A 288,358-nucleotide genomic window follows, 5' to 3' on the forward strand; every position below is an offset into this window, starting at 1 on the left:
AACATCGGTCCTAATTCTCCTGAACTCAAACTGATGCTCAAGGAGTGGAAGCGCCTTGAGATGAGAGACGGTCTCCTGTACAGGAAGCGGAAATGTGAAGAGGAAACGATCTATCAACTCATTCTTCCAGAGTCCCTCAGAGTCACTGTACTCAAGTGTCTCCATGACGACATGGGACACATGGGCATAGACCGTACCATTGACTTAGTAGGGTCAAGATTCTACTGGCCACGAATGGCTGCGGATGTTGAGCACAAGGTCAAAACCTGTGGCCGGTGTGTTAGGAGGAAGACTCCGCCTGAGAAAGCAGCACCGCTGGTCAGTATCCAGACAAATAGGCCAATGCAATTAGTTTGCATGGACTACCTATCACTGGAGCCTGATTCCCACAATACCAAGGACATTCTGGTCATCACAGACCACTTTACAAAATACGCGGTAGCCATACCCACAAAAGACCAAAAAGCTACTACTGTTGCGAAGTGTCTGTGGGAGCAGTTCCTGGTTCACTACGGCTTTCCTGAACGCCTGCGCAGTGATCAGGGAAGAGATTTTGAATCCCACACTATTAAAGAGCTGTGTGCTATAGCCGGTATCAAGAAAGTGAGAACCAGTCCTTATCACCCGAGGGGAAACCCGGTTGAGCGGTTCAACCGCACCCTTCTTGGTATGTTGGGTACTCTGAAAGAAAAAGAGAAGAGTCACTGGCGTGATTTCGTTAAACCACTCACACATGCCTACAACTGTACCAGAAGTGAGGTCACCGGGTTCAGTCCCTATGAGTTAATGTTTGGGAGACAACCCAGGCTTCCAGTTGATATTGCATTCAACCTACCCGTCAGGGAAGGATCACCAGTATTTCACTCCCAATATGTGCGAAATCTCAAGTCTCGACTCGAGGAGAGTTATCAAACAGCCATTGAAAACTCCCAGAAAGTTGCTGAGAGGAATAAGCAGCAGTGGAATAAACGAGTCAGAGAGTCCACACTTGAAGTGGGAGATAGAGTACTGGTGAGAAATGTCCGTCTGAGGAACAAACACAAACTCGCTGACAAGTGAAAGTCCGCTGTGTACAGTGTCTTACAACAGATGGGAGACTTACCTGTTTACAAGGTCCAGCCAGTGGATGAAGATGGTCCAGTTCGCACTTTACACAAGGATCTTCTGCTGCCGTGCGGGCAATTGGTTGAAGTCGAGGATGAGGAATCCAATCAGCCAAGAACCTAGCAATCTATCTATCTATCAAGAGGGACAGAGACAGCGCACAGTGCATGTGGATCACATGTTACCATGGCGAGAAAACATGGAGAGACTGCCAGTTATCTAGTCTCCACCAGTTGCAGAAAATGTGCCATCAGTACAACTGGACAGTGCTGTTTCAGTTCCATCATCAGGACCATCAGTGAGTCAGACACAAACTAGTCTCATCATTGAACCAGATTCAAGGGCTGCTGAGTTGCCATCATCAGAACCCAGATCACCCACAACAAAAACCCCATCAGTGATCCGCAGGTACCCAGAAAGGTTTCGAGTACCACCAAAAAAACTGAATTTCTGAAGACAGTATAAAAATCTGTGTTAAAGATGTACAAATACTGTTTGTATAATAAGCATGTTATTGTTTACAAATGAGGGTTAAGAGTTCAGTACTAAAAAAAAAAAAGAATGTGGCTTAAGTACAGTTTTTTAATTGAGCTGCTGCATTTTTTGGTTGGGTTGTTTATTTCTTTTGAGTAACTTCTACAATTCTAAAAGGGGAGGAATGTAATGGAGTGATCTATGTTTGTCTGTTGCCATCTCCTGGTGAATGTTGGCTATAGCGTACTGGGGTTACTTTTTGGTTGGCCAACGATTTACGTGGTGTTGCGCACCTGACGTCAAGTGTGTGAGTCTGTTCTGAAGTCTACAGTAAAGAGACGTACTTCATCCCCTCGCCTGGTTATTGCCTCCAACTCAATATATTACAACAACATTGCTCCATGCAGACCCTCCAGGTCCGCATGGAGCTGGAGGGGGCGTGGCCTCCAGGTCCGCCTGATTTTTGGGAGAAAATTTGTCCCGGGAGGTTTTCGGGAGAGGCGCTGAATTTCGGGAGTCTCCCGGAAAATCCAGGAGGGTTGGCAAGTATGCTCTTACGTGAATGAGCTAAATAATATTATTTGATATTTTACGGTAATGTGTTAATAATTTCACACATAAGTCGCTCCTGAGTATAAGCCGCACCCCCGGCCAAACTATGAAAAAAACTGCGACGTCTTGTTGATGGGTGGGACAAATTGGTGGGGGTTAGTTATGAAGGACATCCAATCAGATGCCTTCCCTTGCAAAACGAGGAAGTCACCGCCAAAAACAAAAACAAAATGTGTGGATTAACATGTTTCACGTCGTAATATGTGTACAGCTGGGAGAAAATGAAGACAACACATTTCATTTTACTGTTATGATGCTATTTGCAGGCGAGTCATCGATCGTGACATCTGCTGTCAGTTAAATATACTATTTGCTGCTTCCGGTGTTGTGCCAATAACTGATTCCCTGCCAAAAATGTATTCCCTCTGCCACGCCATGGGAGCATGTATACTGCTTTCGGGCTTCGTCTATCCACAACTGATTACTACATGTAAGACAAACACTATTATAGGTGAGTATTGTAATGACATGTGTTTGAAATTATTTAAGCCTTTATCGTGTCCGAAAAATGAAAGAGTTGGACATGTTTATGGTATCAATGAGATTGTAAAGGACTGTTGTTGATCCAATGTTGATGTGCTAACACCTCTTTCTTGTTTAAAAGCTACATACAATATTAACCTTTCTTTGTTCATGCACATAATACATATTAATAAAGTGTTTGGATGTATTCATTAAATGTATGTATTCTAAGTTGCCAAAAAGTGATTTTGATATTGACAAATCTCATTCCTTTACCCTTGTCCTAAACTTAATCAACTCCTCACTTGTAGCTTACCCCCACCGATGTGAATGTGGAGTGAATGAATGATGGGTTCTCACTTCTCTGTGAGCACTTTGAGTATCTAGTTGATAGAAAAGCGCTATATAAGTCATTATTATTACTATTATTATTATTTGACTTATGTTCTTTATATGGCTTTTTTCAGTTAGTTTCTACGTTAGTTCTGAGCACTCTGTACACACTGAAGATCTTATTTTGAAACTCTGGGATGAGGTTAAGAAGCAGATGTTCCAGTGTGCGAAAACGGGAACCTTCCCAGCCCGAGAACACCCATGTGTGGCTGCAGTTGACTTTCTTTGTCAGCTTTCACTTTATGTCTGCTGTGTGGGTCACAGAGGCTGTGCCAGCACTATGCATGTGCAATGGGCATGTATAGTTAGATGCTGCCATCTACCATTGCTTTCTTCCGTTGACTCCAGCCAAACAAATAGGTACATTCATGTTCAAGAGCCAGTGGACAGCTGCTCTGCATCAATTTACCACAAAATGAAATACTGCAGACTAAATCGTCTAAGTTGGGACCAAGATCAATCAACAATAATACTTTATGTCCACATACAGCAGAAGTCAACAGGAACAAGTTCCCTGGGGCCTAAGTTACACTTAAATTAAGTATGTTTTTCCTTGAAAACAAAATTTTATACAATGTTGGCCCTGCGATGAAGTGGCGATTTATCCAGGGTGCACCCTGCCTACCGCCCGAATGCACCTGAGGTACGCTCCAGCACCCCCGCCACCCCAATAAGGAGAAGCGGTAGGAAATGGATGGATGAATGGAAAAATTCCATGTATACGTCTTCTTTCTGTAGAAATTGCAGTATGTTTTTTGCTGAATAGTTAACCATCATCCTATGTTGTAAATTTAACACAAAATCTTAAATTTAAAAATAATAATACCATTCATTTTAGAGTGTTTGCATGCTTGTGACATTACAGTATTTACAAATGCATTTTACATTTGTTCATTATTTTCACAGTTAAGTAATGTGTTTTCTCCATATTATACCATAGTAATTTAGGTTATTTACAGTTCGTTGGTTTGTAGGAATCCACTGCATTTACTACTGTGATAAACTATTTTTGATTTATTTCCAGATGCACTTTAGATACAATACAGCTCTTTGAGCTGCATGTTTACTGCAACCGGGGAAAAAGTGTCTGAGCATTCCGTTGTTATAGAATGCACAAATATTTAAACAAGAATGCCTACTCGCCAAGTAGGGATGTTTATTTATTTTACCATTAACAGGCTTCCACAGTGCTCAAGTACCGTATTTTTCGGACTATAAGTCACAGTTTTTTTCATAGTTTGGCCGGGGGTGCGACTTATACTCAGGAGCGACTTATGTGTGAAATTATTAACACATTACCGTAAAATATCAAATATTATTATTTAGCTCATTTACGTAAGAGACTAGACGTAAAAAATTTCATCGGATTTAGCGATTAGGAGTGACAGATGGTTTGATAAACGTATAGCATGTTCTATATGTTATAGTTATTTGAATGACTCTTACCATAATATGTTACGTTAACATACCAGACACGTTCTCAGTTGGTTATTTATGCCTCATATAACGTACACTTATTCAGCCTGTTGTTCACTATTCTTTATTTATTTTAAATTGCCTTTCAAATGTCTATTCTTGGTGTTGGGTTTTATCAAATAAATTTCCCCAAACAATGCGACTTATACTCCAGTGCAACTTATATATGTTTTTTTTCTTCTTTATTATGCATTTCCGGCCGGTGCGACTTATACTCCGGAAAATACGGTATCTAATATTATATCTAATATTCTATCTAGTATTCTATATTCCATACAGTATGTATGCTACAGTACAGTAGGTCAGAAAAGCAGTCAGTATCTGGTGTGACCACCATTTGCCTCACACAGTGCAACACATCTCCTTTGCATAGAGTTGATCAGGTTGTTGATTGTGGCCTATGGAATGTTGGTCCACTCCTCTTCAATGGCTGTGCAAAGTTGCTGGATATTGGCAGCAACTGGAACACATTGTCGTATACGCAGATCCACAGCATTCCAAACATGCTCAATGGGAGACATGTCCGGTGAGTATACTTGCCATGCAAGAACTGGGATGTTTTCAGCTTCCAGGAATCGTGTTCAGACCTTTGCAACATGGGGCCATGCATTGTCGTGCTGCAACATGAGGTGATGTTCTCGGGTGAATGGCACAACAAAGGGCCTCAGGATCTCGTCAGGGTATCTCTGTGCATTCAAAATGCCATCAATAAAATGCACTTGCGGTCGTTGTCCATAACCCCACCCCCACCATGGGCCACTCCATTCACAACGTTGACATCAGCATATAGTAAAACTTTTAGATCTTTGAGTTCAACTCATGAAAAATGGGAGCAAAAACAAAAGTGTTGCATTTATATTTTTGTTCAGAATAGAACATGCACACAGCAGAAGGATAAAGTTACAAAAGCACGTTTGGAAAGTTTGTGATTTCACTCACCAGTTCAACAGCAACAAAGCAACCAGTTTATAAATAATTTATTTTACAAATCTCTCTCCTGATGGCGCACAACAGCTCTGACTGTAACAGTAATGACGTTTCAAACCTTTCAAATAGTAATGAATTAGATTATATTAACATTTGCTGGAAAACAACTAACCAATACTGTTCTTAACTGTAATACAAGTATAAAGAGAAATTAAAGACATTAAAATCCTTCCATTTTCTATACTGCTTGTCCTCATTAACACCTCACATACTGTACATACACAGAGTCACAGTATTATTGTCAAAGTCACTTAGGAACAAATAAAACATGAAACTATGAAGGTCAGCCTTGATTGTGCGTGACCTTTCTTCTTCACCAACTCAGGTTAACAATGCGTACTTACATTTTTAGCACATATGTTCCTTTTGTACTGCTTAGCCTCTTCAGAGTCAAGGGTAAGGTGCGGTCTGTGCGTGAGCAAGAAAGGTCGACACACTTACTTTTCTTTTATGCCGCTGCGTACGCATCACTTTGATTTATTTTGTCTGAGAGAGACTTATATACATATAATGTCCGGCTGGGCAGCAACTCAAAAAACGATTTTTTCTGGAACGAATGTCTGCGTTTGCCGAATAGAAACAAAGCACTGGCAGCCAGGCGGGCACAGAAGAAACTCGTTTCTCTGTTTGTATCAAGTCCAGTCGATGTACCGCCCCAGACAGCCATGTACCCCACGGTGATTGGTAGGTTAGTTCACAACACTGTAAAGTGGCATTCATATAAAACTTGCGGGCCGCACAAACATCAGACTTTCATAACAAAGTGGGGGCCACAAAATGTTGTCTCGCGGGCCGCAATTGGCCAGCAGGCCGCAAGTATGAATGGGTTTTAAGGGACACAATCTTCTGTGCAAGAGCTTAGTACATCAGCTTTGGGTGCGCTATTAAGTTTGCACGTTTTAATAAACACAAACTTTGAGTAGTTCAAGAGTGTTTTTCCCTTCAGAGCCTCACTAAGCCGACATCTCTCGATTTATTTAGGTACTACTTTTGGTGTGCCTCCAGGCTAGTCCTATTCATTCCATCCATTTGTCTCATCAATAGAGTTGAGATTAAAAGCTTTCAGGTTAGAAATGTAGCTCACATTTCTGAGAAATCTAAACAATGTATCTTTTAAAACTGACATAATACTGAGAACCATTATTGGAAATTTCCTGGATTTCAAGAACACTCAGCCTTTATTTCCGCCATTAAGGGTCGTCTATAAAGTGTCCACAAATTACAGTTGAGTTTTGCAGAGTAGGTGCAGCAGCTTATGAACACAAACATGGAAGGGGATCAGGATCATCATCAGCATGTGTGATGAGCTCCCACAGATAACGTCTCCACAACACTACCATGACATTGTAGCTGTGTTACCTCATTACCGCAATGTCACAGCAGCAGCGTGGGGATGTTGTGTTTGGGGGGGCGGGGGGGGGTACCGCAAAGGTGGTACGTGGGGGGGGCTTCCGCTGCAGGTACCATGCCTCTGCAGATGAGCTGATTAATTAAAAGGAGCTCAATTAAGGTTACTGAGATGATCCCCTACCCACCTCTTGCTTTGCTCGTTGGATAAAGGTGGATGGAGCAGAGGGGGGTTCAAGGGAGGGGAAGCATCCTTGCTTCTATTGACATTAACCCGGCTGCACTCACCACACACACACACACACACACACACACACACACACACACACACACACACACACACACACAGTGATTATTGCCACATATGCTCCCCACCTTGCAAAGAGTGACAGTCTTTAGGGTCTAAAATGGGGACAACAGTGTTTTAATCCCTGAAGCCCATCAACCCACCCACACTTCCATCTGTCAGGGTGGCGGTATGGGATGGGGGAGGGGCACTCCCTAAGGGTGCATCTCTTGTTCCGTCCCGACGGATTTTGTAATTTCCTTTGCCTCATCGCTTAAGACTCAATTCCCACCCCTAAACTATCCAGCGTAGCATCAGTTGTTGTGCTAGTCTACCATAACCTTCTTCTTCACCTCCCAAAATCAGTCACTCCCTGGACAGAGTTTGCATTATAGTGCACTTGTATTTGTTGAAAGTTTTTCTTTAAGAAAATCAATTGAGCTGTCTTCATTTTGAAAGGAATTAATATTTTCCATTAAATAAGTTTGATACCTTTTTTTCGCCCCGCCATACTTGCCAACCTTGAGACCTCCGATTTCGGGAGGTGGGGGGGTCGGGGGCAGGGGCGTGGTTAAGAGGGGAGGAGTATAATTACAGCTAGAATTCACCAAGTCAAGTATTTCATATATATATGAAGTACTTGACTTTCAGTGAATTCTAGCTATATATATATATATATATATATATATATGTATGTGTGGGAAAAAAAATCACAAGACTATTTCATCTCTACAGGCCTGTTTCATGAGGGGGGGTTCCCTCAATCATCAGGAGATTATATATATATATATATATATAAATAAATATAAATAAATAAATATATAAATATAAATAAAATAAATACTTGAATTTCAGTGTTCATTTATTTACACATATACACACACATAACTCATCAACTAATTGTTGAGTTAAGGGTTGAATTGTCCATCCTTGTTCTATTCTCTGTCACTATTTTTCTAACCATGCTGAACACCCTCTCTGATGATGCATTGCTGTATGGCACGCTCAAAAGTGCTTTCATCAAATGCACTAGAGTCTGGAATCTTCCATCTCTCCCTAGCATGGCCCAAAACCGGTCAATGTTTGCTTCCTGAAGAAGATCTTCACTGCCAAGCACTTGGTAGTCCACTACTTCTTCCCGGAGGCTATCCAGGTCCAATCGCAGCTGCGGTTTGGAACTTACAAGCGTATTTCTTCATCTTACTCGTCGTCGGCGTCACCATGGCTGTATCTTCCTCGTTCTTCTGCTTCGTCTCCTAGTTGTGTGCGCAGTTGTGTGCAGTTGTGCACTGCACTCTCTAAAAGCCGTAGATGTTATTGTCACTTATGCACATGTACAGTAGATGGCAGTATTGTCCTGTTTAAGAGTGTCACAACATTGCTGTTTACGGGAGACAAACTGCTTTACGGTAGACGAAAACGTGACTGCTGTTGTTGTGTGTTGTTACCGCGCTGGGAGGACGTTAATGAAACTGCCTAACAATAAACCCACATAAGAAACCAAGAACTCGCCCTCGATCATTCTACAGTTATAACGTGATTGGGCATGCACGCTGTTTATATTGTGGGAAAGCGGACGTGAAAACAGGCTGTCAACACGTCACTCGGGTCTGCATGGAGCTGGAGGGGGCGTGGCCTCCAGCTACGCCTGAATTTCGGGAGATTTTCGGGAGAATATTTGTCCCGGGAGGTTTTCGGGAGAGACGCTGAATTTCCGGAGTCTCCCGGAAAATTCGGGAGGGTTGGCAAGTATGCCCCCCGCCTGTCAAAAAGCTACCACAGGATGTTTATACAAACTCGAACCTCCCACTGTGGCTGGATATTATAAAGGAAATATGGAAACTGAAAAAAACCTCATATATATATATATATATATACAAAACCCAAAACCAGTGAAGTTGGCACATTGTGTAAATGGTAAATAAAAACAGAATACAATGATTTGTAAATCCTTTTCAACCTAAATTCAATTGAATAGACTGCAAAGACAAGATACTTAACGTTTGAACTGGAAAACGTTGTTGTTTTTTTTGCAAATATTAGCTCATTTGGAATTTGATGCCTGCAACATGTTTCAAAAAAGCTGGCACAAGTGGCAAAAAAGACTGAGAAAGTTGAGGAATGCTCATCAAACACTTATTTGGAACATCCCACAGGCGAACAGGCTTATTAGAAACAGGTGGGAACCATGATTGGGTATAAAAGCAGCTTCCATGAAATGCTGAGTCATTCACCAACAAGAATGGGTCACCACTTTGTGAACAAATGTGTGAGCAAATTGTTTAAGAACAACATTTCTCAACGAGCTCTTGCAAGGAATTTAGGGATTTCACCATCTACGGTCCGTAATATCATCAAAATGTTCAGAGAATCTGGAGAAATCACTGCACGTGAGCAGTGTTGCCACAGTTACCTTGAAAAACTAATCTGATTAATGACTACTGATTACTCCTTTAGAAAGTAACTTAGTTACTTTACTGATTAGTTGATTTTAAAAGTAACTAAGTTAGATTCCAAGTTACTTTATTAGTTACAATCAGCAATGCAGCTACCGACATTACCCCCGCCGCCTCAACATAAAAATTACAATAATCACTTTATTTAACATCAACAACTGCACTTAACATAAATACTTGTTTTACATATTAAAAAAATAAATAATGACAGTCTTTCTTTACTGGACATAAATACCTGTTTTATCTATATATATATAAAAATAAAAAATAAATGTTTTCTTTACAGCAGTTGACATAAATTATTTGTTTTTTATAAAATAAAAGAAATACTTGGCACAGGGATTAGTGCGTGTGCCTCACAATACGAAGGTCCTGAGTAGTACGGAGTTCAATCCCGGGCTCGGGATCTTTCTGTATGGAGTTTGCATGTTCTCCCCGTGACTGCGTGGGTTCCCTCCGGGTACTCCGGCTTCCTCCCACCTCCAAAGACATGCACCTGGGGATAGGTTGATTGGCAACACTAAATGGTCCCTAGTGTGTGAATGTGAGTGTGAATGTTGTCTGTCTATCTGTGTTGGCCCTGTGATGAGGTGGCGACTTGTCCAGGGTGTACCCCGCCTTCCGCCCGAATGCAGCTGATTTAGGCTCCAGCACCCCCCGTGACCCCAAAAGGGACAAGCGGTAGAAAATGGATGGATGGGATAAATACTAAAAATGGATGGGATAAATACTAAAAAAAAAAATATTTTTTACCTGACTGTTAATACTGCAATGGCCAAAACTACAAATATAAATTATGTTGAACTTTTCTTATGAACACTGAACCTGTTGTTCACAAGATCAGAGCAGGTAGGCGTGGTTTTACAAAAGAGTGTATAACACCACATGTTAGCTCTAATTGTTCTATTGTTATAATGAGTCAAACAGTGGCATGGGGCGAGTAAACCAGTGGTTGTACCTCAATTTGAACAATTTCTCTTGTGGATCATTAAAGTTTGTCTAATGTCTAAGTCTAAGTCTAATTAACAAAAGCCTCTCAAACCTCTTGTCAGAAAGTCTATTCCATACTTGCCAACCTTGAGACCTCCAATTTCGGGAGGTGGGGGGTGGGGGCTGGGGGGCGTGGTCGGGGTGGGGCGGGGGCGTGGTTGGGGGCGTGGCTAAGAGGGGAGGAGTATATTTACAGCTAGAATTCACCAAGTCAAGTATTTCATATATATATACAGTGTATATATATATATATATATATATATATACAGGCACGTGCACACATAGGGCCCTATGGGTGCTTGAGCCCCTGCCCTTTTTTGCCTCTTCTTAAAAAGTGCCCTCTGCCTGTGTGTGTGTTTTTTTTCTTGTTTTTTTTCTTTAAACTGTCACAATTTACTTAGATGTGGAACAGAGGAACCCAAGGATGCAGATGGATTTGTGAGTAAATAGTTCTTTACTTAAACAAAGAAGCGATCACAACAATGATCCAAAAATATAATATAACAAAAAGCGACGGTGCGAAAAAAGAGAACACAAAAAGAGCACCGTGACAAAAAGAACAAAAGCTAATATACAAACTAACTAAGCTTTGGGTCGAAGTTGCAAGACGTGCAAACTATCAACGAACATACCAAGCTGGATGGCACTGGAAATAGCCAAGATGGAATGTAGCAAAAAATACAAGGAGCATAGGCGTCTTCATACGAACAGAGTCAAGAAGTGGAATAGCCGAGTGCCATCCAGCTGGCCAGGTGCTGCTTAAGTAGTGCTGGTGAGATTAGACACAGCTGTGCACGTCTTGCAGCTCCGCCCACAGGAAGACACAGGAACTCTGAGGAAGACAAAAAGTAAGAGCCAGGTCTGCTGCACCAAGGGAAAACTGAGCATACAAACCACCAGGTGGCAGCAGGCGGTGACAGTATCCCCCCCCTAATCAACGGACGCCACCTGGCGGGCCTCCTGGTTTACCGGGAAATCTATGATAAAAATCAGAAATAAGGGATTTATCAATTATAAGGGAACGTGAAATCCAGGAGCGATCCTCTGGGGGGTAACCCTCCCAGTCGATCAGAAACTGCACACCCCTGCCTCGTCTCCTAGCGTCCAGAATGGTGTTGACAGTGAAGGCTGGATGACCCTCCACCTGCTGAGGAGCAGGGGGAGACACGGATGGAGGACAAAGGTCGCTCGACTCGACGGGCTTTAGGCGGGAAACATGGTAAACAGGATATGATTTGAAGGACTTGGGTACCTTGAGTCGAGCTGTGACGGGAGTTATCATCCGCTCCACCTCATATGGTCCGATGAATTTAGGTGCCAGTTTCTTCGACTCTCCTGGTAATGTAATGTCTTTTGATGATAGCCAAACCCTCTGGCCAGGTTTGTAGTCGGGAGATGGTCTGCGATGGCGATTAGCCATGGTCTGGTTCCGTTTGGCTGTCCGCGACAAGGCAGCGCGTGTATCACGCCACACATGGTGCACACGGCGCAGGAAGGCAGTCACGGAGGGAACAGTGGACTCGATCTCTTGAGAGGAGAAGATAGGAGGTTGGAAGCCATGCACCACATGGAAAGGGGACAAGCCGGTAGATGAACAGATTAGGGTGTTACGGGCATACTCCACCCATGGGAGATAGGTAGACCACAATGATGGATGCTGGTGACACACGCATCTCAGGGCCGCCCCTAGGTCCTGATTGGCTCTTTCCGATTGTCCATTCGATTGTGGGTGGTACCCTGATGACAAACTGACAGTGGCTCCTAACAAGTTGCAGAAAGCTTTCCATGAAAATCTGTCAACTATGGTGAGGATGACAGAAAACCCCCTGGAAATGGGTAGACCTGTGACAAAGTCCAGAGCAATGTGCGACCATGGGCGAGAGGGGATGGGAAGGGGCTGCAGCAACCCCGCAGGAGCTTGCTGGGAAGCTTTGCTTCTGGCGCAGACGGGGCATGCAGCCACAAACTTCTTAGTATCAGTGTGAACGGTAGGCCACCAGAACCGCTGAGTAAGCAGGAACTCAGTGCGTCTGGCACCTGGGTGGCAAGCAATCTTGGAAGTGTGAGCCCACGACAAGACCTCTGGACGGAGGGTTCTCGGTACAAAAAGGTGACCAGGAGGACATCCAGCAGGGGATGGGGAGTCCTTGATAGCCTCCGACACCCGTCTCTCCACCTCCCACTGTACTGCGCCCAGAATCCGGGACTGAGGAAGGATAGTCTCTGGGGGAGTGTCTTCTGTAGGAGGAGAGAACATCCTCGACAAGGCATCAGGTTTACCATTGAGTGAGCCCGGGCGAAAAGTCATACAAAAGTCAAACCTTGTAAGGAACAGGGACCACCGAGCCTGGCGGGGATTGAGGCGTTGGGCAGAGCGGAGGTAGGCTAGGTTACGATGATCGGTATAAATGATAAAGGGGTGTTTGGCACCCTCAAGCCAGTGCCTCCATTCTTGAAGGGCGAGGACCACTGCAAGAAGCTCTCGGTTCCCGATGTCATAGTTCTTCTCTGCAGGCGAAAGGCGTTTGGAGAAGAAGGCGCAGGGGTGCAGCTTCTGATCAGAACTGGAGTGCTGGGACAAAACAGCCCCTACCCCAGTGTCAGATGCGTCCACCTCAACAAAAAATGGGAGATCATGATTAGCGTGAACTAGCACAGGAGCTGAGGTAAAGAGGCATTTAAGGCGTCGAAAAGCCTGGTCAGCCTCCGAAGACCACACGAAAAGAACCTTGGAGGACGTTAATTTATTTAAAGGTTGGGCTACTTTGCTGAAATCTCTAATAAAACGTCGGTAAAAATTAGCAAACCCCAGAAACCTTTGCAGCAGCTTCCTGGAGGACGGCGTAGGCCAGTCTACAACCGCTTGGATCTTAGCTGGGTCTGGCTTAACCTGCCCCCTCTCCACAATCAACCCCAAAAACGACACTGTGGGAGAATGAAAGGTGCACTTTTGGGGTTTGACAAATAATCGGTTCTCCAAAAGTCTCTGCAAAACCAAACGGACATGCTGATGATATAAATCAATGGAGCGTGAAAAAATAAGTATATCATCCAAGTAGACTACCACGAAACGGCCTATCATATCACGGAGCACATCATTAATTAAACACTGGAACACCCCGGGAGCATTAGTGAGGCCGAACGGCATGACGCAATACTCAAAGTGGCCAAGAGGGGTGTTAAAAGCAGTCTTCCATTCATCACCTTCACGAATTCGCACGAGGTGATACGCATTGCGTAGATCCAATTTAGTAAATACTACTGCCCCATGCAAAGGAGCAAACGAAGAATCCAGTAGTGGAAGAGGGTATTTATTTTTAATTGTAATTTTGTTCAGAGCTCGGTAGTCAATACAGGGTCGTAACCCACCATCCTTCTTTTTGACAAAGAAAAACCCCGCCGCCACAGGAGCGGAAGAGGGACGAATGTGTCCGGCGGTGAGAGAAGAGGAAATGTATTCCTCCATAGCCTGCTGTTCGGGACGCAAAATATTATACAGCCGCGAAGAAGGTAGTGGCGACCCTGGAAGAAGGTCAATGGCACAGTCATACGGGCGGTGGGGGGGTAGCGTCGTAGCCCGATCTTTAAAAAAACCTCACTAAAAGAATGATATTCCTCAGGAATCAGCGCGAGATCAGGGGGCTGAAGAGTAGGAAGAGTGACAAGGTTAGCCGGAGACGAAGCGGAGCGCAAACAGTGGCTATGACAAAAAATACTCCAATTGGTAATTTTACAAGTGGTCCAATCAATGCTTGGACTGTGACGTCGCAACCATGGAAGTCCAAGAACTAAGGGCGCCGAACGAGAAGGCATTATAAACAATTTAACCTCCTCACGGTGATTACCAGAAATAAGGAGGGATGTGGCATGTGTCTGATGAGTAATATTAGCCAGGTGACGCCCGTCAAGTGAGCTAACATTCTTAATACGATCAATCCCCACAGTAGTAATCTTTAGAGATTCCACAAGACCACTGTCAATAATGTTTTCATCAGCCCCTGAGTCAATAAGTGCCTTAATAGGACAAGAACCCCCCGCCCATGACAGAGTACCTTCGACTTGAAGTCTTCCCACGAGTGAGGAAGCAGACGTCACCACAGGAGCAGGCAGCGAAGTTGGTAATCTTCCCTGCGGAAGGTCTCGGGTGGACGCGGAACGGCCCCCAGTAGGCCGCGCAGGACAGCGAACAACGACATGGTCCGCAGCTCCGCAGTACAGGCACAGCCCCAATCTCAGCCGACGACTCCTCTCTGCAGACGACAGGCGACTGCCACCCAGCTGCATAGGTATGGCCCCCTCTAGCCCCTCCTCCGGAGCACTGCAGTCAGAAGGCGGAAGTGACGAAACCTGAGGCTTGGATGTTGATCGTGTAGACCAGGTAGATGACTGCCATCTGGTGGACGGAGGATCCACACCCTTCTGGGCGTGTCGCTCTCGTAGGCGGTTGTCCAATCGGATGGCGAGTGAGATGAGCTCCTCGAGGGTCTGGGTCTCGTCGTGGGCAGCCAGCTCGTCTTGGATCTGGGAGCTAAGGCTAGCCAGGAATATTCCCCGCAAAGCTCTCTCCCCCCAGCCACTCTCCGCCCCCAGGATTCGGAAGGAGATTGAGTGGTCCGCGACAGAGGAGGACCCCTGGCGTGTAGCGAGGAGGCGGCTGCCTGCCTCCCGTTCCCTCACGGGGTGATCAAAGACGCTGCGCAATTCAGCGGAAAATAGGGGTAAGCTGGAACGAAGTCCGGGTTTACTCTCACACACCTCCATAGCCCAGCTAGCTGCTCTTCCAGCCAGTAAACTTAGTACATATGCCACACGGGCGGAGTCTGTTGTGTATGTGTGAGGCTGCTGTGCAAAAACTAAAGAGCATTGATATAAAAAAAAATCTGCATTGTCCAAAGTCCCCCTCATACCTGGGCGGATGTGGTATGCTGGGCTCCCGGATAGGAAAACCCGATGTTGAGGGCATGGGGTAAAAAGAAGCTGCAGGTTGAGCAGCCTCAGAGTCTGGGAGCGGGTGAGGGAAAAACAGGCGTGTATGCATCTCCTGCACAAGTGTGGTCAGGTTTAACAAAGCTTGTTCGTGATCACTTATTCGCTGGCCATGAGCCCTGAGGGCCAGCTGAATCTGATTCTCATCTGCGGGTTCCATAATTGACTCGGCTATTCTGTCACAATTTACTTAGATGTGGAACAGAGGAACCCAAGGATGCAGATGGATTTGTGAGTAAATAGTTCTTTACTTAAACAAAGAAGCGATCACAACAATGATCCAAAAATATAATATAACAAAAAGCGACGGTGCGAAAAAAGAGAACACAAAAAGAGCACCGTGACAAAAAGAACAAAAGCTAATATACAAACTAACTAAGCTTTGGGTCGAAGTTGCAAGACGTGCAAACTATCAACGAACATACCAAGCTGGATGGCACTGGAAATAGCCAAGATGGAATGTAGCAAAAAATACAAGGAGCATAGGCGTCTTCATACGAACAGAGTCAAGAAGTGGAATAGCCGAGTGCCATCCAGCTGGCCAGGTGCTGCTTAAGTAGTGCTGGTGAGATTAGACACAGCTGTGCACGTCTTGCAGCTCCGCCCACAGGAAGACACAGGAACTCTGAGGAAGACAAAAAGTAAGAGCCAGGTCTGCTGCACCAAGGGAAAACTGAGCATACAAACCACCAGGTGGCAGCAGGCGGTGACATAAACAACAGTAATAAATTCCTGTCAGGGATGTAAAAAATACAAACAAAAAAAACAGCGGTACAAAAACTCCACATTTTCTTGTAATACCGGGTTGTTTAAGCCTGCCGCTTCCGCCAGAAAGAGAGAGAGAGGGCGAGTGAGTGAGTAAGTAAGAGGAGAGAGAGCCAACTGCGCCCCTGAGGAGACGTGACAGTGGAGCAACTTGAACCTGTGAGTTATGGTCTAGTCGCCGTCCACTAATTCAGCATCTAATATGGGTAATATTTCAGAAAAAAACGCTGTATTATTCTATTATTCAGTGTGTCAGCTTCTGTTTTTGCCGGACGTCGGAGCACGGCGCATCAATTGAGCACGGCACATCACTTCCGCACAGAGCAGAGCGGATCGTGCGGGACAGGAAGTAGTGTACAAAATACAAAATAAAACACCGGGTTAATTTTCAAAATAAAATGCACTGTGTCTAATAATAAACCAGTGTTTTGTTGCTTTTCATGTCTTCCAAGACTATGATAATGTGAATTAACTCATGACAATAATTTGTTGACACAAAAGAAATGGCAATCACTTTTACCTACAAAGGACACACAGCTAAGTAGTTAGCTTCCTATTAGCAAATTTAATTTTACATTAATTTCCATATAGTGTAAAGGACCAAAAAAAAATGTTCTGCCCTTTTCTGACTTTGAGCCCCTGCCCCTCTATAATCATGTGCACGTCCCTGTATATATATATATATATATATATATATATATATATATATATATATATATATATATACTGTATATATATATATATAATAAGATAAATATACATATATATATATATATATATATATAGCTAGAATTCACTGAAAGTGAAGTATTTTATATATATATATATATATATATATATATATATATATATATATATATATATATATATATCAAGAGGGACAGAGACAGCGCACAGTGCATGTTACCATGGCGAGAAAACATGGAGAGACTGCCAGTTATCTAGTCTCCACCAGTTGCAGAAAATGTGCCATCAGTACAACTGGACAGTGCTGTTTCAGTTCCATCATCAGGACCATCAGTGAGTCAGACACAAACTAGTCTCATCATTGAACCAGATTCAAGGGCTGCTGAGTTGCCATCATCAGAACCCAGATCACCCACAACAAAAACCCCACCAGTGATCCGCAGTTACCCAGAAAGGTTTCGAGTACCACCAAAAAAACTGAATCTCTGAAGACAGTATAAAAATCTGTGTTAAAGGTGTACAAATACTGTTTGTATAATAAGCATGTTATTGTTTACAAATGAGGGTTAAGAGTTCAGTACTAAAAAAAAAAAAAAAAGAATGTGGCTTAAGTACAGTTTTTTAATTGAGCTTCTGCATTTTTTGGTTTGGTTGTTTGGGTGATCTATGTTTGTCTGTTGCCATCTCCTGGTGAATGTTGGCTATAGCATACTGGGGTTACTTTTTGGTTGGCCAACGATTTACGTGGTGTTGCGCACCTGACGTCAAGTGTGTGAGTCTGTTCTGAAGTCTACAGTAAAGAGACGTACTTCATCACCTAGCCTGTTTATTGCCTCCAACTCAATATATTACAACAACATTGCTCCATGCAGACCCTCCAGGTCCGCATGGAGCTGGAGGGGGCGCGGCCTCCAGGTCCGCCTGAATTTTGGGAGATTTTCGGGAGAAAATTTGTCCCAGGAGGTTTTCGGGAGAGGAGCTGAATTTCGGGAGTCTCCCGGAAAATCCGGGAGGGTTGGCAAGTATGGTCTATTCCTCATTCAGTGCGGCTTTCAGGTTGCTCTTCATCTGTGCATACTCCATCTCCAGGTAAGACGAAAAGGATGTTCTGTGAGGCAAGTTCGCCTCAATCGTAGCGAGGATCTTGTTTATTATGGCACGAAACGAGGGCGAGTCAACTGTGCTTAAAGGGCAGATTTTCCTCGACAACATACTGCCCGACCAACTTCTTTAACTCCAAATAATGACTGTATTTCCAACTTGAAAACGCGCTTCTCTCTCCGCCCTCCATTGTTGTTTACTTCAATGTCGCACACGTGTCATCCTCATGCTAAAAACGTGACTTGTCGCTTACGTGACGTCACTTTCTAAGACGGCAAGAAGAAATAAAATGTATTTTTACGAGGGAAAATTAAAAAAATACAAATAGTAACGCACAGTGACTTGGATTAAATAAACGTTAATCTGACTACTGGTTTGGAAATAGTAACGCGTTAGATTTGTCGTTAATGAAAAAAAGACTAAGACTAAGTAACGCGCTACCGGCATCAGTGCACGTGAGTGATGATATTACGGACCTTCGATCCCTCAGGCGGTACTGCATCAAAAAGCAACATCAGTGTGTAAATGATATCACCACATGGGCTCAGGAACATTTCAGAAAACCACTGTCAGTAACTACAGTAGGTCGCTCCATCTGTAAGTGCAAGTTAAAACTCTCCTATGCAAGGCGAAAACCGTTTATCAACAACACCCAGAAACGCCGCCGGCTTCGCTTGGCTCGAGCTCATCTAAGACGGACTGATGCAAAGTGGAAAAGTGTTCTGTGGTCTGACATTTAAAATTGTTTTTGGAAACTGTGGACGTCGTGTCCTCCGGAACAAAGAGGAAAAGAACCATCCGGAATGTTATAGGCGCAAAGTTGAAAAGCCAGCATCTGTGATGGTATGGGGGTGTATTAGTGCCCAAGACATGGGTAACTTACATTCTGTGAAAGCACCATTAATGCTGAAAGGTACAAACAGGTTTTGGAGCAACATATGTTGCCATCCAAGCAACGTTATCATGGACGCCCCTGCTTATTTCAGCAAGACAATGCCAAGCCACGTGTTACAACAGCGTGGCTTCATAGTAAAAGAGTGCGGGTACTAGACTGGCCTGCCTGTAGTCCAGACCTGTCTCCCATTGAAAATGTGTGGCGCATTATGAAGCCTAAAATACCACAACGGAGACTCTGGACTGTTGAACAACTTAAGCTGTACATCAAGTAAGAATGGGAAAGAATTCCACCTGAAAAGCTTCAAAAATTGGTCTCCTCAGTTCCCAAACGTTTACTAAGTGTTGTTAAAAGGAAAGGCCATGTAACACAGTGGTAAAAATGCCCCTGTGCAAACTTTTTTGCAACGTGTTGCTGCCATTAAATTCTAAGTTAATGATTATTTGCAAAACAAAATTAAGTTTCTCAGTTCGAACATGAAATATCTTATCTTTGAAGTCTATTCAATTGAATATAAGTTGAAAAGAATTTACAAATCATTGTATTCTGTTTTTATTTACGATTTACACAACGTGTCAACTTCACTGGTTTTGGGTTTTGTACATAAAAGGGAAGACGTGTTAAAAAACAAAATGCTGCATGATTATGGCCAAAATAATAATCACAATTATTTTTATCAATATTGAAATCGCGATTATTTAAAGTTATGTAGAACATATTTTTTTATTGCACTTTCTATTTTAAACAAACAGTATGTGAACATTCATTTCAAAATGAAACTAAAACAAATGACTCAGTTATAAAATAAATTTTACAAAAGACAAAGGGCTAACTAAAAATAAATATGCCATTGCAGAGTGCAATCATAAATGGTAAATGGGTTATACTTGTATAGCACTTTTCTACTTTTTTTTTTTTTTTAAGGAACTCAAAGCGCTTTGACAGTATTTCCACATTCACCCATTCACACACACATTCACACACTGATGGCAGGAGCTGCCATGGACCCATCAGGAGCAAGGGTGAAGTGTCTTGCTCAAGGACACAACGGACGTGACTAGGATGGTGGGGATTGAACCAGGAACCCTCAGATTGCTGGCACGGCCACTCTCCCAACTTCGCCACGCCGTCCCCAAAAGTGCAAACATTAGTGAAAAACTAAAATGATAGATAAAAGGCAGATACTACAAGGAACACACTGTATTGCTCCCAGTATATGTAGGACATGTGTTTGCCCAATAAAGGTTATTACATTCATTATTTATGCGTGTCTTTGAGAGGTGGATGGATATGGGGTCCCTCGGTGCACGGTTGTTGTTACAGTAGTCTGTACTTTGGGCACCCTCGCTTTTGTAGATGTTCAACGCCGGTGACGGGTGGCCCGCTTTATGAGCAACCCTAACTCTATTTGGATTATTAGCTTTACGTCACGGACAAACGATGGAGGTTGAGGAAAGAAGGGATGTGTTTTTAACGTGTTACCTGTCTCTGCAACTCGCTACTTTGTTTAAATGTGCACACCAACACAACTTTGTCGTGAAACTCGTTGTGGCGTTTGTTGCGGGAGCATTTTTGGGTGTGAGGGAACGAGCGGGAGGGTGCCTCAAGAAGGCGTTGGGCGTTTTCCAGGTTTAAAATGCATACCTGTTGGTAGGGCTGGGCGATACATCGAATATATTCCATGTATGGCGGGTTTGACTCTGTGCGATGTAGAAAATGAGTATTTGAGTATATGTTCTCACGCAGTTGCTTTTAGCTGCGGGCATTACACTACAGGCTCTTCTTACTCTTTCTTGTCTCACTTTCTCACAGAGACATAAAACAAGCGCACCTTCTTACATACAGTGCCACTGACTGTTTACAGTACAGTTGTCATTCACTTCAATTTCACTGAATATCACTCAAAAATGAATAAATATTTTCACGGGAAAATATATGGAGATATATATCGAATATCGAGTTCAAGTAATATATCGAGATATACTTTTTCGTCCATGTCGCCCAGCCCTACCAGTTGGCACCCTGCGGGTCACTCTTCGGGAGAGAAGGGCACCGATGTAATAATGTATTTATTTATCCTAATTATTTTCATGACCTACAGGCGACCTGATGATCAACTGTGACTGTCAATCATCCTCCGTTCTGATTCACTCTTACTCACTCTCACATTGAGTTCACCATCTTTGTGTCGCCCCCTGGTGGTTGGCTGACGTTGGTTGTGAAAGTGATTGAATTGATCAGCAGCGAAGCCTGCTTTTTGAATGTTAATGAATCGTGATCACAATTAAAATTAGATTAATTGTGCAGCCCTTCATTGACATAGCCCACTGGCCAACTGTAATTTGGGAGATTTCTACCTGAATAACTGCTTCTGATATTTTGTACATTACATGTTGTACAAGTTAATGGTCTTTATATTGCTGCATGACAATGTTTTAACCTTCTCTTATTAATTATTAAAATGTAATATTGAGCCTGCTCATCATTCTGTAATTGAGGACTCGACCAGAACATGTTATAAAATTTACACAATATTTCAGCCAGCCAGTCCTTTCTTGTCGGGAGAACAACTTGCCATGGCTTTGAACCTGATAATTACAAACCCCGTTTCCATATGAGTTGGGAAATTATGTTAGATGTAAATATAAACGGAATACAATGATTTGCAAATCATTTTCAACCCATATTCTATTGAATATGCTACAAAGACAACATTTTTGATGTTCAAACTGATCAACATTTTTTTTTTTGCAAATAATCATTAACTTAAGAATTTGATGCCAGCAACACGTGACAAAGAAGTTGGGAAAGGTGGCAATAAATACTGATAAAGTTGAGGAATGCTCATCAAACACTTATTTGGAACATCCCACAAGTGAACAGGCAAATTGGGAACAGGTGGGTGCCATGATTGGGTATAAAAGTAGATTCCATGAAATGCTCAGTCATTCACAAACAAGGATGGGGCAAGGGTCCACTTTGTCAACAAATGCGTGAGCAAATTGTTGAACAGTTTAAGTGTGTGTATATGTGTAAATAAATGAACACTGAAATTCAAGTATTTATTTTATATATATATATATGTATATATATATATATATATATAATAATAAAATAAATATATATTTATAGCTAGAATTCACTGAAAGCCAAGTATTTCTTGTATATATATATATATATATATATATATATATATGTATGTGTATATATATATATATATATATTAGAGATGCGCGGATAGGCAATAATTTCATCCGCAACCGCATCAGAAAGTCGTCAACCATCCGCCATCCACCCTTATGTAACATTTGATCAGAACCGCACCCGCCCGCCATCCGCCCGCACCCACCCGTTGTTATATAGCTCCGTCCTATCTTGTCGATTGCATTGTACCATATGTCCCGGCAAGAAATCTGCGTTCAAAGAACTCCGGCTTATTAGTGATTCCCAGAGCCCAAAAAAAGTCTGCGGGCTATAGAGCGTTTTCTATTCGGGCTCCAGTACTATGGAATGCCCTCCCGGTAACAATTAGAGATGCTACCTCAGTAGAAGCATTTAAGTCCCATCTTAAAACTCATTTGTATACTCTAGCCTTTAAATAGCCCCCCTGTTGGACCAGTTGATCTGCCGTTTCTTTTCTTTTCTCCTCTGCTCCCCTTTTCCTTGAGGGGGGGGGGGGCACAGGTCCGGTGGCCATGGATGAAGTGCTGGCTGTCCAGAGTCGGGACCCGGGGTGGACCGCTCGCCTGTGCATCGGCTGGGAACATCTCTGCGCTGCTGACCCGTCTCCGCTCGGGATGGTGTCCTGCTGGCCCCACTATGGACTGGACTCTTACTATTATGTTGGATCCACTATGGACTGGACTCTCACAATATTATGTCAGACCCACTCGACATCCATTGCTTTCGGTCTCCCCTAGAGGGGGGGGGTTACCCACATATGCGGTCCTCTCCAAGGTTTCTCATAGTCATTCACATCGACGTCCCACTGGGGTGAGTTTTTCCTTGCCCGTATGTGGGCTTTGTACCGAGGATGTCGTTGTGGCTTGTGCAGCCCTTTGAGACACTTGTGATTTAGGGCTATATAAATAAAGATTGATTGATTGATTGATTGATCTAATATAGACGATGCAAGGCATTAGTGAGGTTATAAAGCTTTTGCCTGTTAAAGAAAGGAGACTGATCCAATGCAGCACAGACATTCGCGTGCCACGCTGTCACGACCCAGACGCACACCAGTGCACAATCATATGGGAGCCGCGCTGAGCGCACCTCCAAGCGCGTCTCGCTGCCGGCGACGGCCGGGTATGGGCCCAACGCTCCAGCGCCATCCATTTTCAGGGCTAGTTGATTCGGCAGGTGGGTTGTTACACACTCCTTAGCGGGTTCCGACGTCCATGGCCACCGTCCTGCTGTCTATGTCAACCAGGGTGAGCCCCACCCCTTTCGTGAGCGCACTGCGCGCGGAGTGACCCCTGTTACGCGCCCCCGGCAACAGGGGTGGCGGGCAGGTAAGCTGCGCGGGCGGAGCGCGCGGAGTGGCCCCTGTTACGAGCCCCCGGCCACGGGGGTGGCGGGCAGGTAAGCTGCTTACCTGCTGCGCGTGACGCCGGCCGCGGCGAAGGCGGACGAGGCGGGGTGTCGGTGAGGTGGGCGCGGTGGTGACCCTGGACGTGCATCGGGCCCTTCTCGCGGATCGCCTCAGCTACGGCTCCCGGTGGGGCCCTCTCGGGGGAAGGGGCCTCGGTCCCGGAACCCGGCGAGGCGTCGGGGGCCTTCTCCGCTCCGTAAAAGTGTCCATCTCTTTTTCTTTTTTTTCTTCTGTTGTGGCATATGCAGTAGGTGCCTGCTCGTTTTTCGTATGTGGGTAACAACATTTAACTATGTATATATATTTCCGAATTGGTTTAACTGCCACCCGCCTGAATCTATTTAAAATCTAATTTTTTTTTATTTCAACCGCCCGACCCGACCCGACCCGATCGGCGGATAAAATCTAATTTTTTTTAAATTTCATCCGCCCGATCCGCGGATAATCCGCGGACTCCGCGGTTGTGCCCGCAAACCGCGCATCTCTAATATATATATATGTATATATATATATATATATATATATATATAATATGAAATACTTGACTTAGTGAATTCTAGCTGTAAATATACTCCTCCCCTTTTAACCACGCCCCCCCACGCCCCGCCCCCCACAACGCCCCTCCCCCACCAAGGTGTGTGCACGCAGCAGCATTCGTGAGGGATGGGCAGAGACAGAGAGAGCGAGGGATTGATTGATTGAAACTTTTTTTAGTAGATTGCACAGTACAGTACATATTCCGTACAATTGACCACTAAATGGTAACACCCGAATAAGTTTTTCAACTTGTTTAAGTCGGGGTCCACATTAATCAATTCATGGTAAAGGGAGTGGAGAGACAGACAAGACATCCGGTTTGCTTGTTTTTTTTATTGTATCGATTATCGCTTTCCGCCAGTGTTTTGTTTTGTTTATATGTGTTTATATTTCCGTCCCCGTTTATTGCGTTTTTATTTTGATTCGCCGAAAGTTTTATCAATGACAAATACTGCCTCAGTTTGCACTCGGACAAGTTTACCGCGAGGGGCTGTCAAAATAAAGACTTCATGGTAAACACTAAGGTGAGTGTAAAGTCAACATTTTTAACTCCAGTAAATGAGTTATTTTAGTCTTTGTGAGTCCATGGAAACTTCACTTTTATCTCCCGCTGGATCCACATTGTTCGAGAATGGAGACAGGTTAGCTGTTGGCTTCAAACTAACCAGCACCCGAGCAGACTCCTCCACTCCAAAAACATACTTTGCAGGTCAAAAAACGGGGCAATTGTTTGCCTTTTGAAGTGTTAATGTGCGAGGAGTGTTCAAAAGGAGTCTCTTGAAGAAGTGGCTGACAAGTTAGCATCGCTGACAGTGACATCATCACCGTCATTGTTTACTGAAGCAGAGATGCTGACTGTGCGTTATGATAAACGCGCATGCGTCGCCAGGCTCTGCTTTTTATTGATAGATTTATCAGATTTAATTTTTTATTATCTATAGCAGGGGTGTCACAAGTGTGCCCCGGAGGCCATTTGCGGCCTACAGCTAATGTTTTAAAGGTCCACATTCTAAAAATACTATTAAAATAAACAAAAACATAACAAAAGTGAAATAAAAAAGCTTAAAGGTTAAATGTAATTTAGAAAAAGTTGCAATGTTGACTAATAAAACAAAGCTGTCTTTTTTTCTTTCAAACTGTCATTGCTCAAAACATAATATTGAATCAAAATCAATGTTATTATGAATTATTGACCTATTTAAGGTTCCGATTACGTCACATCAAATATTCCACTTTGAAAAATATTTTTGGTGGAAGATTTTGTGTATTTTGTGTGTTTGCCATTAAAAACATAGTTTTGTTTGACAAAAAGGGCGGAAAACAAACAAACAGAAAAACAACATAAAAAAAACGAAAACATTTTGAAATGAGGGATAGATCTGAAGTCGATGTAGACTCCAGGGATTTAAACATTAAATATAAAATGTATGTATGCCCTGGCACACCATTATCATCATTTCATGACCGAAGCAAAACACTTTTTACACTTTTATACTGAAATAAATACACCTACAACTTATTAAATAAAAACATAGAAAAAATTACCAGCAGCGGTAAAGTTTAGATCCATGAAGGAAAGAAGAAAGTGAATGAATGTTTATAACTGAATACATTTACATATGTATACACATTTGTTTTCTTTTTTTATAATTTTTTTTAATGAATTATGTAACGTTTATGTCAACCTTTTTCCAAAACACAATATAGAATGTGAGATATAACAGGATAATGCATACGTTTATAATTTTTTTTCAAAACGCTTACAAAAAAGTGAGACCCCAAACATTTACTGTGGGACTCCATTTTTATGACTTGATGGGGTCCCTGGGACCCCATTTTGAAAATTCCTAGTGCCAAAACTGCTGTCAACAGAGGAGAATAAATGCTTTATTTAAATAAATATATTATTTATAAAGCAAGTTTGAGTATCACTGGCAAATTTTCACCTAGTCCCGGCCTTGGCGTGCTGCCCGCCTTGGCACGCATATACAGGACTGTCTCAGAAAATTAGAATATTGTGATAAAGTTCTTTATTTTCTGTAATGCAATTAAAAAAACAAAAATGTCATACATTCTGGATTCATTACACATCAACTGAAATATTGCAAGCCTTTTATTATTTTAATATTGTTGATTATGGCATAAAGTTTAAGAAAACTCAAAAATCATATCTCAAAAAATTTGAATATTTCCTCAGACCAAGTAAAAAAAAAATCTCTAGAAGCGTCTGACTTGGGCTATGGAAAAGAAGTACTGGACAGTTGCAGAGTGGTCCAGAGTCCTGTTTTCAGACGAAAGCAAGTTTTGTATTTCATTTGGAAGTCAAGGCGCTAGAGTCTGGAGGAAGGCTGGAGAGGAGCAAAATCCAAGTTGCTTGAAATCCAGTGTGAAGTTCCCACAGTCAGCAATGGTTTGGGGAGCCATGTCAGCTTCTGGTGTTGGTCCACTGTGTTTCATCAAGTCCAGAGTCAATGCAGCTGTGTACCAAGAGATTTTAGAACACTACATGCTTCCATCTGTTGAAAAGCTCTATGGAGATGATGATTTCATTTTCCAGCATGATCTGGTACCTGCCCACAGTGCCAAAACCACCAGTAACTGGTGTACTGACCATGGCATTACTGTCCTCCATTGGCCTGTCAACTCCCCTGACCTGAACCCCATAGAGAATTTGTGGGGCATTGTGAAGAAGAAACTGAAAGACACCAGACCCAATAATGCAAATGAGCTAAAGGCCGCTATTGAAGCATCCTGGGCATCCATAACACCTCAGCAATGCCACAGGCTGATTGCCTCCATGCCACGCCGCATTGATGCAGTAATCCGTGCAAAAGGATTCCCAACCAAGTACTGAGTGCATTAATTGACATTTTCAAATGTTTGATTTTGTTTTGCTGTTATAAATCTTTTTTTTTTACTTGGTCTGAGGAAATATTCAAATTTTCTGAGACAGTTCTGTATATGTCCTCTTTTTGGGATTTCAGAATATGGTCAGACTAAGCAAGGTACACGGCAAAAGTAGCTTGCTACATCAAAGCTACATTTAACAGCATTTCTATCTATGGGCCCAAATGTATAATATCAATGTTAATGTAACTGAGAGTGTACAAATGGACCCAATAAGGGTCCTTTAATGTTAACTACCTGTCATTTAGCTGGGGAGAACCTACAACTACCTCTAGGGGTCCCCACACCCCACTGTATGTATTTATTTTACCTTGTCTTTTCTTTGGCCCACCCCTATGTTATTCATTTTCTCTAACTACAGTAAAAAATTCATCTAATCATTGTTTCTTTTTTGTTTTTGAATCATTAGCTTAAAGCGCCCCTCTTTCTCTGAGTACGTCTGTTATGACTTTGCTTTCTAGTTTCGATGACCCGCCTTATGTTGCCTCTGATTGGTCAATCCGTAATGTTTAGCCCTAACCTCAGCCAATTGTGACTCATCATACAAACACCAACCAATCATCATGAATTTTCTCTGTATGTATGGATGTTCTCATTTATCCAGGTCATTGTATTTTCTCCATATTTGTCTGGCTTGGATTCGCGGTTCACTTTATCACTTTGGAGCTTGTAGCTTTGATGTAAGCTATTTAATAGCTTGTACGGTCAAAATAATTTGCATGATTAATCTAAGTGTGTTCATGATTAATGCAATATTTTTTGTGCTTAATCACATGTGTTATCTCATTACTTTTGGCTGCCATAGTTTAAACATAACTGCAGTTAGTTTAGGTTTTTAAAAATGTGTGATTTATTTTTCTCTTGCTGCTTCATCTTTCGAGAAATCTTCTGGTGCCGGCCAGGGATTAGAAAAGAATCAAAATGACCAAATATTGGCATATTGACATGTACTCAAGCCAGAAAAAGGGCACCCATTGCGATAATTATTCATAAAATTATCATGATAAACATCACCGCAGGATATTTTTTAACACATGTTGTAAGAAACTCAAATTATCAAATTGAATAAAAAAGATAAGTGTTTACAGTTCACACATGATTTTTTTTTTTTTTTTTTTTTTTACTGTTTTCTGCAGTGTTCATTTTGTTTGTTTTAATTTAGTTTTAGGCTTTTGACAAACATGTAGTTTAGTTTTAGTCAAACTTTAGTCATTTAAATTGATTTCGTTTTAGTCAGCTAAAATTACATCACATTTTAGTCAGCTAAAATTACAGTCAATTTCGTCAACTAAGATATAAAGTGGTAAAAGGCCTCTTTGAAGTTTATTTGAAAGCATCTTTATACAGACTACCTGCAAAGCATTTGTTTAACACAAAAGTAGCATGATCTTATGGTCAGGAATGATGTAATCAGCCATTTTATATATGACATAATAGATATCTTTCAGACACTAGTTCTATTTTTCATGCTACTTCTATCCCAAAGAGTTATGATGCATGCTGCCAGACTTTCATCATAATTTGTTTATGAACGTGGGCGTTAGGTTCAGTCATTCTTGAACCTCAAAATGCAGAGACAGCAAGCATAGCGCAGGTAAACATGACTTTAATGTCAAAAACAAAGAAGGAATATTGAATCTGGGAAGTGCACAAGAAGCACAAGAAGTTACAATGATGGAGCCCTGTGTGCAGGGCAGGCTGGAATATAAGGAGCCCTGACTGTCAATCTGGAACATGTGAGCCCAGGTTGCCAATCAGGGACAGGTGAGCGAGACAGCGCTCAGGCCAGAAAAGTGGTGAAGGCAAACAGGAAGTAAAACCACAATAAACGCTCAGGAAAGGAACTCAATACAGAAATAAGGAAAAATACAAAATAAAGTCAGGCCTGCCTTAACATGTCCTGACAGCGGGAGAACCAGAAGCAGCAAATACACATATGGGGCGGGGCTGGAACCTTTCACTTGTTAATAAACGTTTGCCTCAAATAAATAAATAAATGGGAAATGGTGCATTAACTTCCTCTCTTTGTTGTGCGTGTGATCTAAATGCATTTCACCACATTTAAAGTTGTCATGCCTTTAGATTTACATTTGAATAAACCGTTACAAAATTACTTGATTATTTTTTGTAAATAAGTAAAACAGTAGAATTAGCTTTAACTCTTAAACTTACATTTGTGTCTATGTCATGATCAATGACCCGCCTGCTGATGGCATCCTAGCATTAAAAATGAGATGTGACCTATTCACTTTCTCCCAGGTGTACACATGCATATTAAATGATAAATGGGTTGTATTTTTCTACCTTCAAGGTACTCAAAGCGCTTTGACACTACTTCCACATTTACCCATTCACACACACATTCACACACTGATGGGGGGAGCTGCCATGCAAGGCGCTAACCAGCAGCCATCAGGAGCAAGGGTGAAGTGTCTTGCTCAGGACACAACGGACATGACGAGGTTGGTACTAGGTGGGGATTGAACCAGGGACCCTCGGGTCGCGCACGGCCATTCTTCCACTGCGCCACGCCGCCCCATATTAAGATGTGGGACATGTGAAATCCATACATTTTGGTTTTAGCGGTGAGAAATCCAACCTTCTCAGCTCACAAGGAAAAGTGTCTAATTGGCTCTGGCTCTTCTTCGTAACTAACTTCCCCTTTCATATGTGCGCTGTTAAAGAGCAGTGATTGGATATGTTCCAGACTTGTTCCAATTGTCCCATAAGACAAAATTAAATATGATTGGATTTCATTTCTGTCAACATTTACGTCTCATTTTTTATTCGTTAAGCATAAAGTCGGTATTTTGGTAACGCCTTAGTCAACGTGCATTGTTTTGATTCGTTATTGCCTTATTTTTGTCAGGAGAAAATAAGTTGTTGACGATAACTAAGGTGAAAATTATTACCAACGAAATTAACACTGTCTGACAGACTTGAAGCATAAACAGCATCACACAATAATATACTACAATATACTTCACCACCATACTGCTGTAACTCAACTTAAGACCCACCTTTTATCGCAATAATTAAGATTTTAAATTAAACTAATGTAGTGAACTTTTCTAATTTGTAGAATGGTAAAACTATTCTTAAATATTTGCCTGCCAATCTATCTCCCTTTCAGAATGGACAGCTCGGTTGTTATAGGGCTTACCAGTCACATACAGTATGGCAGTGGTCCCTAACCACCGGTCCGAGGACCGGTACCGGTCCGTGACGCATTCGCTGCAGGGCCGCACAGAAACATTAAATAATTTATAAACTACCGCATTTTCTCCAACTTAACTTTCGCCTGTCCCACTAAACACACCAATGTGTTGTTTATAGATGTATATTACAACTCCTGATAGGAAGTCACCATATGTTAAAATACATGGCGCCAGACTTCTTCTGTTTGGTTGATATTGTCATTACTGTCACAAGTGGTGAAAAAGTGTATTACAACTGCTGCGGCCTATACAGACCACAGCTGAAAAACAGATATATTACATTATAAAGGACACGGCCCAGGCTCTATGGTTAAAAAAACACTGGTATACAGTATATGCCATCAACGTGCCGGGGACTATCTCTTCGCAAAGAAAGGGGCGCGGCTGAGCAGTTTGGGGAATAATTTTCACAAGACCTCAAATATTTAACTCAAAACCTATTCAGGGGAATTGATTAGAGAAAATATATTTTTATCTTAAATGATGTAAGAAAGGGCACTTTTCTTATGAGAGCAGAAGAGCAGGTGCTTGAGCACTCTATTTGTGCACGTGCCTGGCTAGCAATTTTTTGCGAGGATCTCAGTTTTAATGAGCGTTTCTAACGATTCGGTATGTTTACGAACAAAACCGGTTGATACGGTGCAATTACAGTAATCCTGTAAAAACATCCCCAGTTAATGAATTCTGCAGCAACTTGTTTATATATCAGTGTGAGGAAACCATACTGTAGCGTTTCAATAAATACACTATGTAAGCTGCATTATTTTAGTTGAATATTGAAAATGTTTCCTGAAATAATGCTCATAAAACTTTCTGAAGTGTTTTATTGCATTACAAAAAAAGTAAAAATGTGTATGTGAAAGAAATCATACGGTCTGCAGTGAAACAACAAGCTTCTGTGTGCACAGGCAGGCCTCCATTGTTGGCACTCATTCACTCCCAAGATGCAAATGTGTGGATTTGAAATCCAGCCTCTGTGTGTTATGCTTGGCTACTTTAATGTTGTATCTATGCAAGGGATTATTCTCTCTACAGCGGAAAAAAACCTGTGCTTGAATGGAAGCACCCTCAAAGTAGCTCCGGCTGCATTCAATGGCCTCCAAACAAGATTAGAGCTGTGGTGCCCTCAGTCCCAATCCCCTGCATTCACACAGAGCGGAACCAGGCTGCGTGACACTTTTTTTCTGTTTTGACACTGAGTGGAAGCCGTCGCTGCTTTGTAGGGCATTTGGAATTGAGAGGTCACATCAAAACAGAAACCCCCCATTGCTCACTGCAGTGTTTGGGAAATCATCCTCATTGAGCATGTGGAAAGGAATTACTGATAAAACAAAACTATTTTGTGCTTTTATTCAATCCAAAATGTGATCATTTATGGTTTTGCCACACGCAAGTCCATAGTTTTCACAGCGCTTCACTTTTTCCATATTTTGTTTTGTTACAGCCTTATTCCAAAATTGATTTAATTAATTTTTGGACTCAAAATTGTCCAGCCAATACCCTATAATGACAATGTGAAAGGTTAGTTTTATTTATTTTTGTGCAAATTTACTAAAACTAAAAACCCACATATACATACAGTCTTTTGTCAATACTTTGTTGATGTTGAAATAACCTTTTCCCATTGTTATGGGGTATTGTCAGTAGAATTTTGAGGGCAAAAAATTATTTATTTCATTTTGGAATAAAGCATATCAAAATGTGGAATAAGTGAAGTGAATACCTTCCAGGTGCACTGTATGTACAACAAGTTGTCTGCTGTACAAAATGTAATCAGATTCAACAGGTTGCTGTAAAGTTTAAAGATAAGTAGAGGTAGAGATTTACACCTTAGACCTTGGCTACCTTGGACATCATAGGATATTATTATAAGACATTATTACCAGTATTGATAGTAAATTATTGCAAAGCATAATAAATGTATACTTTAAATTTTACACATTAATTCATGTGATTAATCACAAAAAATATTGCATTAATCATGTATAATCACAGATCGATCACACAATTTATTTTGACTATACATGCTTCTTTACCTTAACCACAGATGGTTACCTGAAAGGCAGAGAAGGTTGTTATACAGTCAGTAATCAGCTTGAGGTGGGGGGTGGAGGGGTAGCGGGGGGTGTATATTGTAGCTTCCCGGAAGAGTTAGTGCTGCAAGGGGTTCTGGGTATTTGTTCTGTTGTGTTTATTTTGTGTTACGGTGCGGATGTTCTCCCGGAATGTGTTTGTCATTCTTGTTTGGTGTGGGTTCACAGTGTGGCGCATATTTGTAACAGTGTTAAAGTTGTTTATACGGCCACCCTCAGTGTGACCTGTATGGCTGTTGACCAAGTATGCCTTACATTCACTTGTGTGTGTGATAAGTCGTAGATATTATGTGATTGGGCCGGCAAGCAAAGGCAGTGCCTTTAAGGTTTATTGGCGCTCTGTAATTCTCCCTACGTCCGTGTACACAGCGGCGTTTTAAAAAGTCATGAATTTTACTTTTTTAAACCAATACCGATAATTTTGAAACCGATACCGATAATTTCCGATAGTACATTTTAAAACATTTATCAGCCGATAATATCAGCAGTCCGATATTATCGGACATCTCTATCCGTGACCTTATATTTTTGAGCCCAAACACAAAAAGGATGAGCAGTAAGTTTTAGAAACTGAGTGATGGATGCAGATTAATTGTGACACTAGCGTCAGTCTACCCCAGGGCAGCTGTGGCTATGAAAGTAGCTTACCACCACCAGGTGTGAATGAATGATGGGTTCTACATGTAAAGCGACTTTGGGTACTTAGAAAAGCGCTATATAAATCCCAGTTATTATTATTATTAGCATCTGCAGCATTGCTAGGTGCTAAACATACAAACTAACAATAACAAAGCAGAATAAAACAAAATAAAACAGACACTTACTGTAATATTTCAATTCACTGGGACGCCGACCGATGAGGCGTTCACATAATCACGTTTAGATAAAGATTCAATCGCAATACTCACAAAGTGTCAAAAAAAGTTCCTGCAGGATGTCTTGTGGGGTTTATTTCGCCATCTCGGGGGATGTCAAAGTCGACCTGACTGTCAAACCATGGCCACATTTGTCTACTACCACGTGACAGCAGCAAGAACTATAATACATAATTTACTTTTAGCAAGTTTGAGACGAACTAGAAGCAGCCGTTCGCTCAGTGTGTCAACAGTAGCAGCGTAAGCTAGCATTAGCTCACTGCTATCAATGCGCCGCTAAAATAGTCAGTCTGCATTGGCATTTATAATAACAGTATCACTCATGTTTGGATAATTTTCAGGTCAGGACATGTAAATGGAATATTGTTGGCAGTTTCTGGATGTTTTTAAAGAGAGTAAAATGAGCACAACAGAGGACCCTCGATCTGTTGAATCAATTGTTGACTATTTATTTACGATTTCAAATGCATCAAAAAAGCCAAGAATATATGTTCTTGTCTTACATAAGGATTGTGAATGATAAACATCAAATCTATTTCCAATGTTTGCGTATTTCCAGTATGACTGATCTGATAACATTGTCAGAGTGCAGAAGCGTCACTACTGTTATGTCAATCTCCAAAAATAGTTGAAGGTATTTCGAGCGCAATATTCAAAATGGCTGACTGAATTTGTGGCATTTTGTGATGTTAAAACGGTGTTTTTAAATGCTTTGCGGATTATTAATACATTTAGATATGGTTTAATAGAAACAATAAAACACAAATAAGCATTAAAAGTCAACTTGTTTTTCAACTCTACTGGTACTTTAAATTAGAACTGCACTTTTTTTTATTTTATTTTGCCTATCGTTCACAATCTTTATGAGGGACAAGAAGACAAAAGGGTTTGGGTTTTTTTTGCATTCTATACGTGTAAAAATCGTCTCCTCTAGGCGGCTAGCAATGCGGCTAATGGGAGCAATCATTTCTCTAAATCACTTTAAAAATGCATTCAAAAACCGTCAACAATACTTAATTTACATTCTGTAAGCTGTATAATAACCAAGCTGTAGCGACATTGTTATTATAAGAGCGAACACTGAGGAACTCTACTCTAGCGTAGTAACATATCCACGAACTACATTATTAGCCGTAACTTCTTACTACGGCTGTTTAAATAATAATGAGCTGTCTGTTCCTATCTCTGACAAAGTGTGTGGCTCAAATAAGCACTTAAGACTTTTTACATACACACTGTAACTGCACTTGTCCAACGTAATAGATGTCGTGAGTGGTATCACTCCAGTTGAGTAGGATTTTATGCACAATCAAAATGACTCACAGATTTAGTTACCCCGACGGTAAAAGGAGCAACAACGTAACATTAAGAATTGGAAAAGGAGTACAGAAACGTTAGCAACACTAGCATAGCTATGTGAGCCACAATGGTAACATTTCAGCATTTCAAAAACTAAATGATCAAACTTACAGTTCACACATCTGTAGCAGATCGATGCACAGTTGGCAGTGCATAAGGCTTTATTTTACAATGTGTAGCGAAGCCGGTTTTACAGCAAGCTGTCCTCCATCAAGTTGTGGGCGTATAAACACAAAGCAGGTTTATCTCGCTCGGGGCAAGTCAGATGAAGAATCATGTCCATGAGGCAGGTTTTTCCTTCGCGACCTCATAAAACTGACTTTTAAAAGTGAAGTCACAAAATAAAGCAGCTACACAAATTACTGTCAGAATGTTTTCAAAATACATTTTCCATAATAGGAGACCTTTAATATGTATAATTAAAAGTTGTACCTTGTACTGATTTGAATTTTATTTTCTGCTACATAAGCCATCTTTTGTCATACCATCATTCATTTAATATTTTTTCTCGATTTGAAGGACAATACCTCAGTGCCAGCAGTTCAATTCCGAATTGCCATTCACACTTTAATATCAATGATTAAGGACAGACCTTTGATGTGTGGCTTTTCTGACTCCAATTTGCTGCTTAAAAACTAAAAACAGATATTTCACCATTGTTGTTTTTTCTGCCTTTTTGTTTACGTTAAAGAGTGCTCCACAAACGCATGTATTGTTTGGGCAGCCTGGTAACAGCTATTGGTATAGAAGTAAACATTTGTGCAGTAGAGCTCAGTCCAACAGACCAAGTCCCTTTGACACAAACAGGACAGTACAGGCAGGAGATTATAGATTTTTGAACTGCTTTCCTACAGTAAATATATTGTATACTGGCCATATTATTAGGTACACCTCAACATTTTGGTTGTGGTTTCGAGTTGTGTATATGGGGCATAATTTGCCACAGCTTCCAATAAGAGCTAATGACCTAAGACAACAGCTCTGAGTAGAATGCTGTACACCATGTACAAAGTTCCAAAATGGAACCGCAATAATAAACATTATTAAATGAATAGCTCTGACAATGCAGATTCAAATGAGTGCTATCTTCATAAAGATGCAGCTCTTGTATTGAATGTGGAGAGATGTACAGTGGCTGCTGAGAGTACCGTATAACAATCTTATTTGGCACTGCCATCACCGGTGTATCTACTCGTGACCAAGATTGCACTATACATTCACTTCCATATCATTCAATGTGCAAAACACATCACCAAATACTAATAATAAAACAAAACGCTAAATCTACTTTCTTCCCTGTCATGTGAGGCATCTCTTGTCTTTGTTAGTCATACTTTTACAGTGGGTGGTGGTGATCTGTGGCTATTTTGATGGGAGGCTGCTTTCTGCACCGTGCTGACGTCCTTCTTACGCTGAGACTTGCGTGACTTTACACTCGACTGTTTGCAGGGTTTCCCACCAGTCTGCAGGAATCACATTTATATGACATACAATTGTCAATAAACCCAGCAACATGGCCTTTTCTTTGTTGCTTCTTCTGTGTAGGGTGAATTTGGTACCATCTAGTGGTCTAAAAACAGAATACAGTATGCGCCTCTGAACAAGACGAGCAACATACCTGTGGTGTGGTGGGATGATTTAGGGCTGAAGATGAGCTTTTACATTTGTCCTGTAGATGATGACTACTGCACACTTTTTTTGTCTATACAGAAGCATAGGACAGAAAAGCCATGAATTAAACATTCATAGACACAAAAATTTAGCATTTCTAAAGAGAACAGTAAAGTAAAGTGTTAAAAAATGAAAAATAAATATGCACTTCAATCCTGTATGCAAACAAATCCTATCTAGTTGTTAGGGCATTTAATTATTTTGATTTATAGCATTGCTGCATTGCATCTGATATCACTAATGTCGAGAATTTATGTTTGGACTTTGAAGCACATTAGTAGACGTATTAGAATGTATCTTAATCCCCACTAATAAACGCACACATGAGTGCTAGAAACATTGTGAATATAAAAATGCATGTCTGGCTTCAATGACTAATATACTAAATAAGTTATACTGTACCAGCTTAGTGGATGTCGAAGGTGTGCAGGAAGTGTCACTTAGATCCGAGTGACTCATGCTGTTGCTTTCAGTCTGTGACGAAGCCGGTGAAGAGGTCCTGGCAACAGAATCGCAGTTCTGGCTTTCTTCAGGCTCTTGTGTACCTATTGTTAACAGTGTTAGTACAGTACATGACTTTAAACCTCCATGCTTTGTTCACATGTATGTGTTCACAAATTGCATTGTGATTATTTACTGACAATAAACTGTAAGAGAAATATATTTGAAAGAATAAAAGATCATGATAGAATTTTGAGAATAAAGTCAATATTTTACAAAATATCAAGTTATAATAATGACAGGTAATTTACTGTACTAAATAGGAAAAAATATATATATACACAAATGTATATATATATATATATATATACATATGTATATATGTATGTATATATATATATATATATATATATACACACATATATGTAGATGTGTATACATATACATTTATATGTATACATATATACACTTACTTAGTATATATATATATATATATATATATATATATATATAAATACATGTATATATTTATATATACATGTGTATATATACAAATATATAGCTACTTAGTATATATATAAATATATATATATGTATATATAAGTGTGTGAATGTGAGTGTGAATGTTGTCCGTCTATCTGTGTTGGCCTTGCGATGAGGTTGCGACTTGTCCAGGGTGTACCCCGCCTCCCGCCCGATTGTAGCTGAGATAGGCTCCAGCGCCCCCCGCAACCCCGAAGGGAATAAGCGGTAGGAAATGGATGGATGGATACATATACACACACACACACACACACACACACGCACACAAACTATACTTGTAAAATCAAATCAAATCAACTTTATTTATAATATCGACTTGATTCTCAAAATGTTATGTCCTTTCCTAAAACCACAACTAGAACAATAAAAATTGTTAAAAAACCTCCATGGCAGTTTTAAAACATTAATATTTTTGATGCAGCTCAATTATTGGATTGGGTTATATTGTAAAGGTGTACTTAATGTTATAATGTCTACAGTTGACATCATAAAAATGAGAAAAGTGGCATTATTTGGCAAGTTCTACATATTTGTTAAATATACAGATCAAGATGATCACATCACGTTGAACCAATCATGAGGAGTATCAAGACAAAAGCGGTCATTAATCTTATTCCGTGCTGATCATTATGATCATTTCAATAAGGAAATTAAATGGTCTTACTCTTCTCCTGCTCGTGGAAGTTGTGCATCATCTCGAGTGCATTGAGGGGCATTGCGGGCGTGTTAGTGTCCCCCTGTTGAACAAAACACCTTGTGAGTACCATTCACATAAGCACATTTATGAATGTAGGAGAAAAGTCGGGTGTCTTACTGTAATCCACGAGTTGTCTCGCAGCTGATTAGCTGACATGCGGTATGCAGGGTTTGCCTTCAGGAGGCACGTCACTACTGTTTTTGCTGTTGACACACTCAGTCAGGTCATGCGGGGCGTTGGGAAAGTGTGTACATTTCCACATCACCACATTTCCCTTATTTAATCACAATATATATTGTTTGAAGTTCCATACAAATGAAATAAGAAATAAAGTGCACCTGCATCACTGATTGTGTCCCAGATAGGTGAGGAAAATCTGACTCCTATTGTTTTAATCTCCTTAAGGCGGGTTTCTTTTGTTTTGGACACAAATGGAGGCTCCCCACAAAGCCTGAAAGAGGATATGGGTCGAACTAATGTATTAATACTTTATGTGTGCATGAAGTATGTGTCTACTCACAAAATATACGTAATGACTCCAACGCTCCACATATCAATCCAGTGTGTGTATCCACGTTGGCTCATCATTTCAGGTGCTGAAATATGGTGCATAAAATCATATTACATGGTATTTCAATCTATCAAAATCATCACCTCAAAATGGTTCAGTTCTCATACCCATATAGATTGGAGTCCCGCAAACTTCAAAAAGAATGTTTTCACTTCCAACACCCAAGGTCTTCACTGATAATCCAAAGTCTGCCACCTGGTCAGAGAAAACCAAATAACATAATTTTCGTGTAAATTGTGTTTATTGTATTCACCGGAGTCTGTTAGTTAGTTAGTTAGTTAGTTAGTTAGTAACATAACTCAAAAGGTATGGGTAAATATTGATGTAACTTTCAAAAAATTTCAAAACTTTGGGGATGATTTGTAAAATGTTACCTAACGTTTGCGTTACGAGACTGAACTTCTGTGTGTGTATACTAGCAGCCCCACTTCCACCCACAGGGACAAAAAGAGTGGATGCCTGAGAAGCGGGTATACTCCTTTTATTTCATTCCACTATAGAACAGCAATATATCCCAAAAAGTTATGGACAGATTTTGATGAAATGTCAGAAGTGGACTAAGGAACAAGTGATTAGACTTTGCGGGTAAATCCGAATCACCATCTGGATTACTTTTTTTCAAAGGATTTTTAACTATTGAGGCCTTGCGGAGGTTTGCGCTTTTGGAGTGCTTTTATTGTCTGTGTTTAATGTGCGGCAAAGCTTGAACAATTTTTGTGAAAATTTGTTGTTCAAACTTGAACACACAACTGTCGAACAGTAACATTGGCAGTGATAATGCTAAACCAATATCATCGACATACTTAAGTAGGCGATCCATAGATGCTTTCCTCCACATTTCAAGCCACCGCAATATTAAGGATTACAAGTCCATGTGTATTAGTGCTTAAACAGACAAGCTGCTGTTAGGGCCACCTTTTTCCACAATGGAACATACAGTTTATGTTAGGGGTGTAACGGTACACAAAAATTTCGGTTCGGTATGTACCTCGGTTTAGAGGTCACGGTTCGGTTCATTTTCGGTACAGTAAGAAAACAACAAAATATTAATTTTTGGGTTATTTATTTACCAAATTTGTAAACAATGGCTTTATCATTTTAACATTGGGAACACTATAATAATTCTGCCTACGTTAATCAACATTAAATTGCCTCAAGTTGTTGCTCAGATTAAATAAAATGACAACATTTTTCTTCTACATATACAAAGTGCAACATTTAACAGTGTCAAGTCAACTCATCATGCTTAATTTATTACAGCATTTGGCAAGCCTGTAGTTGATTTTTATTATGTAAATGTTATATTTTTATCAACATGTGATAGCAGGGACCCTGCTATTCAAAACTAGGCTGCTCCATTACTAATGATTAATGTAACTATAGCTGAAAAAATAGTACAATAGCAATAGGAGAGACTATTCATCCCTAAACACCATGGAGTTCATGTAGGCTTTCTGATGCAGTTACATTATTATATCAACTGATGCAGTTACATTATTATATCAACTATCAGAGACAGAAACTTTTCATTTAACATAATGTCCTTTTTAGCTGCTTCAACACAGAAAAAGGTAAAGTGAAATAACAGACAGACAGGGCTTTACTGTCCGTAACACACACACACACACACACACCGCAAAATGAGCTAACGTTACACTAAAAGCGAATTAGCCTTCACCTCAAGCCAGGACTGCGAGCGAGCTGAGCTGCAGTTTATATTTCTAGAACGTCAACGGGCTCATAGTGATGTTACTAGTAGTTGACTGGGAGGTGTTTATTATAGTTTGGGGAGAGTCCGCTGCCTGATGCTTACCTGCTAAACGCTAAGCACTGACTACATGCGCTCTGAATACGCACTGCTGATTGGCTGTTACCGCTCTGAATGTAACCAATCAGATGGTTGTGTGGGTTGGACAATGCTGGGTGCTGTGACAGAGACAGGCAGAAGGAAGCGGAGCAGCATGTTAAGACTTTCGCTTAGCTTAATATGTTCGTGTGGAAACTGGTTCAGTACACCCCCGTACCGAAACGGTTCAATACAAATACACGTACCGTTACACCCCTAGTTTGTGTTGGCACCTCCGTTTTCGTAGGGCAATTTTTTTAGAATTGTATTTTCAACAAAAACAGGCTTTCTGCAGGTATCAGCAAATTCAAATTGATGCATTTTAATGCCACTTTAAAAAAATGTAATGCCCTTGTCCGACCTCATATTGGTTATTATATATAGTCAAAAGCTTACAATTGCCTGTTTACACTCATAATTGTAAACATTTGACAATAATAAAGTTGAATAGTTGAAACATTTACATTAACTGTTATTATTTAGTAAATTAGAATTGGCTCGCAAGACTGAATCATCTGAGAATTTATTTGTATTTATTTATTTTTCTGTAGTAGCATCCGGTGTTCTGACTAAGTGCACCGGCCATAGGCAATAACCAATTAAATGGTTTTGTCTGTCACTGTACCTTCATTCAAAATTATTAAAGGGAAACTGCACTTAAGCCCTCTAAATTATCATCCAATTCTGAATTAGTTGATCAAAAAAATATACCCAGAAGTAGGGCCGGGCGATATATCGATATACTCGATATATCGATATACTCGATATATCGATATACTTGATATATCGATATACTCGATATATCGCGTGCGATATAGAAAATGACTATATCGTGATATCGAGTATACGTTCTCACGCAGTTGCTTTTAGCTGCTGGGCATTAAACTGCATGCGTTTCTCACTCTTTCCTGTCTCTCCTTCTCACAGAGACTTAAAACAAGCGCACCATCTTACATACGTCACATAGTGTCACGTGAGCAACGTCACACGCTCCCGTGGAGCAGACAAATATCGACATGGTAACGTTAGCTGTGATGCTAACAGCTAACAGTGTGTTTTGAGATGTAATACGAGAGAGAGAAGGTGCGAATCTGGTACCAAATGGAGGAATAATTGATTCCCAAGAAAAACAGTACGGGGTCCATTGTCTGGCGGTGGTTTGGCTTCACGTGGAAATATGTCAACATCTACGTTCGGTGCCACACCAACTAAATGCCGAAGCTATTATTTCCACATCAACACCGTAGGACATATACTATTTGATATGCAGCTCATTTTTATGTGACACTTATTGAAATATTTTGTGTGTCATCATGCACAAAAGTGCACTTATAGCTTGTTTTAAAAAGTCTCTGACAATCTTGCACTTTCTGTTTTGAAATGACATGAATGTTTGTGCCACTGCTTAATAACTGTTTAATAAATACAGTTTTGCTAAATTGACTTAGTTGTGATTTCCCTCTCTGCATGAAAGTTTAAAATGAGCATATATTAATGCAGTATGAAGAAGAATATCTCAATGTAGACACATAGAATCATCATACTGCTGTGATTATATGCATCAAGTGTTCATTCAAAGCTAAGGCAAAATATCGAGATATATATCGTGTATCGCGATATGGCCTAAAAATATTGAGATATTAAAAAAAGGCCATATCGCCCAGCCCTACCCAGAAGTATGTTTTTAAATGTTACCTCTTTGAAACATGCTGTAAGAATGCATATCCTCTGAAAATATGCCTTATAACAGCCACAAACTAGAGGATACAGGGATTTTTGGTTTTTTTTATCAAAATACAATTTTTTTTTTAAATAGTTGAAAAGGTTTTATGGAATAATAAATAAACATCACACTAGGAATGTAAATTATGCATGTGCTTGGAAATTGATGATTGATTTAAACCCATCCATCCATGAATAGATTGTATTTTACACATTTACAACAGTTTAAAATGGGTACATTAGATAGCAAGTTAAGTATAAAGTGTCAGGCAGATGAAGGAACTATTAATTCATTTACTTTGGGAATGTCAGAGAATACGATTTGTGGTCTGTTCTGAGCATTGCCTTGTTTGTCCATCCTAGGCCACTGTAGGTCACGTGAGGTGCCTACGTCACGAGAGTTGCTAATGTTAGCTAAGTTAGCTTATGTGTGAAGTGGAGATTGAAATAAAGGATATGTATGAAACAAGCCGTGTGGTCGGGGTGGGGCGGGGCGTGGTTAAGAGGGGAGGAGTATATTTACAGCTAGAATTCACCAAGTCAAGTATTTCATATATATATATATATATATATATATATATATATATATATATATATATATACAGAGGTGGGTAGTAACGCGCTACATTTACTCCGTTACATCTACTTGAGTAACTTTTGGGATAAATTGTACTTCTAAGAGTAGTTTTAATGCAACATACTTTTACTTTTACTTGAGTATATTTATAGAGAAGAAACGCTACTTTTACTCCGCTACTTTTATCTACATTCAGCTCGCTACTCGCTACTAATTTTTATCGATCTGTTAATGCACGCTTTGTTTGTTTTGGTCTGTCATAGTGCCTGCGTTTCAACAAATACAGTCACTGGTGACGTTCACTCCGTTCCACCAATCAGATGCAGTCACTGGTGACGTTGGACCAATCAAACAGAGCCAGGCGGTCACATGACCTGACTTAAACAAGTTGAAAAACTTATTCGGGTGTTACCATTTAGTGGTCAATTGTACGGAATATATACTGTACTGTGCAATCTACTAATAAAAGTTTCAATCAATCAATCAAAAGTGTGAAGGAAAAAAGACCCTTTTTTATTTCAATCGTACATCCTGTCAAAAGCCTAAAGACTGACTGCACAGTTCCTGTCTTCACAATAAAAGTGCCGCTCCATCGCGCCTGCGCTTTCAAAACAAGAGTCTCCGAAAGCCAGCGCAAACAAGCTAGCAAGCTACGGAGTTTGCCGCCAATGTATTTCTTGTAAAGTGTATAAAAACGAATATGGAAGCTGGACAAATAAGGTGCCAAAAACCAACCACTTTCATGTGGTATTAGACAGAAAGGAGGAACTTTTTTTCTCCTCCATTTGAAAACGTGGACGCTATCAGCACTACGGTCTGATTACAATCAATGCAAGTCATCAGAATCAGGTAATACACCAACTTATATTCTTGTCTTCATGAAAGAAAGGAATCTATGTGTTAAACATGCATGTATATTCATTAAAACACCTTTAACATGTAAACAAAAACGGCAAAATAAATAAATATAAATTATATACTGTATATATATATATGTGTGTGTATATATATGTATATATATATATATATATATATATATATATATATATATATATATATGATATGTGTGTGTATGTTACTCATCAGTTACTCAGTACTTGAGTAGTTTTTTCACAACATACTTTTTACTTTTACTCAAGTAAATATTTGGGTGACTACTCCTTACTTTTACTTGAGTAATAAATCTCTAAAGTAACAGTACTCTTACTTGAGTACAATTTCTGGCTACTCTACCCACCTCTGTATATATATATATATATATATATATATATATATATACACAGTATATATAAGAAATACTTGACTTACTAGCTATATATATATATATATATATATATATATACTTATTTATTTTAGTATATATATATATATATATATATACATTTATATATATATATATAAATAAGAGAAATACTTGAATTTCAGTGTTCATTTATTTACACATATACCCACACACATAACACTCATCTACTCATTGTTGAGTTAAGGGTTGAATTGTCCATCCTTGTTCTATTCTCTCTCACTATTTTTCTAACCATGCTGAACACCCTCTCTGATGATGCATTCTGCTTCGTCTCCTTGTTGTATGCGCAGTTGTGCACTGCACTCTTTAAAAGCCGTAGATGTTATTGTCACATATGCATGTACAGTAGATGGCAGTATTGTCCTGTTAAAGAGTGTCACAACATTGCTGTTTACGGCAGACGAACTGCTTTACGGTAGACGAAAACGTGACTGCTGTTGTTGTGTGTTGTTTCCGCGCTGGGAGGACGTTAATGAAACTGCCTAACAATAAACCCACATAAGAAACCAAGAACTCGCCCTCGATCATTCTACAGTTATAACGTGATTGGGCAGGCACGCTGTTTATATTGTGGGAAAGCGGACGTGAAAACAGGCTGTCGACACGTCACTCAGGTCCGCATGGAGCTGGAGGGGGCGTGGTCTCCAGCTCCGCCTGAATTTCGGGAGGTTTTCGGGAGAAAATTTGTCCCGGGAGGTTTTCGGGAGAGGCGCTGAATTTCGGGAGTCTCCCGTAAAATCCGGGAGGGTTGGCAAGTATGCATTAAGTATGTAAGTAAGTAGGCAAATTGTATTCACCCATCTATAAACCTACAATTGAATCTTAGGTTCTGGTGTGTTTGTTCTCTGTCCCCGCACCTGTTTTTCCTAGCTTTGTCTAGCGCCCTTGTTTATGTTTTGTAGTTTGTTTTCTATTTTCATGGTGTGCTTGTTTTCGCAACCATCACCTTTTGTTGTCTTATTTTGAGTGCCCTTGCAAATCAAGAGGAAGAGTTATTTCTTGCAAAATCTCCGCCTCTGCTTTTTTTGGGATCAACAACACCCGCACGCAACAGTAAAGCTCCGGCCTAAACTATGAAACCCGCGGAGACCGAGCCAAAGATGCAAGCATTGCGCGGCCAGGCGCAAAGAATAAACCAGCAGGGGGACCAGCTAAACGTCCTGACCCGAGGTCTACAGGGCCTGTCGGGGCGTCAAGACACCATGCAGGAGCGCCTTAACACACTGCTGGCCACGGTCGTGCCCACCCCAAGAGCCGTGCCTGACATGGCATCTGCCCAGTCATTACAAGCCACTCCAGCCGGCAACCTGCAGCTATCACGGCCTGAATGGTTCACCAGTGAGAAAGACGATGTAAGACAGTTTTTGACACAATGTGAGCTTTAATTTGAGCTACACGCCCCCGCTTTCACCTCGGAGCAAGCTAAAGTGGCTTTTGTAATCTTCTACCTGTCTGGCCGCGCGGGTGCATGGGCCACGGCTGAATGGAACCATCAGACCGCCTCATGCGCCTCATATGCCGCCTTTTCCAAGGATCTGAGGCAGATCTTTCAGTGGCGGAGAGGCGGAAAGGTCCCTTTTTATGCTCCAACATGATACACGACTGACTACGCTATCAAGTTCCGCACCTTGGTCGCCGACTGTGACTGAGGCCCATCGGCGCTGTTGGACGCTTTTCTTCCTCGGGCTTGCTGACGAGATTCGCCACTTGATAATCCTGCTGACAGGACTCGCAGTGCAGATCGACTTCTGCCTTTTGGAGGAGAGGAGGGGTCGACGAGGGGGACAATCCACATCAAGCAACCCATCTGCACCAGTCAACATGGCGGGTCCACTCGTTCTCAGCGACATCTCTTCAACTTGGCAGACTGAGGAACCGATGCAGCTCGAAAGTAGTCATCTCACCACCGCCGATAGGGACCGCCGTCTTTGCCTCCGACTCTTGCTTGTACTGCGGCACTGCTGATCACCTGATCTCCCACTGCAAGTCGCGGCCACTTCCTGCCTCGCATGGGCCCTCGCTCTCCGGTTGGTTTGCCTACCAGAAGTCGCAGTTCTCCTTTTTCAGGCGCAAGTAGAATGCAGCTTCAAGGTACACTCTCCTGGCCTAACCATCACATAGATATTAGCACACTCATAGACTCCGGGGCAGATGATAATATTCCGGACTTTGCATTCATAAGACTCCACAATATTCCAGTTTTTGAGCTGTCTGTACACAAGAAAGTGTTTTCTCTAGACGGGCGCCTATTAGCCACTATACTCACCCGACCCACTCTCTCAACCCACGCTTGTCTGGGAGTCATTGTGAGACCCTAACCTTTTTCGTTATGCCCTCTCGTTAACCTGGCTGCACAAGCACAACCCGCACATCGATTGGCCACGTTCAGCTATTGTTAATTGGAGTGTTACCTGCCACACACATTGTCTCCGTTCAGCCGCTGGCCACATACATCGTCACATACGCCCCTTATTGAGGTCATATACACTACCAACGTGCCACCCTATCATGATCTCAAAGCGGTTTTTAGCAAGGACCATGCCCTATCTCCCCCCCGTTCAACACCCCCCTCGGGCAATTCGAGTACCTGGCTAGGCCCTTCGGTTTGACAAACTCACCTGCCGCTTTTCAGGGCCTCATTAATGACATTTTTCGGAACATGACAGGGCGTTTCCTTTTCGTTTACCTGGATTATATTTTGATTAATTCCTCGACTTTTGACGAACATGTCCAGCAAGTCAGATTAGTCCTCCAACGTTTACTTGAAAACAAGCTGTTTGTCAAGGCTGAGAAGGGTTTGTTTCAATCGGCTCCATTCCCTTTTTGGGATTTATTGTGGAGGATGGTAAACTTAGACCCGATCCCGCTAAGGTCAAAGCGGTGGTAGACTGGGTTACACCAGGTCTACACCTTCAGAGGTTCCTGGACTTCTCAAATTATTATCGTCAGTTTATTCAGAGATTTAGCCGCGTTGCTGAGCCGCTGACTAAGCTGACTTCCACTAAGGTCTCGTTTATTTGCACGCCTGAAGCAATGTCTTTTGAAGCTGAAAAAATTGTTTTTTGCTACCCTGACCGTCCAATTTTTCATTGAGGTGGACGCTTCTGACACAGGCATAGTTCTCTCCCACCAATCCTCCACCGACCAGAGGCAGCACCCCTGCGCTTTCTTCTCACGTCGCCTGTCTCATGCTGAGAAGAACTACAACATTGGCAACAGGGAGCTTCTGGCTGTCATCCTGGCCCTTCAGGAATGGAGGCATTGGCTGGAAGGGGCGGAGCTATTATTTGTCATATCCACAGACCATAAGGACTTGGCGTATCTACGAACCGCGCACTGAACTCTCGCCAGGCCAGGTGGGCATTGTTCCTGACACGGTTCAACTTTGTTATCACTTTCCGTCCTGGATCTCAAAATGTAAAGCCTGATGCCTTGTCCCGCCTCTACTCCCCTCCCTTGACTTCACCGGAACCAATTGTTCCCCGAACCCACATCATCAGGGGACTTCAGTGGTACATTAAGAGGCAAGTCTTGGAGGTTCCCAAATCTGACTCATCTCCTCGGGGCTGTCCACCAGGTCGGCTGTTCGTGGTTCCTCGGCTTCGTTCCAGCATTCTGGACTGGGCACATGGGTCCAAGATCGCCTGTAGCGTGCAGCAGGCTTGAGACAGCAGGGCACACCTGAATCTAATAAAGGGTCACACTACTTAACCGTGCTGGTGCACCATGTTTGCGCCGGAGCTTTGTGTTCTTCATGTCATTTCCATGCTCGCAGTTTTGTCTGTACTCCAGCTACTCTACGGTAATCCAGGTCTGTCCAGTTTTTTTCTTAGCTTTGCCTAGCACCCTTGCTTACTTTTTTGTAGCGTATTTTTCGGACTATAAGTCACAGTTTTTTTCATAGTTTGGCCGGGGGTGCGACTTATACTAAGGAGCGACTTATGTGTGAAATTATTAACACATTACCATAAAATATCAAATAATATTATTTAGCTCATTCACGTAAGAGACTAGACCAGGGGTCGGCAACCCGCGGCTCTAGCGCCGCCCTAGTGGCTCTCTGGAGCTTTTTAAAAAATGTATGAAAAATGGAAAAAGATTAGGGGAAAAAAATATTTTTTTTTGTTTTAATATGGTTTCTGTAGGAGGACAAACATGACACAAGCCTCCCTAATTGTTACAAAGCACACTGTTTATATTAAACATGCTTCACTGATTCGAGTATTTGGCGAGCGCCGTTTTGTCCTACTAATTTTGGCGGTCCTTGAACTCACCGTAGTTTGTTTACATGTATAACTTTCTCCGACTTTCTAGGACGTGTTTTATGCCACTTCTTTTTCTGTCTCATTTTGTCCACCAAACTTTTAACGTTGTGCATGAAAGGTGAGTTTTGTTGATGTTATTGACTTGTGTGGAGTGCTAATCAGACATATTTGGTCACTGCATGACTGCAAGCTAATCGATGCTAACACACTATTTAGGCTAGCTATATGTACATATTGCATCATTATGCCTCATTTGTAGCTATTTTTGAGCTCATTTAGTTTCCTTTAAGTCCTCTTAATTCAATTTATATCTCATGACACACTATCTGTATGTAATATGGCTTTTAATTGTTTGCGGCTCCAGACAGATTTGTTTTTGTATTTTTGGTCCAATATGGCTCTTTCAACATTTTGGGTTGCCGACCCCTGGACTAGACGTATAAGATTTCATCGGATTTAGCGATTAGGAGTGACAGATTGTTTGGTAAACGTATAGCATGTTCTATATGTTATAGTTATTTGAATGACTCTTACCATAATATGTTACGTTAACATACCAGGCACGTTCTCAGTTGGTTATTTATGCGTCATATAACGTACATTTATTCAGCCTGTTGTTCACTATTCTTTACTTATTTTAAATTGCCTTTCAAATGTCTATTCTTGGTGTTGGGTTTTATCAAATAAATTTCCCCCAAAAATGCGACTTATACTCCAGTGCGACTTATATATGTTTTTTTCCTTCTTTATTATGCATTTTCGGCCGGTGCGACTTATACTCCGGAGCGATTTATACTCCGAAAAATACGGTAGTTTGTTTTCTGTTTTAATGGTGTGCTTGTTTTCGCCACCATCGCCTTGTGTGGTCTTATTTTGAGTGCCCTTGCAAATAAAGAGGAAGAGTCATTGCTTGCAAATTCTCCGCCCCTGCATATTTTGGGATCCACTACACCCGCACGCAACAAAAAATTAATTAACTAAAAGCTTTTTTGAAAAGTGCAGTCTTCAAATGTTTTTTTAAGAGTCGACACAGCCAAGCTCACGGAGGTACTGGTGCAAGTGATTCCACAGTTTGGGGGCTACAGCCTGAAATGCCAGGCCTCCCTGGGTTTTAAAGTGAGTTTTAGGGATCTTTAGGAGACCCTCGTCTGAAGACCAAAGTCTGTATCCTGAAACGTAGGGGCACAACAAATCAGCAATGTACTGAGAGGCCTTACCATGCAACGCACGGAAAGTCAGGACGAACATCTTAAAACTCAATGCCAAATTTGACTGGAAACCAGTCAAGACTTATTAGAATGGGGGTAATGTGCGCTGTTCTGGGTACACTAGTCAAATGTCTGGCAGCCACATTCTGTACAGACTGAAGTCTCTTTAGAATTGACTTAATGAAACAAGTGATAACAGAATTACAATAATTAATGTGAAAAGAGATGAACGTGTGAATGATAATTTTGAGATCCGATTTTGACAACACATTTCTCAGTTTAGAGATATTTCTCAGGTTATAAAAACAGTTTTTGGTCAATTGACAAAAGGGCCCCTTTAAAAACATTGAAAATGATAAGCAGCATTTTCGAAACCACGGATCAACCGACCAAGAGTCATCAGGTAGAACAAAAATAAAACAGGCCCCATAACAGAACCCTGGGCAACTCCACATGACAGGTTGACACATGACACATTGGACATATCATCATTAAAAGTAACATTTAAAAGTTATTCCATTTATATAAGAAGTAAACCACTGGACAACAGCACAAGAAAACCCCATTTCAGATTTGATTTGATTAATCAAAAAACTTTTATCCACAGCATCAAAGGCAGATTGTAAAATCGAGTAAAACCAAAACTATGTAACGACCACAATCAGCAGCCATCATCATGTCACTGGAAACTTAAAAGGCCAGTTTTGGTGGAGTGGATTGACCTGAAGCCAGATTGATATTTATCATACAAATCATGCTGTTCCAAAAATAGGGTTAGCTGCTTAGCTACTACTTTTCCCAAGATTTTTGACATGTAGGGAAGTTTTGGTATGGGCCGGTAATTTATAGGCTCCACCGGATCAAGATTAGACTTTTTAAGAATGGGACACACCACAGCATGTTTAAAGAAGCTGGGGACCGAGCCAGACTGAAGTGAAAAGTTTAACAATTTTACCACCAAAGCCATGAGCTCATAAGGGCTGATGTAGTGCACAAGCTACCCAAGTGAGGACTGATACTGGCCCTAATGTCTTGAACTTTGTTCACAAAGAAGTTCAAAAATCTATTACAGTCACCCTGTGTGTGCACAGGAACGGTGGTGCAACAAGATTTTCAATTGTGTCAAATAAAACTTTCGTGTTTTTCTCATACAAAACAAGATTTGAAAAGAAAGCTGAGCGAGAGCGTTTTATCATTTCATTTAGCTCCATTACCATTTCTTTAGGATGGAGTTTATGCACCTCTAATTTTGTGTCTTTCACAAAAGTTCCACTTTCCGACAGCTTTTCTTAAAGTTGAAAATAGCTATGTTCAACCAAGGACAAACCTTCTTATGAGAGCCTAGAGTGTTTTTAGCTGGTGCTACTGTGTTCAAAACAGTCAGACAATGGCGATCGATGTGTCATAAATGTGTCAACATCATCAAAACTAGCAAAGGTAGTTGGGTCAAAAGAAGCAGAAAACCTACTGACTGCAGATTTATTGGAAAATGCGTGTCTGTTTTTTTACATTGGAAGTAGTCCGTGTCAGTGTGAACGACAGGGTTAGTGCAATAGTGGTCGCTTATTTGAAGCTCTTCAATACTTACTGTAGTTAGTACATTTTTACTCCAAAAGAAAATACTACATCTAAAGCATGACTTTTTGTGTGAGTAGGACACGACACAAAAGTGAAAGGAGTCCATTAGAGATACCAGCTCGGCTACAAAGGCATAAGAGGAGTTATCAACATGGAGATTGAAATCACCAATAATTAATACACTCTCCAGCTTAACAATAGATGACATAAACTTGGTAAAATAAGTTAAAGTACCAATGATTGTCACACACACTAGGTGTGGTGAAATTTGTCCTCTGCATTTGACCCATCCCCTTGTTCACCCCCTGGGAGGTGAGGGGAGCAGTGGGCAGCAGCGGTGCCACGCCCGGGAATAATTTTTTGGGTGATTTAACCCCCATTTCCAATCCTTGATGCTGAGTGCCAAGCAGGGAGGCAATGGGTCCCATTTTTATAGTCTTAAATTAATGTAGAAATAAATGAGCAGGACCAGGTGGTCGGTAGATTAAAACACAGTAAAAAGAATGTTTGTTTCCAACCTGGTGTAAAAGAAAGGGCATCTCTATCCTCCTTCAAAACCACACTTAAAGAACACCTTCAGGCAACTTCAACCCTAAACTAACACCCTCCCTTCCACATCATAACTCTTCGGATTGTAAATAATCAAATGTAAACAATCAAATGTAGTCACTTTTTCTTATAATTTCTGATCGCTCTCTCTGTGTCCACTACTTGCTGTACATATGTACCAAGTCAGACCTACACTGTTCCAATGTCAATTTCTCTGATGATGCAATTGTTGATGACTGAAGTGTTGATACCAACCAAACTTACCCCCCCCCCATCCATATCCCACACCCCGGATTGTAAATAATGTAAATAATTCAATTTACTGTATATACTGTGATGATTATCTTGTGTGATGACTGTATTATGAAAATAGTATATATCTGTATCATGAATCAATTTAAGTGGACCCCGACTTAAAGAAGTTGAAAAACTTATTCGGGTGTTACATTTAGTGGTCAATTGTACGGAATATGTACTTCACTGTGCAATCTACTAATAAAATTTTCAATCAATCAATCAATCAATCAATCAATCAACCTTACACGACTGAAAATCAATGGAGTGGTACAGGTTTGTGTCCATTTGTCTGCAGCAAAAAGAGCCCCAGTACACGAGAGCCCCACCCCAGCTCGAGAGCCGAGGAATCCCATACAGGAAGGCACCATTAGTGCTGAAAAGTACATACAGGTTTTGGAGCAACATACAGTATGTTGCCATCCAAGCTTATTGCTTATTTCAGCAAGACAATGCCAAGCCACATTCTGCACGTGTTACATCAACGTGGCGCAAAGTTTAAAAGCCAGCATCTGTGATGGTATGGGGGTGTATTAGTGCCCAACACATGGGTAACTTACATTCTATGAAAGCACCATTAATGCTGAAAGGTACATACAGGTTTTGGAGCAACATATGTTGCCATCCAAGCAACGTTATCATGGACGCCCCTGCTTATTTCAGCAAGACAATGCCAAGCCACGTGTTACAACAGCGTGGCTTCATAGTAAAAGAGTGCGGGTACTAGACTGGCCTGCTTGTAGTCCAGACCTGTCTCCCATTGAAAATGTGTGGCGCATTATGAAGCCTAAAATACCACAACGGAGACCCCTGGACTGTTGAACAACTTAAGCTATACATCAAGCAAAAATGGGAAAGAATTCCACCTGAAAAGCTTCAAAAATTGGTCTCCTCATTTCCCAAACGTTTACTGAGTGTTGTTAAAAGGAAAGGCCATGTAACTCACTTTTTTTTTTTTTTTTTGTCCTGTCCAGCTTCTCAGGCAAATCCTATAGTTGATGTAGATGCCCTATCGGCTGTTCAGATTTACTTTACAAAAGAGAAGTGTAGGATACTTCTCTTGTTGCCGTATTTGTATTTGCCAACTTTATTGCAATGTGTTGCTGCCATTAAATTCCAAGTTAATGATTATTTGCAAAAAAAATGTGTTTCTCAGTTCCAACATTAAATATCTTGTCTTTCCAGTGTATTCAATTGAATATAAGTTGGAAAATATTTGCAAATCATTGTATTCTGTTTTTACGTGCCAACTTCTCTGGTTTTGGGTTTTGTAGCTCAATAAGTGCCTGACGGTCATACACTAGCAACTGTGCAGCATTCTCCTTGACTAAGTCTGTCACTACGTGCCTTCATCCAAGATGCACACTTTGGGTAAAGCAACCCTTAAATGTGAGCGTTCTCAAATCTGGTCTTTCCTGTTTTTTCTTATCGAGTTAAATACTTTTGTTCCTACGGACTTCTGAGGCTGAAATAAATCTAGCGTCCCTACGGTGAAATATTATATTACACTTGAAGTTTGGGTGCAGTGAACCCACAAACTTCCATAAAATTATCAAATCTATTCTAAGAACTTCAATTGAGACACCTGGAAACATCCATTGAGATGAGGATTAAAGGACCATAATGACACTCTGAATTAACTATCAAAAATCAAAATGCACATTGTTTTCTTGTGAGTACGACTACAGCATAAGGCGAGGGCTCGTATTTCTGCCGTGTATGAACATTCAATGCATACGACTTAATCTGGACCGTGGTTCATTGAACTATGTGACTTTAAGAAAATACATATAAAACGTAGCGTCCATCAACTGATTTTTGGACAGTTAGTATCAAACTGTCATGCTCTCCCGTACAAGCCCACACACAAAAACAACAGCTGCCTGTGCACTGTTACGCATCAAGGTTTCACAAATATTTGTACTAAACAAAACTCCTTATATCACAAATAACATCAGATTGGATGTGAGTGTGAATATTGTCTGTCTATCTGTGTTGGCCCTGCGATGAGGTGGCGACTTGTCCAGGGTGTACACCGCCTTCCGCGCGATTGTAGCTGAGATAGGCTCCAGCGCCCCCCGCGACCCCAAAGGGAATAAGCGGTAGAAAATGGATGAATCGATGGGTTATGAATGGGAGTGAGTGTGAATGATTGTCTGTCTATCTGTGTTGGGCCTGCAATGAAGTAGCGACTTGTCCGGGGTATACCCTGCCTTCCGTCCAAATGCAGCTGGGATAGGCTCCAGCCACCTCCGCAAGCGGTAAAAAATGGATGGATGGATGGTTATGATAAATTCAAGTTTAATCTATGGATTATTATTCACATCCAGCCAGGAAGAAGACACTCTGTTGGAGCATTCATACACACTCCATCAACATGGCGACAGACGTATGTTCACGTGACAAGTGGTGTCTTTTCAAATTTAAAGTGTTATCTTTTTCATGGATTTCAATGACATTCACAAGTGTTAGTAAAACTCATGTTTCATGATTTTCACGCAACCAAGGAAAAAAGGCATCATGGCAAAGTCGGCCTCGTTAGTAATGAGCTTGCCTTCATTCTAGACTTACGTACTTTTGCCTTACTTACGCAGTGTGGGCGTTTCCGCAGGCTGGATGAGAGAATATGAATAAGAGGAACACAACTTCAAACGCGTAAAAAAAACACTTAAGCGAAACGGGACAATAGGGCCCTCTATGAATAAAATTGACTTGACTTGATTTGACTCCCACCTTCACTATGTCCCCATCGGCTTATCGCTGTCTTCACCAACAGATGTTAAAAAATGGTGATGTTAAATGTTCATTTATCCATGTCACTCTTATTTTTTATTCTGCATTGTTTATAATTATTCTGTACAAAATGTGTTTTGTGTTAGTATTTTTGGGTGCCTTGAATGCATTAATTGGATTTAAAATATTTATTTCTCCAAAAATTGCTTTGGATTTTATACGATTTGGTCTTTATCAGACATTTTGGAACAGATTATTGATGAAAAGTGAGGTACTTACAAATGTGAAGTGAATTATATTTATATAGCGCTTTTCTCTAGTGACTCAAAGCGCTTTACATAGTGAAACCCAATATCTAAGTTACATTTAAACCAGTGTGGGTGGCACTCGGAGCAGGTGGGTAAAGTGTCTTGCCCAAGGACACAACGGCAGTGACTAGGATGGCGGAAGCGGGGATCGAACCTGCAACCCTCAAGTTGCCGGCACAGCCACTCTACCAACCGAGCTATACCGCCCCAAATCTATAGGGATACATATTATCTAAAAAAGTACTTTTTAATGATGGTACTACATGTTTAGAAATGTGACGTAGGCTAGCCCTGATTTAGCCTGCATACTGCACTGGTTGGCTTGTAATCAATTCACTGCATGCTGGGCTCAGCTGGTCATGTGTTTTAAAGGTACCGCTGCCTTACTTTGCACGAGTGGTCAAAATCAGAGGGAGGCTGTCGTAATGAGGTATAGTTAGAACTCTAACTATAGCAGAGCTGCTGGGTAAAACATTTCACAACCAAAGATTTGTAACAGTTAAAAGAAAGAAGCAGTTGGAAAAAATTCACTGACTTTACCTTGATATCAAGCTTGCCATTACATTCATCAAGAGAGTTTTTCACAAGAATGTTCTCAAGTTTCAAATCCCGATGCATTATGTCTGTAGTTAAAAGAAGCACATTAATACACAAAAAATCATTATGGAGTATCATATACAGTAGCGTAAAACTCATTAGTTTGCACAAGCCGGTTACAGGGTCTTTCTTCATAAACAATCACCAATGCCAGCGTCACAGCATACATAGTGCAATACAATACTTACTATATACTGCAATTTAAAAATAATTTTAACCATGATCTTGTTTTGTTAGCACAGTTATTAACATGTGAGGTACCAATATTATTGACCTCTGCGTAGTTGATCCAGGGATTCGCCTTGGAGATGAGAGATGCAATTCTCCGTATGATATACCAGTGTGCCGTTAAAATGATTTCTTATTGTTGCTAATCTGACCATGCGACCATTGCAATAATAATTAATGTTAATCAAAGGCTTAGAACAACTAATAACTATCAATAGCAGCTATCAAAGAACCCTGTGGGACTATACAAAACGGACTCCCTTGCTACATCATTAGTGCCCTTTGGGACTTTCTGTCCAAGAATAAAAACACACTTAGTAGTGTCTGACAATGTGAGGACCAATATTGTCAGACAAATGCAATTATTTTTTATTGAAATTATATATTAATAATACAGTTTTTAATATTAGGCAAAGATGCAACATTTCTCAAAAAGAAAAGATTTTAATAAAATGTTTGTTTTCTATTGCTATATACGAAAAAAAGGAGCTAAGTGACTAGATGAAGTGAACTCAGGAAATAGGTTATCAAAACAAATGCTTCCAGTACAAGGCACATTTGAAATGTTCCATGGGCTACTTTCACTTGTGTGTTTAGCACAACCTCTCTACAATTATTGTAAAATGATGCAAATAGTAACTTAACACCATAGTTACGGGCAGTGTTGGACTAAAAACGTATTCTTAAAAAAAAAAAAATTTCAATTTTATTTACAAAAATCACTGAATGTTAATCAATCTAATGAAAAAAATAGAGCAACTACAACTTTAGCCAATCACAGCTTTATATAATAGTTAGAATATACATTTACAGATCATTTGAGAAGACATACAAATACAATACCAAAACCAACAGTATCAATAATGATAACAAGTTGTTTAACGTTTTTCATACAAAAACTGATACTAAAAAATTATAAATTACAGTTTTGTTTTTTTTAATCAATTTCTGAAAATTATGAATCGATTTAGAATCTTACTAAATTAAAATTGCCATTTTAAAGTTAATACATTTTTTGAGTGTTCAATATTTACAACCAAAGCACTTGTGGAAACGCCAATGTCTCGCAAGCCATCACTCCACGAATTGTGATGTGGTAAAGAAAGTAGCCTATCAGAAAGCTAAAAAAAAATCATTACAGCTACAAAACCCAATACCAGTGAAGTTGGCACGTTGTGTAATTTGTAAATAAAAACAGATACACCCCCATACCATCACAGATGTTGGCTTTTCAACTTTGCGACGAGAACAGTCCTGATGGTTCTTTTCCTCTTTGGTCCGGAGGACACGACGTCCACAGTTTCCAAAAATAATTTGAAATGTGGACTCGTCAGACCACAGAACACTTTTCCACTTTGCATCAGTCCATCTTAGATGAGCTCGAGCCCGGCAAAGCCGGTGGCACTTATGGGTGTTGTTGATAAATGGCTTTTGCTTTGCATAGTAGAGTTTTAACTTGCACTTACAGATGTAGCGACAAACTGTAGTTACTGACAGTGGTTTTCTGAAGTGTTCCTGAGCCCATGTGGTGATATCCTTTTCACACTGATGTCGGTTTTTGATGCAGTTTACGTGCAGTGAATTCTCCAGATTCACTGAACCTCTTGATGATATTACAAACCGTAGATCGTGAAATCCCTAAATTCCTTGCAATAGCTCGTTGAGAAATGTTTTTCTTAAACTGTTCGACAATTTGCTCACGCATTTGTTCACAAAGTGGTGACCCTTGCCCCATCCTTGTTTGTCAATGACTGAGCATTTCATGGAAGCTGCTTTTATACCCAATCATGTTACCCACTTGTTCCCAATTAGCCTTTTCACCTGTGGGATGTTCCAAATAAGTGTTTGATGAGCATTCCTCAACTTTATCAGTCTTTTTTGCCAGCTTTGTCACAAGTGCCAGCTTATTTGAAACATGTTGCAAGCATCAAATTCCAAATGAGCTAATATTTGCAAAAAATAACGTTTTCCAGTTCAAACGTTAAGTATCTTGTCTTTGCAGTCTATTCAATTGAATATAGGTTGAAAAGGATTTGCAAATCATTCTATTCTGGTTTTATTTACTATTTACACAACGTGACAACTTCACTGGTTTTGGGTTTTGGGTTTTGTACTTAATTGAGACTGTAATCACTAGAGTTGTGAGAAATGGACCGATGCGACCAGATATATGGATTGACAAGCGATGCGGCTGAGTCAGCAGCAGCCACGACAATCGATAAAAACCCACTATGTATTTTTAGATTAATCTAGAGTAGAAACACGGACCAGGTATTGCACGAGTGTGACAGTTTGTCTTTCAAACAACGCAAGAACCAGTAATGTAATAATAAGCTGTTTATTACAGGTATCACTCAAAGACGAGAACAGATAAACATAGTATATTACACATCGTAAGAGGATACACACAGCCCTGCTAACCGGCGCAAATAACTAAAATAGAGCTAAGAGTGGTGGGCGGATACACACAAATGCCAGATAGTGTCAATGCCAAATATTATATACTGTATATGGACAATACTGCAGTTATTACATCAATATCGGGATCACAAAATATTTGTCGTATTTCTTTACAAACTGAGGAAATACGTTCCTGGACACGGGAGGACTTAGAGGGCAAACAACAAGATTTAAATCAGAGCCAACAGTAGAAAATAATTTCAATATTTACCTGATATTGTTACACTTCTATTCTGTGTTTTTGTCTGATTATAATAATGATCATTATAATTTAATGATCTTGAACATTTTAAGTATCAGTAATTGTATGACCAATACTGCCTGTTAGAGCCATTTACTCTTTCTGTCCGTCAAATTCATGACGTCACTAAGGGGGTTGGCTCAAGGCCAAGTGCCAGTCTACTTAGGGAGGGGCTGGGATCTTGCTCAGGTGTTGCTGAGTAGAGGTGCAACAGTTTTTGACTAAGTGTAGCGGTAAAGTCCTATACTATTACTGCTACTGGTTGCCGAATATAACTGAAGCTAGTTCAGACGTGTGCAGCTGGCTAATAATTGATGTCCAGAATTGTGTCCATGTTTAACACAAATATTTATTAACATACAGCCACGTAAATCAAACTCACTTTGTAACAAAACCAAAAAATAAACGGGAGCAAACAAATCATAGCCTGGCACAGTCAAAAACACAGTCTTTATACACACACCATAATAATACTCGTATGTTGAAGCACAGCACATATGACTACGATAGCAGTAATGCTCTGACAGTCCACCAAGCGGTGCGGCTTTGTCGCTTACCAAAGTCGTTCTAAGAAATTTTAACACATTTTTTAGCACCGTGCTCGTATGTAATGTTCTTTATTCTCATTAAAAAACAAAGTTTTGGGCTTGCCTGCTAGCGTCATCTTGCAGTATCTCCTATGTGTGACTACCATCTACTGGTCACACTTATCATTACGCCATGTGCCAAGTAAAATTGCTTCGAGGTCGGTAACCACAACCAGAATTAATCTGTACATTAGGCACACCAGGTTATAAAGCGCACTGTTGATTTTTGAGAAAATGCAAAGATTTTAAATGTGCCTAATAGTCCAAAGAATACGGTAACAAAAATACTAATTTTAAAATGTAAAGAAAACCACTAAAATAACTAACATGACACGCTGATATTTGTGAAAAATCACACTGTTTGCAATGACAGACTAGAAGAGACGCTGCAGTCGCATAAACTCTGAAGAAAACGGAGTAATTTACTGGACATATAAAAGAGAAACTACAGCAAGATGACCATCCCACCACGCTAGTGTCGATCCGATACCAATACCCACCTTGGGAATGATACTATCGCTATTTAGATGGATACGCCCACCCCTTTAGATCATGTTTGTTCACGCGAGACATCGGGCTTACATGACTAGAGTCTGGCTCCTTGGTGGAACAGAATCGTCACGTGTGTTCTGTGCTGTGTTGATAATTTTGTAGCACATCACACATAAAGATCAAGACTGAGCAATGTCTGAAATTTGTCTTTGTGTGGGGTCTGTAACAGATACACATTTAGAAAATATTTATGTGTGTACCAGCCTCTATCTAGTGTGCAAATTATCATAATTTAGGTGCACCACGTGAAAATAAATGACTTACTTTTTTTGTGAAGGTAAGTGATGGCGTCAGCTAAACAGCCGATGATGTGTTTTGCTTCCTCCTCTGGAAATAACTTTTTCTGTTGTAAAGCCTGCTTCAGTTCTCCTCCAACACACAGCTCAGTAACCAAATATGTCATCTTAAAAAAGTAGAGATGCATCTCACCACTTAATCTGTAAAAGTCTGTGATGATTAAGATGCTGGATGTAAATGACATCAAGGCTTATTTACCTGAGCAGTTTCATAGATTTCCTCCAAACGTAATATGTGAGGGTGGTAGACATGTTTGAGTATTTTGATTTCCTGCTCCAGCATTTTGATTTTTGTACTTCCTGGCTGAAAGGATACACAATCATATCAAAGTGGCTGTTTCTGTCCAAAAACTCCACTTTCTGATGGTATGCCAACAGAAAAACTCACCTCTGCCTTGCAAACAGTTTTGATGGCCCATCGGCTCTGTGTTTTAATGTGTGTGGCTGCATACACCACCCCATAACTACCGTGGCCCAACTTTTTCCCAAATATGTATATTTCCTATTGGGTGAGAAAACAATAATTCATAATTTCCATTTGCTAACATTCACATGTCAAAATCACCAGATGATTTTTACTGAGCTTATAACTGAGGCTCATTTTGGTTACTTAAACATACAAATGAACCAAACATTAAAAACATCTCTGGAATTACATAATCTAGTCATATCAATTCAAGTTACAAACAAGGAATTTGCTGCTGCAGTTGGTTTCTATCCCAGGTCTAATTAACTTACTCATTATCTGTGTGGGTGCAAGGCTAACTAATAGTGTGTTTTGTGTGAGTTGAATAAAGCATAAGTTACATTTACTAGTATAGTGCGCTATACAGCAAAACAATTAACTCAGATCATCTGTTAATACAATAAGTAGTGTGCTATACAGCAAAACAATTAACTCAGATCATCTGTTAATACAAATGGTGTGAAAATATAAATGCTTTTTGCATGTGACACATTTAGGTAAACAAGGTCTTTACCTCCACATCGGAATCACCAACCAGACGTATGTGAGGCACTTCCCTCTCTGCGATGCCTCTTGATGCTGTGTTTTTCCCTAACCCACTAAACGCTGCTTCGGCCATCTAGGGTGTAAGCAAACATACAGTATTTATTTCCTCTTACCCAAATCGACTGCAAAAGAAAAATAGTCCTATCCATTAAAAAGTTACTAAAAAATTTTAAATGGTAAAACTCTGAATTTTCTGTTTTTGTGTTATTGGTGCTGTCAGATACATTTGATATGGGTAGGAAATGCATGTTGTGATATTTTGCCAATGAACCTGTTAACTGGGTTATCATCTAAATATTGAAAACAAAACACATTGATAAATATGTTACTGATGACAAAACTTGCAGAATGCTAAGCATACACAAAACAAATCAGCGAATTAAAACAAAAAAATACAATTTCCTCTCATTATATTTCCTCCATAACACAAACAATATGATCAAGTGATGTTCTTTCAGGAGTGACAGAAAAAAAAGACTCAAAATGAATTCCAATTCAAATGTTATTAGATCAAATTAGTATCAGACAGAATGTTTTAGACATGTTGTGATGTGGAGCATAGTCAAAAAAAATTGAACACAGCAGCGAATAACAAAGCAGACAATCATTAAAAATATAACAAAGCAAAAGGCGGTTTTCATTGTTTGTTTCGATACACTTAACAGTAGAAGCGCACACTGATATTGATGAGGCTCACAAATATACAATCATCATTAACTGCAGACTCTTGGACAGCGACAGTATTGCAAAACCTATATTTCATCCAACTGCTAGTTGATAACAAGCTAATAGTTGGTTGAGTTGGGTGCGTTTAACATTTGACCCGATGCAGTACCAAATCCAGCAAATAAGAATCGATACCAGTACTATTTGGTATCATTTTTCAGTATGTTTGTGTGTGTTTGTGTGGTAATAAAAGTACATTTTTTCATAATAAAATACTTTTTTTTCTTTTATTTAACACTGAGCTGATCACATCTTTTCTTACACTCATATTTCTTGCCAGTATGCATTCATTTCACTTTTGTCTTAAGTGTGGTGCCATATTGAGGAAAGTAGTCTTTGCCTTTAAGTTGAATGTGGCAGTTTTGTTTTTTTGTTGAGCCCTAAAAAGTGTTCGTACTGTAAGTATTGTACCTATTATACACCAGCTGTTTGTTTGTAACGTGCATCTTAGTTGTAGTTCTCATTACCAAATATGGAGGTGTTGAAATCACCGCCAGTGCTGGGCGATATGGAACAAAAATGTATCACGATTAATTTTTTTCAAATCATCTGATCTCGATTAATATCACTATTTTTGTTGTTTTAACCTGCCAGTTAAAGCTAAATAAAATAAAGATTAGTTGAACATCTCATTAACATACTGAGTCTAAAAAACAAACTAAATGGGAACAACACAGTAACTTAATGTAATAATACAAGCTTAAATTGGCATGGCAAACCTATCATTAATTTAGCAATAAAGATGTATTTTACAAGAAAAGATTGCAATAACACGACTTGTAATAATCGCAAGGCTGCTATTTTATCACTCAGAGAACATACGAGCAATATGCTGAAACATTTGAACACGCAGCATGCAATAACTATAAATGAATGATACGTTTTTGAACCACTTTCATCTTATCCCAGCAGCAATAACGCGAGCACGTCATCTGAATACAACAGGTACTAACAAACACCGCCTATCATGTTAGCGCTATTACGTGGTGAATTCAAATGAATGCCTTCTTATTTAGATGAGATTGACGAGAGACAGATTCTGACTGGCTCCAAAGCAGGCAGTACTCGCTCCAGTTCCCGTCTGTTGCTAAACGAATCTCACCGAGCAGAGAATACGTTTGTGATCAAAGGCTTGCACCCATTTGCCACAGTACTCCTTTTTTTCGCTAGGGGAGTGTTCAATTGTAGTCAAAGAAAAAATTCATTTTTTTTCTTCCAACCACATTTTGACTAAGTCATTATGTTATAAAGAAGAAACTAAAACAAATAGAATTTGTGTAAAAGTCCATTAATGTCAGCAATTCAACTTCAAATGTGAAACTAGCACCTGTGATATTAACTCATTACATGTAAAGTGATACGTCAAACCATTATTTTTTATAAATTTGATGATCATGGCTTACAGTTTTTGAAACCCCACATTTTCTGAGATTTTAAATTCAATGTTTTCATAAGATATCAGCAATAACCATCAATTATAATGAATAAAGTCTTGACATATCTCACTTTGCACGTAATGAGTTCATATCACATGTTACTAAATGTTACATTCTTGTGTAATTTCCACTTGATTTATTTTGTATATTTTACAGAAGATTATTTATTTCTTATATATCATTTTAAAAATGTGCCTCTTAAGATCTCACTGCAGGCTTAAAAAAGTTTATGCTAATCCATCTGTGTGTTGTCTTTCTTTTTCAAAAAAAGAATCAATAAGAGAACTGATAAGAAACCAAATTGTTAAGAAGAATCAAAAGTGGAATCGGAACCGGAAGAATCTTATCAATTCCCATTCGTAGTTAGAGCTAACAATTATTTTGCTGCCTTCAGCTGCATGTTCTGTCATTTTGTTCAAATCTATGATTCTGTTTACTATAGAGGTGCAACGATACAGGTAACCCACGGTACAGTCTGTACATTGATTTTAGGGCCACGGTTTTGGTTGGTTTTCGGTACGTTTTATGGGGGTAAAGAAAACAACTTTTTTCCACCCAAAGTTGTTTCTTGTTTCTTGTTGCTTGTCATCAAAAACTGCATTCTCCAGTAAACAAAAACTCATTGGTGTACTGAATACTATAAGACATTTATTTTAAGTAACATTTACTTAACACTTTCAAATGTTAAATGATTTATATCAGGGGTGCTCACACTTTTTCTGCAGGCGAGCTACTTTTCAATTGATCAAGTCGTGGGGATCTACCTCATTCATATATATAATTTATATTTACTTATTTATGAAATATATGTTTTTGTTAACAAGTTAGAGGTGTTTAATGATAATGCAAGCATGTTTAACACATATAGTTAATATTGTTAATAAATTAAAGGTGTTTAATGATAATACAAGTATGTTTAATACATATAGTTAATATTGTTAACAAGTAAATGGTGTTTAAAGATAATGAAAGCATGTTTAACTCATATAGTTAATATTGTTAAAAAATTAAAGGTGTTTAATGATAATACAAGCATGTTAAATACATATAGTCAATATTGTTAACAAGTTAAAGGTGTTTAATGATAATACAAGCATGTTTAACACATAGTTAATATTGTTAAAAAATTAAAAGTGTTTAATGATAATACAAGAATGTTTAATACATATAGTTAATATTGTTAACAAGTTAAAGGTGTTTAAAGATAATACAAGCATGTTTAACACATATAGATTCCTTTCTTTCATGAAGACAAGAATATAAGTTGGTGTATTACCTGATTCTGATGACTTGCATTGATTGGAATCAGACAGTGGTGCTGATAAGGTCCGCATTTTCGAATGGGGGAGAAAAAAAGTCCTCCTTTCTGTCCAATACCACATGAAAGTGGTTGGTTTTTGGCATCTTATTTGTCCAGCTTCCGTACTCCTTTGTATACACTTTACAAGAAATACATTGTCGGCAAACTCCGTAGCTTGCTAGCTTGTGCACGCCAGCTTTCTGAGACTCCTATTTTGTTAGCGCAACTGTGCAAATGTGCAGTCGGTCTTTGGAGTTTTGACGACAGGTACGGCGCCAGAGTCTGTTGAAATAAAGTGTTTCTCGCCTTCCAGTCGGTAATTTTAATGAGCTGGCAGCAGCCAGCGTCATCTCAGAAGACCCTCGGGTGCCGTGAATGTCAATCAAGTGACGAAAGTGATGTCATAGTGAAGATTTATGATCGCTCATTTTTAGGACTATTTTTTTAATGCCTGGCTGGTGATCGACTGACACACCCTCCGAGATCGACCGGTAGCTCGCGATCGACGTAATGAGCACCCCTGCCCTAGGGTAAACTGGGTGTAACACACGGCACACTGACAAAGCTTAACCTATTCTGACTATAACAATCTACAAGGTTAATGTAGGTTGCTTCTCTTTCTCCCCCTCCATTTTTCTGCATTATTTCGTATCTCAAGTTATCATTACATATATGTATTGTTGCATTTAAACAACTGTATTGTTGATAATAAAGGTAAATTATTGGTATTGTTCATTATCAATAGCGCTATTTCTATTGGTATTTGTATTGATCCATTTGTAGTGTAATAATGCTCATTGTCATTTCTGTATTATTTTTAATTTTTTGCTAACTGCTTATTTGCTATTACTTTTACCATCATATTTGTACATGTCGTATTTGCTGATGTTGCTCTATTGTTGTTGTTGTTGTTATTTGCTGTTGTTGTTTTTGTCCCTCTGTCTAATCCCCCTCTTGTCCCCACAATTTCCCCCTCTGTCTTCTTTTTTTTCTATTTCTATCCCTTCCTGCTCCGGCCCGGGTGCACTAAATGATAATATAAATACATTTAATAAAGTGAAATACAAATAAGGCAACAAGAGAAGTATCCTACACTTCTCTTTTGTAAAGTAAATCTGAACAGCTGAAATGGGCATCTACATCAACTATATGATTTGCCTGAGAAGCTGGACAAGACACCAAAAAAAAAAAAAAATTTTTTTTTTTTTTTTTTTTTTTTTTTTTTTAATAATGTAATGCGATCTACCAATACTACCTTTGCGATCGACTGGTAGATCGCGATCGACGTATTGAGCACCCCTGATTTATATTATTTGATTACTTGTACAGTATACATCAGTGCTTTTCACCAGTGGTTTGGCAAACAGCAAGAGGTAACCAAGATGGTGGAGTTTTACTGTAGCTTATATCTAATGAAAATACATTAAAGTGCAGTTTGAATTTGACATACTGTAAAATAATGTGTACCAACACATAAAAAAGTTTAATAATTATTTCAGGGACAAAAGGTTTTTATCCACAAGCTAAAAAAATTCTTAACAAAAAGTGTCTGTATGAAGAGTTGATTTACAGCAAAAAATATAAACAGTAAGTGTGATTCAAAAATATTTAGATATAAAAATTACTAGTATATAAATTTGTTCTCCCAGTCAAAATCAATAGTTCAGTCACAAAGACATTCTGTGCCTGCCTGCAAGTCCGCATTTAGAGCAGAATTACCGCACACCCCACAATGTGCGCTTCAGCAGTCAGTGAGACAAAAGTCTGCCACTGAAGTCATTGGTCCTTCTTCTAAATGTTGTGTTTCAACTTCTACAGTAAATCCAGAAAGTATTCACAGCGCTTTATTTTTTCCACATTTTGTAATATTACAGCCTAATTCTAAAATGGAATAATTTCATTTTTGTACTCAAAATTCTACACACAATAAAAATACCAACAGTGAATCATGCTGTGGGGCTGAGTTTAGCATTAGGAACTGGGAGACTAGTCAGGATAAAAGGAAAGATGAATACAACAATGTACAGAGACATCCTGGATGAAAACCTCATCCAAGATGAAATCTCATCTTTCAGCAGGACAACAACCCTAAGCACACAGCCAATATCTCAAAGGTATGGCTTCAGGACAACTCAGTAAATGTCCTTCAATGGCACAGCAAGTGCCCAGACTTGAATCCGATTAAACATCTCTGGAGAGATCTGAAAATGGCTTCGCACAAATGCTTCCCATTCAACCTGAAGGAGCTTGAGAGGTGCTGCAAAGAGGAATGGGCGAAACTGCCCAAAGATCTAATCCAATCCAATCCACTCTATTTGTATAGCACATTTAAACAACAGAAATGTTTCCAAAGTGCTGCACAACAATATTAAAAACAATATTCAAATATTATCCTTAGCTCTACCAATGACTGAATAAAAACAAAAATAAATAATAAATAAATATAAAAACAATATAAAAATAAATATGATTAAAAACGATTTTAAAGGGTAAAACCAATTAAAACAATAAATAGAAATCAAAATTTTAAAAACACAGAGGACCACAGAGGACCACACAACTCACATAGTGTTAAAAGCCAAAGAATAAAAGTGGGTCTTAAGAAGAGACTTAAAACACTCACTGTGGGAGCAGTTAGAACATTGAGGGGCAGAGTGTTCCAGAGCTTAGGGCTGACCACAGAGAAGGCCCTGTCTCCCCTGGTTTTAAGTCTCGTCTTGGGCACCACGAGCTGGAGCTGGCTCTCGGACCTTAGAGCACGCGCAGGAGTGTACATTTGGATGAGATCCGGGATATAATGAGGTGCCAGTCCATGTAAAGCTTTAAAAGCAAACAGCAAGGTTTTAAAATCAATTCTAAAATGAAGAGGGAGCCAGTGCAAACTCTCAAGAATTGGTATTATATACTAGCGTTTCCTGGCCCCTGTTAAAAGTCGTGCTGCCGCGTTCTGGACTAACTGCAACCGGGAGAGAGCTTTTTGGCTAATGCCAGCATAAAGTGCATTGCAGTAGTCCAGGCTGACAAAGATGGATGTGCCTAGCTTACTTTCCGAATGCACTGTATGCTAGTGTTGGCCATATTTCTTTATTTTGTTCTTCTGCATGGGCTCCACTTCCAGCTATGTGAGGGGAAGGAGGCACAACGATGATTGGACATTAATTACATTGTGAAGAGCCTGACTTTCACACACACGTACACAAACACACACAGGACCACGGTCCGTAAAGGCAGATTGTCCGGTGCAGGTTTATACCGAGAACTGTTGCTTCCCTCCTGTTTATGACTGCGGTATCTTGTAACAGACATCTCCGCCACGTTTGATCGAGATAATGTATGCTAACAACTGATCACTGTGATCGACCTGAAAATAATCACAACCATTGATACCGATCATATAAGTGCCTAGCCCTAATCACCGTTGTAAAACTGCAAATGCTAACCATGTATATAGTATATACAATGTAAATTATTATTGGGACAGCGTATTTTGAAAGGTTGAGCCTTACTTTTGAGCGCTTTATATCCGGCATGCTTGCTTTATTGGCATGGAAAATTGTAAGTCCAAGTCATACCAAAGACTATAAAAATGGGACCCATTACCGCCCTGCTTGGCACTCAGCATCAAGGGTTGGAATTGGGGGTTAAATCACCAAAAATGATTCCCGGGCGCGGCCACCGCTGCTGCCCACTGCTCCCCTCACCTCCCAGGGGGTGATCAAGGGTGATGGGTCAAATGCAGAGAATAATTTCGCCACACCTAGTGTGTGTGACAATCATTGGTACTTTAACTTTAACTTTTAAGATTGCCTGAACACGGTTTGTGCCCAAACTTTTTGCTTCCAAGGGCCAAAGTGAAAATGGGCCAGTGAGCCGGCCACAAGTCGAACACAGCAATTTTAAGCGTGAGACAAAAATATATGGTTCTTTTCCCACCAAGTGCCAAATTCGGTACCCATCCATGGTCCTGTATAGTTTGAAGAGGCAGGGATCAGCGACTCGTGGTTCTTCAGCTTCTTTGTCGTGGCTCCCTTCAAAGAGCTCTGAGATTTTTTTGTAACACCGACAAGAAGAAATTAAAACATTTTTTTAAAGATTTGTATTGTTTCAAATGATCTGTAAGGACGTGAATGTGTACGGACTGAGTTCGGAGTGGTGATTGGATGAGCGAGAGAAATGCAAGGGAAAGTTAGGGAGAACCACTTTGTACCTGCGTGTATGTTGAAACACATGAGATGACTTCTTCTTGATGGTCCGAACCGCGTGACAAGCTTGCCATGAATACATCCCAAAAAAGAACATTGAAGTTGAAGAAGAAAATCGATAGCTTTCCCGCAGGCACAAGACATTAAAATAACGCTGAGAACTTGTTGAATTAGGTCCTGATGTTGAGAAACTCAAACCTAACGTTGGAACAACATGCTTTTAAACAACGTTTAATCAATGTTTGGTTCTGACGTTGATTTGATCATTGAATTTTGGTGAGCGGTAGAAAATGGATGGAAGGGTGGGCATTTTCCAAACAATATTTTACAACACAAATACAACGTTGAAACAACATGCTTTTTGACGACGTTTATTCAATGACAGGTTGTGATGTTGATTTGACCAATGTTGTCTCAATTCACAAATACAACTATTTTGCAACGTCAGTTGTAAAGGACATGTGTGTATAATCAACATTGTGTTAATGTCTTATGCTTGCTGGGTTACTTCTACATGAATAGATTGCTTTGATTTTACTGCCACTGACACTGGCTTACCCGCGTGCTTAATTAGCAAACAAAAAATGGATCATTGAAAAACATTTTCAAAAAGAGTGTGACACATGTGGAAGAGTGACATCTTGCGCAGTCCATCTATGTACACAACAGACTCGAACTGACAATCACATATCCCCACTGATTAAGAGTTAAGTTGAACAATGCTAACCAGCAAGCTAAAAGCCATAGACTGTCAACCCACGCAGCTCTTAATGTGGCGGGGAGTGAGTTTAACCAATTTACTGTCTCACTACCACACTAACTGACATTGGTTACACATGCACACTGCAATTCTGTCTGTTGTATTCTGTTGTTGTAACCAGGGCAGGATTTTCACGACGGCCATGACTCTCGTTGCCCCCGTTTGGCCGTGTGTCCCTTGCAAAATGATATGCGTCACGGCCAATATGCCCCGACAGTCGCATCTCTTTTCCTCAGAGCGATTTTCGTGTCATTGTGGCTTCTTTAACCAGTGGTGGGTTTAATTCTGCCTCGTATGAAACGCCTTGAGTCCCATATGCAGCACAGTCCTACACAACACAAAGCATCACCGGGCCAAACAGGAGTTAAATCCAACACACGCAGCAGCCTGTAACCCCGGATTTCCACTGAATGCGGAACGGATGCTAAACGCTGGCACAGCGCCGCTATTCACAGTGCAGTTATCCCCGCCGCCGTTCTGTTGCGGCTCCATCTTGCAGCGAAATAGCGTGTACGGTACAAGATCTCGTGAATACGTGCGTAATCACGTGATAAGGGACGTTGTAAAACAGCAAACGACCAAACAGTTTATTCTGTCCTTCCAGAGGAGCAGAAGCAAATATACTCGGTCCTGCCATTAATAACAGGTGCTGAGCGGCAACACTCACAACAGTTTTGCCTTGATAAACAACTTTACTTTTAGTAGCAAGCAATAATACAACAGTAACAGTAACAGTATCACCCTTTCGAGCTATCACAACAACCACGTCCCTGATTTCCTGGTCCCCTAGTGAGAAGCACTGCAAGGTAGTGAAGTGAAGTGAATTATATTTATATAGCGCTTTTCTCTAGAGACTCAAAGCACTTTAAATAATGAAACCCATTATCTACATCTTTAAGCAATGTTTAAACCAGTGTGGGTGGCACTGGGGAGCAGGAGGGTAAAGTGTCTGGCCCAAGGACACAACGGAAGTGACTAGGATGGCAGAACTTTCAAGATGCTGGCACAACCGCTCTACCAACCGAGCCCACCCGCGGGATGAAAAAATATGATCACAAAGCCAAATGTGCCTGTGTGGTAATATTAAAGTTAAAGTTAAAGTACCAATGATTGTCACACACACACACTAGGTGTGGCGAGATTATTCTCTGCATTTGACCCATCACCCTTGATCACCCCCTGGGAGGTGAGGGGAGCAGTGGGGAGCAGTGGGCAGCAGCGGTGGCCGCGCCCGGGAATCATTTTTGGTGATTTAACCCCCAATTCCAACCCTTGATGCTGAGTGCCAAGCAGGGAGGTAATGGGTCCCATTTTTATAGTCTTTGGTATGACTCGGCCGGGATTTGAACTCACAACCTACCGATCTCAGGGCGGACACTCTAACCACTAGGCCACTGAGCAGCAACATTAGCCCATCAACAGCACGCTGGCACAGGGGTTAGTGCATGTGCCTCACAATACGAAGGTCCTGAGTTCAATCCCGGGCTCGGGATCTTTCTGTGTGAAATTTGCATGTTCTCCCCGTGACTGTGTGGGTTCCCTCCGGGTACTCCGGCTTGCTCCCACCTCCAAAGACATGCACCTGGGGATAGGTTGATTGGCAACACTAAATTGGCCCTAGTGTGTGAATGTTGTCTGTCTATCTGTGTTGGCCCTGCGATGAGGTGGCGACTTGTCCAGGGTGTACCCCGCCTTTCGCCCGACTGCAGCTGAGATAGGCTCCAGCAACCCCCGCGACCCCGAAAGGGACAAGCGGTAGAAAATGGATGGATGGATGGATGAGCCCATCAACACAGACAAACAAGCCAGTATGCCAAATTGTTTGGAAAGTGATCCAAAAAAAAAAGACCCAGTTTTTTTCAACTGCGGAGAAAACAGCACTTAATGATGTTCAATATTAATTAAGTTACATTTTTGCTAACAAAGGTTTGCAAATCCTTTTTTTTATTGTTTGTTTACTTCCATCCATCCACTTTCTACCGCGAACAGGGGGCTGGACAAGTCACCACCGTGTCACAGGGCCAACACAGATAGACAACTTATTTAGAAAAAATACAACTCTGGACCTTATAATTACAATTTAAAAAATACTAATAAGTATCTAAAAGTGTATTGTGTTTGAAAGGGTTACTTGCATTTTTATTATTATGTAATATCATTACAATAGTGCTTCATTTGGTCTCAAAATAATAATATCGTTTATCGGCAGTTATTTGCGCGACAATATAAAGTTTATTGGCCCAAGCCTACTACCTTTAACAAATTACGGTGATCCAAATTTCACTTGTCACACAAATATCACAGCTTACTGTATAGAGCACAAAACAAAAAATGTGATAACATTTAACTATATGATTGTATCTAAAATACATTTAATAAATTATTGACAAGCGGTAGAAAATGGATGGATGGATTATTTAAATGTATCACTGTCACGCACGCAGCATCACGAAGGCAATATGATAACCAGAATATTGACTTATACTCCTATACATTTCTTTCTATCAGCATTGATGACATTTATACTGTAGGTTAGGTTAGCTGTGTGAATTACACGTGCAACTGTAACTCAATGACTGACTTATACCTTCAGTCTACCTTGTCATTTTTTTAATCACTGGTCTATGACCAAACTGCTGTCTCTGTCTGAGACCATATTAACTTGAAGCACAATTTAACCACCTTGAAAAACAGTCACTGCAGCCAAATTAAATGTAAAGCAATTATCAAGTGATGACTGGGAGCAATGAAGTGGATCCACCACACGCACAGCAATTAATTATTAACAAGGAAGCTGTGTCTTTAACCTCTTCACTTTGGTGCATCATTTTAGCCCTGACAGGGCTCTAATAACAGGCCTGTCTCTCCCATTATCTCCTGTCTATTTTCAAATCAAAATGATTGTGACAGCCTCTGGAAATTTCAATCACCACAATCATATCTCATTTGTGGAAGGTAGATGCATGTGATGAGTGTATCAGCAGGGAGCGTATCAGGAGGGATGGGCTTAGAGGAGACTATGTACTTCCCTTGTCGCTAAGGACGCAGTGATATGCTCTTTAAACCCTAAATCCTCCATGAAAAGAAAGTGGGTTCAATTCAGCCACAGTTTACATGTTACTCCAATTTCCCTTACTAATCAAAATGACAGTAAATATCTGTACATATTTAAATATACTTTACACCAACATGTTTGCAGTGTGAGCTAATAAAACAAGTGATGCTATAACCCCCTAACTTTAGCGCTCATTTTAACCATGAGAACCACAACATTAAATTGAGAAATCGGGGAATTACATGTTTTGAGTAATAGTAAAGTGGGGTCCTATTATCGCACTTGAATATAATTTGACATATTAATATATAATATTTAAGAAATAATATTGAATACATACAAAGGAAGAACATAAGCATTAAAAGGAGCTATGTAATGTGACCTAAATTAGCATTTGTGTGTGAACAGAAAGCCAAGTACTGTTTTCAAAAATGTTAAATTGTACTAAACTTGCAGCAATTTGCAATTAACCACCAAAATAAAAATTTATTCAGCTTTAATAATTTCGAGGGAAACTGATACAGTATTTCCAAAATCATATGACAATACATTTATTGTAATTTTTAGCCCTTTATAGGTCAAGGAATCGTACTTGGCAATGTAATGTGTGTGTATATATACGTCTATATATACATTATACATGTATATATATATATATAGATATATAGATATGGATGTGTGTGTATATATATATATATATATATATATATATATATATATATATATATATATATATATATATATATATATATATATATATATGTATACGTATATATATCCATTTATCCATTTTATACTGCTTGTCCCCCTTGGGGCCGCGGGATATATATATATATATATATATATATATATATATATATATATATGGCTCGAATTGAAACACGGCAACCGCAGCACTTGCCGCGACCGCCCTTGATTTGCTGTAATGCCCTAAAAATGTACCAACATTTACGGCAACAACATGCCGTGACCGCCCTTGACTTTCTCTTCTGTTTTCCATCAGTTTGAGCCGGTGTCCTTTTCTTTTTTAAGTGACACAGTTAGTCATATGAAGCCCTCTGGTTCTCCTGCAGATGCCCTCCCACCTCGCCTGTTTAAGGAGGTACTTGCTACTATTGGACCAAGTGTCCTTAACATTATCAATAGTAGCCTCTCTTCTGGAATAGTTCCAGTAGAGTTTAAACATGCAGTGGTACGACCTCTACTTAAAAAACCCAGCCTCGACCCCTCTCTCCTCTCTAACTTCAGACCTATCTCTAATCTTCCATACATTTCCAAAATATTAGAGAAGGTTGTCTACAGTCAGTTGTTGCCCTTCTTAGAGGATAATGGTATCACTGAGCTGTTCCAGTCCGGTTTTAAAGCCCTCCACAGCACAGAGTCAGCGCTTCTAAAAGTTTTTAACGATGTCCTCCTGTCCACTGATTCTGGTAAATATGTTGTCCTGGTGCTTTTAGATCTGTCTGCTGCGTTCGACACCGTCGACCACGCCACCTTAATCACTCGTCTTGAGAACTGTGTGGGCATTAAGGGCGCCGCCCTCAACTGGTTCCGGTCGTACCTAACCGACAGGAGTTTTTGTGTAAAAGTAGACAGTTTTATGTCGTCCACAGCTCCTTTACCACATGGGGTCCCCCAGGGCTCAATCCTTGCCCCAATTTTATTTGCACTTTACCTTCTCCCCCTTGGTTCTATTTTTAGGAAGTACAGTATTGCATTTCATTTTTATGCCGATGATTGCCAGATTTATTTTCCCATGGCACAAAATAACACGGTTCAACGTCTTATTGACTGCCTGCACGACATCAAAGTCTGGCTTTCAGCTAACTTCCTGAGCCTAAATGAAGATAAAACAGAAGTTATGTTGTTCGGTCCAAGTCGCTCTCCCTCCCCCAACGTTGACCTCGGCACTCTGACCCCGTATCTCAGCGACTCTGTCACAAACCTGGGGGTAAAGTTTGACTCAGATTTTAAATTCGAAAAACAAATCAGCAGCATCGTTCAAAAAAGCTTTTATCAATTACGCCAAATAGCGAAAGTGAAACCGCTTCTATCAAGACATGATCTTGAGAAATTAATCCACGCTTTTATCTCGACTCGTCTTGACTACTGCAATGCCCTGTATGTTGGCATTAGCCAGGCCTCCCTCGCCCGCCTGCAGCTCGTGCAGAACTCTGCTGCTCGTCTGCTAACACAGACCCGCAGACGTGAACACATCACCCCTATTTTAGCGTCCCTTCACTGGCTCCCTGTGCGTTACCGAATACATTTTAAACTCCTTTTATTTGTTTTTAAATGTCTAAACAACCTCGCGCCAACCTATCTCTCCGACCTCCTTCAGCCTTACTGCCCCACCCGATCCTTAAGATCAGCCGATCAGCTGCTGTTGACGGTCCCTGACACAAGGCTGAAGCTTAGAGGTGACAGAGCTTTTGCCGTTGCTGCTCCCAAGCTCTGGAACGACCTACCCCTGAGTGTTAGACAAGCCTCCTCTCTTCCTGTTTTTAAATCTCTCTTAAAAACATACTTTTATTCCATGGCTTTTAACACTGAGTGATATCCATCCTGCAATGGCGCCCCATAATACACCTGCTGTGATCCTGTTTTTATGTTTTTATGTTTTTATTAATTCTATTTTAATTATTTATTTTTTATCGTGTTCTGTTTGTATTGTGTTGTGTTTGCTCGGTACTCGTTTTATCTTTTAACCTGTTCATTGTACAGCACTTTGGCTACCCCTGTGGTAAATTTTAAATGTGCTCTATAAATAAAGTTGATTTGATTTGATTTGATTTTACTTGTTAATGGACTAGGGATGTAACGATAAACGGTATAATGATAGACAGCGGTAAAATTCCAGAGGGTTAGTAACACTGTTTAAATTTTTAATTACCAAAAAGCCGTCATTTATTAATGCATTTTAGGCAACTGCTTACTTCCTGAATACTGAAACGCTGCAGCGCCTGCGCATGCGCACTAGAACTATTCGGCTAGGGAAACATGGCGGCGACTCCATGGACTTTGTTTTGAAAATGTTCCCTCCGAGCTAACGGAGCTGATCACTCCGTTTCAATCGCTTCTACTTCCGTGGAGTCTCGGTGTGCGATTAAGAGCGCAAGGAGGAGAACAATATTTGATGTTGTAGTTTCATTCTAGTGTCCTTCCGTCAGCTGCTGGGACTGAGAGTTAAGCATGCATAAGGCGATGTGTCGGGAACGTTGTCACAACTTGTTTATAAAGTCTGTAGTTTGTTGACTGGGATGGTCACTCGTCCTTTAATTTAACTGCAAACTTTGTCAGTGTTCCAAAAACATCAATACTAGCTAAAATGTTTTGTCATTTCATCTAATTGATCGCTGGCTGTGTTGTCGGTCAGGCACAAAGATTGTGTGTTAGATGTGTGAGGTATCACTCCTCTTCAAACTGTTGCACTGAAATCCATCCATGGTTGTTGTTGAAGAACAAAGCTTGTTTATTTGACTTTATCTTCATTAGCCAAACTGCTTTGTGTTTTATATTGATATCAAAAAGTAAACACCATGTTTTTTTTTACATTACTTGTGTTTTTTTTCATTGCACAAAGTAATTACTTTAATCCATGTGACATAGGATTTTGTTAATGTTTTATGGTGTATAATTAATTCCTATACGACAGATTTCTGCTCAAACTCTCAATGAATCTGTCCCAATACAGCATGTACATGTACACACATGAGTACATGTATATATATGTACATAACTTAAAAAATACCTCTCTCTATGGAAATGTAAAAATAGAGATAAGGGCATCATGTAATGAAAAAGCTGACACGCTGATACTTTTAATGAACAAAAACACAAATACTTGTCTTTAAATATAAAAAAAAATCCAGAATCTAGAGCATTTTTATCAGATATTACAAATTACATGATGGCGTCGCGTTCACACACCAACACTGTTTTACCAAACATAGTGAATAGCCATGATTAATTTAATTAATTTCAATATTGACAAAAATAATCTTAATTATTATTTTGCCCATAACCGTGCAGTCCTATGTATAAGACTTGACCTCATATATTAACATTATTTTTATCTATATCAGGGGTCCCCAAACTACGGCCCGCGGGCCGGATCCGGCTCCCCAGCATCCAAAATCCGGCCCACGGGAAGTCCCAACTTTAAAAAAAAGGGTTTTTTTTGTTTTGTTTTTATCTTTCCTTTTTAATCCATTTTCTACCGCTTGTTACTCTCGGTGTCTCTTAGCTGCTCAGGCAAATCATATTGTCAAAAATGAATTTTCCCATCGATAACATGACAATGATAAATGTTGATGAACATCAATGTTAATTGATGTTAAATGACAAAACGGATTATAAAGACAATGTATACATCTATATATATATATATATATATATATATATATATATATATATATATATATATATATATATATATATATATATATACACAGCCTGGCCCCCGGCCAAATTTTTTTAACCCAATGCGGCCCCCAAGTCAAAAAGTTTGGGGACCCCTGATTTATATGGACAAAAAGTGCAGTTAGGTCTTATATCCATTAGGTGCTATCTTGCAAATTTTTCACATAGATTTTTATTTATTTATCGTATTATTTTGTTTCTGCCATATTACTTTGTTTATAATGCTTGTGTTGCTTTCATATGCACGTTCAACTTTCTACTTGAGGTACATATATACATTTTGAATGTGTTTGTGTTTTAAAAAAAAAAAAATTTGGTTAAAGGATTTCAGTATGAGTAGATTTAGAAAATTTTGAGCACATTTAAAACTGCCGCGATAATAATAACCGTGATAATTTTGGTCACAATAACCGTGATAAGAAATGTTCATACCGTGACATCCGTATAATGGACAATTGTAACGTAATTGATTCGTCAAATAAATTGATAAAAACACAGCGACATTACTTTTTTTCTTACATTTTCAACTGTTTAAGACATCACATAATTAACATTAATTGGTATAAACAACATGAGAGCAGCCATTTTGAAAGAGTGTGTCAAAGGTTAACCGACAACGAGAACAGTTGAGTTGTTTTAAGATTTTCCAAGAGATGTCAGGTGTTCGGTGAATTTAAAATCAGGCATATGCCCCGTAGACCGGCCAGGTAGGCCGGCTTAAGGGGACACTATGCTAATTGTTTTCAGATAATGTATGTATATATATATATATATATATAAATATATATATATATATATATATATATATATATATATATATATATATATATATATATATATATATATATATATATATATATATATATATATGCGCTTTGGAGCCCCTGCCTCAAAATCAAATAATGTTTGCCTTGGTGCCCTAAAACATGAGCCCTCCTCTAAGGCAGCACTTGCCTTGACCTTAAAAAGTTAAAATGTGCGGCCTGTATATCCATCCATCCATTTTCTACCGCTTATTCCCTTTGGGGTCGCGGGGGGCGCTGGAGCCTATCTCAGCTACAATCGGGCGGAAGGCGGGGTACACCCTGGACAAGTCGCCACCTCATCGCAGGGCCAACACAGATAGACAGACAACATTCACACTCACATCCACACACTAGGGCCAATTTAGTGTTGCCAATCAACTTATCCCCAGGTGCATGTCTTTGGAAGTGGGAGGAAGCCGGAGTACCCGGAGGGAACCCACGCATTCACGGGGAGAACATGCAAACTCCACACAGAAAGATCCCGAGCCCGGGATTGAACCCAAGACTACTCAGGACCTTCGTATTGTGAGGCAGATGCACTAACCCCTCTGCCACCGTGAAGCCCCCGGCCTGTATATATATATATATATATTTTTTTTTTTTTTTTTTTTTTTTTTTACATATATAAATACATACTGTATATACATACATGTTCTAGTCAGGTTAAATTGAAGTTAAGTATTGAAGTATGTTAAGTATTTTCGATGTGTGCCATATGTAATGCTACAATTTAGCTTACATGAAGTAAATAAAATGCGTGAAACAGAATGTTTATTATTATTTTAGTGTATATTGATATTACATGCATTTTCACAACATTAAAACACAGTAATGGTGTTGATCATATTACTGAATTGGGGGGCACATTACTATATAGGACCATTCATCATTATTACATTATTGCATTCTATATCCTATTGTGTTCCACATTCATTTAAAAAAAAAGAAAATACTATGTGAGCATGCCAACTTACCTCCGTAAATCTTCGCCTTGACGGCATATTTGAAGACCTATCAATTTAGGATTAGGGCCAGGAGTACCTTAAGTATTCACACATTACGTCATTTGAGTTATGTGATTGGCTAAAGGATTTGACAGACCGAAGCTTCGTCCAATGACCTGTCGTTTGTTTTTTTAACGGTGCCTTCTATTTTCTGTGGCTCTTTCCCAACTCAATGAAGACAAAAGAAACAAAACCATTTACAAAACACCAGACGTGTCAGGTTTTAGGTAACAGTGAGAAGCTGGTTTGTTTAAAGGAAGCATCAACCTACCGGTGTTGGTTTCGCCTGCTTTCCTCTAAAAATACACCCCCACTGTGAGAACGCCTAATGGACGGCATGTTTGAATGGTTATGTCAAAGATGAACACTGCAACTTGGACACAAGCACAAAGCCGGCAAAGCATGTGTTTGGTAGATAATGTCCCATAACAAAGAGGCTTAATGAAATTCTACCAAAATGAGGAGCGGCATGCATCGATCTGTTTGCTGTGACGAATGGACAGGCTGGGATCAAAAAGAAGAAACGAAAGAAAGTGGTGACGCGTCCTACACGTCACGTCAACAGAATATTGTTTATTTGCAGAGTAATATCCGCGTAAAAGAGCTCACAGGGAGCGATACAGTGAAGCAACGAAGATGATAACGTACCAACTTACAACTAATGCCATTAAAAAGGTAAGAAAGTATGATCTGACATTTCCCATTATTTATAACCCAATTCATCTTCCAAATAAGCTGACGGCTATTCAGGGCCTGGACTCTTTTAACATAGGTCTGAAAACGTTTTTATTCAGAAAGGCATTTGATTGATCAGTATCAATATGATTTTTAACCTTGTCTTTTTTTTATTAAGTACGTTTTGTCTCATCCACCCTGTTTTTTAACTTTTTAAATTTGTAGCACTCCAAGATCCTGTTTGATTAAAAGTGAATTAGAAACTACATTTATTATTATTAAAAATACTGCAATGCACTAAACAGGCCACAACATTAAGGAGCTCGCACGCATGATACAAGAGCAGTGGGGCGTGGTCACCACGACGTCATCGTATAATTAGTATAATTTGCTATAATTATATGATTTTTTTGAAAAGGCTACAAAATGTATACATATATACTGCGTTGTTATTAGTTAGTATTAGGATATATTTTATAGTATATCAGTTTGCTATATTTTCAATAGTTGCTGCTTATAGTACAATGTACTTTGTTGAGAATGTTCCAAGTGTCTAGAAACTTTTTGTGATTTTTTCTTTACTAAAAACAACTAGTTACAAATGTAGCATATTTTTCTGGTGTTACTATAAAATGTATTTGTGTTTAGAGACTACTTCTGTTCCTCGATGTCCCCGGCGAAAAAGCAAGCTGCAGCGAGCATAACGTCACACATTGGACTTCTCTCCATAAAAGCTACCACTGTCCTCTTAGTATTTGCACATTTTGTATATCTCTGTCCGCAGGTATAACTGGGATGTAATAAAGTTATGTTGCCATACAGACATGCTCCAAACAATTGCGTGCTTCCTGTTTACGTCATTACAACATCCGGTTTCGGCAGCGCTGTTTTCAATGCATCACTAGTTAATAGTGCGCAAATAATAGGTTATATATATCCATTCATATTGTAATGACCTGCTACTGGTAATGGTTTATGTTCATGTGGTCTTGATTAGATGTTAATTTTTCCCATGATCGTACCTGAAAGCGGAATTGTAACGTGATCAAAAATGACTGATGCAAAGCATATTAAGTATGAATTTAGCTAATTTATCGAAACGTCAACGAAATATGGTTAATAAATAGCTTATAGTTATTATTTTTTCAGTTGTTGAATGTATTGCTTTTTCTGCTTTTTATATGTAACTCTAACCCTAACTTATTTTCAGCAGTATTTTTTTCCATGTATTTCTGATATCCGTATTACATATTGTTTTTCCAGCTTCACCTGTTTAAGACACTCTTCACTTTTGTTGTCGTCACCCTTGTGGGAGCGTCTTTATGGGACATGGCTTAGAGTGGGTGCGACTTAGACTTAAAGTGGGCGCGACTTAGTGTCTGTGGTCTGTGACTTACGGTAAGTCTCTGCAGTCTTCAGCTGGATGTACTAGAACAGGGGTCGGCAACCCGCGGCTCCGGAGCCGCATGCGGCTCTTTGATCACTCTGATGCGGCTCAGCAGCTTACTTGCTGAACCCCCCAATTTTCCCGTGAAACTTCCGGATTTCAGTGCCTCTCGCAGAAAACTCCCGGGATTAATAATCACCTTTTTCACACTTATGCTTTAATAAGGGCGTGCCATGATGGTACAACATTTGGCGCACTCTACAATCTGTATTAACAGCGTGCCAGCCCAACACTTGTTATACGATATACATCTTCTGCTTGCACATGTACGTGACAGCAAGGCATACTTAGTCAACAGCCACACAGGTTACACTGACGGTGGTCATATAAAACAACTTTAACACTCTTACTAATAATGTGCCACACTTTGAATTAAAACCAAACACGAATGACAAACACATTTCGGGAGAACATCTGCACCTTAACACAACATAAACACAACAGAACAAACACCCAGAATCCCATGCAGCCCTGACTCTTCCGGGCTACATTATACACCCCTGCTACCACCAAACCCCGCCCCAACCCTGCTCCCTCACACATCAACCCCCCCCCCCCCCTCTCCCTGTGCGTCGGTTGAGGTGGGCGGGGTTTGGTAGGTGGGGGGGGTGTATAATGTATCCCGGAAGAGTTAGGGCTGCATGGGATTCTGGGTATTTGTCCTGTTGTGTTTATGTTGTGTTACGGTGCAGATGTTCTCTTGAAATGTGTTTGTCATTCTTGTTTGGTGTGGGTTCACAGTGTGGCGCATTATTAGTAAGAGTGTTAAAGTTTTTTTTTTTTTTATACCGCCACCGTCAGTGTGACCTGTGTGATTGTTGACCAAGTATGCCTTGCTGTCACCTACTGAGCAAGCGGAAGCCACATACAACGTGTGGCTAATCAGGCACGCTGGCTGTAGTGGGTGCTATATGCTGTATCATCACGGCACGCATGACGCTGACAAGCGCCATTCATCTAAAACCCGTGTGCCGCATCAGCTTTCAAATTCCACATAAGGGTGTGGGCAGCGTGTCTGAGACCCATGGTTCATACATAGCACAAAGCAAAAAAAAAAAATTGTATGCAGTGTTATTTCATTTAAAATTTCAAAAAAATTTTGCGGCTCCCATTGTTTTCTATAATTTGTGAAACTGGTCAAAATGGCTCTTTGACTGGTAAAGGTTGCCGACCCCTGTACTAGAAGAAGCGCAGAGACAAAAGCATACCTGCCAACTTTTGAAATCAGAAAAACCTAGTAGCCAGGGTCCAGGGGCCGCAGGCCCCGCCCGGTAGGTCCAGGACAGGTGGCGACGCAAAATGATTGATTGCATTCAGACAGGTTAAAATGTGCATCACTTTTCTATCAGTCACAGTGACTTTTCAAAACAAAAATATTACAGCAAAAATCATATGGGTTGATTGACATGTTTATTCTGTAAGCTAACTTCAATAGTTTGAAATTATTTTGACAGTTAATGCCAGTTATCCTGTCAACCTTTCACAAGACTTCAATTTGTTAATTGAAAGTATAAACAGTATAAACACTTTTTACAGTAAACGAATGGTAAAACAGTACTAAACAATTCCATTAAAAAAAAAATTGGTGTCATTATTAACTTTCTGTCCAAGCTTGTATAATCTACTGCCTTGTTCAATTGTATAAAATATTCTGTGCCTAAAATTCACATTTCTATCACAATTATCATACTGTAAACATGGTAAGCTAACTTCATTAAAATTAATAGTCCTGTCAATAGCATGGAATTACAATTCAAATGTAGTTTTTTTGTAAGCCTTTCAAAAGAATTCAAAATATGAAAAATTAATGAAAATTAATTTAAGCCATCAGACACTTGAAAAGTGGCACATCACATCTCTAATGTAATCATTTTAACTTTTCAACAGAAATAGCACTGCAAAAATATTAAGGACATACTTCTGTATTTTGGTAGTTATGCTGTCAACATTTAACAAGATTTCTTCAACTTGGACTTGAAAGCATAAATAGTATAAACACTTTTAACAGTATAACAGTACTAAACAATTCCAATAGATAACATTGGTGTCATTACCTTTTTGTGGCTAAAATCCAAATTTAGCAACGGCATTAGACTTGTGTTTTTTTGTCCCAACGTGGTCTTTTACATCGCTAATTCCTCCGTGTCCGATCAAAAAATCTTGTCTGCACAAGGTGCAATTCGCGTAGTTTTCACCCTTTTTGGAACGGATAATTATTCCCGGATAGGCTTTTGAATATTCTTCACGGAATGACTGCAGTTTTCTTTTCGGTTTAAGACTCGTTTGCGATTTTTCTCCGGCTGATTCCATGATCATTCGCTCGTTTGGAAACAATGGGCAACAGGTGCCTAGTGCTTGGCAGCGGTGTTATAAATAGCCTCCCGCATGGCATTCGGAATGGCTCGATAGGAAGTTACGGGAAGCAGTGTCGATTGTGATTGTTGTTACGCGATTTCGTGAATAAAACTTAAAAAAAAAAAAAAAAAAATGTAATTAATGAAAAACCGTATTTTTTATCACTGCAACCGTAACCCGGAATAGGTTGATGAAAACTGTACTAATTACGGGAAAACCGGAGTAGTTGGCAGGTATGCAAAAGTGTTTGCACGAGGGAAAACCTGTTAATATTGGGCCGGTTGTTAGCATAAGATTGGCAATAAAAGTTAAAAAAGCCGTCAGACATTTTAATTCCTCTGGAGCAGGGGTCGGCAACCTTTACCAGTCAAAGAGCCATTTTGACCAGTTTCACAAATTAAAGAAAACAATGGGAGCCACAAAAATCTTTTGAAATTTAAAATGAATTAACACTGCATACAAAGTTTTTTTTTTTGCTTTGTGCTATGTACAAACCAAGGTTCTCAGACATGCGGCCCACACCTTAATATGAAAACTGAATGTTAGTGCGGCCCGCGGGAACGTGCCGTGATGGAACAGCATTTAACGCCCAGTACAACCAGCGTGCCGGCTCAGCAACACGTTGTATGGGGCTTCTGCTTGTTCACGCAAGTGACAGCAAGGCATACTTGGTCAACAACCACACAGGTTACACTGAAGGTGGCGGTATAAAAAACTTTAACACTCTTACTAATAATGCGTCACACTGTGAACCCACACCAAACAAGAATGACAAACATATTTCGGGAGAACATCTGCACCGTAACACTACATAAACACAACAGAATAAATACCCAGAATCCCATGCAGCCCTAACTCTTCCGGGCTATATTATACACCCCCGCTACCAAACCCCGCCCACCTCAACCGACGCACAGAGGGGGGGGGGGGGGGGGGGGGGGGTTGATGTGTGGGGGAGCAGGGTTGGGGTGGGGGCGGGGGCGGGGGGTGTGGTGGCAGCAGGGGTGTATAATGTAGCCCGGAAAAGTCAGGGCTGCATGGGATTCTGGGTATTTGTTCTGTTGTGTTTATGTTGTGTTAAGGTGCAGATGTTCTCCCGAAATGTGTTTGTCATTCAAAGTGTGGCGCATTATTAGTAAGAGTGTTAAAGTTGTTTTATATGGCCACCGTCAGTGTAACCTGTGTGGCTTTTGAGCAAGTATGCCTTTCTGTCACTTACGTGTGCAAGCAGAAGATGCACCTAACAAGTGGCTGCAATCTGTATAAACAGCGTGCCAGCGCAGCACGCTGTTTATACAGATTGCAAAGTGCGCTAAATGCTTTACCATCATGGCACGCCCTTATTATTATTGTAAGGGTGAAAATCGGAGAATATTAATCCCGGGAGTTTTCTGCGAGAGGCGCTGAAATCCGGAAGTCTCCCGGGAAAATCGGGGGGGTCCGCAAGTATGCAGCTGAGCCGCATCAGAGTGATCAAGGAGCCGCATGCGGCTCTGGAGCCGCGGGTTGCCGACACCTGCTCTGGAGGCTACAATACATTATATGACTTTAATTTGTTTACATGTAAAAACATATATATATATTTTCAAGTTGTGGCGGGTATGATTTTGTGATGGTGCGTCACCATCAGTTACTTTAAGGGGAAACCCAGCAAGGACAATACACAGTTTGGATTGACGTGTCAGAAATTATTAGCAATTTTTCGACTTTTTTTGACTTGGACTTAGACAAACTTTATTGATCCCCTAGGATCACAACAGCTCAGTTACAAGAAGAAAACATAAAAAGAACACTCTCAAAAGCACTAGAAAAGAGGAAATAATTAAATAGAATAAAATATAATAAACATTACCAACTATACAAAAGCGATAGAATGAAAATACGAAAACAATGGTGGTGTGACTATAGAATAAAATAAATGAAAAGGGTTTGTATAGTTAAAAATAGGCAAATGAACATACATACAATTACACAAGGAACGAATAAGAATCAAAAGTAACTACAATGTAAATGTTGTAAATCTGTTCTGAAGAGCAAGGGTTCCCCACCTTTTTTGCACCAGGGACCGGTTGAATGTAGGCATTATATTTACGGACCGGCCTTGCACGTGTGGCAGATAAATACAGCAAAAATAGGTGATGATAATACAACTCACCATAACGTTAAATTAGTTAAAGTACCAATGATTGTCACACTAGGTGTGGCAAAATTATTCTCTGCATTTGACCCATCACCCTTGATCACCCCCTGGGAGGTGAGGGGAGCAGTGAGCAGCAACGGTGGCCGCGCCCGGGAATAATTTTTGATGATTTAACCCCCAATTCCAACCCTTGATGCTGAGTGTCAAGCAGGGAGGTCATGGGTCCCATTTTTATAGTCTTTGGTATGACTCAGCCGGGGTTTGAACTCACGACCTACCGATCTCAGGGCGGACACTCTAACCACAAGGCCACTGAGAAGGCGGGAGCACTGGCTTTTTTCCCCTTTGCAAAAAAGTTCTCCAAACTCTTTTGTTTTTTTAATTATTTTCACCAGTGTGTGGACTTATTTTTTGGCTAATGGATCTGATGCGTTATACGTGATACGCCATTGTCGAGAACAAAATCATATATTGTATAATAAAACTAGGTATGCAGGTACTTACCATTAGTCCCAATGGATTTATATTTATATTCTAAAATGTATGTATTCTAATTTTGTGCACTATTTCATACATAGATACACTTATTTATGCTTTTTGGATGCAATTTTCCATGCATTAACACATCTGTTAACGCTAGCTACTTGTGCACTATGGCTTTGTACAATAGCAGCACTTTAAATTTAATATACTAGGCCAGGGAAAGGTGTATTTTCTTCCTTAAGCACACGTATTATATGCAACAATTTTGCACCCTTTTAAACTTTTAGCACTTCTCCATCTGCATTATGCACTTTACTATCGTGACTTTATTCTCTTGATCTGTCCTGAGATGAGGCGCAACCTCCTGTGTTATATGGGTCTCCATTTTATTTTATTTGTATTACTATATCTGAGTTTCTGTATTTTATTGTACTGTTTATGTCTGATGTTAATGCTGTCTAACATAACGGTTTATGGACCTTGTTGTATATACCATCAACCTGCCGGGGACTGTAGATGGAAATTAGCCTTTGGCTACAATCTTGCACATTTACGTTTGATATGTTCCTTAATGTGCATTGTTCCATACAACAAAGATATAACAAATGGCAACTTCCTATCAGGAGTTTTATTCTAGATCTTTGAACAAGCTAATGGGCGTGTGTAGTTATGGGACAAGCAAAAGTTAAGTTGGAGAAAATGTGGTCATTTAGAAATTATTTGTTTCTGTGCGACCGAGTAGCAAATGCATCATGGACCGGTACCTGTCTACGTACCAGTGGTTGGGGGACCACTGCTGTAGAGGACATCAAAGATAATTAGCAATGTTTTTTTGTTGTAAATCTGCTCTTTAGAGGCTACACTCCAACAACATGCTCCCATTTGCTTGGTGTAACTCTCAAATTAAATGTCTGTCTTCTTTCAACCCCCTCCATCCATCCATTTTCTACCGCTTGTCCCCCAACCGTAAATGTAATAATACACATACTGAATTACTCAAAACACTCGGTTATAATAGGCAACGTTATTAAATTTTTGACAAGGTTCCTAAACCAAAGATGACTCTTTGGTGTGAGAAATTAGTTCCTTTACCTTCCTCACCGTGACCAAAAATAAAGACAAGACACTACCAATTTTTCAGAGAGACTAATGTGTTGGTTATGGTTACTAAATTAAGTGAAAACCCAGGGACACTATGTGTCAATTTCAACTTGATTGTTTCTAAAGAAAATAAACTTGAAATTATAGTTATGATAAACAGTAACACATATGTGTAAAAAAGGATTTAAATTATTACATTTAATGGTCAAGTCTAGCATTAAAAAGCGGGGACAGGCAACACATGCTACAGTATTTTTTGCAATGTAGTTCAAGTTCATCTTTTAATTTGTGTCACATCAATGTGCAGGACATTTTACATCAGGGGTCCCCAAACTTTTTGACTCGTGGACCGCATTGGGTTAAAAAAGTTTGGCCGGGGGCCGGGCTGTATATATATATATATATATATATATATATATATATATATATATATATATATATATATATATATATATATATATATAAATATGTATATATATATATATATATATATATATATATATATATATATATATATATATATATATATATATATATATATATATATATATATATATATATACATATATACATTGTCTTTTTAATCCGTTTTGACATTTAACATTGTCACGTTATCGATGGGAAAATTCATTTTTAGACAATATGATTTGCCTGAGCGGCTAGGAGACACCAAGAGTAACAAGCGGTAGAAAATGGATTAGAAAGGAAAGATTAAAAAACAGATAGACAGACAACATTTATCTGTTTTGGTGGCGACTTGTCCAGGCTGTACACCGCCTTCCGCCCGATTGTAGCTGAGATAGACTCCAGCGCCCCCCGCGACCCCAAAGGGAATAAGCGGTAGAAAATGGATGGATGGATGGATGGATTGATTAAAAAACAACAAAAAAAACTTTTTTTTTTAACTTGGGACTTCCCGTTGGCCGGATTTTGGATGCTGGGGGGCCGGATCCGGCCCGCGGGCCGTATTTTGGGGATCTATACATTCGAGCCAGTAGGCAACATACCATTTATAGTAGGGCTGTCAAACATAACAAGTTAACTCATGTGATTAATCACAAAAATAATCCCATGAATAATATATATACACAGCATAATCATGCACTTTATTGTGGCGTTGGTTGCTGTATGGTCATTGATCAGATTAGTGCATATGTCAGTGCAAAGATGAAGGAGGAGACTCTGACTGGTGTGGTCGCTGGTAAATGTCCCTCCAAAATACACCCTGACTTAAAATGAAACTGTTGCCAGGCAAATAAATGACGTGCATTCAAACAAAAAAAATTAAAATGTCCTGGATGACATTCTGACAGTAAAATTGCATTTGTGTCCAAATACTGGGGCCCTTTTTAAGTTAATTTAAAGTATGCAAGCGAGTAATAACCTGTGATTATTCATGATTAATCCAATTTCAAAAGTGTGATTAATCAGATTTTTTTTTTTTTAAATCATTTGACAGCACCAATTTATATTATTGGTACGTAATGATTTCTGATTATTATTAGTGAATATTGTTCAATATTTGGTTCAAATGTAAATGCGTGATGACAACACAATAGCTATGTTGTTTATGTGCTTTGTTTTATTGGTTGTATATATTACGAATGCAGTCGAATGCGCCATTACTGACCCAAAAGTAGCCGAGCAGCCGAGAGTACAAGCACAGATGTCAAAACCTAACAGTGTTTGTTCCTGTGCAGAAAGAAACACAGAAAAGAAGAGCAAACATCAGTGCAGCGCCAAGCAGACTCAAAACTGGGCTGTGTCTAATCTCCAGTTTCCGCGAAAAGTAATTAGAGGCGATGCTTTGCCACAAGTCAAGTCCATAGTTTCTCCATCATACAGTCACAAAGCAATTTCTGCTTATTGGCACTCATGAGTTGCATTGTACTGAGTGAGAATGGGAGATATTGTTGTTCCTAACTACAATGTGTCACTTAGGAACAAATAGAACATGGATCTATAAAGGTTGGCCTTGATTGTGAGTGGCATTTCTGCACCACAAAGTCGAGGTAATAATGGACACTAACAATTTAGCGCATTCACTTATCCTTTTCAGGGTCATAGGTGTACCCCAGCTGACTTTGGGTAAGAGGCGGGAGACACCCTGCAATGGTCAGCAGTCACACAGTAACAATAACAACCATTCCAACTCACATCTATGGACAATTTACAGTCTCAATTTGGGCATCCAAAATGTCCGCAATGACGTAACCCCATCTGCCGTATGAAACTGATGCAATCTTTTACCAGTCACTGCATTTCAATCTCAGTCACATTATTGAGCTAACACTTAAATACTTGTACAGAGTATCCAGAGGTTTGTTTTCTTTAATATTTAAATACATAGCAGCACTTTGGGAATAAACAGCAGTCACTAAAATATAGCAGGAACATCAAACAAAGTCTCTCTTCCTATCTGCAATTAACTCGTGAACTTGATCAATTTTGCTGGAGTACAGAAGTTACATTTTCGACATGTGGAACTTAATCATTTATTGACAGCTTGGCTTTGATGACAAATGATAAACGTCACAGTCCTAATGAAGCATGGAATTACATTACCTGATGAGGCAAGAAATTGCATGTTTAGAATGCAAATATAGCACTCATCTTCGTCACCAAGTGATGAGGTGAAACCTAATATCAGGCGGGCAGATTATCAAAGCTTGCCGTCTAAATCTGATACAGCATGGACACATCACGGAGGAAAATGTAACAGGCACTTCATTAGGTACACAAACACAATCTAATTTGATTCAATATGATGCTCTATACCAGGGGTCGGCAACCCGCGGCTCCGGAGCCGCATGCGGCTCTTTGATCACTCTGATGCGGCTCAGCAGCTTACTTGCCGAAACCCCCCGATTTTCCCGTGAGACTTCCGGAATTCAGTGACTCTCACAGAATACTCCCGGGATTAATATTCACCGATTTTCAACCTTACATCTATAATATGGGCGTGCCATGATGGTACAACATTTGACGCCCTCTACAATCTGTATTAATAGTGTGCCAGCCCAACCACTTGTTATACAGTATGCAATTTCTGCTTGCACACGTACGTGACAGCAATGCATACTTGGTCAACAGCCACACATGTTACACTGACGGTGACCATATAAAACAACTTTAACACTCTTACTAATAATGCGCCACACTGTGAACCCACACCAAACAAGAATGACAAACACATTTCGGGAGAACATCTGCACCGTAACACAACATAAACACAACAGGACAAATACCCAGAATCCCATGCAGCCCTGACTCTTCCGGGCTACATTATACACCCCTGCTACCACCAAACCCCGCCCCCACCCCAACCCTGCTCCCTCACACATCAACCCCCCCCTCTCTGTACGTCGGTTGAGGTGGCCGGGGTTTGGTAGCGGGGGTGTATAATGTATCCCGGAAGAGTTAGGGCTGCATGGGATTCTGGGTATGTGTTCTGTTGTGTTTATGTTGTGTTACGGTGCAGATGTTCTCCCGAAATGTGTTTGTCATTCTTGTTTGGTGTGGGTTCACAGTGTGGCGCATTATTAGTAAGAGTGTTAAAGTTTTTTTTATACCGCCACCGTCAGTGTAACCTGTGTGATTGTTGACTAAGTATGCCTTGCTGTCACTTACGAGAGCAAGCGGAAGCCCACACAACGTGTGGCTGATCAGGCATGCTGGTTGTAGTGGGTGCTATATGCTGTACCATCTCGGCACGCATGACGCTGACAATCGCCATTTATATAAAACCCACGTGCCGCACCAGCATTCAAATTCCATATTAAGGTGTGGGCAACGTGTCTGAGACCCCTGGTTTATACATAGCACAAAGCAAAAAAAATACTTTGTATGCAGTGTTATTTCATTTTACATTTCAAAAAATTTTTGCGGCTCCCATTGTTTTCTATAATTTGTGAAACTGATCAAAGTGGCACTTTGACTGGTAAAGGTTGCCGACCCCTGCTCTATACAAAATGAATCATACTCAGTAAGCTTTGGAATTATCTTGATTACATTTTAGCAATAAAGGGGAATAAGTAGACAAAATACTTTTACTACATTTGCGTTATTGTATTCATTATTATAGTCACCTTATTAAGGAAAAAGGACTGCAATCTAGTAGGTAGCGTGGGAATGACACACTAACATTGACGAAATTGCATGATTGGTCGTGATGGACTTTCATGTAATTGTACCGGACGCTGTAAGAGAGAGGAATAACCTAAGAGACAAAAAGTAGGTACAAACATGAAAAGTAAAACAAATGTCTTTAGAACTACCTTTTTTCTGGCGCTTCATTTTTTCGTAATTTTTAATGTCTCAAGAGTGCTTTTAGATGGGGCAATGGCCCTCTGCTCATTTGAAAAGAGGGATACATTTTTTATGACTGTCAAATTTAATGCATTAACTCATGCTATTAATCACAAAAAATGCATTGATCATGTAAAGTTGTAGGTTAATCACACAATTAATTTTGAGAGCCTATGCACCATTACCTTAATCGTGGATGGTTATCTGAAAGGTGGCGTGTTATAAGGTCAGTGATCAGGTCAATGCATGTCAGTGCAAAGATGAGTGAGGAGACTGACTGGTGTGCTCACTGGAAACATTTTGCTTTAAAATACACCCTGGCAGGACTTTAAATACAACTGTAGTGGTTGTAAAGTAATTTACTGTGATTAATCACTGTTAATCTAAATTTAGTGTGATTAACCTGATTAAAACATATATATCTTGACAGCATTAGTGTGTTTATGTCAAGTCTCCAAACATCTCTTCACAATGACTCCGGATTTCAACCGAATGTAAAACAGCCGCGGAACAGCACCCGTACAGCGGCGGACTCTTTTCGTTTTTATTCAAGTCAATGTGTCCGCTTCCACCGCCTGTGGACCGGACCGTCAACAACATGCCAATGACGTTCCAGCGCTAAATATATGTAGAGCTTCTATATTTGCCCGCGCCGCAACAAAACCTTTCGATTTAGCTAAAATATGCTTGTGTTGGACAGGAAGTCATGCACAAACATAAAAAAAAAAAAAATTCTGAATAAAATAGTCCTGTTTTCAAGGTGGATCCTATTTTACATTGTGTAACGTCCTAATGGGTGAGGACAGACATCATTTTACCCTGTTGACACAAATGGATGAGGACATGCTGACTCCAAAATTAAAGAATGATATACAGGCATATTCCCGGCAACTACAGTATATGCGGATATATGAGGACCTGAGTCAAATGCCAACTGGTACCGGGACCGGGAAAGCAGGGCAGTGGTTGTTGTGACACGCTCGCCAGGGATGATGTTACTGTTGTATTGTTGCTTGCTACAACAAATAATGTTGTTTATCAAAGCAAAACTGTCGTCAATGTTAACGTTCAGCACCTGTTATTAATGGCAGGACCGAGTTGATTTGCTTCTGCTCCTCTGGAAGGACAGAAAAACTGTTTGTGGTTGCTTTGTTATAACTTTCCAATGATTACGCTGCGTGAGATCTCATAAAAGTGCGCATTTTGCAGCAGTTCACGACGGAGCCGCAAAAGAACGGCAGTGGGGATTACCGGGCTGTAAATGGCGGTGCTGTAAATGGCGGTTTCATTCACCAGCCGTTCTGCATCCAGTGGACATCCGCCGTAACGCTTTTCCTTTTAAAAAAAAACGACCACTGAGAAGAGTCTTGATTGCTCGCTTAAGTACAATACTTAGCGAAACAGCCTTTTTGTACTAATTTTGTAGTATTCCATACATGATTAGGACTGCTTGATGAACCAGTTTGCCGGTCTGTCACAACCCAGACATCTGAGTTTGAAACTCTTTTGCATTTAATACCTGGCTTGCGGGAGTTTTCTCCGGGTACTTCAGCTTCCTCCCACTACCCAAAAACATGCATGTCAGTTTAATTGTATACTTCAAATTGTCGATAGGTGTAAGTAGTTATGTGTTGTCCTGCGATCGACTGGTTATCAGTCCAGGGTGTGCCCTGCCGCTCGCCCAAAATTGGCCAGGACAAACTCCAGCTCACAAGTGACTTTTAAGGAGTATTCTAACTGATTTTCCTCAAGCAGATGTGCTTCATTCTTTCCTAAAGGGAATTGTACAGGGTATAGGTGACATTATTTAAATGTTTAAAGGGAACCTATGATGATTATTGTCTTTTGTCACTTATAAATGTTGTTACAATGTTGGATACTCGTGTTAAATAATGCCAAAACTTGAAATTATGAGGTTCATGCATTTGGGCGTGAGCTTGCACGCAGTTTTGGATGCCTGTGACCGCTGTGTTCTGAAAGATTTGTTTTAAAAGTGAATACAGTGTGACGTTTAAGTTTGGTGGACGCACTTCTTTGCACATTTAATATAAGCTCTCCACCAGCTCTTCCCCCTTTGCTTCAAGCCGTAAAAAACGTTCTGGCTGCTGTCTGTGGCCTCGCATGTTATTCTTTCCTAATGTTGTGACTGGTTAATCTATATACCGTATTTTTCGAGGTATAAGTCGCACCGGAGTGTAAGTCGCACCAGCCGAAAATGCATAATAAAGAAGGAAAAAAACATATATAAGTCGCACTGGAGTATAAGTCGTATTTTTGGGGGACATTTATTTGATAAAACCCAACACCAAGAATAGACATTTGAAAGGCAATTTCAAATAAATAAAGAATAGTGAACAACAGGCTGAATAAGTGTACGTTATATGATGCATAAATAACCAACTGAGAACGTGCCTGGTATGTTAACGTAACATATTATGGTAAGTCATTCATATAACTATAACATATAGAACATGCTATACGTTTACCAAACAGTCTGTCACTCCTAATCGCTAAATTCCATGAAATCTTATACGTCTAGTCTCTTACGTGAATGAGCTAAATAATATTATTTGATATTTTACGATAATGTGTTAATAATTTCACACATAAGTCGCTCCTGAGTATAAGTCGCACCCCCAGCCAAACTATGAAAAAAACTGTGACTTATAGTCCGAAAAATACGGTAATGTTCATTGAGATTCTTTTGTCCGGGAAAAACGAGCAGTGATGTCATTCTTTAAGATATGTATTCAACAGTGTATAGTCAAAATAAACATTATTTTGGAAAGGAGCTGAGCATGGAGGGTTTCAACTGCAATCAGGGAATGCCTTCACAAACGAGCTGATTGCAGACATACGCAGAAAGTACCGTAGATTATAGTATAAATGTGAGTGTGGAGCAGAAATAACACTAAAGCATATAATACTTATTACGTTGCTTAGTAATTCTCAAACTGTGGTATGGGTACCACACTACGCTACTGTATTTTAATGTTGGGCACTATGGTGGTACTTGGAGAGCCAAGTGTTTTCTAAGGGGGTACTTGGTAAAACAAGTTTGGGAACCCCGAGTTTGCATGTTCTCCCCGTGACTGCGTGGGTTCCCTCCGGGTACTCCGGCTTCCTCCCACCTCCAAAGACATACACCTGGGGATAGGTTGATTGGCAACACTAAATTGGCCCTACTGTGTGAATGTGAGTGTGAATGTTGTCTATCTGTGTTGGCCCTGCGATTAGCTGGCGACTTGTCCAGGGTGTACGACACCTTCCGCCCAAATCAGCTGAGATAGGCTCCATCACCCCCCTGCGACCCAAAAGGGACAAGCGGTAGAAAATGGATGCATGATCTAGAGTAGACCATAAGGAAGTTATTTATTAGCGTCAATTCAGAATTTGTTTTAATTTTCACTCTCTGTGTGTATGGACCTACATGGTTGGTTGTTTCCTGCATGTAGGCACCTTGGTTCATACAAAATCATATTTTGTAATGCTGTATAATGGGAATTCATATATACAAAAACAAAGCTTGGTTCTGATATTTGTTGAATAGTTTTGTTGCAGCTTGTGAATTGTATTCCATTGTTTTGCAACGCTGTACCTAATGTTGTGGCCTAATGTTTACACACCAAACACTTAAATAAGCATTTAGTCTCCTCAAAACAATTAATTTACAGGCCCCTTCAAGAATTACAGGGCCATGTTTGATAAGTGTCATCTGGCATGAAAACACGCTCTGCCAAAAGGGAAGCAAAAGATCAACTTGTGCCATTTGCTCAGAGCTCTCCACATGTTGCTGGGCGATAAGGGCCAACAAATTCAAATTTTTTTTCCTCATTGGTTTAATCCCGGTTGAAGCCAATCTGTGCCCTGGCTGGGCTCAGCCTGGGGACGCAATGAGGGCAGACGTGTGGAGAAATGTGGGCAGTGGCAGAAACAAGTCCAATTCTTTTGCAATGACAAGCCAGAGAAGTCAGCACATTCACTTGTAAATCATTCAAACGTTATACAATGACAACATTTCACTGCCTGTGTACACCAGCGCTTATCAACAAGTCTGTGGACATTTCTTAAGGGGAATACAGAATATCTTCGAAGTCATGTTACATTTCAAAACTGGAGGGCTCATCTCTAGTTGTCTGGCACGCGTCGTCATAGCAACGTGTCGTCAAGCAGGCCCAAACGAATGCGTCAGCCCAAGTTTGACAAGATACCAAATTAAACACGAATTTAAACATTTATGTACATTTATAGCGGAATAAATGTGCCTTACCTTGCGAAAGACATCATATTTGAACGTCTTCAAACATGGGGTGACTACGGGTAAGGAAGAGGGACACACGTCGACGCAGGAGGAGTTCTCGAGCCTTCCGGTTGAATAGGTTGTTTGCAGCGCCCTCACCCGGTAATACACGCTACTGCAACCCAAACGACAGCCGAGCTGCTCTGCATTTAGATTATGTGCTGATCATTTCTCGCCATCTAGCGGACACAATTCTTACTACAAAATCATCACTTGGACTATTTTGTATTTTCTTTGTCCCCTAGCATGCCATTCTCCAGTCAGGCTTTACTTTATGTTTCATAATAGCTACAATGTTTTCTCTTAAGTGTATCATGAGTAATTTCTTTTGTAGTATTCAGTTATTTGTATATGTTTCCTTTCCCTTTAAATGCTGTAAGCTGTAAACCATGATGTCTTTCCGATAATGGTATTTTAAGCTCTGATAGAACACTCACCATCCACATTATCAAATCCAAGCAACCATTGCTTGGATTCAAGGTTCAAGGGCCAAGGTTTATTTATAAAGTGTAAAACAAACAGCTCAAGCTGCCCCAAAGTGTTGTACAGTTTGAGGACAAATACAATGATAATAATAATAATAATAATAATATAGCGCTTTTCTAAGTACCCAAAGTCGCTTTACATGTAGAACCCATCAATCATTCACACCTGGTGGTGGTAAGCTACTTTCATAGCCACAGTTGCCCTGGGGTAGACTGACGGAAGCGTGGCTGCAATTTGCTCCAACGGCCCCTCAGACCACCACCTATCATTCATCATTCAATTCACCGGTGTGAGTGGCACCGGGGGCAAAGGGTGAAGTGTCCCGCCCAAGGACACAACGGCAGCGATTTTTGGATGGTAAGAGGCGGGGAGCGAACCTGCAACCCTCAGGTTTCTGGCACGGTTGCTCTACCCACTACGCCATGCCGCCCCTGATAAAAGCAAAAATAGATTAGCCAAAACAAAAACATTAAATAAAGTCTAATAAAACATGAAAAATTTCAAACTGTTCTAAAAATGTCTAGCTCACCTCACATTAAAATCCAGGTCATAAAGGTGTGTAATGTGCTTAGGTTTTAATTCGACACTGGCAAAAACACATGTTCACTGACACAAGAACATATTTAGTTTGAATGGTACAAATGACAGACTGCAGGGGTCAAAGGTCATGTTGTGTTTTTTTTAATTTAATTTTCATTTGATAATATACTGTAATATTGTGTGTAATGCATTAGCCCGAGACTCAATATATGCGACAGGAGGCTTTTATTAACGGCATAAGCTGTTTTTAGCATGACGAAGACGCGCTCTAGGAGGCGTCGGTGTTGTGATGGTACGTCTGGAACAGGGGCGCTTATTACGGCGAGCGCAAGCTATCAACAAGTGGCCTTGTGGTTATAGTGTCCACCCTGAGACTAGGAGGTTGTGAGTTCAAACCCCGGTCGAGTCATACCAAAGACTACAAAAAATGGGAGCCATTACCTCCCTGCTTGGCACTCAGCATCAAGGGTTGGAATTGGGGGTTAAATCACCAAAAATGATTCCCAGGCGCGGCCACTGCTGCTGCTCACTGCTCCCCTCACCTCCCAGGGAGTGAACAAGGGGATGAGTCAAATGCAGAGGACACATTTCACAACACCTAGTGCACTGCAAAAAGTCAGTGTTCAAAAACAAGAAAAAAAATACAAAAATTAGGGGTATTTTACTTGAACTAAACAAAATTATCTGCCAATAGAACAAGAAAATTTGGCTTGTCAAGATTTTCCAAAACAAGTAAAATTAGCTAACCTCAATGAACCCAAAAATATCTTAAAATAAGTATATTCTCACTAATAACAAGTGCACTTTTCTTGGTAGAAAAAAGGAGCCCTTTTTGCTCAATATGTTGAAAAATATTCCTAAATAAGTAAATGCTCGTGCCATTATCTTGACATAATGATATGCGCTCGGCATCATGATTTTTTTTTTCATGCTTGAAGTAAGAAATTATTACTTGAAAAAAGTAGTTTTATACTTGTGTTAATGACACAGCTTTGCAACAGTTGATATTCTCGTTTCAAGCATGTTTTACTCAATATAGGTCATAAAATCTCAGCAACAAGCTGTAATATCTTACTGAGGTAATTTCGGACCAAAACCCTTAAAACAAGTAAAACACTAACATAAAATCTGCTTAGTGAGAAGAATTATCCTATCAGACAGAAAATAAGCAAATATCACCCTTATTTGAGATATTTAATCTTACTTAGATTTCAGTTTTTGCAGTGTGTGTGTGTGACTATCATTGGTACTTTAACTTTACTTTATCAGTGGATTCCGAAGCGGGTGTGGGTCGACCGCCAGGTATTGAAACAATACACCTTACCTATCATCAATCTTCACTATGACGTCACATTCGTCACTTCACTGACATACACGGCAACCGAGGGTCTTGTATGATGACCGCCAGCTGGTTTGAACCCAGTATGAAGAAAATCCAACAGGCAGGAACGCTAGAAACATAATTTTTTATTGATGTTAGTACATTATTTGTTGAGACACACATAGTGACGCAGATTCTCTGTCCATCCTCTGTCTTTGCAGCGCGATCCTTCTTCCTCACCGCTATTTGTGCTTAAATCTGCCAGTTTGCACGAACATTTTAGGCGTCAAAAATATAGATGCAAAACAGCGCCGCAGAACAGTTTTAACCTTGATAAATCACAATGCAAGTGCTGAATGATTATATTTACATCTCATCCTCCCAGTATTGTTGGCGTTCTAATAGTCGATGATCAAGTCCTTTGCGAAGATATAACAAAATACTGTTAATACTGTTATGTATGGTCATGTTTCATAATGAATACAAGACAAATGTTATGCATGATGATCATAATGATGACATTATGTGAGCGGTTCTAAAGTGCTTTAATCAAAGCATTTTACAAAGATTGCATGATGTCACTCGGCATTAATGCCTCCACTGTATTACTATATAATATATTCGGGTCTGGTGTTTTTGTTCCAAGTGTATGTTTTTACAATGAAATAAACCTAAAACTCATGGATTAATCTCGGACTGAAGAGTTTAACTTGTATATGTCAGTCATTTTATTGGCCAGGTCCTTAAGTTTAAGGTAGGTGTATAAGAGTCTATAAAGATCCATTTAAAATGGCTCACTGCTGTTTTGTAACGGGCTGGTGTGACACTGTATAAAGTACAGATCAAGTACATTATTACTTTTTGCATCATTGATAAATAAGCAACATTAAAAATGGTTGTGTGTTGTATATGTATTAGAATGGGAAACATTAAAACTTGGAAAATTGTTGGTAATTAATTATTACTTTTTGCATCATTGATAAATAAGCAACTCTAAATGGTTGTGTGTTATATATGTGTTAGAATGGGAAACATTAAAACTTGGAAAATTGTAATTAATTTGTATTCATAGTAGAATGATAGAGCAGTTTATGGAGCAGGTGTCACCAACAGGTAGCACGTGATAGTTCAATCATGTTAGCTTTCGGGGTACAACGATATGAACATGTTCATATCTCGGTTATTGTGACCAAAATTATCGCGGTTATCATTATTTTTAGTGTATTGTTGAATGTGCTCAAAAAGTATGTATACGCACACTAAAATATATTTTTTAAGGAAACTAAACTAAAATGAATAGACCCAATCTTAGAAAGCCCACTATTTTTCATGTTTTGTGTTGGCAGGCAGGCGTGGTGTTGTCCTACCTGCTCAGTGGCCCAGGGGTTAGAGTGTCCGCCCTGAGATCGGTAGGTTATGAGTTCAAACCCCGGCCGAGTCATACCAAAGACTATAAAATGGGAGCCATTACCTCCTTGCCTGGCACTCAGCATCAAGGGTTGGAATTGGGGGTTAAATCACTGCTGCTCACTGCTCCCCTCACCTCCCAGGGGGTGATCAAGGGTGATGGGTCAAATGCAGAGAATAATTTAACCACACCTAGCGTGTATGTGACTATCATTGGGACTTTACTCTGTTCAGCGGTCTTTGAACGCATTGTAAAAACCCCTCCATGTCATATTTCTCTGAGTATGTATCGATCACAGCTTGCAGGTTCAATGTGCACAATTAAATATATTAGTTGCTCAAACAGCAATGTGTTTATACAAGTTTAGATTGGGGTATGTCATTTATCAATGGGGAAAGACGTTGCAATGTCTCTTGTCATACCAAAGGCTATACAAATGGGACCCATTGCCTCCCTGCTTGGCACTCAGCCTCAAGGGTTGGAATTGGGGGTTAAATCACCAAAAATAATTCCCGGGCGCGGCACCGCTATTGCCCACTGCTCCCCTCACCTCTCAGGGGGTGAACAAGGGGATGGGTCAAATGCAGAGGACAAATTTCACCACACCTAGTGTGTGTGTGACAATCATTGGTACTTTACTTTGTATTCATGTTAGCATTTAAGCTCGCGAGCTAGTGCCAGTTAGTCTGTGAGTTTTATCAAAGTGTGGCTATCAATCATAGTTTTTCAATAATTGTTATTTAAAATGGTGATACTGTCAGAAGTTGTACCGTGGTTATCAATACTAAGGTTACATCACCAGAACAGTTATACAATAAGAGCTGAAGCTAATTAGGGATGTAACAATGAATGAACGGTATTAATGATAACCACAGTGAAAACTTCCGACGTATTACCGTTATAAATTGAATTAATCAAATGTTATTGATAACTGCACTTTGATAAACTCACGGACCGACTGGCTCTATGCTTAAATGTCATCTTGAATACCAACATGAATACAAGAGACATTAAGGTCTTTCCTATTAAGAAACCGCAAAGCGAAAGCCATTTATCAACAACACCCAGAAACGCCACCGGCTTCGCTGGGCCCGAGCTCATCTAAGATGTACTGATGCAAACTTACATAAACACTTTGCTGTCTGAGCAACTTCAATATTCTGTTGTGCACATTGAACCTACAAGCCGTTGTAGCACATCTTACCTACAGAGTGATTGTTTTATACTTCGAGGAATACCAGACGGAGGTGTTTTCATTGACCGCTGAATAGAGTAGAATGCCACAATGAGGAACACTAAGTCAAGCATAAGAAACAAAACATGCAAAATAGTGGGATTTCTAATTGTGTGTCTATTTATTTTAGTTATTTAAAAAAAGTTGGTCAAAAGTTTTTAGTGTTTGTAAGTACTTCTTGAGCACATCACACAATACTGCGATCATTTTCAAACAATACTGCAATCATTTTTAATCGCGATCATTTTGTTCACAATAAGCGTGTTATGACATTTTCAGGGCAGCACGGTGGAAGAGGGGTTAGTGCGTCTGCCTCACAATACGAAGGTGCTGAGTAGTCTGGTGTTCAATCCCAGGCTCGGGATCTTTCTGTGTGGAGTTTGCATGTTCTCCCCGTGACTGCGTGGGTTCTCTCCGGGTACTTCGGCTTCCTCCCACCTCCAAAGACATGCACCTGGGGATAGGTTGATTGGCAACACTAAATTGACCCTAGTGTGTGAATGTGAGTGTGAATGTAGTCTGTCTATCTGTGTTGGCCCTGCGATGAGGTGGCGACTTGTCCAGGGTGTACACCGCCTTCCGCCCGATTGTAGCTGAGATAGGCTCCAGCGCCCCCTGCGACCCCGAAGGGAATAAGCGGTAGAAAATTGATGGATGGATGGATGGATGACATTTTCATATCATTACAACTCAAAACTGTTCATTACTCTTGTATTTATTGACAAATTAGCATAACAACTACGAACGACCACACAGCTTTGTACATAAAGTGCAACTTAAATGTTTCCAGTCAGGAATAAAACTTGTTTCTGTCAAATTAGCTCTGAAAGCGATGAAAGTTGGGGATTGTTGTTTTTGAGACTTATTTAGTAACTGTATCTTTTCATCAATTGTATGATTTATTCTTCAGGGAAAATGGACGGGCAAGGCGACGGAGACCACAATGGTCCAAATCGTAAGTGTTTGATACGACATTTCAAGTTCTAGTTCAGTGGTTCTTACCCTTGTTGGAGGTACCGAACCCCACCAGTTTCATATGCGCAACCCTTTAGTGAAAAATATATATTTATCTTTTTTTCAAATTCAAGATAAAGTTAGATGTTTTTTTACTGGTGCACAAAATGAACCGTGCATTAACATCACCTTCAAAGAACAAAACCAACACAGTGCATGAACTCACTGGGGCGGTATAGCTCGGTTGGTAGAGTGGCCGTGCCAGCAACTTGAGGGTTCCAGGTTCGTTTCCCGCTTCCGCCATCCTAGTCACTGCCGTTGTGTCCTTGGGCAAGACACTTTACCCACCTGCTCCCAGTGCCACCCACACTGGTTTAAATGTAACTTAGATATTGGGTTTCACTATGTAAAGTGCTTTGAGTCACTAGAGAAAAGCGCTATATAAATATAATTCACTTCACAACAAATTACACACATGCAAATCAGATGGAAAATTAGAGAGAACATCATTTGGGGGTATTCATAATACGCCAATAGGGAGAAGTTTTTATTTACACGATGAGTCGGGTGTGTCTTGACCTTTGCGGCGGAGGCTCCACCGAACTCCTGAGGCCGACTCACCGAACCCAGGTGAAGAACCACTGTTCTAGTTGTTTTGGAAGAGTTTTTGTGTGCTGGGGTAGGCTCTAGCTCCTTGCGACCCAGCACAGGATACGTGGCGTGGAGAATAATAATAGCCGCATGGATGCAGGGTAGTATCATCTACAAGTCTTGATTATCTTGCAGGTTACCGTATGTCCATGCCAATAGGAGATCTACCATCTGATAGTGATGATGATGATGATGATGATGACGATAATGATGACCATGACGATGTCGGTGATGAGGAAGACGTGGAATCTGTTTTCCTCATGCATTTAATAGTGAATCATTACATGAGGTTCTTTGTAAATCCGCGAGCAGAATTGCAACATCATCATAATACTAATGATGTCAATGATGTCTATATTGAAAACAACCGAGGTAACTTTGATGATATCATTGAACATGAAGATGAGATGGAGGTCGCTGTAGGGTCCGAGGCTGAGTTGGGAGTCAACAACCTCATGGACGAGGATGAAGAACCCCAGCCGGGACCCTCGAGGAACCGATCGAGAGATGACGACGAAGAGGAAGACGAACTGAGAAGCAGCAGCAGATATTTCCGATGGTGGCACGAGTTCGATAACAGTTCTGACGGAAGCACCGACTTAGATGTCGACGAGCAGGACCCTCAGCCCGGCGGATCCAAGAAAAGGTCGAGGGACGACCAGGATGAGAATTTAAGACTGCAGGGGGACTTGTCCCTCATGACTCTCAGCGGCCATCACGCCCACGCCAAGAACTCTGTGATGGACGAACAAGGAGCTACTAAGATGGGAGATTATCCCTTTGTGGAGCAAGAGACTGTGGAAGACGCGCTGCTGCTGCATTTGGATGAACGGTCGAGAGAAAGCTATGACAAAGAAAAGTGCGGCAAAAAAAGGTTCAAGAAATGAGATTTAGTGTGTAGTCATAGTTATATTTCAAAAGTCACTTCTATTACTTATTGTACTCGTGCCAGTCAATTGTCCTTATTCATTCTGCAATGACTGCTCTGATCATTGCAAACAATCTAATTGTTACACTAGGTCTCAAGCAAGGAAGTTAAAAGTACTCAAGTATAAATGTTTGTTAAAAGTGATCACTGAAAAATTGCTCTTACTTTTACATTCAATGAACTATAAAAACAGCAAATAGAAATAAAGCTAGACACTGGGAAAAATAACAGTTGTGTAATCAATTGTTTTATCAATTCACAGTTCTGCTACCATGCTAAAAAAAATATATACAAACCCCGTTTCCATATGAGTTGGGAAATTGTGTTAGATGTAAATATAAACGGAATACAATGATTTGCAAATCCTTTTCAACCCATATTCAATTGAATGCACTACAAAGACAAGATATTTGATGTTCAAACTCATAAACTTTTATATATATTTTTTTTTCAAATAATAAACTTAGAATTTCATGGCTGCAACACGTGCCAAAGTAGTTGGGAAAGGGCACGTTCACCACTGTGTTACATGGCCTTTCCTTTTAACAACACTCAGTAAACGTTTGGGAACTGAGGAGACACATTTTTAAGCTTCTCAGGTGGAATTCTTTCCCATTCTTGCTTGATGTACAGCTTAAGTTGTTCAACAGTCCGGGGATCTCCGTTGTGGTATTTTAGGCTTCATAATGTGCCACACATTTTCAATGAGAGACAGGTCTGGACTACAGGCAGGCCAGTCTAGTACCCGCACTCTTTTACTATGAAGCCACGTTGATGTAACACGTGGCTTGGCATTGTCTTGCTGAAATAAGCAGGGGTGTCCATGATAACGTTGCTTGGATGGCAACATATGTTGCTCCAAAATCTGTATGTACCTTTCAGCATTAATGGCGCCTTCACAGATGTGTAAGTTACCCATGTCTTGGGCACTAATACACCCCCATACCATCACAGATGCTGGCTTTTCAACTTTGCGTTGGTTTCTGAAGTGTTCCTGAGCCCATGTGGTGATATCCTTTACACACTGATGTCGCTTGTTGATGCAGTACAGCATGAGGGATCGAAGGTCACGGGCTTAGCTGCTTACGTGCAGTGATTTCTCCAGATTCTCTGAACCCTTTGATGATATTACGGACCGTAGATGGTGAAATCCCTAAATTCCTTGCAATAGCTGGTTGAGAAAGGTTTTTCTTAAACTGTTCAACAATTTGCGCATGCATTTGTTGACAAAGTGGTGACCCTCGCCCCATCCTTGTTTGTGAATGACTGAGCATTTCATGGAATCTACTTTTATACCCAATCATGGCACCCACCTGTTCCCAATTTGCCTGTTCACCTGTTAATGATTATTTGCACACAAAAAAAATGTTTATCAGTTTGAACATCAAATATGTTGTATTTGTAGCATATTCAACTGAATATGGGTTGAAAATGATTTGCAAATCATTGTATTACGTTTATATTTACATCTAACACAATTTCCCAACTCATATGGAAACGGGGTTTGTACCTACATGGCGACAAGTAATTAAGTGTTATATTTAACAGCTGTTTATGTGTTCTGCTTGCTTGCTTGCTAGCAAAGACAAGCTAAAAACAAGCAATGGTATTGTTAAAACTCCTGTGCTGGAGACCAAGCGGTGTTGCAGGCGTATGATAATTATTGTATGATAATTTGACCCTATATGTACAATGTAATGATCAATTCTTCTAAAAATCCAATAATGTAATATAATTTGAGTCCTTCAATAGATGGCAGTTTACTAACAGGATACATCCTGGGGGGATTAGAAAAAAACTATTGCTCAACTCTTGAGTTTACTTACTCAAGATTGGAAAGTCCAGTGGAAAGTTCCAGTGTCCTGAAAAGTGCTGCATTATAAAAAAATGTTTTTATATTAGATAGAAACATAAGTAATTAACGGATTGGGAGGACATCTTCAGACTATGTCCAAAATAGATCCTAGGGCAAGCTTTTGTGTTAACATTCATTTTGTCTATCTGACAAACAACCAGTCATGCATTGTAGGTGAGTCAAGGTTTATACCGTTTTTGTTTTGTTCCCTGGTATGTATAAAATAATGCTGAAAATAACCACAATACAGATTCTTTTTTTACCTTATTTGCTATGGTTTATTTTTTTCGAGGGAACCTGCATTTGTGCGCACGCTCAGTACCGTTGGGTAGTCATTTTTTACCAGTAGCACATTTTCTCAGAACACCGGCTACGCGGCAGCCCAAAGGCAGGACTTCAGCTGCCCAACTCTGGCCCTTCAGTGCATCCAAAAAGTATTCCCAGCGCTTCTCTTTTTTTCATTTTCGACAATACCCCTTAAAATGTTTATTTTGGTTTTCTTTTTCAAATTTGTTAAAACAAAAGAAAAATCAGCAATGTACAGAGACATGCTGGATGAAAACTAACGCTTCCCATCCAATCTGATGGAGCTTGAGAGGTGCTGCAAGGAGGAAGGGGAGAAACTGCCCAAAGATAGGTGTGCCAAGCTTGTGGCATCATATTCGAAAAGTCTCAAGGCTGTAATTACCAAAGGTGCATCAACAGAGTATTGAGCAAAAGCTTTTTGATTTGATTTGATTTAGATTTATTGGTCCCCGTTGCGGAAATTCCTTTTCACTGCCGTACATTTGAACAATAGACATTACACATCACAAACATAAATAACAAAAAGACATCATACATGACCAACACATTTACAGGCTTGTCAGGCAGGTCGGCCGGGCCTGCTGTTTAGGGCGGCTATAGCTGCAGGGATCAGGCTTTTCCCGAGGCGGGCCCTCCGGAATTTGATAGTTCTGTACCTGCGCCCTGATGGTAGTGGGATGATGTATTGGTGTAGTGGGTGAGTCATATCCTGGACTATTGTTTTTGCCAGTCGAATGATGGACCTGTGGTTTATCTGAGATGTTTGGTGTGGGTAGGCCGATGATTTTAGCTGCTATGTTTGTAATGCGTGTGAGTTTGGTCCGGTTGGTTACAGAAAGCATAGTGAAAAAACGTGTGGAACAGTACAGAAGGATGGGTTGAACGATGCTTTGGTATAGTAACAGGAGGTGAGGTGCAACGTATAGTCCTTTAAGTTTATAGATGGCTGACAGTCTTTGTTGACTTCTTTTTTGAATGTCCGTGGTGTGCTGATCAAAGGTGAGTTTATTGTCCAGGTGTTTAAAAGTGTCAACTGTTTGAACTGTTTGTGTGTTTATGATGATGGGGTGCTGTGGTGAGGGGGATTGAACCATATTTATTCTGTTTTATTGACATTGATTTCCAGATAACTAGCTGTGCATGACTCTGTGAAATGTTTGACTGTGTTATGATAGTCCAGGATGGATTGACTGTTGAAGAGGAGTGCAAGAATGGCTGTGTCATCTGAGTATTTTAAGTACAGGTAAAAGCCAGTAAATAGAATATTTCAGTAATTGCATTCAAAAGGTGTAACTTGTACATTATATTTATTCATTGCACACAGACTGATGCATTCAAATGTTTATTTCATTTAATTTTGATGATTTGAAGTGGCAACAAATGAAAATCCAAAATTCCGTGTGTCACAAAATTAGAATATTACTTAAGGCTAATACAAAAAAGGGATTTTTAGAAATGTTGGCCAACTGAAAAGTATGAAAATGAAAAATATGAGCATGTACAATACTCAATACTTGGTTGGAGCTCCTTTTGCCTCAATTACTGCGTTAATGCGGCGTGGCATGGAGTCGATGAGTTTCTGGCACTGCTCAGGTGTTATGAGAGCCCAGGTTGCTCTGATAGTGGCCTTCAACTCTTCTGCGTTTTTGGGTCTGGCATTCTGCATCTTCCTTTTCACAATACCCCACAGATTTTCTATGGGGCTAAGGTCAGGGGAGTTGGCGGGCCAATTTAGAACAGAAATACCATGGTCCGTAAACCAGGCACGGGTAGATTTTGCGCTGTGTGCAGGCGCCAAGTCCTGTTGGAACTTGAAATCTCCATCTCCATAGAGCAGGTCAGCAGCAGGAAGCATGAAGTGCTCTAAAACTTGCTGGTAGACGGCTGCGTTGACCCTGGATCTCAGGAAACAGAGTGGACCGACACCAGCAGATGACATGGCACCCCAAACCATCATTGATGGTGGAAACTTTACACTAGACTTCAGGCAACGTGGATCCTGTGCCTCTCCTGTCTTCCTCCAGACTCTGGGACCTCGATTTCCAAAGGAAATGCAAAATTTGCATGGTTGGGTGATGGTTTGGGGTGCCATGTCATCTGCTGGTGTCGGTCCACTCTGTTTCCTGAGATCCAGGGTCAACGCAGCCGTCTACCAGCAAGTTTTAGAGCACTTCATGCTTCCTGCTGCTGACCTGCTCTATGGAGATGGAGATTTCAAGTTCCAACAGGACTTGGCGCCTGCACACAGCACAAAATCTACCCGTGCCTGGTTTACGGACCATAGTATTTCTGTTCTAAATTGGCCCGCCAACTCCCCTGACCTTAGCCCCATAGAAAATCTGTGGGGTATTGTGAAAAGGAAGATGCAGAATGCCAGACCCAAAAACGCAGAAGAGTTGAAGGCCACTATCAGAGCAACCTGGGCTCTCATAACACCTGAGCAGTGCCAGAAACTCATCGACTCCATGCCACGCCGCATTAACGCAGTAATTGAGGCAAAAGGAGCTCCAACCAAGTATTGAGTATTGTACATGCTCATATTTTTCATTTTCATACTTTTCAGTTGGCCAACATTTCTAAAAATCCCTTTTTTGTATTAGCCTTAAGTAATATTCTAATTTTGTGACACACGGAATTTTGGATTTTCATTTGTTGCCACTTCAAATCATCAAAATTAAATGAAATAAACATTTGAATGCATCAGTCTGTGTGCAATGAATAAATATAATGTACAAGTTACACCTTTTGAATGCAATTACTGAAATAAATCAAGTTTTTCAAAATATTCTAATTTACTGGCTTTTACCTGTATGTTGTGGTGGGTGAGATGCTACGGCAGTCATTGGTGTAGAGTGTGTACAGGAAAGGGCTCAACACACATCCCTGTGGGACCCCGGTGTTGATGGTGACTCCTTATGTACATTTGGTACATTTGCAAAAAAAAAAAAAAAAAATTCAACCTTTTTACATTGTCATTACGGGGTGTTTTCTGTAGAATTTTGAGGACAAAAAAGGAATGTATTGGAATAAGGCTGCAACATAACAAAATGTGGAAAAAGAGAAGCGCTGTGAATACTTTACAGATGCACTGTACTGCCTTACTGTCACAGGCTGGCCCCCAGGGGCCTCCCGTCGATTACGCTGGCCTTACCATCATGGCCTTGTCTGGAAAGTCCACACTTTTTATGTTTGACCTATGGCTTTATTTTTTTCAAGTTTGGAAATGTTCTTGTTTTTGGATTTTTGGGACGTCTGGAATGTGTTCCTTGTGGGGAGGGTACTGTCATGATCTGTTTCTGCTTGACTTGTGTTTGGTTCCCCGTGTGCTTGTTGGTGTCCTAAGTTACACCTGTGTCTTGCCCTGACCCTTCTTTCCTCCAATCAGCTCTCTTCTCCTTTATTTCTATAGCCCAGGTGCAGTGATGTAGCTAAGCTACGTAGCTTAACTACATTTTTAGCTTGGCGGTAGCATAGCTACTTTTTTAACGGGTAGCTTTTCCTGTAGCTTACATTAAAGCTACAAAGAGAGAAAATGGACTGCAAATCCAGGCCCAAAAAATATGGAGAAAATACAATGATACCTGCATAAATAAGAACATCCATACATCACACTTGCCAACCCTCCCGGATTTTCCGGGAGACTCCTGAAATTCAGCACCTCTCCCGAAACCTCCCGGGACAAATTTTCTCCCGAAAATCTCCCGAAATTCAAGCGGACTCAGGTCCATGCGGACCTGAGTCCGCTTTCGCACAAAATAAACAGCGTACCTGCCCAATCACGTTATAACTGTAGAATGATAGAGGGCGAGTTCTTGGTTTCTTATGTGGGTTTATTGTTAGGCAGTTTCATTAACGTCCTCCCAGACCCAGCGCGGCAACAACACACAACAACAGCAGTCACGTCTACCGTAAAGCAGTTCGTCTGCCGTAAACAGCAATGTTGTGACACTCTTGAACAGGACAATACTGCCATCTAGTGCATTTGATGAAAGCACTTTTGTGCGTGCCACACATCAATGCATCATCAGCATGGTTAGAAAAATAGTTACAGAGAATAGAACAAGGATGGACAATTCAACCTTTAACTCAACAATGAGTAGATGAGTGTTATCTGTGTGTATATGTGTAAATAAATGAACACTGAAATTCAAGTGTTTATTTTATATATATATATATATATATATATATATATATATATATATATATATATATATATATATATATATAATAAAATAAATATATATTTATAGCTAGAATTCACTGAAAGTCAAGTATTACTTGTATGTATATATATATATATATATATATATATATATATATATATATATATATATATATATATATATATATATATATAATATGAAATACTTGACTTAGTGAATTATAGCTGTAAATATACTCCTCCCCCCTTAACCACGCCCCCAACCACGCCCCGTCCCCAATTACGCCCCCCTCCCGAAATCGGAGGTCTTAAGGTTGGCAAGTATGCCATACATACAGAGAAAATCCATGATGATTGGTTGGTGTTTGTATGATGAGTCACAATTGGCTAAGGTAAGGGTGAAACATTACGGACTGGCCAATCAGAGGAAAGATAAGGTGGGTCATCAAAACTAGTAAACAATAACATATAGCTCCTTGAGATACAGCATCTCGTTTTCAAGAGGGCCCCTAAATGTCAAAACAGATGGCAGGTGGAAATACATTTTATGACCAAAAAAATGGTGGCCTATTTTCACCCAGGACAATCATTTAACCTCCTGAGAACCAACATCCTAAGCAGTGCACGTTTTAGTTTTGCATCCAAATTTGTAACTGACACAAGAAATGCAGTAAACCTGTGGTTCTCAAACTTTTTTCACCAAGTACCACCTTAAAATAAACGTGTCTTTCCAAGTACCACCATAATGACCAACATTAAAATACAGTAGCGTAGTGTGCCTAAGTACTCATTAAAAACAAGCGGGGTTATTTAACAAGTTTGATAGCTGAGATAGACTCCAGCACCCCCCCGCGACCCCGTAAGGGACAAGCGGTAGAAAATGGAAAGATGGATGGATGGATGGATATTTCTGGCCACTGTAACATCACAGTTTGAATAGTAACACTGTTTGAATATAGGAAAATAAAACACTACTTTAATCAAACGATTACCACTAGAAGGAGCCGGCGTACCTCAGTTTGAGAATACCTGCAGTAGACTAAAAACATAAAATCAAATGTCCACTGCAGAGGACATTGGTTCTCAGGAGATTATTAATGCAAGATAAAAAACTAAATGTCTATGCATTTTTCTTTGTTGGATATTGGCTTGTGTATATTGTGGCTAATGTTTGTTTTTAAAAATGTGTTTGTGTTGTATTATTGATGAATAGCTACAGCACAAATATGTCAGCTCATCAAATAAAAGGATCATACACAATATTCCTGTAAAGCTGCAAGTCTCTAAGTGATGTTATTTCACAGAATGCTGCACTAGTCAGTGATCGTTTTGCTTTCAGTGCTTTTAGCAATTGTTACAGCAAGGCCTAATTAGCATTCTGTAGTATATGACTCTGCTGACTGGAAGGTCACAACAATGAAATGTAGCAAGCTTCCCGCTGACCAAAGCTCTGATCTTAAAGAATGGCCGACATCTGACATGAATGTTCTCTTTTTTATTATGTAAGTTTACGGCTCAGTTTTAAAAAATAAAGATAGAAATAAAACTTAAACTTCCCAAATAATTTGCCACAGGAAGCAAGCTTGTATTAAAAGTACATTTGCAATACTGTCGTCACGGCCTACAACTTGTGTAAAACTAACAGTGACATATATGATTACATTGTCATGATTGTCAACATTGAACAACATAACTGGGTGTGGGATATTTAAGTCACTGGGCAATCCTTTTTTTTGCACAGATAAAATCAAAATATTTTATCACCAAAGACAAGCATATTTGTTAAATGTATCACGAATGCAATCCTCAAATGCCACCAATTAATTCAATTAGGGGCACTGATAATTACATTTGGATCCTTTTTTTTTTAAGGACTCGGCATTTATTGGTGGAGACCCTTTATTTGTACACTGCATTTAATATTAAAGATTACAAAAGCCTGCGTTTTCTAAAAAAAAAATTTATACAAAAAAAAAAAAAATCATCTTACACATAGGTCCATCTTTTATTTTTTTTGTGTCAATAAAGTACTTAGACCATTGATTGAGGGACACAATTTGCTTAAATATAGTATAGAATATGTGCCTTTGTTTACTACTATATAAAGTATTTACAGATTGCTGTGTGTATATATATACATGCATATGTATGTATATATATATATATATATATATATATATATATATATATATATATATATATATATATATATATATATATATACACACACACACATGTATATATATATACATGCATATGTATATGTAAATATATACTGTACATATGTATATATTTACATATACATATGTACAAAACCCAAAACCAGTAAAGTTGGCACGTTGTGTAAATTGTAAATAAAAACAGAATACAATGATTTGCAAATCATGTTCAACCTATATTCAATTGAATACACTGCATAGACAAGAAACTTAACATTCCAACTGGTAAACTTTGTTATTTTTTGCAAATATTAGCTCATTTGGAATTTGATGCCTGCAACATGTTTCAAAAAAGCTGGCACAAGTGGCAAAAAAGACTGAGAAAGTTGAGGAACACTTATTTGGAACATCCCACAGGTGAACAGGCTAATTGGGAACAGGTGGGTGCCATGATTGGGTAAAAAAGCAGCTTCCATGAAATGCTCAGTCATTCACAAACAAGGACGGGGCGAGGGTCACCACTTTGTGAACAAATGTGTGAGAAAATTTTCGAACAGTTTAATAACATTTCTCAATGACCTATTGCAAGGAATTTAGAGATTTCACCATCTACGGTCTGTAATATCTAAAGGTTCAGAGAATCTGGAGAAATCACTGCACGTAAGCGATGATATTATGGACCTTCGATCAGTGTGTAAAGGATATCACCACATGGACTCAGGATCACCAGAAAACCACTGTCCGTAAGTACAGTTGGTCGCTACATCTGTAAGTGCAAGTTAAAACTCTAATATGCAAAGCGAAAGCCATTCATCAACAACACCCAGAAACCGCCGGCTTCGCTGGGCCTGAGCTCATCTAAGATGGACTGATGCAAAGTAGAAAAGTGTTCTGTTGTCTGGCGAGTCCACATTTCTATTTGTTTTTGGAACCTGTGTAAAGTAAAAGAACCATCCGGATTGTTCTAGACGCAAAGTTCAAAAGCCAGCATCTGTGATGGTATGGGGGTGTATTAGTGCCCAAGGCATGGGTAACTTACACATCTGTGAAGACACCATTAATGCTGAAAGGTACATACAGGTTTTGGAGCAACATCTGTTGCCATCTAAGCAATGTTATCATGGACGCCCCTGCTTATTTCAGCAAGACAATGCCAAGCCACATTCTGCATGTGTTACATCAACGTGGCTTCATAGTAAAAGAGTGCGGGTACTAGACTGGCCTGCCTGTAGTCCAGACCTGTCTCCCATTGAAAATGTGTGGCGCATTATGAAGCCTAAAATACCACAACGGAGACCCCGGACTGTTGAACAACTTAAGCTGTACATCAAGCAAGAATGGGAAAGAATTCCACCTGAAAAGCTTCAAAAATTGGTCTCCTCAGTTCTCAAACGTTTACTGAGTGTTGTTAAAAGGAAAGGCCATGTAACACACTGGTAAAATGTCCCTGTGCCAACTCTTTTGCAATGTGTTGCTGCCATTAAATTATAAGTTAATGATATTTGCCCCCAAAAAAATAAGTTTCTCAGTTCGAACATTAAATATCTTGTTTTTGCAGTCTATTCAATTGAATATAAGAATGAACATGATTTGCAAATCATTGTATTCTGTTTTTATTTACGATTTACACAACGTGCCAACTTTACTGGTTTTGGGTTTTGTATATATATATATATATATATATACATACAGTATGTATATATGTGTATACATATACAACACTATAACCAGTGTATGTGTATATACCGGTATATATATATATATACATGTGTGTGTGTTCTGGTCAACAGAAGACTGTACAAAACAACAAACACAAAAAAGTTAACTATGAAAGAAAAGTACCTGACAATCAGAACAAGACACATTTGCACATGTACAGTAAGTACCCTTACATAATAGTGGGCATTTGTTTAGGCAGTAAATACAATATATCAAAGTGCTGTAACGTTAATAACACGAAAAACACATTTTTGTACATAAGCAAACATCACGGTACATCATACCAGGTAGAAATAGTACAGGCAAGTGATGTTTACTGTGTCAAGGGGAAATTATGAGTAAAATATGATATGTAGCAGCCATGATTGTGCTATTTATTTCAACTTTATGCTGTAAAACTCAATGCAAAAAAATGTGTTGCTTGGGTCCAACATGTCAGTTTAGATGTTATATTGCCTGCCATCAGATGGCAGTAGGCCTACTTTATTTCAGATCATAACAATGTCATGATATATACATTAAAAAATGTCATCTTTTTGAAGCCTCTTATTTTTTGCATGTGACAAATATTTCAGAAAGGGTGGAAATCTGTGGTCTCTGTGTGGTCTTGCTACTTCCATGCATGATATACTGCTAGAGCCTATCCCAGCTCACACAGGCCCCTTCTCCACAGCACAGTACTGGCTCACATCTTGTTTTATGTACAGAAGGTTGGTTTACCATTTCCAAATAGTACCGTCTGAGTCGTGGTGTGAAACAGCAACAACCAGAAGGCATTAAATCACATCAAGACAAGAGACAAACAAGAATGGGGGAGACTGTGACAGTTGGCCATGATAAATAGAGACATTTTATTCAAGAGAAGATTGAGGGCAGCAAGAAAATGGACCAATGCAACAGAATGGAGACTGTGGAGTCTAACATTGCAGCATCCAAAATGAAGGCACAACAACAGAGTGAGCTAATTCCAAGTGCATTTGTCATTTTGTCATTTCATGCTGAAGTATTTCTGTGATGTCAATAAGTTTGTTTGACCAGCGAGTGATCAGCAGTCATTTACTTCACTCATAATGTAGGGCTTGCATGCTTGGAACATCTACTCTACATAACATCTACAACAGTACCTACTAGTCCTTGGTAGTACAGTAAGTCAGAGTGGGTACCATGCAGTGGAAAAGGGGCTTTCGGGTGACACACAGAGGCAGACAATCTTTCACACCTTTAGCTTGTAGTTAACATAGCAAATGTTTTTGGACTGTGGAAGAAAACCGGGGTACCCGGAGAGAACCCATGCAAGCACAGGTAGAACATGCAAACCCATATTTTGGGCATGAGGCAGTAGAGCTAAGCGATGCACAGCCTTATTCTTTCTTAGAAATATAGAATAAAAACACAAACATTCCTCGACAAAAATACCAAACTTCAAAAAAAGAAGTTAGAAGAGATGTCTTCTCGACTTAAGCGACTGTCTTCTCTTTCTCTTCCTGTGGCACTGCTCCCTCCTCTCCGGCCAGGGGAACCCAGCGTCAGCTGCTCGGTAGGCCTCATCATACTCATCGCTATCACTGTCTGGCTCAAGCGCTGGGAAAACTTGGCCTGGGAAAACTTCCTCCAGCTTGGTGGCAAAAAAGGCCTCCAGGCTGCGGCCTGCCTGCGCCACCTCTGAATCAGGCTGCGTCCAGACAACAACACAATCAACATGAGGCAAATGAACACAAGTTTGTGTAGCGGACAACTTACATAGTTGAACTTTGCACAGTTGTGGAACATGAGATAGACATCAGCCACAAACTGGTCAGGTGACTTGTAGTGTTGCGTGCTCCTCTTGCTGAGTTTGGCTCGGATCACAGACAGGTCAATGGGTCTCTTGATGATCTGATAGTAATGACGAGCCTACACAAGGATGCAGCAGCAGTTAACATTTGGATATGAATCCAAGTTCATCATAATCTTTACATCAAGGCGTTGTGTTTTGTTACACCAAACCAGTTGTCATAATCCTACATGACAGTTTGGACTTTGTTCGTTATTTTTCTGTGTTAAGTATCACTTCCAATCCTGGTGCTCTTTTTTTTGTCAGTTTTAGCTTTTTGGGCTCTGTGTTTTGCAGCATCTTTACTTTCTGTTCCTTGTCCTGCTTCACAGCTGTTCCTTATTGTTGCTGGTTCATTATTTAGTACAGTGCTTCTCTTCCTTTTTTCACCAAGTACCACCTCAGAAAAAAACACCAGAATGGTAAATGGTAAATATTTGTATAGCGCTTTTCTCCCTTTTTTAAAGGGGAACATTATCACAATTTCAGAATGGTTAAAACCATTAAAAATCAGTTCCCAGTGGCTTATTATATTTTTCGAAGTTTTTTTCAAAATTTTACCCATCACGCAATATCCCTAAAAAAAGCTTCAATGTGCCTGATTTTAACCATCGTTATAAACACCCGTCCATTTTCCTGTGACGTCACATAGTGAAGCCAACACAAACAAACATAGCGGAAAGAACAGCAAGCTATAGCGACATTAGCTCGGATTCAGACTCGGATTTCAGCGGTTTAAGCGATTCAACAGATTACGCATGTATTGAAACGGATGGTTGTGGAGGCAGGTAGCGAAAACGAAATTGAAGAAGAAACTGAAGCTATTGAGCCATATCGGTTTGAACCGTATGCATGCGAAACCGACAAACGAAACGACAGCCAGCGACACGGGAGAAAGCGAGGACGAATTCGGCGATCGCCTTCTAACCAACGATTGGTATGTGTTTGTTTGGCATTAAAGGAAACTAACAACTATGAACTAGGTTTACAGCATATGAAATACATTTGGCAACAACATGCACTTTGAGAGTGCAGACAGCCCAATTTTCATCAATTAATATATTCTGTAGACATACCCTCATCCGCGCTCTTTTCCTGAAAGCTGATGTGTCCAAGCTAGGGTCGATAGGGGGTTTAGCTCGCTCGTCTGCGGGAACAAACTGCCGCCATTGCTTGCCGTGCTACCGAAGTCCTTTGTCCCTGAATTGCTCACACACTCCAGTGTCGCAGGATATCCACACATTCTTGCCATCTCTGTCGGAGCATAGCTTTCGTCGGTAAAGTGTGCGGAACAAACGTCCAATTTCTTGCCACTTTCGCATTTTTGGGCCACTGGTGCAACTTGAATCTGTCCCTGTTCGTGTTGTTCCACCCTCCGACAACACACCGACGAGGCATGATGTCTCCAAGGTACGGAAAACAGTCGAAAAAACGGAAAATAACAGAGCTGATTTGACTCGGTGTTTGAGAAAATGGCGGATTGCTTCCCGATGTGACGCCACGTTGTGACGTCATCGCTCCGAGAGCGAATATTAGAAAGGCGTTTAATTCGCCAAAATTCACCCATTTAGAGTTCGGAAATCGGTTAAAAAAATATATGGTCTTTTTTCTGCAACATCAAGGTATATATTGACGCTTACATAGGTCTGGTGATAATGTTCCCCTTTAAGGAACTCAAAGCACTTTGACACTATTTCCACATTTACCCATTCACACACACATTCACACACTGATGGCGGGAGCTGCCATGCAAGGCCCTAACCAGGACCCATCAGGAGCAAGGGTGAAGTGTCTTGCTCAAGGACACAACGGACGTAACTAGGATGGTAGAAGGTGGGGATTGAACCAGGAAACCTTAGATTGCTGGCACAGCCACTCTCCCAACTGTCCCCATAATGACCAACATTAAAATACAGTAGTGTAGTAGCCTAAGCATTCATTAAAAACAAAGCAGTATATTCATTATTTTTGGCCACTGTAACATTACACACAGTTTGAACAGTAACACTGTGTTTGAATATAGGAAAATGAACTCAAACTCAAACAAAACATTAATCAAGTGCTTTTTTTCTGGCGTACCACTCGATGGAGCCCCCGTATCACTAGTGGTACACGTACCACAGTTTGAGAATCACTGATTTAGTCTATGTTGCCTTCTAGTTTCCTGCTAGACCTATTGCATTTCTTCTGCCTGGTTCCTAATTACCTTAAACAATTGCCCCTTGAGGGATTAATAAAGTTGTTTGAATTGAAACAACCTCCTTCCTGCCTGGAAGCGCCTTCTCGGCATTCTGGGATCACAACAACAGCCGACGTGCGGCATTGTCACACCAGTTACTCTTTGATGCCACGAGGAAAATAACCTTTCAGAGGCCACAGGCTAACTTTTATTCAGTCAAACAACACACAGGTTTGGTTTGGCTCATTTATTAGCATGGACGCAACAAGTGACGCGCTCGTTTTCGCACTACTTTGACCACGATGTGACGTCAACGAACAAAATGTATTTGTATATTATCTTTGAAATAAAATAAACACCCTTAATTCCAAAGTTGATGAAATTTGATGTCATCACGAAACTGTTTTAATAAAATGAGAGTCTATTTGCTTCAAATAGCAAATAAAACAATACACATTCCACTGGCATATGTTGTCCTTCTTTCCCAGTGTCATCACATTCTCAGATTTCTTTACCAGAATGTTACCCAATTTTTCGAGGCAGAACATGTGCTGTGCATAAAGGGCCCTCCTTTTGCGTGAAGAAGTGAATGTAAAATGTCAATGAATGAATGACCGGGTGTTTCATATGAAATTTTACCGCAAACCTACAGTATTTCTGGTCGCTTTGTGCTCCATCAATATAACGCAGATTTCTCCTCATGGCAAAGGCAAAAAGGTACTGGGTTCAAATCCCAGTTGGAGATGATGAAGCCAGGTATATACATTTATGTTTTATTATTGTTCCATCCTTCCATTTTCTACCGCTTGTCCCTCTCGGGGAGGGGGTTCCTAGCTGCACTCAGGTACACCATGTACAAGTCACCACCTCAGCGCAGGGCCAACACAGATAGACAACATTTACACACTAGGCGCCAATTAAGTGCCATTCAACCTATCCCCAGGTGCATGTCTTTGGAGGTGGGAGGAAGCCGGAGTACCCAGAAAGAACTCACCCAGTCACGGGGAGCTAACAAGCAAACTCCACACAGAAAGAGCCTTAGCCTATAATCGAAGCCAGGACCTTCTTGCTGTGAAGCATGAGCGCTATCCACTGCGACACCGTGCTGCCAATTGTAATGACGTCAAAATGGTTACTTTGCACAAAAAAAAGTATTGAATTATTTATGTCCCCTGAATTAATTATAGGACAAAACATGCATCAAATTAAATTCATGTTTGATTAGGGCTCCAATTTAACCTGGAACAGCCCTGATTATACCTTCACGAAAAAAAATCCTCTTCTGGTTGGCTCGGCAACACTATTCTCCTCTTAACGTTAGTCTGTCAGTTCGCGCCTTCCTCCAGGATATGCGCTCTGGACTGAGCCACCATTAAACGGGGGAGTTTCCTGTCAAATCCGACACTCACCTCCGTTAGCTCTGTACACATGTGTTGCTGTGTACTTACTACTACTTGTACTGAGTAGAGCTGGGAGCCTGTTTGTAAGATTGAGCACTGCTGCCACCTAGCTGCAGACGTGTGTATTGTTCTAACATGAATACTAGAGTGTAGACCCAAATAATGAAAATATCCTCTGCTGCTCGCTCCCCCACAAGAAGTGGAGACTCAAAGACAAAGCAGGGAAAACACTCACAAGTGGACTGACAGGCTCATGAAAGGGCGCGCTCAGCTGGTTACTGAGGATCAGGAGGGTTAGCCGCTCACATTTCTGCAAAAAGTAGACAAAAAACCAAAAAGCCTCATTAGAAACAAAACCTTATGGAAAGTGAGCATGATGAGTGACTTACTCTCTGATCACACAGAGACAAGCAAGGAACTGGTGTGTGCTCCCCAGATGTTCTTCTGGTCTCACAGTCATATTCACACTCTGCCTGCACAACGTCTCTGCAAAGACTGCACAGCCAGTCACCTCTGAACATAACAAATTAACACATGCTTAGAAGTTCAGGGTTTGATCAGTTACAATAAGACTCGGTTACTTACGTAGGGAACCGAATCAGAGGTGGGATGTGACACGACAGATGGTAAACCTTTGGACAACGATCGCAGCAGAGAAGCTCCCCGCCAATCAGACACACCGCACAGAAGTCCTCGCTCTCATTTTCTGTGTTTTCCTCTTCGATTTCTTCTGCCCGCCTCGGCAAAACGGGGTTCGCAATCAGAAGTGGCCTCTGACCAGGTCCAATGGGGGACTCCTCCTCTAAGTCAGAGCGTAGAGGTTGTGGATCATCTGTTGTCTGTTCATGCTCTGAATCTATGTCAATCTCAGACTCCACGGAGTCCTGAGAGTCCAGAATCTGATCGGACACAATGTCTGAATCTGTTTCTGCCGGGAACATGGGGTCAAATTCTGGTTGGGCATCTGACTCTGTATCTGCGGCACCTGACTCTGCATCAACATCCTGTCCTTCCTGTTCATCGTCTAATCCAGCTCCCAAAGCTGTTTCTGGGTCTACACCACATTCGAGACTTGACTCAGAATCCCCCATAACACCAGTTCCTTCGGCGCGTTTCAGAACTGGATTCTCCTTCTCTGCATCATCCAATTCAGCCTCAAATGAAAACTCGGGTGACGTGTCCGAGTCGAGTTGCGAGTCAGCTTGAAAGACTTCTTCTGAGACTGACCTGGGATCGGAGTCCGAGTCATGATCAAGTGGAGAGTGACTGTGCTGAGGGTCAGCAGGTGTCAGCATGGATGCTTTAGGAGAGCTGGCTCTTGCGCAATGATCCCACTCACTGTCAGCTGTGAGCAACTGGTGTTTGTCTGCATACAGTGATGATGCAACTGAGTGGGTCTTAGTGGGCTCAAGGCCTCTAGACATCCCCTTAAAGAAAAAGAACAATGTCACCCTGAATACAATCAATCGGGTCTACTTCAGACTTTTGGATCAAAAATGGAATGAGAAAAAAAACTCCATATGTACTAGAATTGTGCAATATATCCGATATAAATGAATACTATCGTCATATTGTGATAATGCATATTAATGACAAATTCTAGCTGTGTCTCGCAAATTTGACAGCGACAAGTGAACTACCGCGTCTCAGCTCACTGTAGCATTCTCACTAGCGGCTGATGTCCCTCCTCAGTGCAAAAGCTGTTTCTAATTTAGCAATTCTTGCCTCTATGGCGGCAAATACTTTTTTACAGGTGTCATTATCACTGGAGGACGAGGAATAGCTACACATGCTACACTACACACTGTAGGAGGATACAATAAGCCATGCTAACCGCTTGAATGTAAACAAAAGCAGATACAAATATTGACAGTAACAATACCAAGTATAGTATCGCGATATAGTCGATACAGTGGTTAAATCTTTTGTCATTTTGTTATTGATTACATCCCTAGACAAAGGAAACCCAACTGAATACAATCAGGGCCGATGGTAGGAAATCATTCAAATAAGTGATATTGTTACACCGCCCTCCTGTGTTTTTATCTGATTAGAACTGACTAAAAATGTTATCATTCTATAATCTTGAAAAAATAAAGTTTCAGTGTCACCATTGGTATGATCAATACTGCCCCTGTAGCTACTTGGTATTGGATCCATCCCCAAATTTGTGGTATCGCCCAAAACTGTGAATGTGAAGTATCCAAACAACAGAAGAATAAGTGCTTAGTTCATTTTAACATAACTGTAGATAAAACGATGTAACAACAGAAAGTAACCAAATATTAACAATAAATTATGAAGTAGGTTATTAATAGGTTTGAGAAAACGATACAACCAGAAATGACGCAACATATATTAGCAGCCGAATTACGAGCCTTTGTAAACCGCAGTAAAATAGTTGTATTATCATTTGCTTACCAAATAATATATTGTGATGTACATCATTATCGCAGGAGGCTGCAATATACAGTGGAACGTCGATTTACAAACTTAATTGGTTCTTGAACGGGGTTTGTAAATCAAAAAGTTTGTATATTGATGCAAATGTCCCCATAAGAAACAATGTAGACATGAATAATCGGTTCCAGCCTCCAAAAGTCCCTATTTTAATGAAGGTGTATACACTTTGAACACAATATAAAGTGCTATGCAGTACTGTATATCAAACAAACATAATAAGGAGGTGATGGATCAACTTTCTATTAAATAAAAAAGTCAAAATGACAACAAGCTGATTTATGCTCTGCTCTGCCAACACACACAGAAGTCACTATGGTGCCCTCGCAAACAAAAATCACAAAGATCCTTTAACAACCATATTGCTACAATAATAAACATTTAAAAAGGTAAAATCCACCCACATTAACATCGGCAGAAGAGGAGAACCAGCAGACAGAGGGAGAAGGAACGGGGCGGGGACATAGGGGGAAACGTTTCTGTGTGTTTGTGTCCTGGAAGAGCTGAGACCGAGGTGGAACAAGAAGAGAGATAATGTCTTCTCCCGCGCTCTGATAGAAGTCTGCTCTGGCAAAAGACCAATCTCATTACAATTAAAACTTGATGTGGTTACTTACTGTGTTGTGCTGTGGTCATGCTTGTGAGCGCCATGAATGTACTCCTCGCAAGTAGTCTTTTTTTTTTGCGCCACAGCGATTTGCTCCTTCTTTCCACGCTGGTCTGAAAGTTTTTGGCACTCTTATTGAGTTATCAAAATCGACAAAACTTGTCAAAAGCAAATTAAGTGAAGGGCCCCGCCTTGCAACAAAAGTTGTGCCCTGCTTTTTTGCCTGCAGACACCTGAATGAAGCGTTCACACACAGACACATGGTTTACGCACAAAGGCATATTTGGCTTGATCTAAAAAATTGCAAATCGAAAAGTTTGCAAATAGAGGGGTTTGTTTGTAAATCGAGGTCCCATTGTATATTGTGATCTAAATGTTAAAGCATATCGCCCATCCATACATTGAATTTATTGTTTTCATGGCTTCTCCCATCAACAATCACCACAGCAAGTTTCTACAGTAATTCACATGATTTTTGAGGCCAGAACTCCTTCCTGATGCAAACCAACCATTTATCTAGGCTTGGAAATGTAGCTTACCACCACCGAAGTGTGAATGTGGAGTGAATGAATGATGGGTTCTCACTTCTCTGAGCGCTCTGAGTATCTAGTTGATAGAAAAGCGCTATATAAATCTAATCCATTATTATTATTATTATTATTATTATTATTATTATTATTAGATTCTAGTGGCTGGGTGTTGCCCGGAACTAAACCCAAAATGTATTTTGTACAACAAGCTGTACTTAAGATAAAATATTTGCCTCTGAGAATATTCTGCTTTTTCCTGAAGTACTCGACATACCTTCTGTGTTACATGCAACAAAGTTTCATTCTTCTCTGTCGTGCTTGCAGGCAAAGGGTCGCTCTGCCGTCGTCCATGTGGAGGAAGTTGAGAGATAAGAACTTTCAGGCGCTCAAGGCACACTACTGGAACTCTGGATCTTCCAAAGTCTTGTTCAGCATTTTTGCAGCTTCAGAGGGACAACAAATGATACAACTTAAATAACTAAAAAAAAACACCACTGCATACAGTACACACCTGTTGTGGCCATTTCTTGAAACGCTGCACTTTTCCTTGGCATCATAACAAGCCTCAGCATTTACGTAAGAAGGCTCTAAGAAAGAGATAAGTAACTATTAACAATGCATCTTATATATGGGTGGAAGTGATGGCATGAGGAAGTCACCTGGCTCAGTTTTATAGGACAGTAATGGAAACCGGCGGCTTCTGGTGACGGCGATGTCAGCTGAGTTTTCCTTGACTATGCAAAGCACACCATCTGAAGCTCTTCTCTGCTTGGGGTCTGCACTGGGATACTAAACACAAAAACAATCACCATTACAAAGCACGTTGAAAGACTTCCCGGGACACTTATCTGTTTTTGTGTGCTTGCCAGCCACATAAGCTCAATATAAATCATGCGTGATGAGAGTCATCTGACAGTCTACTCTTACCTTCCTTGTTAGCATATTTGCAGCTTCAGTGCTGTGAGTAGATACTGTTGGCCTTTCACAATAAGAGCCACCGGGTGAGGCTGCTAGCTCTGCAGGGATGCTCTGGGAACGTTGTTTCCCACCAGCGCACACTGAACTCGGGCTGAGCCTGCACCGCTGTACTTCAGAGCTACAATTGTTGGCTGTCGCAGACACCTCCAGGGATGTGGATCTCTGTACGGATCATAAACATGCATAACTGAGCAGTGTTTCAAGCTGCGCCGCATGCACGGATGCACCTGTTCATGCAGTGAACAGCAGACGGGCAGCATGCGTACACGTCGTGAACAAAAACATCAATCACAGCCTATTGTAGTAAATTCAAAGTAAGTGGTTCTTCAGAGACCAAGGTGCATATTTTACTGTTGCTGATGCAATGACATCATCAGTTATCGCATGAAAATGACCCATTCAGAGAGAAGTGTGCTCCTCTTATTAAACACCGATGCGAGCAAAAACGTTATTGTTTTGTTATTGTTGCTATTGGAGCCCCTTACTGTTGTAAAAGTATAATTTGTTTTCAAGCAAAGTTGAAAAAAATTACAGTATTTTTTTATTTCTGGCAAAAAATTGGTTATTAAGCAACCAGTGTTGTCAACTATCTGTGATGAGGTGGCAACTTGTCCAGGGTGTACCCCGCCTTCCGCCCGATTGTAGCTGAGATAGGCTCCAGCGCCCCCGCGACCCAGAAGGGAATAAGCGGTAGGAAATGGATGGATGGATGTTGTCAACTTTTAACTGGTATTTCATTGTTATATACAATATCTCAGTTAGCTACAATAAAATATGGCTTTATTTTTACCTGTGTATTATTGTAGTATTTTAGTCTAGTTTTTAAATGTATGCATTAATTTAGTCACTGTATAAATTATAGGTTTTGAGCATGCATTCTATAACATGCACATCATAGGTGTGTATTGTGGTGTGGTCTGAAATAATTTTAATGTAGGTGTTTTGCAATTTATGCATTGTATCTTTGGGCATATTATGAATTGTAGGACTCTTTGAACATACACTTTATGCTACACTTTCCAGCATGGGGACGGCGTGGCGAAGTTGGTAGAGTGGCCGTGCCAGCAATCGGAGTGTTGCTGGTTACTGGGGTTCAATCCCCACCTTCTACCATCCTAGTCACGTCCGTTGTGTCCTTGGGCAGGACACTTCACCCCTTGCTCCTGATGGCTGCTGGTTAGTGCCTTGCATGGCAGCTCCCGCCATCAGTGTGTGAATGTGTGTGTGAATGGGTGAATATGGTGATACTGTCAAAGCGCTTTGAGTACCTGGAAGGTAGAAAAGCGCTATACAAGTATAACCCATTTATCATTTATATGTATTTTATAAATGAACAGTTCTATAGATCTCCTTTTGAATAACAGGGGATTGTGAGAGATGTGTGATGTGATATTTGTATATGTTGTTGTTTTGTGTTGTATTGTTTTCTGTGTGAGTAGATGTCGTTTTATAAGTCATAATTTTATAGTTTTTAGGAGTTGTGTCATTTCTTTTCTCCCATGTATAGTTTGTATGTTAGTTAGTGGTGTCATATTAGGGACTACAAATGGAAATTAGCTGATAGCGGCAGTAAATCTGGTGCACCCATCGATTCCCTGTGAATAATGTAAGGTACACACCGTCCACAAACTGGTAAAGAAACATGGTTAAAAGCATCACGTCTTGAAATAAACCTTGTCTTGATAGACACACCGCACACTACTCAAGATTAATGCTAGCATTGACGCTAGTACTAATGCAATCAACATTTTAAATAAATAATAAATACTGCGCACATACGATTGCACCATGCATAGATAAATAATAAAACAAAAACACCCTCTTAACACCCACATTCTGGTGGCTTCTGCAGTGTTTTACGCCATCATCTGCTGGGGCGGGGCAGCGCGGTCAGGTTTTAAAAATATATTTTTCTTTATTGTATTTATTAGGGCTGTCAAAATGATCACTGCGGATAATTACGTAAATAGCAGCATGGGTTGTTAAGCGGTTAATGATCAGGTTAATGTATACATAGGAGCAAAGATGAGTGAGGAGACTTGACTGTTGTGCTCACTGGCAAATTTTACTTAAATACACCCTGGTGGGACTTAAGATAACAGTTTTAAGCAAAGGAAGCTGAGATAGGCTCCAGCACCCCCAGCGACCCCGGACGGGACAAGCGGTAGAAAATGGATGGATGGCATTTAAAAATATTACTGTATGACATTCTGATAATACATTTGTATTTGTGTCCAAATCTTGGGCTCCTCTTTTTAAGCTAATTTAAATTATGCAAGTAAGTAATAACCTGCGAATCATCATGCTTAATTAAAATTCAAAAGTGTGATTAATCTGATTTAGAAAAATCCTCATTTGACAGCAGTAGTTGTATTATTTAAAACATTGGCTATAAGTCTGAAAACACTTCCACTCTTTTTTTTTTACACATCCATATTGAGGTCAGGCCGACAGAGTATCATGAGATTAAAACACTTACTTGAGCCGTGCCTCTTCAGGAGACATATGAAAGATTATGAATGTGCTGCAGAATAGACTCTAATCCTTCTTTTGGAAAATGATGTGGAATGTAGGAATACAGCTCAGGCTACTAACAGAGCTGAAATGATGTTCTACTATTCCCTTAGCGGCTCATTAATGGCAAGTTAAGTACATAAATGATTACGCTCAAGTGGTTTTATGTCATATTCACAGGCTGTGACACACAGAAACAATGCATCTCTGTGATCCAGCATCACTTGAATTTTTAGGGGGCAACTATGTTTTTTTCTGTCAGTAAAAAGGCACAGTGTTCTCGCCTAGATTCTGAGATGCTTTGCAGTGAAATGTGAAACTGTTTTCCCATCATCCTTTCTTCATAAAAGCAGAACCTCGTTTGTGTTCTACCATCTGCTTTCAGGCAAGCTGTCAACTATGGGAAGTGATCATTCTGCCAATAAACTAAAGAGTGTATTTATAGTTTCAGGCCTCTGCAAATGTTTATTAAAATGGAATCATCTTGCTCCTTATTGCATTATGTCAGCCAAATAAATAAGTCAACATCAATATTTCTTATTTAAGTTAGGTTTAGCCTGGTTGTTTCCTAAATAACATTTTCCTTGCATTATTGCCTGTGTAGGGAATTTGCTTGAATTAGTAAATCAATGTGATAATATGCTGAAGGCCAGATTTGACTGGCAACGCCCACATTTAAGGCTTGCTCAACTAAAAGTGCACATTTGGATTAAGTGACAGATTTAAGTCGAAGAGAAGAATGGTACGCAGCCAGTATTAGTGCAGTTGCGCACCTTTTTTCATTTAAGCACATGGGAGAAGAGGGCCCATAATGATTATTGTAATTCATTCAACTTAATTCCCAGTAGAGATCACTGTCTCTCACCTGGCTTGTTTGACCACATAGTGTCTGTGCAGGGCTGGTCCTCTTCTGCTCTTTCCTCTGTTCTGCTTCTGGACCATCCTGAAAGTTCTGTTGTTGTTGGACAGGACTCGGCAGGCTTCTGTCGGACTGCGACTCCTCATGTTCAGCTTCTTGTCCACAACTCTCGTCCACTCTGCATTGCTCCTCCCAGCTCTCCTCAGCTGTGGCGTCTTGATCAACGGCTGTATCGTCCAGCACCTCCTGCAGAGTTGCACTGCTTGACAATTTGCGTGGACAAGTCTTGTGCATCTGGCTCTGGCGTGGCCTCTGGTGGTCTGCACTGTGAAGACCATGGCCGACTGGAACATTTCCTCTGTGGTGATGGTGATAGACATGAGATTCAGGCAGAGACTGGGACTGGGATGCACTTGCTTGTGGTGAACGACCACAATTAATCTGGAGGGGTCCCATGACAGGGGCGGGTGAAGGGCATTGTGAAGATGTTTGCAAGGCAGAGGAGTTGTTTGGGTCCCACAACCTCTGCAACTGCTGACTCTGTACCCGAGAGGCAATGGCAGGTGGAACATAGCTTGAGTTGTAGAGTGAAGCCCCCAGCTGGCTCTTGTCCAGATCTGACTGAGAAGTGATGCCATGCAAGCAACACACCTGGGGCTCGCAGCACAACTGGTACCCGCAGGCGGACTCTCGTCCTCTATGGCACACGGGCGGGAGAGCCAAGCAGGTGATAGGCTGGGGCCTGAGAACGGTGGCACAACTCAAGCCCTGAGGGTAGGGACAGCTTCCACCCTCTACAGTCAGCTGGCCTGCACAGTTAGAGTATGAGAGTAAGACATAAATATTAGCATCCACATTAAGGCTACACAGGTATTTAAGGTTCTTACTCCAGAATAAAAATAAAGACCATTCACACCAACTCAATGGCGTTAGACCACAAGACAAACTAGTGCAGGGGTGCCCAAAGTGGGGCCCACAGGCCAACTTTGGCCCGCAAAGTCATTTTGTTTTGTCTGCTAAATGGTGGCTTCCCAATACATAAACATGTTCATACTGACCTCTTTCAAGCTCATACTATTATGGATAGCATGTCCGCATGGCTAACTATTTGGCGTCAATAGAATGTGAGAATCTCCACTACCTTAAATCATATGGAGCTAAACTCCTCACTCATGGTGCTGCTGTATGCTTAAAATCGATATATTTGGCCACCGGTCTATTGGCACATTTTCACTTTGGCCTTTGGAAGGAAAAGGTTTTGGCACCCCTAAACTTGCAAGCAACAACAAACAACATACAATTAAAAGGCCATTTTGGCTAAACTGGCTATTTCTGGAAAAGACACCAAAGAAAAAGTACCATATTCACCCGAATAAAACCTTTTTTTTCTTTGAATTTTGTTTTTATCTCATATTCGGGACTAAAAGAGTGTCATCAAACTGTTGAGCAGATAAGAAAAATATGATATTATTCTTTAATTACAATCAGTTGTTATTTTACTAATTATTGAAAAAAAGGATAACTTTTTTTTTTCCAAAACGGGCCTGAGTTCAGCTGGGATAGGCTCCAGCCTCCTCTTAACCCATGAAACGGACAAGTGGTAGAAAATGTTTGGATGGATGGATGGATGGGTCTTAAAAGGGGTCATTTTATATCAATGTTGAGTTATATATGGGTCAATACGGTACATTCACTCAAAAGTAAATACCATGTTGATTTGATTTTATGTGTAACTAAAACAGCCTTCTTGTGAACCAAGGACAAACCACAAATAAAATTATGTTATAAAACATCTTATTCTCACATGGGTTGGTGACTGAACATTCAATACCATCATCATAGGTACACATTCCTGTATAATTGATTTCACCTAATGAAGACATCTGCTTCGTCCAGTAGCTTGCATCCCAGTTGAACTTGATTTTGACCGGACTCCAAGTGTCAGACTGCAGTGACGAGTCAAGCAACTGTTGGATTTGCATAGAAATCTAAAAGACCAATAAATAGTGACATTGGAAGACAGATAAGTCTTTCATGAGCTGGTTTGTAGTTAACATATAGTCTTTTAGAAATCTAACACTTAAAGGGGACCCATGATGAATTTAGTTTTTTCCTGATTTATAAATGATACAATGTTGGATGCTCGTGTTAAACAATGTCAGAGCATTAAATCATAAGGTTCATGCATTTTGGCATGAGCTTGCATATGGTTTTAGAGGCCTCTGTTTGCAGGGTTATTTACATTTATTACATTCGGTCAAGCTCTCAGCTAGAGAGGGAGGAGCTCCAAAAACACAATATTTTAATTTAATCTTGGCATGTGCATAATAACACAGACATGCGGTGATATAAATGCAGCTAAAAGCAGCTGTATTTTATGCACTCATTGAATCGAATCTGAGGATGCGCAGGTACACCTAATGCTTGGCCCGGTGATTTGATATAATGTTTATGAAGTTTATTTCTGACAGTATCTAAAAAAAATAGCAGTGACGACTTCAAGATATATGTTTAAACAGTGTACATTTTCAAAAGATAAAATATGATATTTTTGGAGAGGGTGGGGTGTGGTTTCAGTTACAATCTGGGAACGACTCCACACTCAAACATCATGCAGACAGACTACGAAAAAGGTTATAAAAGTGACTGTCGAGCAAAATAGACACCAAAGCATATCCAATACATATTATGTAGACTGCAAGGATGTGTTTTAAATGTAAATTCCAATCATCATAGGTCCACTTTAAGAAATGTCATACTAACTTCATATAAAGTATATAAAAAATGAGAAGGTACAATTATTTTCTGACTTTTTACAATGGTAACCAAAAAATGTGTTCTGTACTGAAATAACAATGAATAATTGGGTAATGTGTGTGTTTGTATCTGTAAAGGGAATTACAGCACAAACGCAGATGCAGTGTCCTATGGTGTGTGTATCCATCATGTGCAGATACTATCAAATATGTCTGTAAAGCTCAAAGAATGTAAACTATTTTAACAGTGCATGTTTTGCAGACTTCTTCCCTCTCCCAGTGAACATATATTTATTATTTTGTTGTCGTACCATTCTACTGCTGAAGAGCACAGGGCCCTGACAATGGTGAGATGTAGCCCAATTTATGAACTTCTGCACATGGTCCAGCTGGCCACACGTCTCTATCGCCCCCTGCAGCTGGTCCTCCAGACACTGCTGAAAGTCCTCAGAGATTTTCTGCAGTGAAACAACATGTATCCAGTCTCATGTGACTATGACACCCTGGGAGACACTCTCTGGCGGCTCCTCCTCTCCTATATTTTGCAAAATGTTTAAACTGCTCTGACAGATCATTATGGCCTCTCATTTGTTTGCTCCCAGGACTTATTACGCTTTACTGATTCTTTGAATTTACATTCACTGGCTAGCTGAAAGATAAAAAGGAAAGAAAGAGGAAAAGTAATTACCTCCAGTTGCTCTATTAATAGGTTAGCTCGTTTGTTAAGCTCATTCATCATAATCATCTTTGCCATTTTAATCTGGTTTTCAGCCTTCCTGTGTGCAATCTTGACTCCATGAACCCTACAAAAAGACAAAAAAGGCAAAGTAAATCTCATCTGACAGGCAAAAAAGGCGATCGTAATATAAATTCACAGGTCACAACATAAGTAAACCCCTGGAGTGTATTGATGATCTGGTCAAGAGCAAAGATACAAAGACATTATTGCTTAGTTTGGATTGACACCGTCAGGAAAACATTCATTTAGCATTCATTCATTTAGGGGCCCCCTTGAAAACAAAATACTGCATCTCAAGGGGGTACCCCAAATAAATGTAATTAAATGTATCTAAATGTTATTACGGTGGTTGTTATTTGCAGCGGAAAAATTGCACAGTATTCTGTATTTTTTTAGGGGGAAAATTACGTTTTATTTTTTCTAGGGTTGTACGATCTGATATAAAATCTAACCTCTAATAAAAGCAGTCCTGCAGCGCGTTTATTGTAGTCATTACCAAAAGGTAAACATGGTTAGCCAGCAGCTACAACAGCTAAGCATATAAGCTAGACATATGTAGTAATTGAACAATATTGAAGTCTAAAATAATTTGTCAATACAAGCAAGTATCAAATAATTTTAGTTGCATATTACTTTCATATACAAAGCCAGAAGCTTATTAGATAGTATCCGGTAACCAACACGCCCATATCATACAACTTACTAATGAGCTTAACTTAATAATTTATTGTGACCACTAGGTGCCACCAAAAGCAATTCCTACTTCACTTCAACTTAAAGACAGTGTACATTAATTTCATTCCAGATGGTTAATAATAGATTGTTACTGTTTTCATACCTACAGTAGGATTGTTCTCTGTTTGACTAATTTCATTTAATCAAACCTTTTCTAACATTACACCAAGGTTGTCCAAAGTGTGGTCAGGGAGCCTGATGCCGCCCGCAGCTTGTTTTTTATTGGCCTGCGACATATTCTTCAGACAAAATAAACATGTCCTGCATTAGAACATTACACACAAAAAAACACACAAAAAATGGATCCCATCCAAATCCCTCCCCGTAACTGGGAAAAAAATGACCGACGGGGCTTGTGCGTTTTAATGTACATCGTTGATTATTTTAGCACGTCCTGTCAGTAATTTTATAGAAAACATACTGTACTTTGAAGTATGTGTTTGTTTTTTTTATATTTCTTTATTATTCCACATGGTTACCATAATAGTAAATAAAAAAAAAAGTATGTATGTGTTGTTTTTTCAGCTACACCAGGAACCACAATTATTAACATCCTGTTGAATAAATATATCTCTGACTTAAAAATGGGCAGTATTATCCTTGTAAAATCACAATTTTTGATACAGCTCTTATACTGGATCATATCAGATTTGTAAAGGTTTACTTAATGAAGTGTAGATGAATGCTATATATTGTAAGTGGTTGTTTTCAGGCAGAATTGTACTTATTTTAAACAACAACCTGTTTTCTATCTGCTTTGCGCTGTTCTCCACAGCAGACCTTCTTTCTTCCACCTGCACCATCAGGCTTTCAAACAGCCACCGCTGATCCTGGAGAGCCTTCCCAATCTGCACCACCCTGCACACATGACAGGTGCACAATTTACTGCAGGAAGTGCATTAATAAACAAAGCCAGAAGGCATGGTGTTTCTCCTGGGGTGCAGGTGACCTGATAAACAACAGCTAGACAGTATCATGAGCAAAAACAAAAGCCTGTGAATACTTAATGGCTATTAGGTGGGCCAAGGGGGGTGTTTATGCAGATATTGCTGATAAAAGTGACAGGGAAGTTTTTAACCTGTGCTGACCCCTTTTTTGCAGTGTCCTTGTACGATGTGTATGTGAGCACTGACCTGTGGGTTTTGTGGGAGGACACGTGACAGCTGCTGCAGCACAGGAGGTCACATGACTCACAAAACAGCTCCAGGGGCTGCTGTCTATGAGAGTGGCACATGAGGGAACAAGGATATGTTCCTGCACCTTAAAAAAACAAGGGAGCAGATTGAGGAGGGTGGTAATTAGCAACCAGTCGACAGGTGAGTCACGCTCACAGCTTGAGAGGCCAAGCATCTGCAGGGTTTATGGATGCACACACAGGTGTGGATGTACAATTAATAGCCGCTTCATTAGGTACACTGTTAAAATCTAATTTGAGACTATACAATACATAAATATTTAGCTTAATAAAGATCATTCTCAGTTTGGATTGACAGTTTTTAATTGAAGTTTAATATTGTGGTAAAAATGCGAGATGTTCCTAACTCCTCCGTAGCCTCATAAATCGCAGTATTCTTTGCAAGCTTCCATGCAGCCCTGAAAAAAATTGTAAAAGCGGGGTGGAGCTAAGTATCGATTTATATGTAAGTATTGATTTACTTGTAAGTATTGATTTGTATACAAGTATTGATTGAAGACCTTGGAAGTAAAGCTTAAATTTTTTCACAGTCATTTGTTAGGCATGGAGAGGTTGACTTTGATCTTACTAATGGGATTATCTGAAGACATAAGACTTAATATAACGCACATACTGTAAATGGAACATCCATCCATCCATTTTCTACCGCTTGTCCCTTTCAGGGTCACGGGGGGGTCGCTGCAGCCTATCTCAGCTGCATTCGGGCGGTAGGCGGGGTACACCCTGGACAAGTCGCCACTTCAAGATGATTATGGGTTTTGTGTACATCATGTATATGTTTTATATAATAACTTTTATGCCTGTTAAAGGAATCTGGAGTCGGCTTGCTTCTGTCTAACAATTTTGAATAAATTGGTCTAACAAGCATACAGTATATATGGAAAACAAAAATAAAAGTATGTATAGGTTTGGATGATAATTTATCAAGCACAATGATATGTTAGTGTTTTTAACATGTTAATAAATAATGTTTTTTATCTGCTGCCTTCATTTGCTAAGATTCCGGAATATTGAAATGATTCTGATTTACAATTGGTTTATTAGAACTAATATTATATTTAAATGTACATAATCTTTTATAAGTGGTTTAGCAAATGACAGAAAAATGTTAATAAAAAAAATACAGTCTGTGCATTTATATAAGAAATTACTATGTTCGTGTTACATGAAACATGCATTTAAAAAAAATATTAGCGAAGTGTGTGATGTTGCTGTATAAATTCTGTCTCCTGTCTGTCAAAGGACATCATCTGGACTAGTGCATGTTTCCATGTCCACAACAACGTTCATCAAGTGGGTCTGCAGGGATATCACTGCCATGCCAATAACAAATTTTAAAAAAGGGACAGGAAATACTAATTCTGAATCATTTAAGTACAAAAAAATCCACCATAAACTTTGTTAAGTGTTTAAACACAAAAAGATAGGACAGGAATAGTTATCATTCAACATGAACTTTTTTCTGCACAGAGTGCGGTACAAATGAACAAAGCAGCCAAATAGTAATAGATCAAATAAAGTAGTATTAATATTGTTAAATATATAAGGTTTACCTCTGAGCTGAAGATAAGTCTGACGGAGAGCTTGTTTGTTTGTTCGCTCGCGTTTGTTCTATGTTTTTTTGCTGTGCACGGCAGATATCTTCAACAGTAGACACGGCCAGGAAGTGTGGTGAAGGCTGACTGTCCAAATTCATAATGCTGTTTGCAACTTAAGGCGGATTCACTCAAGGTGTGGCATCCCTCCTTTTTCAGGTGCAGACCCCAAATTTGGACACAGCCTTGGTTTGATGGTTGTCAATCACTTGTATTTCCATCAAAATCAAAATGAATAGAGTACAATGTGCAACTGTACTGTCACTACTACTTACAAGGCTGAAGTGGGACATCCTTGACAAGCCTTTAAATCCTTTACAACAATGTTATTACCTACGCCAGGAGGTTATGTAATCATTGCCGGTGGTTTGTGTGTCTGTTATTTAGCAAAATAACTCAAGTGTTTTTTTCAATACCAAAACTTACTGGCAGGTTTCTGGCTTCATACGGATAGTGCCTGGCGAAGGTCTGCGCTCTCCGAGTGCTTTTCTAGTTTGTGTATATTAATATTTAGCCTTGGTGGAGGTCTGCGCTACCCTGAGTAGGCTACTCTTCACATCCTACTAATATACTCTATTTTTTAATACAGTTCTTGTATTGCAGCCAATGTGCTGGTGTACCAAATGAAGTCATTGGTAAATAGGTGATCAGGCAACTATTTTCTAAATTTTTAAAGGGGAACTGCACAATCCTTATGTAAAACAAGCACACATATTTCTTCCTTTTAAGCATTCTAACTTGTAAATAAACATTAGCAAAATTCATCTAACAATAAAGCCAATGGGAGTCGCTTTATTCCGCCTTTAAAGCCCTCTAAAACGTCTACAAATTTACATCAGTGTTGTATACACACACTGAAAATACTGTATATATGTAATGGACTAACAAGCACATTCATAATAATAATATGTAATATTTACCAATGTTGCTAATTTTAGGCAAATGGCAGCGTATTCATTTCCCAGACATCACAACATTCGCTTTTCCCTTCAACAATAACTACTACTACAAGTCATGACAGACTTTATTAGAGCCATCAAAGGCTACTTTGGGAAAATTATGATCCAGAACCATACATTTTTTATCCTGAATATAAGGAGGATAATCTACAAGTTTCAGAAACTGTGTGCTAAACAGATTAATCTCTAGTGAAACACTATCATGCAGCAGTATTGCTAAGTGCTAAACAAGATATACAAACTACGAACATAATAGAAAACAATCAATCACTTACTGTGCAATGTGCTCTCTCACGAGGATGCCGACTGATGGGATGTTCATATCTTCCCGTTTAGATGAAGAATTAATAAATAATCCTCACGCAGGTCTAAATTGGGTGTCAAAGTTCACCAACTTCTTGGTTTAAGGCTACAACCGTGTACTATGCAGGTGACAGGCATGATTTATAATCTAGAAATAATGTTCACCAGCTCAAATGAGGCGATGCAGCAGCTCACCGGCTCAGTATGTCAATACTGTAGCTGCATATGCTCGTTACTTCTCTATGATCATGGCGCCACTAAATAACAATATTGCCAATATTTGGTTAATATTCAGATTAAGAGATGTAATTAGAGTATTGTTGGCGGTTTTTGGCTGTTTTTATTAGAGGGTTTCAAATACTCCCATTAACTGTGTTGTTAGTTATGTCATACTGTATATGGCAAATTAGAAGAATGCATAAAAAGAAGAAAACATGTGTTCTAGTTTTACATTGGGATTGTGAATAATGGGCACAATTCCACAAACGGTGCAGTTCCATTTTGAGTTAAAAAAAAATCTCAATCGGTTAGTTCTAAAAATAGCTAATAGCAAATAATTATGTCACTGTGATGCCACTATGGTAATGAGATGGACTAGAAAAAGCTGCTTAATGAAAAGCAGACTTGGACAACTAAATAAGTGACACGACATAGATATAAACCAAATAGATTCTGCTATTGACCATTTTAGTCTTGACTTTTGGAGTCCCTTATGAGACGTTCTATTTCCAAGATGATTTTTAAAAGCGTGTTCTGTCAAACTAAGAACCACGACTAATAATGCAGAGACATGCGTTTACAATCATGTTGCATCAGCCAATATCTAATCCTACACCTATACTCTGCTACAAAGAACATGCCCGTCCATGAAATGAGGCTACAATTTCAGTTTGCACTCAAAACCATTTAAGAGAGATCTGAATGACAATATTCCACGCCGTCCAATGGGTTCTTTGATGCAGCAGCCTCCAAAAGCACTCCAAAATATCTTTCAAACACTTGTAAATAGGTCAGTGTGAGGACTGTTGGCCAACACAACGTCTAACAATAGAGGTTGATGAATGCAGCCTTACTGCTCTCTGCTGGCCGCCGTACCTCGAACGACCCACTCCTGCCTGCATGATCACACTAGTGTGGCTTACAAGCGCAGCATCATTCAGCCTGCATAAAGCCAATGTGACTGAGCACATCCTGTCTGTCAGCTCTTCTCACGCTACACAAACCAGCAGTGTTGGGTTAGTTACTGAAAAACAGTAACTAGTTACAGTTACTAGTTACTTTATTTCAAAAGTAACTCAGTTACTAACTCAGTTACTTCACCAAAAAGTAATGCGTTACTGTGAAAAGTAACTATTTAGTTACTTCTTCTACTTCTTTTTTTTTTAAAGCTCCCATTAATGCCCTTTTAGCCTTCATTTCAGTACTGTTATTGCACTGGAGAATAATACAATCTGTTGATCAACTTGACATACATTTGCATCACTGAACTCTGCTAAGCAATGTGGTCTACATACAACACACAAAGACAAAGATATGTTTCAAAGGGCCAATTTATTTCAGGCCAGAACAAATTGACAAAACTATTTTAAATAGCTGCAACATAACATACATAAGTAACAAACAGCATAATAACACTAACACTAACACTAACCACGTTAAACCCAGATTCCGAACTAATAAAGGTCTTAACTCATTCTCTTTCTATGCCACTTCAATATGGAATGCACTCCCAACAGGTGTAAAAGAAAGGGCATCTCTATCCTCCTTCAAAACCGCACTAAAAGAACACCTCCAGGCAACTACAACCCTAAACTAACACCCTCCCTTCCACATAATACCTCTTCGGATTGTAAATAATCAAATGTAGACACTTTTTCTTATACTTTCTGATCTCTCTCTCTGTGTCCACTACTTGCTGTACATATCCTACCAAGTCAGTCCTACACTGTTCCAATGTCCATTTCTCTGATGATGCAATTGTTGATGACTGAAGTGTTGATACCAACCAAACCTAACCCCCCCCCCTCCATATCCCACACCCCGGATTGTAAATAATGTAAATAATTCAATGTATATACCCTGATGATTATCTTGTGTGATGACTGTATTATGATGTTAGTATATATTTGATAGTATATATCTGTATCTGGACCCCGACTTAAACAAGTTAAAAAACTTATTTGGGTGTTACCATTTAGTGGTCAATTGTACGGAATATGTACTGTACTGTGCAATCTACTAATAAAAGTTTCAATCAATCAATCAATCAATCAACAACATAGCTGTAAAGCTGGCTTCACCCAAGGAAGGCACACGTGACATACACAGAGCCTAACCAGGCAGATTTGAATTGTTGTTTTGGGCAGTAGACGGGATCTTTGATCCAAGACACAACTTACATTTAACTAAATTGTGCTCGACAAAAGAAAAGAAGTGAGAATATCTCATACTTGCCAACCCTCCCGAATTTCACTGCCTCTCCCTGGGACAACCATTCTCCAAATTTCTGCCGATTTCCAGCCGGACTTAAGGCACGCCCCCTCCCGGTCTGTGCGGATCTGAGTGGGGACAGCCTGTCGTCACGTCCGCTTGGCCAACCAAAAAGTAACCACAGAACACTATACCGTATAGTCGTATAGTGTTCTGTGGTTACTTTTTTGTTGGCCAACGGTTGTATTGCGCACCCCTTAAAATAGGGATCTAAGAACTGTTATCTGCTCTCTAACTATTACCGATGGTGGCAATTCCACATCCAATAGTGGCACGGGGCATTTTTTAAGGCAATTTCAGAGAATAGCTGGTATCTCATTTGCTGGTGTTTTGGTGGAGCCGTCGTTCTCAAACTTTTTTCACCAAGTAGTACTTGGCAAGTACCACCAAAATGACAACATTGAAATAATAACTTCACACTGCTGCTTAGCGGTCTTCATCACCTGGGTGTGATCAGCATTATTTTCACCCGCTTCTAATAATCAACTGGGTAGTATTTAAGCCAGTCACATTTCTTTCTCGGTGTGGGATCATTGTCTATTGATGTTGGAGTTATGAACACGGTTACTAGTATTTCAAGATTCTTGTTTTTGTTTCACTTATAGTTGTAAAGCTTTCTCTGAGGCTCTATTTTTTTCCATCTAAAGCTTTTCTGTGCAATTCCCTTCTTGCACTCTATTTTTGTTTAGTACTTTTCACATTAAATTCTCTTCACTGGTACGCTGCCTGCTGTCTCCTGCTTTTTGAGGTAACGACCACCAGCTACAAGGAGCATACCTAACATTAAGGCTGTAATTGCGGCCAAAGGTGAATCAACTACGTATTGAGCAAAGGCTGTGTGTACTTATGTACATGTGATTTTTTATTTATTTTAATACATTTTCCAAAAAAAAAAAAAAAATTCACATTGTCATTATAGGGTATTGTCTATAAAATGATGAGATAAAAAATGAATGTATTATTTTGGAATAAGACTGTACCATAAACAAAATGTGGAAATATTTAACCGCTGTGAATACTTTCCAGAAGTATTGTAGACTGGCTTTGATTGTGTTTGTGTGTGTGTGGGGAGGGGGGCGTGACAGCTTAATATTAACTGTCAAAAAATAGCAAATCAATTAAAATGCTACATTATATTTGTATTTTCTCACATGGTTCAATGATCACTGTCCAGATGAAATTGCTCGTATTAAATATGTCGAGTAACTTTAATAGTTAGGTTTACAGGATCTCTGCAGGTATCAACATGTCAGATTTAAGACTTTTTAAGATTTTTTAAGACCATCTTGAAAATAATTTAAGACCATTTTACATTCATACGGACAAAAAATACAACGACAAAATAAAATCAGAGGTCCAGAATGAATTTTAAGTATATGAATTCATTCACTGCCCTTTCACATTGGAAAACAAAATGGTTAAACTAACTAAATGCACCAGGAGCTTTCTAGTGTAAACTAACTGAAAAAAATATTAGCAAACATCATAACAGCCAATTTTCAGATTTGCCTTAGAAGTGTTTTCTTGCAAAAGGTGCAGCTTGCTTCATATCAAGTCTTTTCATGTAACATCAACATCAGCAATGGTAGAGGAAAGCACAACAATATATTGTCTGTGAAAGGGACAGTTAGCATCTCTGCTTAAGCTAAATGGTTAACTTTGGCAATGTTTTTTTTTGGCTGTCAGAATTGAGCAAACCGATAAAAACATCTACAGTACTACTGTATCTGCACAAAGTTGTGAAAAACAGTGTGTGCAGACAGAGTGATTGTCTAAAAAGAAGGAAGGTGATTATGGCTTGCAAGCCTCAAACAGATTTTGGATGTGAATAATGTGGATAACATTGAAATGTGCTCAGCTCATTTTGTATCTGATGTGTATGGGTACATGTTTACCTGTTTTTTGTGACTTTTTTTAAAACATATTGCTAATACACAAGGATTTGTTTTTATTTAAGCATGACAAGATGACATTCGCAAATTTCTATTGCTTTCCTCACCCCACAATAAGATGAGTGTAAACACTAAACAGGCAACCGCTTTTAATGTCGGTTGCTTTATAAACTTGGAGAAAAGATTAGGCATGAGAAGCTGACATGAAATTATTGGAACAAATAATATAAATAATATATTTTTTTAATATAGTTTTACTGCCGAGTACACTATTACCACAGAGAAATTAGTGTGTGCTTACTGTATGTAATAGTATGATTTCACTACTAAACATCTCATATTGATCTCTTTCGGCAATTGGCGCCACTTAACCCACATAACACTCCTTTGGGGGGGCTACGTTTATCTTTGTAAAGTTGTGTGTAAAGTTTGTGGTAGTTCAGCATCTTTTGACACGGACTTATCCCGAATTTTGACTTTTACATTATCATTCCGTTCACTTTCACCGCCATGTTTACAAACACTTCCCTCCTCGATGGCTGCACATGGGTAATAAACACTTTATACGTTTCCATCCACCGGCTTCAACCATGTGATCGTTCAGGAGACACAAATCGTTGAACTTTTACTTACCCATCTTATGCAAATAATTTGTCTTTGCTGTGGGCTTTCGTTAAGTTTCTCCGCTGCTATGCTTGCTGTAACAACACACCGCTGCGCGCACAGCACACGAGCTGGTGGTGCTCGACAGATTCTGACGGGTCAGCACAGGTAGCCTACTTTAGTTCCGTTTTGTAGTTATGGTTTAGCGTCCTCAAAAATCGAAACATTTCAAAGAGAGACTGAAGTTTATGCATGTTTTAATTAAAAGTAATGTCAATAGATTTTTAAGACCTTTCAAAATCGTAATTAAGACCTTTTATGAGATTTTGGAAGAATTTTAGACATTTTAAGGCCTTAAATTCAAATTAAATTCATTTATTGGATTTAAGACGTTTTTAGACTTTTTAAGACCCCGCTGATACCATGGTTTAATATGTCTATTGCAAGGAATAAGAGTTCTGCAGCTATGAATCCAGCAGAGGGAGTTGTCTCAAGTCAATTCATTCAATATTTCTAGCAGGAGGATGCTTTGACAAGACATGATGTAGTGTGTAATTGTTTCTTAATGTGTAAAGCCGAATTTAAAATGTTTTTGATACATGCGAAAATCATATTAGTCGTAGTAGTATAAACATTGTTATTTTTCCTCCATTCACTGGATACCTTGGAACATAGCCCCAGTGAATTGTTCAGATCACTTCATAACACTATATTCCAGTGGTTCTTAACCTTGTTGGAGGTACCGAACCCCACCAGTTTCATATGCGCATTCACCGAACCCGAACCGTAATCATAAAATGATGTTGTTATATTAAAGAAATACTAATAAAGATATATTTTACAAACGGAAAGTTACAGGAATGTACACATAATCCCATGTTTACATCTCATTGTGCAACATGTGAATGTTTAAGTGGGAACTAAATGCGATATCTGAAAGGGATACACATTATTTCCAAAGTAGGACCCCCACCCAGACATATAATACTAGTACACAGCTCATGAAAAACAATATGTTATAGTCATTGTAAGTGGGCCAAAACACTTATATTCGAAAATAATCTCATGGAAATGACTGCTGTCATTTGATTATAATAATAATAATAATAAAACATTGAACTTGTAATTAAGTCAAGTTTGGGACAGGTGTGCTGCATGTGTGACCACAGTGTATTTGCACGTCTGACGTCGCTCACATGCGCTCCACCGAATGCTCAAGGAGTTTTTTTGCGTTTGCTCAGACATATGGAAAATTAGAGGGAACATTGTTTGGGGGTATCCATAATACGCCAACAGGGAGAAGTTTTTATTTACACGATGAGTCGGAAGTGTCTTGACCTCCACGGCAGAGGCTCTGTCAAACCCCTGAGGCCGACTCACCGAACCCCTAGGGTTCGATCGAACCCAGGTTAAGAACCACTGCTATATTCCTACAAGTTTTCTGGTTCTTTAGATGATTTCAAGTCATTGTGTTTATTTTATTTAGTTAAAAATGGAGGTTATTAAAAAATTAATTGGGTCAGTCTTCTTTGGGTGCCTATGTGCTTTGATTTTGTGGATAATCTAGAGTGCTTGCAGTTCTTGCTATCGCACAAGGTGACGATTATCACAGTCCATTAGAGCGAAGGTCACTATTTGAGGAAATACAGTAATTGAAAGAAAGCATGGCAAAAAAAGAGGTCCAAGTATGATAAAAAACAACACTTACAATAAACTTCCACACCATCCAAGAAAGAAAAGGAGTGACAACACATGTAAAGAAAAGCATGCTTGCCTGGTGCAGTCGTAGGAACGGAGCCTGAGCCTTTCTTGTGCAGCCTCTGCTGGTCATGCAGCTCTGTGTACTGGGACGCCACTGGGGCTCTTGGATGCTGGTGCACATCTGTGCACTGGTAACACAGCCACTTGTTGCACTGTGTGCACAAGCTCTGTGCTAGCGTGGTCTCTGAGCACTCGGCGCAACTCTAATGAAGAAAAAATATATTTACAACACGGGTATATACTGTATAAAACACCTGGTGATATGTTTGGCAGAATTTGAGAATAGTTTGGAATTGTCTATCCGTCTTCTGCAGAGACTCATGCACTGAAAAGAGTTGTTTGCATCCTGCTCAGAGTTACATTTGTTTACATTTGTTTGCCGTTCAGGGTTGTCACTCACCGCCGTCTCATCCACACGTACACGCAGGGAGTGTGTGCACACATACTAAAGCAATCAAAGAGAAATAACTTACAATTTGCAGTCCTGTTGCTGTTATGATAGAATATAAATTCTATGATAGCTAACGTTAGCTATCCAAATCGCTACCATTAGCTGACAACACTCAAAGCTAATGTGCCAGCAAGTGTTACATAGTGTACGTCATGACGTCAAAAAGCCTTACTTTGGCAGGATGCAATGCTTTTAAGTTAGCCCCATGGATGTAATTTGGAAAAGTGCATGTCCGGTGCACTTTTTTAAAAGGCAGTTTTTGTTCCCCGCACTTTTTGCCATTCAAAATTATTGTAACGCTATTGAATGGGGACAAGTCAAACACTTGTGCTATGTGAAAAACTGCCGCTCAGACTTAACTCTGTCTCTTTAGACCGCCCACAATCTCATTGATTAACTTTCTGGTTCTACCTTCTTGTCAATGTAACAATGATTGACATCATGCGGCAGCTGACAAATGAGCGGTCAGAGGAGAGTCGCGAACATTCACAGGAGAGAGATACTTGTGATAGAAATTATTTTAAAACATTTGCTGTGTTGCTGTTAAACTGGTGAGTGAGATCATAAACTTTTTCAAACACTGCTTTTGTTCCCAATCCGATTCCAGCTTCCGCTATCTTAGTCACGGCCAATGGTGTCCTTGGGCAAGACACTTCACCCACCTTCTTCCCAGTGCCGCTCGCACTGCTGTATGAATGTGAATGAATGCTTGGTGGTGGTCTGAGGGGCCGTAGGTGTAAATTGGCATCAGTCTACTCAAAAGCAACTGTGGCTACAAATGTAGCTCACAAACATCAACATCTGAATGTGGAGTAAGTGAATGATGGGTTCTCAGTTCTCTGTGAAGCACGTTGATTGTCTAGAAAAGCGCTATATATCTAATCCATTCATTATTACCAGAAAGAGAGCAAGTTACAGGGGTGGACTGGCCATCGAGAATATATTTTTTTACTTCTACCATAACACACAATTGAGAAGCAAAAATATCTTGTCAAGGGTGCTTCATATAAATAAAGTTTTTACCATGTACTCTTAATATTCCAAAACATGCATCTAATCCTTCGAATCACGCCCCTGTTCTCAAGTCAAATGTGTCACCCCACCCTTAAAATCTAAGTTTCGTCCCTGGTTAGCACCCTCTAGGCATCTGCGTAAAGATTGCAAACAGACCCTTTAACACAATTAACAGTTTTATTTGGATGACTTTCAATTGTGAGTCCGGAATAATACTCAAAATGTCAACATGGACAAAAGTATTATTGTTTTCTTCAAATCTTTGTGCATTTTTACCACAAACTCTGTGAAAATGTATGTATTTGTATATGCATTTTTTTGAACCGCAGAATATTTGTCTAAACATTCACCCATACTGTTTTGCTTGTGTTGATAATTTTCTGACAATTCGCCACATGTTGCCGCTTTTTTAACCCCCAAAGTCCATACATCGGACTGACTTGAAATTTCAAGCTCATTGTGCTCAACAAACCACGGACTTTAACCTTAGAATGTTTAGTCAAATCCACCATTAAGCAAACATTTTGGCAGGGGCAATGTGCAGGACTAAGCAACTAATTGCCAATAAGTCATTGACCATTTGTCTAATTATTATACAGTTTTGAGGATATCTGTATCACATATGCTAGCATAGCATATCTTCCAACACATTTTCTGCACAACCTATAGGGGGTGCTACAAACAGTCGTGAAAATATTAGGACAGTCCCTCAGAGTCAGTTAATAGCGTCACTTAAGCTTATCTTATCATTGCAACCTGACTGTTTGTTGAACAATGTCCATAACACTTCTACACATACGGTAGTATACACAATTGGTGGGTTACATTGTGTTAGTCTACAACCATGTATGTCCAACAGAACAGACATTATTTGAAGATTCTTTCAATGGCCCTCATACAGTAAAGACACAACTGAAACTTCTATGATTAAACACTTTGGCGGTGGAAGCAAGTAAAACTTCCCTTCAGGGAAGAACATAAACCCCTAAAACATAAAGTTTTGTTTATTATCAAAATAAGAGGAAACTAGGATTTGCTAAACAAATTTAACTCTTACAATACAAACTGTCGTTTACTTGAGTTTTTGACTCAAGTAAAGGACAACAAAGTTTTAACAGGATCAGATTCAATGAGTGTCACCTACATTATTATTGTTAATCCTTGTGGAAATGCGCTGTATCGCCTTTGCAGGGGATCCATCCAAGATAGTCATTTTAGATAAGAAAACAATTCCCAAAATTGTCAAAAAAAAGCAACTAACCGTATATCAGAAAATATCAACAATTTTACCTTCTCCATTTCTGTGCCGTCACAGAGCTTTTGTCGCCTTCTCGTAGATGAGTGTGTGCCGCCTGGCGCCCCGGCAGCAGGAACACTGAACACTTCTACCTGCAGCAGGAAGCGGTGCACGCCGAGAGATGGCCACAGAGGAGACGCCTTACATGACAGCCTCACGGCGTGTTCTCCCTCGCCACTTCATCCGATGTCGAGGACACCCTCACTGCGACGAAGGAGAGAGTGTCACACTCAAATTCATCCCCTGCTTGTACCACACACACACAAATTAGGAAAATCTCCTCCTTTTTCTTAAATAAGCCTGTGCATAATAATTGGGAATTAGGGAGATGAGATAATTATTTTTTTTGTAGGGCAAAATATGCCCAGAAGCTCTTTTTGGCAAAAAGGAGGAAAGGAAGACCAAGCGACCGTCAAGAAGGAACATTTGTTTTCCAGTAGGGAAAGATGTTTGTGACGAGACTGAGGTGGCAGTGGCCTTCTTTCACATCCCTTTGTCAGCATGAGCAGAGGACAGGGCCCAGAGGAGCTAGTGCGGCTCATCAAAACCAGGTCAGGCTCTGAGAAGGTACAGATGGGACCAGGTTACACTCATCCTGCAACTCTTGCTAAAATTATGAAATCAATTAAAACTCTATGGTAGCATGTCAGAGTGCAACAAGACCTAATTTAGACACTAATTTAGATGATAGCGTAATAGGAAAATACTGCAGAGCTTTTAAATCTAACATTGCCCAAACTGTTATGTCCTCTGAAGCTGGTATTAGTCTGCCTGACAACAACCTCTGCAGCAGCCTGACCTACAAATGTGGTGAATATCACATCCTTAGGTGCTTCAGTGCGGAGCTTAGAGCATACCCACTCCCCGCAGTGCACACAAAGACCCACTTTGAAACACAATTAGTCCGGGTACACTGGAACAAAACACACTCGCCTCTGATAGCCTCTAATCTATGCACAGTTACATGAAGTAGCATGTCAAAGGTTGGCACAAAACCACAATCTGCACAGCGGGACCACGCTCAAGTAGAGTAATGTCCATGCAGACTGACAATTTGCTTCCTGAAACCACCTCCGAGATGAAACATCAAACAATACTTAACTTGAGCGGCCTCTTGTCTATCACTCAATTTTAAAGCAGGAATATTCAACTAAATTGTTCTAGGGGCCACATTTCCAGAAAACTAAGGCGTGAGTGGCCGGACTTCTTCATTCACTATTAGTTTTACACTTAAAGTTTGATAAAATGCGGTCGTTGGGGTCCATAAAAAACCGATCACGTTATTTCCGAGATCGCAATATAGAAAGGTTTTCTGTGCCATTCCCTGCTTGCACTCTATTTTTGTTTAGTACTTTTCACATTAAATGTTCTTCACCGGTATACTGCCTGCTGTCTCCTGCTTTTTGAGATCACGACCCCCAGCTACAAGGAGCATACCTAACATTGAGGCTGTAATTGCTGCCAAAGGTGAATCAATAGAGTATTGAGCAAAGGCTGTGGAATACTTATGTGCATGTGATTGTTTTGTATTTTTAAATTTTAATACATTTTCTAAATACATTTAAAAAATCCCATTGTCAATAGAGGGTACCGTCTATGAAATGTTGAGATAAAAAAATATAGTCTTTTTTTGTAATAAGACTGTATAAACAAAATGTGGAAAAAGTGAACCTGCTGTGAATACTTTCCGGAAGCATTGTAGACTGGCTTTGTTTGTGTGTGCGCGTGTGTGCGTGTGTGTGTGGGGGTGGGGGTGTTATTGTGTGCGTGTTTTTTTTTTATATAGAAATCCTTGTTTTGTACCATTTTTGGAGAGGGACTTACATGCTCACTGCTCCCCTCACCTCACCTCCCAGGGGGTGATCAAGGGTGATGGGTCAAATGCAAAGAATAAAGCCTACTCAGTGGCCTCGTGGTTAGAGTGTCCGCCCTGAGATCGGTAGGTTGTGAGTTCAAACCCCGGCCGAGTCATACCAAAGACTATAAAAATGGGACCCACTACCTCCCTGCTTGGCACTCAGCATCAAGGGTTGGAATTGGGGGTTAAATCACCAAAAATGATTCCAGGGCGCAGCCACCGCTGCTGCCCACTGTTCCCCTCACCTCCCAGGGGGTGAACAAGGGGATGGGTCAAATGCAGAGGACAAATTTCACCACACCTAGTGTGTGTGTGACAATCATTGGTACTTTAACTTTAACTTTAACATAGAAATGTGTGTGAGTTTGTAAATACGCGATAATTTGGTGAAAAAGAATGCGATTGACTATGGGGGAATGTAAACAGGAGAACATTTGGGGTCCATGGCACGATCTCGTTATATAGAATGTCGCGTTATAACGGGCCGCGTTATATCGAACTTTGAGTGTATTTAGTATATTCTGGAGAAACAGCTTCTTCTACATTGCACATTTGATTTTGGTCTATTTATTTTGTCAGTGTATATTAGAGTGATTCTGTTTTAAAGGACCTTCTGGGTCAAAGATCATCTCTTCGACAGCACTCTAGTGTTTTTGCTGCAAAAATGTGAGTCTGACAAGTATTTTGAACTAAACTTAGTACATGTGCCTCACAATATGATGGTCCTGGGTTCGATCCTGGGCTCGGGACCTTTCTGTATGGAGTTTGCATGTTCTCCCCGTGACTGTGTGGGTTCCCTCCGGGTACTCCGGCCTCTTCCCACCTCCAAAGACATGCACCTAGGGGTAGGTTGATTGGCAACACTACATTGGCCCTAGTGAATGAATATGAGTGTGAATGTTGTCTGTATATCTGTGTTGGCCCTGCGATGAGGTGGCGACTTGTCCAGGCCCCGCCTTCCGCCCGAATGCAGCTGAGATAGGCTCCAGCACCCCCTGCAACCCCGAAAGGGACAAGCGGTAGAAAATGGATGGATGGATGGATGGATAGATGGTGGGCTAACAGTTGAATAGCCAGTGTTGGGACTAACGCGTTACAAAGTAAGTTTCGGCGGTAACTAGTAATCTAACGCGTTATTTTTTATATTCAGTAACTCAGTTACCGTTACTACATGATGCGTTACTGCGTTATTTTACGTTACTTTTTATGTACTATCGGCTAGAAACAGAAGATCTGAGTGTGTTTTAAAGCAGCGAAGCAGTGACATGCTTCTGATTCTTCCTCTGCGCTCTCTGTGTGTGTGTGTGTCTGGGTGTGGGAAGGGGAGGGGACGGGGGTGCGCAATACAACGTAAACCGTTGGCCAACCAAAAAGTAACCACAGAACACTATACGACTATACGGTATAGTGTTCTGTGGTTACTTTTTGGTTGGCCAAGCGGACGTGACGACAGGCTGTCCTCACTCAGATCCGCACGGACCTGGAGGGGGCGTGCCTTAAGTCCGGCTGGAAATTGAGAGAAATTTGGAGAATGGTTGTCCCGGGGAGAGGCACAGAAATTCGGGAGGGTTTGGCAAGTATGAGATATTCTCACTTCTTTTCTTTTGTCGAGCACAAAGAAAATAAAATTTTAGTTAAATGTAAGTTGTGTCTTGGATCAAAGATCCCGTCTACTGCCCAAAACAACAATTCAAATCTGCCTGGTTAGGCTTTGTGTATGTCACGTGTGCCTTCCTTAGGTGAAGCCAGGTTTACAGCTATATTGTTGATTGATTGAAACTTTTATAAGTAGATTGCACAGTACAGTACATATTCCGTACAATTGACCACTAAATGGTAACACCCGAATAAGTTTTTCAACTTGTTTAAGTCGGGGTCCACTTAAATTGATTCATGATACAGATATATACGATCACATATATACTATCATCATAATACAGTCATCACACAAGATAATCATCAGGGTATATACATTGAATTATTTACATTATTTATAATCCGGGGTGTGGGATATGGAGGGTGGGCGGGGGTTAGGTTTGGTTGGTATCAACACTTCAGTCATCAACAATTATATCATCAGAGAAATGGACATTGAAACAGTGTAGGACTGACTTGGTAGGATATGTACAGCAAGTAGTGGACACAGAGAGAGAGATCAGAAATTATAAGAAAAAGTGTCTACATTTTATTATTTACAATCCGAAGAGGTATTATGTGGAAGGGAGGGTGTTAGTTTAGGGTTGTAGTTGCCCGGAGGTGTTCTTTTAGTGCGGTTTTGAAGGAGGATAGAGATGCCCTTTATTTTACACCTGTTGGGAGTGCATTCCATATTGAAGTGGCATAGAAAGAGAATGAGTTAAGACCTTTGTTAGTTCGGAATCTGGGTTTAACGTGGTTAGTGTTAGTGTTATTATGCTGTTTGTTACTTATGTATGTTATGTTGCAGCTATTTAAAATTGTTTTGTCAATTTGTTCTGGCCTGAAATAAATTGGCCCTTTGAAACATATCTTTGTCTTTGTGTGTTGTATGTAGACCACATTGCTTAGCAGAGTTCAGTGATGCAAATGCATGTCAAGTTGATCAACAGATTGTATTATTCTCAAGTGCAATAACAGTACTGAAATGAAGGCTAAAAGAGCATTAATGGGAGTTTAAAAAAAAAAAGTAGAAGAAGTAACTAAATAGTTACTTTTCACAGTAACGCATTACTTTTTGGTGTAAGTAACTGAGTTAGTAACTGAGTTACTTTTGAAATAAAGTAACTAGTAACTGTAACTAGTTACTGGTTTTCAGTAACTAACCCAACACTGTGAATAGCCCAAATGATGAAAAAGAGAGGACCTAAAATAGGACCTTGAGGAACACTACTGGTATAACTGAAGAAGTTAAACGAATAACGACTAACTGCATCTTAAGTAAACAAGCTTCAGCAACACTTTAGTTACATAAAACAAAACTGTGTAACTGCCAAAAAGGAGAGGACATAAAGGGGTGCCTTGAGGAAAGCCTCAGTTATGTAAATCACAGTGTTGGACCCCACCTCTGTCATGTCGCCAGGAGGAGGAGTCCTCATGCAAGCTCTCAGCCAAATGTAAGGAAACAAAGGAGATGACTGTGTAGAAAACTGTTTTTTCCTTTGCCTTTGACCCCTCCGAATCAGTTTAAACTCAGCAAAATTCTTACTGTGACTTAGAACAGAGGATTTCCAAGTGTAGCCTGCCACTCACTCGAAGTAGGCCAGGATAGACACCAACTCACCAGTCAGTCAGCTGGATCAGGATCAGGATGAACGTGGACCCCGACTTTAACAAGTTGAAAAACTTATTCGGGTGTTACCATTTAGTGGTTAATTGTACGGAATATGTATTGTACTGTGCAATCTACTAATAAAAGTTTCAATCAATCAATCAATTAAGCAGGATGAGCAAATTAATGAAATAATTGTTGGGCACTAACCAGAAGAAATATACATTCATCGTTTACATGCCTGATGTGTTTGTTTGTTTTTTTACTTCCAATTTCTCTTCGGACGATTATGTAACACCCTTATTCATTATGAACGTCCACTGCAATACAATTTTAATTATCTTTTGTATGTTCTTTGTTGTGTTGTTATTTGTTGTTGTAATATACCAATTTTTACTTCAATCAGTTCTGATTCCTGTTTTTGAGATCACCTTAACTTTGGCCAGGGGGTGGAGGCAAGACACACATCTGTTGCTGATCTCGCAATTCGTCTTTCTTAAGTCTGTCTGCTGCAACAGATGGATGTAAGGACACCTATCGTGTCGAAGTTTTGTTTGTGAAGCACGCAGATCTTGGAATTTTGAGAGCTTGTCATAATTTGAATCAGATGGAAGCCGAAAGTAATGGGTTGTCGGAGTAAAATATGGAAATGGGATACGAGTGGAGATTCGAAGAGAAGGGGGTGACGAGGAAATAACAAATGTGAAAATCTCATGAGATATGGAAGAAGATGCAAAGAAAAAGTTCCTGAAGGAAGAGTACAAAGTTATCCTAAAGTTTGAAGATGACATTGATTTTGCGAAAGTAAGACAATTGGTATTAAATCAGAGAATAAGAAAAGAAATGGGAGATGTTGAATTGGCAAAAGTGTTAAGAAATTGAAATATTTTGCTCATGTGTAAAAATGTAGAGCAAAGTATCGAATCTTAAAAATATTTTTTGGACTAGAAGTGATAGAAAGCAAGATTGTGAGTAAACGGAGACGAACTAGAGGAGCAGTGACGGTAATCTCGAAAAAAGAGAATCTGAAAGAAGTAATGATAGAAATTAAAGGAGAAAATGTTATCAAAATAAAAAGACTGTTCGCATTTAGAGAAAGAAGAGAATGCCAGTCGGTGCTATTGCACTTCAAAGAAAAAGTAATGCCAAGACAAAGCATGATCGGGCATTTGAGTTATTTTGTTACATTATGCCAATAAGATGCTACAACTGTCAAAGATATGGACATATAACCACAATTTGTAAAGCAAAGCAACATTGTGGAGAGTGTGGAAGAAAACAAAAATATGGAAAATGTGGAAGTAATGTCACTGTTAAATGCAACTGCGGAGAAAGCGAGACACAGGCTGTTGTGGGTTGTATGATCCGTAAACAAGAACCAGAAATACAGAAAATAAAAGCAGAGCAAAATATTACATGTGCAGACGCAGTGAAAATACAGAAGTAAGAAAAGGCAACGTTGGAAATTAATGAGAACAACATCCACATGAGCACAACCCAGGAATAACAACATTGGAAAGTAACAAAAACAGTCATACATCACAAGACAGGAATCCGCAATTTCAGGAAAAACTGCGGAGAAAATAGTTATATTATTCTAGCATATGAGATGAATTGTTCAGAGGAAGCAAAAAACAATACAGAAAAAAATCAGGGTTATTGTCGAAGTTCCAGCAAAGTTCCTGGATTTGAAAGATTTATCGGAAAAAGTGCAGAAATTACAGCAGGCGGTGGTGACGGGCATAAATCACAATCGCACATGACGAATGGCTAATTTTTGTGTTGTTTTTCTGGCAAATTGGAGAGACATTTTGACTAAAATATATTCTAACAATCCAAGCGGTGGTGGTTTGCCAACCGGCATAAAACCAAAGAAGAAGAAGATGATGTATGTGGGTTAGTTTCTCTGCACTTAAAGCTGGTCCACACAAAGATGTTCTAAATCTGACAAGATTTATCTGTAACAGACCGCACACACAAAGATCAGGAATTGAACAGTTTTGGTGGTTATATGTGTAGTGTGTTACAACAATAGCAACACAGCACACCACAGACTCTAGTCATCCAAGCCTGAAACCTTGCGTGAAGAAATGTGATCCAATAAAATCGAGGAAGAAGAAACATAGCAACAACCGGAAACACAGGCTTTGTCATTGTCTTTGTCAAAATGGTAACAACGAAATTAAGTGCTATCCATTAGAGCATCCATCCATCCATCCATCCATCCAATGCAAATAAAATGATCTACAATTTAAATAGTCTTTAAAACAGTCTCGCACACACACTCCCTCACATTTAAAAATGTTGCACGATACCACATTGTATATATTGTTATTTCAAGAGTTCAGTATTGTATATGAAAGAACAGAAACATTTGGCAGTGTCCCATTCCAAAATTGCAAGTATTTTTTGGAGGACTTGGCAGAATTTAACCGGTTCACAGCAATAAGAAAACAAATATTTTTAGTCTGCTGGTTTTGTTTTCATCACCTAATGGCAGCATTTCAAGCAGACTGTGACCAGGGTGTTATGTATCCTTGATTATTTTCACTATCAAAAAATATAATAATTGTATCTATTTAGTGATAGTATTCTTTGGCTTGAAAAATTTTACTTTGAGCATGTTGCAAACAGCCCCTTTAACACACTTCAAACCAGAGAACAATTTTATGAGACTATCTTATTAGATATTGGGTGTTTGCTCACTTTGGTCAGAAAGGAGAAAATCAGGACAAAAACAGCTCGATTGTCTTTATGTGCAGCCCTGCTTAATAAGGTGTAAAAAGGCCAATTTAACTGACTTTGCCATTTTTTGTAACTCTTTCAAAAAACTATTTTCAGTCTTTTTCAAACTCTAAATCTGACATCTCTGACAACTTTACTTGTTTTTTAACACGCCCCCTATGCCAAAGAGGACTTATTTCAGTAACAACAAGTTTGTAGCATGGAATTAGTAAATATATTCATCCATCCATTTTCTACCACTTGTCCCTTTTGAGGTCGCGGGGGGTGCTGGAGCCTATCTCAACTGCATTCGGGCGGAATTAAGTGCCATTCAACCTATCCCCAGGTGCATGTCTTTGGAGGTGGGAGGAAGCCGGAGTACCCGGAGGGAACCCACGCAGTCACGGGGAGAACATGCAAACTCAACACAGAAAGATCCCGAGCTAGTACATGAAATATTGTAGACTAATGACATTCAAGTAAGGAGCATAATCCGCATTCCAGTGATTCAACAAAAAATGTATGAAAAATAAACACATTTTAAACAATTACTGAGTTAATAGGACTGTGTTGAGATAAACTTGAAATATATTTATAACTTTGGGCCCCATCAGGGACGGCGTGGCGCAGTGGAAGAATGGCCGTGCGCGACCCGAGTGTCCCTGGTTCAATCCCCACCTAGTACCAACCTCATCATGTCCGTTGTGTCCTGAGCAAGACACTTCACCCTTGCTCCTGATGGGTGCTGGTTAGCGCCTTGCATGGCAGCTCCCTCCATCAGTGTGTGAATGTGTGTGTGAATGGGTAAATGTGGAAGTAGTGTCAAAGCGCCTTGAAGGTAGAAAAGCGCTATACAAGTACAACCCATTTATCATTTATTATTTATCATGGCTTGCAGAGAATCTGAATGATGCAACTTAATGCGGACTAGGGCTGCAGCTTTTACGGTAATCGAGTAATCTATCGGTTGGTTTGTTTGAATATTTAAGTAAATGAATAAAACCCACTTTAGAGCCTCAATGCGTATTTTAGGGAAACAAGTTAAAATAAACATGTTCTGCTTGCCATAACCTTTATTCTTTTCTCCAATAAATACGCATCATCAACATTGAAATTGCACTTATAACATGTGCATTAATAAACAAATATCTGCTTTTTGCCGCCACACATATCGCGGCACCAACACACCATGTGCGTGGTATAACTGTGAGTGTTTTTTAAACTCCAGGCACTAAATAGGGGTCAGGATTTTATAAAGTTTTATTAGTTGCACTCATTAAACGATTAAATGCAAAACGGCAGCGGAACGTCATTGCCACGGCGGTGAACTCTTTCCGTTTTTATTCAAGTCAATGTGTCCGTTTCCACTGCCTGCAAGATGTGTCACATCTCCGCTCTAAATATACATTATACGCAGAGCTTCTATATTTGCCAGTCGCCGCAACAAATCCGTTCAATTTAGCTAAACTCTGCTTGTGTTGGACAGAAATTCTTGCACAAACACAGAATAAATTCTCACATTTATTTTTAAAATAAAATACTCCATTTTCAAGGCAAATTGTATGTTAAACTTTTAAGCATCTTAATGGACTTGAAGTCAACAAAGTCAAGGTTTTCACACGGTCAAAAAATAACTAATCTTATACAGGCATATGCTGGGCAGCTATATGGGGGCCTGTGTCAAATACAAGCTGATACAGAAGCAGGGAAAGCTGGAGATTGGTGTGCGTGCGTGCGTGCGTGCGTGCGTGCGTGCGTGCGTGCGTGCGTGCGTGCGTGCGTGCGTGTGTGTGTGTGTTCTTGTATTTCTACCCTTCTTGAGACATCAACAAGGAAAAGTACCTTCCATATGAGAACCGGTGAACAAGTCAGGACCAAATTCATGGTCCCAATATGGAAAACCACTGCAATTAATAGAGAATGTCTCATTTGCACCCCTGGTGGTGAAACCTATCAAAATTAGGGTGGTCCCAAAAAGGAGGGATTTTTCAAATTGACTGTGTGTCTGCTTTAAAAGTGCTCCCCCTCTGGTCAACATATGAAATAACAAGTGTGTGTAAAAAGTTTAAGTGCTCCCCCTCTGGCCAACATATGTAATAACAAGTGTGTGTAAGAAATTTAAATGCACTCCCTTTGGCCAAAATTAATAAAATAAATAAAACAGATATGTATATAGAGACATACTGTAATAACTTGAAGTAAATAATGAAGATTAAAAACCAATGACAACATTTTTTTTTTTTTAAATAACTAAAAGCTTACCTTTTTTATATTTGCGTAATATGTATATACTATTAATGTTGTAAATACAAATATTTAGATATCTAGAAAGGGTGGTCTATAGAGGTAGGCATTTTTCATAGGTCTCAAGAAGGTAACAAATACAAGAATGTGTGTGTGAGTGTGTGTGAGTGTCTGCGTGCGTGTGTGCGTGTGTCTATGTGTGTGCGTGCGTGCGTCTGTGCGTGAGTGTGTGTGTGTGTGTGTGGTTGTCCTGGGTATGACGTTTAAAGTGCATCTGGCAGTGGAGGCTCCTCTAAGGGGTCTTGGGGCACAAGGAGGTTAACCCCTTTACTACTGTTACCCCAGGTGGCCCTTGGCAAAGGCCTAGTACCTGACTGCCCCCTAGCCAGGGATACGGTGAAGACCTCAACGGCGGAGCAGGCGGAAGACGGTAGATGTAAGAACCACCACAACGGCTGCAATGGCGGAAGAAGGCACCCCCACATTCATGTGGGCCCAGTTATGGGGAAAAAACAACCCAAGACATCAACGGTGGAACAGGCGGAGGATGATTGCTAACCCTATGGAGCGTCACAACGGCTGGGATGGCGGAAGAAGACTGCAGCAGAAAAAGGTCCCCAGTCGTCTTGGACTCCATGCCACTGGACCCTGACCCGAATCTGTCAAGGATCATGTGGTGACTGTCTGTGCACCAGTCTCCCCACGTTAAACAAAGTCACGCACAGGCATCCTCTATAAAGGGATACACCCCTACCAGGAGGATTGCCATACTCGCTTCGAGTGACTGCCGATGATGATGTGCTTTACTACAACTCCCCTTATCAGGTGAGATTAAACCCAGATTCGCAAAATCTGCATGACAGAGACGCAACAGAACGGCGGTGGGGATTGGCAGACTACGGAAGGCGGCGCTGTTTCGTGGCGGTGCCGTTCAGTTACCGCATCCAATGGAAAGCCGGGATAATTGAAGCAACAAAACATACCTTTTGCTTTTTTCTATCCGCAATATTCGTATTAATTGATTCATCTTTGCAGCACCATGAGTACCTTGTGATTTGTACAATTTTATAAAACAGTGAGTGTGAATGTTGTCTGTCTATCTGTGTTGGCCCTGCGATGAGGTGGCGACCTGTCCAGGGTGTACCCCGCCTTCCGCCCGATTGTAGCTGAGATAGGCTCCAGCGCCCCCCGCGACCCCGAAGGGAATAAGCGGTAGAAAATGGATGGATGGAGTATATTTTAAGAGAATAAACTCAAGTATAGTTGGGAATAACACAAATATGGGAAGAAGAAAAAATAACATTACAGTACTGAATAATTAAAAGTCTAATTAAAGTATTAATACATTCTAATTTTAGGAAACAGGGATAGAAAACCATCTTAAAAATAGTATTTAATAAATGAACAGTCTGATTCAAGCGCAAAACGGTGGAATGGCCCAAAAACATAATGAGCATCTATACAAACATCTTGTCGTTCACGGTGTGAGTCACAGTTTAAAGTGTGGTAATCTGGGAATTTCCACGTCTTGCCTATGTGACAAGTTGACACCTGTGCACAAAAGTGTCACTTCCCTGCCACGGAGCGACACCAACTACACGCCTGTCAATCAAAGCGATACAAGCCCCGCCCCGCATCCATGCAGCGGCTGCGGCTTGAGCATCAGTACCAGGAAGATTTTAACAAAGTGCGCATGAGATGACGCACCTATCATGGCACCGTGGCGCAGTCCTAAAAAAAAAAAACAGTACACAACCACCCCTTAGGAAGACCCACTACAAACACAAAGTCTATTATGAAGGTTTATAATACACAACTACGGTGGTAGAGTCCTAATGAGGGCACCCTAAAGTAAACATCCTACCTACCAGGTGTACGTCAGGCGACGTGAAGCTCGCGGATACGTTCTTCCCCCCGCTTGTGTGAGTCCGCAATGTCAGCCTCTTCACAAAGCTCCTCCGTTGTCGTTTTCTACATCTTTAGTCAGCTTCCTGCCTTGTTTAATCGGGTTTACCTCGCTCTTCTTAGGATCTCCAGACTGTGTTGGTCACCGCCATCGGATGTCGCTCTTTGGCCCGGCCAAATTTGGGCGCTTCAAGTCTCGCAGTTCATCGCGAGACTTTGCCTGCAACACTTATGACGTTTCTAATTGTGTTGTGTTTACTGGTCTCACAGCTAATGGGAAAGTCGAAAACATTATTATTACCCAAGAAACGCGTAGTTTTATTTGACACTGTCCGAGTGGTAGTAATTAATTATGTGATACCTACTATAGAGCAACATATTAGAAACGCATGCCAGTACATTCCACTACCACCATATTGTCACATTATTGTACAAACCCCGTTTCCATATGAGTTGGGAAATTGTGTTAGATGTAAATATAAACGGAATACAATGATTTGCAAATCCTTTTCAACCCATATTCAATTGAATATGCTACAAATTAAGACAATATATTTGATGTTCAAACTGATAAACATTTTTTTTTTTTGCAAATAATCATTAAATTTAGAATATGATGCCAGCAACACGTGACAAAGAAGTTGGGAAAGGTGGCAATAAATACTGATAAAGTTGAGGAATGCTCATCAAACACTTATTTGGAACATCCCACAGGTGAACAGGCAAATTGGGAACAGGTGGGTGCCATGATTGGGTATAAAAATAGATTCCATGAAATGCTCAGTCATTCACAATTAAGGATGGGGCGAGGGTCACCACTTTGTCAACAAATGCGTGAGCAAATTGTTGAACAGTTTAAGAAAAACCTTTCTCAACCAGCTATTGCAAGGAATTTAGGGATTTCACCATCTACGGTCCGTAATATCATCAAAGGGTTCAGAGAATCTGGAGAAATCACTGCACGTAAGCAGCTAAGCCCGTGACCTTCGATCCCTCAGGCTGTACTGCATCAACAAGCGACATCAGTGTGTAAAGGATATCACCACATGGGCTCAGGAACACTTCAGAAACCCATTGTCAGTAACTACAGTTGGTCGCTACATCTGTAAGTGCAAGTTAAAACTCTCCTATGCAAGGCGAAAACCGTTTATCAACAACACCCAGAAACACCGTCGGCTTCACTGGGCCTGAGCTCATCTAAGATGGACTGATACAAAGTGGAAAAGTCTTCTGTGGTCTGACGAGTCCATATTTCAAATTGTTTTTGGAAACTGTGGACGTCGTGTCTTCCGAACCAAAGAGGAAAAGAACCATCCGGATTGTTATAGGCGCAAAGTTGAAAAGCCAGCATCTGTGATGGTATGGGGGTGTATTAGTGCCCAAGGCATGGGTAACTTACACATCTGTGAAGGCACTATTAATGCTGAAAGGTACATACTGGTTTTGGAGCAACATATGTTGCCATCCAAGCAACATTACCATGGACGCCCCTGCTTATTTCAGCAAGACAATGCCAAGCCACGTGTTACATCAAAGTGGCTTCATAGTAAAAGAGTGCGGGTACTAGACTGGCCTGCCTGTAGTCCAGACCTGTCTCCTATTGAAAATGTGTGGCGCATTATGAAGCCTAAAATACCACAACGGAGACCCCTTGGACTGTTGAACAACTTAAGCTGTACATCAAGCAAGAATGGGAAAGAATTCCACCTGAGAAGCTTAAAAAATGTGTCTCCTCAGTTCCCAAACGTTTACTTAGTGTTGTTAAAAGGAAAGGCCATATAACACAGTGGTGAACATGCCCTTTCCCAACTACTTTGGCACGTGTTGCAGCCATGAAATTTTAAGTTAATGATTATTTGCAACAAAAAAAAATAAAGTTTATGAGTTTGATCATCAAATATGTTGTCTTTGTAGTGCATTCAATTGAATATGGTTTGAAAAGGATTTACAAATCATTGTATTCCGTTTATATTTACATCTAACACAATTTCCCAACTCATATGGAAACGGGGTTTGTACTTTCTGACAGTGTCAATCAAAAATGAACATTATTATGGATACCCTAGAAAACATTAATCATATTTTACATTCTAAGCTTAGCTTGTTTGTCATTTCAAACAACCATGCACCAAGAGAACAAAATTATGTCAAGAGATCTAAAAAACAACTCAATGGAATAGTTTGTCACTATACAGGTAAAAGCCAGTAAATTAGAATATTTTGAAAAACTTGATTTATTTCAGTAATTGCATTCAAAAGGTGTAACTTGTACATTATATTTATTCATTGCACACAGACTGATGCATTCAAATGTTTATTTCATTTAATTTTGATGATTTGAAGTGGCAACAAATGAAAATCCAAAATTCCGTGTGTCACAAAATTAGAATATTACTTAAGGCTAATACAAAAAAGGGATTTTTAGAAATGTTGGCCAACTGAAAAGTATGAAAATGAAAAATATGAGCATGTACAATACTCAATACTTGGTTGGAGCTCCTTTTGCCTCAATTACTGCGTTAATGCGGCGTGGCATGGAGTCGATGAGTTTCTGGCACTGCTCAGGTGTTATGAGAGCCCAGGTTGCTCTGATAGTGGCCTTCAACTCTTCTGCGTTTTTGGGTCTGGCATTCTGCATCTTCCTTTTCACAATACCCCACAGATTTTCTATGGGGCTAAGGTCAGGGGAGTTGGCGGGCCAATTTAGAACAGAAATACCATGGTCCGTAAACCAGGCACGGGTAGATTTTGCGCTGTGTGCAGGCGCCAAGTCCTGTTGGAACTTGAAATCTCCATCTCCATAGAGCAGGTCAGCAGCAGGAAGCATGAAGTGCTCTAAAACTTGCTGGTAGACGGCTGCGTTGACCCTGGATCTCAGGAAACAGAGTGGACCGACACCAGCAGATGACATGGCACCCCAAACCATCACTGATGGTGGAAACTTTACACTAGACTTCAGGCAACGTGGATCCTGTGCCTCTCCTGTCTTCCTCCAGACTCTGGGACCTCGATTTCCAAAGGAAATGCAAAATTTGCATGGTTGGGTGATGGTTTGGGGTGCCATGTCATCTGCTGGTGTCGGAATTTTGGATTTTCATTTGTTGCCACTTCAAATCATCAAAATTAAATGAAATAAACATTTGAATGCATCAGTCTGTGTGCAATGAATAAATATAATGTACAAGTTACACCTTTTGAATGCAGTCACTGAAATAAATCAAGTTTTTCAAAATATTCTAATTTACTGGCTTTTACCTGTACATACAATGAATAAAAGAAAATAAATTGAGATTTTAACGACAATTAGGTAAAGAAAAATAGATTCAATTAGTAAATTACCTGTAGATTATACAGTATGTTAAATGTGTAAAATGAAAAGGTGTAGAATTTACCTGAAATTTTCAAATATTTAAAAAGGAAAAGAAACAAGTGGGTGATGAGATCGTTTTAATGATTAAATGTAAAAATGTTCGCAAGTTCTGCTGGGAAGATTATTACAGTGATATCGCAATTTAAGTGTGTTTTGAGATTAGAGCTGTCTCTCGGCTAATTGTTACGCTTTAAATTGCAAGCAAAATTTTGAGTTACAAGCATCCCTGCAATGAGTTGGCCATAAGTGCGTGAGTTTCGCCCAAAACATTAGCTTGTAGCTAGAGATCGACAACATTTTGTTTTCCACCCATGGGGAAAAAAGAAAGTGAGAGTGAACGACAGTGCTGAGAAGAAGTGAATGACATTCTTCGAATTAAACAAAGAAATCACCCCCAAAAAAACATGACCAAGCGTGTCCCCAACTTGGTGAAGCATTTCGAGCCTATCACTGCTCGTCTGCACCATAATGAGGCAGAATGCGTCTAACGCCAGCCAAGAATGTTAAAAATAATGCCTAAGGAGACATTTATTGTAATTTTTTTATACAATATTTCTTATCTGTAAGTTTTTCAAAAGACACATTTTATGTTAAGATTGTGCCATTTTGGGGGGGCCACGCACCAAATTAGATTAAGTTAAATTTGAATTTACTCAGTGGTTAGAGTGTCCGCCCTGAGATCGGTAGGTCGTGAGCAGAGGTGGGTAGAGTAGCCAGAAATTGTACTCAAGTAAGAGTACTGTTACTTTAGAGATTTATTACTCAAGTAAAAGTAAGGAGTAGTCACCCAAATATTTACTTGAGTAAAACTAAAAAGTATGTTGTGAAAAAACTACTCAAGTACTGAGTAACTGATGAGTAACATATACACACACACACACACACACACATATATATATATATATATATATATATATATATATATATATATATATATATATATATATATATATATATATATATATATATATATATATATATATATATATATATATATATATATATATGTCTTAATAAGGTTATCCAAAAAATAGTGCTCGATACCGTAGTAGAGCGTAATATATGTATGTGTGGGAAAAAAAAAAAATCACAAGACTACTTCATCTCTACAGGCCTGTTTCATGAGGGGTTCCCTCAATCATCAGGAGATTGAGGGAACCCTCTCATGAAACAGGCCTGTAGAGATGAAGTAGTCTTGTGATTTTTTTTTCCCACACATACATACATATATATATATATATATATATATATATGTGTGTGTGTGTGTGTATATATATATATATATATATATATATATATATATATATATATATATATATATATATATATATATATATATATATATATATATATATATATATATATATATATATATATATATACACACACACATAAATATATATACATACATTGATATATACAGTATATAATTTATATTTATTTATTTTGCCGTTTTTGTTTACATGTTAAAGGTGTTTTAATGAATATACATGCATGTTTAACACTCCTTTCTTTCATGAAGACAAGAATATTAGTTGGTGTATTACCTGATTCTGATGACTTGCATTGATTGTAATCAGACAGTAGTGATGATAACGTCCACGTTTTCAAATGGAGGAGAAAAAAAGTTCCTCCTTTCTGTCTAATACCACATGAAAGTGGTTGGTTATTGGCGTCTTATTTGTCCAGCTTCCATATTCGTTTTTATACACTTTACAAGAAATACATTGGCGGCAAACTCCATAGCTTGCTAGCTTGCTAGCTTGTTTGCGCTGGCTTTCGGAGACTCTTATTTTGAAAGCGCAGGCGCGATGGAGCGGCACTTTTATTGTGAAGACAGGAACTGTGCAGTCAGTCTTTAGGCTTTTGACGGGATGTACGGTTGAAATAAAAAAGGGTCTTTTTTTCCTTCACACTTTTGATTGATTGATTGGAACTTTTATTAGTAGATTGCACAGTACAGTACATATTCCGTATAATTGACCACTAAATGGTAACACCCGAATACGTTTTTCAACTTTAAGTCAGGTCATGTGACCGCCTGGCTCTGTTTGATTGGTCCAACGTCACCAGTGACTGCATCTGATTGGTGGAACGGAGTGAACGTCACCAGTGACTGTATTTGTTGAAACGCAGGCACTTTGAAGGTCTGTCTGACAGACCAAAACAAACAAAGCGTGCATTAACAGATCGATAAAAATTAGTAGCGAGTAGCGAGCTGAATGTAGATAAAAGTAGCGGAGTAAAAGTAGCGTTTCTTCTCTATGAATATACTCAAGTAAAAGTAAAAGTATGTTGCATTAAAACTACTCTTAGAAGTACAATTTATCCCAAAGGTTACTCAAGTAGATGTAACGGAGTAAATGTAGCGCGTTACTACCCACCTCTGGTCGTGAGTTCAAACCCCAGCCGAGTTATACCAAAGACTATAAAAACGGGACCCATTACCTCCCTGCTTGGCACTCAGCATCAAGGGTTGGAATTTTTTGATTTTGATTTTATTTTTATTAAGGATCCCCATTAGCTGGTTGCCTCAACAACCCACTAGTCTTCCTGGGGTCCACAATTCAATACAATTTCAAATAAAAGCATATAATTATAACTACACAATACAAAAAAATAAAATTTAAATAAAAGCATCAATAAGAAAACAAGCAAACAATTTACAGTCACAGAATAATTACCATATAAATATAACTACACAATATAAAACCAAACAAATCATCAACGAGCAAACTAATTTAAAGACTCAGATAAAATATTACTCTTTTTAAAAACCTGTTTACTTTCAATGCCGGTGAGAATTTGAGGCAGGTTATTCCAGAGCGATAAAGATCTATAAATAAAAGATTTCCACAAAGCATTCTTCCTGGGACGAGGGAGTACAAAATGCCCCTCACTGGACACCCTGGTGTTATGATTATGTATAGTGCTACTGTGAACTATTTGGGCCATGAAAAAAGCAGGAGTTTTACTACCGGTTACTGATTTGAACAATATCAGAGTATTAGCTGACAACCTGTTCTGCACTGTTAGCCAGGAAAGAGAAGCATGCATTTGGTTCACATTGGTTCTTAGTGAACAACCAAGAACCAGCCTTGCTGCCCTATTCTGGACAATCTGGAGCTTGCTGATCTCACCACTTGCAGCAGACGCCCAGACTGTAGAACAATAGTCCAGATGACACAAGACTAAACTCTTAACAATCTGACAAAGAAGAGGTGGATCAACAAAAGCAGCACATTTCCTGGAAATACCAATAGCCCTTCCCATCTTCATAACTATATCACTGATATGATTTGACCAGGATAGAGTGCAGTCCAGCAGAATTGGGGGTTAAATCCAATGCTGCTCACTGCTCCCCTCACCTCCCAGGGGTTGAACAAGGGCATGGGTCAAATGCAGAGGACAAATTTCACCACACCGAGTGTGTGTGACTATCATTGGTACTTTAACTTTTAACTTAACTTAATTTCAATGGGAGAACTGATTTGAGATACGAGTGTTTTGAGTTAAGAGCTCCATCGCAGAACCAATTAAGCTTGTAAGTTGAGGCACTATTGTACTAATAATTACCACAAAATGATGCAATGGTGAGAATAATTGTGATCGACAGGTGACCTGCAGTCATGGGTGTACCCCGCCTCTCACCCAAAGCCAGCTGGGATAGGCTTCAGCTCACCCTAACCCAGAATAGTATAAGCAATATTCCAATTTCATATTTACAAGGAGATGGTTACTTGGCATGAATGATTAATTGCAGACAAGCGAAGAAGGAAAAGAAACATGTCAGCTCGAGTCAACAGTGAGCTAATAATAAGAGCATGGCAGTGACAGCCATCAGACGTAATTAGGTTATCGTAGCTGGCACACCACCACTTCAGGGATCTCTTCAGAGTCCTTAGTGGAATATGTCAGATAAGAAAGAAAGATTTAAATGGTGATGAATTTGAACGCATCTGAATTGTTTTAACTGTGATGTTTTTTATTGAAAGAGCAAATGCAAAATATGTTTACAGTTCACCATCCTGATGCATGTCGACTTTAGATTCTGCCGCGTGGAAGCTTAGAGTCTTTACATTTATGCCCTTGCCGTGTCACTTACACGCTCTGAAAAGACTCTTCACAAGAACACCAGTGGTTTCTGCGTGGCCCACCTGCTGTGAGGCATCTTGCTGTACGCTGGCCACCAGTATCAAGGTCAACTCACAGTGAAATATGTACAAGTTTACAAAAATACAAGAGACAAACATGACACAAAAGATGCAGGACACATCTGGGTGGCTTAAAATCATGACATTTAGTTCTTTTTGTGGAGAAACTTCATTTTGTTACCTAGGAAGAGAGCAAAGAAATAGTCATGTCATGTTGAGCGACATCAAGTATTATTACTTTATATGCAACGTATTCCCACTTGTGATTTACATGTGCCACAGAAGTTATTCCATTAAGCAAAAAAGGGTCTAAACATGAAGTATTGTTAGGATTTGTGTACCTAACACCTAATTCGATGGAACTTCCAAAGTCAAACACCATAAGGTTGAACATTTTAATAGAATTTGACCAACATTTCTGAGAAATATACTTCTATAAAGTAGGGATGTGCCGATTGATCGGCCACCGATCAGTATCGGACGATTTTCCTGAAAAAGTCTGTGATTTCTGATTAATGCCTTTTAATGCCGATCACAAACACTGATCCATTTTGGCTGTCCCTATTTATTTTTAGTCCTCCGGCTGACAAGCGACTAGCACACAGTGTGGAGTCGCTCCACCTAAACTAATAGTAATCACTTCTATCATGGCAAATAAACTGCATTTCTTGGTACTGTACCTTAAGTATTATTATCACCTAACTGGAGGACTAGGCTAAACATGTTACACACTTAGAAGCAGACATGCTAGTAGCTAAGCTTTTATCGAAACCAAGGAAGTATTGGTAGATTGTAGATACTAGATTGATATTTCTATTCTCTTAAAATATTTTTCTGTTGCTTTTGTTAATGTTTACAACATTTCGGGAATAATTCACTGGACACAAGAGGAGGAATAGTCTCAACAAGAAGTCACATAAAACATTTAACACAGCACATCATATACATCATTACCTGTTGTCAAAGTTAACTTATTTTTACACTTGCATGACAAAAATTATCAACAGTCTTTGTTATTACACTGACAAGTTTCTTAGTTTTTTTTTCCAATATCATCAGTGGTTCACTTCATTATACAGTTAAAATATGTAATCATAATATTAAAAATTGTACATGTACTTTTTTTTTATTATGTTGAAAACTATTAATCCTTCACTGTTAAGTCTATTTTTTCAAAGTATATGAACTTTCAATAGTTTGCATTAGCAAAAAAAATATTGAAGTTAACACATCTCGTATTACAAACGGTCACTATTTTTCTTCTAATTGCCCATGTATTAAGTGAGAATGTGTACATTTTGAAAATAAAAGTAATTTAATGTATTGAGTGAGAAGGTGTACATTTTGAAAATAAAAGTAATTTACTGGAGGTTGGATAATTTTGAGTGCAAATGTGAAGATTACAGAATAGATAGTTTGACACGATGAGGTCTATTTTCATTATTCCTGTGGGGGTAAAGAAAGTCAAACATATTGCATTTGACCTCAAAGGTTCCACTGAAACCGTTTTACTTTCTTCTTTTTGGGGCCAAGGAAAAAAACATACAATTTCAGTGCAGATCCATGATTTCAGAGGAAATGTCATCAAACTTAATTTTTTGGGGCAGTTTGTGCCAAAATAATTGCGTGCTATTAATATTATTAAGAATGTACTGCTTTGAATAGGATATTTTTTTTAACTTGAAAATCTATACCTTTTAGAATTTCCAGGACCTGTAGGAACCTTCAGAATTCAAGCAAACTTACCAAGGCCTTTGAGGAACTTGTTGACTCCGCTCTGCTCTGTGTCTGGCAGCTCCTCCAGGTATTGATCCGCTCTCTGCTCAAACAGACCTGTCAGCCAGAACATGACACCCAAAAACCACTAGAGGTCAGTATAAGGCCTTAAGTATATGCTCATCACATGGGGAGAAGTCTACCTTTAGCTCGGGTCTTCCTCAGCTCTCGATCTTGAATGAAGCCTGCAAACATCTGAGACTCCATGAAGACCCCCAGGAAGCGGCGGATACTCTTGGATGCTACGGACTTCCGGAAGGCTTCTCTCTGGAAAAGGCGCTCGCCACGCTCGTTCTGAGTGATGAACAGAGAGTAGTGACCGATGGTCTCCAGGAAGAAGCGGATGAAGGCCTCTGACACCAAACTGTTTAAGGAGTTGTACTCTGCAAACACAGAGGAGGAGAGTTAGTCCTCCTCTTGGATGGCATGATGACACGTTTTAAAGGGAAAGTCTTTAAGTAGCAGCCTGTTTTAAAGAGAAACAGAAGTTTGGCTCCAATCAGCAATAAAATCCCCCCGCTGCTCTTGACGAGTAGAGACTCAGCAACACAGCTTGTAAACTCTGTCCACTAACCATGAAACTAATTAAACCCCGATCTCAAATCATGGACGGTGTGTCTTTGTTAGCCTAAAAGTCATTAGAGTATTCCATAATACTCACTAAGGCACACGGCCACACAGATGGCCCTAGACTCAAGATGCCGTTTTTTTAGGTCCAAATGATCCTTTCATACTGTATCTACTTTACTCTTTTGATTACTACTGGAGCGCTTTCAATAGAAGTTACTTTTTTTATTTCACCGATTCTCTTAACTGCCGTTCTACTGGTGGTATGTATCTGGTGGTACTCAGAATAACAATGTTATTTTTATTGTTAAACAGAAATATACATCTATTAGAGACATTAAAATATGAAAACATTTACAAATAAAACTGTATTAGCAAAAATAAAATCTAAATTGAATGATCCTTTGCTGAAATATTACAATAATATATGGATTACTGTTTGAGAATAATAACTGAGCTTTTCTTCCAGGCTCCCCCTACAGTTTTAAAACAATTGGTACAAAATGCGGCTGCTAGACTTTTGACAAGAACAAGAAAGTTTGATCATATTACGCCTATACTGGCTCACCTGCACTGGCTTCCTGTGCACTTAAGATGTGACTTTAAGGTTTAACTACTTACGTATAAAATACTACACGGTCTAGCTCCAGCCTATCTTGCCGATTGTATTGTACCATATGTCCCGGCAAGAAATCTGCGTTCAAAGAACTCCGGCTTATTAGTGATTCCCAGAGCCCAAAAAAAGTCTGCGGGCTATAGAGCGTTTTCTATTCGGGCTCCAGTACTATGGAATGCCCTCCCGGTAACAATTACGAGATGCTACCTCAGTAGAAGCATTTAAGTCCCATCTTAAAACTAATTTGTATACTCTAGCCTTTAAATAGACCCCCCTTTTAGACCAGTTGATCTGCTGTTTCTTTTCTCCTCTGCTCCCCTCTCCCTTGTGGAGGGGGGGGGGGGGGGGGGGACACAGGTCCGGTGGCCATGGATGAAATGCTGGCTGTCCAGAATCGGGACCCGGGGTGGACCGCTCGCCTGTGCATCGGTTGGGAACATCTCTGCGCTGCTGACTCGTCTCCGCTCGGGATGGTGTCCTGCTGGCCCCACTATGGACTGGACTCTTACTATTATGTTGGATCCACTATGGACTGGATTCTCACAATATAATGTCAGACCCACTCGACATCCATTGCATTCGGTCTCCCCTAGAGGCGGGGGGTTACCCACATATGCGGTCCTCTCCAAGGTTTCTCATAGTCATTCACATCGACGTCCCACTGGGGTGAGTTTTTCCTTGCCCTTATGTGGGCTCTGTACCGAGGATGTCGTTGTGGCTTGTGCAGCCCTTTGAGACACTTGTGATTTAGGGCTATATAAATAAACATTGATTGATTGATTGAAAAGGTAATTGTTTTCCATCACAAATAATGCTGTGAGGTAAACAACAATGGTCGGACTTTAAAAAAGCCAAGCTAATCAATCAATGTATATGCTAATCACTTTTGCTTACTATGTTATATTATTGTATATTGTGTATTGTGTATTCAGCACTTATTTAACAATAAAGTTTGAACACACAATGCACACAAGTCTGAATCGTAACTTTCGCCCCATTCTAACTGGTCCAATGTTATTGACAACTACGGAGTAGCCATGGCAATGACAGACACTGTCCTTATTATGGATGAATGTACAATGTACAATTACTACATATGCTTGAAGTATTAATTATACAACATTACCGTTTTTAGTAGTATAGAGCTGGGCGACATGGGAAAAAAAACATATCACAATATATTTTCCAATTATTAGTCGATATGTATCACAATATAAATTAAATCACTATTTTTGCATCATGTTCAAGTGTTACATTGCTAATAAGTGAGATATGACAACATCAGAAGGTTATTTTTGCTTGATATGTGGGTTTTTTTTGTCAGGGATTCAAAATGACTGATCTCATGAAGAACATGACACAACTCAAATACCAATTTCAAATAACTGGCTCCATGCACAGTAACTCACTGTACAGTATCAATATTTTTGAAATTATTTTTCAAATAATCACATTTAATTGTGATTGATTACATTTTGACCGTAGTTAACTTGTAATTAATCACAGATTTATATTAAAAAAAAATGTATTTTTTAAATGTGTACCTTAGACTGATCAACTACTATCAACATGGGGCTGAAGAATTTCATTCAAATGTGTTTACTAAACATAACATTATGTGTTTTCAAACAGCTAAACAGAAAACAGACACACCAAGGGGAAGTAAGTGAAATAAGTGGGGCTAATTTTCAGCCTTGGAGTTTCATGCCTCAGACTGCCCTACTTTAGATCATTAACGACCTACAGTATTATCCGGAAAGTATTCACAGCTCTTCATTTTTACACATTTTGTTATGTTACAGCCCTATTTCAAAATTGAAAAATATCAAAATTCTACAGACAATAAATACCCCATAATGACAATGTGAAACTTTTTTTTTTATGTGCAAATGTATTCAAACAAAAAAAAAAATTACATATACATACAGGTAAGTATTCACAGCCTTTGCTCAATACTTTGTTGATGCACCTTTGGCAGCCATTGCAGCCTCAAGTCATTTTGAATATGATGCTACAAGGTTGGCACACCTATCTTTGGACAGTTTCTCCCATTCCTCTTTGCAGCACCTCTCAAGCTCAATCAGATTGTGTAGAAAGCGTTAGTTTTCATCCAGGATGTCTCTGTACATTGCTGCATTCATCTTAGTCTAGTCAGGGAGGTGATCAAGAACCTGAGGGTCATTCTTTCAAAGCGCCAGTATTCTTCTGTAGAGAGAGAAGAATCTTCCAGAAGGTCAACCATCTCTGCAGCACTCCACCAATCAGGCCTATATGGTATAGTGGCCAGACGGAAGCCCTTTCTTAGTAAAAAGTTTGCCAAAATGCACCTAAAAGACTCTCTGACCATAAGAAACAAAATGATCTGGTCTGATGAGACCAAGATTGATCTCATTGGCGTGAATGTCAGGCATCATGTTTGGAGGAAACCAGGCACCGCTCATCACCAGGCCAATATCATCCCTACAGTGAAGCATGGTGGTGGCAGCATCATACTGTGGGGATGTTTTTAGCGGGAGGAACTGAGATATTAGTCAGGATAGAGGGAAAGATGAATGCAGCAATGAACAGAGAAAGCCTGGGTGAAAACCAATGCTTCACATTGAACCTGATGGAGCTTGAGAGGAGCTGCAAAGAGGAATAGGAAAATAAGAATGGGCGAAACTGCCCAAAGATAGGTTTGCCAAACTTGTGGCATCGTATTCAAAAACACTCAAGGCTGTAATTGCTGCCAAAGGTGCGTCAACAAAGTATTGAGCAAATACTTATGTACATGTGATTTTTGTAGTTTTTTCTTTTTAACAAATTTGCAAAATGAAAAAAAAACTCTTTATATTGTCATTATGGGGTATTGTGTGTATAATTTTGAGGACAAAATGTATGTAAATGGTAAATGGGTTGTACTTGTATAGCAAAAAGAAAATACAACTTTGCACTTGGGTTTTCCTGCACCAACGATGTGTAAATAACACAATAAAGATGATCAAAACATAGTAAGTGCAAAAATGCTACAGTATAAATAGAAGGAAGAATCAGCACTAAAATATAATTGTATTTAAGAAGAGAAGACAACATGTCACGTAAAAAAAACTTGTCAAACCTTCATCTGACTCGCTGTCTGAGTCCTGATTGATGATGTCATTCCTCTGCTCCAGCGCTTGTTCCAGAGCTGCCTGAAGCTTTCGTGGCAACAGCGAGGCCTCGTCATCCATCTATAAATAAACAAAAAAATGCAATAATTGGAGATAAACATCATTTAGCTGATTACTTTGTCTTTGTTAAAGTTCTTCTCTTGCTTGTTTTCAAGTTTACGGACACACCTGTCTGATGAAACGGTCTGTTCCCAAGTCCACCATTAATGCCTGATGACAAGAAGAAACAATCACCATTTAGAATGATGTATTGCCTGCACCCACTGAGCAGACTGATATGCAATGCAAGAGTGGTATCAAACATTCTAAAATTTAGTTTTGTTTTTAAATGCACTGAGGAGGTTTAACTTCACCCTGCCAGGGCTCTAAAGTGAACCAAAAGCTGAGTGAGCAGGAGCCAAGAACTTGTTGGCTGGTGTTGCAGTGCTGCAGGCACAGGACCAGCTGGACACAACTACTGCAGCTGTGTTATCCATGTGAAATACTGCATGCAGGTAAAATGGGGATGTAATGTCAGAAAAGGGCTTTTCGTCACTGTCAGGAACACACACATACAGAGCTTGAAGATCTTGTCCGAAAGTACATTTGTGAGGTCATCATAGGTCACTGAGAGGTACGCTGGCTCAGCATTCCAGTTTTTCCACACCAAAATTATCCATGCATCTATGAGTAGATCTTGGAAAAAAGAGCCTTTCCTAAATTGTTGGGGATTGGAAGCATAGAATTGTCCAAAGTGTCTCAGTAAGACAGTGTGCCCATTTATGTTTGTCCAAAGACCATTGCGTTTCAGGGGTTCCAAATAGAATAACGACAGAGGTTTAATTCGACACAATTGCATGGTTTGTGATGAGTGCTAGATGGCGGTGGCATGTTGTGTGTGTTGCCATGGCATTAGTAGCTTCTTGCAGTGACAGTCTTTTCTAAAATACGTCCTCAAAACTTGCAGCGAAGTGAACACAAGTTGATATATGAAGGTAATTAAATAAAAACTAGTATGTGATAATATGAAGGCTAGACTGTGACTATCAGTTAGTTCTATCGGTTATTGTCATCATTCAATAGTGGTAGGTACCTATAAATTTTATTGTTTAGAATGTTTAATAGGTGTGTGAGACATATTTAGGGCTTTAAAGGCACTGTTTGCAAATTGCTCAAAAGGTTACTTTTTACAGACCAAAAATCTAACACCAACACCACCGGCTAGCTTATGTTACAATTACTATCAGATTGATAGGGATGTGCCGATCGATCGGCCACCGATTTTTTTTGTGTGGTAAAACTAAGTGATCGCAATTGCAGATTATTGCATTTTATTGCCGATCACAAACACTGATACCCTCTGGCTGACACTATTTATTTTAGTCCCCCGGCTGACAAGCAACGAGCAGCTAATCATGTCACTCCATACACAGTGTGGAGCCGCTCCTCTTCGCTAATTATAATCCCCTCCATTATGACAAATAAACCGCAAGTCTTTGTATCTTAACTATTATTAGTAGTAATACTGGAGGACAAGGCTGAACATATTACACATGCACAGAGGAAGAGAATATGGAAATTGCTTAAATATTGTGTTGATATTGTTAAACTGCTAATAGCACCCACCATAAATACATTGAAAATGTTACAGTTCTTACACGTGATTGGTATCAGTATTGGTATCGGCCGGTCTCATTCATGGATGATCGTTACCAGGAATTGGCAGCATAAAACCCTGATCAGAACATCCCTACTAATTATATTGAATGAAAATTGTTCATCGCCCCGAAGAAAAGCTCTGGCGTTCAGGCTGTCACTCACGGCTGTTTCATACACAAGTACAGACGCAGAGCGCTTGCACAGCACATACAGCAGCCCCAGAGAAGCAAGAAACAACAATTTGTCATGTTGTTGTTATGATAGGCTATAAATTCAATGATAGCTAACGTTAGTACCTAAACTTTGCCAAATTAGTTGACAGCAAATAATAACTAGTAAGTGTGCATTATGTGGGGCGTAGTTTACATGCTCAAAGCTGGAAAAAGTTGGGTCATTATGCTTACAACACTTTGGAAAGTTAGCACCCTGTAGGCAGCCGCTTATGTTCGCAAACATCCCCTTTAAACCCGGAGTGCACGTTTAGCTGTTAGCTTATTAGCTGAGGATGAAGTGAGCAGTGTGACAAAAATAAAACATTTATGGACGTCACCCTTACTAGCAGATTTTAGTATTTGCCCATGACATGAAGGTAACTGCTGTGAAGGACAGTAGTCTACTGTACATGGAAATTACATGACAACATAAAGATATTTTTAAGTTGGTAAAGAAACTTTACTAAGATAAAATAAATATACTCACTTCTTCGACAGGCAAGTCTTTGAGCTTGGGCAATGAGCTGGACAATAGACCCACCAGAAAGGGAGTGGGACAGCAGACAATGTCCAACATGGACCCCGGCAGTACCGGGATGAAGGTGTGTTGCCAGGAGAAGGGGTAGAGCAGTGCCACCACAGCATGCATGCAGTTGGACAGCGTACTGATGGCAGAATATAAAAAAAACATCAATCACATTTTAATACGTTTGCTGCAGAGGACACATGGATATATCACAAGATGATGAATTACTGTGACCTAAATAGAGAGATCTGGGTTTGTGGTTAACAACATTGTACTATTGCAATTAAGAAAAACAAACATAATAGCACCACAAAAACACGCAATACTCTGCATACTGAGCTACTATTACACTTGAAAGCAATTAGACCTCCGCTGACGGCTATGTTTGTAATATCCAAAGTTGGAAACTTTTCAAGGGAACTACTGAGGATTTAAATGAAGATATGGCCGCAGATTAGTCTATAAGGAGGGAATTTTTTTTTGAAGAAACGGTAGTTCCTAACTATGGGATCACACTCCTCAGCCTTCCCGGTAAGGTCTATTCAGGTGTACTGGAGAGGAGGCTACGCCGGATAGTTGAACTTCGGATTCAGGAGGAACAGTGTGGTTTTTGTCCTGGTCGTGGAACTGTGGACCAGCTCTATACTCTCGGCAGGGTCCTTAAGGGTGCATGGGAGTTTGCTCAACCAGTCTACATGTGCTTTGTGGACTTGGAGAAGGCATTCGTCCGTGTCCCTCGAGAAGTCCTGTGGGGAGTGCTCAGAGAGTATGGGGTATCAGACTGTCTGATTGTGGCGGTCCGCTCCCTGTATGATCAGTGTCAGAGCTTGGTCCGCATTGTTGGCAGTAAGTCGGACACGTTTCCAGTGAGGGTTGGACTCCGCCAAGGCTGCCCTTTGTCACCGATTCTGTTCATAACTTTTATGGACAGAATTTCTAGGCGCAGTCAAGGTGTTGAGGGGATCCGGTTTGGTGGCTGCAGGATTAGGTCTTTGCTTTTTGCAGATGAGTCACGCACGGTTCACCTTTCGAACCGTGCGTGACCTTTCGAAACAGCTCGCTGACTGCTCGCTGTTTCGAAAAAGCTAAGTATCGTTCTATTTGTGTGCTTTTAAATTGTTCTGCAGCTTTCTTTATTACTTTCTCAACATATTTAGTAGTACTATTTAACTTGCAAATCACCCGATCTCTGTCTCTCCACCCCTCCCGCAGCTAGCTAGCAGCTAGCTGCTAAGCTAACGAAGCTAGCGCGGAGAAAGGCGTCGCCGGGCGCCGGTCAGAAGGAGTCTACTCCTGCACACCGTGACCAGGACTTCTCGGAAGACAGCAGGAACTTCACTCGGTGACAGAAAACACCGTGAGTATGGCTTCCTGCGCGTCTTGCACCTTACTCACGGAGAGGCTGGCTCTGCTAGAGGGCCGTGTCCGCCAGTTAGAGCAGAGTAATCTCGTAACTTTAGATGTTGCGGACACATCTGCTAGCGTTAGCTGTAGCGAGCTAACTAGCCCAGCCTGTAGCAGTCCTAAGCGGCCTACAAGCTACGGTGTACCGGTTGAGACGCATAATAGATTTAGCTCTTTAGCTAGTCCTACACCCCAGTCTACCGGGCACCACACCTTAGTCATAGGGGACTCCATCACCCGAAACATAAAGCTTAGCAAACCAGCCACAATTAAGTGCATCCCGGGGGCCCGAGCACCTGACATAGAGGCTAATCTTAGGGAGCTAACTCGCAACAGGCCTAGTAAACACGTACGACAGGCTAATCGCACCACTAGTTATGCGAATATAGTTGTACACGTTGGCTCCAATGACACTAGAATGAGACAGTCAGAGATTACAAAGAGAAACATAGCCAGGACTTGTGATCTCGCTAGAAAGATGTCCAGGCATCGAGTAATTGTCTCTGGCCCCCTGCCTGCGAGAGGCAATGATGAGAGATATAGCAGATTAGTCTCGCTTAACAAGTGGCTGGCTAGCTTCTGTAGACAACAGGGACTAACGTTTATTGATAATTGGCCCTCTTTCTGGGGCAAACCAGGCTTGCTGATGAGGGACGGCCTTCACCCTAACCAGGAAGGCGCCATCATCCTGTCTAAGAATATAGACTACTGTTTAAGTCACATTTGACTAACTACACTAGAGCAAGCCCGGTCACAGGCAATTACAGAGCCTGCTAGTCCGGTTGAAGAGTCAGTTAAGCTAGAACTAGCCAGCACCAGGCTGGATAATTCCTGTACGCATAGCAATTTTCTTAGAATAACACACAACTCACATAATGTGTTTTCTGTTGTGAATGTGTCCGGGGTAGATATGCATTCTACTGAGGTGGCAAATCATGATGCGTTCAGTCGATCGCAGCATCAAGCAAACAATCTGAAAATTCCCGTCGTATCAATTCCTAGATATGGTCGAAACTATTTAAAGTGCACTACATATAATAAACGCAACATTATTAATATTTCTACTACGGATAATTTAAACAAAAACTCGTCAAAACAGCCCAATACTTATAATATGGGCTTTTTAAACATAAGATCATTGTCTCCCAAAACGTTATTAGTTAATGAGGTCATTAGAGACAACAATCTTAACGTCATTGGTCTTAGCGAAACCTGGCTCAAACCAGACAAATTTTTTGCGCTAAATGAGGCATCTCCTCCTAACTATACGAATGCGCATATTGCCCGTCCCCTTAAAAGGGGTGGGGGGGTCGCACTAATATACAATGAAAACTTTAACCTTACCCCTAACCTAAATAATAAATACAAATCGTTTGAGGTGCTTACTATGAGGTCTGTCGCACCGCTGCCTCTCGATATGGCTGTTATCTACCGCCCCCCAGGGCCCTACTCGGACTTTATTAATGAATTCTCAGAGTTCGTTGCTGATCTAGTGACGCACGCAGACAATATAATCATAATGGGGGACTTTAATATCCATATGAATACCCCATCGGACCCTCAGTGCGTGGCGCTCCAGACTATAATTGATAGCTGTGGTCTTACACAAATAATAAATGAACCTACGCATCGCAACGGCAATACGATAGATCTAGTGCTGGTCAGGGGTGTCACCACCTCCAAAGTTATGGTACTCCCGTATACTAAAGTAATGTCCGATCATTACCTTATAAAATTCGAAGTTCTGACTCATTGTCAACAAACTAATAATAATAATAACTGCTATAGCAGCCGCAACATTAATGCCGCCACAACGATGACTCTTGCTGACCTACTGCCTTCGGTAATGGCACCATTCCCAAATTATGTCGGCTCTATTGATAACCTCACTAACAACTTTGACAATGCCCTGCGCAAAACCATTGATAGTATAGCACCGCTAAAACAAAAAAGGGCCCCTAAAAGGCGCACCCCATGGTTTACAGAGGAAACCAGAGCTCATAAATTATCATGTAGAAAGTTGGAACGCAAATGGCGCGCGACCAAGCTTGAGGTTTTCCATCAAGCATGGAGTGATAGTTTAATATCGTATAAACGCATGCTTACCTTAGCTAAAGCTAAATATTACTCAAATCTCATCCGCCTCAACAAAAACGACCCTAAATTTTTGTTTAGTACAGTAGCATCGCTAACCCAACAAGGGACTCCTCCCAATAGCTCCACCCACTCGGCAGATGACTTTATGAATTTCTTTAATAAGAAAATTGAACTCATTAGAAAGGAGATTAAAGACAACGCATCCCAGCTACAACTGGGTTCTATGAACACAGATACAACTGTATCTACGACGGATACTGCAATACAAAATAGTCTCTCTCTTTTTGATGAAATAACATTAGAGGAACTATTACAGCGTGTAAGTGGGATAAAACAAACAACATGTTTACTTGACCCACTTCCTGGGAAACTTATCAAGGAGCTTTTTGTATTATTAGGTCCATCAGTGCTAAATATTATAAACTTATCACTTTCCTCTGGCACTGTTCCCCTAGCATTCAAGAAAGCGGTTATTCATCCTCTGCTCAAAAGACCTAACCTTGATCCTGACCTCATGGTAAACTACCGACCGGTGTCCCACCTTCCCTTTATTTCGAAAATCCTCGAAAAATTGTCGCACAGCAGCTAAATGAACACTTAGTGTCTAACAATCTCTGTGAACCTTTTCAATCCGGTTTCAGGGCAAATCACTCTACGGAGACAGCCCTCGCAAAAATGACTAATGATCTACTGCTAACGATGGATTCTGATGCGTCATCTATGTTGCTGCTTCTTGATCTTAGCGCTGCTTTCGATACCGTCGATCATAATATTTTATTAGAGCGTATCAAAACACGTATTGGTATGTCAGACTTAGTTTTGTCGTGGTTTAACTCTTATCTTACTGACAGGATGCAATGCGTCTCCCATAATAATGTGACCTCGGACTATGTTAAGGTAACGTGCGGAGTTCCTCAGGGTTCGGTTCTTGGCCCTGCACTCTTTAGTATTTACATGCTGCCGCTAGGCGACATCATACACAAATACGGTGTTAGCTTTCACTGTTATGCTGATGACACCCAACTCTACATGCCCCTAAAGCTGACCAACACGCCGGATTGTAGTCAGCTGGAGGCGTGTCTTAATGAAATTAAACAATGGATGTCCGCTAACTTCTTGCAACTCAACGCCAAGAAAACGGAAATGCTGATTATCGGTCCTGCTAAACACAGACATTTATTTAATAATACTACCTTAACATTTGACAACCAAACAATTACACAAGGCGAATCAGTAAAGAATCTGGGTATTATCTTCGACCCAACTCTCTCGTTTGAATCACACATTAAGAGTGTTACTAAAACGGCCTTCTTTCATCTCCGTAATATCGCTAAAATTCGTTCTATTTTATCCACTAGCGACGCTGAGATCATTATTCATGCGTTCGTTACGTCTCGTCTCGACTACTGTAACGTATTATTTTCGGGTCTCCCTATGTCTAGCATTAAAAAATTACAGTTGGTACAAAATGCGGCTGCTAGACTTTTGACAAGAACAAGAAAGTTTGATCATATTACGCCTATACTGGCTCACCTGCACTGGCTTCCTGTGCACTTAAGAAGTGATTTTAAGGTTTTACTACTTACGTATAAAATACTACACGGTCTAGCTCCGTCCTATCTTGTCGATTGCATTGTACCATATGTCCCGGCAAGAAATCTGCGTTCAAAGAATTCCTGCTTATTAGTGATTCCCAGAGCCCAAAAAAAGTCTGCGGGCTATAGAGCGTTTTCTATTCGGGCTCCAGTACTATGGAATGCCCTCCCGGTAACAATGAGAGATGCTACCTCAGTAGAAGCATTTAAGTCCCATCTTAAAACTCATTTGTATACTCTAGCCTTTAAATAGCCCCCCTGTTGGACCAGTTGATCTGCCGTTTCTTTTCTTTTCTCCTCTGCTCCCCTTTTCCTTGAGGGGGGGGGGGGCACAGGTCCGGTGGCCATGGATGAAGTGCTGGCTGTCCAGAGTCGGGACCCGGGGTGGACCGCTCGCCTGTGCATCGGCTGGGAACATCTCTACGCTGCTGACCCGTCTCCGCTCGGGATGGTGTCCTGCTGGCCCCACTATGGACTGGACTCTTACTATTATGTTGGATCCACTATGGACTGGACTCTCACAATATTATGTCAGACCCACTCGACATCCATTGCTTTCGGTCTCCCCTAGAGGGGGGGGGGTTACCCACATATGCGGTCCTCTCCAAGGTTTCTCATAGTCATTCACATCGACGTCCCACTGGGGTGAGTTTTTCCTTGCCCGTATGTGGGCTTTGTACCGAGGATGTCGTTGTGGCTTGTGCAGCCCTTTGAGACACTTGTGATTTAGGGCTATATAAATAAAGATTGATTGATTGATTGATTGATGTGGTCCTGATGTCTTCATCTGGCCAGGATCTTCAGCTCTCACTGGATTATACATGCCAACCTTAAGACCTCTGAATTTGGGAGATTGGGGGGGTTGGGGGTTGAGGTACGGGGGGCGGGGTTTGGGGGGTGGGGTTTGTATATTGTAGCCCGGAAGAGTTAGGGCTGCAAGGGATTCTGGGTATTTGCTCTGTTGTGTTTATGTTGTGTTACGGTGCGGATGTTCTCCCGAAATGTTTGTCATTCTTGTTTGGTGTGGGTTCACAGTGTGGCGCATATTTGTAACAGTGTTAAAGTAGTTCACCATACGCTGTTTGTATGGTGAAAAAACGGACGCGACGACAGGTTGTAGAGGACGCAAAAGGCAGTGCCATCACGGCACGCCCTTAATATTGTTGTCCGGGTGAAAATCGGGAGAAATTCGGGAGAATGGTTGCCCGGGAGATATTCGGGAGGGGCACTGAAATTCGGGAGTCTCCCGGAAAAATCGGGAGGGTTGGCAAGTATGCACTGGATCGATTCGCAGCCGAGTGTGAAGCGACTGGGATGAGAATCAGCACCTCCAAGTCTGAGTCCATGGTTCTCGCCTGGAAAAGGGTGGAGTGCCATCTCCGGGTTGGGGAGGAGACCCTGCCCCAAGTGGAGGAGTTCAAGTACCTCGGAGTCTTGTTCACGAGTGAAGGAAGAGTGGATCGTGAGATCGACAGGCGGATCGGTGCGGCGTCTTCAGTAATGCGGACGCTGTATCAATCCGTTGTGGTGAAGAAGGAGCTGAGCCGGAAGGCAAAGCTCTCAATTTACCGGTCGCTCTACGTTCCCATCCTCACCTATGGTCATGAGCTTTGGGTTATGATCGAAAGGACAAGATCACGGGTACAAGCGGCCGAAATGAGTGTCCTCCGCCGGGTGGCGGGGCTCTCCCTTAGAGATAGGGTGAGAAGCTCTGCCATCCGGGGGGAGCTCAAAGTAAAGCCGCTGCTCCTCCACATCGAGAGGAGCCAGATGAGGTGGTTCGGGCATCTGTTCAGGATGCCACCCGAACGCCTCCCTTGGGAGGTGTTTAGGGCACGTCCGACCGGTAGGAGGCCACGGGGAAGACCCAGGATACGTTGGGAAGACTATGTCTCCTGGCTGGCCTGGGAACGCCTCGGGATCCCCCGGGAAGAGCTGGACGAAGTGGCTGAGGAGAGGGAAATCTGGGCTTCCCTGCTTAAGCTGCTGACCCCGCGACCCGACCTCGGATAAGCGGAAGAAGATGGATGGATGGATGGACGGTAGTTCCTAACACAAAAATATGCTGCATACTTTTGGTTATTGTGATTTTTTTCTATATTTAAAACGCTGCCTTGTGGTCTACATAAGATGTAATGGTGGTTATTTGGTCAAAATGTTGCATCTTCTCCTTGTCGTTTTTAGCGCTTCCATAGTGGATCTACTGACAGATTAAGTTTGAAACATACATTACATTAGAAATATAATTAGAAATGGAAACAGCCGAGGATGCACGTGTACGAGCCAGTTTGACCCCCAACAACAAGATAGAACAAAAGAAAGAGCTTGTTGACTACAGCGTTGGGCTTCAATGGCAGACTCGGGTAAGGCACTTTGGATTTACCCCTGACATCACACTTGGAAAAAACGTCACAAATAGGGAAAATTTCAAACGGCTCGTTTGGAAGAAGTATGAAGGTTAGCAAGATTGTTTTATATATAGCCACCATGCCTTCATTGTTTGATTTCAAAATTTCAGGACTTATGCAGATCCCAAATACAGAAAAACAGGTTGGCTTTGCAGGGAAGGTCTCCTTTAAAACGTTTCAAAGGAAATCAGGTGATTTTTCTACCATACACTATGTAGTAGGGATCGAAATGTGGAGTAAATTGTGATACGATAATGGTCAAACAAAGGTCATTATCCATTGAAAGTTATGTTATTTAATGTTATTTACAATGGGAGTTGTATAATTGAGTTCAACTCTAAACTGTATAGTGTATTCAACTGTATACAGTAAATCAGCAGCTGCCCGGACAACGCAGAGTGCAATTAACTCATTAAGATGCACTTCATATTTGACATCAGTAACACAACTTGGACGTAGTCGATGTGGAATGACAAAGTAGACATGCAATGCTAACACGGAATGCTATCGTAACAGCTATGATCGAAGCTGCGACTGTTGACCCAGTTTTTGCAGAACAACTTACTCCCAGGGTTTCATTCACCAGCAATGACAGAGGAATTATTCAAGATGTGACAAAGTACAGTATTTCAACATAGTGGCAGTGTTTTAGTTGCCGGGTGACGACCATAGCTATGATGCTTGGAGGATCCCACAGACTACTGGTGAGTACTGTAATATACAGTAGAACACACTCAAGAGTAAAGGTGACTATATGGGTGTTAGTTCATGTTGGGAGTGCTGTAATTATGTGAAAAAAATACATTTAGAAGGTCGTAAACACTTTTTTATGCCCTAACTTTGAAAATGTTCAATTTATTAATAATTAAAAATCACGGACAGGCCTGAAACCAATTGGTCGTGATAAACAAGAGATTGACTGGACATTTAGTATTGACTGGACATTTAGTAAGTCTCCATCATTAACAATAAAAGTATGCAACTTTTGATGTTTCCAACACTCCCTAGCTAAATCTGTTATCTCTCGCATTTGAAGAAGCAAATGTAAGGTCAAACAATCCTCAAATGACACTTTTAAGTAGCTCTGTAACAACATCTTTAAAAAAATATATACCAAAGACACGCGGACACACACACTAATGAAAGAAATGAAACTAGAGTAGCTTTAATGCTTACAGTACGTGTAATCAACAATGACTCATTAATCCTTGATCTATTTACTGACTGCTTACAAAAAGGGACAGACTTATCTTATGTTGCCGCCACACTTGTGTGAATCAATGCACTTTAATACAAAGACGTAATCCTGATGTATTATTGAGTCATGACCATTGGACATGCTGCAACGGTCAAAATCGGAGCCCTGTTGACGTAAATAGGCCCCAAAAATGCAGCAATCCTGTTTCCCTATGACAGCTGTGGTATAACATCCAGATCCCAAATAGCGGCCTGTCTTTCTCACGATCTGTCACTTGTTGACAACGGCTAAGCCTTTCCCCGCCACGCGCCACGCCTCCTTCGTCCACTACATACTGTCCTGCCTGTGTTTCACAAGAGAGTGGAAATAAACACACACACAAAGCGGCGCTTCACATCAGTATGGATCCAGAAGCAGAGCTGGGATCAAACAGGGTATGCAAGTACGCCCCACATGAGATAACATTTTAATGAGGAATGTTTTTCTGTGCTTGCTGTCAGCATAAACAAAAGCTGATGTGACGTCACACACACAGTGAAACCTAATCCGCCCTGATAACCCATTATAGCATGTTCCTTTTGGCTCTAATATATTAACCAGCACTAAAATATGTCTTTTTGACAGAATACCATTAAACGACATTGGTGAAAAAGAAAAAACAGCAGCAAGTAACAATGAGCAGCTCAGCTTTGGCCTGAGGGAAGTTTGATCATTCCTAACAGCTCTGGTCCCAACAGGGAGCGATGGGGTAAGGATCTCTGAGTTCTTTTGCCACAGGCTAAATGCAGGCAAAATGCACCGTGGAGCTAAAAGGATCAATTACATTGACTGAATGTCTGTCTTTCCACCACCACACACTTCTGGGAAAAGACAAACTTACAGGGAACTCACTCAGCACGAGCAGCATGAAAATAGCTCATAACAAGACATTAAAATTCCTATACAACTGAATCTATATGAAGACTTGTGGTCATGTCAGGGAGCATGCACAAGATCAGCGATGGAGGATCCTCCCATCGGGACCTAAGGATTTTCCACAGGAATTTGGCACCAATGGAGTTCATTCTGCATCTAAGGTCACTGGTTACTGTGTAGGTATTGCAGCTATGAAGCAATGCTAAGAGTACCAGGACTGGCAACAACATCTCGTGCGCATGCACAATTCTATCTTTACGAAAATAATATTGTCATGTGTAAATCATCCATCGATCCATTTTCTACCGCTTGTCCCATAAATACTAATTTAAATACACTTTATGGTGACTGTGTTTGTGTAGGCTAACTCTTTTCCTTCTGAATCACAGCACTAAACAAAGGGGAAATTTGTCATAAAATGCACCTTTACTGTGTTGCCTATGTTGTGGGTCTTTTCATAGTCGAATCTGATTCGTTATATATTGCCCATTGTCAACGATCAGTCAAATCTATGTTTTTTTTTTAGGAGAAATAAACAGATATGTAGTACTGTATATTGACTGGTCACCAGGGTTCAGTAATGACACTTGGACGTGCTCTAGTACTGGAATATTGCAAAGCTAATTAACAGTACCTAAAAAGGGAAATACAGTCTAACAATATTGTGAAAAAAACAAAGATCTCATTTGAGACTTATTACACTTCAAAAAAAGGCTAAACCCCAGTTTCTGAGGTCTGCTGTGGCGCAGCACCAAAAGAACATCAAACTTGACTAAATAAGGGACGTAAACATTTTACCACAGTTTACATATGTGAACCTGCAGAAGGATCATTTTCTTTTTCAAGAGGAGAGCTACACATCTAAAACAAGGCAGTGCGTCCCGTCACACGCGCCGTGTCCAATTTCCGGCAAGATTCTGGGGTCGACAGCGGGATTCAGCCCGCCAGAAATGCGCAATGTCACGACAAGCTCCATGTCTGACTGTGTAGCATACCGATGAGCCTCAATCACATCACCATGTAGAAACATCCTCCCAACACTATTAATAAAATACTCTTGTTTACAGACAAATGGATTTTAAATAATAAGACATGTGGTTGGACAAAACTTTAGAGACGTGACGTCACACCAGGAAGCAGCTACAGCTCTGAAAAAGGCTGAATTGACAGCCAAAACTAAGATTTATTCCTTGCGTTCTGAAAACTATTTGTCTGCAAACAAGAATATTTTACTAATATTTAAAGAAGACATAATGATGAATGTGATCAATGTATCCTCCCAACACACCCTGCTGTAGGTATAACTTGCCTTCCTCCCACGGACGGAGTTGATAGTCGAATCAGACTCCTACGAATTGAATTGTCAAATCTTTGACTATTTGAAGACAGCCCTAATTGCCCGTGCCGTTATTTGCATGACAAATATATCCCATGATTGCGTTTTAGAGTAGTTTGGATTGACTTAAAATTTCTTACATAAGACAATGTACTCTAAAAAAACACTCACTGTATTGTAACTAAAATATGTTTAGCGGAACCACTTAATTTACCTAATTTGGTTAACATATTTAGGGACCTGATAAACAAATGTCTGTAAAATTTGAACACGATTGGTCTAAGGCTGAACTGGCATATAGTGTATATCCCCAGCTGATGTGGCGTATTTGAACTGGCATATAGTGTATATCCCCAGGAAACATGGGAAGAAAATATTGAAAAGTCTATCTGCAACCAAGAGGAGAGGACATGTGAGGCAGAAACAAACTATATTTAAACAAAAGGCACTCTTGGTGTCAAAGCACTATATAGGACAATTATAGAACACCAATCCAACAGTAGGGCCATATAATACATTGAACACAAATCTTTACAACATATGATTTCTTCTACCCCCATCTAGTTCTGTCTAGCAGGTTCTCCAGCCAGCAGCTCATTCCAACCATTGCTCACAGTCTAATATCTTCCCTTATCAACGCAACAAAAGAATGAAGGAGGCTTTGAAAAGTACAGATGAATATTCAGAGGTGCTCGTCTAAGTGTGGGGGCGTAAACTCTGATGAGAGGTGCTAATGTGAAAATCAGCTGGTCCGCCCACTCCTCTCTTTGTACTTCAAAAGAAGACCATTTCAAATACTTTGATGTGTGGATTTTACTGAGCAAAGTGCCTACACTGCAGAGCACAAAGTATAATAAAATAATATAATAAACAAGCTCCAGTATACCGCTGACTGCAAATGAGAAGTATTTGACACTTTTACAGATAAGTCCATCATAAATCTGCCACTTTGGGTTCTATTAGATAAAAAGGAATGAAGACATGAAGAAATTCAAGCAGTGGAAGAAGGCTTGATAAGTTCAGCATGGTCATGAGAAAGCTATTGTTTAGTTTACCTCCCCCCTCCTCCTTTTTTGCTCTTGCTCTGACTTCCCTTCTTCATATTTCCTCTCCTGGCTTCCTTGTCTGCATCTCTCTGTGCACTCACTTTGTATCAATAATAATCTGTCGATGTATCTTTACAGAAGCATCTTTACTACTGTAACCCAGAGCTCCACTAATTGAACCTGGACTACAACCCAGGCAACAAGAAGAATCATTCAGGAAGTAAAGTTAATTTAGGTATTCAATCACCAATGTGTATTATTGGGGTGGAGAAGTGCACTGCATCATCCTGACAGCTGTTTCTAATATATTAGGATATTATTATTAGTTATATTGTGCAGGTGTACCGAATAAAGTTTCCGTTGAGGAACATTTTATAGCTATGACTTTTATAATTTACAAGCTAACAAATATTCAAAAATATAAAAATAATAAGCTTTGTTTTTTACACAATCAGGAAGAGAGGACTGAGACCTTCCGACTAGGTTGTTCAGAAAATGACATTTGCATGGTGGGAGGAGTTGAAGAAATAAATCCTCACATACACCAACAATTTGATTAACATCCATAAAATGTGCCTGACAAATGAGGATGTTTCATTACATCAGGCACAATAATAATAACGCGACAAACATCCAACATCAACAGGGTGATTGAGTTAAGTGAGTCAGCGGTGACTTAGCTAAAGATAATGTCATCTATTTAAACATCCAACTTGCAACCCACGCACCAGAGCGCGAATGATATCTAAGAAATAAACTGCCCTTTGAGGCAGTGCTTCTTAACCGTAGGGCCGAGGCCCATTGTTGGGTCGCGAACGCCCCCGAGAGGGCCGCCAATAAATATCTGTTTCTCAGTTGTGGTCAGTATGAGCCACAGCGGAATCAGTTGTAATACACTTTCCACCACTTGTGGCAATAATGACAATATCAAACAAACAGAAGAAGTCTGAAGCTAAAGTCATAGAGAAGTTCCTTGAAGGAGAACCGCATTTATTTTTTTTTCCTATCGTTCACAATCATTATGAGAGACAAGAACATACGTCTTCTTTTTTTCATTAGGATTTTAAAGATGATAAATGCTTGGAAGATGCGGCCAATGGGAGTCACCGTTGTAGCCTTCAAAGCCCTCTAAAACAACTTCAAAACCCTTCATCAACATTTTATATACACACTGCAAGTATATATATAATGTAGTAAGAGAAACGTTCATAACAATATGTAATATATTCAATATTTACAGTATTTTGGTCATTTTAATCCATTTTAATCAATCTTAATGAATTAATCTTCCGCACATTGATTTCCGTTTCCATAGCAGCACACGTCCAACTTTCAGCAACAAATGTGTGTTTCTACTTCAGGATACAAAATGCTGTCATTGCAGGCTTTGTAACAAACAACAAAGACGACTATTTTTGGACAAATGAGGATTCACAACCTTATCTTTTTGAACATGAATGAATGGAGGGTGAACTGCTGCTTCTAGAAGCGAGTATGAAGAAGAGGGTGAAAACGTTGGAGCAGACGGAAGCCAATAGAGTGAGGTGAAAGCGACTCGAAGCTGAAAATGTGGAATTTGGAGACAAGCTATTTCGACAAAAAATGACATGCTTACCCCAAATAAACCAGAAAAAATGTCCCCGGCCAGCTGGACCAAAGAGACAACTGTCCATCGAGTGAGTCACTTTAATATCGATCATGATACACTCAGCACGTCATGCTTGTTATTACAACTACAGTACATGCAACGTCTGACTAACTCAGCTATGTACAAACAAAACATGAAATGTGGGCTAAAACTTTACATATACTGTAATATGATTGTTTATGTTTTTCAGTCAGTACAGATTGGTGTCTTATCGCAGTGATGTGCATTACAAACTCAAAACGTGTTTCGTGTTGTCGTAGAAGCTTGCTTATCTCTTGCCGTAGTTAGCGTTTACGGCTAACACCAAAGAACAGCGATGTGTTACTACGCTAGAAAGAGAGTTCCTCAGTGTTCGCTCTTACAATAACAATGTCTCTACAATTTGGCTATGATACAGGTTACAGAACATAAATGAAGTATTGGTGACGTTTTTTTAAATGTATTTTTAAAGTGATTTAGAGGTAGATATGATTGCTCCCATTAGCTGCATTACTAGCTACCAAGAGCGAGACGATTTTTACATGTTTGAATGCCCCCCCCCAAAAAAAACTTTTGTCTTTTTGTCCCTCATAATAATTGTAAACGATAGGCAACATTCCAAAAAAAGTGCAGTTCCCTTTTAAGTGCAAAAATTATGATTAAAGTGGCAAATCTGTATTTTTATTTGCACTTTAATTTTATTGACAGTTCAATTGAGACATATATATTCATATTATTTTAGTTTATTTATTTTAGCACACCATAATTGTATGTACATTTATTTTTTTGTCAGTTATTTATGAGTCTCTTCTAATGCAGTATTAGTTGGTTAGTACCTATTTTTCAAATCAACCTGACCTAAGCCTAAGGTTTGTGTGTTAAATAAATAATCATTTTGATTAACACATAGTTTCTTATGAATAATAAAAAACAAGGACCCAGATTTCCCTCGCCCGGACGCGGGTCACCGGGGCCCCCCTCTGGAGCCAGGCCCGGAGGTGGGGCACGATGGCGAGCGCCTGGTGGCCGGGCCTGTCCCCATGGGGCCCGGCCGGGCACAGCCCGAAGAGGCAACGTGGGTCCCTCCTCCAATGGGCTCACCACCCATAGCAGGGGTCATAGAGGTCGGGTGCGATGTGAGCTGGGCGGAAGCCGAAGGCAGGGCACTTGGAGGTCCGATCCTCGGCTACAGAAGCTAGCTCTTGGGACGTGGAACGTCACCTCGCTGGGGGGGAAGGAGCCTGAGCTAGTGCGCGAAGTGGAGAAGTTCCGGCTAGATATAGTCGGACTCACTTCGACACACAGCAAGGGCTCTGGAACCAGTTCTCTCGAGAGGGGCTGGACTCTCTTCCACTCTGGCGTTGCCGGCAGTGAGAGGCGACGGGCTGGGGTGGCAATTCTTGTTTCCCCCCGGCTCAGAGCCTGTACGTTGGAGTTCAACCCGGTGGACGAGAGGATAGCTTCCCTCCGCCTTCGGGTGGGGGAACGGGTCCTGACTGTGGTTTGCGCTTACGCGCCAAACCGCAGCTCAGAGTACCCACCCTTTTTGGATTCACTCGAGGGAGTACTTGAGAGTGCTCCCCCTGGTGATTCCCTTGTGCTACTGGGGGACTTCAATGCTCATGTTGGCAACGACAGTGAAACCTGGAGAGGCGTGATTGGGAAGAATGGCCGCCCGGATCTGAACCCGAGCGGTGTTTTGTTATTGGACTTTTGTGCCCGTCACAGATTGTCCATAACGAACACCATGTTCAAACATAAGGGTGTCCATATGTGCACTTGGCACCAGGACACTCTAGGCCGCAGTTCCATGATCGACTTTGTAGTTGTATCATCGGATTTGCGGCCTCATGTTTTGGACACTCGGGTGAAGAGAGGGGCGGAGCTTTCTACCGATCACCACCTGGTGGTGAGTTGGCTGCGATGGTGGGGGAGGATGCCGGACAGACCTGGCAGGCCCAAACGCATTGTGAGGGTTTGCTGGGAACGTCTGGCAGAGTCTCCTGTCAGAGAGAGTTTCAATTCCCACCTCCGGAAGAACTTTGAACATGTCACGAGGGAGGTGCTGGACATTGAGTCCGAATGGACCATGTTCCGCGCCTCTATTGTCGAGGCGGCTGATTGGAGCTGTGGCCGCAAGGTAGTTGGTGCTTGTCGTGGCGGTAATCCTAGAACCCGTTGGTGGACACCGGCGGTGAGGGATGCCGTCAAGCTGAAGAAGGAGTCCTATCGGGTTCTTTTGGCTCATAGGACTCCTGAGGCAGCGGACGGGTACCGACAGGCCAAGCGGTGTGCGGCTTCAGCGGTCGCAGAGGCAAAAACTCGGACATGGGAGGAGTTCGGGGAAGCCATGGAAAACGACTTCCGGACGGCTTCGAAGCAATTCTGGACCACCATCCGCCGCCTCAGGAAGGGGAAGCAGTGCACTATCAACACCGTGTATGGCGGGGATGGTGTTCTGCTGACCTCGACTGCGGATGTTGTGGATCGGTGGAGGGAATACTTCGAAGACCTCCTCAATCCCACCAACACGTCTTCTTATGAGGAAGCAGTGCCTGGGGAGTCTGTGGTGGGCTCTCCTATTTCTGGGGCTGAGGTTGCTGAGGTAGTTAAAAAGCTCCTCGGTGGCAAGGCCCCAGGGGTAGATGAGATCCGCCCGGAGTTCCTTAAGGCTCTGGATGCTGTGGGGCTGTCTTGGTTGACAAGACTCTGCAGCATCGCGTGGACATCGGGGGCGGTACCTCTGGATTGGCAGACCGGGGTGGTAGTTCCTCTCTTTAAGAAGGGGAACCGGAGGGTGTGCTCTAACTATCGTGGGATCACACTCCTCAGCCTTCCCGGTAAGGTCTATTCAGGTGTACTGGAGAGGAGGCTACGCCGGATAGTCGAACCTCGGATTCAGGAAGAACAGTGTGGTTTTCGTCCTGGTCGTGGAACTGTGGACCAGCTCTATACTCTCGGCAGGGTCCTTGAGGGTGCATGGGAGTTTGCCCAACCAGTCTACATGTGTTTTGTGGACTTGGAGAAGGCATTCGACCGTGTCCCTCGGGAAGTCCTGTGGGGAGTGCTCGGAGAGTATGGGGTATCGGACTGTCTGATTGTGGCAGTCCGCTCCCTGTATGCTCAGTGCCAGAGCTTGGTCCGCATTGCCGGCAGTAAGTCGGACACGTTTCCTGTGAGGGTTGGACTCCGCCAAGGCTGCCCTTTGTCACCGATTCTGTTCATAACTTTTATGGACAGAATTTCTAGGCGCAGTCAAGGCGTTGAGGGGATCTGGTTTGGTGGCTGCAGGATTAGGTCTCTGCTTTTTGCAGATGATGTGGTCCTGATGGCTTCATCCGGCCAGGATCTTCAGCTCTCACTGGATCGGTTCGCAGCCGAGTGTGAAGCGACTGGGATGAGAATCAGCACCTCCAAGTCCGAGTCCATGGTTCTCGCCCGGAAAAGGGTGGAGTGCCATCTCCGGGTTGGGGAGGAGATCTTGCCCCAAGTGGAGGAGTTCAAGTACCTCGGAGTCTTGTTCACGAGTGAGGGAAGAGTGGATCGTGAGATCGACAGGCGGATCGGTGCGGCGTCTTCAGTAATGCGGACGCTGTATCGATCCGCTGTGGTGAAGAAGGAGCTGAGCCGGAAGGCAAAGCTCTCAATTTACCGGTCGATCTCCGTTCCCATCCTCACCTATGGTCATGAGCTTTGGGTTATGACCGAAAGGACAAGATCATGGGTACAAGCGGCCGAAATGAGTTTCCTCCGCCGGGTGGCGGGGCGCTCCCTTAGAGATAGGGTGAGAAGCTCTGCCATCCGGGGGGAGCTCAAAGTAAAGCCGCTGCTCCTCCACATCGAGAGGAGCCAGATGAGGTGGTTCGGGCATCTGGTCAGGATGCCACCCGAACGCCTCCCTAGGGAGGTGTTTAGGGCACGTCCGACCGGTAGGAGGCCACGGGGAAGACCCAGGACACGTTGGGAAGACTATGTCTCCCGGCTGGCCTGTGAACGCCTCGGGGTCCCACAGGAAGAGCTGGACGAAGTGGCTGGGGAGAGGGAAGTCTGGGCTTCCCTGCTTAGGCTGCTGCCCCCGCGACCCGACCTCGGATAAGCGGAAGAAGATGGATGGATGGATGGATAGTTTCTTATTATTTGACATAACTGTAAGTAGGTTAAATATAACTATTGAATATGATTAAAATTAAGAGTAATTCAGTGTTCATGTTTGAGTGGGACCTGAACCATTCTAAAGGTTGGGCCCCAAGGTCAAAAAGGTTAAGAACCCCTGCTTTAGGGCATGTAGAATAAAAATGTGTCACAAATGAAAACAATGGTTAACCCACAGACACTGTGGCAACAGACAATCAGGGGCACAAAGAACTATTGTCTAAAATGGCTTTTCCTCCCTCAGTTACTTTCTTGCTGATATACATTTCTAGGAAAATACGTGTTCCGCTGATGAGATATTTTGGGAATGAATAACGCACCAGAATCCCAGAGGGAATAACCCTTTTATCATGGAAGCCATTAATGCAGTTCTGACGTAAGGAAACAAAAACACAAAAGCTTTGCACGTAAGCACGCTTACTTGCGTGTTTGAATCCACCCATAAACACACAAAAGACTGTATCGCTCATGATTATAGCTGGTTTGTAATAGTAAAATACAGATGCGTCTGGTAACGACCCTTTTTCGGCTCATGTCAATAATCGCACTGAGTACGGCATCAGAAGACAAATGTTGACGGTCAAGCAGCACACAGGAAGTGCATTCCGTCCTCTGTGCAGTCACTGCCCTCACTGATGTTTGTTTAAACTGGCCTCTGATGCATGGAGACTCACATCTCCTCCCACTCCACCCTTGCCCCAAACATTACAAAAGAATCGCCGCTCTAGCCTGCAACCAGGGGACTCACTGAGTCCTCAGAGACCCCTCATTACTCATTGGTGAGACCTGTTTGACAGCTTTTATCTGACTCATGTCGACTGTGGCGGATCGAGCTGTTGGTGGTAGAGACGCACGTATTGGGTGGAGAGAAACGTAATTGAAGACTCCAATAGAATGTCACTCAGCAGAGCGCAAACTTCAGTCAGGGTCAAACAGTTTCTAAAAAATTAATATTTACCAGCTAAGTCTTTAGCTCGGTTAATCAGTTCGTTTGTTGGTTTGCAGGCTACTTCATTCTTCACGGAGGATGACGTGAAATGCTACAAATGGACAGATGCTGCCATTTTGATTCTGGGCAATATGGTGTATTCATGCCATAATGTTTTACAGGGAAACGAGTACCTGTCCCATGTACTGTAACACCCGTCAATAGAATCTTGTGCAAGTCAAGTATGCTAACTAACTACAGGTAATCCTGGTGAAATGTTAATTTAAAAGTGACCTTTGATGATTATAATCTACATTTGAAACATTTCCTTGTGGTCTAAATAATATGTATTGGCTATGCTTTTGTCACCGTCCCTGCAGTGTTTTGTGTGTCTGCGTCGTCTGTCTGGGTGTGGTCATGTGTGGGTGGAGTTTGGGTTCCTGACTTCCAAGTCTGGCACACCTGGCGCTGATCAGCCTACTCACCTGCCTGCCATCAGCTAATCACCTCCACTCCACAAAAGCCCTGGCCTCCTCTCACAACGCTGCCAGATCGTTTCACAGCTCTCCAAGTGGTAACGCTTCTCGCCAGTTCTCGCAGCATTTTGACAATCTTGTTGATCTTTTGTTTGTGCCTTTGCTCGTGGTAGCTTGTTCCTCGCCTCACTATTGTCTTCCTCTGTCTCTAGTGCCGACCTCCTCTAACCCTGCCTGCCTGCCAGACACCTCCACTCCAGCCAACGACGCCTTTCCCTCCTCCCTCATCTGCCTGAATTAAACCCTTTGGACTTTTTATCTGCCTCTCGTCTGCTTTTGGGTCCGCCAGCTTGTTAAATCGTGACAGCTTTGGTGTAAATGTTGCGTATATTTTGCTCCACAGTCACTTTTATAACCCGTTTTTTGAGTCTTTCTGCAATATTTAAAATTCTGGAGGCTTTCCCAGATTGCAAATGAAACACGCCTAACCGTCTCCAAAAGTATCTAAATTTATTTTTTCGAATTTTTTTAAATATAGATTCACCCGTTCACAACATTAGGTACACCTGCACACTCGGCAATCGATTCGGACTCTGTATAAAAAAGCTACTTAGAGCAGCATTTATGTCATTGCACATCGCCCATCGATGCTATAATGCTCATATCAAGATTCGATAAAAATCATACTTTATCCTACCTTCTCTTGTGTTTCCTTATAGCCTGAGAGCTTTACTTAATGTTTAAATAAGTACGTCCACCTCACTCTAACATCACAGCGTATCCAGACTGCAAAACCCGTAAACAAGAGGCATCCAAAACTGCTTACAAGCGCACGCCAAAATTCATTACCTTATGATTTGATGCTTTAACATTGTTAAACACGAGCATCCAACATTGTAAAAATTTTTAGTCAGAAAAAGACAAAATTCATCAAAGGCCTCTTTAAATGCATTTACACTGTGTGAATTCTGGCTGGAAATGACAAGTTGGTGACTGTGTTTTATGTTTCATTTTTATAAGTACGATGTCAAAGCAATTCGTCCAAAACAAGTTGCAGGTGCCAGTACTTTTATAACGAAAGCAAGAAACACTATTGAATTCAAGAAATAACTCGCTGAAGTATGAAGGTGGCGTCTACGTGGCTCTCCTTACCCCTACTCCCCCTCCACTTATCATCATCTTCACCAACAAGAGTCATCAATAAAGGTAAAAGTGATGTTAAATGTTAATTTAACTATTTAATTAGTAATTTTTAGATATTTTGCATTATTTTCTGCATGAAAAACTAAAATTGTTATCAATAAAATCGTTTTTCTTAATAATTCCTAGTGTCTGGAACAGATTAATTCGATTTACATTATTTCCTATGGGAACAATTTAAAAAAAAAATTGTACAAAGACTGTCTTTTCCGGACTATAAGCAATTGTATATAAGTATATAAGTACATTATAGCTCGGTTGGTAGAGCGGCCGTGCCAGCAACTTGAGGGTTGCAGGTTCGATCCCCGCTTCCGCCATCCTCGTCACTGCCGTTGTGTCCTTGGGCAAGACACTTTACCCACCTGCTCCCAGTGCCACCCACACTGGTTTAACTGTAACTTAGATATTGGGTTTCACTATGTAAAGCGCTTTGAGTCACTTGAGAAAAGCGCTATATAAATGTAATTCACTTCACTTCACTTCACTTCACATTGCCTCTTAGAGTGGTCTTAGGCCATATTGTATATTGCATATTGTGTATATTGTGTTGTTTCTGTATATTGTGTGGTTTCTTCTTCTTTTTAAATGCAAGGCACCTCAGGGAAGCAACCTAAATTTCGTTGGACCTGTACCTGTACATGCACAATGACAAATAAAGATCATTCATTCATTCATTCAATTACTTTTTTCCTACGCTTTGCACCCTGCGCCTTATAAAACGTTGCAGCTAATTTATGGATTTATCTTTGCAACCGGCGATCATTTTTTGTATTCAACAAATAGTTTTCATAAAATATGAGAGAGACACTGAAAAGGTGTGTTATTGTTGACTTTTTGGACAAGTTTGCTCACTGCAGGTTCTGCTGGTTTGAAAATGTGCTTCCTGTTTTGCACCTTGAACCGGAAGTTTTGTCTCCTATTCGTCAACAGCGTCTGCTCGAAATAATTCTTCATTAATTTTTCAAGCGACGTTTCTTTAGTTTTATAATGTAACTAAAACAATTCATACTTACTAAATCATCCAATGTGTAATGTCTGTAGAAGCGTATGAATTTGTTTAGCTGATCGGAGAGCTGGCTTCCGCAGCTAGTGGGTCCATGACGATGACTACTGTTTTGTTTGATCATCGGTGTTACTGCCATGTGACACACACCGTTTGGAAACAATTTAGGTATGTAAATACACCTTTACAAAAACCTTTGTACCGACATATACTGTATCTGCGGTTTATGGTCCAGTGTGGCTAATAAATGTAAAATATTTTTTTCGTCTAAAATTATGTGGGTGCGACTTGAGTTCCAGTGCGCTCTATAGCCCGTAAATTGCTGTAATTAAGTTCCCCAACAAGAGGCGCTATTTATTTTATGATACATATGAATAACATATGCATTTAATGTATGTATAAGCTCTCTACACACTTATAAACCTATGTAATTTTAACATTGAACTTTAATGGGTACTGGTACTCAAATTTCAATGTACTCAATGGTACTCCAAAATGTTCAATGCACTGAGACCGCAGTTAGTGAACCGCAGAGTTACGAGACAACACGGTCTATCAAATGCTGCATACCAGTTAGTCTTGTCAAACTACAAACCCCGTTTCCATATGAGTTGGGAAATTGTGTTACATGTAAATATAAACGGAATACAATGATTGGCAAATCCTTTTCAACCCATATTCAATTGAATGCACTTCAAAGACAAGATATTTGACGTTCAAACTCATAAACTTTTTTTTTTTTTTTGCAAATAATAATAAACATAGAATTTCATGGCTGCAACACGTGCCAAAGTAGTTGGGAAAGGGCATGTTCACCTCTGTGTTACATGGCTTTTCCTTTTAACAACACTCAGTAAACGTTTGGGAACTGAGGAGACACATTTTTTAAGCTTCTCAGGTGGAATTCTTTCCCATTCTTGCTTGATGTACGGCTTAGGTTGTTCAACAGTCCGGGGGTCTCCGTTGTGGTATTTTAGGCTTCATAATGCGCCACACATTTTCAATGGGAGACAGGTCTGGACTACAGGCAGGCCAGTCTAGTACCCGCACTCTTTTACTATGAAGCCACGTTGGTGTAACACGTGGCTTGGCATTGTCTTGCTGAAATAAGCAGGGGCGTCCATGGTAACGTTGTCCAAAACCTGTATGTACCTTTCAGCATTAACGGCGCCTTCACAGATGTGTAAGTTACCCATGTTTTGGGCATTAATACACCCCCATACCATCACAGATGCTGGCTTTTGAACTTTGCGCCTATAACAATCCGGATGGTTCTTTTCCTCTTTGGTCCGGAGGACACGACGTCCACAGTTTCCAAAAACAATTTGAAATGTGGACTCGTCAGACCACAGAACACTTTTCCACTTTGTATCAGTCCATCTTAGATGAGCTCAGGCCCAGCGAAGCCGACGGCGTTTCTGGGTGTTGTTGATAAACAGTTTTCGCCTTGCATAGGAGAGTTTTAACTTGCACTTACAGATGTAGCGACCAACTGTAGTTACTAACAGTGGGTTTCTGAAGTGTTCCTGAGCCCATGTGGTGATATCCTTTACACACTGATGTCGCTTGTTGATGCAGTACAGCCTGAGGGATCAAAGGTCACGGGCTTAGCTGCTTATGTGCAGTGATTTCTCCAGATTCTCTGAACCCTTTGATGATATTACGGACCGTAGATGGTGAAATCCCTAAATTCCTTGCAATAGCTGGTTGAGAAAGGTTTTTCTTAAACTGTTCAACAATTTGCTGACGCATTTGTTGACAAAGTGGTGACCCTCGCCCCATCCTTGTTTGTGAATGACTGAGCATTTCATGGAATTTACTTTTATACCCAATCATGGCACCCACCTGTTCTCAATTTGCCTGTTCACCTGTGGGATGTTCCAAATAAGTGTTTGATGAGCATTCCTCAACGTTATCAGTATTTATTGCCACCTTTCCCAACTTCTTTGTCACGTGTTGCTGGCATCAAATTCTAAAGTTAATGATTATTTGCAAAAAAAAATGTTTATCAGTTTGAACATCAAATATGTTGTCTTTGTAGCATATTCAACTGAATATGGGTTGAAAATGATTTGCAAATCATTGTATTCCGTTTATATTTACATCTAACACAATTTCCCAACTCATATGGAAACGGGGTTTGTATTATAATTATTATTATTTTATGGATGATGACCAACTATTCACCTTGGCTTAACACTGGAATGGTCATAGCGGGATTCTTCTTTTTTCATAAATATAGTGTTGTTGAAAAGACAACAGTGAGCCTCACCTGAGTTTTTCAGCTACAAAGATGACTCTGCGTTCCAGCAGCAGCGAGGCAAAGACCCGGATTACCTGCCGAACACCGAGGCAACCAAACAGACTGTCAAAGTCTACGTGCTCCAGTCTGGAGTCAGTGGGCCGCCTCAGCTCGATGACCTGAACAACCAGAGAGTTAACGTGTAGGTTTGTGGATCCAAGAAATTAGATGGGGTTATCACTAAAGCCTCCCTTCAGATGAGAGTTTGTTATGGGTGTGATGAAAGTCGTAACATTAAACAGCTTCCGTTCATCAGCTGCTCTGACCTCATTTCCTGCACCGGGCAGAAAGGTCTTGACTTTAATGAGCTTTCCAGGTGCAGGAAAGGGCGACTCCATCAGGCTCCTCATGAAGGGGTAGACCAAAGCTGCTGATACGCCTCGCCGACGTTCAACCTCATCCAGGATCTAGACATTGTGAGGTAATAGAGGGGTGTCACACATTGGCCTTCTGGAAAATTTCAGAGAAAATAGAACAGACAGGTGCCTGAAACCAATTGTACTGTAAGTAATTTTTGGTTAATATTTGACCTATACATTATAAATGACATATGACAACGAATTGCTATCTTAATCTTCAAGCTGCCTCATGCCCGGAAAGTTGTTTTGGAGAGCCACTTGTTTGGCTCCATAACATATAACATCACTTGAAACTCCTTCAAGGCAATCTCACACATAGCAACTGCTTCACTCATAGAATAAAATCTATGAAGAAAAACAATTTGCAGTTACACTGTGATTGCTTCCTCCTCATTGTGCAACTAAGATGGCTAAGTTTGCATAACTAAACAAAGAATAGCTGACGTGGCGTATTTGAACATGTAATTGAATTACACTCACTAAAGACGACAATGGGCACACCTGCACAATATAATGACATTCAACAGAGCTGTAATCAAAATGTTGCCCTTTACAATTGATGCGGTAGTAATTAGCCATAATTTCGATCTGGAAAGCATCATACTGAGAACTGTTTTTAATCCATCCATCCATCCATTTTCTACCGCTTGTCCCTTTCGGGGTCGCGGGGGGTCGCTGGAGCCTATCCCAGCTACATTCGGGCGGTAGGCGGGGTACACCCTGGACAAGTCGCCACTTCATCGCAGGGCCAACACAGATAGACAGACAACATTCACACTCACATTCACACTCTAGGGCCAATTTTTAATATTTCAATTAATTTATTTAGCTACATCATATTACCAAATTTGGCAACAACAGTATATTCCAATGACAGTCATACTTTCATACAATCCGGCTTCAAAACTTGCAACGATATGAACAGTTGATTGATCGAAAGACATTACAGTCTTGCTACGTTATGCTTAGTATATTTAGCACCCCCCCACATGGCTGATGATTCACATTGGTCGCATATTTTTGTATTGACCCTTGTATGTATGGTATGATTATCGCAAATCTTCAAGATGCAAGTTTCTAATCCAAAATTAAATAATAAAATGTTGAGACTGATTGAGTGGATTAGAAGATTCATTTTTTGTAAATGTGATCCTGTTGGTAGGTAATTGTAAATAGGTATTGGGTGGGTAAATTTTGAAATCATTTTTTTGTTTTGTTTGTTTTTTGTGATTGTATTTTACTGTACAATATATGTTAAAGTATATTTTAACCATGGGTCCCTAACCTTAAGCTCCCTTTTTTAAAACTGACTCTAATATTAACAAAACTAACAATACTGTAGTATAACAATAACATCTAAATAAAACTAGTCGTCCTTAGTTTATCGCATTTAATTGGTTCCAGACACGACTGCGATGAACGAATTTCCGCGAAGTAGGAATCATTATTTATAAATCAAAAATGTTCATAGCTATATCATAAAAACCCTGTTTACCACCTTCTAAATAAGTTTTTACAACATACAAGATCCCTCAAGACATAAGTAACACCCACACCTTCACACTCTTTTATTTCAATACAGTAATGCTCCGTGAGGCAGAGCCAGTCAGTGGCGACGATACTAAACTGTGTGCTCTGATTGGTTTGGTTTCCTCTCGTGGCCAATATTACTGTAGTATCGATATTTTTAGTCCATTTAGCCATTTTTATAAGTAAAAATCAATCAATCAATCAATGTTTATTTATATAGCCCTAAATCACAAGTGTCTCAAAGGGCTACACAAGCCACAACGACATCCTCGGTACAAAGCCCACATAAGGGCAAGGAAAAACTCACCCCAGTGGGACGTCGATGTGAATGACTATGAGAAACCTTGGAGAGGACCGCATATGTGGGTAACACCCCCCCCCCCTCTAGGGGAGACCGAATGCAATGGATGTCGAGTGGGTCTGACATAATATTGTGAGAGTCCAGTCCATAGTGGATCCAACATAATAGTAAGAGTCCAGTCCATAGTGGGGCCAGCAAGACACTATCCCGAGCGAGACGGGCTAAAATGGTTAATCCAGGCCAAAAATAATGTAGAATATATTCATAATCTGCGATGTGGTGAAGCCGCGATATTTGAAGCACGATGTGACAAGGGATAACTGCATTGGAATTACAACAGACAAGCAGTGTGGATAATGTAGACCCAGCTTGGATGAACACCTTCTCCAAACGCAAGCTAGGACAATCCAGCGGCTCGCAAAGCAGCTAAATTGCGTACCAATGCTAGCCGCTTGAGAGTGAGTTGTCGGCGGCCTCACACAATATGTAAGAGCTGTCAAAAGGCTAGATAGGTTTACATCACATTTACATCATTATCATTAATTAGTGGTGAGTACTTATACAATTGATATTACGTTTGATAAGTGCGTGTGAAGCATATTTTGGGCTTAAACCTGGGGTGTGCACTTAGCACTCAGCTCCTTTCACGAGTGAACTGGCAATTGAGATAGGGTATTGGAGATTAAAGTTATCTAATCATTACAACATTTGTATTTTAATTATGGGAATTATAACTTGTGTTCCTTCCAAATTACAAGAGAATGTCAATGTCACGCTAGCAGGCCGGTTTGGAGGAATAGGAGCGAGCTGTGTGTCGAAAATAGACATTTTTTGGAAATATCAAACATTTGTGAATTTTCGCTTATAACAGACGGCCAGAGGACATAACTCCAACATAAATGAATGGCGGGGATCTACTCTATAAATATTTGATATGTGTAGATGTTATTTTATTTGGCCCTTTTTAAATTAAGATTAAAGGGGGTTGAAGTGCAAAAAAAAACGCTTTGGAGAAATCAGAAACTAAAAAAATTGGACAGACGTGAATACATACATGAGCTACAAGTTAAACCACACAGCAAACTGTCATTTTTCAGAGATACTCAACATTCTACGCATCAGTCAGCAGAAAATCACTTTTCAATACTTTCTTGTGAAACTGATTTTTTGCAGGACACTTTGCAGTAAAGAGCAATGGTGGCTTGGAATTCACATCCTCAATTCTTCATCATGGGAATGACTTCAGTAAGTTTTTGTAAAAGATTAAGACTTAATATATTTACACAAGAATAATAATTGTTTTTTTTGTAGTTTGTGTGAGAAAAATGTGTACCTTTTGTTTTGTAAACAATATTGCATTTTAATGGCTATTGTGTGATCCTTTTAGTGTGGTCCCGATACCAATATTTTGGTACCGGTACCAAAATGTATTTCGATATTTTTCTAAATAAAAGGGACAACAAAAAAATTGCATTATTGGCTTTATTTTAACACAAAATCTTACGGTACATTAAACATATGTTTGTTATTGCAATCCAAGAACAATTTTGTCCTTAAATAAAATAATGAACATACAAGACAACTTGTCTTTTATTAGTAAGTAAGCAAACACAGGCTCCTAATTTGGCTGCTGACATATGCAGTAATGTATTGTGTCATTTATCATTCTATTATTTTGTCAAAATTATGAAGGACAAGCGGTACAAAATTGATTGTTAATGTTCCATCTACACTTGTGTTAAAATGTAATAAACACGTATTATTCTGTTGTTTGGGTGCTTTATATTAGTTTTGGATGATACCACAATTTTGTAGTAGTATTTGTAGTAGTTACAGGATCATAAATTGGTCATAATTTAAGTCCTCATGTGTCCAAGGGACATATTTCCTAAGTTTAAAAACATAATATGAATTAAAAAAAACTAAAAAAGATTTTGTGTTTTTGTTGTATGTATGAATCCATATTTCCTTAAATGGGTCATATTATGATTATTTTCCTACATTTAAAACACTTCCTTGACATCTACATAACATGTAATAGTGGTTCTTTGATCAAAATGTTGCATAGATTATGATTTACAGACTATGTTCAAGTCGCTTTCTGACTATCTCTACAGGATGAGCCGTTTTGTGGGCGGTCTCATGTACGTGGCTCCACTTCAACTCTGTCTTCTCCCATTCAGCCATGTTGTAGTTTTTAGCACTTCCATATGGAGTCTACTGTCAGATATAAGTTAGAACTATACGCTACTTTGTATTAGAAATGGCAACAGGGGAGCATGCATGTGCATGCACGAGCCACACTGCCCCAGTACAAGAAGATAAAGAAAAAGAAGCTTATTGACTAGAGCGTCGGACTACAATGGATACTAATACTACGGACACGCGCAACGCTCTTCGGGTAAATCTCTACCATATGTGGAGATATCTGCTGACGTCACACTTGGGAAAAACGTTACAAATTGGGCAAATTCCAAACAGCTTGTTTGGAGGAAGTATGAAAAAAGGCAAGACTGTTTTATAAATATCTTCACCATGCCTAATGTTTTGATTTAAAATTTTCAGAACTAGATCCCAAATACACAAACACAGATACCAATTGGTAAGAAAAGTTGGTTTTGCATAATATGTCCCCTTTAATGTTGTACATGTATACAAGTGTTTTTAAAATTTTAGACCCCATAAAGAATAGCGGCTACCACTGGAGCAGGTAATGAGAACCTTAATAAACAGACACACACACACACACACACACACACACACACACACACACACACACACACACACACACACACACACACACACAAACACAAACACACAGGTTATCGATGTTATGATTGCACTTCAGTGTGTGTGCATGAACTCACAGTGGAGAACAAATCAAAACAGCCCAGCCTGCTGATGACACAGTATACCTCTGGAAGACGAGGCCCTTTCCCACTCGGCTGAAAGAGAACACAACAAATGGAACATCAGTGATGACAGACTTACTAGCTTTAAAGTGGAGGCTGTGCTTTTATGAGGTAAACCTTGCACAAGAAACATAGGAAGAAAGAGCAGCACTTGTTTAAAAGGCGTGGAATTACTTCAAAAATAGAAACGCACAAAAGGACCTCAACCGTACGGTATTTTAGAGACTGTCACTGAAATCTAAAATATATATGTTTGAGGTGAGCATCCTTCATGTGAATATCCACTTCCAAAACAAAGAGGCTCTTTCTGCTTCTGCTGATGCTATCTACCTTCCTAACATACAGTCACATGTAGATTGGGGTGTTCCTCAAGAAACCCAAGTACACATTTAAGACAAGGCTTCATGAAAACACAAAACCTCTTGTCCATATTAGGTATACAATTTTCTCTTGTTTCTCCTCCGCCTTTCCGAATGGATGATTAAATCAACTGTGTGGAGCTTGATTCAAGTCCTCAGGAATGCTTGCCTGCTGCCAACTTGCTGAAAAGACAGCCGAGAGGAAACAAAGCTACTGAAGGAGAGCAGGTCACCTCTTGTTCTTGCTTCATTAAAGCCTTCTTTCTGACCATTTTCATCTATCACAGGAGACATGTATGAGAGTAATTCACTACAGTGAACCTCTGACAGAGTTGTGCACTGTAAACATTCTCAGTAATACTATATAGAAACCCCGAAAACAGCACGGTAATCACAGAATCCCACACAGTGATGATCTGTACCCACCAGTTATAAACTGGCCGGCTCAATAAAAAAACTCTAAAAAAACGGATAAAAAAACTCAGTGGGCTCATTACGAAGGCCAAACGTCCTAAAACGAAAAAAGATTTTTCATGGTTTCTGTTGGGTCTGCCTTTACGGCGTTTATGCCAATAGACCTAAAGAGACTCAGCAAATCTGTAATGAGCAAACAAACAAACACAAACTGTGAACTGAAAGAGGATAACAATGCCTTCTGATTTGATCCCCAATATAAAGAATAGGTTAATTCAGTGCTTCTTAAATATTTTCTGTTACGCCCCCCGAGAAAGAAGAAAATATTTTGCGCCCCCCCACTCTCCACCGTGACTATAAATAATATAATTTGTCTATAAAAATGTTATAACTATACCTATACCTCTGCATAAGCTTATTAACATCAAAGGAAACACACCAGTCATTCCTCGTCTCCCCACTTCATCATATTTTGGTACAGCAAAAACTAACAAAAAAAAAAGGATGTTCCCCGAGGTCACACGCGGGGCCCTGGCATGGCATCGTATCGCGCCCCCTTGGGGCCCGCCCCACTATTTGAGAAGGATTGGGTTAATTGCAGCTGTTGACTTTATTGTATGTATTACTTTTATCAATACAGCACCATTTATCTTTGTTTTGAGGAACATCTCGATAAAGCTACATTCATAGGGGACAACATGCAGTCCTTGTAATATAATACTGTTATAAATTGATCATGTACCGTTCAGACTTTGCTACTTTGGGTTAGATCACAGGTCTTCAAAGCATGGTACCGGAAGCCTCTCCTACTTTTCAAAAAACTGACTTTTTGCCGTATATTTTATGGCATGTTCTGCTTAAGATTCTGTTTACACGCTCATTATGGAAAATAAAAATATAGTATGTTTTTCTATTTCATTCCTTTTACATAACTTCGTTAGTCAAGTTGGAAAAATATGTCTTCATTTCTATCAAGCTACTGTGCCTCCCCAACAGTTTTCTGGTGGCCCCCAGGGAAGAACCACCTCACAAACCATTGGGTTAGTTAATCGTGAAGTAACGATATCTGTGTGGTAAAAACAGATATTTAAACGTATATACTTATATCAAAATAATGTTTAAGTGGCTCACATTAGAAAGACACGTCTTGGCTGTCAAAGTGTACCAACTTGTCGGATTACCTCCTAAGACTTCTTATATCTAGGTGAGAGGCATGATTTATGATCTAGAATAAACTTCCAGGGAGCAGGGAAGCGAGAAAGCAGCAGACCACTCAATGATGTAAACATAGCCACACAAGCTCGTGATCACGGCGCCGCTATAAATAGTTTGTCTGTGTTAGCACTTATAAAAACAATATAACTGATACTTGGTTAATATTCAAGTCACAAAATGTAAATGAAGTATTGTTGGGAGTTTTTGGATGGTTATTTATTGGATTTCATGGACGAAATAGAGGAGCTTCCACTGGCTTTGCTGTAAGCGGACTTTTATTTACGTTTATTTAATAATTAGAATTTGATCATTAAAAGGAAACTGCACTCTTTTAGGAATTTTGCCTATCGTTCACAATCATTATGAAAGATGTCCGATCATTACCTTATAAAATTTGAAGTTCTGATTCATTGTCAACAAGCTACTAATAACCACTGCTTTAGCAGCCGCAACATTAATGCTGTCACAATTAGGACTCTTGCTGGCCTACTGCCTTCGGTAATGGCGCCATTCCCAAATTATGTGGGCCCAATCGATAACCTCACTAACAACTTTAACGATGCCCTGCACGACACCATTGATAGTATAGCACCGCTAAAGCTAAAAACGCCCCTAAAAGGTGTACCCCCTGGTTTACAGAAGAAACTAGAGCTCTTAAACTGTCATATAGAAAGCTGGAATGCAAATGGCGTGCGACTAAACTTAAGGTTTTCCATCAAGCATGGATTGATAGTTTAATAACTACGCACGCTTGCCTTAGCCAAAACTAATTACTACTCCAATCTCATACGCCTCAATAAAAACGATCCTAAATATTTGTTCAGTACAGTAGCATTGCTAACTCAACAAGGTAATCCTCCCAGTAGCTCCACCCACTCGGCTGATGACTTTATGAATTTCTTTAATAAGAAAATTGAACTCATTAGAAAGGAGATTAAAGATAACGCGTTCCAGCTACAACTGGGTTCTCTTAAAGCAGACACAAATGTATATACGACGGATATTGCCCTCCAAAATAGTCTCTCTCTTTTTGATTAAATAACATTAGAGGAACTCCTGCGACGTTTAAATGGGACAAAATAAACAACATGTTTACTTGACCCACTTCCTATGTTTCCTATGACCTATGTTTGTAATATTAGGCCCATCACTGCAAATCATTATTAACTTATCACTTTCCTCTGGCATTGTTCCCCTAGCATTCAAAAAAGCAGTTATTCATCCTCTGCTCAAAAGACCTAACCTCGACCCTGACCTCATTGTAAACTACCGGCCGGTGTCCCACCTTCCCTTCATCTCGAAAATACTCAAAAAAATGGTTGCACAGCAGCTAAATGAACAATCGCTGTGAACCTGCTCAGTCCGGTTTCAGGGCAAATCACTCTACGGAGACAGCGCTCGCAAAAATGACTAATGACCTATTGCTAACTATGGATGCTGATGCATCATCCATGTTGCTGCTACTTGATCTTTGATTGATTGATTGATTGAGACTTTTATTAGTAGATTGCACAGTACAGTACATATTCCGTACAATTGACCACTATATGGTAACACCCGAATAAGTTTTTCAACTTGTTTAAGTCAGGGTCCACTTAGCGCTGCTTTCGATAATGTCGATCATAACATTTTATTAGAACGTATGAAAACACGTATTGGTATATCAGACTTAGCCTTTTCTTGGTTTAACTCCGATCTTCTCAGGATGCAAATCGTTTCCCATAACAATGTGACCTCGGAGTATGCTTAGGTAATGTGCAGAGTTCCACAGGGTTCGGTTCTTGGCCCTGCACTCTTCAGCCTCTAAAATGCTGCCGCTAGGTGACATCTTACGCAAATACGGTGTTAGCTTTCACTGTTATGCTGATGACACCCAACTCTACATGCCCCTAAAGCTGACCAACACGCCAGATTGTAGTCAACCAGAGGCGTGTCTGAATGAAATTAAACAATGGCTGTCCACTAACGTTTTGCAACTTAATGCTAGGAAATGCTGATTATCGGTCCTGCTAGACACCGGCACCTATTTAATAAAACCACCTTAATATTTGACAACCAAACAATTACACAAAGCCCATCCATCCATTTTCTACCGCTTATTCCCTTAGGGGGTAAAAATCTCAGTATTATCTTCGACCCAACTTCCTCATTTGAGTCACACATTAAGAGTGTTACTAAAACAGCCTCATTTCATCTCCGTAATATCGCTAAAATTAGTTCCATTTTGTCCACCACCGACCCTGAGATCATTATTCATGAGTTTGTTACGTCACGTCTCGATTACTGTATCATATTATTTTCGGGTCTCCCTATGTCTAGCACATCTGCGATCACCTCGAAGGTTTCTCATAGTGCACCTTGGGTTGAATTTTTTCTTGCCCTGATGTGGGATCTGAGCCGAGGATGTCCTTGTGGCTTGTGCAGCCCTTTGAGAGGCTTGTGATTAAGGGCTATATCAATAACTTTGATTGAGCTGAGATAGGCTCCAGCACCCCCCGCGACCCCAAAAATGGACAAGCGGTAGAAAATGGATGGATGGATGATTGATTGATGACGAATGCATTCTAACTTGTAAATAAACGTAAAGAAAAGTCCGCTTACAGCAGAGCTAATGGTAGCTCCTGTATTTCGCTCAAAAAATCCAATAAATAACCATTCAAAAACTGCTAATAATACTTCATTCACATTTCAGGCTTTGCATATTAACCGAGTATTTGTGGTATTGTTATTATAAGCGCTAACGCAGACAGACTATTTATAGCGGCGCTGTGATGACAAGCCTGTGTGCAATTTTGACATGATCGACTGGCAAGGTGTTTCGTTTCCTTGCTCCCTGAAAGTTTATTGTACAGCATAAATCATGCATCTCACCTGGATAGAATAAGTTTAAGGATGCATTCTGACAAGTTTGAACACTTTGACTGCCATTTAGGACGAAGAAATGGAGCGAAAGACACAAAAAGACGATTGGTCCCCCCTGCCCAACCCACCCTGTTTCTTTGCAAGGGTTATAGTCATTTTCACCTAAATGGGAATATATGAACAGCCCAGCAGTCAGCATCCTCAGAAAGTCTGCAATGAGTAATAATCAGATATTAAGGGAAAAAAAGCAAACGTGATGCATTTTTAAAATGAATGCGCCTTGTATGCTTAAAATGAGCAAAATACGTATATATTAAATGTTATTATAAGTGTGCCTTTTATGCTACATTACATATATACCTACATCATATATATAAAACCTTAATGGAGGTGTTTGGATGTTTTTTTAAGAGCTTTATAGGCGGAATAGAGAGGCTCCCATAGGCTCCATTGTAAGCAGACTTTTGATCGCATTTATTTAATATTTAGAATGCAAAAAAATAAAAAATAACATCCATCGTCATGTCTCTCATAATGATTGTTAACGGTAGGCAAAAGTGCAGTCCCCTTTAAGTTCAGCAAATGGTTATGCAGCCAGCCAAAGGTGTCACTGGAAAACTATAACGCATGTGTGCATGAAAAGGTCTGTCACAACAAACAAGGCTCAGCAGGGAGTGCAAAGAGAGGGAGGGTGGGGAGGTGAACAGTAGCTTACCAGCAGGCGTCTGCAGTAGCCAAACCTCCTGCTGCCATCCTCTCCAGTCAACATGAAGGAAAAGGTCTCACTGTAGTACAGATCAATAAATACAGTAGATATTGGCATGGGAATTTAGCGACATTTCATACAAAAAAAGTAATTTTAAGTTGCGTGAAAAAGCTTATTGTAGAAAAGTAACGCATTTATGAAAACAAGCCCTCTAATACAGTAGAATATGATGCCTACTCTACTGATATTAATGTTTGGCCATACCTGGGATATTCAGACACGGGACTCCAGTCCTTTGCATCAGGGAAACAGAACTGAGGAATGGCTTTGAGCCTCTGTTCAGCTTCCCTCATCTGTTTGGTGGGCCTATCGAGCTGTAGAACCACAGGAAAGAAGTTTCAAGAACGGTGTGCTTTTTCTAATGGCAGTTGCCATGCTGCAGCAGGTCCTTCTTCTTGTGCCTTTAATGTTTTTTGTTTTTACTTTTTAGTTTATCGGTCTTTAAAACACTTAGTATTACCATCAACTTTCCAATTTGAAAGATGGAAAAATCTGTAAACCAGAAGTATTTCCTATCTTTTCTGCCCCTGTAGAATCCAATTCTTAAAGGGAAACGGCACTATTTTGGGAATTCTGCCGACCATTCACAATGTGGAACAAGAACACTTGTCATTCTTTTTTGTGCGTTCTAAACATTAAAAAACTGCAAGCAAGAGCCGGCTAACAATACAGGTAATAAGGATTGACCTATTCCGCCTATAAAAGCCCTCTAGAACAGGGGTTCTTAACCTTTTTGATCTTGGGGCCCAACTTTTCCTCTCAAATATTAACTCTGAATTAATAATCTTATTCTTGATTTTAATCGTATTCAATAATTATATCTAAGCTACTGACAGTTTACAACCTTATCAAACAATATGAAACCATGTGTTAATCACAAAAAGTATTATTTATTTAACACGTAAACCTTAGAATTTGGTCAGACTGATTAGAAAAATAAATACAAACCAAATATACTGCATAAGAAAGGACTCATAAATAACTGACTAAAAATTAATATACATAAAATTATATTTCGCTAAAATAATATGTTTCTTAACTTAAGTGTTTGAGGTGCAAATAAAGTTTCCCCCCTTCTGTCATAATTGTTGCGCTTAAGAAACATGACTTTAGCTCCAGACTTCTTCTGTTTGTTTGATATGGTCAATACTGCCACAAGTGGTGGAGACGTGTATTACAAATGTGTACCACTGTGGCCTATAACTGATAAACCAATATTTTTGGCGGCCCAATAATGGGCCTTGGCCTTATGGTTAAGAAACACTGATCTATAAAAAATCCAAAATCCTCCAACATTTTATATACATGATGTAAATATGTAAGTAATATAATAACATAACATTTGATACACAAAGCGCACAGTGTTTGATATCAAAGCTATACACATAGTGAAGCTAACCGAGTACAAACAAAGCACAATACTTTATAAATGATTTGGTTGTCTATTTGTAGTAGTGCATATGATTGTTCTTGTTTCTCAGTCAGTACAGATTGTTGTAAATCACATTGTATTGTGAGTAAGTGTCACTACACCAAAAACGTAGTTCCCCTGTGTTATCTCTTACAATATTAATATTGTTATAACTTTGTTATAATGCAGGTCACAGCATGTAAACGGAGCGCTGTTGCCGGTTGGTGGATGTTATTTTAGAGGGCTTTATTGGACTACACATTACCTGCATTTAAGCTGCCTCTTACTAGCAGTTTTTACTATTTAAAAAGTACAGAAAATAGAAATACATGTGTGTTGTTCTCTCATAAGGATTGTGAATGATGGGAAAAATTCCCCGAATAAAGTACAGTTCCACTTTAACATACCAGGTATAACAGATGTGTGTGTGAACCAGCAGCAGGTTTAAATTAAAATGACAGTGACCTCACCTTAGGAAACTGGTAAGTGACTTCTGGCGAGTAAGAGTTCTTGCTGGGTTTATTTTTCAAAGAAACAACTACGAAATACTCAAAGAGTTCTCTCTCTTGCCACTCAATTAGCTGCAGCTCCAGTGTGCGGTAGCTGGGGGCCCGTCGAAGGATTGATTGCAATTTCAACAACCTCTGGGTGTGAGCTGAGGAGGGAATGACAGAACATTAATACCAAATGTGTCAGAGATCATTTGCCGCCGCATTAAAATGTACTTTTAGTGATTCCACCGCCATGGTTACAGGTTAAAACTGGCATAAACATCTATCAATAAGATATTTATTTGTGTTCAAAGTTTTCAGTAACTGCTAACATGCTAACATGCATTTGGCAAAGGTTGTGGTCAGAATGTGTAAGGTCAAGACAGGTTACTCCTTAAAAACAAAACTGACATGGGAAACCGTTCCACCCTCACAGAAGACCAGCACTTTAGCCATGGAAACTGGTGATGTGACCGCTCACCTTTAAACCTGTCGTCAGAGTCGCTCTCACTCTCACTGTTGTCATCTGGGGGCAGACAAGAGACAAACAAGAAGCTTTTCTAGGGGTCAAAGAGCAATTTCACAAACATGTGTTTAGGTCTTGGGAGGGACACAGCTAGACATTTGCTGAGGCAGACTAGATGCAAATATTTACCCCTTTAAAGACAAGCCAAAAAGACAGCCCTTACCTCTCAAAGATGAGGATTCGAGATTGGTCAAGGACAGCTTTTTAAGTCTCTTCTTTCCACGTTTAGTGCAGTAAATGGAGTTGATCCTCTGGACCAGCTGCGAACAGAAAAACAGCCTTTTAGGGTAATATTGGCAAACAATCGTGGCCTAACCAAACTAGTAAATGAAAAAGTGTTACACATTTCAGTGTTCTCTCTACCACTATATTATTTTAATGAGCTGCTGTGGCATTTGATTGTGTGGGTTATTTTGGAGTCTTTCCATTGATTTGTTTCATACAATGTGACAGTTGTCATACAAGCAAGTGTTAACATGTGCACATGTTTGTGTCTGTGTGTGGAAAAAAATGGCCCTAATACTTGACTGCCCTACAATTGTAAACGCAGGGAACACACTGCATTGTATTTATACAGTAGGTGCTTTTCGAAAAATGTTTGGTCACTGTACAAAACCAGTAAAACATAAGTTAATAGTTACTGTAGTTAATAATTATAAACACAGTACATAGCTTTAACCGGATGTCTTTTTTAAGGGTTATCTGTGTTGTTCAATGAACTCACCTTCAACAAGTAATTATTAAAGGTTTTCTAAGAATTAAAACCATAAGGGAATATATTCCCAATAGTCATGGAATTGCTGCAAAAGGGAGCCAAATTTGTGTATTAAAGTGTACCAAAGTGGCAAAAAATGTCCTGCCCTATGGAAGTAGGGTTATACTGTACATATACTTTTAAGTCATTATAAGAAACCTAGGAGCATGGTAGGCCAAAGAACACAAACGGAGCTCTGTGAGGGCTAAGTGGAGAAGTTTGTGTTGGATCAGGCAGTGTGTACCTTGGGAATCCGCCAGTGCCTGTGTGAGGCCAGGTTATCACCGGTACCACAAAGGTTCTCATCCAGCAACACACAAGAGGAAGCTGATACACCCATCTGGGGGAGGAGCAGTGTTTCATCATGGCTGTGGCGTTTGGGCAATTGTGACATCCGGTGAATTGTTCTGTCGCTGGTACCAATGAGCCGTAGGGACTGGCTGCTAGGTTTGGACGGTAACTAGTCATGGAGAATACAATATAAAATGATTGGTATATTCGACTTGCTATTAACCAAGTACTGTATATCAATAGATCGGCAACAGGTTGAAGACTTACCTGAGGTGGAGAGTTGTGCTTCCTGTCCATAGCAGTCCAAGATCTACTACTCTCCAAATGACAAATTTTACGACCCAAAGTCCTGCGCTTTAGGTCAACATCCTCATATGGGTTCTCCTTCTCTGCAGAGATGATGTCAAGTTTTAGTATAGCTCAAACGACAATAAATATACTCAAAGATGCCGTTCAAAAGAGAGTATACCCGAAAAGGGCAGTAAATGGTGACCAAAGAGTTAGAGGATCGCATTCCGGTTTGTGTGTAAGTCGAGGAGTCAAGAAAGGTATGTCAAAGGTCATTCCCAGCTGGATCTCCCAGTTTCAAAACAGTGGCTGTTGGCACTGGGCCCCAGAGAACCCAGTGAGCTTCGCTGAAGCTGATGAGTCACTGTCCAGGCATGCAAACTGTCTGAGGAAGCGTTCACTGAGGAAGATGAGGATCATCTTTGTCCAGATTTCTTTGTGCAATAAAAGTCTAACCTTCAGAATATTGAAAATCTAAATAAGCATCCAGCCCATTTAAACTTGACGTTGCATCAAAACAGAGGATATTACATAAATGTAAACAAAGATAGTTGCATAACCATGGTCTCCAATTTTCACCTCACTTTATGGCATTGCCCTTTTGGCTAAATCCCATTCATTGTTCAGCTTACAACCCGCAACTTTTATTGTTTAGGTTCACTCTCAATGGTCTAACCGTGTTTTGTTTCACTGCAGCAGGCAGCTCTTTTGAGAGAAAAAGAACTAAAACCTTCCTAACACCAAATTGGTAAAAAAAAAAAAAAATTTTAAAAAGATGTCTAGATGCCAAGGTTTTTTATTTGTAACTAATAAATTATTAACAGAGCAATGTAAAATCATTCTAAAAAAATGAAAACCTTTTGGTAAATTTGTCAGTACACCAAAAAGTTGTCTGCTTGTCCATCCTTCTCTCCCTAAGTGGCTATAATGCATAGTTGTACATTTAACCACTAACTTGTCAAATGTTAAGTTATGGCACATTTATGTAGGACTGATTAATCCATAGTTAGAAAGGAACGAATATACACAAAAGAAAAATGCAGCTCTCACTAGGATTACCTGCCAAACCAAACAAACGTAACATTTGCCGTGAATCCAGAACAGCTCGGATATGTACAATGAGAATTGGTTGTTGGCACGGTCTAAGCAAAAAACCCCCAAAGATTTTAGAATAAATAAAAGGGGTCTGTATCCCAAACCAATAGGGGTCAGTATATTGCTAGAAGCAAAGGCTAGCAAGGATCTCAACCCTTCCTCAAATGTATAATTAATATCAGATTTTCATGTAGTGGCTTGTGAAACTCTCTACAAGTGACTTTTTTGCTAAAGTGAGACTTTTTCCTGGCAGTTGGACAGCACAAACCACAACACAATCCAGTGTTTTCCAGATTGGACTTGGGCCACTTAAACATGTGGTCCTAAATGCAATACAAGTCGATTATTGTACATTGCAATCTCAGTCTGAGCCACGAGATAGGAATTCATGCAACCATGACACTTCACCCTTGCTCCTGATGGGTCCTGGTTAGCGCCTTGCATGGCAACTCCCGCCATCAGTATGAATGTGTGTGTGAATGGGTGAGTGTGGAAATAGTGTCAAAGCGCTTTGAGTTCCTTAAAGAAAGGTAGAAAAGCACTATACAAGTACAACCATTTACCATTTTAATTTGCTCCTGATGGATCATGGTTAGGGCCTTGCATGGCAGCTCCTGACATCAGAGTGTGAATGGGTGAATGTGGAAATAATGTCAAAAGCGCTTTAAGTACCTTGAAGGTAGAAAAGCGCTATAAAAGTATACCCCATTTACAAAAGCTGCACAAGCAATTTTATTTTTACTTGCCACATGGGGATAGTGTCACAAACCTACCATTTCTGACTCAAGCTCTACACACAAACCCATTGACTGAAGTAGCAGATACTGCTCCGTACAATTTATAATCCAGCAGACTAACTTTGCAGGGCCATTAACTGTTCATAGTTTGGTATAGGTACTTTTAAAGCAATGTAAACAGCAATACCAAAAAAAAAACATGAACTGTGCGATGACCGGGGCCGTCCCAAAGTAGGGACAAGAGGGGGCAGAGCCCCCTCAAATAGATGTCTTCCCCCCTTCAAATCGAATCTGAAGTTGGGAAAGTACATTTTAATATACTCACAAAATGTATATATAACAAGTTGACAAAATTATCCGCAGTAACGTAGAAATCCGCTGAGAAAGGGACACAATAACAATACCTGTATGATATCGTCTTCCTTCTTCTCTGCCCTTGACTGCATCAGAGGCTCCGCGAATCCACGCGCGCACACACAGACTCATTCACCCCTCCCCTGAACCCTCAGTAAACCAGTGTCGACGAATTAAAAACAAGACGATAGATGTTGCCAGAAACAGCATCTAATCATATTTAATTTTGTCTAGTAAAGTTTGAAATATATCTAATCACAGTTCTTTAATAGCTTACAATATGAGAGAGGGGTGGGTTTAGCGACAAAGGATAGCCAATCAGATGCTTTTCAATGTTCAAGCCTCCACGGATGACACGCTAGCTGTTCAAAATCGGGACCCAGGATGGACCACTCCTCTTTGCATCAGTTGGTGATGTCACTGTGCTCTGCTAACTTGTCTCCATTCAAGATGATCCTTTGCTTGTCTCCCAATGGACTGGACTTTCACATGAAGTCGGGACCCGGGGTGACCACTCCCTATGCATCAGTCGGTGACGTCTCTGCGCCCCGAAGTGTCTACATGCAAGAGGATCCCCTGCTGGCCCCACTATGGACTGGACGCTCACATTATTAACTGTATCCACTCGGCATCCATTGCACCGGTCACCAACGGGGGACCCCCACATCTGCGGTCCCTTCCAAGGTTTTTCGTTGTGCCCATTGGGTTGAGTTTTTTCTTGCCCTGATGTGGGATCTGAGACGAGGATGTTGTTGTGGCTTGTGCAGCCCTTTAAGACATTTGTGATTAGGGGGATATAAGTAAACTTTGACCGATTCATGGACTTTGAGATGAAAAAGTTGAATTTCTTACCAGCGGCGCCAAAACAAAAAGGTGCAGATCTAATGTGTTTTACATCCTAATATGTGAACACCTGGGAAAAACTGAAGAGGAAACATTTTATTTTTGAAGCTTTATCATGCCATCAGCAGGTGAGCCATCAATCGGGACATCTCCACAATCGTAAATTAAAGTTATGAGTATTTGCTGCTTCAGGTGTTGTCGAAATGAACTGTTTCGCTAAAAAGAGCTGTCAGTTGCTATTTTTGTTTAAACGGTGATGAAAACGAGTATGTAGGCTACCATTATTTGCGTCAATGTAAACTTCCCCAAGCTGTAATTGTCTTCATGCTTTGCTTTCTGTCCGTTAATATACAATGTGAACACCCTCATGCTGCAAGTGTTTACATGCTCACTGGTCAGAGAACACAATGAAATAAATATAATTTAAAAGAACAGGGGAACTGTTGATTCCCTGTTAGTTGGTATAGTAAAACACAACTTGAAAATAAAAACATTACTATGTCCGGAGTGTAGGCAGTGTTGTGTGTGTGTGTGTGTGTGTGTGTGTGTGTGTGTGTGTGTGTGTGTGTGTGTGTGTGTGTGTGTGTGTGTGTGTGTGTGTGAGAATAAGTGGACAATGCAGAGGCTTTGATTCAGCTGACCTGATTAGAGTAGAATGTTTTTGTATTATTCATAAGACTGTACTTTCAAGTTTTATAAAATATTGACTATTGTGTGTGAAGTCCTACTTAAGGTTAAAGTCAGTTTAAGAATTAGGCCATCAAGTCCAGATAAATGTTGTGATGGTTGATAAAATGTGGATGAAGGATACTTTATTTGAATTATTCTACTATTAGTTTTTTAGTTTCCCCCCTGAGAGATTGCCACCTTATTGTGGTTAAGAGCTACCAGCAGGAGCTCAGTCATAAGGTGGGACACCCAAGTTGTACAGGTGTGAGGGTAGAGGCCTGACAAAGTGCAATTCTCTTCACCAAGTTGGACTTGGACACATGGATACTGATTTACTAAAGGTTTGCATGTACTAAAACAGCAAAGCTGATCTACTAAACGTGTGCAAAGTGGATTGCGTCTCTTAAGTGAGCAGAATAAAGTGTGCAATCCATTTTTCATCTCTATCCATCCATCCATTTCCTACCGCTTGTCCCTTTTTGGGGTCGCGGGGGGTCGCTGGAGCCTATCGCAGCTGCATTCGGGTGGAAGGCGGGGTACACCCTGGACAAGTCGCCACCTCATCGCAGGGCCAACACAGATAGACAAACAACATTCACACTCACATTCACACACTAGGGCCAATTTAGTGTTGCCAATCAACCTATCCCCAGGTGCATGTCTTTGGAGGTGGGAGGAGGCCGGAGTACCCGGAGGGAACCCACGCAGTCAAGGGGAGAACATGCAAACTCCACACAGAAAGATCCAGAGCCCGTAATTGAACTCAGGACTACTCAGGACCTCCGTATTGTGAGGCAGACACTTATCACCGTTTTGCGAGCACTATTTTACATTTTATTTAGTAATTGTGCAAAGTGACAGTTCCACACACGGCTGCAAGATCAGTGCTCGCGCTGCACAGACAGGTGAGAATCCTCCGTCTTACATTTGAGTCACATTTTTGGATGGGCAGAAAAAAAAAATAGACATATCGTCTATTCAGCAACATCATTTTATAGTTTTCTGGAGGACTTAAAAGGAACCAGCACTTTTTGGGTGAATTTTGCCTATCGCTCACAATCATTACGATGTATCTTTTTAATGCCTTCTCACTTGTAAATAAACGTTAAAAATACCCCATTAAAAAACATCCAAAAAGCACCAACAATACTCCATTAACATTTTGTGACTTGAATATTAACCAAGTATTAATGATGTTGTTATTATAAACGCTAACGCAGACAAACTATTCATAGCGGCGCTGTGATCACTAGCTTGTGTGCCAATGTTGACATGATCAACTAATCAGCAGCATCCTCGTTTGCTTGCTCGTCAAACTTTATATAAACTTTACATAACTCATGCCTCTCACCTGGATAGTAGAAGGACGAAGACATATTCCGAGTAGTTGGTACACTTTGACAGCCAATTTAGAACTGGTAATGGCGAGAACGACAGAAAAAGACGCTTGGTTCTACCCTCCTTTTCTTCACGAGGATTATGAGTCATTCTTCATCGAAATGGGAATATATGAACATCCAAACAGTCGGCATCCTAATGACAGCCAACCTTGTACAGTAAGTGATGTTTGGCTCCCATGAAGTCTGCAGTGAGCAGAAATCAGTGACATTGTTGGAAAAAAAAAAGCTGACGCCGTGATGCGTTTTTGAAATGTATGTGCTTAAATGATCAAAATACGTAAATATCAAATGTTATTATACATTTGCTTGTTACTACAATACATATTGTGTGTGAGTGCTCGCGCACAGGGTGCGTGTGATGCGTCAGTGCGTTAGATATGTGGCAGAAGTGCTTGTAGTTAGTGCATGCTGCATGCTGCCCCTGCTTGCTACTCTCTGCTTACAGCTATCGCCGCCAGCTAGCCCCTGGGTGGGTGAAAAGAGGAGCCGAGTGCGTAAGCCTCCTCCTGCTGGTACACAGCCTCTCCACCACCAAGACCCCTACAGTGCCTCCTCGCGGCCACACACGGTAACTGGGACCTTGCGGTCTCAGGCTAAACTGTAGGGGATCTCGGAGCAGCAGTGGGCCCCAGAGGCGAGGTGTGCAGGCCCACCGGTGTGTGGACACGCCCTGGCATCCGCCAACCACTGCCCCATCTATGGGTCAAATAGTCGTCATTCCCCCTGCCCCCCCCACCCGCTGCCTTGTGGTACCTTTGGGAGAAGGAAAGGCTATGGGAGTAAACCCAGACAGAAAATCAGGAGTGGAGCCCCTGAGGTGGCTGGGTGTCATTGCTGACCCCCTGCCGGCAGCTCCTGCAACCAAGCCGATGCCAGATGTATTGCCTTGCTTTCCTCTGGGCCACATCGTCACGGCCGAGAGGGGGATCTTGATGTCTGGGCAACCCAAGATCTCCATACTTTCTGCCCAGGCTTGCGCCACGGAGAGGTCACTCCAGCCTCCCCCTAAAGGGAGGAAACAACACGGAAGCTGGCAGTCTTAAGTTCCACCCGATTGGCGCCAGCTTCGACGGTGGGAGGAATCATTGAGAATGAACTCCCCCAGGCGCAACCCATCGTCACTACTGACGGACGGATGCCTATGACAATACATATATACTTACATCCTGTACAAAACCCAAAACCAGTGAAGTTGGCACCTTGTGTAAATCATAAATAAAAATAAAATACAATGATTTGCAAATCCTTTTAAACTTATATTCAATTGAATATACTGCAAAGACAAGATATTTAATGTTCGAACTGAGAAACTTAATTTTGTTTTGCAAATAATCATTAACTTAGAATTTAATGGCAGCAACACATTGCAAAAGAGTTGGCACAGGGGCATTTTTAACACTGTGTTACATGGTCTTTTCTTTTAACAACACTCAGTAATGGTTTGGGAACTGAGGAGACCAATTTTTGAAGCTTTTCAGGTGGAATTCTTTCCCATTCTTGCTTGATGTACAGCTTAAGTTGTTCAACAGTCCGGGGTCTCCATTGTTGTATTTTACGCTTCATAATACGCCACACATTGTCAATGGGAGACAGGTCCGGACTACAGGCAGGCCAGTCTAGTACCCGCAATCTTTTACTTCGAACCCACGCTGTTGTAACACGTGCAGAATGTGGCTTGGCATTGTCTTGCTGAAATAAGCAGGGGCGTCCATTAAAAAAGACGTTGCTTAGATGGCAACATATGTGTTACGGCGCACGCGCAGTCTACTTCTCCCTCCTTTGCGGGAGCACTTGGAGGAGCCGTTGACAGCGCGCTCGGACACGCCCCTGCTCGCGCTGAGCGCAGCACGCCCACGCAGCACGCCCATGCAGCGACAAGCCTGCACACCTGGGACTGATGAGGGTGAGATGTATAAAGGACCAGTGAACCAAGGATCGACGCGGGAACTTAGTTTACCCTTTGGACACCGTAAGGCTTATGCTCTCTTGCTGCGTTTTTCTCTCGTGTTCTTACATCCTTGTTTGTTCTCCCCTAGTTACCTCTTGGTGTACCTGCCTTCCCGAGTCTCCCCTTCGAGATCTCCCGTTGTTTCCCCCCTGTGTTTTGGACTGCCTTCCTCGTTTTCCCGACTCCTCGCTCGCCCCTGGACTCTGACGTCTCTCTCTGTCCCACGGACCCCTCGCGCATCTTGGACCCCTTTTGCCTTGCCCTCTCTGGACTTGTCTGCTTCCTCATCCAACATCACGGTAATACACTACAGCTAACTACACACATAGTCTAACACCACTCACTCTAGGGTTTTGTCACACACTCCATTTCATTAGTTTAGTTTGTATTGTTTTGTGTTATTATTATATATATTAGCAATATATATAATAAATTATTGTACTTACTGCCCCCTGGTGTCTGAGCCGTCACCTCCCCTTTAGTCTAAACATAACAGTAAGTTCCCGCCAAAAATTATTAAGGTCCTGACGGCACAGTTCCTTAGCCCCGCCCCCAGTGACTTTAGTTCCGCCCCCTGTGAATTTTATTTATTTATTTTTTTTCCTTCCTCTTTTTGCCCCATTCACCATGTCTTTTTCTTTTTTTCGCTCCACACGGGAGGATTTTTCTTGCCCTGTCGACATGTCTTGGAAGGGGATGTTTAGTAGCGATATGAGCAAGGAAGAATTTTCTCGTCGCCTGGACACCCTCCTCCCACCCTTAGTGACTGTTCCTCAGCAAGAAAGAAGCGTCTGGCATCCGCTTTCGGAGAGAAGGGGTAGTACTGGTGGCTGTGCTGATGGGGTGGCGCAGCTGCACCAAGACAGGCTACCCCCTGCCAGACTAATTCCACCTGTCTTCCGCTTTTCCCAGCCGCAGCCACCAGTCCCCTGGCTAGCCTCCGAGCTAGCACCAGTTCCCAAGCTAGCGTCCGAGCTAGCACCAGTCCCCAGGCTAGCGTCCGAGCTAGCACCAGTTCCCAAGCTAGCGTCCGAGCTAGCACCAGTTCCCAGGGTAGCGTCCGAGCTAGCACCAGTCCCCAGGCTAGCGTCCGAGCTAGCACCAGTCCCCAGGCTAGCATCCGAGCTAGCACCAGTCCCCAGGCTAGCGTCCGAGCTAGCACCAGTCCCCAGGCTAGCGTCCGAGCTAGCACCAGTCCCCCGGCTAGCGTCCGAGCTAGCACCAGTCCCCCGGCTAGCGTCCGAGCTAGCACCAGTCCCTCGGCTAGCGTCCGAGCTAGCACCAGTTCCTCGGCTAGCGTCCGAGCTAGCACCAGTCCCTCGGCTAGCGTCCGAGCTAGCACCAGTCCCTCGGCTAGCCTCCGAGCTAGCACCAGCCCCTCGGCTAGCGTCCGAGCTAGCACCAGCCCCTCGGCTAGCCTCCGAGCTAGCACCAGTCCCTCGGCTAGCCTCCGAGCTAGCACCAGCCCCTCGGCTAGCGTCCGAGCTAGCACCAGCCCCTCGGCTAGCCTCCGAGCTAGCACCAGCCCCTCGGCTAGCCTCCGAGCTAGCACCAGCCCCTCGGCTAGCCTCCGAGCTAGCACCAGCCCCCCGGCTAGCCTCCGAGCTAGCACCAGTCCCCAGGTTAGTCTCCGAGCTAGCACCAGCTCCCAGACTGGCCCCCTTGTCTCCACCAGCTCCCAGGCTGGCACCCTCGTCTCCGCCAGCTCCCAGGCTGGTCCCCTCGTCTCCGCCAGCTCCTAGGCTGGTCCCCTCGTCTCCGCCAGCTCCCAGGCCGGCAGCGCCGACCTCTGCCCCTCAGTCGGCAGCGCCGACCTCTGCCCCTCGGCCTGCAGCACCGGCTTCAGCACCTCGGCCAACTCCTCAGCTGCCCTCCTCGGCGCCGATGACGTCTGCCGCTTCAACGGCGCCGATGACGTCTGCCGCTTCCACGCCGCCGATGACGTCTGCCGCTTCCACGCCGCCGATGACGTCTGCCGCTTCCACGCCGCCGATGACGTCTGCCGCTTCCACGTCGCCGATGACGTCTGCCGCTTCCACGCCGCCGATGACGTCTGCCGCTTCCACGCCGCTGATGACGTCTTCCGCTTCCACGCCGCCGATTACGTCTGCCGCTTCCACGCCGCCGATGTCACCTCCTTGTTTCCGGCGAGACGCACCATGGCGCCAATCACGTCCGCCTTCCCGACGGCCAAGAAGGTGGCCGTTCCTTGGTCGCCCGCCTCGCCGGCCTCAGCCGTGTTCTACTCGCCGCCGCCACCAGACTCGTCCCCGGTGGATTCGGGGACATTTGGGCCGGCGACCCACCACCAGTTCGCCCCTCCACCCTCCCTTGTTTCGTGAGTATGTTGTTCATTTGTCTGTCTTTGGACATCTGGAATCTGTCCATAGGGGGGGATACTGTTACGGCGCACGCGCAGTCTACTTCTCCCTCCTTTGCGGGAGCACTTGGAGGAGCCGTTGACAGCGTGCTCGGACACGCCCCTGCTCGCGCTGAGCGCAGCACGCCCACGCAGCACGCCCATGCAGCGACAAGCCTGCACACCTGGGACTGATGAGGGTGAGATGTATAAAGGACCAGTGAACCAAGGATCGACGCGGGAACTTAGTTTACCCTTTGGACACCGTAAGGCTTATGCTCTCTTGCTGCGTTTTTCTCTCGTGTTCTTACATCCTTGTTTGTTCTCCCCTAGTTACCTCTTGGTGTACCTGCCTTCCCGAGTCTCCCTTTCGAGATCTCCCGTTGTTTCCCCCCTGTGTTTTGGACTGCCTTCCTCGTTTTCCCGACTCCTCGCTCGCCCCTGGACTCTGACGTCTCTCTCTGTCCCACGGGCCCCTCGCGCATCTTGGACCCCTTTTGCCTTGCCCTCTCTGGACTTGTCTGCTTCCTCATCCAACATCACGGTAATACACTACAGCTAACTACACACATAGTCTAACACCACTCACTCTAGGGTTTTGTCACACACTCCATTTCATTAGTTTAGTTTGTATTGTTTTGTGTTATTATTATATATATTAGCAATATATATAATAAATTATTGTACTTACTGCCCCCTGGTGTCTGAGCCGTCACCTCCCCTTTAGTCTAAACATAACAATATGCTGCTCCAAAACCCGTATGTACCTTTCAGCCATGATGGTGTCTTCACAGATGTGTAAGTTACTCACGCCTTGGGCACTAATACACCCCATACCATCACAGATGCTGGCTTTTGAACTTTGCGCCTATAACAGTCCGGATGGTTATTTTCCTCTTTGGTCCTTAGGACACGACGTCCACAGTTTCCAAAAACAATTTGAAATGTGAACTCGTCAGACCACAGAACACTTTTCCACTTTGCATCAGTCCATCGCAGATGAGCTCGGGCCCAGCAAAGCCAGCTGTGTTTCTGGGTGTTGTTGATTAATGGCTTTAACTTTGCATAGTAGAGTTTTAACTAGCACTTACAAATGTAGCAACAAACTGTAGTTACTGACAGTGGTTTTCTGAAGTGTTCCTGAGCCCATGTGGTGATATCCTTTACACACTGATGTCACTTTTTGATGCAGTACCGCCTGAGGGATCGAAGGTCGCGGGCATTCAATGTTGGTTTTGGGCCTTGCCGCTCACGTGCAGTGATTTCTCCATATTCTCTGAACCTTTTGATGATATTACGGACCGTAGATGGTGAAATCCCTAAATTCCTTGCAATAGCTCGTTGACAAATGTTGTTCTTAAACTGTTCGACAATTTGCTCACGCATTTGTTCAAAAATTGGTGACACTCGCTCCGTCCTTGTTTGTGAATGACTGAGCATTTCATGGAAGCTGCTTTTATACCCAATCATGGCACCCACCTGTTCCCAATTAACCTGTTCACCTGTGGGATGTTCCAAATAAGTGTTTGATGAGCATTCCTCAACTTTCAGTCTTTGTTGCCACTTGTGCCAGCTTTTTTGAAACATGTTGCAGGCATCAAATTCCAAATGAGCTAATATTTGCAAAAACCAACAAAGTTTACCAGTTGGAACGTTAAGGATCTTGTCTTTGCAGTGTATTCAATTGGATATAGGTTGAAAAGGAGTTGCAAATCATTGTATTCTGTTTTATCTACGATTTACACATCGTGCCAACTTCACTGGTTTTGGATTTTGTATATGAAACCTAAAAGGTGCTGTTAGCAACATCCTCACAGTAACATGTTTTAAATAAAAAATATTAGAACACCACTGGCTAGCTTATGTTATCATTAGTTGGTGTTTACACACGGTCTCGTAAGCACATAGGTGCAAGGAGCGCGTGCACACATACAACGAACAATTTGCAGTCATGTTGTTTTTATGATAAAATATACATTGAATGATAGCTAACGCTGGCTTTCCAAATTGATATCATTAGCCAACAACACTAATGCGCGTTAAAGGGTCACCCATACAAGGAGCCGAGAGAGGGCGGGATATACTGTGTAAAATACATTGGGAAGTTGGCGCCCTCTAGGCATCTGTGTGAATGTTGCAAACAACCCCTATAATGAAAGTGTTCGGATGTTTTTTTTAAAGGCTTTATAGGCAGAATAGAGCAGCTTTCACAGGCTTCATTGTAAGCAGACTTTTGATCCCATTTATTTACTATTTAGAATGCATTAACAAAATTACATCCATCGTCAAGTCTTTTATAATGATTGTGAATTATAGGCCAAAAAAAAAAAAAGTACAGTTACACTTAAACGGGTTTGTTGAACAATTTCCCTTGTGGATCATTAAAGTTTGTCTAAGTCTAAGTTGTTGGCAAGCACACAAGTCATTGTTTTTATGTTGTACAGAACTGTGGTAAGGTAAGATCACTACTATTTGCCACTGTGGCTTTAGCTTTATATCCAAGATGAGACGCTCAAATGTGTGTAGTTAGCTCAAAGTAGAATTACTGCCCCTCTGCGATATATCGGTAGTAGTTCTGCGTCTAGACATGTAAAGTGGTAATAGGAGACAAGATGGACTGGTGCCAATTTGTTTTAAATTTGATACATAGCATCTTTAAAAGGAAGACAAGCAATGTTATCTCACAAAGGAAAAGGAAAATAATACAGCTAGAAAATAGCTGTGTTGGTAAATTCCCGAGGGGAAACGCTATGTACTCAGGATGTCAAACAATGAGTGTGTGTCGAGTGCGTTTACCATTAACCTACAGCCAGAACTGTTAAGTTATTTACACGATTAATTTTTAAACTGGGAAAAAGGTGACGACAAAGGCAAAGTATGGTACTGCTGTGTCACAGAGTAAATTTCGGCCAAGTGGCGGATCAGAATAAGGAAGTCCACCATGACCCCATGCAGAGTAGAAACTCCAATAAAATGAAGCAGCGCTGTAATGAGAGCCTGCTGGGAAAATTATATGTCTGTGAAGCAGCTAATGTACTGCAGGGTACTTATCTACTGCTCTCTAATCCACGGTATAATGCAGAGAGTGGACACACCTCAACTCCACTCTGTGATTGTACATCTATACACAATGGAAGCGCTGGCCAGGGAGAGGCACTGAACAAACTATGATGTCTGTATCACCTTACCTTATGAAATGGACACGCCACACACAGTACAGAACTCCAATTGCCCATTTGGCAGAAGCAGCACACACACAATTTATTTTGTCATTCCTGAACCGATTCTGCCTGGAATGACTGAGTTACAAGTAATAGTTTCGGTGTCTACAAAATAACAGAATTACAGGATAAATACAACTAGTGCAATCCGATTTTGTGTATTTTCCAAACCTTCTGCAAGATGTGTTCGCATGAGTATGAGCAAAAAAGTACGTTGTGACGGTAACGCATTGCTGTGTCACTGAACCCGATCAAGGTTGACATCACAGACGTCTGAATCATAGCATCAGTGTCGTAAAGTGTCTGATTCATCGACCGCTGAACTATTACTTCATTGACACGTGATAAATAAATTGTGCTTGTCTGGCCCACTTTTCTTACCAATGCAACTTTAAGATGGCAGCTTTGGTCACAGTTAACTTGCATTTTAATGTTCACATCAAAACTAGCCACAGACCAAGCTAGCAAAGCCTCTGTGATGCCTAATGTAAGTGTCCTCAAACAAGAGCTGCTTATTGGACCACATATAGTCCTCTTCCAAAAGGGATGAATTGGCCTATAAAACACAACATACAAAGTGGTGATGCAGATCTCTTTTAAAATAGCCCTCCAAATTGGCAAATGGCCACCCTATGCCTCAACGTTTACACAACCTGAAAAACAATAGGACCTTTGTAGGGATTTCAGTGAAAATCAGTCATGCTGTTGTAATACAGCACATCCTCAGCTCAGCTTTAATAAACCGAGCAGTGAGTCAAAAACAACATGAAGAAATAATATAACATTATAGCCGCATATCACAACATTTTGCATGTATTTCAATTTCAATGAGTACTTATCATTCACGTTTCATCATGGGACACAGTATCCATGAACGTCTACGCCAGGCTTTACTCACACTGACACACATTTCCAGCACAGTAAGTATGCCCATGGGGGCTGACAGTGGGAATGGGCAGAAGGCCTGGGGGCATTTGCTAGTGGAAAGGAATTTGGCTTCAACATTCAGCATTTCATGTAATAATGATCTCACAAGTAATGAATCAATGCAGTTTACAGTCAGCTCCTCAACATCCTTACAAAATATCCCTCAACTTTGGTTTTCTTTTCATGGGCAAATGTAAAATCAAGATTATTGATGTGATCTCGGTCTATTGTGAATTTTAGTTTAACCACAAAACATTTCTGGTCTGTTTAACCACACATTGGTAATCATCATCTTAATCATTAAATGGCAACCACATATATGTTTTGTAATGCTCAGGTCATTGAGGGCTCCTCTGTGTTTCACTCTTCCAAGCTGACACATTGGCTTTTCACCACACCTGCAAGGAGCCTACGGTGAAGGTGGCCCATCTGTTCTACGATTTATATCCAGTCAAAAGGACTTTTCTCCAATCAGACTTTTAGAAAACATATATAGTGCATATCATTTCTACAACCATGCAGTTTGTACATCTTACTAATATCTAACAACTTAGGTTGAGAATATTTACGTATATCAAAAACAATACTGTCAATCATGTCCTCACATAGTATCCATTATATATTGTAAGTGCAAAAAAAACATTTAGTGAGATCCTGAGGATCTCCTTTGTGCAATTATGCTTACCAATAATGTCCTCATATGCATTCTCCTCTAAAGTGCTTTTGGAATTGGATTGACTCTGCGTTTCTGTGGTTAGTGTGCCATTCTCTGCAGGTGAGGATGTGTATGACGACAGCAGGCTGGTAGCATCCTCCGACTCATATGATTCTCTAAAAAATAAAAAAGTAAATTAAAATTATCTATGATAAATAGATATTGTAAAAAAAAAAAAGATTTCAGCATCAATCTCGGTACAGTCGTCACAGTTGGCAGACAAGCTTAACATTTAGTACTAACTGCACAAATTCTTCAACAACCCTGAATCAGCACATACTTGGTAAATGCCAGAGGAAATCCCTAATTAGTGGCAAGCAAACATGAGGATGCTTACTTCTATTCATGAGTATTCCTTGCACATTGGTACACACATACACACAGAGGCACAGGAATGTTAAACACAGTCGACAATTTTCATTACAATTTCACTTTAGGGCAATTTGGAAGGCGACACCCTCTCAACTGAGGACATCCAATCCTGAGAGGTGGGGTTAAAAGATGCAAGAGTTGTCCACGGGTGCAAAAACCCACCCTCAGGTAAAAAGGTTGTTAGTATAGGTTGTTTCAATTACATTGACTAATGTTTGTATCTTTAAATAAAGAGTATCTGAGAATAGGTGCACTTTGCTAAAATGTATGGAAAAAGGTAAGTAAAGAGTCAGCAAATTAAAGACAAAACCAAGAGATTTAAAGGTAAGATATATATGCCAAACACCATGGCACAGAATGAAGCAAGGGCATAGCCTTTCATCAAATGCTGTTTACTTTGATGGAAGCTTTCTAAGAATGAAACAAACAGTGTATGATACTTATATTCTAATTTATTGTATGTCAGTGAATAGGAATACAAATGTAAAGGATCCTCATCTCACCTGTTCTGGCCTCGGATGAGAGTGCCGGTCACACACTTTTCCATTCGCGTTGTGCTTGGTGCAGGGGTCGTGGGCAAAGGTGGGGGAGACTCACAGGCTGGAGGTAGTCCATTTGCTGACAATGTGCCTTTCTGATCCCGCTTGGAATCATACTCAAAAGTGCGTTTAGGTTTAGGTAAGGGGTTGACTGGGGGTCCGGCACATGTCTGTTGGCTGAGTGGTTCAGGGCTCTCAGACCTGACTGAACTCACACTAAACCGTTGCCTGAGTTTAGTGAGCTTATCAGGCACCAAAACAACATCTGGTTCAGTAGCCACGGAGCAAACACTGCTGCGCTTGCTGGTGCATGTGCTGTCAAAGTCCTCACCAATCACAAACGATTTTTGTCTCGTCTTGTCTGGAGCATAGCAATTACTTAAATAACGTGGAGGAGGTGGGCTAGGATTCTCCTTCAGGGATTGCTCTATTTTGTGTATCCTGTTAAGGACCGCTGAGGTCTCCTTACGAGCAGACAGGGAGCGGACAAATGTCCCCGAAGATTCCGTCTTGCTTATCCGTTTCTGGAAGCGACCTAAGCCATCTTTGTCAGAAACCCCTTCCTCTTCCTCCGTTTCCGTGTAGGAGCATTCTGAGAAAGCTGTGCTCATTCTGCGAACCCCCTTAAAGTCAAATGTTTTTTCGCTGCAGGGGGATGACAGCAAGCTTGGGCAGCCCTCGCTGCCCCCTATACGCTCTCGTCCTGGCCTTTTATCCAGACACAAGCTCATCCTAGGCAGAGACACCCTTCTGCACTCCCATTCTGAGATCTTCTTGCGGACTGTAGTGGAAAGAACACCCGTTAACAGCCTTGTGGTGGAAAGGGGTCGCTTGTTGCCTTGGTTGGCGCAAGATCCTAGTGAAAGTGTACTCCAACTTAGGGGTTTACCATTAAGTCCCTCACTTGGAGGAGGACAGCCTTGGTTCTCTTTTTGCTCCTGAGAGTTTTGACCTCCCTGACACACCTTGGCTTGATTTTGAGGCTTATAAATGGAAAGACGATTGTCCAGGCAACTGATACTCTTGGACTTTGTAAGACGGGCTTGGGACTCAGTAGGACTTGAAATGGGTGGCCCACTGCTATAAGTTTTGGTTTTGCTGTTCCAGCCAGCACGTACCAAGAATCGCCCGTCAGTCCTTGCGTATCTGCTCTGTTTCATATAGTTATTCCCGTCACCAAGAAGAGGTGGCTGGTTCTGACCCTGGGCGCAGGATAGAACAGGACACGGTGATGAAGACTGACACCTAAAAGAAAAATGTTAAAGAACACTGATTATTTAAATACATATTTACAAGAGCACAGGGCAGAGACCACCAGAAACTGTTAGTTTATTATATGTATCACTGTACTTCTGAGAAACTGAGCAGAAAACTGTTGGGACTGTGGAGAAAGGTTGATGCGTTTACGAAGAGTCCTGAAACTTTGAAATCACAAGTTGTGATCTGTAATGTCCCATTTTAGTCCTGCAGGTGGTCTATTCATCCATTCATCTTCTTCCGCTTATCCGAGGTCGGGTAGCGGTGGCAAGAGCCTAAGCAGAGAAGACCAGACTTCCCTCTCCCGAGCCACTTCGTTCAGCTTCTCCCGGGGAATCCCGAGGCGTTCCCAGGTCAGCCAGGAGACATACTCTTCCCAACGTGTCCTGGGTCTTCCCTATGGCCTTCAGCTCCTTCTTTACCACAACGGATCAATACAGTGTCCGCATGACTGAAGACGCCGCACCGTTCTGCCTGTCAATCTCACGATCCACTCTTCCCTGAACAAAACTCCAAGGTACTTGAACTCCTCCACTTGGGGCAAGATCTCTTTCCCAACCCGGAGATGGCACTCCACCCTTTCGCGGGCGAGAACCATGGACTCGAACTTGGAGGTGCTGATTCTCATGCCAGTCGCTTCACACTCTGCTGCGAAGCGATCCAGTGAGATCTTGGCTAGATGAAACCATCAGGACCACATCATTTGCAAAAAGCAGAGACCTAATTCTGCAGCCACCAAACCGGATCCCCTCAATGCCTTGACTGCGCCTACAAATTCTGTCCATAAAAGTTATGAACAGAATCGGTGACAAAGGGCAGCCTTGGCATAGTCCAACCCTTAGTGGAAATGGGTCCGACTTACTGCCGGTAATGCGGACCAAGCTCTGACACTGATCATACAGGGAGCGGACCGCCACAATAAAACAGTCCGATACCTCATACTCTCTGAGCTGTCCCCACAGGACTTCCCGAGGGACACGGTCGAAGGTCTTCTGCAAGTCCACAAAGCACATGTAGACTGGTTGGGAAAACTCCCATGAACCCTCAAGGGCTCTGCCGAGAGTATAGAGCTGGTCCACAGTTGCACGACCAGGACGAAAACCACACTTCTCCTCCTGAATTCGAGGTTTGACTATCCGACATAGCCTCCTCTCCAGTACACTTGAATAAACCTTACCGGGAAGGCTGAGGAGTGTGATCCCACGTTAGTTGGAACACACCCTCCGGTTCCCATTCTTAAAGAGAGGAACCACCACTGCGGTCTGCCAATCCAGAGGTGCTGGCCCCGGTCCACGCAATGTTGCAGAGCCTTGTCAACCAAGACAGACCCACAGTATCCAGAGCCTTAAGGAACTCCGGGCGGGTCTCATCCACCCCCAGGGCCTTGCCACCGAGGAGCTTTTTAACTACCTCAGGAACCTCAACCCCAGAAATAGGAGAATCCACCACAGATTCCTCAGGCACTGCTTCCTCATAGGAGGACGTGTTGGTGGGATTAAAGACGTCTTCGAAGTATTCCCCCACCAATCCATAATATTCGCTGTCGAGGTCAGTGCACCATCCTCACCCTACACAGTGTCGACAGTGCACTGCTTCCCCTTCCTGAGGCGGCAGATGGTGGTCCAGAACCGCTTGGAAGCTGTCCGGAAGTCATTTTCCATGGCTTCCCCAAACTCCTCCCATGTCCGAGTTTTTGCCTTCACGACCGCCGAAACTGCACACCGCTGGCCTGTTGGTACCTGTCCGCTGCCTCTGGAGTGCCATGAGCCAAAAGGACCCGATAGGACTCTTTCTTCAGCTTGACGGCATCCCTCATCGCTGGTGTCCACCAGCGGGTACTAGGATTACCAACAGGCACCAACCACCTTGAGGCCACAGCTCCAATCGGCCGCCTCGCCAATAGCGATACGGACACATGGTCCACTCAGACTCAACATCCAGCGCCTCCCTCGTGACATGTTCAAAGTTCTTCCGAAGGTGGGAATTGAAACTCTCTCTGACAGGAGACTCTGCTAGACGTTCCCAGCAGACCCTCACAATGCGTTTGGGCCTGCCAGGTCTGTCTGTCCGGCATCCTACCCCACCATCGGAGCCAACTCACCACCAGGTGGTGATCGGTAGAAAGCTCCGACCCTCTCTTCACCCAAGTTTCCAAAACATGACACCGCAAATCCAATGACAACTACAAAGTCTATCATGGAACTGCGGGCTAGGGTGTCCTGGTGCCAAGTGCACATATGGACACCCTTATGTTTGAACATTGTGTTTGTTATGGACAATCTGTGACGAGCACAAAAGTCCAATAACAAAACACCACTCGGGTTCAGATCCGGGCGGCCATTCTTCCCAAACACGCCTCTCCAGGTTTCACTGTCGCTGCCAATATGAGCGTTGAAGTCATCCAGCAGCACAAGGGAATCACCTGAGGGAGCACTTTCCAGTACTCCCTCGAGGGAATCCAAAAAGTGTGGGTGCTCTGAGCTGCTGTTTGGTGCGTAAGCACAAACAACAGTCAGGACCCGTCCCCCCACCCGAAGGCGCAGGAAAGCTACTCTCTTGTCTACTGGGTTAAACTCCAACGTGCAGGCTTTGAGCCGGGGGGGCAACAAGAATAGCCCGTCGCCTCTCACTGCGTGCAACACCAGACCAGAGTGGAAGAGAGTCCAGCCCCTCTCGAGAGAACTGGTTCCAGAGCCCTTGCTGTGCATCGAAGTGAGTCCGACTATATCTAGGCGGAACTTTTTCACCTCTCACACCAGCTCAGGCTCCTTTCCCACCAGCGAGGTGACGTCCCACGTCCCAAGAGCTTGCTTATGTAGCCGAGGATTGGACCGCCAAGTGCCCTGCCTTCGGCTGCCGTCCAGCTCACACTGCACCCGACCTCTATGGCCCCTCCTACGAGTGGTAAGCCCATTGGAGGGGGGACCCACGTTGCCTCTTTGGGCTGTGCCCGGCCGGGCCCCATCGAGACAGGCGCTCGCCATCGTGCCCCACCTACAGGCCTTGCTCCGGAGGAGGGCCCCGTGAAACCGCGTGCGGGCAAGGGAAATCTGAGTCCTTGTTTCTTCATTTCCATTAAGGTCTTCAAAGCTGCTCTTTTGTCTGATCCCTCACCTAGGACCTGTTTGTCTTGGGAGACCCTACCAGGGGACATATAAGCCTCTGGACAACATAGCTCCTAAGATCATTGGGACACGCAAACTCATCTACCACGATAAGGTGGCAGCTCGGAAAGGAGCCTGAAGGAAATGTAAATACTGATCTAACAGCAGATATATTAAACATCATCAAGCTAACACCTTGCACCATGTCTTATATGGAAAGGTGTTGAAGGGTGGTGTCTTTGTAGACAGAGCCACAATAAAATAGAATCGCTTCCCCATTCATTCTCCTGCTACACACTCAAGTTTTGCAGTTTTTCAATAATGTTGACAACAACATTCAATATAAATGCTGCCAATACCAAATCACTTATATGTAACAGTAATAAACCACAGCTGAAAGTCAAATGAGCTACCAACATTATGTCTGGTCATTTTTCGAATAACCACAGCCAACTATTTTGAGGGTGAAATTAAGTTAAGGTTAAGAAAATATCCACTTCGTTACTTGGCGTTATGTATTATTATTATTATTATCATCATTACTATTATTATTATCATTATTATTAATAGTAGTAGTAGTAGTAGTAATACCATTATTATTAACAGTGTGGATTTTTCCAGATAATATTTCAGGACACCTCACACAGTCAAAGTTGTTAAGATTTAGACATCTGTTTTACCTGTCAGGCTCCCTTTCAATCTTGTCTTGTCCAATGCTCTGTGATCCTTGAAGTTAAACGATACTAGATGCTAATCCCAAGATCAGCGCTGATCTGACCATTCTCACATAGCTTCTCACTATGCCTCAGTAGGTTCCCGTAGCAAGACAAACTTTCCCTGTCGACAAGACGCTTTACACTTAATAAAAGTTCAGAAACTTTGTCACGACTTGAAAGCAGGATAAGCACTGCAAATGGGAAGCGTTAGGAGATGTGATGTCACAACTCTGGTAAGAATAACAAGCAACATAGGGGGAGGAAACTGGGAGCTGTGAAACTCTGATCCAATAATGCAGGTTGGGACAAATCTCGCCTCACACCTGTCTGCTCTTCCCTGGTTTTGATCCTCATGCTCCAGGGTGGGAGACTCTTGCAACACACTGAAACCCGCTCACTGCAATAATGATGACTATATCTCATCTTACAGCCTTTAAGCAACCATAAAACGTGAAACAATTAAACTGCCTTGTCATGCAAAATCAACCATGAATTGACCTAGATGATACTAACGTTTGTGTTATGCTTGATGAAGACCTCAATCAGAGCCAACACATGACACGTTGCAATAGAGTCAAAGGGGGACTGTACAAGAATGCATTCTGAATTAAGTTTGACCAATTCTTTGAAACTTTCCAAACAAAACTACGAAACCATGTGTCTACCATGGGAAGCCAGACAAAAGCAGAGGGTAAATAATAACGAGAATGTTTAAGAAGTTACCACAAAAACTCACTCATTCCATAGGCCAGTTTAAATGTAGTTCATTAACTTAATCACAACAAACTACAAGTTTACTGTTTGAGTTGTTAAATATTGACATATTTTCTAATTTCAACGAAAGAATGGGGAGATTTTAGAGCTGTGTCAAAATGGAACCCGCCTTACTTAGCAGCGAAGAACAGTGGACGGAACTGTTTTACAGATACAAAAAAAATTTAAATTAATATGTCACCACTGAAGGGTGGGAAAAAGATGAGAACAATGTGTTGAAGACCATGGAACCAGAAATGGATGCATAACGTAGGCAAATGTTACACATTAAGGGTGGGCAGATCAACTCAGATATCAATAGGTAGAAATATAATTCTGATTGACATACTGTAGCTGAATTTTGTGCGGTTGATATGGTATCAATTCCCTTTCAATGCACTTTTACCCTGTGATTGCCTGGTGGTAAACCCAAGGTGTAGTACCCTGTTCACCCTAATCCAGCCTCGGCCTTGAGCCTGATAAACTGTATAGAACATGGATGGCACACAGTGGACACAGCATCTAGTTAAAATGTGTTTTCATTGTTTACACATGGCTGAACTGAATAACTGCACTGTTTAACATTATTTTAAGATTTTGGTGAGGAAAAGTATGTGACAAATGCTCTGACCAATTCAGAAAAATATTTTTGCTTAAGTAAACTTTAAATGCAATGTGTGTGCAGATTTGGCAACCACATCTTACCGAGCCATATAATTCTATTCAGCGTGGTTTGCCACTTCAAGCAAGCCAAGTTTATAATGCAAGTATATATGGACAGAACAAGGTAAAAAGTTCTGCATTTGATGAAATATTACCTTGTGCATCAACCACCACTGACTCAGTCTGTAATCACACACAGGCCCAGACTCAAACCCACGGCTCCAGCAAGATAAGTGCACTAGCAGTACGATCATCAATTACCAGCATGTAGTATAGCAACTAATGGCAGCGGCTTTGCTAGAACTGTAAACTCCAATAGTAGCACCATTACATTTGACTGAGCAAAAAAAAAAAAAATAGTAATAGTAAAAGTAATATAAACATAAAAACATATCTTCCTGTTCGAAAAATGGGTGGCAGAATGACAGGACAAGCCAGGCAAGATATCCAGTATCACTCCTTAGGTTTGTGTCTTTTGTCAAACAGGCAGCTGGCAGCTCACAGCATTCTAACACAAGCTGCAGCTCGCAAGTTGCATGGGGCCCTAGTTCACAATTCAGGACATTCAGTACTTGGAAGTCTTTCTTAGGATTGACAATTGGAGAAAAACACACATTCATTCCATTACAACCAAAACACAGTTATTAAAAATAAAATCATGAACCATAAGCGGAAAAAGATGCCCGGTACTATCCCAAGGATCACTGACTGACCTGTCGTGGGTGTCCGGGAGTGCTTTACCCTCTCCCGCATGAGGCACAGCCTTTGGACTCTTGTTGGCGGTCATGCTTGCCTGCACACCGCCCACTCACCTGAAGAACAAACAAAATAACATTACTAAAATGATGTAGTGACAAGGCAAAGAACAACAAGAAAGATAGTAGTGGTGGCTGCTGCTCTTTCAAGTAGAGGAAGCTCATTTTCAGCTACTCTGTAAACACAAGTTGAGTCTCCAATAACAGATCAGATATAAAGATGCTATATTTAAACAAAGAAAACATCACTTAGAGGATAATGAATTCTCCATATCAACTCAAAACGAGGGAATGAAACATGAAAAATGCTCTGGCAGTGGTTTATATTTCAAGATTGCTGATTCGATAATTTTGCTGTCAATCAAAAGGGGATTCAGCCTCAGACAGATCATCCAATCATAATGCAGAAGCTCTGCGTCCAGGACAGCCGAGGCCGGGCACATTTTTCATATACTTCCAGAGTTGCTGAGCATCTGATGGGTGGGACAAAGCTGAGCATTTACCAATGATTGTCTAGTTTGGCTCCAGTGGAACAACCCACTCTGTGCTCCCCCATTGAAGTAAATGAACGCTCAACTTTAACACTGTTTAATGCACTGTGACGCTATAACAATGAATGAGAAAAACATTATTGTCAGCTGTTACCCAAGTAGCTGATTCTGAACACAATTAAAATGCATATTTTTTTTATGGATAGATGGATATCTGTGAAGCAGCAGCAGCAGCATTCCACACTATCAAGTCCCTCCCTTTTTGCTCAGACAAGAGGCCATTACTCATGGAAAATCACATTTCCTAATGTATGAGACCCTCTCCAGAAAGCTCAAAAGCCATTACTCTGGAGCATAATAAGGTCAAATGTGGATCCTTAAAAATCAAAAATGGAGGGTGGGAGGGCACTTGGTGGCATGGCATGTTTATAAAAAGTTGCTGTATGAGAAAGCCGGACAATCAGACATGTTGGACCAGTCCTATGGAGACAGATGAAATGAGCGAGGGAGAATTCCTGCTGTCAGTTATTTCCTATGACTGTGGAATCGGCTGAGGATATGGTGCATGGTGTGTCATTACTATTTTTGTGGAACTCACATTAAATCCTGGGTTTAATGCATGATGCTACAGAAAACTGATATCCAAATCCATCCATCATCTTTACCAGCCTCTGCTGACTTCAAGACGACAACACACTGGACTGATTGCCAATCAATCCATCCATCTATTTTCTACCGCTTGTCCCTCTCGGGCCGCAGGGGTGCTGGAGCCTATCCCAACTGCACTCGAGCGGAAGACGGGGTACACCCTGGACAAGTCTCCACCTCATCGCAGAGCCAACACAGATAGACAGACAACATTTACACTCACATTCACACAATAGCGTCAATTTCGTGTTGGCAATCAACCTATCCCCTGGTGCATGTCTTTGGAGATAGGAGGAAGCCAGAGTACCCGGAGAGAACATGTAAGACGAGAATTAAACTCAGGACCTTCTTGCTGTGAGGCACGAGCACTAATCACTGCGACACAGTGCTGCTTGACAGTCAATCGTAGATAATTGAAATAGTCAAAAACGAAAATAGTCCATGAATGATTTGATTGCGAAACAAACTATATGCTGGCTTCACAACAGACACACAATTGATAAATGTAGGTAAAATTGTCAAGGTTAAAAGTACAAAAGTGCAGGTGTGAACTTTCTTATATATTGGCTTGTATTTGTCAATAATTATAAAGATTATATACAAAAATGGTAAGAGCTGGAAAAATTAAGTTACAGACATTTCCAATTATGTCAGCTCTCACACAGTTGTTTTTTGAAGCTTGAAACAATGTTTAAATGACTTTGTTATTTTCAAAGAGCTACAATCAGTGGGTCACAGAGACCCAGGATGGACTTTTCTGTGTAAACAACGAGGCGTTAGCCAAATGACTTCCTGAGCTCTGAGCTCTGATCATATCTCCAAACGCAAAATCCCACACCGTAAACAGCATCTAGTTGGAAATACAACTTCAGTACCTTGCAAAAAAGTTATTTGAATATAGTAGATCACCCCCCGTGACCCTGAAAGGGACAAGCGGTAGAAGATGGGTGGATGGATTTATATCCCCCTATTACATCCTGACTTGTGTTACATGACCACTAATATAATATAATCACTATAATAACAATAATATAACATATAATATAATATAATATTATATAACATATAATATAATATAATATATATAATATATATATATATATATATAATATATAATATATATATATATATATATATATATATATATATATATATATATATATTATATATATATAATATATACATATAATATATATATATATATATATATATATATTATATATATATATTATATAACATATATATATATATATATATAATATATATAATATATATATGTTATATATATATAATATATATAACATATAATATAATATATATAACATATAATATAATATAATAACAATAATATAATATAATCACTAATGACGCTTTTCATCAGCAAACGCCAAAAATAAACAATTGGAGCATTTTAAGATTCTTATTTACAATACCATCCAACAAAATGAACAATTTAAATTGGAATTATAACGACAATGAATCAGACTGGTTTGAAAAGGTAAAAAATATAAGCAAGCCAACACGACAAGCATATTGACAATAAGATAGCACTTTTTAGTTATCCCAATGGACGATTACTTTGTTACCTACAATCCTGCAAAAACCAGGACATCCCAGTGTCCGAACTTCCTCGCATGACTGCAATTGTTAAAGAGTAATACCATTCAATGTCTTAATTTTATTCAGATTACTGTAATGAGAGATAATTAAACTAAGTTTAAACAGGACATTTGTATAGAGAGTTTAGAAATGAAGGCTGTGCTTCTGTTCAGTTTTAGGATCCTGGAAATGCAAGTGGGTTCCAAAACATAAGCATTTGAATGGGGTTGGTGGGTCATAAGCAGCAAAAGAGCAGTGACATAAACACGCACACACATGCATAGGCGCAGCGTAGCCAACAGGCTTGTACAAGATTCCAAATTTAAATAAAACTTACTCTCGGATTCAATACAATTTCATAAATTTGAATTCGGAATTGCAATTCAAATTCGAATTGAAGAATGCAGATTTGAAATTCTATTAAATTTCACTTGATTATTTTGGTGTGTTCCAGAATCATCCTTTTCAGCATTCGAAACATGATTGACATGCCTACATATTTCATAGACATATTGTTCCAATGATCATCATGTGCACATTCATTTCTAATTGCAGCAAATGATTTACATCAGCAACTAAGAGTAAAGGTAGTATCTATGGTAAATGGTTGAAAAATGCTTAAAAATGCTTAATTTACAGAGAAATGCTTTACTTTATCCAAATATTCAAAATGGAGGGAATTTGTGTTTAATTTAAACACAATTATGCCAACTGTCTATTTATAGGATTATTTACAAAAAAATATTGCATTAATCATGTATATACTCAGATTAATCACAACATTTATTTTGACCCTACATTACCTTAATCGCGGATAATTACCTGAAAGGCGGCACAGGTTGTTATACAGTTATGTAGATCAGGTCAATGCATACATAAATGCAAAGACGAGTGAGGAGATTGACTGTTGTGCTCGCTGACAAATTTAACTTTGAAATACACCCCGACTGGACTTAAAATAAAACTGTTAGCAAATTTTGAGTAATTCAAATAAAAAAATAAAAAAATGTTCCTGTATCACAATTCTGACAATATTGCCTTTGTGTCCAAATTTTGGGCTATTATTTTAAGCTAATTTAAATTATACAAGCAAATAATATCCTGTGAATTATCATGATTCATCCAAATTCAAAAAATGTGATTAATCAAATTGAAAACATGTGTCAATTGGATAGTATCACAAAAGTTTAGTATTTAAGACAAAACCTTTGTTAAACGCGACAAATTCTTCCTGTTAGTTTTTCCCTTCTCCTTTCCTTAATTCAATATTCACATTTCAATTCAACATCCTGTGGGGTGGACATAATTCAATATTTCAAATAAATGGAATTGAAATTTAAAATTCAAAATTTTGCACAAGCCTGGGGAGCCATCTGTATTTCTATCACTGTTTGACAGTTCCGTTTCACACAGCCTTTCTTAATAGCAACTCCAGAATAGTCCACTAAATCAAAATTAAGACATGCTTAATTTGGATTGAATTCGACAGTTTATTTACACGATCGCTCCTCCTTATGTTAATTGGAAGGAAAACCCTAAAAAAGTGTATTTTGCCACAGACTGAAAGTGGGACTGTCCATTTATCCACAAAGTATTTCTTCTATGACCTAGGAAGTAGGCTGCTCACTAACAAAGAGCTTTTTTTTTTACCACTTCAGCATTGTTGGGGGTCTACATTCTAAAGAGTGACATTCTGGTTAATAATCTTTAAACTTGCATTAATGGTTGCCCGTTGTGTTTAGAGCCAAAAAGTATTGCATGGATAAGATGGCAAAAAAGGCAGAGTACAAATGCAGAGTATAAAACCAACAATCTTTATTTTAAGTAATTTGTCACTCTGAATAACTCTTATTTCATCATCAACCCAGACAGAATGATCTGCTAGCTGGCTATACTATCTTCAAACAATGAGTGAAAGAGTACATAACAGTGTTAATATCAGGTAGCTCGTTGGTAATGAAGATTTTCCTTACAAAGTGACGTGAATGGGAAAACGCAAAGAAAAAAGTTTCCGTTTTAGCAAGACAACCTCGTTTATGAAAGATTAAAATTCCCCCACTCGCATCATCATAATAACCTATTTTCCTGGTTGTATCATGCTCATGTTTAAAAGTATGGAGAAGGTAATACGTTTTCCCTCAGCAACAAGCTTATTTAGCAAGGAGGACTACAACAGCGTCTTTGTGAAACAATCATATATTACACAAAGAGACTCTTTGTGTTCAACGTGCATCTCTTTGAGAGAGTGATGTGGTAAAAAAAAAAGTCTCATCAGCTTAGAATGTGTGTGTTACACACACTTAATTAAGTTAAATGTCTTTTAAAGGAGAGCCAAGGCGTCCTTGACCCTGTCACGTTTGACAGATCATCTGATATTCAGTTCACCGCCGCCCAACATGCAGAAACGTACTAATATTTTCACACTCCATCAGGCTGCTGCCGTTACATTAACACATTCCAAAGACTGCTTTTATTTGCTGCAAACACATCATCACAAACTAATTATCATATGGTCTTTTAAGGCAAATTGTATGATCTCAAAGACATTCTTAGAGAACTTCACTTCCCTCATTTGTCTTCAACTACTCAATTTTTCAGGTTGGCCTGGTCCTCAATTTCTGCAGATCGGCAACCAGTCTTAAAAACTTTTCAAAGGAAAGTAAGAAACCCTCAACTCTTTCAACCACCCATTAACCCAGTGAGGCCATCAGACTTCATGCTGATCTACACCCACGTTTCAGTATTTCAGTATTACCTTTGTTTCTTTGTGATGCACTGGGACAGGTTAAGGATAGGGACAGGCATAGAATGTATAGTGAATGCATGGATTTTTAGATTTTGGAATTGACTTGCTCACAGGTTTTTCACACTGTATATTATTCAAACCAAAAAATATAACGGACACCACTTGCTATAGCTTAGATTGCCGTTAGTAGTCTAACAGAACACATTTTTAAATGACAATATTTGTCACAAATACTAAGTATACTGATAAAAATCGCTTGTCAATCCAAGGAATTTGTTTTGCGTTCAGGCTTATCACTCACCGCTGTCTGGTACCAGTGTTGCCATAGTTAATTAAAAACAAATAATATCATTAAAGTACTGATTACTACTTTAGAAAGTAACTGACCCACTGATTACTGTATTTTAAAATAACTAAGTTAAATTACAAGTTACTTTATTAGTTACATTTTGTTGCCAGCACAGAGTGCACAACAAACCGTAATACTCTTTAGCTGACAAAAAGTCAAAATAATGTCTGTGTATAAATTACATCAGAGGATTTTTGAACTGGAGCCACCCCAATTCAAACTATAAGCAAATGCCTTTATCAAAATATGCTTTGTTTAAACATTTTTATAAAAACTATAATGTAAACAACATATGTACTGTGCACGGATTAAAAACGTTTTTTTTTTTGCTTTGTTTTTTTAAAATATTTTTTATTAAATCAACATAAAAAACACAATATACACTTACAATTAGTGCACCAACCCCAAAAACCTTCCCTCCCCCTTTACACTCATTCTCACTCATTCACACAAAAGAGTTGTTTCCTCCTGTTATTAATATTCTGGTTCCTACAATATATATCGATACAGTCTGCAAGGGATACAGTACGTGAAGCACACATAACTGTGTGCTGCTGGTCCACTAATAGTAAAAACGTTTTTTTTATACTTTAGCAGAATGAATAATAAGTAGTAAGTAGTAATAATGTAAAAGTACAAGTGCAGCAAAACAATAGAAGCAGACCTCACTGACGGACCCACAAACATGTCTCCTCCTTTCATTACCTGAACATATTCCAACTGAAATCATCACTCTGTCATAGTAGACCATTACGATCTGATCAGGGACTTACTTATTTGGCGGCTCAAACAAATCTAGTCATTGGGGCTTGCCACGTTACAAAAACGACATATAATTTACCATGCGAGCTACACATTACAGGACAATGATTATCACCTATCCCAACTTTTATTGTAATTGAAAAGAATATTAATCAACAAGTAATAACGTGTTAGATTACTCGTTAGTGAAAAACGTGCTCATATTAGGTAAACACGTTATTGGCATCACTGTTTAGTACACACATACAGTACACAAGAGCTTTTGAATTGGATTGATAACAAATATTGACAATAATAATACAAAGCATGGTATCAGTTATGGTCGATACAACAGAGTTATTAGATCTTTTTTTTTTATAATCACAAAATTGCATTTTGTTGTTTTTGTTTACAAACTCAAGAAATAAGAGTCAATAGCAGTTTTTATTTTTTATTTTTTAATTGGTTATTTTGCACTATTGACTTTATTATGAATGTTATATATCATAAAGAGGAATTAGGAAATAATCAAAATAATGATTGATGTTCCACGCCCATCCTGTGTTTTTGTCAGATTGCAGTTGTGATCAAAACTGGAATCATTTCATGATCCTGAAAATGTTAAGTATGAACATTGGTATGGCCAACTCTGCCCCTGAAACTATCGGATCAATACCAAAATGTGAATTATTTACTATATATTTACCCTGCACCATCCAGAGATAAGGCACAGCTGGCGTGTTTATTGAGATTGTAAATGTTATACAAAGATACCGGGATTATGAATCTACACAAGAACCTGGTAATACCTGGTCTTGATATGCAAGTAAAATGGTGCGTAAAAAGGTCCTCCATCCTCCTACCGTATCTACAGCACACATTATACTACTGAGTGTCTGAAACAGAAGTATTCGCCTATTCATAAACATGTGTCTCCAGAGAGCTCGATAATGTCTTTATATATCGATGAGAAACCAACCAGAGCTGTCTTTACTGCTTGTTGCCTATAACCATACTTATATAAGTACTCAAATCGAACATATGTTTTGCCTTTTTATCTCTGTTTTAGCTTTAACAGTGTAGCATATTTTTGTAGTTGCGGCATAGGGAAAAACCCTCTGTGTAACCTAGATATGAGCATGCACAGCTGCAGAGGCAGGCATGTGGAAAACAGGCTTTTATCCATCTGTGCTGCAAGGGGGTCAAAGACTGGGTGTCATCTGACCTCGGAACACAGTCTTTGACATATCCAAGGACATTAAGTGGATAAGATGAATTCTTGCTGTTGTCTGTAAGTCTGAGTTTAACTGGACGACCCAAAATAAATGACGCTGTGCATCAGTTCTGTGGCTGACATTTCCACATTAAAATAAAGAGCAAAGTCAAATGCAACTGAAAAGATTTTTCCATCGATAATTATTTTCTATTGTGATAGGTGCATTCAGACTACAAAGATAGATGGTATTAATGATAGGTAAAACTCAAAGGTTAGTATTACCGTTTCAAATTAAAAAGATCGTAAAATCGTGATTGATAACACTTTGATAAACTCAGACCGGTGACACTGCTCATTTTCTGGAGAAGCAAGCTAGCACTAGCTCGCTAATTAAATTAAATGCTCAAATAAATACAAGACACAATGTCTTTCCCTATTAAGGAAAAACATACCCCAATATAAACTTGTATAAACATATTGCTGTCTGAAAAACTATTCAATTGTGCACATTAACATTGCTGTTTTAACACAGAGTGATCGATTTATACTCAGAGGAATATGACACAGAAGTGTCTACACCAGGAAGTGAAATTGTGCGATGTCACAAAAACCGAAAGTAAGGCGCCCGACACTTGTTTTTCGTTTATTATCAAATACAAAAAAAACACACTGAAACCTTTACAAATCAAAACAGAAGAAGATTAACATATTTAAATCCTCATATAAAAATAATATGGCTCTTAAGAAACCAAATCAATACCTAGTGTTTCTTCTGCCATGAAATTCTATTGTGTTTATTTTAAAGATTAAAAAAAAAAAAACTTGGTTAAACGAATTTTGTGTCTAAGTACTTTATGAGCACATTCAACAATATCGTGATAGCAATGATAATCGTGACATGAAATGTTCGTTTCGTTACATCCTTAGTGTGCATGTTCTGTACCAATACAGATTGTGATATTTTTAGATATCAATGGAGACAATGCCAAATCCACTTTTACGTGAACATTTGAACAATTAAATGAAATCAATGAAATGTATATTTTGAGCTAAGGAGGTTACTAACTGTCTGTAACTATACAAATTGGATTTGGGATTAGAGCAACATCCAATTTGTATCATAGATTACAATAATGTATGACATTTTTTATAACACAATTCCCACAGATTTGGCTATGAATTCAACAGATGCTGTTGCTCACACAAAACAAATGACAACATATCATAGCAATTCCCTGATATGATTCTAATATGCCACTGGACTAAAGGCTTTTTCATAATCTGTTTTAGCTGCTGCAACAAAGCTTCTTTGTCTTTAATTGAGCCTTGGATCTTGACTTAACAAGGACCGATTATTTGAAACTGATATATTTTGGCTGAGAGTAAATAGTTCACCCATCCGGCACAGTGTAAGGTTTGTTGCACCGTGAGGCAGTGAAGAATTGGAGTTCATTTTGTGTGTAGAATGGTAAAGTGGAAGTACTGCATCTGTGGAAAAGTAGCAACTACACAGAGGGACTCTCATTTTGCCAGTCATTATATGTTCTAACCCTCACCTGTGGTCAAGACCTCAGGGAAGTGACCAAAAGAATGAGATTGTGAATCCAAGCAGCTGACAGGAGTTTCCTCTGTATAGTGGGTGGGCTTGCGGATTGGGTGAGAGACATTGAGACATCTGGAAGGAGCTAAACTACTTCTGTTATTCTTCCAGAGAAAAAGGCTCAGGCACCTGATTAAGATTCCTTTTGCTACATGGTGCTAATGTTATAACATGCAATTTCACAACACTAACTTCTGGCTTAGAAAAAACATTACAGGAATTTAAGCTTCACAAGTATCAAATCAGAATCAGAATCAGAATGTTTTCACCTGTCATGTCTGTGTAATCATGTTTTGTTTTAAGTCATGTTTTGTTTAGTTTCTGGCTTTTCACTCCCTTGTCTTGTTTGCATGATTACCCATTAGTTTCACCTGTTCCACGTTTGGACTCATTGTGCACTCTTGTTTGTCACCATAGCAACCATTAGTTTTCACCTGTCACGTCACGCACCTGTTTCACGTTTTGAGTCACGCACCTGTTTTCGTTAATCATGTCTGTGTTATTTAAGCTTTTCATTTTCTGTTGTTCGTCCTGACGACATTCCCGCATTCTTACCCCTGTCACACTCTATGTATCTCTGCGCACTTCATGCCATGTCAAGTAAGTTTTGTTTTGATTCATGCCACAGTTAGTGTTTTGTTTCATTGTTCATAGTTTCTGCCAATGTGCAAGTTTTGTGTTTATAGTCTAGTTTTGTACCTCCGCCCCTGTGCGCGCTTTTCGTTTATTCCTTTTTTGATAGTTTAAATAAATCATGTACCCACCTTCAAGCCTTGACCAGTCCAATTCACTTGCACCTCGGGAGAACAAATCAAGCCATAGTCCAAGTCCTGACAGATGTCGTCAGCAAAAAAGTTTTCCCGCAGATGACATCACGCCGCCGCCTTGTCATGACGTCACCCCACCCACTGGTGATGACATCAGAGACCAAGATTTTTTTTTAAATTCTGTTAACTTTGTCTATCAGCCACCACCAAAGGACTTTTTTGCCAGAATCAGACACTTCCAGAAAAATTTTTCACAGACCCGCTCACTGGGACTATCCTTGCCCCCCAAGACTCAAGCCACGTCCCCGTCACAAAATGTTTCTTTTTTTCCGCCCACACAACCCCAGGTGGGGGAAAAATAAATATTTTTTGGACAATTTAGTGGGGAGGATTCTGCCCCCCTCCTGACCTCCCTCCACCCACCCCTAAAAACGGTTCCCAACCGCGAGGAGCGCGTCTGGCATCCGCTCCTTGAGGGGGGGCTAGGGCTGGGAACTGTACAGGTGGGGTGACTCAGCTTCGCCATGCCAAGCCGCAACCCCCAGCTAGGCCACCTCCACCTGCACCAAAGCTAGCACCTGTAGCTGCTCCACGGCTAGCACCTGTAGCTGCTCCACGGCTAGCACCTGTCGCCGCACCAAGGCTAGCACCAGCTCCACTACGCCAAGACCCTCCACGCCAAGACCAAGACCCTCCACGCCAAGACCAAGACCAAGACCCTCCACGCCAAGTCCAAGACCAAGACCCTCCACGCCAAGTCCAAGACCAAGACCCTCCACGCCAAGTCCAAGACCAAGACCCTCCACGCCAAGTCCAAGACCAAGACCCTCCACGCCAAGTCCCGCCAGTCGCAGCTCCAAGACGCCAAGTGCCGCCAGTCGCAGCTCAACGACGCCAAGTGCCGCCAGTAGCAGCTCCACGACGCCAAGTGCCGCCAGTCGCAGCTCCACGACGCCAAGTGCCGCCAGTCGCAGCTCCACGACACCAAGTGCCGCCAGTCGCAGCTCCACGACGCCAAGTGCCGCCAGTCGCAGCTCCACGACGCCAAGTGCCGCCAGTCGCAGCTCCACAACGCCAAGTGCCGCCAGTCACAGCTCCACGATGCCAAGACCCAAGCCAAGACCTAGACCAAGACCCGCCATGCCAAGACCAAGACCAAGACCCGCCATGCCAAGACCAAGACCAAGACCCGCCATGCCAAGACCAAGACCCGCCATGCCAAGACCAAGACTCGCCATGCCAAGACCAAGACCCGCCATGCCAAGACCAAGACCCGCCATGCCAAGACCAAGACCCGCCATGCCAAGACCAAGACCAAGACCCGCCATGCCAAGACCAAGACCAAGACCCGCCATGCCAAGACCAAGACCAAGACCCGCCATGCCAAGACCAAGACCAAGACCCGCCATGCCAAGACCCGCCATGCCAAGACCAAGACCCACGCCGAGCTTCGCCGCCTGACGCGCCACGCCGAGCTTCGCCGCCTGACGCGCCACGCCGAGCTTCGCTGCCTGACGCGCCACGCCGAGCTTCGCCGCGTGACTCACCACGCCGAGCTTCCACGCCTGCCACGATGACTACGCGCCTTCCTCCTCGTCGGCCACGGATATGGCCGCTACCTGGTCGCCCGCCACGCCAAGTGCAACCACCTCCCAGTCGGCCACGAATGTGGCCATTCCCTGGGCGCCCGCCTCGCCTGCTGCAGCGGCGTTCCACTCGCCGCCGCCACCTAACTCTGCCCCGGTGGATACGGGGACACGTGGTCTGGCGACTAAGGCTGCAGCTAACGATTATTTTTCTATCGATTAATCTATAGATTATTTTTTCGATTAATCGGTTAATCTATAGATTATTTTTTTCGATTAATCTATAGATTATTTTTCCTTTTACCGATTATTTTTTTTATTTAAAATGAAGATGAAAAAATAAATGTTGGCCAGTTTTTTCAAAAGGCATGACTTTTATTTACAAAAAAAAAAAGTATGGCCACTCAGTCAACATTGACAACAACATGACAAAATATTCTGTAACAATGTAAACGTTTAAAACTTTTAACATTTAACAAAATTAAAAGTAGCTTATTTGCTTTTTAATGTGCAAATATAAAAGTAAACATCCAGTGCAAATCTTAATATTCTGCAATAGTATAAGCATTTCAAAAGTAAAAGTATTGCTTATTTTGCTTTAAAATGTGCAAAAATAAAGATAAACATCCAATACAGAAAAGTGCAAAAGGAAATATTCTGTAACAGTGTAAACATTTCAACAAAAGTAAAAGTATTGCTTATTTTGCTTAATAACACAACAATGATAGTATGATTAAAGTGAAAGTTAATTGTTGGTTTGTACATAGTATATGTAACTGTTAATGTTGTAAAAGGTATTTGCACAACTAGTTAACGTTAGCGTTAAAGAGGAGCGCGTCTTTGTAAACACTGAACAGGCACGCCAAACGCGCCTCTCAGAGCGAAACAGTGTTTTAGTTTATGAATTTACAACGCAGATACAAATGACACATTCATGTTTTTGTGTAATGATGACAACGTATACTCACGCGGACGATTGACTAGTTGATGGTGATGGCAAGAACGCTGTCGGGTGTTTTCTTTTCAAATGTTCCTTCATAGCCGTTGTGCTGCTATGATAGGCCATTTCCGCTCGACACATTTAGTGTGCATACAACAACTGTCAAGTGTTTTTCTTTTTTCGCTGTGCTTATCCCACACTTGAAGGGATGTACCAATGCTGAATGTGGCTTCTGGATTTCACTCAAAAGACCAGACCAATGTTACTTATTCCTTTTATTTTCCTTTAGTTTGCAACAGTTTTTCCAACGAAGAAACAGCTTCTTTTTTCTTCTTTAGTCTTTTTAGCAGTCTTTAGCAGTGTTAGTAGACTTTAGTTTCTTTAGCTGTCATTAGCTGTCTTTAGTAGCCTTTAGTAGCCTTTAGCTTCTTTAGTAGGTGAAAAACCTTTAAGGACAAAACACCACAAGATTAACATGCTGTAAAAAATCAATCAATTATCAATACCATAATTTACAATTATTAATTAGGCTATCAAACTCTTAACCATTAAACAAGTGCAAGAAAATGGACACATCTTTTCCCTTTAAGTTAAAACAGATTTTAAATAAATTGTCTCAACATAAATGCACCAAGATACATATAAAAAAATTAAAAAAAATAAAAATAAAAAAAAAAATAAAAAAAATCCAAGATGGCGGCGCGCACAGACGCAGCGGCTTACGGCTCTCCATTTCAGTGCTCTTTCTTCCTTCTTTTCTTCATGTTTTTTTTCCTTTTGTGCACCACCTGTACTGCAAACACCCGGTACACCCGCCAGTCACTCTTGGATATCGGTAACTCGCACCAGATATCTGTTTCGAGCGACTTTCACCACGAGCACAACATCCCAGATGACATAGCGAGAGCACAGGGCTCTCCGTGGTTTGTTGTCGGGTCTGGGAGACGGCGCAGACGGAGGAGGGAGAGGAAGCAGAAGCGTGGCCGCAGGTCCGGCGTCTTGCTCAGGCTTAGGAAACAACCCCACAAGCCACCTCTACCGAGCCTGTTCCTCTCTAATGCCAGATCCCTTGTACAGAAGATGGACGACCTGGAGTTACAACTTGCTGGAAACCGCTATGTTCGGGACTGTTGTGCTATGATTATCACCGAAACCTGGCTTCACCCGGAAATACCCGATGCTAGCATGCAGCTAGCCGGACGCCCTCTGCTCCGCCGGGACAGAACTAAGGACTCCGGTAAGAGCAGAGGAGGGGGGCTCTGTATCTACGTGCATGAGAACTGGTGCAACAACGGGACAATCACTGAACAGCACTGTTGCCCGGACGTGGAGTACATGTCTGTTAGATGTCGGCCTTTTTTTCTCCCGAGAGAGCTGTCTGTTGTTATCATCACGGCTGTGTATATTCCACCGGACGCCAAAGTAAACACAGCGCTCTCTCTTCTGCTGAACACCGTCAACGAACAGCAGCGGGCCCACCCCGACGGTGTTCATATCATAGCAGGGGATTTTAATAAGGCCAATCTGAAGACTGTACTCCCTAAGTTCTACCAGCACGTGAAGTGTTCTACAAGGGGCAAGAACACCCTGGACCACGTGTACACCAACATAAAGCACGCGTACAGAGCTACACCCCTCCCCCAGCTTGGACAGTCAGACCATCTTTCCCTCCTGCTCTCTCCTACCTACACCCCCATCAGACACCAGGCCAGGCCTATCACAAAGACTGTTATGACCTGGCCTGACGATGCACTCCCCAAACTTCAGGACTGCTTCCAACACACAGACTGGGACCTCTTCCAACAACAGGAGCTGGAGACAGCCACAGGAACGGTGCTGGACTACATAAAGTTCTGCATCGGGAATGTGACTGTGGAAAAACCCATCCGGGTTTACCCCAACAAGAAACCCTGGATGACCAGCCAGGTCCGCACACTCCTCAGGGCCCGCGACGCAGCCTTCAGGTCAGGGGACAGGGCACTGTACAGTGTTGCTAGAGCCGACCTGAAGAGAGGGATTAAAAAAGCAAAGGCGGACCACAGGAGGTGCATAGAGTCCCATCTGTCCAGCAAAAACTCACGGGAGGTGTGGCGGGGCATTCATGACATCACGAACTTCAGAGGCTGCAATATGACAACTGCGGATCAGAGTGCGACACTGGCAGAGGAGCTTAACTGTTTCTTTGCCCGTTTCGAAACCCCCCAGCGACACTCATCTGCTCCAGCCCTGCCCCCGCCCCCACCGGGCTCCGGCGCCACTCCACTCACTGTACAGGAGCACAGTGTCAGACGAGTGCTCCTGGCTGTGAACCCCAGGAAGGCTACCGGACCAGACGGAGTACCTGGAAAGGTGCTCAGGACGTGCGCCCACCAGCTCGCTCCCCCCCTCACCAGGATCTTCAACCTCTCCCTGGCTCAGGCAGTCATCCCATCCTGCCTGAAGTCATCTACAATAATCCCGGTGCCGAAGAAGTCTCCCATCACCAGCCTGAATGATTACCGACCAGTGGCCCTCACTCCGGTAATCATGAAGTGCTTCGAGCGACTTGTTCTCCAGCACATCAAGGACCATATCCCTCCAGACTTCGACCCCCACCAGTTCGCATACCGAGCGAACAGGTCCACAGAGGACGCCATCGCTGTTGCTCTCCACTCTGCTCTGAACCACCTGGAGCAGCAGCAGAGCTACGTCCGGATGCTCTCTGTGGACTATAGCTCTGCCTTCAATACAATAATCCCGGACAGACTCTGCAATAAACTGGACACTCTTGGCCTCCCCCCTCTCAAACGCCTGGATAAGGGACTTCCTAACGGACCGACCCCAGAATGTGAGACTTGGCCCGCACCTCTCATCCTCCCGCACGCTGAGCATCGGCTCCCCACAGGGCTGTGTGCTGAGCCCCCTCCTCTACTGCCTTTACACCCATGACTGCAGTCCGGCCCACAGTGACAACCTTACCGTCAAGTTCGCCGACGATACCACAGTGGTCGGGCTCATCTCCAGGGGTGACGAGGCTGCCTACAGAGAGGAGGTCCTGAAGCTGACGGCCTGGTCTTCGGAGAACAACCTCGCTCTCAACACCAGCAAGACCAGAGAGATCATCGTCGACTTCAGGAGGAGCAGCACCGACCCTGCCCCCCTCTACATCAACGGCGAGCGTGTAGAGAGGGTCCACACCTTCAGGTACCTTGGAGTCCACATCTCTAATGACTTCTCCTGGACAGTCAACATCACATCAATCATCAAGAAGGCTCAGCAGCGGCTACACTTCCTTAGAGTCCTCGGGAAGTACAACCTGAAGCCTGACCTGCTGCTGACCTTCTACCGCTCGTCCATCAAGAGCCTGCTGACCTACTGTATTACGGTATGGTACGGCTGCTGCACTGCAGCAGACAGGGAGAGGCTGCAAAGAGTGGTCAAGATGGCTCAGAAGATCATCGGCCGCCCTCTCCCCTCTCTGACGGACATCTACACCTCCCGCTGCCTCAACAGAGCCAGTGCCATCATCAAGGACAGCACCCACCCTGGCTCTGACCTGTTCCACCTGCTGCCCTCTGGGAAGCGCTACAGGTGCATTAAAACCAAAACAAACAGGCTAAAGAACAGCTTCTTCCCCAGGGCCATAACCATCCTGAACGGACTGCCCCATTGTCCCTCATAACTGCCTTCTCTTCGGTGCAATAACCCATTCCACCAACCACCCTGTTTTTTTTTTTCATGTATATATTCATTTCACACCATATTCATTGCACTTCTACATTTTTTATATATTTGCACATTGTTTTTCTAGCATGCACACATCGCACTGTATGGAATGGCCTCAATCTCGTTACCTTGCGTAATGACAATAAAGCTGATTCTGATTCTGATTCTGATTCTGATAAAATACATTTAAACCCAGAAACACAATAGATAAATGCAGCAGAAAACCCAATGTACAAATACATAAATACATAACCAATTAACCACCTATTAAGATACATATTTAAAATCCATATTCAATATAAATATATTATTAATTTAGCAGTGAAACACTCAATCTTAAACGCTGTCTACTGGTAGAAAAATGCCCCTTTTTCTATTGCCTCACCAGCAGCCAATGATCCAACACAGTTAAATCCAACACTTGAAGTTGAGTGATTTCACCCTCCTGATGAAGCAAACTGCTACAACATTTATCAAACTAAGCAAAGAATATCAACACTAAACAACAGTTACATAACACACTGTGTGTATTTAGCCTCCAGACTAAGCACGCTACATGCACACAACTCCCCCCCCCCCCATCTCACCAGCGTAACAAGTGCGCCACACCCACGAAGAGAAATATTAAATCTTACATACTTTTGGCACAACTCTTGGTTATCTGTAATGAACTAAACCTTTTTCCACTCTGGTCTGGCGTCTTTTGTACTCCTTGATTTGACAAAGCGGTCTAATTACTGGGCTCGTGCCCCAACAGATGAGACGGGAGTGCGCCGCGTTATACCTGCGCGTGAACGTAAACTGATCGGCTCTGATCATATAAGCCGACTGGCCGAAATAATGCCGAATTATATACATTTCCTGGGGTTGCCTAGGTGAATAGGGATGCGGATGTTCTCTAAGATAAAATATAATTTTATTAAGTGGGGTTTGGCTGGTTGCTAAACAGCCACGGTTGCGAGCTCGCGCGTCAGCTGACGAGACAGCTGTTCGCCGCTATAACATTATAAGGCCGTTTATCGAAATACTCCCCCACTTTTGACGACTTTTGGCGTGCTTTTTTCCCCTCGCTCGCACCGCTCGCATCGTCTGCTTTGCGCTCCGCCATGACGGCAGTGTGACGTAAATATGCGACGCATCGACGCATAAAAACGACGTCGACGTATTTACGTAACCGATGACATCGATTACGTCGACGCGTCGTTTCAGTCTTACTGGCGACCCACCGCCATGTCCCACTCCCGCCCTCCCATGACTCTTGTTAATTTTTTTTTATGGACATCTGGTATCTGTCCTTAAGGGAGGGGCTCTGTCATGTCTGTGTAATCATGTTTTGTTTTAAGTCATGTTTTGTTTAGTTTCTGGCTTTTCACTCCCTTGTCTTGTTTGCATGATTACCCATTAGTTTCACCTGTTCCACGTTTGGACTCATTGTGCACTCTTGTTTGTCACCATAGCAACCATTAGTTTTCACCTGTCACGTCACGCACCTGTTTCACGTTTTGAGTCACGCACCTGTTTTCGTTAATCATGTCTGTGTTATTTAAGCTTTTCATTTTCTGTTGTTCGTCCTGACGACATCCCCGCATTCTTACCCCTGTCACACTCTATGTACCTCTGCGCACTTCATGCCATGTCAAGTAAGTTTTGTTTTGATTCATGCCACAGTTAGTATTTTGTTTAATTGTTCATAGTTTCTGCCAATGTGCAAGTTTTGTGTTTATAGTCTAGTTTTGTACCTCCGCCCCTGTGCGCGCTTTTCGTTTATTCCTTTTTTGATAGTTTAAATAAATCATGTACCCACCTTCAAGCCTTGACCAGTCCAATTCACTTGCACCTCGGGAGAACAAATCAAGCCATAGTCCAAGTCCTGACATCACCATTGTTTCTTCTTTAGTATGCATGACAACAACTTGTTGGAAAGTTGTAGTTTGCATAAGATACTTGCCATGCCTGTGAACATGTACACTAAGACAGTGCCACAAGCCATGGAAATCCCAAACATGGCCTCTTAAAAAGCCACCAGTATCTGGAAAATTCAGAGGATTAATTCTTTACAGTAGTGACCATACTGTAATTGCCAACACAAAACGTCACTTTCAGCTGACCCGAACTGTTGTCATGTTTATGATCCGATCAACGAACAGACTGGAAAAAAATTCTTGGTATAAAACTATAACAATTGTAAATCTACATTTGACACCTTAATACAAGGCATTATTACTGAAGATGACATTGTTATTGCACTCCCATTCCTGCAGAACCAGACTCTAACTTGACACAAACACTGAGTGTAAGACTCAACAATTTAGTTTGACCTTGTACTTAAAGGTGCCGTCTTCCATCAACAAAAAGCCGCTATCATCCCAATCAGCAGATATTTTAAACATACTTGAGTAGCGACCTAGATATTCTTACATTCTTTTTTACGGTGGAACACTTTGGATGTTGTACCAAGACATCTTGAATGATGAACCGTCATCATGCATGACATCACGCCTGATTGAAGCTGCTGTATGTCACCACCTCCACATCATTGTTTTAAACCAAAACACCACCACTGGCAAGAATATACTACATATATAACAAATGCAAGTGTATATTTGTTACTAGGGTTGGGCACCAAAACTCTGTTCCATATTGGCACAGGCACCAAAGTAAACGGTAGTAACCAGACCAAAAAAAGAAGCTTACAGTGCCTTATTTTATCCATCCATCCATCCATTTTCTACCGCTAATTCCCTTCGGGGTCGCGGGGGGCGCTGGAGCCTATCTCAGCTACAATCGGGCGGAAGGCGGGGTACACCCTGGACAAGTCGCCACCTCATCGCAGGGCCAACACAGATAGACAGACAACATTCACACTCACATTCACACACTAGGGCCAATTTAGTGTTGCCAATCAACCTATCCCCAGGTGCATGTCTTTGGAGGTGGGAGGAAGCCGGAGTACCCGGACGGAACCCACGCAGTCACGGGGAGGACATGCAAACTCCACACAGAAAGATCCCGAGCCCGGGATTGAACCCCAGACTACTCAGGACCTTCGTATTGTGAGGCAGATGCACTAACCCCTCTTCCACCGTGCTGCCCTGCCTTATTTTAGTACTAAATAAACGCAGACTCAACAACCTGCAAAAAGTGCTTGACGGTGATATTGTGCAAGTAATGTCTTGTAAGTAATCTAGTGTCCAGACAGAAGCACACAGATTCTGACACTCTTTTTTTTAAATGTATTGCCGATCATAACACGCCAACACCAGCCCTTATAACACCACAGGCGTGCTAGGCTATTCAACAACAACAACTTCTCATTATGCACCAATGACAATTACGGCAAGCAAGGTTGCATTCATGAACACACAGAATTATGAGCATCAAACATTACAACTCAAATAAGTTGTTTTTGCACTTTCTCGCAGTTCTGTATTGCTACAATAATTATGACAATTTGTTGTAGATTTTATTTTTGAATGTATTACTTTGTTATCATTTAATTTATATAATTAAAATATATACATTACTAGCATGTTAACAAAACTTGAACTTGAATGTCACAAAATTCCATAAAAATATAAAGGCATTGTTTTTAGGTTTAGCTTTTTAACAAAAATGTGTGTGTTTATCAATTTATTAAAGTACCGGTTTGGGCACCGTTTAAGCACAGTTTTTAAAGTATCGACTTGATACTGGTATCAGTTAAAATGTAAACGATACCAATCTCTATGTGTTACAATTAGAAGTTGTAACTTGTAAACATTTCTGTTTGCCCGGAATAAGGTGACTGTCGTTCAGGCTGTCTCGTACGGAGCCCCTAACGGGACATGGATGTTTTGCGAGATCTCGCAATACTTTTTGCGAGATCATAATACGATTTGATGTCTTTATATGTTAGGCCAATACTAAAAGAGAAATCAATAAACTTCTCCCACGGATGATAGTTTTGTCTGTTTTTCCCATCATGCCCCTTTAGGGGCTCCGTAGTCTCGCAGAAACGTGCGTACACAAAAGAGATCTTTGAGAACAAAATGAATGCTATAGTTTCTGCATTGCTGTTAAACCTGTGAATAAAATCATACACGTTTCTAAACATTGCTTTTGTGACATAACGTTATTATTTTGCTGTGTGCGTGTTTGATAGTGGAGCGTAGCCTACATGGTCGGACCAGGAAGCTTGTTCGAAAAGCAGCCACCTATCCGTGACATAAAGCAGCTTTAACTCTACAAGCATGTTTTGATTTTGCGTGGTATTTTTGTGTCCTTTGTGGTGCCACCACATAAGGGTACCAATGATTTCAATTGAGTTCATTCTAAGACCGAAATAATAATACAAGAGAGAAGGAATGTAGGCTCCAAAGACAAATTGCAGGTTTTAGTCTTAATTAGAAGATATACACCTCAGAAACACAAGCAGTAACACCAGTGCTATTAGGAATGTTACTTAAAACCTTGCCTGTACGCCTAATAAAGTTTATATGACAGAGACAACTTAAACCTGTAACTGACTAATTATTTTTCCAAATGGCAACAACACATTGGAGTTGTGTTTTAATTGTCTTTTAAAAAGTGTTTTTATCGATCAAAACACAGCAGCGTTTTTCACTAAGCTTCTACTGATGAGCAATATTTAAAAAATGTACGATAAAGAGTATTAGTCATCTAGTGTAATCTCAATGGTGGCAGTCAATGTGATTAAAAACAGGTTGTTTTTATTTGTATGTCTTGCATGTATTGAACATTTGACAATAAAGATTCATGTTTATTTTCAGTTAAAACCCAGAATTAATTAAGTTTACAAGCTGGTGTGCTCGGACAGTCTCACCAAACCCTAAGCCTGTGTGGAGAGCACGAAACATTCTGGAAAAGATCTTTTATTGAGCTTTTGAATGGACAAGAGTTGAAGGGGAGCATGTTTGGGGACAGACTAGAATCCCTCTTGAGCATCAAAGAATCTTGTCAATAGCTTATGTTGATACAGACCAGTCGAAGGACATGGGACAGCATCTAATCTGCACTATGGACTGCCTTTACTAAAAGTAAAAGCAACTGAAGGAAATAAATCAAAGTTGTTGTTGTAGGTCAACATGTTTAATACTATCTAAAAGGAAAATATTTCATCATCAATCCAGTAGTGCAAGTGTACATCCAGCAATGTTGTGGTGAAAGACAGTAGTGGTCCCAACTGAATGATCATATTGTTTATGACGAGGGTTGTCCCAATAACTTTTTTTTTAAACTTCCGATACAATACCAATATTGGTCCGATACAATCAGCAAGAATCATTCATTCGTCATACTCATTCTTTTGTAGTGCAATGTTGTGAAATTCTTTATCAAGTGAAATTAATTGATGGACTATAAAAACACAAACCTATGTATCATTAACCATCTGGAAAGGACATATACTGTCTTTAAAGGGAAACTGCACTATCGTTCACAATCATTATGAAAGACATGACGATAGGTGTACTTTTGTTTTTAATGCATTATAACTCAAATATAAACGTAAATAAAAGTCCACTTACAGCGGAGCCAATGGGAGCTCCTCTATTCTGCCCATAAAACCCAATAAATAACCATCCAAAAAAACGCCAACAATACTACATTTACATTTTGTGACTTGAATATTAACCAAGTATTAGTGATATTGTAATCATAAGCGCTAACGCAGACAAACTATTAAGCAGCGCAGTGATCACTAGCGTGTGTGCTAATGTTTACATCATCGAGTGGTAAGGTGCATGCTTCCTCGCTTCTTTTGCTCGTGAAAGTGTATTGTAGATCATAAATCATGCTCCTCACCTTGATAGTAGAAGGACGAGGATATAATCCGACATGTTGGTACACTTTGACAGCCAATTTAGATACAGAAAGGGCGAGAACGACACAAAAAAAACACTTGGTTCACCCCCCCTTTTCTTCGTGAGGATTATGAGTCATTTTCAATCTAAAATGTGAATATACGAACATTCTAGCAGTCTGCATCCTAATGACAGCCGAAGTTGCAAAGTAAGTGATGTTTTATTATGTTTGTTGACTCTTATGAAGTCTGCAGTGAGAAATAATCAGAAATGTAGTGGGGTGAAAGCGAACGTTGTGATGCGATTTAAAAAAAATTGTTTTAAGCAATTAATCAATTGCTTAAAATGATCAAAATACTTAAATACGCTTCCGTCAGCCTACCCCAGTGCAGCTGTGGCTACAAATGTAGCTTACCACCACCAGGTGTGAATGAATAATGGGTTCTCACTTCTCTGTGAAGCGCTTTGAGTGTCTAGAAAAGCGCTATATAAATCTAATCAATTATTATTATTGTTATTGCCGGTATTATAAATATCAAATGTTATTATAAATGTGCCCATTACTACATTACATATGTACTTACAGCACATATATAAAACCTTGGAACCTTGGTAGTGTTTAGATGGTTTTAAGGGCTTTTATAGGCAGAATAAAGCGACTCCCATAGGCTCCAAAGTAAGCAAACTTTTGATCGCATTTATTTAATATTTAGAATGCATAAAAACAAGAATAACATATGTGTTGCTGTCTTACGTAAGGGATGTGAATGATAGGCTACATTCCCAAAAATTGCAGTTCCCCTTTAATTTAAAGTAGAGTGGTAATTGTTTTTTGGCTACACTCAGTGGCCACAATAATTCATGAAATTGAGCTACGATGCAGTCAGTCAAATGATGTGGACACGTTTGTTACTGGACACTTTCTAATATGTTTCTGCTTTGGAAACTTTGTATGTTTAAGTAATATGCTACTATAATGATTTCATTATTGTTTAAATTGACGAATGTGGTGTTTTAAACTGCAATATTATTCAATTCATGACACTTTTTACATGTGTCTAGCTTGTGCGCTTACTTGTATAGCTTCCAGATTCCTTTTGGGCTACATTTGTAATTATCTTAAATACAAAAAAAGACCAACCTTGTGTACTTATTGGAGGACATTGAGCTGTTCACTGGCTGTCAAGAATTACACAGGTAAGACTACTTGTATCGCAGCCTTATATAAGAAGTGTTTAGATGCAAGCCGATTTGTTTACGGAAATCGGACCATTATCAGATTAGGACACCTCTGTTTATGACTATGTTTTCTCCAATCACATAATTAACTGTCAACAACTGAAAACTACCAATATTTAATACACATTAGCTAAAAATCACATAATTGATGATAGTCTTTGGAACGGAACTCATTAAGTTGCGCAGCTGTAATGTACTACAGGGGTATTTAAATCTTCAAATTAAAAGTTGCATTGAGAGAAATGAAAGGATAAAGCAATGAAAATGCACGATAAAAATGCTAAAACCGGTCCAATGTAGGCCAGGATATGCTCGGTTATTAAAAAAAACAAAAAACATTGCAATCTTGGCAGTTGTATGATAAGTGACCAAAGCAAGTTATTATAGTGTAATATCTAATAAAACATCTGAATAACAATAAATGAATGACATTTTCAGATAATGCAGAGGGCCCAAAATGCCCATGACCTGATTTACCATGAATTGATTAACATGGACCCCTACTTAAACAAGTTGAAAAACTTATTCGGGTGTTATCATTTAGTGGTCAATTGTATGGAATATGTACTGTACTGTGCAATCTACTAATAAAAGTTTCAATCAATCAAAAAAAATCCTCTATTTGGACATCCTTGGTGTAGATGACATGTATCCATGCAGCTGATTTAAAAAGAGCACAATGTTTCTATTGTATTGTATTCTATTCATGTTTGGCCAATGAGTGTTAAACACACAATTAAAAAAAAATCCAATACATTGTTATTCCAATGAATGATTGTATGAATAAAGCATTGTACTTTGACGGTTTCCTTTAAAACAACAACATAACTATAATGACTGCAGACAAAACTGTGAACTCAAACCCACTTAATCTTGCATGAATGGTTAATCCTCTGAGACAAAAACAAACATTCCCAGGCATCAAATTCCCAAAATATGCATTCAGTCACATTGTTGCAATGAGGATATTTAAGTGATCGGACTACTGCTTTGACTATTTATTCGCTTAATAATAATAATTATAATAATAATAATAATAATTAATAGTGTTAGCCATATTGCTTCACTTCATGGTTAACGGGACTATATGACCAAATACGGTCATGCAAAGACCACTTTTAAAACTCACCTTGAAACTTTATACATTTATAAAAGGCCCTTAGCTACGTTCTACCACAAAGACGTCATTGCTAGCATGTAGCCTCGCGAGTCGTTTCGGCTATTAAAAAAAAAGTTTTTTTTTTTCTTTCTCTTTTTTTTACCTCGAAGTGGTTCCTGTGGAGCATGGCTGCTGACATAGTGAGATGTTCTCGTCCTTTTAAAGTCCGCGTCCTTGTTCTACTCGGTGAAAAAGTCTGGCCCGGCTAGCCGAATACCTGCCCTCCGTTATAAAGTCCAAGGCATGTATTTCCACGGAAAACCCACCCGAAAAAAGACGAAAAGGAGAATGAAGCACTCGAAGCCTCTTTGGGAAGGCTGGACTTGTTGCCATGGTAACGGCTTGTTTGCCCCCACTTTTTATCGCGATTTGGCCCCTCGCCTTCCTCCTCCGCCTCTTCTGCCTCGATGCTTTGTCTATTGTCACCGTGCATGAATGCTGACATCACATGAATATTCACCAACACGTCAGCGGCTTAAATGTGCTCGTGCACGTGCACTCACGAAGACGTCTTGCATCCGTTCATTAACATTTTCATATGACGTCAACGTGACATCGATATTGATGTTTTTGTAGTTCACACGAATGTTTTCAATGTATTATGAACAACACAAAAAAGACACATGTGAACTAAAATGAATATTATGAGGCCTATATTCTTACTATGGTATTGTTATGAATTAATATTGTTATAGGTTAGAGACTTCCTTTTTATTGTCATTCAAATTTGAAGTTTACAGTCCAGATAAGAACAAAATTTTGTTGCACTTTTGCATATGCATCCACGTTTATGGATGTATGTGAATGTTGTCTGTCTATCTGTGTTGGCCCTGTGATGAGGTGGCGACTTGTCCAGGGTGTACACCGGCTTCCACTCGAATGCAGCTGAGATAGACTCCAGCATCCCCTGCGACCCCAAAAGGGACAAGCGGTAAAAAATGGATGGTTGTATGTTATATTGTCTTTATATTCCAGCGGGTTAATCCGTTTTTCGGGGGAATCGTTTTTGGGAGTCTTATGGCCTGAGGGAAGAAGCTGTTACAGAACCTGGAGGTTCTGCTAGGGAGGCTGCGGAACCTCTTTCTAGAATCCAGCAGTGAAAACGGTCCTTGGTAGGGGTGGGAGGAGTGTCTACAGATTTTCTGAGCCCTGGTCAGGCAGCGGTTTTTTGCGATTTCCTGGATAGGAGGAAGAGGAGTCCTGATGATCTTTTCGGCCGTCCTCACCACTCTCTGGAGAGACTTCCAGTGGGGGGGGGGCGTAATGTTGTAACAAATAATATTTCTATTAAATAGGCTTTACTTTGCATTTTAATTAACGTGGGATTATTTTTTGTATTTAGAAATAATAGTACCAACTTTTTTTCTTCTTTTTTTTTTTCCTCCAACATTTGTGGCACTGGCGTGGCGCCCCCTGATGGACGGCGCCCTTAGCATTTGCCTATACGGCCTGTGCCACGGGCCGGCCCTGACTAAGATGCACGTTGCAATTAACACTTACAATATAAACACTTTGTAGGACTCAAAGGACAAAACCGACACATTCAACTTAATAGCAAAGACTACTAAAATTCACTGAAATGAATACAATGCATATACAATTATCATTGTCAGTTTAAAGAGAAATGTATTAACATTTTATATTTTTTATAATGAACATTTATTAATACATAAACACACAAAAGTACGAAAAATCGGTACTGTAGAGTAGTGTTATCGTTTCCCAGGTACTGGGAATTGGTGCCGTATCGCTTCCAATGTTATGCCCATCCCTAATCATGAAGCAATTTTACATTCACATATATTCACTGGTATAAACGGCCCTCTGAGGGCAACCATAACTGCGATGTGACCCTTAATGAAAACGAATTTGACACACCTGAACTATATCATTGAGATCTTGTCTAAATCAGTGTTTCTTAACCATAGGGCACCCTAGAAGGCTGCCAAAAAATGTCTGTTTCTCAGCAGTGGTCCGTATAGGCCGCAGCGGCGCTCAGTTGTAATACACTTTTCCAACACTCGTGGCAGTAATGACAATCTCACACCAAAGTCGTGCATAAAGAGAGTATGACCAACTAAACAACAGGCGCCATGACTGCTACCAATGGCGTGTGCAGCTGTGCCCGTATGCATGCAATTGCTGTGATTTTGACGTTAGGTCTTCTGACAAAATCAACCAAAATAATATGTCTAAATATATTTCTAAACACACTCCAGCTCATAAACTTACATTAAAACATGCTTTTATTTCGTCAAAGTATAATTTTTGCGGCCGTATTCGACGAACTCTGCTGCTACATTCCTGCTGTGTTTCGTGACCAGCAGACAGTCTAACACGCACATGACAGCGCAACAAACGTAAACAAATATATTTTATATATATATATATATATATATATATATATATATATACATATATACACACATATATTAATACCCTCATTTTGTCAACAATCACAGAGAAATTGACTTGTGTGTGAAGTATGTCAACTGTGGTGTCTGCCTCCAATGTATTTGTAATCACTGAATGTGGGCTCCAGCAACTCCCGCGATCCCGAATGGGACAAGCGGTAAAAAATGGATGGATGGATGGATGTATCACTCATTGTGTATTATTCTAACTGATCTTATTTTTTGTAACATGTTAAGCAGTGTTGGGACTAACGCGTTACTTTGTAACACCGTTACTTTTGGCGGTAAATAATAATCAAACGCATCATTTTTTACATTCAGTAACTCAGTTACCGTTACTACATGATGCGTTACTGCGTTGTTTTACGTTATTTTTTATGTAGTATCGGCTAGAAACTGAGAGGATCTGAGTGTGTTTTATGTAGTATCGGCTAGAAACTGAGAGGATCTGAGTGTGTTTTATTGAAGAGCTGCAGGAAAGGCGACGGAGAAGAGGCGCGATGCTCCGTATGTGGGTGTGGGGCGGGGGGGCGTGTCTGTGTTTACTAACAAGACATCATGGCAGAGCCGAAGCCGAGTTTCTTCACATGGAGATATTCTCACTACTTTTCTTTTGTCGACCACAAAGAAAATAACATTTCAGTTAAATGTAAGTTTTGTCTTGGATCAAAGATCCTATCCTAGCAATTAAAATCTGCTGAAACAGCTACAAAAGCAACATGCTTCGACGAAGCTAGTAAAGAGAAACACACTTCACCTCCTAAGCAACAGCGGCTGGATTTTAACGAGTCACTGCGCACTGAAGGTACACACACTCTGTCAATTCTCTCATATACTCTTTCATTCTAGACTTCTAGAGTGTTTGATTAACACATCACTCTAAATGTATAGACTATAAAGTTCACAAACATAAAGAGGGATGCTAGTGGGCCAGGCCAATCTTTCCTTATCTCTAAACTAAAACTGGGGAAATGTGTAGAGTGTTCTGGGCTTCAGACATGATTTTATTTCAGAAAAAAACGCCTGGTTAGGCTTTGTGTATGTAGTGTGTGCCTTCCTTGGTTTACAGCTATGTTGTTATTATGCTGTTTGTTACTTATGTGTGTTATGTTGCAGCTATTTAAAATAGTTTTTTCAATTTGTTCTGACCTGAAATAAATTGGCCCTTTGAAACATATCTTTGTATTTGTGTGTTGTATGTAGACCACGTTGCTTAGCAGAGTTCAGTGATGCAAATGCATGCCAAGTTGATCAACAGATTGTATTATTCTCCACTGCAATAACAGTACTGAAATAAAGGTTAAAAGGGCATTAAGGGGGGACTTAAAAAAATAAAATAAATAAAAAAATAAAAAAATATATATATACAGTATAAGTAACTAAATAGTTACTTTTCACAGTAACGCATTACTTTTTGGCGTAAGTAACTGAGTTAGTAACTGAGTTACTTTTTAAATAAAGTAACTAGTAACTGTAACTAGTTACTGGTTTTCAGTAACTAACCCAACACTGATGCTAAGTGAACAAGTGTACTTTTATACTTATTTCCCCATATTTCTGCTTAATAACTCAGATATGGCAACACTGGCGAGCAGTAGAGAATATGGAGTGATTTTTGGTCCAGAACATATTTTGCTTTATTCATTATTGACCCATTTCTTGACACTCTATGTTGTATATTTTTATGAGATTTCCAGTTCATTTTCTCATCTATTATCACAACCCAAAATAATATTCATTTTACTCTTTCAATGTCCGTCTATTTGTATTTGTGTTTGACTTTCCCCTATACTGTCACCAAATTGCATTATTTTAATTTTACTGAGATTCAAAGATAGTCTGTTTTTGTCAAACCATCGTTTTAATGTATTAATTCCTTCTATTATTATTTGTATTAGCTTCTGTGTGCTCTCTCCTGAACATAAAACGCAGACGTTGTGTTGTGTGTTTACCTGGCAAACCTTCACTTCCCATACTTGTCTTCTTTCCGGGTTGTTGGGAAAGCGATGTAAAAGCTTTCCACAATTCTTGCAGGTGGAGCAGTCCCATGCTGCACAACAGGTCACTTTTACATGTCGAAAAACTAACGAGGAAGCACCGCACACACATAGCATTAGCTCAAAATTAGTCACAGTCATGGCGCCCTGTAGTCACTTCAGTGCCTTTTGACCAATCATTGAGGAGATTGCCTGAAACTGAGTTGGCCATACTCTCTTTAGACACAACTTCATCTCAAAAAACAGAAGAAGTCTAGAGCTAAAGACCGTCATGGAGAAGTTTCTTAAGCGCAAAAAATATGACTTAAATGGAGAAGCAGCGGCACCTAAAATACACTACTTTTTACATTTTACCAGACTCATTAGGTATATTTGCACAAAGTATTGGTGTTGGATCGGTATTACCGATACCAGCCGAAATTGTACTCATTATCAGATTGGAAAGAAAATGTGTTGTATCGCCAACACTAACCTGGGACTTTACGCCAATTTGGTGGCATTTGCATCCCCAGGAAATAAAATGTATAAATGCACAAAATTAACTGTAAACTGCATTGTTTTTTACTGAGCAAATTGTCCTGCACATCGGTCTGATGGAATATTTACTGAATAGTCCCTCAGCATATTGTAAAATGAACAATAGGATTTAATAAGACATATTACAGTACTATATAAGCCTCCCTTTGTGTATGATTTGTTTTGGGGGGTTTTTTATTGCAAAATTTTAAGTCTTAACTATCATATGGCCAAACAATGTGTGTAACAAATCATTCCGCGGAATCAAGTGCCCGAACACATTGGTGACTTTTTCTTCAAATAGCCGACCGTGGCACTAAAGAAAATTGCAAGTTGGAGCATACCGCTATTGTTATACTGCTCACTCCGTAAGCCCACATCCACAAACAAAAGACAGACACACTCACAGTGTGACTTTTTGTGCTGTAAAGCATGCATTAGCGGATATATAAATAAAGTCATGTGAGCGCTCAGTCGTTGTCCATGTAGTCTTGGATATGCCAGCACTTTGATAAGAAAGGTGAGAAGCACTTTTGATTTCAAGAAAGTAAAATTCAAACATTCGCTTGCCCCCACCCCTCTCCCTCTCCTCACACTTTGGCATCTTCACCAAGGAGTCTTTAATAAAGGTAAAAGTGATGTTAAACGTTCATTTATCCATTTCATTAGTCATTTTTATGTTTTTTTGTCCTGCTTTCTGAATGTAAAACTATACGGACTCTCTATAGATAGTGTTTTGTGTTAATAATTGGGGAGTCTGCAGCGGATTAATTGGATGTACATTATTTCCTATGCGAAAATGTTTTGGTCTTTTGGGTGTTCCGATACAACTTTTTCACATTCAATGTGATACCGATATTAGAGCCTTGAGTATTTGCAGATACTGATATTATTACGATTTAATATCAGCACGAATCATAGTACAGTGGAACCTTGATTGACGAACCCCTCTATTTGCTAACTTTTTGGTTTACAGGCTTTTAGATCATGGCTCTGTGTACGAACGCTTCATTCATTCATTGTGTGTCCCGCTAGCAGCCATATTGTGCTTACTTACTTTTCTGTAAAAAGATGCCAGAGCGGACTTATTTCACAGCGGAGAAGATATACCGCTCTCATTCAGCGGCGCCTCTTTCAAGCGCATGCACAAACGGCAATGTATGAATGCTTGTATCAAACCTCATATTGGAGATATATTAGATGCAAGCCGAAATCATCCGATATATATATTTTTTACCGATATCAGACCAATATCTGATATCAATATCGGATCGGGACACCACTGTTAGTTTTCAAATGATTTGGTCTTTGAACGGTTTGGAACGGTTTACGGATGTGATCCAGACTGAGATGGAGTAGCAGTGTAAGGAAAATATTAAAAAATATATTTTATCAAGTGGTTGTTTTGTTTCCGATCTAAAAGAGGGCTGGGTACACGTCCCCATTAGGTCTTTCTTCATGCCGCACACCTCCACAGAGTCTTTTTCCTGTAAACTAACAAAAAACTAGCAATTTCAAGCACAACTATGAAGGACATCACAGTGCTGCAAATGTTACAAGAGCTCTTGTTTACAACACATAAATATTATCATCTTGTTTACAACACATGTGAATATTCTCATCTTGTTTACAATACATGTGAATGTTCTAATTTTATTCACAATACGTAAGATTATTCCCATTCTTTTTACAACATGTGTGAATATTCTCATCTTGTTAACATGTGAATATTCATTTTATTTACATGTGATTATTCTTATCTTGTTTACAACACGTGAGTATTCTCATCTTATTTACAATACATGTGATTATTCTCATTTTGTTTACAACACGTGAAGATTCTAATTTTATTCACAATACATGTGAATATTCTCATCTTATTTTCAACACGTGTGAATATTCTCATCTTGTTTACCTGTGAATATTCATTTTGTTTACAACTCGTGATTATTCTCATCTGGTTTACAACATGTGAATATTCTCATCTTATTTACAATACATGTGATTATTCTCATCTTGTTTACAACACGTGAATATTCTCATATTATTTACAATACTTGTGATTATTCTCATCTTGTTGACAACACGTGAATATTCTCATCTTATTTACAATACTTGTAATTATTCTAATTTTTTGTTTACAACACGTGAATATTCTCATCTTACTTACAACACACATGATTATTCTCATCTTGTTTACAATACTTGTGATTATTCTCATCTTGTTGACAACACGTGAATATTCTCATCTTATTTACAATACTTGTAATTATTCTAATTTTTTGTTTACAACACGTGAATATTCTCATCTTGTTTTTAACATGTGAATATTCTCATCTTGTTTACAACACATGTGAATATTCTCATCTTATTTACAATACGTGTGATTATTAATTTTTTTTGTTTACAATACGTGAATATTCTCATCTTATTTACAACACATGTGAATATTCAAATTTTATTTACAACAAATGTGAATATTCTCATCTTGTTTACTTGTGTTTATTCTCATCTTGTTTGAAACACATGTCCATCCATCCATTTTTCTACCGCTTGTGAATATTCAAATTCTATTTACAATACATATCAATATTCTCATCTTATTTACAACACATGTGAATATTCTCATCTTATTTACAACACATGTGATGATTCTAACTTTGTTTACAACACGTGAATATTCTCGTGTTTTTTATAAAACATGAGAATATTCTAGTTTTATTTACAATAAATGTGATTATTCTCATCTTATTTACAACACATGTGAATATTCTGATTTTGTTTACAATAAATGTGATTATTCTCATCTTGTTTACAACACGTGAATATTCTAGTTTTATTTACAACATGTGAATATTCTGCTTTTGTTTACAATAAATGTGATTATTCTCACCTTGTTTACAGTACATGTAATTATTTTTTACTCATCTAGTTTATAACTCGTTGATCTTCATCTTGTTTACTACACACATGATTATTCTCGTCTTTTTTTACAACACATGCAATGATTTTCATCCTGTTTACAACACGTGAATATTCTCATTTTGTTTAGAACAAATGTGAATATTCTTCTCTTGTTTACAACAAACGTGATTCTTCTCATCATGTTTACAACACACGTGATTATTCTCATCTTGTTTTTAACATGTGAATATTCTCATCTTGTTTACAACACATGTGAATATTCTCATCTTATTTACAATATGTATGATTATTCTAATTTTTTGTTTACAACACGTGAATATTGTCACCTTTTTTACAACACATGTGAATATTCAAATTGTATTTACAACAAATATGAATATTCTCATCTTGTTTACATGTGTTTATTCTCATCTTGTTTGAAACACATGTCCATCCATCCATTTTTCTACCGCTTGTGAATATTCAAATTCTATTTACAATACATATCAATATTCTCATCTTATTTACAACACGTGATGATTGTCATCTTGTTTCCAACACCTGTGATGATTCTCTTCTTGTTTACAACACATGTGAATATTCTCGTCTTTTTTATAATACATGAGAATATTCTAGTTTTATTTACAATAAATGTGATTATTCTCATCTTGTTTACAACACATGTGAATATTCTGATTTTGTTTACAATAAATGTGATTATTCTCATTCTCATCTTGTTTACAACACTTGAATATTCTAGTTTTATTTACAACACGTGAATATTCTGCTTTTGTTTACAAACCCCGTTTCCATATGAGTTGGGAAATTGTGTTAGATGTAAATATAAACGGAATACAATGATTTGCAAATCATTTTCAACCCATATTCAGCTGAATATGGGTTGACAACATGGGAAAGACAACATATTTGATGTTCAAACTGATAAAAAAAATTTTTTTTGCAAATAATCATTAACTTTAGAATTTGATGCAAGCAACACGTGACAAAGAAGTTGGGAAAGGTGGCAATAAATACTGATAACGTTGAGGAATGCTCATCAAACACTTATTTGGAACATCCCACAGGTGAACAGGCTAATTGGGAACAGTTGGGTTCCATGATTGGGTATAAAAGTAGATTCCATGAAATGCTCAGTCATTCACAAACAAGGATGAGGTGAGGGTCACCACTTTGTCAACAAATGCGTGAGCAAATTGTTGAACAGTTTAAAAAAAACCTTTCTCAACCAGCTATTGCAAGGAATTTAGGGATTTCACCATCTACTGTCCGAAATATCATCAAAGGGTTCAGAGAATCTGGAGAAATCACTGCACGTAAGCAGCTAAGCCTGTGACCTTCGATCCCTCAGGCTGTACTGCATCAACAAGCGACATCGGTGTGTAAAGGATATCGCCACATGGGCTCAGGAACACTTCAGAAACCCACTGTCGGTAACTACAGTTGGTCGCTACATCTGTAAGTGCAAGTTAAAACTCTCCTATGCAAGGCAAACAATGTTTATCAACAACACCCAGAAACGCCGTCGGCTTCGCTGGGCCTGAGCTCATCTAAGATGGACTAATACAAAGTGGAAAAGTGTTCTGTGGTCTGACGAGTCCACATTTCAAATTGTTTTTGGAAACTGTAGATGTCGTGTCCTCCGGACCAAAGAGGAAAAGAACCATCCGGATTGTTATAGGCGCAAAGTTGAAAAACCAGCATCTGTGATGGTATGGGGGTGTATTAGTGCTCAAGACATGGGTAACTTACACATCTGTGAAGGCGCCATTAATGCTTAGAGGTACATACAGGTTTTGGAGCAACATATGTTGCCATCCAAGCAACGTTACCATGGACGCCCCTGCTTATTTCAGCAAGACAATGCCAAGCCACGTGTTACATCAACGTGGCTTCATAGTAAAAGAGTGCGGGTACTAGACTGGCCTGCCTGTAGTCCAGACCTGTCTCCCATTGAAAATGTGTGGCGCATTATGAAGCCTAAAATACCACAACGGAGACCCCCGGACTGTTGAACAACTTAAGCTGTACATCAAGCAAGAATGGGAAAGAATTCCACCTGAGAAGCTTAAAAAATGTGTCTCCTCAGTTCCCAAACGTTTACTGAGTGTTGTTAAAAGGAAAGGCCATGTAACACAGTGGTGAACATGCCCTTTCCCAACTACTTTGGCACGTGTTGCAGCCATGAAATTCTAAGTTAATTATTATTTGCAAAAAAAAATAAAGTTTATGAGTTTGAACATCAAATATCTTGTCTTTGTAGTGCATTCAACTGAATACGAGTTGAAAAGGATTTGCAAATCATTGTATTGCGTTTATATTTACATCTAACACAATTTCCCAACTCATATGGAAACGGGGTTTGTACAATAAATGTGATTATTCTCACCTTGTTTACAGTACATGTAATTATTTTTTACTCATCTAGTTTACAACTCGTCGATCTTCATCTTGTTTACTACACACATGATTATTCTCGTCTTTTTTTTTACAACACATGCAATGATTTTCATCCTGTTTACAACACGTGAATATTCTCATTTTGTTTAGAACAAATGTGAATATTCTTCTCTTGTTTACAACACACGTGATTATTCTCATCATGTTTACAACACGTGATTCTTCTCATCATGTTTACAACACATGTGATTATTCTCATTTTGTTTAGAACAAATGTGAATATTCTTCTCTTGTTTACAACAAACGTGATTCTTCTCATCTTGTCTACAACACACGTGATTATTCTCATCTTGTTTACAACACATGTGACTGTTCTGTTTGCTGATGTGTGTGTTTACTGATCATCATCTCCACAAAAAAGCTCAATTTAGCCTTTCAGAGAGTTTTTATCTTCTGACATACTTGGGACCAGAGGAAGTGACAAAAAGGCAGACATCCGTTATGTCCGTTTAACATCAAGTCAGCAGGAAGCCTTGTCTTGTAACAACTGTCCTTGCTGTAAACACTGAAACCTCAGAATGTGGACAGACAAAAGACGTAGACACTGGCTGCCTCTCATTTCAAGTGAAACACTGCTTTGTGGCTCACATCTACATTCCTCCTGAAAGACGCTGCTTCCTTTCTGAGCGTGACACAAGCGTCATCCAACAATCCAACCCTTGCGCAACATCGAAACTCGTCCTTCCACTCCGCTCGATTTTTAGACTTAAGCAAGTCAACGTTCATTGCTTGCACACCTGCTAAAGCCTCCAACACGTTTATTATCTCAAATAAACCACTGAGCTCTACAAGTGTTTGTTCAGGACTTTGCACAAAGCCCAAGTCCTCAAGCATCGAAAGGGGATTATTCCACACAGCTTTGAGGCTTTTGCCACCTACACTCAAAAATTCATCTAGGATTCTCTCTTCCAAACCTGCTAAATTGTGGAAATATTTAAACCTGTGGACAGAATTACATACACATATGAACCGTATTTTTCTATCCAATAAAAAGTGCATATTCACATGCTGCAGTTTTGCAAAATTGTCTTCCTTAATGTGTTTTTTCTCAAGTCTGTCCTTTTATCGCACTCATAATTCGTTTGTGTTATGATTTTTGTATTTGATTTGTCTTGATTTTTTATTCATGAATTATATATTATTATTTCTTTGTCCACAATATTATAGTAAACATAGCTTCAAGTCAAATATTGTTATATATTGTTTTACTATATCATTAGTTCTGGGTTTATCTTATTTATGTTGTTATTATCGTTATTACAATGATTAATATTATTATTACGATTACTTGGAAGCCGGCAAATATTGATATTGTTTGTAAAGTGTATGAGGTGACACTTGATAAGTTCCAACTTCCTCTTACTTATTTTTTGAACATACAGTGTATTTGGCTTCTTAGTCGTTGTTTTTGTTGTTTACTTTTGTTACGTATTTTTCATGATGTACAAAACCCAAAACCAGTGAAGTTGACACGTTATGGAAATCGGAAATAAAAACAGAATACAATGATTTGTAAATCATTTTCAACCTATAATCAATTGAATGGACTGCAAAGACAAGATACTTAACGTTTGAATTGGTAAACTTTGTTATTTTTTGCAAATATTAGCTCATTTGGAATTTGATGCCTGGAACATGTTTTAAAAAAGCTGGTACAAGTGGCAAAAAAAACCAAGAAAGTTGAGGAATGTTCATCAAACACTTATTTGGAACATCCCACAGGTGAAGAGGCTCATTGGGAACAGGTGGGTGCCATGATTGGGACAAAAAGCAGCTTCCTGTCATAACGACGTGGACTGTGGGGTGTTTGTTTTCCCGAGATGCAAGTAAAGTTGGATCGGACATGGCTTGGAGGTAAATACATGATTTTATTTTAACACTTTCCTCCTGACGACCTTCGTCTTGGACGGCGCTTTCGTGGCTGGGGCGACGCGCCAACGTCGTAGGGCCACACGGAGCTTATCAGAATAAGTTTTCCGCTTGGACTACACATGAGGTCTTGATCAGCCATGGCTCCTAGCGCCTCCCACTTTCCTTCCTCGTCCAACTCGTCCAAATTTCTTGCGGGAAAAGTCTTTAATGCTGGCAACATTCTGTCATAACGACATGGACTGTGGGGTGTTTGTTTTCCCGAGATGCAAGTAAAGTTGAATCGGACATGGCTTGGAGGTAAATACATGATTTTATTTTAACACTAACAAAAGGTACAAAACTAAAGGTGCGCACAAAGGCGGTGAACAAACTTGACTAATGAAACAAAAACTAGAACTTAGGCGACTATGGGCAAGAAACAAAAAAACACTTACTGTGACATAAAAATAGACAAAAACTCACTTGGCATGGAACTATGTTAGCATGCGTAACATGGGTAGCAGAAGTCAAACAGAATTTATGTCGCCAGGCTGACTTCCTGGCAACTATCGGCTTAAATAGTCTTGAACATGATTAATGACAGGTGTGTGAGTCCAAATGAATCAGGTGCGTGACATGAGGACAGGTAAAAACTAATGGGTTGTCATGGAAACAAAACAAACAAGAGTGCACAAAGAGTCCAAGAACCAAACCGAACATAACCAAAACAAAACATGATCACACAGACATGACACTTCCATGAAATGCTCAGTCATTCACAAACAAGGATGGGGTGAGGGTCACCACTTTGCGAACAAATGCGTGAGCAAATTCTTTAAGAACAACATTTCTCAACCAGCTATTGCAAGGAATTTAGGGATTTCACCATCTGCGGTCCGTAATATCATCAAAAGGTTCAGAGAATCTGGAGAAATCACTGCACGTAAGTAGCAAGGCTGAAAACCAATATTGAATGCCCGTTACCTTCAATCCCTCAGGCGGTACTGCATCAAAAACCGACATCAGTGTGTAAAGGATATCACCACTTCACTGGTTTTGGGTTTTCTATCTTAATTATTGTTCATGTTGAAAATGTACAAATAGAAATATGTTGTGATCTTTGTTCTCTGTAAAAACTTTGCTGCATCTACTGTGGAACACAGGTGTCAAACTCAAAACCCATAAAAAACTGGACATGTTTGACATTAAGGCATTTTATCATTTTTGCTAAATATTTTTTAATTTTGGCAGAAAACAAATTGTACCAGACGCAACTACAACTCGTATCTCAATATTATGTGATGCAAAAAAGTATTCTTAGCATGTTTTTTTGTCATTGAAACTAATTTTCTAACTAAATTTACACTTTATATACTTTTTACCATCATTTTGTTGGCATATGACAATATTCTAATGAAAGGGACAATGGTGTAAAAATATCATGTGGCGATTATACATTGTAGAATGGCCCCATTCCTGGGTGGATCTCACATGAGAGGAGGGGGTGGGGGGGGTCATTTTGCAATGCAGTCTTCTGAAAATGATGGGAAGCGCCACTTTACAAGGCAACTGACGCTGTGGTCAAAGTTGGAATTGCCACAAAAACATTTTAAGATATTGAACACTCTAGCGCCATCTGGTGGCTAAAGTAAATTAAAAAAATGTTTATAGTTAACAGGTAAATCCAACAAAGACTTATTTCAATAACATATGTATCTTTTGTTTAATAATCAGTTGAATTAAGTTTAGTTTATTTCGAACATGAACACACTTAAAATGTGATACTTCATGAGATTTCATATCATTTCTCTCTACAACATGTCCGAAAAGGAGTAGGAAAAAGCAAATCTTATTTAATCCTACCCCTTTCCCACTTCAGAGCACTTACTAATACATGTCTTCACTTACTGTCTTCTTTTTGTAACACAATTACATCAGTGAATGATTAGTACAGCACTTCTTGCAATATATAATTAAGTCAATCATAAATAACATACTGAAATGATGAATATCTCAGTTTCAATAAGGTTGAAAGTATTTCTCAAAATTCTTCTTCCTTGTACTTTGTAAGCACTTTTAATTTGAACAACTTCTTAAAGTGAATCATATTTGTGCTTGTAGTTTGATTTCTATGCCTAATCCACTCCATAATTGAATTCCACATACTGATATGGTAAAGGTCTTAAGTCTTGTACGTGCATACAAATATTTTAAGTTAAATATTCCTTTGAGGTTATATTTTTCTTCTTTTGTTGAGAAGAACTGTTGAACATTCTTGGGTAGCAGGTTATTGTTTGCTTTCTACATTGCTGGGTATTGTGGCCAAACAGCTCAATTTTTGTTTCATCTGACCACAGAACTTTCTTATCTTTGTCCATGTGATGTCAGACTGTTTGGCCACAATACCCAGCAATATGTTTGGAGGAGAAAAAATGAGCCCTTTAATCCCAGGAACACCACTCCTACCGTCAAGCATGGTGGTGGTAGTATTATGCTCTGGGTCTGTTTTGCTGCCAATGGAACTGGTGCTTTACAGAGAGTAAATGGGACAATGACAAAGGAAGATTACTTCAAAATTCTTCAGAACAACCTAAAATAATCAGCCCGGAGGTTGGGTCTTGGGCGCAGTTGGGTGTTCCAATAGGACAATGACCCCAAACACACATCAAAAGTGGTAAAGGAATGGCTAAATCAGGCTAGAAATAAGGTCTTAGAATGGCTTTCCCAAAGTCCTGACTTAAATGTGTGGACAATGCCGAAGAAACAAGTCCATGTCAGAAAACCAACAAATTTAGCTGAACTGCACCAATTTTGTCAAGGAGTGGTCAAAAATTCAACCAGAAGCTTGTGGATGGCTACCAAAAGCGCCTTATTGCAGTGAAACTTGCCAAGGGACATGTAACCAAATATTAACATTGCTGTATGCAACGTTCCCTCTAAGGTGCGCGCCTGCGCAATTGCGCACCGCTCACGCGTCCTCTGCGCACAGCAAATTCATGCCGCGCAGGAAATCAAAAATCCCATCTCAACTTTAAACAAAATAAACACATTACAATTTATTCTGTATGATTTTGCAATGCAACTCTGTGAGTGACAGGTGACAACAAGAGTGGCCCCAATGAATAAAACAATCTCTGTCAACACAGTTCAATTACCGTCTGTCGAGACACTTTACGGACAGGAATTCCATCAATCACTTTATTGAGAAAAACTGTTTGTAACTAACCACACCAAAAACATGAGTAAAAAAAACTTTTATCTATAAAAACTGGTAATTTTCTGCCATACAAACCAGGCTTAAACCAACGTTATCATCCGTCGTTTCAACAGAAGCCGCTCGCTCTTTCTCACCTGCACCAACACAAGCACTCATGGCACTTAGCCAGTGCTGCGTTTATGGCCACACAAAAAGTCGGACAACCCCAACGCCACACAATGTGTAAATGCCAGGTTGTAACACTCTGACTCCACAATCAGATGTGTGCTTATTTTACTGCCATTTATTAAGAATGTTAATCTAAGGATATTATTCTTGAAATATTGTCACTAGATTTCATAAATGCTAATAAAAATATGTATTTTACAGACAGAAAGTTACAGGAACTAAATGTAATCTCTGAAAGGGGTAACATTTCTTTTAAAGGCAGAACCCGCAGCCAGACATACAATACTAGCACTTAGGTCAAGAAAAACATGTTTTTTTGTTATTGTCATTGTAAGAGGGCAAAATCCCTTATATCAGAAAATGATTTTAATAAAACATTTAAATTGTTATGATGTCAGGTTTGGGACAGGTGTGACGCTGGTGTGGCCACAGTGTGCACGTCTGATGTTGCTCACATGTGCTCCACTGAATGCTCAGGGAGTTTGTGCGTTTGCTCACACACATGAAAAATTAGAGGGAACATTGGCTGTATGTATACTTTTGACCCAGCAGATTTGGTCACATTTTCAGTAGACCCATAATAAATTCATAAAAGAACCAAACTTCATGAATGTTTTTTGTGACCAACAAGTGTGTGCGCCAATCACTCTATCACAAAACAATAAGAGTTGTAGAAATTATTGGAAACTCAAGACAGCCATGACATTATGTTATTTACAAGTATATGTAAACTTTTTACCACGACTGTATATGTGTGTATATTAGAGATGCGCGGATAGGCAATTTATTTCATCCGCAACCGCGTCAGAAAGTCGTCAACCATCCGCCATCCACCCGATGTAACGTTTGATCAGAACTGCACCCGCCCGTTGTTATATATCTAATATAGACGATGCAAGGCATTAGTGAGGCATACCTGCCAACTACTCCGGTTTTCCCGTAATTCGTACGGTTTTCATCAACCTATTCCGGGTTACGGTTGCAGTGATAAAAAATACGGTTTTTCATTAATTTAAAAAAAAAAAAAGGGTGAAAACTACGCGAATTGCACCTTGTGCAGACAAGATTTTTCGATCGGACACGGAGGAATTAGCGATGTAAAAAACCACGTTGGGACAAAAAAACACAAGTCTAATGCCGTTGCTAGCGATACAAGTGGAAAACTTTCAACGTTTTTCGTCGCCCAAACAGATTCTTTGGATGTGATAAATGCTGAAGTTTTATTTACGGAGGCAATAATTGAGCATGGATTTCCAATCGCACTGGCTGATCACATGGGACAGTTAAATGTTTGTAATGCAACCTTTAAAAATCATTACGCGGTGATCGCGGTCCCAAAAATAAACTTTTCTTGCATGATAATGTCCAGAAAAATTCGCTTTATATTACTATAGAGTCCTTTTAACGAATGAGTTTGATGGTTTATCACAAACCTTAAATGAAAGAAGTCCTTTGTTCTCCTGCACCATGCATGCGCTTTGGCCTTGCTTCGTGTTTGGTGCGCAATCCTGTCGGCTGTATTTCACAGCACGACATACTGTTAAAAGTGTTTATACTATTTATGCTTTCAAGTCCAAGTTGAAGAAATCTTGTTAAATGTTGACAGCATAACTACCAAAATACAGAAGTATGTCCTTAATATTTTTGCAGTGCTATTTCTGTTGAAAAGTTCAAATGATTACATTAGAGATGTGATGTGCCACTTTTCAAGTGTCTGATGGCTTAAATTAATTTTCATTAATTTTTCATATTTTGAATTCTTTTGAAAGGCTTACAAAAAAAACTACATTTGAATTGTAATTCCATGCTATTGACAGGACTATTAATTTTAATGAAGTTAGCTTACCATGTTTACAGTATGATAATTGTGATAGAAATGTGAATTTTAGGCACAGAATATTTTTTACAATTGAACAAGGCAGTAGATTATACAAGCTTGGACAGAAAGTTAATAATGACACCAATTTTTTTTTTAATGGAATTGTTTAGTACTGTTTTACCATTTGTTTACTGTAAAAAGTGTTTATACTGTTTATACTTTCAATTAACAAATTGAAGTCTTGTGAAAGGTTGACAGGATAACTGGCATTAACTGTCAAAATAATTTCAAACTATTGAAGTTAGCTTACAGAATAAACATGTCAATCAACCCATATGATTTTTGCTGTAATATTTTTGTTTTGAAAAGTCACTGTGACTGATAGAAAAGTGATGGTTTTAGCAACATTTTAACCTGTCTGAATGCTAATAATCATTTTGCGTCGGGGGGCGAAGCCCTGAACCCTCCACCAGGACTTTGTCCTGGACCTACCGGGGCCTGCGGCCCTTGGACCCTGGCTACTAGGTTTTTCTGATTTCAAAAGTTGGCAGGTATGGTGAGGTTATAAAGCTTTTGCCTGTTAAAGAAAGGAGACTGATCCAATGCAGCACAGACTTTCGCGTGCCACGCTGTCACGACCCAGACGCACACCAGTGCGCAATCATATGGGAGCCGCGCTGAGCGCACCTCCAAGCGCGTCTCGCTGCCGGCGACGGCCAGGTATGGGCCCGACGCTCCAGCGCCATCCATTTTCAGGGCTAGTTGATTCGGCAGGTGGGTTGTTACACACTCCTTAGCGGGTTCCGACTTCCATGGCCACCGTCCTGCTCTCTATATCAACCAGGGTGAGTCCCACCCCTTTCGTGAGCGCACTGCGCGCTGAGTGACCCCTGTTACGCGCCCCCGGCAACAGGGGTGGCGGGCAGGTAAGCTGCGCGGGCGGAGCGCGCGGAGTGACCCATGTTACGAGCCCCCGGCCACGGGGGTGGCGGGCAGGAAAGCTGCTTACCTGCTGCGCGTGACGCCGGCCGCGGCGAAGGCGGACGAGGCGGGGTGTCGGTGCGGTGGGCGCGGTAGTGACCCTGGACGTGCGTCGGGCCCTTCTCGCGGATCGCCTCAGCTACGGCTCCTGGTGGGGCCCTCTCGGGGGAAGGGGCCTCGGTCCCGGACCCCGGCGAGGCGTCCCTTCTCCGCTCCGTAAAAGTGTCCATCTCTTTTCTTTTTTTTTCTTCTGTTGTGGCATATGCAGCAGGTGCCTGCTCGTTTTTCGTATGTGGGTAACAACATTTAACTATGTATATATATTTCCGAATTGGTTTAACTGCCACCCGCCTGAATCTATTTAAAATCAAATTTTTTTAAATTTCAATCGCCCGACCCGACCCGCGGATAAAATCTAATTTTTTTTAATTTCATCCGCCCGATCCGCGGATAATCCGCGGACTCCGCGGTTGTGCCCGCAAACCGCGCATCTCTAGTGTATATATATATATATATATATATATATATATATATATATATATATATATATATACATATATATATATATATACACACACAGTAATATAGTATATATATATAGACGTTAGGTCAGGAAATAGCCTCTGTTTTTCCTGACCTAACGTATATTCTGCTCGACCCCAGTGTTGAGCACTGTATAACGCAGGAATCGGGAACCTTTTTGGCTGAGAGAGCCATGAAAGCCAAATATTTTAAAATGTATTTCCGTAAGAGCCATATCATATTTTTTAACACTGAATACAACTAAATGCGTGCATTTTTAAGTAAGACCAACATTTTTAGAGTACAATAAGTACCTTACTCTTTTTAATAACATTGTTATTCTGAAGCTAACCAATAATAAATAAAATACTTCTTACCATTAATGCGACTTCTTGAACAGGTGCGGTAGAAAACAGATGGATGGATTAAAATGCACGAGAATGTTTTATATTTTGAACGTTATTTTTAATATCGTGATTAGTATTATTCATTACTTATCCTGTTAAGCAATGTCAGCTAAGATTTATCTGAGGGCCAAATGCAGTCATCAAAAGAGCCACATCTGGCTCGAGAGCCATAGGTTCCCTACCCCTGCTATAACGCATAACCCACAGAAACCTTGACGTGTGTGTGTGTGTGTGTGTGTATATATATATATATATATATATATATATATATATATATATATATATATATATATATATATATATATATATATATATATATATATATATATATATATATATATATATATATATACAACCCCCATATCACACTGATTTAGCCAAAAATTAAAATATTAGTAATAATGAAAAAGCACTTAAGGAAGATCTTTTTTATGTACAACATCATATTGATTGAGCCAAAAATAAAAAATAAAATATAATAACAACAATAATAATATCAATATTTGTATTAATAGAAACATATATATATCCACGGCTACTGAGAGACAATAGAAAAGATAATAATGCTCAATGAGTGTGGAGAGATTCAGATATGGTATTTAATAATAATAATACAACAAGACATATTCCTAACGGTTACAGCAGCATGTGGCCTAGTGGTTAGAGTGTCTGCCCTGAGATCGGTAGGTTGTGAGTTCAAAACCCCAGCCAAGTCATACCAAAGACTATAAAAATGGGACCCATTACCTCCCTGCTTGTGTTAAAACATATTTACTAAACAATGCGTGTCAGCAAAGAGATGGATATGAAAGCAATATGTTGAGAGTGCCATGTAGTCACTACATGATGTCATGCATGTCATGGTTGGTACAACAATGCAGCAGGAATGCATTATGGACGCGTGAATCAGTAATTCAAGTCATAGACAAAAGCGCCACCTGTCGGCGATCGATTGTAAATGCAGCCTACGTCTGAAAGTTTTCTGTAAGTTAAAAGTAAAATACATACTTGGCGTTTGCATTTATCACCAACTAGAACGTGAATCATCTTATTCGTGTTTGCTTGACAAGACAGTGAACAACACGTTAGGATCTCTCATGTCTTCTATCTCTGAAACGCAGTCATGGATGGACGAATGCAGCCAAACATCACACTTTATGCACATTCACAGCACTAAACCAAAGCAAATGTGAATCTTACCTGTTTGTGTGGTTTGCAGATGTGTTTACTCACAGATCCATTCTCCAACTCACTGTCGCTCCTTTCGTGTGTGCGGCTCCAACACACTTTTTTTCCCCCGTGGAAAACAAAAAAATAGTCTCCTCCGTGGAACTGCAAAGAAGACGTAGAAAAAAGTGAAAAGGACAGGAAATGGTGACGCAGCGCTGTGGATCACTGCTTTGCATGGAAAGATGCGAAGGGTGATGAAACATTTGCACACTAATTGGCGGCTGCGTGCTGGACTCAACATGGCGAAATAAACTTGCAAACATAGTTTATGCACGTTTCACTTTGGACACTTTATGCATCACTTTTTTCACAGCTTAGAGGTGATAAATGATGATCACAAGTTATGCAGCAAACAGCAAAAACGTTCACATTTCCCTAACTAAACGACATATTTTGCTAGAGCAAATATGCACATGTGGCCGCAGAACTGTCACGTGTTCAAGACTGCTTTCCCGCGTGGACTTGGACTGCGTTGAGTGAACCGCATCATTATTAAGGTGATTTAAAAAAAAATCTCATAGTTGCACCAAAAACTTGCCAAAAAGCTTTGTGTGCTACCACAAGCAAATCATTGCAGTTGAAGCATATTCCAAAGTGTTTGTCCATATTTAATAATAGCTAATTGGAGGTGAAGCAGCGCACATTGGTGAGCTGTCTACAAATCAAAGTGCAGGATAGTCAAATGCGGAAAAACTTTTAAAAAAAATCAAATGAAATAGGCCTTGGAGATGAAACAGTGTTTCACAGTGTAAGGAGCGTGATGACCCAAAACACGCAGCCAAAGCAAACCTCGGGCTTTTCAAGGCAAACAAATGGAATATTCTTGGTCAGCTGACCTCAACCTAAACCAGCCTGCTTCAAAGTCCACAAAATTGCAGTCAAGGACCAGCAAAGCATCCAGAATGAGGAATTTGGTGGCATCCATCGAAAAAAGTTGTGTATAAAAAGTCATCTGATTTACTTTACTTTGACATGTAGAGAAAAAAAAAAGGTTTTAAATCAATATTTTTTTTGTCTCCAATCTATTGTGGAGGTGCACAGAGGGGAATTCTCAAAATACAAATGACTTACAGATGTGACTGGAGGCTTCTGTACAGACGAGACGGCACCTGGAGGGAAGGTTTCTCAAGGTTCAAGTCTGTTAATAAATAAGCGGCAAAGGCACACATAATCACAAATATTACATCAATTTATTCCAAAGTCAAAAAGGTAGTACACATACAATGCTTGTTGTGACCACTTTCACGGGCCTCCTTCAAACAGTCACTACAATAACTTCAGTGTTCCAGTGATGGAGGATTAGTGTTCAACAACAAAGGTTATTTGGGACCTTGATAACAAAAGTTAGACTTCTATACGACCACACCTTTTCTCTCACAAGTTGTCTCTGATTAACTTTCTTCCCTCTGTGTGCTCAAGTGGGGTGACGAAGGTAAGAACATGTTTAAAAAGTCACCAGAAAATGGACAAACACAACAATGTGCTCAACAAAAAAATGCACCTATGCTGAGGTCAATGAAATATGAATTTGAACACATTAGCTATCACACAGGAAAATGTAAAAATGATTTTTAGATGAATAATAATTAGTGTTAATATGAGTGGGACCCAGCTTAGCAGGGTTTTATCTGCCATTTATTAAACTGCAATGTCACATTTTCATGATATATTTCCTTGAGACTAGGAGTTTTCTTTCATTCTGCTTCTTGGAAAGACATCATTGAACACAGTGTAATAACTGAAAAAATAATCATCGTAATCTCTTGTGCTGTCCGTTTTGATCAACTTCTGCTTTACATTAAAAGAAACACAAATGAGAAAAAGTAATTGATAAAGTCACAGGTTCTGTCACAGTGTGTGTGTGGTTCTATTTGTTGTCCTCTCCAACTTTAACTAAGAACAACATGGCGGTCAAACACCGACTTTCTCTGTTCCTGGACCTGCCTCCTCCAGCGCTGCTGGGCGTGTTCCACTTTGTTCAGCATGTTTGGTCGAGAGTGTGAACGAGACAGGACGTTGTGAGCATTTGCAAAAGGCTGCTGGTCCTGAAAACCCAGACGAGAAAGAAGAATAAGCTTAAAGGTTCTGAAAGAATCATTCAGAGCAGCATGTTTTTAAAATGGCTTTCTACAGTAAAAAAAAAACAGTCATACACTGCATGTAACATCCAAGGCAAGGTTTAAAACTGCATGCAGACATTGAGCTAGTAAACGTCGAAGTTCAGGGGCCTCATTTATAAGTGTGAGTGGATTCCAACGTAAAACACTGCAAAAACACAAACCTTAAAATGTATGCAAAAAAAATCAGATTCATAAAAGCATGCTGCACATACTTGTAAGCACTCTTCTCATTTTAAATCACACCTGCAGTGAAATGTTTCTCCCACTGTCATCCATTAATTGATATGCTAATTATTTCATGAATATTGTGATCATTTAAAGGATTCCATGTTGGACTATCAGCGACTAAAGTCACAGACGGTGACTCCAAAGAAGAAGGCGATACTTTCAGATTGGTCCTTATTACGTTGAGCTTCATGACAAGATTATTTTTGAAAGGGCTAGGTAATGTCATATCTAATAAAAAATAATAATGACAGAATTGTCAATCTTAGACTAATCAAAGTGTCAGCTCCACCGTGGCTGAGAACTGTTGCTGAAATGAAGAAAAACATGTTCATGTTTTAGCATTCTGTTTGCCTAGTCTTTGTCCAAATAATGTGTTTATTATTTACAGGAGAAACTACAAAAATGTGAATATTGTGCAAAAGTTTAATCATGTCAGTAATTCAACTTCAAATGTAAAACTACATGTGATATAAATTAATTGCGTGCCAAGTGAGATACATGCCCTTCATCCATCCATCCATTTTCTACCGCGTATCCCTTTCAGGGTCGCGGGGGATGCTGGAGCCTATCTCAGCTACAATCGGGCAGAAGGCGGGGTACACCCTGGACAAGTCGCCATCTCATCTCAGGGCCAACACAGATAGACAGACAACATTCACACTCACATTCACACACGAGGGCCAATTTAGTGCTGCCAATCAACCTATCCCAAGGTGCATGTTATAATTTGGATGATCATGGCTTACAGTTTTTGAAAACCGCAAATTTTCAGAGATTTTTAATTTGAGGTTTCCATAAACTGTAAGCCATAATCATCACAATTCTACCAAAAGAAGGATTGGAATATCTTGAGTTGCATGTTATGAGCCTATGTCATTTATTACTTTCACTTTGTAAATCTAATTGCTGCAATAAATGAGCCTATGCACGATATTCTATTATTTTTAGTTCCCCCTATAAAGTAATGCAAGGCAGACATTCTGTTGCATGACACAAGTAGTCATCATGAGCAATATTTAAAGCCCTTGTGGACAATTGGCACGCATACAAGATGATTGGCACAATAAAATAGTTTTTTGTACAGTTGTTAAACTTATAAAAAATATATATTTCAGTGGTGGCAATAATACAGGGTTTCCCCTACATGTAAACGCCAAGATTACCGCCGCCACCCCTTCAAAATACGTTTTTTCTTTTAATTTTGAAAAAACTTTTTTTAACATGAAAACTATTGAAGTGACATACGGTATGAATGGATACCGTATATAGTCTATTATTTACATACTATTGGCTATATATAATAGGCTTGAAAAACAAATCAAATGTCATAAAAATAACGTTCTTCATTGCTTTATTTAGAAAAAATAAACAAAAAACGTGCATCTAAATTGCCGCTCAGAAGAGCGTCAGCTGGTCGCGCACTTAAATGAATTGATACTTGGCAAAAGTAAGGAGAGAAAGTTTAAGATAAAATTATTTTAAGCTAATTAATGCATTTCCTGTTCAAGCCAGTGTAAACTACCCTAAACATTTTGACATTACTACCAACATTAACGTCTAACTTTACGCCGTGTGCGTCTTCAAACCTCCGTTTGGACGTCGCTGTGTTGAGTGAGCATTTGTACCCGTGCATGTGTGGGTTTTATCCGGACACTCCTTTCATCCCACATTCCAAAAACATGCATGTAAGCTTCATAGAAGACTGCAAATTGTCCACAGATATAAATGTTAGTGTGAAGGATTGTTAATATACAGTATATGTGTCCTGTAATTGGCCATGCTAATTTGAGTTAGCTTGTCAATAAACTACGTTAGCATTGAGCTAGCGGCATTAGTGCTCAACCTTCATCCTGCATAATTGTATTGCTTAATTTAGTTTATTCCAAATAATATTATTAATCTAACGTGATTCCTCCATGTATGTTCACTTCATGTGTATATTTAATGTACTTTCTTTAGTGAGTTTAGTATAAAGTGATTTCATTGTGAAGAATATCAACAAAACACCATTATTTTTTTCCTAATGTATCTCAGGATTGTTTACATATTTGGCAAACTAAATTGCAACATACAGGCAGGGCAGAATAAAGTGCAGCCTGTGTAATAACCAGCAACAATTGAAACTGCATTGAACAAAGAAAGCACAGTCTACCAACTCAAATTCTTTGTGTTAAAACTGATTGTGATTATAAAAAAAAATTTTTTTTTTATATTAATATTATTAATGGTAGTATTAATAAATAACAATATGTGTTTTAACATATACATGTACATAAAACATTTGTTTCGCCTTTTTAAATAAAATATATGCATCATTGCAAATCAAAATGATCATTTACCATTAATTGATTAACGTGGTGTTACCATTTAGTGGTCAATTGTACGGAATATGTACTGTACTGTGCAATCTACTAATAAAAGTTTCAATCAATCAATGTCATTATTACTGTATGATGTCATATTGACCACCCCCCCTACAATATACATGGGCCACAGTATACATGGCGGTGGGGGCGTTTCCCCTAGTGCTATCAAGGGGAAACCCTGTAATATCAATATATATTACATAGTGGTTGTGTATATGCAGCAGGACTGCGTGACATCCAAACATTTGCACTCCAGACCGTGTTTTATAAAATCCCAAAACCTAAATGTACTGGAAAAAAATAAATGCACCGGTAATAATTTCCTACATTCACAACATAACTTTATTTCATGAAAAATTGGGCTGCCATCCATATTATTGGTCTTCAATGCTAAAAAAATATGTTCATTGACCCACCACATCAAACTTGCTTGTACAAAATAAATACATTAATACAGTTCTATATTTTGATGTTTAAGTTCTAATAAATAAATATTGACTGCAGATCTAAGGAATACTTATAAAACTTAAAATATATGTGTTGCTATGTATTTTATAGTGAAGCTTTATTTCGTGGTGACACCATCGGGCGTTGCTGATTCCTGTGTCTGAAAAACATTGTGCGTAAGAAATAAGCAAACTTTTACAAAGGGAATTTTTTAATAAATACCAATGTTGGCGGTGAAAGTTACTTACACACATTTCACCCCAAATGACGCAACTTTTTTGTGTGCAGCAACCTTAATAAATTAGGCCTCTGATTACAACATGCTGCTTTTCAAACTTTCTGCAATTGTGGTACTAAGATTTCAATTAATATATTTTAAAAAGCTTAGATTGGTTTGTGTTTTCTGCATTATTCATCAACATACATTGTCTTCCACAGGGGTGTCAAGATATGTTCCATCAAGGGAAACATTTAAAAAAAGAGCTACAGTATGTGTGTTGCAAATGGTCACTCCTGGTTTACAATGTGAGCTGAGGCCTCTCCCAGCTGAGTATGAATAAGAGTGAGGTACACCCTGGCTGGACTAACCTGCACACTAACACATACAGAAAATGTACAAAATGCAGTTAGCCTCGCATGCATGTTTTGGACTGAGAGAGGAAACCGGAGTATTCAGAGTAAAGCTGTGCAAGTATGAGGAGAATGCGGCCTGTGAAGATATGTTTGCATTGACCGGCTCACACTAAATAATTAATGTGGGTATGGGAGCAAAACGACCACAGCAGCCTGAATTCAACAATTGTGCTCTCCAATAGATCATCATACTGTATCTAATGCAACCAGAGAGATAACTATTACAAATAAATAATTTCTTGCTTCTTTTGGAGTGCAAGTTTCCACTTAATATTAGGGCTGGATGACTATGGCAAAAATAATAATCACGATTATTTTGACTGCTACTGTAATCATGATTAAGTACACGACAATTTATTTATTTGAAAACAAGAGTATTTATTGTACCACCAAAATCCAACAATAGTTTTTTAAAAACTGATATAATTTAGTAACAAATAAACCACAAGTAAAATAATAATAGCAATACCAATAAGTTAAAATAACAATAGCAATATAAAAAACAATATAAATACGTTTTTGCGTTTTTGTATTCTGTTTTTTAACTTTTACACTTATTTTACCAACACAGAGTGTGTGCTTTTTGTGTGAAATAAAATTGTTAATTAAATGCAAAAATCCTCACATTGTTTGGTGCAATACATATTTCGACAATTTTAACCAGTATTTTGGGAAAAAGCATAATAATTTGGTAAATGTATCAAAAAGTGCTTTAAGTACATTGTGTGCGGTACTTTTTTGAAAACTTAATTTTGTTATTTCGTCAGCCCGGATGTGGCACATCACGCTATTATTGTGAAGTGGGGAAGTGTGCTATGCTGGTGTTCTCAGCTTGACGAGTAAAGAGGCGACTCACTTGAGGTTGTTAAAAAAGCGCCTTCAAGATGCGACCGCTGATCGTTTGCACATGAATTTTACATCGAGGATGACGTTCACGAAAACACTAGCAGATGAGATATGTTGTGGGTGTACGGATTGTTCTTGTTAGCTTTAGCTTCGTAGTTCAGCCGCTTTTTTAAGTGACCGGCTCCACATTGTTTAGTTTAGGGCAAGGCGTCTGAGTGTGTCGGGAAAGAAAGAGAGGTACTCGACACAATATTTTCCCAAACAAATGCTCCTTCTGCTCACAATGACAACATTTCACTTACATTGATGTCAATTTCCCTGACACTATTTTGCGTTTATCACCGGATTCAGATTTATTGGTCTATTATGTGACTCTGTCCACGGTTACATAAATCATATGGCCTTACTTTTTTTGTTGAGTTTAGTGATTGTGGATAAGGCATACTAGCGCTGTGTCAAATAAAAAGTAGCAACCATGGTGACATCCCAAACTTCTAGTAGACGTGGTATTTTTTCACTCATTTGCTCCTCATCCGTTTCGCTGTTACAAGCTCAGGAATTTGTATGCATGTCACGAAGCCCATTAATCATTTTCTTTCGATTATTATATTTTCATAAAAGTGAAAAGCCATAATCGAAATCAAAAACAAAATGTGATTAATTGTCCAGTCCTACTTAGGATGATATCTATAACAGACATGAAGCAAAATGTGCTTTTATTTCTAAGTACTTCAGATTAGCACACTTGTTAAACTGCATCTACATGTTTGACTAAGAGGAACACGTTATTTGCATACTTATGAAACCCTGAAATGGTAGATAATGAGTGTGCCAATGAAACAAATATTTCATGATTATAACAACGACAAAATCATCCAGCTTTCTTAATGTTCTTCCGGAAAACAAGCTTTATAAAGGCAACATCACTTACCCCGACATCATCGTCACTTTGGATGAGCTGTGAGTGTCCAAACAGTCGTCTCTTCAAAATGGGCTCCAAAAGAGTCAAGTAGACCATGTAGAGAAGCAGCAGCCCCAAAATAGACAGGTAAATTATGATGGTGACCTAAAACAGGGAACAACAGGATTATGCCAGGTACATTCCTGGAAACGTTCCATTGGATGTATATTCAAGGAAGTATGGAAACATTGTACCATTTGGGCACAGAGATTTAATTGCAGTTAACTGAAAAATGTGCAGTATTTCTTAAATACAGTCATATACAAAAAAAAAAGTATTTGCATGCCAACAAATTCAAATACTGATTTAATTGAAATTATTGATTGGAATTGAGTTAGTTGATTAAAAGATTAAAGACAGGATGTGTGATAAAATAAATAAACAATCATTACAATTTAAACTATTGACTGATCTGTTTTTATTATTTAATATGACAAATTTTTTTGCTACAATAAACAGGGTTTCAAAGCAAAAACAAATTCCCAAAGCATTTAAAGAGGATGTTTGCACTTGCTTAAAGTAAAATATTTCGTATATTACCATTAGGAGTGTAAAAAACAGATTCAATAAATATATCAGTGTATATATTTGTCACAATTAGAAGTAAATTTTGTACAATGGATGTCCGCTAACTTCTTGCAACTCAACACTAAGAAAACGGAAATGCTGATTATCGGTCCTGCTAAACACTGACATTTATTTAATAATACCACCTTAACATTTGACAACCAAACAATTACACAAAGCGACTCAGCAAAGAATCTGGGTATTATCTTCGACGCAACTCTCTCGTTTGAGTCACACATTCAGAGTGTTACTAAAACGGCCTTCTTTCATCTCCGTAATATCGCTAAAATTCGTTCCATTTTGTCCACTAGCGACGCTGAGATCATTATTCATGCGTTCGTTACGTCTCGTCTCGATTACTGTAACGTATTATTTTCGGGTCTCCCTATGGCTAGCATTAAAAGATTACAGTTGGTACAAAATGCGGCTGCTAAACTTTTGACAAGAACAAGAAAGTTTGATCATATTACGCCTATACTGGCTCACCTGCACTGGCTTCCTGTGCACTTAAGATGTGACTTTAAGGTTTTACTACTTAAGTATAAAATATTACACGGTCTAGCTCCGTCCTATCTTGCCGATTGTATTGTGCCATATGTCCCGGCAAGAAATCTGCGTTCAAAGAACTCCGGCTTATTAGTGATTCCCAGAGCCCACACATGCGGTCCTCTCCAAGGTTTCTCATAGTCATTCACATCGACGTCCCACTGGGGTGAGTTTTTCCTTGCCCTTATGTGGGCTCTGTACCGAGGATGTCGTTGTGGCTTGTGCAGCCCTTTGAGACACTTGTGATTTAGGGCTATATAAATAAACATTGATTGATTGATTGATAAAACATTTTGCACAAAACAAAGGAAATGTTGGCTTTGATTGGTGTAGTTTCCTAATGAAGCCTTGGCTTGACGCTCCTCTACTTTCTCCTGATCCCGCTTGCTCCGGCAACAACAAACAAAATTCCAGACGTTCCTCTTCGTTTTGTATCGTTTACTTGTGAACTTAATCATTCAAAACGTCAAACAATAATGATGTGGGAACAAATGAATGGCAAAATAAAGTGAGTTTGTTACAGTAAGAAAGAGTAAGAAAAAGTAAGAGTAAGGTCAAACAACTGTGTGGCTCGATTCCACCATACCTGACTGCCATTACTCATAATAGATTGTGTTCAAACCTTATTACCACACAGATCCTTCCGCCATATATGCAATTAAACAGTTACATATTCTTCACTGTATTAAAGCAGAATAAATTTGGTGGGCCGGATTAAAAAGACCAACGGGCCGGATGTGGTCCCCCGGCCGTAGTTTGCCCATTCCTGCTCTAGAGCAGTGTTTTTCAACCACTGTGCCGCAGCACACTAGTGTGCCGTGAGATACAGTCTGGTGTGCCATGGGAGATTATGTAGTTACACCTATTTGGGTTAAAAATATTTTTTGCAAACCAGTAATTATAATCCGCAAAGAATGTGCCATTATTGAGTGTCGGTGCTGTCTAGAGCTCGGCAGAGTAACCATGTCATTCTCCTCAATATCAGTAGGTGGAAGCTGGTAGCTAATTGCTTTGTAGATGTCAGGAACAAGTCGTGTGAGACGACGACGGTTTGTTGTGATCACAATATGCAGACGACAGCGGAGGACAGCGTGCAGGTAAAAAGGTATCTAATGCTTAAACCAAAAATAAACAAAAAGGTGAGTGTCCCTAAGAAAAGGCATTAAAGCTTAGGGATGGCTATGCATAATGAAACTAAAACTGAACTGGTAACAAAGTAAACAAAAACAGAACGCTGAACGACAGCAAAGACTTACAGCGTGTGGAGCAGAGAAGGCGTCCACAAAGTACATCGTACATGAAATGACAATCAACAATAAGCAAACAAAAAAAGATAGCAACAACTTAAATTTTCTTGATTGCTAAAACAAAGCAGGTGCGGGGAATATCGCTCAAAGGAAGACAAGAAACTGCAACAGGAAAATACCAAAAAACAGGAAAAGCCACCAAAATAGGAGTGCAAGACCAAAACTAAAACACTATGCACGGGAACACAACCAAAAAACTCAAAATAAGTCACGTCGTGATGTGACAGGTCGTGACAGTACACCTACTTTGACACAAGAGCTATAGTGATGCATAGTTTGTTATGGTTTAAATTAATATCCAACAATTGCGACAACGACTTTTTGTAGTCTACTGAGTTTCATTTCTTAATGATTTCTGCTGGCGGTGTGCCTCCAGATTTTTCCAATGAAAAAAATGCGCCTTGGCTCAAAAAA

General features: G+C 40.4%; 5 protein-coding genes across 17 annotated transcripts in view; 1 reads left to right on the forward strand and 4 right to left on the reverse strand.

Annotated features, from left to right (window-relative positions):
- Positions 1–8,003: 8,003 nt before the first annotated feature.
- Positions 8,004–95,457, reverse strand: stk33 (serine/threonine kinase 33). 5 transcript variants are annotated; one of them, XM_061963955.1, is made up of 14 exons: positions 78,562–79,102; positions 60,849–60,953; positions 60,257–60,370; positions 60,068–60,172; positions 59,837–59,975; positions 55,448–55,530; positions 38,632–38,719; positions 38,474–38,549; positions 38,292–38,404; positions 38,071–38,156; positions 37,921–37,993; positions 36,675–36,817; positions 36,220–36,303; positions 8,004–8,439 (listed from the first exon to the last, which is right to left on the reverse strand). In XM_061963955.1, exons 1-14 carry the CDS (start codon positions 78,586–78,588, stop codon positions 8,398–8,400), a joined length of 1,278 nt encoding a protein of 425 aa, XP_061819939.1. In that variant the 5' UTR covers positions 78,589–79,102; the 3' UTR covers positions 8,004–8,397. The 5 variants fall into 5 exon arrangements, with proteins under 5 accessions (XP_061819939.1, XP_061819940.1, XP_061819938.1 ...); XM_061963956.1 differs by lacking the exon at positions 8,004–8,439 and adding an exon at positions 24,224–26,626 and having other exon boundaries at positions 78,562–79,100; XM_061963954.1 differs by lacking the exons at positions 8,004–8,439; positions 78,562–79,102 and adding exons at positions 34,725–36,064; positions 95,371–95,457.
- LOC133608606 (uncharacterized) lies at positions 79,152–103,136 on the forward strand. 5 transcript variants are annotated; one of them, XM_061963959.1, is made up of 4 exons: positions 79,199–79,266; positions 99,094–99,156; positions 101,300–101,344; positions 102,130–103,136. In XM_061963959.1, the coding sequence occupies exons 3-4, from the start codon at positions 101,305–101,307 to the stop codon at positions 102,879–102,881; spliced, it is 792 nt and encodes a 263-aa protein (XP_061819943.1). In that variant the 5' UTR covers positions 79,199–79,266; positions 99,094–99,156; positions 101,300–101,304; the 3' UTR covers positions 102,882–103,136. The 5 variants fall into 5 exon arrangements, with proteins under 5 accessions (XP_061819941.1, XP_061819944.1, XP_061819943.1 ...); XM_061963957.1 differs by lacking the exon at positions 99,094–99,156 and having other exon boundaries at positions 79,152–79,266; XM_061963960.1 differs by lacking the exon at positions 99,094–99,156 and having other exon boundaries at positions 79,152–79,266; positions 102,397–103,136.
- Positions 103,137–113,950: 10,814 nt separating this feature from the next.
- trim66 (tripartite motif containing 66) lies at positions 113,951–144,388 on the reverse strand. Of its 2 annotated transcripts, none has more exons than XM_061963964.1 (17): positions 144,247–144,388; positions 141,505–141,694; positions 131,827–131,953; positions 131,435–131,551; positions 129,908–130,022; positions 129,531–129,677; positions 128,334–128,430; positions 126,470–127,272; positions 123,040–123,252; positions 122,772–122,901; positions 122,624–122,699; positions 122,387–122,555; positions 119,101–119,942; positions 118,905–119,028; positions 118,751–118,825; positions 114,864–115,016; positions 113,951–114,795 (listed from the first exon to the last, which is right to left on the reverse strand). In XM_061963964.1, exons 1-17 carry the CDS (start codon positions 144,253–144,255, stop codon positions 114,559–114,561), a joined length of 3,624 nt encoding a protein of 1,207 aa, XP_061819948.1. In that variant the 5' UTR covers positions 144,256–144,388; the 3' UTR covers positions 113,951–114,558. The 2 variants fall into 2 exon arrangements, with proteins under 2 accessions (XP_061819948.1, XP_061819946.1); XM_061963962.1 differs by having other exon boundaries at positions 128,334–128,451.
- A 19,177-nt stretch (positions 144,389–163,565) lies between these two features.
- Positions 163,566–278,015, reverse strand: dennd2b (DENN domain containing 2B). Of its 4 annotated transcripts, none has more exons than XM_061963966.1 (20): positions 277,894–278,015; positions 232,791–232,889; positions 225,549–226,829; positions 224,644–224,789; positions 210,385–210,506; positions 210,071–210,286; positions 209,236–209,332; positions 209,028–209,072; positions 208,526–208,710; positions 206,849–206,958; positions 206,594–206,663; positions 200,984–201,061; positions 196,193–196,333; positions 195,897–196,045; positions 172,201–172,378; positions 170,032–170,073; positions 169,812–169,923; positions 165,675–165,914; positions 165,502–165,588; positions 163,566–163,936 (listed from the first exon to the last, which is right to left on the reverse strand). In XM_061963966.1, the coding sequence occupies exons 2-20, from the start codon at positions 232,862–232,864 to the stop codon at positions 163,902–163,904; spliced, it is 3,408 nt and encodes a 1,135-aa protein (XP_061819950.1). In that variant the 5' UTR covers positions 232,865–232,889; positions 277,894–278,015; the 3' UTR covers positions 163,566–163,901. The 4 variants fall into 4 exon arrangements, with proteins under 4 accessions (XP_061819950.1, XP_061819949.1, XP_061819952.1 ...); XM_061963965.1 differs by lacking the exon at positions 277,894–278,015 and adding an exon at positions 257,523–257,856; XM_061963968.1 differs by lacking the exons at positions 224,644–224,789; positions 225,549–226,829 and having other exon boundaries at positions 277,894–278,006.
- Positions 278,016–279,094: 1,079 nt separating this feature from the next.
- The window catches only part of tmem9b (TMEM9 domain family, member B), a 10,175-nt gene continuing 911 nt past the window's right edge, over positions 279,095–288,358 (reverse strand). Inside the window, exons 4-5 of the mRNA XM_061963969.1 lie at positions 285,495–285,629; positions 279,095–279,968 (exon numbers count right to left, since the gene is read on the reverse strand). Of these exons, the coding sequence (XP_061819953.1) occupies positions 279,813–279,968; positions 285,495–285,629 (291 nt within the window). The 3' untranslated portion in view covers positions 279,095–279,812. The remainder of the gene's footprint in view (positions 279,969–285,494; positions 285,630–288,358) is intronic.

This window comes from Nerophis lumbriciformis, linkage group LG06 (assembly GCF_033978685.3).
Source record: "Nerophis lumbriciformis linkage group LG06, RoL_Nlum_v2.1, whole genome shotgun sequence".
NCBI lineage: Eukaryota > Metazoa > Chordata > Actinopteri > Syngnathiformes > Syngnathidae > Nerophis > Nerophis lumbriciformis.

Coding starts and splice junctions, on each gene's coding strand:
- LOC133608606 (XM_061963957.1), top strand. CDS start 101,305: ATGGACGGGCAAGGCGACGGAGACCACAATGGTCCAAATC. Junction 101,345..102,129: donor AGACCACAATGGTCCAAATC/GTAAGTGTTTGA, acceptor ATTATCTTGCAG/GTTACCGTATGTCCATGCCA.
- trim66 (XM_061963962.1), bottom strand. Junction 128,452..129,530: donor TGCTCTTCAGCAGTAGAATG/GTACGACAACAA, acceptor TTGGTCTTTTAG/ATTTCTATGCAAATCCAACA. Junction 122,700..122,771: donor GTCCTATAAAACTGAGCCAG/GTGACTTCCTCA, acceptor TCTCTTTCTTAG/AGCCTTCTTACGTAAATGCT.
- dennd2b (XM_061963966.1), bottom strand. CDS start 232,864: ATGACCGCCAACAAGAGTCCAAAGGCTGTGCCTCATGCGGGAGAGGGT. Junction 170,074..172,200: donor AAGACTTGCCTGTCGAAGAA/GTGAGTATATTT, acceptor TCTTGTCATCAG/GCATTAATGGTGGACTTGGG. Junction 169,924..170,031: donor CAGACCGTTTCATCAGACAG/GTGTGTCCGTAA, acceptor GTTTATTTATAG/ATGGATGACGAGGCCTCGCT.
- stk33 (XM_061963951.1), bottom strand. CDS start 78,588: ATGCCGTCAAGGCGAAGATTTACGGAG. Junction 60,954..78,561: donor CAAGGCGAAGATTTACGGAG/GTAAGTTGGCAT, acceptor CTTACACCCTAG/ATGGCCGAAGCAGCGTTTAG. Junction 59,976..60,067: donor AAATCTATGAAACTGCTCAG/GTAAATAAGCCT, acceptor TACTTTTTTAAG/ATGACATATTTGGTTACTGA.